We start from the raw sequence: 236,107 nt of genomic DNA, 5'->3' as shown, positions 1-236,107 counted from the left end.
CCAGTGCTTTTGCTTCAAAAGTTTTATTTCAAATCAAATCATTTTCAACTCAAAGTGCAAGTGAAGTATTTTAGAAAAAAAAATACCATTTGTGTGAATCAAGTGTATTAGATCAGACTTTACGTTATGGCACAGTGACCCCCTGGTAATATGAGGTAGTTGATGGGACAAACTCGTTGTCACTACGCTCCTCAAACCTCCAAAATAGACCTCAGGACTGCGACACATTCAAAGAGGAAAAGTCAAGCTTTCTAGAACAACTTCAGCTACTTCCAGTGAGCTTGGAGATGAGGATAAAATCACAGTAGTAAAATAAAGTTATTCTGTATAGGTCAAGTGCGAGTTTTCACCCCTGCAAGAAATCAACAGTTAATCAATAATTTTAAATGATCATTTCAGTGCATTACTGTGATGTCTAATTCTAACTTTTTGAACAGTTGAAATCTTCATTACATACAAATTATATATTAACAGATTTCACATTTATCATTATATTGTACTGAAAAATATATATTAAAAAAAAAAAAGTTCAAAAACCATGAAATGCTGGGTGCTAGGCCACATGCAATTCGCATTTTTAAACTAACATTTCTTCATTGTATACCCATGTTTTACACTGTTCACTTAAACATCCAAAGTTTTACAATGGTGTTTCATTTTGAAGAGTTGACAAATACTTTTTTTCAGGGGGAATGGTCTTGGGGCCTCTCATTGATAATGGTAACAACAGAACTTTTTTAGTGCAATGTCTCTGATCAACAGAGGCAGAGTCAAGTCATAGATAAATTAATGGCGCTTTAAGATGACAGCATCTCTCAGTTAATGGGTGTAACATTCATTTGTGCTGCTCACATCATGTAAAACACGATTTGCAGAAAGAAAGACTCAGAGGTTTCTATGAGAAGAGGAAGAGACACATAAAGAGGATAAGGAGATGGCAGGAGAAGAAGAGGGATGGGGAGTGGGTAAGAACGCCGCTGCTGGTGGTCGTGGTGGGGGCAGCTGTGGTGGTGGTGTTGGTGGTGGAGGCTGGAGACAAGAACTCCCCGACTGTCCGAGACAGGAAGCTCTGGAACTCGCTCAGTTTGGTGAAGACCATCACTTCAGCTCGTGTTTGACGTGCGGTGGAGTTGCTGGTGGAGTTGCTGGTGGAGTTGTGTTCAAACGATAGCACGGCCGCCTGGAACCAGGAGTTTCCCTGCTTACACATGAGCGGGCCACCAGAATCACCCTGAACAGAGATGGAAACGTTCAAGTCCAACACACTTAGGATTCTGTATTAACACGTAACCTATAAAGACATTAGCCTCGTAAACCAGCCTCTCGCGGAAGTGCATTTCATTTCATTCCGAGGGAGAGTCTGGCCTCATCCCCATTCTAAGCGTTTGGACTGAAACCCTCAGAAGGCCGAGCCAATCAGCGTCGCCCGCTGTGATTGACACAGCACGTTGGCCAATCAGGGACCGACTGGTGCAAAGCCCCGTCACTACACCAACTTGCTGATTGGCTGAATGGGGTTGTTTGTCAACGCTACTACCAAAGATATTAAACCGTCTTTGCTACTACTCCCGCCCAGCTCCCGCCCACCCCAAACGCTTACAGGGGGGATGAGGCCAGACTCTCCCGAGAAATGAAATGAAATGCATTTCCGCGAGAGGCTGGTTTACGAGGCTATAAAGACATAGCCTATAGAAAAACACATGATCTCCCTTTCATGACTTTTGCTCTTGTGGCAACCTTAGGACAAACTTAACATCATATAAACTGAAATTTTAAAATGCAAGCTGTTGATTGATTTTATGGAAACCTGACCTTTGTTCCCTTTCAGAAAAAAAGCTTTAAATCTCTAATGTTAAAGGACCTACAAAACATCTAGACAAGACAAAGACATATCAACATGAATGAAAACCAAAATAATAGTCACCTGTTCCAGTGTAAATACTCCGGTACAAATGCTGCCGTCTGCGGTTGTGTTCCCACAGTCAACAACTGAGGTTTGGAACTCCTGCAGAACTTGTTCCTCTAGAGTTGGAAAAACAAGGAACTGGTCAGAGATGGATTAAAACCCAGACAACTCCTTTGTGGTGACATGATGCGGTGTGTTGGAAATACTGTGTCAAACTGTGTGTTATGGACTCACCGCCTCCTCGCTCTTCGTTCCAGCCGGCCGCCCAGCAAGTAGTGCCAACGCTGAAGGTTTGCCCGTTATCCAGGCAGATGGGCTGGATGTAGTCGGACAGGGTGGGTTTGGTTTCCAGGTGCAGCACTGCGACGTTAGACCCGTTCAGGCTGCTCAGAGTGATATTCGTCACATTGAAAGTCATCTCAAAGGAATTGGTTCCGTTCTGTCTCAGTCGGCCCAGGATGACGGTCCAGTTGGATGGTGAAGGTGAACTGAGGTAGATGAAGTGAACACAACACTTTAAAACATTGTGTTGCTTTAAGACAAAGACTGAACTTCTACATCTGTCTGGTTACTGGTATTAAGATATATACTTATTGTATAAAGGTTTCAATGTGCCAACTCAACCCAAACCAATCCCGATCTCCCTCACAGCCCATTGGTTCCTACTGAAGATGCAAATCTCTAAAAGTGTCTCACCTGGAGAAACAGTTGGCGTTGGACAGCACAGCGTCCTCGGACACCAGTGTCCCGCCACACATGTGAGTTCCATTCATCTGTACGCTCGCCATCCATGGCCAAATGCCAGCCGAGGCCACGGAGCTTCCCCCCAAAATACGTGAGTTTAACGGGGCCCGGCCACAGACCGCAGCTGGAGAGAGGAAACAACAGAGAGACAGTGGAGGTGTAAAGTTTTGTAAAATCAAACTCAAAATGACAGGGGACAAAGCTTCTGTAAAGGTCAGGTAGGACATTGGGGAAGTTAACACACAAAACATCCGGGATATTTCAATTTGATGGACAAATGTATTCAGTCATTGGTTTGTTTTTTTCCCCTCGATTTAAAGCGGCTAGTGTTAGCATAACCCTAATCGCTGTGGGAGCGTACCTATGGATTTTCCCAAAAAGGGTCCTATGTTCCCTGGTCCTATACATACTGGGGATGTTCCCCCGCTGTTGCCGGTCGGTGGACTCTCTCTTATCTGGACTTTCTCTATCTATCTGGCCTGTCTAGCCTCTACCTGGTCTTTTTTACTAAACTTAACCAACTCCTTTCTTCATTGCCTAAACCCAACCAAAGTCACAACTCAACTTCTCACTCAAAAATAGGCAAAAATCTGCAAAGTCACAACTTCACTTCCAGGTATGGGACCAAAAATTGAATGTCCCCCGGGTCGTTTTGGGGGAAAGCGGGGAACGTAGAGCCCTTTTTTTTTAGAAAAAGGATCCTACATAGGGATGACCCCATCGTGGTTTATTTACTAGTCGTGGCAAGAGTTCAGCCATTGTTCCACAAGAGGTTACATCATTAACGTGACGTCTTCAGGTAACAACGTAGTCTCTGCGATGTGGGAAGGGATCTGCAGCTACTTTCCAAGGTCTACCTCAACCTCCAGTCCTGTGCACTGAAGAGTATCTCAGTTGGCTTCTGGTGTTGTCTTGTTGGTTCTTCTGCTTCTTTTTCCTTCTTCCTGAACATCCCTATCATCCGGCAGATGTTACTGCAGATGATCTCAGCAATTGTCCGGTGGACCTGGTCATGCCGCTACCAATAGCGGCCATTGGCAAGAATTCCAAGACTTCCAACGCCAACCCCTCCCTCCGCACTTCGAGGCAGAGTTGTACCTCAACTCCTCCCACTGCAGTTTCTGCTCTCCACTTTCTACCCATTCTCACTTGCCACTCTTGTTCCAGCAACCTTTGGGTCTAACGATTCCTGGTATTGCAGCACTTCTCTAACGCACCTAACCATGAACTCCTCTTCTTCAGGTTTTCAGATTTCAGGGTGAGCATCCGTTTGTAGCTGCAGAGCAATGTGGTTGATGTTCCTTGGTAATCCTGGTAGATCCAAGCCTTGAAAGGGCCTGGGAGGCCAATCTTGTCTTGCAACCATTGGTCACACTCCCCACACGTGTTTCTTATTGCCACCTTGTCTCTGAGTGATATGTCAAATATCTTCCCAAGCCTTTTGATGGTTTTTTTTTTTAGATGGTTGAAATTTGAATGTCCTCTATTGAGAATTCTTCAACACTTTGCAAAGATATTATCGTAAACTGGCGGATGTTCTCTGAGTTTTCTTCTTTTGGAGTCTGTGTTCTGTTCACGTATCTCCATTGCTTAGACACATAGCCACAGCCACCAGTGAGGTTGAGGGCAGCATTTGTAGATGCTGTAGGTAGTACCACTTGGGCCAGGAACTACTGTGGGGGGCTACCTGACCCTGCCCGCCCCCCACCTCCCACCCCCCTCCAAAGAAAGTCTGGATACTCACGTGCAGGTGTAGGAGGGACCATGGTTGTAGGTGCAGGCAGGCCTGGACAGGTGACACTCTGGTCGCTGTCAGTCCCAGTGGACGTGAATGTGACAAAGCCCGGCTGGTTGCTGGCGATTTGGCTGTTGATCCAGGCCTGATAGCGAGACACTCTGGCGTAGACTCCTGGGATATTAGGCCGGGCACAACCAAGTCCAAAACTGACGACTCCTGACTGGACCCAGCGGTTGTTCTGCTTACTCATCATCGGCCCGCCAGAGTCGCCCTGAGACGAGAGGAACATTTAGGAGCTGGGAATCTTTGCATGAATTTAAATCTGAGATTAACACTGATGGTAAAATGATCACCTGGCAGGAGTCCCTCCCTCCTTCAGTTAAGCCGGCACATATCATGTTCTCTGTGATTGTACCCACTCCATAGTTACAGTTGCACTGTCTGTTCCCCACAACTGGCACCTCCACCTCCATCAGGTCCTGTGGTGACGGAAGTGGCACTAAGGAGACACAAACTCAGGTTAAATAAATGTGATGAAATACACTGTCTCACAAAATGAGTCAACAGTCACATTACTACACAGCCAAGATACCCTAGATAAAAATAAAAACAGCTATTAATCTTCTGCTGTTTAAGTTGTTCACATTGAGGTTGGTATGTTGATCAATGAAAATATTGCAGAAATGAAGCAACAAAAGCAACTGCTAGTAACCAAACATAGACTTTGTGACTCACCACCAGATCCAATGTCGCCCCAACCAGTGACCCACGAGTCAGTGCCTGCAAAGAAGGCGCTGTCTGACGCCGCCAGGCAGATGGGCCGGATGAAGTTGGTGAAAGTGACCGTTGAGGAGAGCCTCAGGAGGGCGATATCGTTGTCACTAGTTGATGGATTGTAATCAGGATGGACAATGGTCTGTGACACTGAAAGAGTAGCCTCGTTGGGGTTGGAGCCTTCTTGACTTTGGCGTCCCAGAATCACAGTCGGGTTTCGTGTGGAAGAGCTGAGGTGATGAGAAGAGTTGTTGTTAGTGAGGATTGTATGTAGCTTCGGAAGACATGATTAATGTGTATCCTCAAAACAGTTTTATGAACTGAAACATATGAATTTAAATATAAAAGTTATTTTGTTTTCTCTGTAAGCAGTAAAACAATGTTTTCTCACAGTATATGTGCTAAAGAAATGTCAAGGATGACGAATTGTGTACAGCTAAAACCCGATGTTTACCCATCGTCACATTTTGAGCTGATAGACACATTTAGTAAAAACATTTCACATCCAGCAGTTACAGTGAAAAATAATGATTCATGTGAAACGATGTTGTCTCCAGTGGTCACACACTTTTCGCTCAGTGTTTGTTCTCCACCAGCTCCTGAAGGAAACATCTGCTGCTAAATTTTTTCTCTGAACCGCTCAGACAGTTATAGAGTCTAAACGAAGAGCTGAGTAGTAAACCAATATTTTTCTTCTTGAACGCCCTCCATCCCCCTGATTTATCCTGTGATCCTGTGTTGGAGACATGTTGTGTTTCATTGCAGCTCTACCCTCAGTGCTCACCTTGAGACGCAGTGAGCAGCCGTCAGCACCCATGCGTTGTTGATGAGGGATCCTCCACAGAAGTGGGAAGACGAACGCTGCAGACTGGCCTGCCAGGGCCAGCTGCCCGTAGGGGCCGCCTGTCCTCCAACAATCCTGGTGTTGAGTGGAGCCACACCACAGTCTGAGGAGAGACATAATAATAATGGAACTATAAACAAACAACAACAATGTTCATAATGCCAAAGCAAAGTATGTGTAATATACAAACTTCAACTTACCATCAAGTTGGGAGTGAGACTCTGAAAAGAAGAGAAGAGAAAGCCTTGAAACAACAATACTGACATTTCTTGTGTTATATGACCACAGTCTATGGTTTAAACGCAATTACTAAATTGATTGTTTTGAGCCCAAACTCACAACTGACAATAACTGTTTATATTAAAGCTGCATATGATATAATGGTAGATGGCAAGGCAATTTTATTTCTATAGCCCATTTTTACAAACAGTTTTGTCTCAAAGGGCTTTACATAGCATCATAACAACATAACAACCCTCACTTCAACTGAGGAAAAATGTCCATGTGTAGTGTGATTATAAAGCAGCTCTAGGTTCTATATTAATACTGTGAAAGTATCGAAGCCTCAGTCCACAGAGAAATGCACACAGTCTGTATTCAAAAACTGAGCCTTAAAACCAGCCGTCAGGACTTCCTGTCACTTTGTGATGTCACAAAAAACTCATCACAAATATACCTTCTTTCTTATGGTCAACAATTCAAATAAAAGCCAGGAGTAGAGGAAAATATGTCACCTTTTAATTTTTTCACCATGAAGACACAGGACTCTGATACAAGTGTCAATGATTTAAAGATAAAAAACAGGTTTACATGTTTGTAATACCTCTTTGGCGTGACAACACCTGTTGTGACATGTACCGTGAATGGGTGTTGTGTGTCGTGTTGTTTTAACGGATCATTCCATTGTGAAGCGACACGGCGTCTGGTTCCCCCCCCCAGACTGGTTTTACTGCCCCGTCTTAGAGGACTTTCAACATTCCTTCCACCCCACATTGTCCACACTGGGAATTTTTTTTTTGCTGAAACAAGAAACACTGGGTACATATTTGTCTTAAAGTGTTTCTTCAGTTACCGTCATGTGTGATGACATACACGGACCGTAATGTCAACAGACCGAGAGGAGATGTTCAATGACCCGTGACCGGACAAACACTGATCACTGACTGTTTAAATCTCTCTCACATGATCCTCACCTTTAAAGTGCACGTCAGTCTTACAACCGGTTTGTTTTTGGACTATAAAGCAGCTCTAGGTTCTATATGTGAAAGTATTAAAGCCTCAGTCCACAGAGAAATGCACACAGCCTGTACTCAGAAACAGAGTCTTAAAACCAGCTGTCAGGACTTCCCGTCACTTTGTGATGTCACAACAAAGCAGGCACCAAGCCCCGACCCCTCACCACCTGGACCTACATTTCCAACATGGCAGGAAGTGTTTTACCTTAAATCTGCTCTATTTTTTATTAAATTACTCATCGACTGAGCTCCAGAGGGAAGACTGAAATGTAACTTCAGGCAAAACACAGTAAAAAAAAAAAGAAAGGCAGATATGGAGTTTTAACTAATATGTTTCCCTTGTGTAATGCAGATATTTCCCTCAAAACACATTTACTGTCATTTACTGTTGAATGAGTTGAATATTTAAAGTGATAGTTCAACATTTTGGCAAATTGGCCCATTATTATTATTATTATTATTAATTGTCGGTGCAACCTGTTTTTAGAACGGCGGGGCAGAGCCGCGAGCTGCTCAGAGCTACGCTACGGAGGCTCATGGGATTTCTTTTCCCTCATCAAACTCATCAAATACACAATCCAACAACTCCAAAACGCTCTGGTGGACAAGTTGTGACCTGCACATTCACCACGCTATGAGATAATAACAGAACGTTACCAGACAGAGTTGTTTTAGAGGGAAATGCAGAGACTGCTTGATGAAAAACTGCCCTCGACAGGAACATGCATCAGCGGTTTTGCATGAATTTACCTCTAAAACAACTCTGTCTCATAACGTTCTGTTATTATCTCATAGCGTGGTGAATGTGCAGGTCACAACTTGTCCACCAGAGCATTTTGGATTGTGTATTTGATGAGTTTGATGAGGAGAAACCAAGAAATCCCATTAGTCTCCGTAGTGTAGCTCTGAGCAGCTCGCGGCTCTGCTCCGCCGTCCTAAAAATAGCTTGCACCGACAATTAAAGGTAACAAACCTACTGCTAAGACTATAGGGGTTATGTCAGTCATGGAACTTGATTATTATGACCATTTGGCCCCTGAAAATGTTTGCATACGTCAAAATATAATTGTTTTTTCACCCTGCAGTCCTAACGCTCCATATTTTCCTACTCACATCAATAAAAATGTAAAGATTTATTGTAAAAGTGTGTGACACCTCCCACTGTTCAGTCAAGAGCAGGTGATTGTTTTGTCAGTAAATCATTAGCACTTCTGCAATCTGGGACTTAACGAGGAGTGACTGACCCACCCAGTGTAAATATGATGGAGAAAAGCAAAGTACTGATCCACACACACCCCAGCTGTGATCAAAGCAACAGCAAAACTGCACACTCATATCCTGTAAAACTTCTCCTTTAGATAGATTGATAGACTTCATTGTTGTCATTGCGCAAGCACAACGAAATTGGTCGCAATCCCAGGTGCAGAAGTATAAATACAGCAGCAATAGACAATAAATTAAAAACTCTAAAAAAAAAATGTATCCCACACACACCATACATATTGCAAACTTGTGACTTATTTCATATTGGTGTAAAATGTAAGTGGAAAATATGACTGTAATTGTTTACCTCAATTAATTCCATATTAAATATTAATATTAAACCTCTTTAGATATCCGAGCATCCAACTTTCATTTCTTTATCACACACTGTATTTACTGTATAATCTGCAGACTCAGATTCATTATTGTTTAAGTATTTGCCCAACATTATTTTTCCTCTTTTAAATCCTCATTAATTCTCTTAATACATCTTCTAATTCACACTCTGAGCGTGACACAGCCGCTATAACTTATTCACAGATTTGACTTCCTCCTCCTGTGTTTCTCGTCTCTGTCAGCAGATCTCTAATATGATTGGTTCAGGTGTACGGGTGTGAGGAGGCTCCTTACCTGGCGTCAGGAGAGTCAGCAGAGTCGCCACACAGATCACTTTGTAGAGAGCCATAACTGAAAGTCCATTTGTTCTCATCTCCACTGGTATAAATAAACTTATTCTCTCCTCCCTCCCTCCTTCTCCCTCCTTCTCCCTCCCTCCTTCTCCCTCCCTCTACTTGGTGGAGGTGAGTTGTTACCTGTCTAAGACACACCCACACCTGATCACAAACCACAAACCACAGACAGTCTCTACCAAACACAGCGGTATAGACAAACCCAACGACTAAACTCTAATAGTTTGAGAACATTTGGGAAGCTTCAGATATCTGATTTGTTCTCAGATGTTTTTCTCTGCGTTTCATTTTAAACCAACAAGGTGAAATAACCCAGAATCATTTTTGAAAAGCAAACATTAACATTAAAATCCAAATGTTGAAACCTGACTGATGAATCTGAGCTTTTGTTTTCTCCTCTTTTTCCCCCCATGAGTCATGTGACGACCCCTCAGATTTATCTGGTGAACCTTTAGAGGGGCCTGAACCCTGGTTTGGGAACCACTGGACTGATCTACTACTACTACTTTTACTTTTGATCCTTGTGTACTTTGGTTGGACTAAGACTTTTAATATGAAGTGATTCTACATAATGACACTGCTTTATTTTGAAGGCTTCTTCCGTGGTGTTGAAACCAAACTGATTTAATCTGTTTTCCAGTTTATTTATCTAAAGACTGATCTTGACATGTTGTTTCTGTTTCCACTTAAGTAAACATCAGATGAAAAGGTGGAACAACACCGGCCGACCGTTGTCTGGCAGCATTCCTCCACCTCCACGACGAGTTTGAATGTGTCTGACACAGAGTTTTTCCAAACCTTACAGGTGTTACATGTTTTTCTGCTCATTAATCATTAATCACTGTTAATTGCTGTAAATGACTAATCACAGCTAACATCAGCTTTGCTTTCGTTCTGTTGCAGGTTATAGCCTAGGTCAAGTATTGCACATTAAGTATCAGTTAAGTGTATCCCATAATATTGTGTTAATTTTCTTATTTGTTGTTGCTGTTATATCCGTCTGGGTAGTTTAATTTACAACAATCAGTTGTAAAATGGGCTAGGCTAATTGTAGTGAGAAGAAAGTTAGGTTGTAGGCTACATTTGTTTTTGTTTTTTTTTTAAGTATATTTATTTGGGGCTTTTTTCGCCCTTAAAGGACAGGAGAGTTGCAAGGCAATTTTATTTGTATAGCAAACAGTTTGTCTCACAGGGCTTTACATGGCATCATAAGAACATCCTCTGTCCTTAGACCCTCACATCGACTGAGGAAAAACTCTGTGGAAACCCTTTTAACAGGGAAAAATAGGAGAAACCTCAGGGTGAGCAACAGAGGAGGGATCCCTCACCCAGGACGGGCAGACGTGCAATAGATGTTGTTACATATGTACGAGAGAGACAGAAAATGGGAGGCAGAGGGGGGCGGGGGTAGGGGGGATGACACGCAGGATAGGGCCGCTCGTCACGGGATTTGAACTGGAGCCGCCTGCAGTGAGGACTATAGCCTCAATACATGGGGGGTGGGGGGCTCTACCAACTGAGCTAAACACCGTCCCTGTCCCGTAACGGTATACAGTATATTTTGTCCACGGTGTTGGTTCAGTGAAATGTTCTTCAAAGCAAAACCAAACCACAGATGGATGTGACGGTTTGTAAAACTGTGTGAATAGGTGAACATGCTGGTTCGTTCAACATTGTATCACAAGACAAACGACCAGGAAATAGGCTACAAAACATGCAACATAGTAAATCAACCGGACAGGAGACAATCCGACTGACAGGTCTGTGAATAGAACTGACATGTTGGATGAAGTTTTTGTTGGCAATAGAGTCACTGATCAATAAAGGATACAAAATTCATATTTGAAAAATCCCAACAGCAGTCAATTCTGGGGCTTCATCCTTCGGAGGACACATTTGAAGGCCGATTATGTCACAGCGAGGCCTGTCCCATTCATAGGCTCCTGTCCTGTCCCGCCTGACGTCAGAGGTTTCTCTCCGAAGCTGCTGCCTCCAAGCACGTAGGCTGTGTCCTTTGAAGGATGCAACCACGGGATTTTACCCGGGTCATGTTTCAGCTATTTTGTGATAGACAATGAGGGTGTCAAGTTTTATCTGTGAGATTTCATGAAGTGAATGATGAAACAAAAAGTTCTTTAAAGGGACAACAAGGAGTTTCTATTTGGTTATAAAAAAGTCTCACGTTAATGTGGATGAATCTACGTTACCACTTGTTAATGGGCCCATTTTCGATAAATATATTGTTTTGTCTCTATCGTTATTTTGTTATTATTAGTGGTGGCGGAGATGCTGGTCGAGCCGACCAGCGTTTCTTTACTTTTCGACCATCTTTCGTGGCGAGTCATGAGAATAACGCCGCCGAATCTCCGTTTATGGTCGGGACTACGACGGTATGTGATCGTCTTTGAACCTCTGACTTTAATTCTTGATGAATGAAAACATGAGTCTGTCTTGCGCCAGTCAAAGAATTTCACGGTGCGCGAAGGCTCATAAATGTAGTGTGAAAACGCTTCGCTTTTCCAAAACTCCATCGTTGTAAATCCATGGTTTCATCATCATTTTGTGAGAACACTTTCCTTACAGAAGTGGCAGCCATCTTGAATTTTCAAGCATGGCGTAATATCCATAGACTGTAGCCTATATAAAAAGGTAATACCAGTATCCACAATTGAAAGAATTACTCATTACCTGCTGCATTAGTGTGGACGTACAGGACCACAGGAGAGCTACACAACAGCCATGTGATGTGTCAAAACATGAAATAGCTTATGTAAAAATGTCCTTTAAAAAAAAAGTTCAAACAGCTGAAACAGGCCAACATGTCAGGCAATGATCAGTTAGGGGTGGGTTGTGCGTCATGGAAGCTCGTTTTAAAGAAAGAAACAGGTTTACATTTACATTTTGTCACATAGCAAATACCTTTTTTCTGACACCATTCATCATGAAGTCATGAAGGAAACAAACGGCACAGAATGAGCTCCATCCATCTCCTGTGACGGCTGAATGGAGACAGTGACGGTGAATGAACTGGTTAAACTGCACCTGGATGCCAGTTCACTATAATCAACTAGTCATCGTCAGTTCCAGAAGATTGTAATCTTTGAACAAGTAAAACTAGAGAAAGCCTGAGGATCAGAGGCAGGGTGTACATGAGTACAGGCAGGCACTGACTGTGTGACATCACAGCCATCACATATGGAAAATATTCACCTCCATGGAAAGTTTTGTGCTTTGTCATGTTTCAGTGTTGAATCAAAATGAGCTTAATGTGGCACTGATGAGCAGAGAAAGATGTTTTTATTCTGCTGGTTATTTGTACCAAAACAAATGTGAAAGCATTTGGTTTTGATTGAATTCTCTATCAGATCATTGATCCAAAGTCATCAATGATTCTTTCGTATGTTGGAATTGCTTTAGCTACTGTTAGTTCTGGTCCAAAACGTTTGCAATTCCTCTAAATATCACAATATAGGCCTACCAGTTGTTTTTTTAATAATACATATAATTCTATTTTACTTAAGCAATTTTTTTCTAAATATGGCATCATTTCCAAGCTATGGGATAAATAAAATACCTCTTACCTTATCATTATAGTAATGTGATTTATGTGTGAGATATAAGTGATGTTGCCGTTAAATAGCAGTACAGAGAGTTTTATTTGTCACATGTTGTATGCTTATTTGTCATTAGGGTAAACTGTGCAAAACTGCAATAAAATATAAATGAAAAATCTCCATTGTGAAAAATATCGCATATAGCGAAAATATTAGTGATTGCGTAGGCTAATATCAAGTACCAGCCAAACCTTAGAAACACTGGTTCATTCATTAGCAATTTATTGATCAATTGATAAAATTTAAACTAAAAATTATGTTACATAAGTTAAATGACACTTATCTTAAGTGATTAATAACAAAGTCCTTATAGGTAATACAATATAGAACGTCTCTGTCAATAATAAATAAATATTTTAAAAGCTTAAGGATTCAGGTGAAGCAGTGACTGCTACTGATGGGTTTGGTAACACTTTACAATAAGGGTCCCTTAATTAACATTAGTTAGTACATTATTAAGCATTAATTAACTGTTTACATGATATATTAACAATCATTAGTATGTATTACTTAGGATTAGGAAACACATTAATTCATGTAGCCTAAGCAGTTAATTAATGTTTACTACTCAAAGTTAGTTAATACATTTAAAAGTTGAATAATGTAATTACTTATCATTATGTATGCATGACTCAGCATTAATTAACACATTAGTTTATATATTAATGCTTAATAATGTACTAACTTACGTTAATTAAGGGACTTATTGTAAAGTGTTACCATAGGTTTTATTTATTTATTTGTCTTTGTCAACACACCCTCTGTTGCAGCAGTGATGAATGTTTATGTAAATTGTATTTTTTGCTTAAAAATGTTGTTTAAACATTGAAGCTCAGTTGATTTGTATGAAAAACCCGCAGAACCCTCAGACCCTGTATTTATATTTTCTCAGTATGAATGTGATTGTGTGTGTGATTAAGGAAATGCAAGTCATTCCCAGTTTCTGTAGCATGTCTTATTATAGTTTTCTCATGTAAAGGCTAAAGGCAAACCGGCTCTGCCAGTTAGTCTATAAACATTCAGATATCCTGAGCTGAACAAGGAAGTGAGGAGAAACAACAGGTGTCGACTGCCAGTAAGCAAAAGTGCAAAGTCATAATTGAAACTTTGACACAATTACGCTAAACAATCAATATAAATAGGCTGCGGGCTCATTCATCCAGGTGACAAAACAGCTGAGAGTGACGCAATTTAATCAGTTCCCATCCCTGTATAAACTGGTTAATCAGTAGTCAGGGATTGATGTTTCTGTACTAATGTGATTTTTGTTTGAGATATAAGTGATGTTGCAGTTGAAAAGCAGTTTTATTTGTCACATGCTGTATGCTTAGTAAAATGAGGGTTACATCTGTCAGAAGGGTAGACTGTGCAAAACTGCAATAAAATATAAATGAAGATTCTGTATTATATAACATATCGCATATATCAGAAAATATTAAAGCAGAAGTAAGCGGCAGGAAGCGATCCAGTCGTTTTCGCTAATGCTGCGTTCCAGGTAGGCTTTTGAAATCGTAAATTACAGTTTCAAGTCACAACTTACGACTTTGTAGCGTTTCAGGCAACCCACTCATGTTTTTCCGACCTGTTTTACCTGTGAAAGTCACTATAACGGCCACTCGTAACTTCCGACCCGTGAACTCGTACCAGATCAAACTGATACAACTTCACAGGTCGGAAAAACAGGAGTTACGAGTTTCCTTGAACGCACCATAACAGTCCTCGTCCCTACGTCACCACATTCACGGCGTTCCTTGGCTGCACACACAGCCCTGCATGCCGTTCTCTCTCCTCATTGGATAAAAACTGTAGGATACGATAAATGTTTTCTCTTCGGCTCAGAGCAGAGCAGAGGGACTGACAGACCCGTGTTTCAGACCAAACACTCTATGTAAGTGATTGCTGTCGGAAGATATAACTATTTAAGACTTATATTAACACAAATATATCACTTACTTCTGCTTTAAATACCAGCCAAACCTGGGAAAGACTGGTTTACTCATAAGCAATTTATTTATCATGTCATTTTAAACTAAAAATGATGTTACATAAGTTAAATGACACGTAGCTAAAGTGATTAATAAAAAATAAATAGTTTAAAAACTTAAAGATTAAGATGAAGCAGTGACTTATTTTTTGTCTTTGTCAACACACCCTCTGTTGCAGCAGTGATGAATGTTTATGTAAATTGTATTTTTTGCTTTATATTTCTCTTTGTTTAAACATTAAAGCTCAGTTGATTTCAAGGTCGAGGTCAAGGTCACGTTTATTTATAGAGCACATTATAACAACCGAGGTTGACCAAGGTGCTTTACATAAACCTTGGGTTTGTATGAAAAACCCACAGTGAACCTCAGCAGGTTTTTTTTAAAGACCCTATATTTATATTTTCTCAGTATGAATGTTGATTATAATGTGTGTGATTAGGCTTAAGGAAATGTGAGTCATTCCCAGTTTCTGCAGCATGTGTTAGGCCTATTAGTTGTAATGTGAAAGCAAACCGGCTCTGCCAGTTAGTCTATAAACAACGAGGAAGTCAGCTTCACTGAGGGGAAACAACAGGTGTCGACTGCCAAAACAGCTGAGATGCAATTTAACAAGTTCCCATCCCTGTGTAAACTGGTTAATCAGTAGTCAGCGTTGGGGCAACATACAAATCCTGTGTGCAGCTTGATGTTTGCATGTTTTCCCACAGGTTAATGTTGTTTCCTGCAGCAGCTGATGTTTCTGGTTCGGTGACATCACATATGTTTTAAAATCACTGCATTGGCTCCCTGTGATTGTTTTTAAGGATCTCTTAATGGTTTTTAAATGTCTTATAAGGGTCTTGGACCTTCTTATCTTTAAAGGTAGTGTAGGAATTACTCCCATCTAGCGTTGCGGTTGTATATCGCAAGCAACTCAATCGTATTTTTCATGCTGCATTCAATTGGGCAGACGGAACGTCAGACGTACTTTTGAACGAAATAGTCGATTTTCGTGAATAGATAACAGGAGAAGTTACACAATGTCCCTTTAAGAATTGCTCTTACCATATGAACCCTCGCAGACCCTGAGATCCTCCGGCACTGGCCTTTTATCCCCAAAGCTAAAACACAAATTTACGGTGAGGCATCTTTCCATTATGGCCGCCGTCTGTGGAATAGCCTGCCGGAGGACCTGAGGGTCGTAGTCGCAGAGAATGTTAATATTTTAAAAGCAGGCTTAAGACCCACCTATTTAATTTGGCTTTTAACTAATGTCTTATTTTCTTAGTCAATTCATAATTTAGCTTTTGTTATGACAGAGTTTATTTTATCTATTTTATTATTCATCATTTAATTTAATCTATTTATCTATTTTTATGTTCTTAGCCTATGTAGTTTTATATTTTTATTCCATATCTCCAAGGGTTTCCTCAGTTTAGTTAAGCAAGTTAAAAATGCATTTGTAGCTGCACTTGTGTGTGCCGCCATCTTGTAATAGAGGCATAACTGAGTCTTAATAAATGTAGTTCGGTGTCTCAGGTTGACAGCAGCGAGGTATAAAGTCTGATACACTGTACATACACACAAATCACAGACAAAGAGCAGCTTTAGTTCAGTTACAGTTTTCAAACCTGTTCACAAATTGTAAATAGACCAAATCTGTTGATATGACTGAGTCCTGAGTGAAGCGGGTCACAGCTTTTAGACAGAGGACTTAATCTGCAACAAAATACATTAGGTAGCTTCAACAGTTGATGAGAAAACATTTAAATGTCGGCACATTGACTGTCGCCCAACGTTAGAAAAATAAATCTAAACCAAAAACTACACAGAAAGATTGAATTTTCCATTAATTTATTATTTATGGAGTGAAAATAACCATCCTGCAGAGATGACTAAGACAACATTGTTCATCTGTTTGTTTTTTCCATTGATAGTGCTGGCGACTTCACTATTAACTTGTTTGTTTTTCTGAATGAGGCCCCACTGAGCAGGAGAAGGTGAAAGTGAGCAAACAGAAAGCAGGGAGAGTCACATATCTCTACACATTGAATCAAGAGGATCAAAGTCTTATAAGTCATAAAAAAAAGGAGTGGGAGGACTCAGGTTGTCCTTGGGCGATCTCGGTTCACCGTGGCAGTCCCATAGAAAATTACAGAAGAAAAATGATTGGACTTTTTCAAACATCTACTAAGCATACTTTTACCTAGAAACCACATTTAATCTTTAAAATCCACAGTTGTAGACGTATCAACTTTCTCACAATGCCAGTTAATGGGTGTTTACATTAATTTGTGCCGCTCACATCATGTAAAACACAATTTACAGAAAGATTCAGAAGTTTCTATGAGAAGAGGAGGAGACACATGAGGAGGATGAGGAGATGGTAGGAGAAGAAGAGGGACGGGGAGTGACCTCCACAGGTGACACTCTGGTCAGTGTCAGTCCCAGTGGATGTGAAGGTGATGAAGCCCGGATGGTTGGTGGTGATGATGCTGTTGATCCAGCTCTGATAGCGAGACACTCTGGTATAGACATTTGGGGAATTAGACAGGCCACAAGTGGCTACAGAATTCACTCCTGCTTGGATCCAGCGGCCGTTCTGCTTTCTCACCATCGGCACACCATAGTCGCCCTGAGACGAGAGGAACATTTAGGAGCTGGGAATCTATACATGAAGTAAAATCTGAGAAAAACACTGTAAAATAAAATAATTACAAAGCAGGCGCCCTTCCATTCTTCACCGGCACATATCATGTTCTCCGTGATCAAGCCCTCTCCATGTTCACAGTTACACTGTCTGTTCCCCACAACTGGCACCTGCACCTCCATCAGCTTCTCTGGAGTAATCTGATCTAAAGAGACACAGACTCATATTAGATAAATGTGGTGAAATACACTCTCTCACAAAATGGATCAACAGCCACCACATCACTTCAGAAGAGTAGATACAAGTAAAGACAGTTATATGGATCTTCTGAAAGCTATTGTCTACGATCTGAAAGACGATGAGAAAAATTTGAGGCGCTGAATTCATGGGTTCATGTGTCTGTAGCTGAGCAGCTCAGGACGGTTACAAACTACTTGTAGTTTCTAAGCAGAAGGGGGTGGGACGAGGCGGGTCGAGTCTGGGTGACGAGGAGCGGGGGAGACGAGGGGTTTGGATGGAGGGTACGAGCCAATACGAGTTTACCCTGACGGATGGACGGCATTGGTTCAATTTCTATGCAGGCCCACGGCTGATAGACTGAATGGATGTTTTTGGTTCTTTTTGCTATTCATATTGTGTAGATCGGACCACAGGACCATAATCGCCGTATAAATGATGTTAATAATAATTACCAATCTTCCAAATGGTAGACCATAGCTTTAAGTTGTTCGTGCTGAGGTTTGTGAAACAAAATCAAATATTCCTGAGAATATTAAAACTCCTCAGAAATTTTTAAAAGATGCCCTGATGAAACCACCAGGCAGTGACACTATGGAGGAGTGTTTTGACAGGTGAGTCACTATTTTATTTTTGTCATTCACACACAAGATGTTAATCATAAACATATGTGCTAAAGTTTCATACTATTCTGTGACTCAACACATGGTGGGAAAAAATGCAAAAAATTAAGCAACAAAGGCAACTGCCAAACATAGACTTTGTGACTCACCAGTTTTTCCAAGACCAGTGACCCACATGTCAGTGCCTGCAAAGAAGGTGCTGTCCGAGGCCGCCAGGCAGATGGGCCGGATGAAGTTGGTGAAAGAGACCGCTGAGGAGAGCCTCAGGAGGGCGATGTCGTTGTCCTTAGTTGTTGGATTGTAATCAGGATGGACAATGGTCTGTGACACTGAACGAGAAACCTCGTTGGGGTTGGAGCCCTCTTCACGTTGGCGTCCCAGAATCACAGTCTGTGGTGAGCTGAGGTGATGAGAAGAGTTGTTGCATGTTAGTAGACACAATGATTGTATGAAGCCTAGGAAGACAAGATTAAGGGCTCTAGTTTCTTGGCGCGGTGCAAGGTGGCGCAGGGTGGCGCGGCCTGCGTGGTGCAAGTTTCGTCCAGCGCGGCGCACGGTCAGTTTGCAGTTTGGTAGACAGAGCCGGGTGCGCAGAGATGGGTGTGGCGGCGCAGCGGGGGGAGGTGTCACATATTCAGCTTGGTGCAGTGACAGTTTCACACCAAAAAGCCGCGCCAACGGTGCGCTGAAAGCTCGCCAACTCAAACCAGGTCTAGCCTGCGCAAGGCAGTGCAGCGGTAGTTTGGCTGACAGGCGCAGAGTGCGCACGCGTCACCAAGACCTCACAGGCAGGTTTCCACAACTTCAGGCACATTTTAATGCAATAAATAATCACAACAACCACTATTCAATGCAACGATCTTAATCAGCACATACATCTTTATCTATATCGACTGTCCCGTCACATCTGATGTCAGATCAGAGGCGGTTGGCACGCGTAATGGAACTCAACCTGACTGATTTAACACAGATTAAAATGTGATGCTAACAAGTTCACGCGCAGCTGCTTCTGGTTTCATCCCGGTTACTATTTGTTTATGTTGATGTAATCTGTGCACACTACTCATCTTTGTTACAGGGGTTTAAATATAGGATATAGCGTCTTTATTAGTGGGGAAAGGGTGTGTTATTTTGTCTGTTTGTTTTTCACACATGGACAACGCAGGGCAAATCTGATTAATAATAACCCCCTCCTAGACTACTTCTGCTCAGTCCGTGGAGATCTCTTCGAGTTCGGCCACTGTGAGCTTGGACCTCCCCTCCCTCTTTGCCATTTGTGTGCCTGCGCCGGGCTGTACCGTGCACCAAACTTGTAAAGTGCTCCTGGACACACCCCGTTGGTGCTGCGTTGCGCCTAGACTGCGCCTGGTTTACGAAACTAGAGCCCTAAGTGTCTAATTAATTATTCAAGTTAAAGTAAATGGACAGGTGTGTAGTGAAAAGAAAAATGCTTAATGTATGAGTCATGAGTGGAAAATGGCCCATGGAACTACAGATTTTTTTAACCAATGCATGAGGCCTAAATAAAGAACCCCTCCACCCATGTTGTGTTTCATTGCAGCTCTACCCTCAGTGCTCACCCTGGGACGCAGCGAGCAGCCGTCAGCACCCATTCGTTGTTGATGAGGGTTCCTCCACAGAAGTGGATAGAAATATATTTCAATCGCACACTGGCCTGCCAGGGCCAGCTGCCCTCAGGGGCCGCCTGTCCTCCACTGATCCTGGTGTTGAGTGGAGCAAGACCACACACTGAGGAGAGACGTAATAATGATGGAACTATAAACAAACATGTTCACGATGTCGAAGTAAAGTATGTGTGTATACCAAAACTTTAACTTACCATCAAGTTGTGAGCGAGATTCTGAAAAGAAGAAAACAGAAAACTCTTGAAAAAACAATATGGCCGCATTCAGACTGCCAGCCAAAATCAGATTTTTAGCCCATTTAGATTGAAACCGAGTGGCTCTTATGAAGTCTGAACAGCCACAAATAACATGAAATCTTATTTTTGCAAACCGGATCGAAACCACCTTTGGGAGGTAGTTTCAAATCGCATTTGGACACGGATGCGTCTAAGTCCGAACAGCTCCAAACACTCAGATTGATTTTGACTCTCTGTGACATCACTCTACGCGGCGCCAGACCGCCCTCTGACCGCCCGCCTATTTCGAGTTGTGGAGCGATATCAACAGAGGAGCAGTCAATGGAAGACGTCAAAAACATCAGTCCTTGGACAGAGGACGAAACAAAATCTGTGGTGAGATGGCTTATGGATGGCTCCGTTGTTGGTGTTCTTGTTGCTGTCACAATTATATGACGTAACACAACCCATGCGCTGGATGACGCCTCCGTTCTGTCGTCATTGCTACAGCAACCTGTCAGATCGGTCAATAATGTGACCCATGTCTGAACAGAGCCAAATCCGATTTGGACACTTGCTAAAAACAGTGTGGACAGTCAGGCCTAAAAATCTGGTTTGAGAAGAAATCTGATTTGAATCAGATTTGCCTGCAGTCTGAACGCGGCCTAAGATAACACACACACAGTACCACACACCAAACCAAACTGTTTCAATAACCAAAACTGTAATCGACTGTTTTGAGACCAAACTGACAACTTCAAATGACAATTGCTGTTTGTATTAAAGCTCCATACAGTATAAAGGTAGTCTCTGTCAGCAGATCTCTAACATGATTCAGGTGTTCAGGTGTGAGGAGGCTCCTTACCTGGAGTCAGGAGAGTCAGCAGAGTCGCCACACAGGTCACTTTGTAGAGAGCCATGACTGAAAGACCGTTTGTTCCTATCTGCGCTGGTATAAAACAACCCGCCACCCCCCAATTAGGCAGGTAAATTGTAGTGAACGTAGTGAAGTCTTGTTAATAAATAACCAGAGTCCTCAGTGCAGCAGGTCAACGCTATGATGTAGCTCTGCAGTTTAGACAGACGACTAAATCTGCAACAAAAAACAGACCTACATTAAACAGTTGATGAGAAAAATGTAAATGTCGGCACATTGACTGTCGCCCAACGTTAGAAAAATAAATATAAACCAAAAACTACACAGAAAGACTGAATTTTCCATTAATTTATTATTTATGTGGTGGACACAGGAGTAAAAATATGCATCCTGCAGAGATGACTAAGACAACATTGTTCATCTGTTTGTTTTTTCCATTGATAGTGCTGGCGACTTCACTATTATCTCGTTTGTTTTTCTGAATGAGGCCGCACTGAGCAGGAGAAGGTGAAAGTGAGCAAACAGAAAGCAGGGAGAGTCACATATCTCTACACATTGAATCAAGAGGATCAAAGTCTTATAAGTCATAAAAAAAAGGAGTGGGAGGACTCAGGTTGTCCTTGGGCGATTTCGGTTCACCCCGGCAGTCCCATAAAAAATTACAGTGGAAAAATTATTGGACTTTTTCAAACATCTACTAAGCATACTTTTACCTAGAAACCACATTTAATCTTTAAAATCCACAGTTGTAGTCGTATCAACTTTCTCACAATGCCAGTTAATGGGTGTTCACATTAATTTGTGCCGATCACATCATGTAAAACACAATTTACAGAAAGATTCAGAAGTTTCTATGAGCAGAGGAGGAGACACATGAGGAGGATAAGGAGGTGGTAGGAGAAGAAGAGGGATGGGGAGTGGCCTCCACAGGTGACACTCTGGTCAGAATCAGTCCCAGTGGATGTGAAGGTGATGAAGCCTGGCTGGTTGGTGGTGATGATGCTGTTGATCCAGCTCTGATAGCGAGACACTCTGGTATAGATTCCAGGGGAATTAGGCCGGCCACAAGAGTACACAGAATCCACGCCCGCTTGGACCCAGCGGCCGTTCTGCTTACTCACCATCGGCCCACCAGAGTCGCCCTGAGACGAGAGGAGCATTTAGGAGCTGGGAATCTTTGCATGAAGTAAAATCTGAGAAAAACACTGTAAAACAAAATAATTACATAGCAGGAGCCCTTCCCTCCTTCACTTAACCCGGCACATATCATGTTCTGTGTGATAAAGCCAACTCCATAGTTACAGTTACACTGTCTGTTCCCCACAACTGGCACCTGCACCTCCATCAGCTTCTGTGGTGAAGAATCTGGATCTAAGGAGACACAGACTCATATTACAGTAAATAAATGTGGTGAAATACACTCTCTCACAAAATGGGTCAACATCCACATCACTTCAGGACCTATACAATTGACCTATGGCTAAGCCCCGCCCCCTCCACTCACTCGGACAAACAGTCAACATTCGGTGACAAGCGCTATAGCAGCTGTCACAGTAGGAGACATTTCACAGGAGGCAATTGATGATTTTTGGAGACAGAAAGATTAAATATCATCTCAAAGTCACCAAAACTTCACTTAGCATACTGCTATGGCTGCCGTTTGCCGTGAAACGCCGATAGCGACGGGCTAATTTCTGTTAGCCTGTCTATGGAGTTTTACTATACGTTAGCATTAAGCTAGCGGACTTTATGCTTAGTTGTGATACTGGCTAACATCTAAACATCTCTGACAATATGTTGCCTCAAATACGTTGTTGACTTAACTTAGAACAGATGTAGACATCCTTGTTAATTTTATCCACGTTTAGTTGGTGTTGTGGTCTACCGCATAACTTTATCCAGAGCAGACACTTCTCTCAGTTGAGATGTGGCTTGGGAAAAGGTAAAAAAAAATCCACCCCGTCGCCCAGCCTCTCGAGATACCTAGTGTCAGAGTTGCATGTACCCCATGCACACCGTTTGACCATTTTAAACTTAAAATGTCAAGAAAAAACATATACAAACGAATGAAAACTGACTAACTGCAATGCATTTCAATGGACGTGGAAGCAGAGAATGTCCGAACTATGGGCTAGCTATGCACACTGTGATTGGCTCATCGCGTTTGGGGGCGTGGCTTAGCCATAGGTCAATAGATACAAGTAAAGACAGTTATACAACAGTTAGTTCCGACCGGTTCCGATCGAGTTATTTGATTGGACAAGAGACATTCCATTACTCCGCTGTTCAGCTGGACAGGAGCAGTGTTCTGTGGAAATCTGGCGACTTTCCAACCCCTCTTGGTGACTTTTTTTGTCAAAAGCGACTAGCGACAAATCTAGCGACTTTTTCCCGTGATATTACAAACGTTTCTGGACCTGAAATCACGTTATCACAGCTGTTTTCAACGAGCAGCGGCGCTGCCGCGGGCACTCACAGGTATTCAGCCTACACAGTAGTGTCACGGAGCTGCCTCCGCTGCATTCAGAGACGCACTGCTCCACGCCACAGACATAAAGAGCACCGCTGGCCGCTGCCACCGGCACACCCCCCCCCCCCCCCCCCCCGCTGAGATAATGACGTCATTTAGCGACTTTTAGCGACTTTTACGACAGCCAATAGCGACTTAGCTTACTGAGGAGTTGGCAAAACTGGACAGGAGCTAACGCTCTCCACAGGAGCTGCCCTGTCTCTCTGCTGCCTGCTACAGTTTTAAACGGACCTGAAAATTAAGACCTGGACCTGACGTGGTCCGTCTAATTGGAGATAATTATCAGCCTATACCCGGCTGGAAAAAAAAAAAATCACTGCAGTGGCAAAGTTTTGACAGCAATGTGTTTTATTAGCGTTAGCTGTTGTTAATCACGTACAGTAGCTCAGCTACTTAGCTTCAACTGTGTTTATATTGATTACATAACAGATAAATAAATGTAGTAGGTATCAATAACGTCTCTGTATGTGTTTAAATAAACAAACAAATCACATCTCTTGTAGTTTATTACTGTTCTAAAATGCGCTCGTAGCACTGTTGTATAAATTGCCCTACGACCGAATCACACCCAGTAGCTACAACAGCACTCCCTCTCGTGTGATATCTTCTGTTGTTTAAGTTGTTCGTGCTGAGGTTTGTGAAACAAAATCAAATATTTCTGAGGCTGAGAATATTAAAACTCCTCAGAAATTTTAAAAGATGCCCCGATGAAACCACCAGAGACACTATGGAGGAGTGTTTTGACAGGTGAGTCACTATTTTATTTTTGTCATTGCTAATGCTAATCATAAACATATGGGTCCATGTGCTAAAGTTTCATGCTATTTTCTGACTCAACAAATGGTGGGGGGAAAGATGTAAAAATTAAGCAACATAAGGCAACTGCCAAACATAGACTTTGTGACTCACCAGTATAGTCAAGACCAGTGATCCACATGTCAGTGCCTGCAAAGAAGATGCTGTCTGAGGCCGCCAGGCAGATGGGCCGGATGAAGTTGGTGAAAGAGACCGTTGAGGAGAGCCTCAAGAGGGCGATGTTGTTGTCATAAAAAGTTGCTGGATTGTAATCAGGATGGACAATGGTCTGTGACACTGAACGAGAAACCTCGAAGGGTTTGGAGCCCAGAATCACAGTCGTGTTTTGTCTGGAAGGTCTGAAATGATGAGAAGAGTTGTTGCATGTTAGTAGACAAGGATTGTATGGCGCCTTGGAAGACACGATTAAGTGTGTAATTAATTATTTATTTACGCGCATCCCTTGGCTGCACACACAGCCCTTCATGCCGTTCTCTCTCCTCATTGGATAAAGCTTGTAGGATACAAGGAAGTAAACAAGAAGTTTTCTCTTCGGCTCAGAGCAGAGCAGAGTGACTGACAGACCCGTGTTTCAGACCAAACACTCTATGTAAATGATTGCTGTCGGAAGATATAACTATTTAAGACTTATATTAACACAAACATTCCACTTACTTCTGCTTTAATGGAGTTTGAAAACCCATGACCTAGACCAATTTTCTTTAACCAATGCATATTACGTCTTCTGTTTTTTTTTCTTCTTTTTGTTGTTTTTTACAGATGCACTTTTATACGGAAGCGTATTGCATTCACTTGAGTAATTTATTTTTTGGTTTGTTTTTCGGGGTAATTATTTCTGTTTTTCTGATTATTTTTTCTGTTTTTCGTGGTAATTTTTTTCCTCCTGTTTTCGGGGGGTTCTGACTGAAAAATCCCGCGAGAAGCTCCCACCTACCTGTAACGTTTAACCACTGCAGTCAAGCCTCCACTTCATCACGGATCTATTACATTTTAGACATCCATGAGATACATTGTGAAGGATTTTTATTCAAAATCCACCATTGCTTTATTTTCCAGACTGACGGCTCGAACATAAGCATCAACAAACTTTTCCCAGGGCAAGCTACACACGTCACATCTGTTGTGTATAACAAACATCCTTCAAAATAAAAGTACTACTCATAACACAATGAGTAAAGACGCTTTCTTATACAGTACATTGCTATACATCCATGGATATATGGATATGCTCCACAAAAAATACAGTCTAATTTTCACTGTGTTCCAAGTAAATTCAGATTTATATTGAAAGGAAACTACCTGTTACAGAACACCTCCTCGGAGAGTGTCACTAAAGTCCTTCAATATAGAACGTCTCTGGTGTCACCTTTATTTTGAAATCAGTCCTTACGTTACTTGCAGGTGGGAGCTTCTCACGGGATTTTCAAATCTCGAAACTAAGTCAGAAAAAATTACCCCGAAAAACAGGAGGAAAAAAAAATTAGTCAGAAAAACAGAAAAAAATCAGTAAAAAAAACAAACCAAAAAATAAATTACTCAGAAAAACAGGATTTAAAAAAAATTATTATTCTAGTGAATGCAACACATTTCTGTAGCAGTACATTTTCCAGGTGTTTCATTGAAAATAAATGCCTGTGACTTGAAGAACGCAATGTGTCATGATTAACTCATTGAGTGCCAACCACGTAATTTCTCGTTTTTCGTTCCCATGCGTTGAAGCAATACTTACCTTTCTGGAACTTTTGCACATTTCTTTGTCTAAGTTAAAATGCTATTAATAATCTGATGATACATTAAAATGTAAGAGAAACCCAACAGGGTTAAAAACTCATCATTTTTTAATTCTCATATAATTCTGATAAAAGTCTGACCAATAATATTATTCGGTCCGATTAATAAGATTTGACGAGCGACCGAACCTACTTAATATGTAATCACTTTGTGCACCCCTCTCCTCCTCTCCCCCCTCCCGACCAGGAAGAACGCTTATTGACACAGAGCAGTAGCAGGACACAGAGAGCAGAGGAGACTAGAGTCACAACACACAAGAAAGAAGGTTTTTGGAAATAAATAGTTTTTTAAAAGACCAATAACTGCAGCCGCAGCTGGTCGTGGAGTTTCATGTCTGATATTGTAACGTTGATAGTGATCAGCCCCGAGTGATACGTAAACACAGGAAGTCACATGTGTCTATAAAGCATCCAGTGCTAACGGCTAGGGGGCTAGGCTACTGTTAGCTCTGTGCTAACGGCTAGGCTACTGTTAGCTCTGTGAGTTCTCAGCGGTCCGGACCCGGTTGAACTCTGGACCGGCGCGGCTCGACTCGGCTCGGTCTGGATTTATTTTCGGCCTGAACCAGCGCATCAGGTGGCGCTGGTCCGGCCGCCAGCCCGGCTCGTTGAGAACTGTAATCTGTAACAATCACTTCCCCTGTGTCTCCAGTAGCAGTAGGCTAACAACAGTTTATTATAAAACTCATCAGTCATCCTCACTGAGTCCGTTTATACGGTTTAAAACTCCGGTGTTGTGTTTGTTTGTGTTGTTCCCGTTTCACTCGCGTTCCTGTTCTGTTTACCGTTGCCATGCCAACGCATGCAGCAGGGAGGGAGGGGGCTCGTGGAGATGCGGCAGGAGGGAGAGGTGGGTGGGACTTGTGAGGGAGGTGGAGCTGTTGATTTTCAAATGTTTGTGCTGTGCTGAGTGAAATGCCAGATCGGTAAGTATTGCTTTGAGTGCCAAAAACGAAATTTTTCATTTTTGGCTTTTTTTTTATTATTATGAAAATAGACACTTTAATACACATTATATGTAAATTTGGGGACTCTACGACGAGGAGAACTGAAATAGATGACGATCAAAGTCACATGACAGCTCATGATGTGTTTTTATCATAACTCAGCTTCTGCAAACGGAGTTCTGCATGCAGATGCAGCGCAGAAGAAAACTAGAAAACTCCTTTTCTAGAAAAAAAGGAGGGATTTTGGTGAAACCCAGCCATGTTTAGCTTGACTTTTCTCAGGAACGGAGGCACGTAGAACAAACGATTTGTGGTCATTTGAAGCATAAAGTTAAACCTTTCAATTGAGATACAGTATGTGTTGGTGGCAATAATATAGAATACACTATGGCTCTACATAAAAAGTCAAAAATGGTCTAAATTGCCGGTACACTTGACTAAAACTTTGGAAAGGAGCGCGGCACTCAATGAGTTAACTGAACAGGAGTTACAAGTGATGTTGTCTTCAGTGGTCACTCATTTACAGCTCAATGTTTGGTCTCCACCAGAGACAGCTTCTAACTGTTGCTAAAGATTTTCACTGAACTGTTAGAGGCCTAAATAAAGAACCCCCCCCCACCCATGTTGTGTTTCATTGCAGCTCTACCCTCAGTGCTCACTCTGAGATGCAGAGAGCAGCCGTCAGCACCCATTCGTTGTTGATGAGGGATCCTCCACAGGTAGAACCAAATTGCAGGCTAACCTGCCAGGGCCAGCTGCCCACAGGGGCCGCCTGTCCTCCAACAATCCTGGTGTTGAGTGGAGCCACACCACACACTGAGGAGAGACGTAATAATAATGGAACTACCGGTATAACAAACATGTTCACGATGTCGAAGTAAAGTATGTGTGTATACCAAAACTTTAACTTACCATCAAGTTGTGAGCGAGACTCTGAAAAGAAGAAAACAGAAAACTCTTGAAAAAACAATATGGCCGTGTTCAGACTGCCAGCCAAAATCCGATTTTTAGCCCATCCAGATTGGAACCGGATGGCTCTTTTTAAACCAGTACTTAAAGCAGAAGTAAGTGGTCCGGTCGTTTTCGCTAATGCTGCGTTCTAGGCAGGCTTTTGAAACCGTAAATTACAGCTTCATGTCACAACTTACGACTTTGTAGCGTTCCAGGCAACCCACTCGTGTTTTTCCAACCTGTTTTACCTGTGAAAGTCACTATAACGGCCACTCGTAACTTCCGACCGGTGAACTCGTACCAGATCGAACTGGTACGACTTCACAGGTCGGAAAAACACGAGTTACGGGCTGCCTTGAACGCACCATAACAGTCCTCGTCCCTACGTCACCACATTCACGCGCATCCCTTGGCTGCACACACAGCCCTGCATGCCGTTCTTTCTCCTCATTGGATAAAAACTGTAGGATAAGAGAAAAGTTTTCTCCTCGGCTCAGAGCAGAGCAGAGGGACTGACAGACCCGTGTTTCGGTCCAAACACTCTATGTAAGTGATTGCTGTCGGAAGATATAACTATTTAAGACTTATATTAACACAAATATATCGCTTACTTCTGCTTTAAGAACTTTCAGTTTTGGTTGAGTTTGGCGGCGCCAGTGGCCCAAAGCGGTAGTGTTTTGCCTGAAGGAAGACTCCATTTCCCATGAGCACCAGCGCCGTAAACATCCTGATCTCCCAGTGCATGGAAATTAACCAAAGATGTCCAAACTAAGTTTCTGTTACCAGTGGATCATTTCTCAGTAAACACACACACACAATCCGACGGAAAGGTGCATTGCCTGCTCCCTCCTCGTCGTGACTCGCGAAAGTGAAAGTGAAACTTAAAGCAGATATCAGTTTCACGGCCGTTTCGGCTAATGCTGCGTTCAAGGCAGGCTTTTGAAACCGTAAGTTACAGCTTCAAGTCACAACTACGACTTGGTAGCGTTCCAGGTAACCCGTAGCTCGTGTTTTTACCATCCTGTTGTCTGTGAAAGTTCCCTATAACGGCCACTCGTAACTTCCGACCCGTGAACTCGTACCAGATCGAACTGGTATGACTTCACAGGAAGGAAAAACACAAAGTACGAGTTTCTTTGAACGCACCATGAGTTAGCAGCCCCCGCCCTTGTCAGGCATCAATTGGTCCTCGTGCTACGTCACCACATTCACGCGCATCCCTTGGCTGCACACACAGCCCTTCATGCCGTTCTCTCTCCTCATTGGATAACACTTGTATCCCACAAGGAAAATTTTCTCCTCGGGTTACAGCAGAGCAGAGTGACGGAGAGACTCGTGTTTAGGCTGAAATACTTCATGTAAGTGATTGCTGACGGAAAATAGGACTATTTAGGACTTATATTAACAAAAACATTCCACTGATATCTGCTTTAAGTGAGAGCCGGGTTCCTACCATGCTCCTCAAAGCCGCTTAGTGCCAGTGAAGGCGATACAGACCATAATGATACAGACCCCCTCAGGCCATGACAGAGGTGTCATTCAACCTGTTGTAAGTCGATGTACCATCACAAAAGTTATTAAAAATATTATATGAAGGTTGAAAAGTTCCTTAGTGTTGGTTTAAGTCTGAACAGCCACAAATAACATGAAATCTTATTTTTGCAAACCGGATCGAAACCACCTTTGGGAGGTAGTTTCAAATCGCATTTGGACACAGATGCGTCTCAGTCTGAACAGCTCCAAACACTCAGATCGGTTTTGACTCTCTGTGACATCACTCTACGCGGCGCCAGGCCGCCCTCTGACCGCCCGCCTATTTCGAGTTGTGGAACGATATCAACAGAGGAGCAGTCAATGGAAGACGTCGAAAACAAAAGTCCCTGCAGAGGACGAAACAAAATGCCTCAATCTGTGGTGAGATGGCTTATGGATGGCTCCATTGTTGGTGTTCTTGTTGCTGTCACAATTATATGACGTAACACAACCCATGCGCTGGATGACGCCTCCGTTCTGTCGTCATTGCTACAGCAACCTGTCAGATCGGTCAATGATGTGACCCATGTCTGAACAGAGCCAAATCCGATTTGGACACTTGCTAAAAACAGTGCGGACAGTCAGGCCTAAAAATCTGGTTTGAGAAGATATCTGATTTGAATCAGATTTGCCTGCAGTCTGAACACGGCCTAAGATAACACACACACCACACACCACACACCAAACCAAACTGTTTCAATAACCAAAACTGTAAGTGGTGTAAATCAATAAATCGACTGTTTTGAGACCAAACTGACAACTTCCAATGACAATTACTGTTTATACTGTATACTATGGAGCTTTAATATAAAGGTAGATGTTTGTGTTAAAGCTCCATACAGTATAAAGGTAGACGTTTGTATTAAAGCTCCATACAGTATAAAGGTAGATGTTTGTGTTAAAGCTCCATACAGTATAAAGGTAGACGTTTGTATTAAAGCTCCATAGTATAAAGGTAGATGTTTGTGTTAAAGCTCCATACAGTATAAAGGTAGATGTTTGTGTTAAAGCTCCATACAGTATAAAGGTAGATGTTTGTATTAAAGCTCCATAGTATAAAGGTAGATGTTTGTTTTAAAGCTCCATAGTATAAAGGTAGATGTTTGTTTTAAAGCTCCATAGTATAAAGGTAGTCTCTGTCAGCAGATCTCTAACATGATTCAGGTGTTCAGGTGTGAGGAAGCTCCTTACCTGGAGTCAGGAGAGTCAGCAGAGTCGCCACACAGGTCACTTTGTAGAGAGCCATGACTGAACGTCTGTTTGTTCCTATCTCTGCTGATATGAAACAACCCCCCACCCCCCAATTAGGCAGGTAAATTGTTACCTGTCCGAGACACGCCCACAGGTGACCACAAATCACAGACTGAAGCACAGCAGTAGACAAACTCAACAATTGAAATTTTGGATGCTGCAGATGTCTGATTGTATTTTAATCAAACAGGGTGAAATGATCCACAATCATTTTTGAAAGGATGAAGGAAACAAACACTAAAAGCATTTCAAGCAAACATTAAAATCCAAACAATGAAAATTGACTGAATCTGAGCTTTTGTTTTCTCCTCCTCTTTCTCCCATGGGTAGGCAGTACAAATAGCAATGCCTTAAACCTCTCAAAGTATATCACAGAATTCACTATTTGATGTAACATACAAGGAGTGCCACTGTAACAGTGAGATTAAAAACTAAAAACTGAGACCAAACCAAAAATTACATGCATCTATGTAAGTTTATTGTGCATGTTCCAATACTAAAGCATCTAAAGAACTTATCACTGATGGTTAAATGAAGAACAGTGTCAGTGGTGTGGATCCTCACATTAGTAAAGCTGTCTTAAAGAACATATTCTGATAATACCAGTGAATGGTGAACATGTATTACTGTAATGGAAACCTTCAGCAGGAGGTCAGAAGCAGCTCATAGTCCATGTATAATTCCAGAAAAGATGGTGACACCTAATGACACTTAATAAAACAACAAAGATAAAAGGTGTTAGAATCATCCCCACCCCTGTCAGCCATTGTTTGACGAGCTGTACCAGCATGGTGGTTTGAAATAAACATTGATGAAATGACTCATATTTCAAGAAAGGGTGCAAGACTGTCAACACTTTTTGACAATAATATTAAAGTTGTGCAATGTACTGATGCTGACAGCCAAGGTCTTTCATTGTTCTGCTGCTTTACTGTAACTGAAAAGGCTGTCCTAGCGGGATCATCCCTATGTTTCCCGGGTCCTATGTTCCCCACTTTGTATGGGACCGGGGAACATAGGTATGCTCCCGTCCTAGCAAATTGTGTTGATCGAGATTGTCTTGTGTTAGATCTTGAAGATAGACAGGTAGGTAGGTAGCTAGCTAGATAGATATACCCCTTTCCCACTGGCCAAAAAACCCGTTTAAACCCGCTAACAATCGGCTTTTGGTGGCAGTGGGAAAGGCGCACCGAGCCGCGTTGACCCGCGTCGACGCGGGTCAAACGACTCGGCAAGCGACGCGGGTTAAAATCGCCTTTAATCGGCTCGGCTCCGAACGGCTTGCAGTGGGAACGCCAGACCCGCGTCAACCCGCTAATTTACGTGATGACACTGAACGTTACGTGACGCTACGTCATCGCGCCGGTCGCGTCTCATATCACGTAGGCCTACCAAAACAAAGCTCTGCTCCGCTCTGCTCTCATCCGAGAAACATCAGAGAACACTGACCGAAAACGATAGAAAAAAAGAAAAGAAAAGAAGCGACAGTCTGTTTAACTGACGTGTTGTGCCGCCGCGGACGTCCGTCATCCGGCCGCAGCAGACTCTCTGTCCTCCGCGGTCCTGGTGCTCCAGGTCAGCCAGCCAGAGAGTCTGCCTCGGCGGACGGACACTCCGCGGCGGGCGGCTGTGGCATGACTGTGTGTGTCTGTTGCACCGCGGATGAGAGCGGGGCGACTGGTTTATGCTCTGTCTGATCCCTCAGCGGGGGGCAGACTCGGCTCACTTTGGTCAATGGGAAAGGGGCCAAATGCCGATTGTTAGCGGGTCGACCCGCGTTTAAAAAACCCGCGTCGACCCGCTAATTTTAGTGGGAAAACGGCTATAGATAGCCAGCTTCGGGAGCAGCCATTGTGGCTGTAGATATCCTGAGCTGGACAAGGAAGTCGGCTTCACTGAGGGGGAAACAGGTGTGGATTGCACGTATGCAAAAGTGAAAAGTCATGATTGAAACTTTGCAGCTTGAAGTTTGCATGTTTTCCTGCAGGTTAAAGTTGTTTCCTGTAGCTGCTGATGTGTCCAGTACAGTGAAATAATCAGATTAACTAGTTTCCTCCCAGTTGAGCTGCTTCTCATTTGACTGGAGAATTTGAATTATGAGCCTGAATGCGGCCAAATCCCTTCCTGCTGTCCATTGACTCCAATACACTTTTCTTAAGCAGTTTCTGTTTTTAACTCGCAAGGGTTTCCAAAATATTTACTCTAGAAACACTAAATCAAATCTTTCTCTTGGTTTCTGTCTTGCACAGAGAAAGATGATCATGTGTCTGTAATTAGCTCTGTCTATAATATATGACTCTTGATCTCAATGTTATGAGTTAACCAGATCATGTGCCCTTGTGGCACTTGAAAAAATTCGCCATGGTAATTTTCTAGTTTTGAGTTTTGGAAACCCAAGTATTTTGGATTTGTTGATATTATATCAAGGACAAGTAAAACTCAAGATTTGCCACAAACATTTTTATTTATTTATTTTTTTTAACCTTCACAAAAATATTTAATTAATTTGAAAAATATGTACAGCTTGTTTTCTGTTGGCTGTTGGCATTTCTCCATGGACTGAACGCCCTACTTTCATAGTCTTAACATAGAGCCTAAATCTGATTTATAATAAAACAACAAATGGACATTCACATTGAGTCATAGTTAAGTGAATGCAGTTTTAAAGGGACAGTCCAAAATTTTGGCAAATTCACCCATTGCATGTTCATTACCTTTAATTGTCGGTGCAAGCTGTTTTGAGATCGGCGGGGCAGAGACACAAGCTGCTCAGTGCAACGCAACGGAGGCTAATGGATTGTGTATTTGATGAGTTTGATGAGGAAAAACCCAGAAATACAGCGCGCCGTGTAGAGCTCATGTCTGCCCCGCCGATCGAAAAATAGCTTGCACCATCAATTAAAGGTAATGAACCGACTCCTAAGACTATAGGGATAATGGCAATAGGCGAATTTGCCAAAATGTTGAACTATCCCTTTAAGATGACATTGTCTCTCAGTTAATGGGTGTTCACATTCATTTGTTCATCATGTAAAACACTATTAACAGAAGATTCAGAGGTTTCTATGAGAAGAGGAACAGACACATAAAGAGGATAAGGAGATGGCAGGAGAAGAAGAGGGATGGGGAGTGGGTAAGAACGCCGCTGCTGGTGGTCATGGTGGGGGCAGCTGTGGTGGCGTTGGTGGCGTTGGTGGTGTCTGGAGTCAGGAACTCCCCGACTGTCTCAGACAAGAAGCTCTGGAACTCGCTCAGTTTGGTGAAGACCATCATCCTTGCTGGTGATTCACGTCCAGATGAGTTGCTGGTAAAGTTGCTGGTGGAGTTGCTGGTGGAGTTGTTTTCGAACGATAACACGGCTGCCTGGAACCAGGAGTCTCCCTGCTTACACATGAGCGGGCTGCCAGAGTCACCCTGAACAGAGATGGAAACGTTCAAGTCCAACACACTTAGGATTCTGTATTAACATGTAACATATATAAATATATATTTAAAACATCAGCCAGATAAAAATCAGATATCGTTAAGAAAAATCACATCACATGGTCTCACTTCAATGACCTTTACTCTTGTGCCGACTGCAGGACAAATTCTGGATCTTGATTTTGTGAAAAGCTGCTAAACGGACCTTTTTTCTCTTCCCAAAAAATATTTTTGAATCTGAACTCTCTGACGCTAAATGTTAAAGAGAACCCGAGGAGTTTGCTTTTGGTTATAAAAGAGTCTCATATTAATGTGGATGAATCTACGTTACCCACACTTGTTAATGGGTCCATTTTCGATAAATATATCGTTTCGTCTTTATAGTTATTTTGATATTATTATTTAGTGGTCGACTCTGTTTCCCGGCCGCTGCCCAGCGGGTCATGGGAATAACACGGCCGAATCGCCATTTATAGTCAGAACTACTACTACTACTCTTCGAACCCCCGAATTTCATTCTTGATGAATGAAAACATTCTTGGCAAGTGTTTTAGCTTTTGTCCGTCTTGCGCCGGTCCAAGAATTTCACAGTGCCCACAGAGGCTCATGGGAAATGTAGTGTGAAAACATTTCGCTTTCCAAAACTCCTTGTTGTCCCTTTAAAGGACCTACAATTTAAAGGTCTGCCAATGACAAGTGACCTAAATATTTCACACGCATTTGGCAAAGCAGTGGGGGGTAATTTCAAACCATGGCTACAAACATCTAGATAAACACAAAGACGTAGCCAGATGAATGATAATGTTAATCATAATAACAATTAGGATCATTGTTATTATTATTATTATATCACCTGTTCCAGTGTAAATACTCCGGTACAAATGCTGCCGTTTGTGGTTGTGTTCCCACAGTCAATAACTGAGGTCTGGAACTCCTGCAGAACTTGTTCCTCTGGAGTTGGAAAAATAAGGAAATTGACAATGGTGGATTAAAACCCAGACAATTCCCTTGTGGTGAGTGTTTGAATTACTGTGTCAAACTGTGTGTTATGGACTCACCGCCTCCTTGCTCGGCGTTCCAGCCGGCCACCCAGCACGTAGTGCCAACGCTGAAGGTTTGCCCGTTGTCCATGCAGATGGGCCGGATGTAGTCAGAGAGGTTGGGTTTGGTTTCCAGGTGCAGCACGGCGACGTTAGACCCGTTCAGGCTGCTCATAGTGATATTCGTCACGTTCATTGTCACCTCAAAGGAATTGGTTCCGTTCTGTCTCAGTCGGCCCAGGATGACAGTCCAGTTGGATGGTGAAGGTGTACTGCTGTAGACAGAATGAATGCAAAACTTTAAAGGGATAGTTCAACATTTTGGCAAATTGGCCCATTGCCATAATCCCTATAGTCATAGCAGTAGGTTTGTTACCTTTAAATGTCGGTGCAAGCTATTTTTAGAACGGCGGAGCAGAGCCGCGAGCTGCTCACAGCTACGCTATGGAGGCTAATGGGATTTCTTGGTTTCACTCATCAAACTCATCAAATACACAATCCAACAACTAAAACTAAAACGCTCTGGTGGACAAGTTGTGACCTGCATTTGCCTCGAAAACAACTCTGTCTCGTATCGTTCTGTTATTATCTCATAGCGTGGTGAATGTGCAGGTCACAACTTTTCCACCACAGTGTTTTGGAGTTGTTGGATTGTGTATTTGATGAGTTTGATGAGGGAAAGCAAGAAATCCCATTAGCCTCTGTAGTGTAGCTGTGAGCAGCTCGCGGCTCTGCTCCGCCGTTCTAAAAATAGCTTGCACCGACAATTAAAGGTAACAAACCTACTTCTGTGACTATAGGGATTATGGCAATGGGCCGATTTGCCAAAATGTTGAACTATCCCTTTAAAACACTGGGTTGGTGTAAAACAAAGACCGAACTTCGGGCTGATACTGCCATATTTTCTTATCGTTAACCATTTCCAACCCAAGCTCACAACTTTCGTCCCCCTGACCTCCCTCCTCCGTCTGTAGCTCTCAGCCCGTTGGTTCCAAATCCCGTCGTGTCACTCAGGTGTCTCACCTGGGAAAACAGTTGGCGTTGGTTAGCACAGCGTCCTCGGACACCAGCGTCCCGCCACACATGTGAGTTCCATTCATCTGTACGCTCGCCATCCACGGCCACATGCCAGCTGAGGCCACGGAGCTTCCCCCAGAAATACGTGAGTTCAACTGAGCCTGGCCACAGAACACAGCTGGAGAGAGGAAACAACAGAGAGACAGAGGGGGTTGGGGGTGGGTTACCTTAAAATAAAACCACTGTCATTACAAACACAGGCTGTTTAGTCACACAAATGTAATGTGTGTAATACTCATAATGGACATCAGATGGCAAATGCATCACCATGCTGTTTTAAAAGCCTCCATGTTTCCCACTAGGTGAGTTGACAGCTTTTGGTGTGTAAAGGGAAAAAGTGTGAAGATACTATGCTAACTATGCTATCGTTAGCGCTGTAAAAATAGTACAGCTTCCAACCGAAACAGCTTCTTTAAAGGGATAGTTCAACATTTTGGCAAATTGGCCCATTGCCATAATCCCTATAGTCATAGCAGTAGGTTTGTTACCTTTAATTGTCGGTGCAAGCTGTTTTTAGAATGGCGGAGCAGAGCTGTGAGCTGCTCAGAGCTACGCTACGGAGGCTAATGGGATTTCTTGGTTTCCCTCATCAAACTCATCATTCATCACACTATGAGATAATAACACAACATTACGAGACAGTTGTTTTAGAGGTAAATTCATGCAAAACCGCTGATGCGCGTTCCTGTTGGGGGCAGTTTTTCAGCAGCAGTCTCTGCATTTACCTCGAAAACAACTCCGTCTGGTAACATTGTGTTATTATCTCATAGCGTGGTGAATGTGCAGGTCACAACTTGTCCACCAGAGCGTTTTGGAGTTGTTGGATTGTGTTTTTGATGAGTTTGATGAGGGAAACCAAGAAATCCCATTAGCCTCCGTAGCGTAGTTCTAAAAATAGCTTGCACCGACAATTAAAGGGACAACGAGGAGTTTCTATTTGGTTATAAAAAAAGTCTCACGTTAATGTGGATGAATCTCCGCTACCCACACTTGTTAATGGGCCCATTTTCGATAAATATATAGTTTTGTCTCTATCGTTATTTTGTTATTATTAGTGGTGGCGGAAATGCTGGTCGAGCCGACCAGAGTTTCCTTACTTTCGGTTTCGTGGCGAGTCATGAGAATAATGCCGCCGAAACGCCGTTTATGGTCGGAACTACGACGGTATGTGAACCTCTTTGAACCTCTGACTTTAATTATTGATTAATGAAAACATGAGTCTGTCTTGCGCCGGTCAAAGAATTTTACGGTGTGCGCGGAGGCTCATAAATGTAGTGTGAAAACGCTTCGCTTTTCCAAAACTCCTCGTTGTCCCTTTAAAGGTAACAAACCTACTGCTATGTCTATAGGGATTATGACAATGGGCCAATTTGCCAAAATGTTGAACTATCCCTTTAACCTTTAGAAACAAGGGGAGCTAGACTTTATATGAATGAGAATTTAAATCTGTGAAAGAATAAATACATTTTTATTAAATGAAAACTGAATGTCTGTTTTTGCAGAGTGTGGAGACTCACGTGCAGCAGCTGTGGTTACTGGAGGGGCTGGGGTTGTAGGTGGGGGCAGGCCTGTACAGGTGACGCTCTGGTCACTGTCAGTCCCAGTGGATGTGAAGGTGAGGAAGCCCGGCTTGTTGCTGGCGATTTGGCTGTTGATCCAGCTCTGATAGCGAGACACTCTGGCATAGACTCCTGGGATATTAGGCAGGGCACAACCAATTCCAAAACTCACGATTCCCGCTTGGATCCAGCGGCCGTTCTGCTTACTCACCATCGGCCCGCCAGAGTCGCCCTGAGACGAGAGGAACATTTAGGAGCTGGGAATCTATAGCTACATGAAGTAATATCTGAGATAAACACTGACGGTAAAATGATCACCTGGCAGGAGTCCTTCCCTCCTTCACTTAACCCGGCACATATCATGTTCCCTGTGATTGTACCCACTTCGTAGTTACAGTTACACTGTCTGTTCCCCACAACTGGCACCTGCACCTCCATCAGGTTCTGTGGTGACGGAAGTGGAACTAAGGAGACACAGACTCAGGTTAAATACTGTAAATGTGGTGAAATACACTCTCAGGGTTCCTACAGCTTAAGCCAAGTTAAATTTAAGACTTTTTAAGACTTTTTTAAAGCCACTTGAAATGAAATTTAAGACCGACTTCATAATAAACACAAATGCAGAAAAAAGAAGAAAAAAAACACCACATCAATTACATAGGGTCAGGGACAATTTTACCCACTTTCCTATATGATCCAAGGTAAAGTGACTGCTACATGAACATTGGATTGTGTCTCTTTCCAGCTGTCCTTTCAAAATAAATGCATAAAAAGTCCGAAAAAAAAAAAAAAAAAAAAACACTGACTCGGGAGCTGGTGGCGGTGAGAGATTTAGCGTTGACGGCCGCCACTAACTTCTCTATGTCGGAATGTTACCAATTATTTTGAGATTTGAGACTAATTACAACCATAAAATCCCACTTACCAAGTGTTAACATTTTTAAGACCTTTGAAAAATTGATTTAAGACATTTTAATGTCAATTAAGGCCTTGTTTTTAGATTAATGAATTCAATGCCTTTTAAGACTTTTTAAGGACCCGTAAGAACCCTGACTCTCTCACAAAATGGGTCAACATCACTTCAGAAGCTAGCAAGAAACTATAGATACAAGTAAATATAGAATATAAAATATTGATCTTCTGCTGTTTAAGTTGCTTGTCTTGAGGTTTGTGAAATGAAATCAACAAATGTTCCTGGGAACATTAAAACTCCTTAGATAAACAAACCTCTTTGATTTTAAAGATGGCCTGAGGAAACCACCAGTGACACTATGGAGGAGTGTTTTCACAGGTGAGTCACTTTGTGTCATGCACACACAAGATGCCAATCATAAACAAATCTATGGGTCCATGTGCTAAAGTTTTATGCTATTCTGTGACTCAACACATGGTGACGCTAATTCAAAAAAAAAAAACTCACCACCAGATCCAATGGTGCCCCAACCAGTGATCCACGAGTCAGTGCTTGCAAAGAAGATGCTGTCCGAGGCCGCCAGGCAGATGGGCCGGATGAAGTCGGTGAAAGAGACCGCCGAGGAGAGCTTTAGGAGGGCGATGTCGTTGTCACTAGTTGATGGATTGTAATCAGGATGGAGAATGGTCTGTGACACTGAACGAGAAACCTCGTTGGGGTTGGAGCCCTCTTGACTTTGGCGTCCCAGAATCACAGTCGGGTTTCGTATTCTGAGGTGATGAGAAGAGTTGTTGCATGTTAGTAGACACAAATATTGTATGGAGCCTAGGAAGACGGTTAATGTGTATCCTCAAAATATAAATTAAAGCAGAAGTAAGCGGAATGTTTGTGTTAATATAAGTCTTAAATAGTTGTATCTTCCGACAGCAATCACTTATATCGAGTGTTTGGTCCGGAACACAGGTCTGTCAGTCACTCTGCTCTGCCGTAAACCGAGGAGAAAACTTTCCTTGTATCCTACAACCTTTATCCAATGAGGAGAGAGAACGGCATAAAGGGGCGGCCCTCTCTGTGTGTGCAGCCAAGGGATGCGCGTGAATGTGGTGACGTAGGGACAAGGGCGGGGACGGCTAACTCCATCGGCTGACAGGAAGTTAGCCAAAACGACCGGATCGCTTACTTCTGCTTTAAATATTTTCTCAATTTACTTATTAGGGTCCGGGCAGCGCAGCTGACAGGACACTATTGTATTCCTAGGAATTCTTCTTCTTCTTCTTCTTCTTCTTCTTTCTTTCTTTCTTCTTCCAAGGAAGTCATACTTCCCATGGGCGAAAACTCACCAAACTTTGCACAAAGGTTCAGTCCCATGCCAGATTCACTCAACTCCAAGGACATGTGCCCCCCCCTCCTAGGGGGGGCACAATAAGCGTTTAAATTTAAAAACTTTAAAAATTCCTACCAAACCAACGGTAGATGCTACAGTGTTGAAACTTCACCACAATGTAGCCTCAATACTGCTGAAACTTTTGTCCACTTAAACTTATTACAAATTATGAAGTCCATCACTCTGTTTTTTTCAATAACTGTAAAACTTTTAAAATGTATCTCCTCCCACAATTTTTGCTCAATTGTCACCAAACTTGCTACAGAGCATCTCCAGACCGTCCTCCACAAAACTTGTTTCTCGGATTTTTGATTAAGCAAAAATTGAGCCTACAGTGCATGAAAACGTTTGACTGTAAACAGTACTGTAAACATATACCATCAAATTCTTGATAAATACATTTTCAATCTTCCTGAAAAAAAATGACAATATTCTGGAGTCATGGTTGATGAAGTTTAGCAAATATCAGAATTTTATCTCATAAACTGAATTTTTGAGAACATTTTGAATTCTGCTCTCATGGGAACAACTGCAGTCAATGTGAGTGTGGAATTTATAAACATCATATTTTCTCTTATGAAGCAAAACACTTATCATTAAAAACAAATCACCAACATTTCCATGCTGTCTAGATGCAATTTATGTATTATCATATTTTTGTTTAGATGACTGAATTTCTGAAATTTTGACCATTTCATCACAACAGCTGCCCGGGCACTGACTCACTTGAGTGGATAAATGAAGCTACACAGCAGGTCTCACTACCAGCCAATTAGCTCAGCAAGTTAGGAGCTGGTTCTTGGTGTCAGAGATTGTGAGTTCGAGACCCAGCCAGGGTGATGATGATGATGATGACAGATCAAAGTGTCATATCTCCTCAAGCTATTTTACTGTCTAAATGCAATTTATGTATTAACAGATTTTTGTTTAGATAATAGAATTTCTGACTTTCTTAAATCTGTCTTGACAACAGCTGCCCGGGCACTGACTCACCTGAGTGGATAAATGAAGCTACACAGCAGGTCTCACTACCAGTCAATTAGCTCAGTAAGTTAGGAGCTGGTTCTTGGTGTCAGAGGTTGTGAGTTCAAGACCCAGCCAGGGTGATGATGATGATGATCAAAATGTCAGTTGTCCTCAGCATGAAACACAAGACAATTGTCCTAATGGTGGCATCACAGCAAGCCTCTAAATTTAAAAATTCAAATAGCTTGGACTGGACCACGTGCGAAGGCTCCTAACATCTTAGACTCATAGTAGATGTTTGACAAATACATATCATTATTTTACCTCAAAAACTGATTTTTCTTTTTACTCTTATATTTTTGTCTAAATAACTGGATTTTTTTATTATGTAATATAATTCTGTAGGTCTGATCTAATTAGGGTCCGGGCAGCGCAGCTGACAGGACACTATTGTATTCATAGGAATTCTTCTTCTTCTTCTTCTTCTTCTTCTTCTTTCTTTCTTTCTTCTTCCAAGGAAGTCATACTTCCCATGGGCGAAAACTCACCAAACTTTGCACAAAGGTTCAGTCCCATGCCAGATTCACTCAACTCCAAGGACATGTGCCCCCCCCTCCTAGGGGGGGCACAATAAGCGTTTAAATTTAAAAACTTTAAAAATTCCTACCAAACCAACGGTAGATGCTACAGTGTTGAAACTTCACCACAATGTAGCCTCAATACTGCTGAAACTTTTGTCCACTTAAACTTATTACAAATTATGAAGTCCATCACTCTGTTTTTTTCAATAACTGTAAAACTTTTAAAATGTATCTCCTCCCACAATTTTTGCTCAATTGACACCAAACTTGCTACAGAGCATCTCCAGACCGTCCTCCACAAAACTTGTTTCTCGGATTTTTGATTAAGCAAAAATTGAGCCTACAGTGCATGAAAACGTTTGACTGCAAACAGTACTGTAAACATATACCATCAAATTCTTGATAAATACATTTTCAATCTTCCTGAAAAAAATGACAATATTCTGGAGTCATGGTTGATGAAGTTTGGCAAATATCAGAATTTTAACTCAAAAACTGAATTTTTGAGAATATTTTGAATTCTGCTCTCATGGGAACAACTGCAGTCAATGTGAGAGTGGAATTTATAAACATCAGATTTTCTCTTATGAAGCAAAACACTTATCATTAAAAACAAATCACCAACATTTCCATGCTGTCAAGATGCAATTTATGTATTATCAGATTTTTGTTTAGATGACTGAATTATTGACATTTTGACCATTTCATCACAACAGCTGCCCGGGCACTGGCTCACCTGAGTGGATAAATGAAGCTACACAGGAGGTCTCAATACCAGCCAATTAGCTCAGCGAGTTAGGAGCTGGTTCTTGGTGTCAGAGGTTGTGAGTTCGAGACCCAGCAAGGCTGATGGTGATGATGACAGATCAAAATGTCAGTTGACCTCAATATGAAACACAAGACAATTGTCCTAATGGTGGCATCACAGCAAGCCTCTAAATTAAAAACAAACAAACAAATAGCTTGGACTGGTCCATGTGTGAAGGCTCTTAACATCTTAGACTCATAGTAGATGTTTGACAAATATCATTATTTTACCTCAAAAACTGATTTTTCTTTTTACTGTGGTTTCAAATCTGCCTACACGACAGTGAATGGCTTACTCAATTTGTGAAGCCACTGTTGATCTGCCACTTGTCAATTAGCTCAGTGCGATAGACAATGGTCTTTGGTTCCCGAGGTTGTGGGTTCAATCCTCAACTGATGCAAATTGAACATTATAAGGTCAACTGTCTTGTCTTCCTATTCTCCTGTTTGTTGCTCAGAATTGCCGAAATTTGCCCAAAAGTAGCCCGGACCCGACCCATCGCTGCGCAGCAGCTATAATATTTGATATACTTTTTGATTACCTCACAAACTAACATTTTGTGCATTTTGTTATGCAAATATTATTGACCTCAGTTTTATGAGCTGAAACACATGTAATTATAATAGTTGTTTTGTTTTCTCTTAAACAGTGAAATGTCTTCTCATGGTATGTAGAAATGTAAAAGACAACAGGAAATTGTGTATTAACAGCTAACACCTGATGTCTATCCCAATCTCAGTCCAGATTAACTAAAAAAAACACTGTGGATTAAACATCCACAGGGTTAATTTGAGGATAATTATCAGTTGGATGACAGGCTTCCTTGTTGAGGGAGATACAAGTCTTAATTCTGTAAGTACAGTAATCTTAGTACATTTTGCAGCAACGTAGACTCATTAGAAAACAACTGTAAATTCAAACATTTCAAATCGAGCAGTTACAGAGCAAAACGATGATTCATGTGGTGCAATACTGTGACAGTGTTCACTGTCTTTTAGCTCAGTGTTTGTTCTCCACCAGTTCCTGAAGGAAACAGCTGCTCCACTATGTTCAACAGCAGGGAGACGACTACAGCCTCAGGTACAATTAAGATTTTCTCTGAACTTCTCAGACTGTTAGAGGCCTAAATAAAGAACTGAGAAGTTGGACAATATTTTTCTTCTTGAACGCCCCCCACCCATGTTGTGTTTCGGTGCAGCTCTACCCTCAGTACTCACTCTGAGACGCAGTGAGCAGCCGTCAGCACCCATCCGTTGTTGATGAGGGATCCTCCACAGAAGTGGCCTAAAGACTGCAGACTGACCTGCCAGGGCCAGCTGCCCGCAGAGGCCGCCTGTCCTCCAACAATCCTGCTGTTGAGTGGAGCAATACCACACACTGCGGAGAGACATGAAAACACACTGTGAGTGTAACGGAGGGTCCGGGTGCACTCACTCACCCATAAAGGACGTGCAAACCCGACTGCTAAGCGGTCATTGACCTCTTGGCACAACGGTTTGCATCATCACCTGCCGTGCGGGACCTGGGGCAGTCCGTACCAAAACACAACGCAGAGGGCCAGATAACATCGGCTACAGTGGTGCTGTGACCCGGATGCCCTGGGTGGAGTGAGTTCAGCAGGGGTGAGTGTAACGGAGGGTCCGGGTGCACTCACTCACCCATAAAGGACGTGCAAACCCAACTGCTAAGCGGTCATTGACCTCTTGGCACAACGGTTTGCGTCATCGCAGTCCGTACCGCACACAACGCAGAGGGCCAGATTAACATCGGCTACAGTACATGAGCAACACTTGCCCTGCCCGACCACTGCAGCATTGTAAACCATTGTGGATTATAGATTGGATTAAAAGAAAAACTAATCTCATCTTTTATCTAACGGTTGAATTGCTTTAATTTCAAAATTGCCAAGAGTTTAGTTTAAAGCAGCTAACAGAGTTAGCATTAGCATAAACGCTGTTTAGCCTACTACTGGTCTTGGCAGCCATTGTTACAACTATAATACAAAAGGGTTAAAATACGTCTTCTCACAAAACATGAGGGTCACTCTCCACCTCTGTAGACAGCTTTTGGTGTGTAAAGGATGAATTTTGAAGATACTGCTAATTATGCTATTGTTTGCTAGCCTGTGTAAAAAGAGCCAAATCTTCGACAGAAACAGCTTCTTTGACCTTTAGAAACAAGTGGAGCTAGAATTTATATAAAATGAGAATCAAAATCTGCGAAAGAATGAATTTAGATTTTGACTTACCCTCACTTATGTCGTCTTGAGGGGCTATGGTTTCTGGAGTGGGTTCGGTTTCTGGAGGGGCTGTGGTGCTTCCACAGGTGAAGTTCTGGTCAGTGTCAGTCCCATTGGATGTGAAGGTGAGGAAGCCCGGCTGCTTGGTGGTGATTGTGCTGTTGATCCAGCTCTGATACTGGGACACTCTGGCGTAGACTCCTGGGAAATTAGGCAGGGCACAACCAAGTCCAAAACTCACGATTCCCGCTTGGATCCAGCGGCCGTTCTGCTTACTCACCATCGGCCCGCCAGAGTCGCCCTGAGACGAGAGGAACATTTAGGAGCTGGGAATCTATAGCTACATGAACTTAAATCTGAGATAAACACTGACGGTAAAATGATCACCTGGCAGGAGTCCTTCCCTCCTTCACTTAACCCGGCACATATCATGTTCCCTGTGATTGTACCCGCTCCGTAGTTACAGTTACACTGTTTGTTCCCCACAACTGGCACCTGCACCTCCATCAGGTTCTGTGGTGACGGAAGTGGAACTAAGGAGACACAGACTCAGGTTAAACTTGTTGTGAAATACACTCTCTCACAAAATGGTTCAACATCCACATCACTTCAGAAGCTAGCAAGAAACTTTACAAGTAAATATAGAATATAAAATATTGATCTTCTGCTGTTTAAAGGCATAGTTCAACATTTTGGCAAATTGGCCCATTGCCATAGTCCCTATATAGTCATAGCAGTAGGTTTGTTACCTTTATTTGTCGGTGCAAGCTATTTTTAGAACGGCGGAGCAGAGCCACAAGCTGCTGATAGCTACGCTACGTGGGAAACCAAGAAATCCCATGAGCCTCCGTAGCGTAGCTCTGAGCAGCCGCCATTCTAAAAATAGCTTGCACCGAGAAATAAAGAACCTACTGCTATGACTATAGGGATTATGACAATGGGCAAATTTGCCAAAATGTTGAACTATCCCTTTAGGTTGCTTGTCATTCCTGGGAACATTAAAACTCTTTAGATAAACAAACCTCTTTGATTTTCAAGATGCCCTGAGGAAACCACCAGTGACACTATGGAGGAGTGTTTTCACAGGTGAGTCACCATTTAATAAGATGCTGCTAATCATAAACAAATCTATGGGTGCATATGCTAAAAAGTTTCATGCTATTCTGTGACTCAACACATGGTGGCACTAATTAAAAAAAAAAGAAAATGTAGAGATGAAGCAACAAAGGCAACTTCTAGCAACCAAACACAGTGACTCACCACCAGATCCAATGGTGCCCCAACCAGTGATCCATGAGTCAGTGCCTGCAAAGAAGTTGCTGTCCGAGGCCGCCAGGCAGATGGGCCGGATGAAGTTGGTGAAATTGACAGATGCGTTGAGCTTCAGGAGGGCGATATCATTGTTAATAGTTGTTGGATTGTAATCAGGATGGACCATGGTCTGTGACACTGAACGAGAAACCTCGTTGGGGTTGGAGCCCTCTTGACTTTGGCGTCCCAGAATCACAGTCTGTGGTGAAGCGCTGAGGTGATGAGAAGAGTTGTTGCATGTTAGTAGACACAAGGATTGTATGGAGCCTAGGAAGACATGGTTAATGTGTATCCTCGAAACAGTTTTATGAACTGAAAAAGATGTATTTAATATAAAAGTTATTTTGTTTTCTCTTTAAGAAGTGAACAGTATATTCAATAAATGTAAAAGATGACAGTTTGGCCACAGGCTTCATTAATGGTTGAGGGGGATACAAGTCTTAATTCTGTACAGTAAGTTTAGTACTGCGTAGTGGAACAGTACTTTTCTTCTTGAATGCCCCACTCCCCTGATTTATCCTGTTTTGTTGCAGCTCTACCCTCAGTACTCACTCTGCGACGCAGTGAGCAGCCGTCAGCACCCATTCGTTGTTGATGAGGGATCCTCCACAGAAGTGGCTAGAGCTCTGCAGGCTGACCTGCCAGGGCCAGCTGCCCGCAGTGGCCGCCTGTCCTCCAACAATCTTGCTGTTGAGTGGAGCAATACCACACACTGAGGAGAGACATGAAAACACACAGTGAGCAACACTTGCCCTGCCCGACCCTTGTAACATTGTAAACCATTATGGATTGGATTAAAAGCAAAACTAATCTCATTTTGTTAATTGTCTAAAGGTTTAATTGCTTTTAAATCTAAATTGTCTTTAGTTTATTTTAAAGCAGCTAACAGAGTTAGCATTAGCCTAAACGCTGTTTATTGATCTTGGCAAAAGTTTAGCCATTGTTAACATCATGAAAGGGTTAAAATACGTCTTCTCTCAAAACATGAGGGTCACTCTCCACCTCTGTAGACAGCTTTTGTTTTGTAAAGGTATAAAGTTTAAAGATACTATGCCAACTACCGTTAGCTATGTAAAAATAGTAGCCCATAATGGACTAAGCCACATTACTCTTAGGATGATGTGTTAGGGTTGAAACCTGGTTGAAACTGACATATTCATCTTGACACACTGAGGAGAGACATGAAAACACACTTGCCCTGCCGAACCCTTGTAGCATTGTAAACCATTATGAAATGAAATGAATCTCATTTCATAAATTGTCCAAAAAAATCCATATTGTCCCTAGTCTGAGGTTCTTTGCACTGCTCTCCTCTGCTCTTCCCTCCAAGTGGCCAGCTAACCCTAACCCTAACCCTGCTGCTTTAAAGGACAAGCACCAACCAGACATAAGGTCTGTTTGTGTTTACAGCACTGGGCCTAGTAAGCTTACTTTGTACTACACCGTTGGACTAAGCATAGGACTTTTCAGCTGTGCCAATGTACATATTGATTTAATTCAAAGTAATTGGAGCTTTGTCGTTTTGGCTCCTCGTAGTCAGATACCTTCTGATTTGGCGTTAAAAAAAAACAACTTACCATCAGACTGTGAGTGAGACTCTGAAAAGTAGAAAGAGAAAGATTCTTGAAACAACAATTCTGTGTCTTGTGTTTACACCACATAGATGTGAATTTTTTTTCCCCGTCTTTCAAAGTTTTGAACAGACAGACTGCAGATGGCATCAATGCAATCGATAAATAAATAGGTATGATTACATACAGTAATGGTATTTTGCAATGGTTCAAATATTGGCCATATAGTGCCCATGTTAAAACTCAGAAAACAAAACAAACAAGAACAAGAAAGAGAGAGAAAAAAAGATGTGCATATATGCATATATGCAAGCCGGATACACATGTGTCGAATATACTGTATGTGTATAGGCTACCTGCATATACACTAATCTATAAAGCTGAAAGCTAAGTCCAGTTGACCTGATTCAATTGCCTAGAGATGCTTACTTTGGAAATGGACAAATGAGAATTAACACAGACTAATCTATATAGGTTTCAAAGTTTGCTCGACATTATTTTTCCTTACCTGGTGTCAGGAGAGTCAGCAGAGTTGCCGCACACATCACTTTGTAGAGAGCCATAACTAAAAGTCCATATATTGTCATCTGCACTGATATAAGTACCCTTCGTCTCTCCTCCCTCTCTATAAACTCGGAACAGATCTGCTCAAGGTGGTGGAACAGGTCTGCTCCGGGCTTCTGTTAGTCATAGGTCACATCCCCTATACACCTTCATTCAGGTATGGTACATTATAGATGTCCTCACTCATGGTGTCTGATCAGGTCTGCCAACAACACATAATGGACATGATGTCTTCTTGTCATGAGGCATGTTTAGTGTTCAACTTATAATTATATAATAATAATAGCGCCATGCTGCAGGAGTGCATCTTGTGCGTGTCGCCTTTTTGATGGTGTGACTTTCTAGTGTCACATACTAACAATAAATAATTATAACTTAAGCACTTTTAAAAATAAAGTTGAGTCTGTCGTCCGTCTCTCTAAAACACCTGTGATTCAGCCTGCCCTCAGTGTCAAGGTGATTTTATCTGCTTAGTTTTTTCCTAAGTGAGATTCAGTTGGAATATACCTGTAAAATTTAGGCTTACAACTTAAATGGTTCAATGTCATTCATTGTCGTGAATACAAATTTGTACTCAGGTCCCAGTACAACAGTCAAGGTGAAAAGTAAACAGATGTAAAAATAGGCACAATCTAAAAACATACAATCCTGAAACTAATGTCCAGAAGATGATAGTGGATAGCAGCAGAGCAATAAAGTCCGTGTAGGTATGTGAAGTGCAATATGTAATACATATGGGCTTATTGTGACAAAACGGTAGCTCCTATCAGAAGAAGAAGCAGACCATGAGTGTCCAGAGGCCTGAATATATGTTTCCAGAATAAATATTTGGGAAGCTTTTTGCGGGACAGAAAAGAAACAGTCAATTCTGCTTTTCTCTGGAAATTGGTTTCAAATTATGTATTGGAGTCAAAGGGCAGCTGGATGGGACCGGCGTCAATAAGAAGCTTGTAGTACAAATTCTATAAGTGTCTCTGCTTTTTTAAGCACATTGTGAGAAAGATGATAAGTTTGTCTACAACTGTGTAAAAATGAGGGCACCCATACCTTACCCTCCTCTGTTGCTCACCCTGAGGTTTCTCCGATTTTTCCCTGTTAAAAGGGTTTTCCATGGAGTTTTTCCTCAGGCGATGTGAGGGTCTAAGGGCAGAGGATGTTGTTGTGATGCCATATAAAGCCCTTTGAGACAAACTGTTTGTAAAAACGGGCTATACAAATACAATTCCCTTGCCTTGCCTTACCACTCTAGCCTGAAGGCTCCTTGCAATACAGACCCATCCTGGTAATTTCGTGGTGTCCAGCTCAGAGGTCAGCAGTTTTTCAGGTGATGATGAGTAGGCTATATTGATCTTCCAGATGCCTTCACATGCAAGACAATACCCGAAGGTGAAGAAAACATAAACCACAACAACAGGATCTTGAAAGCTGGCCTTAGCCTACCTTAAATCTCAGTGGCCAGTCTGGAGAACTTGGCGTTTCAACTGTTTTTCAGCTGGATTTCCCAGAGGGAGGGAGCCATGATGAAGTGGACATGTTTATAGAGGACCACCAGTTTATGGACAGAAAACACAGGTCCACACAGTCAACCAATACACCATGTTTCTCTAGAAGAACAGGATGGTCAACATGCCCAACAATCAGCGAGAACAGAACTTGAGTGCTTTCACAAGGAATACACATATTTCTTGGACGACACTCTTCAGGAGGTCTATGCAGTGCGATAAGGGGAAGTATGGGACATACTGCTTACCACTGTCTATCACCCTGTGAAGCAGAAACTTGGTTGGGTGTTGAGATTATCTACTTTTACAAGGCTTTAAAGCAGAAGTAAGCGATATATTTGTGTTAATATAAGTCTTAAATAGTTATATCTTCCGACAGCAATCACTTCAATAGAGTGTTTGGTCTGAAACACGGGTCTGTCAGTCACTCTGCTCTGCTGTAAGCCGAGGAGAAAACTTCTTGTATCCTACAACCTTTATCCAATGAGGAGAGAGAACGGCATAAAGGGGCAGTCCTCTCTGTGTGTGCAGCCAAGGGATGCGCATGAATGTGGTGACGTAGGGACGAGGGCGGGGACTGCTAACTCCATCGGCTGATAAGAAGTTAGCCAAAACGACCGGTTCGCTTACTGCTTTAATCTGGCCTTGTCGTTTGATTTAGACGAAGAAACTGTTGCGATCATGGCGGACAGGGTAAAGCGGACGATGATGACTCCAATTAACGGTTCCTTCGGCAGCCAAGTGGATACTACAATCAAGCTTTTTTTTTTTGTATATTTTTAGGGGCTTTTTTTGCCTTCAATGGACAGGACAGTTGAGACAGAGACAGGAAATGGGAGGCAGAGAGGGGGGAAATGACATACAGGATAGGGCCGCTCGATGCAGGATTCAAACTGGGGCCGCCTGCAGTGAGGACTATTCACAAGTTTCCGAACGTCATCTATGGTCAAAACCGGAAGCCGGTTTTGCCGTTTGGTGGAATTGTACGTTTACGTTTCCACGGTTTTCAGTCGTTGTCATAGTTGAGGGTAAACGCATGGACCTATTAACGCTGGATTTTAACACGGATGTCAATTTGTGTGATATCCACTGTTAAAAGCCGGTGTGATGATCCATGCATTTTACAGATTTTAATTGAGAAAAAAAAAAAAAGAAATCCATGCATTTACCGCGACTACCGAAACCATGGAAACGTAAACATAAAATTCCACCGGAAGAGCAAAACCGGCAAAACAGGCTCACGTTTTTGACGTTCGGAAAAAGGTGGATAGCCTCAACACATAACTGAGCTAAACACCGCCCCTACCCCCCTACTACAATCAAACTTTGAACACAAAATGACTTTGCACCTGTTTGAAGCCACATCCTCCCCCATCTGCACAAGTAGAACAAACCAACTTGGCTGTTGCAGCGGAGATGAATGTTTATGCAAAATTGTATTTTTTGTTTTAGGTTTGTCATGAACTCTGTCTTCATGTAGACACTAAAAGCTCTGTTGATGAGTATCAAAAACCCACATTAGACCTCAGCAGGTGGGGGGCTCGGTGGTTGAGTGGATAGAGCGCATCGCATGTTGTTTTTTAAAGAAGCTGTATTGATGATATTTTGTAACACTTTATTTGATGCCTATCTCTATAATGCATTATAACCATACTTATAATGAGTTATAATGAAGTTATAGCACTGTTTATAAAACATTTCTCTTTTCACGTGCTTATAGCTGAGCTCTTTTAAGAACTTTAAACTTTATCTATTTTCTATTTTTATTTACCTTTAACTCTGTTTTTAGTGTTTTGTTTGTTTTTATTCTGTTCTATGCTTCTTTTTTTAATGTTTTGTCTTTATGTAAAGCACATTGAGTTGCCTTGGTATGAAATGCGCTATATAAATAAAGATGCCTTGCCTTGCCTCATAAATCATCATAATGCTTTATAACAATAATCATAACACACTATAAAGCATTTTATCATGACTCATAAGGTCAGGTATTATAATACATTATAATTGTTAGTAACTCGCTGACAATGCCCACATCGATAATGCATTATAAATAAAGTTATGTGTTACAATTGGCTTATCAACGTGTATAACACTCATAAATTATCATAAGGCTTTATAAAAATAAGCATAACACATTATAGAGCATTATAACTCTATTATAATACTTGACCTTATAAGCCATTATAAAATTATCTGTGTTATACTTATTGTTATAAAGTCTTATGATAATTTATCAGTGTTTATAATGATAGTTATACACGTTTATAAGCCAATTCTAACTATATTTATAATGTATTATCGAAGTGGGCATTGTCAGCGAGTTACTAACAATTATAATGTATACTTGACCTTATAAGTCATGATAAAATGCTTTATAGTGTGTTATGATTATTGTTGTATGTGTATTATTGTGTATAACTATAGTTATACAGTGCTATGACTGCATTATAACCCATCATAAGTATGGTTATAATGTGTTATAGAGATAGGTATCAAATAAAGTGTTACCGATATTTCTTCAGCATGGATGTGATGGGAGTCACTCCATTTGCGGAGCATCTATTATTATTTTTCTCATGTAAAGACAAACTGGATTTGCCAGTTAGTCTACAAACATTCAAGATATGCTGAGCCACACAAGGAAGTCTTCAGGAATGAAGAAGTGTAAACTGAAAAGTCATCACTGCAACTCCCACACAATGATTAAGAAAAAAAAAGCTCATGAGATGATAAACAATTAAAAATAATTACTTGCTCATTGCTCCAGGTGATGAAACCTCTATCGCCATTATATAAGAAAAAGGAAAACAATTTGGCCATCTTCATCGTTCTAGTTTCATGTGTTAGGATAAGCATTAAAATATGATGAATTAATGTTTAACATCCCTGATTACAGCAATGAGGATTGTAATAGTTGTGACAATTATGAGAGATTAAACCTGCATCATCTTTTCCATACTTAACACAAACCGAACAAGTTCGTGATGTTGGGTATGTTTTGCTTCTGCATCTCCCCCGGGGCACGTCTGTAGTTTCTGACACCAGAGCGCCATCAGTTTTATTAGTTTCCTGTACAAACCAGTTGCTTGAAAGCAGCATGATGTCAACTGTAAACAAGTCAATGGTGAATAAGGACCACAGAGGCACCGTTTGGTTTTATCAACACGTTCTTTTGAAAACCAGCACAAGACAATACAAAAATCAACTCATGAATAAATAAATACATAAGTAAGAGTTCAGCCTCAATAAAACACCTTCACTGTGGGGCCTCATTTACAAAAGTTTGTGTTAATATGGAGAGCGTCTCTCAAAATAAGATGAGAAGGAGGAAGTTAAAGGCATAACTGAGTCTTTATAAAGCAGGTTGGTGTGTCAGGTTGACAGCAGCGAGGTGAGGTGAGGTCTGGTAACCACACACATCACTGATAGGACAAAGAGCAGCTTTAGTTCAATTATAGTTAAACCTGTTCACAAACAAATAAATATATAAGACACTGGGACTTCACAGAGGTTCATCACAAACCTGTCTGATGACTCACGTTCATTAAACTGCACGAATGTCATGTCAATGAACTCTTCACCTCAATTCTCTCACGAATTCCCTTTAAACACTCAAATATGACAAAAAGAGAAAATCTCATCAACCGTTTCAGCACGTTAGAGGAATTAATCTTAAATCCCCTACAAGGAACTTTTAACTGGATATGCAAAAGTCTCTGGTTTCTGCTGATGTCGCTGTGTGTGACCTTTAACAGCAAATGAGCCCATCGGTGTGAAGATCAGCTGTTTCTAACTAGTGAAACCGGGACCTCAAGACCTCAAGTCGCGCAGACGTAAAATATGTAGGATGATAATTAATACGTTTATTTTCTTTTCACTGAAAATGCGCATATCACTACACACAAAAGGTACATTTCCAATGTAACTTGCCTAAAACTGCTCACAAAAAAAGTTAGTCTGGAGCCCTGACGCACGAGCGCTAGAGCTCATGGGAAATGCAGTCTTCATTCCGACAAAACGCAACCGCTTTTGTCCACAGGGAACGCCAAAATAAAGATAAACTGAAAGTTCCTTGTAGGGGCTTTAACTAAAAACTTAAAACTACTATCCGTTCTGCAGAGATGACTTTGATAACATTGTTCATCTGGTCTGTTTCCAGTGATGATGCTGGTGATTTAAATATTATCCTCATCGACTGGACTTACTGTTTGTTTTTCTGAATGAGGCCCCACTGAGCAGGAGAAGGTTGAAAGTGAGCAAACAGAAAACAGGGAGACTCACACATTTCTACACATTGAATCAAGAGGATCAAAGTTAACAGTTATATAAAAGGAGTGGGTGGGGTTCAGTATGAAGTGGTGGCTCTGGCTCACAAACAGAGGTGGGAGGGGTTTGTCCTCGGAGGATCTAGTAGGGTCGGCCCCGTCGCTCCTGCCTGCGATCCCCCCTGCAAATAACAAACACATTGACTTCACCACTACTGAACCAAAGAGAAAGAGCAGCTGACCCAGGATCAGTGAGGGTTCAAACAGGACGAGTTGCTAAACCAATCAAGAGTCTTACACAGACCTCCCTGTCCTAGCAGCATTCATCCATCAAACAAACCACCAGAGACAAACAAAGCTATGAAAAGAATGAGGAGGGGTTTCTGGGCGGAACAGCTGTAGGAGGTCTGGCTACGGTGAGTAAAGGTAAAAACCCATATTTATCATTAACATGCTTTACATGGATGACAGGCATACCAAACATTAGCTGAATGCTTGTCAAGATGATGGTAGACAACCCTTCATTAGTTAGTGCAGGTTCCACACAAATGACACGCTGAAGTAATTCACTATGGAACCTTTTGTTACTTTCACGTATGTGTTGCATGATGTTGTAGAAATACTTATTAAACAGTTAAAGGGGACATATTATGGAAATATCACTTTTTGAAGGCTCTTTAACATATATTTGAGTGTTTGTTTTGCCTTCCGGCCTCCAAAATGTGAGAATTGACAAAAAAATCTGTAATTTTCAGGCTCCCTAGGTTGAAATCCATGTGGTTTTACGAGCTGTTCCCTCAGTTGTCTTCTAGGGATGTAACTAGTTTTTGAATTTGCGTAATACCACCCCTACCTGGTACCAGTAGAAGGGGCGGGGCAAGCAGTGGTTCCAGCCGTTCTGAACAGGGCTGTTTTTAGTGTTTGAAAAGAGCTGTGATGTTTGATCCTTGTGGTATTTTGACTGAAGCATGTCACAGACATGTCTTTAAGACACCTGGGAACTATTTTAATTTGTGGAAAAGGGGAATAATATGTCTCCTTTAAAATCAATCCAACAAGAAGCTTTTGTGTCATGGCCAAACCACCATCTGAATGTTCGATACCTCATGTATAAAAACAAAACTTATTTTTTTTACCACATTTAGTTTTGAACCTTTGAACAAAGATTTGATTCTGACCTTGTGTCCATCTTGCCAGCACCATATCCTCCTCCCCTGTCGCCTCCTCGGCCTCCTCTGAAGCCCCCACGGTCGCCACCTCGGTCGCCGCCTCGGCCCCTGAAGCCGCCTCGATCAAACCCCCCTCTGCGTTCCCCACCAAAACCTCCTGACGGCACAAGAAAACTGGTCTCAGTCACACTGTGGGTTTAACTGCTGCCTGGCTCAATGGTTATGTGTAAATAAACAACTAAAAATATAATACAACAATGATAAAATACATTTCTATTGGATTATTACAGGAACAAAACCACTACAGAAGTCAATCAGTCATCACCCTTTAAACATAACTGTCTTATTAACTCATCACTAATCAAATCACTGACATCAGTATGAATACTAAGGGTGTATTCACACCTGCAGTGTTAGTGCGCACTAAATCTGGTGCGCACTAAATTTGGTCCAGTTTGGGTCAGTGTGAAAGCAAATCGCACTCTAATGCACCAAAACTAGTGCGGCCTGAGGAGGTGGTCTCGGTTCGGCTCCAGCCGAACTCTGGTGCGCACTAGTTTAGGTGTGAAAGCAACCGCACTCGGTGCGAGCCAACTGCCAGGCGAACTCAACAAGTTTGAGCTAAAAGGGCTCCCGTAGTCACTGACAACGGGTTAACGCAGCGGGGAGACCACCCGGTGCTCCGGTGCTGCGGAGCTCTGTCCCCACAAACGAAGCAGCAGCAGCGGGGCAACCGGTCGGTGCGTGTCCGCTGAGTCCGCTCAGGTCGGCGGGTCCGTCCCTCGGGTCCGCGGAGCAGCTGATTACCGAGCAGCGGAGGTCCGTGTTTAACGTTTAACCGGGAACTAACGGGACCGAGCTGGGTGAACGCAACCGGAAACCAGCCGGAAGTACCAAACAGAGTTATACATGCAAACAATATAGAAATAAATGACCAGAGCTACTAACAACCGGCCCTACTGGAGTCTCCATCATGAAAGTTTTATCAATCAGCGCTTCCAGATTCCAACCGGTAGTCATGGAGACGTGACGTTCTCCAAGTTTGGTCCCGAGTGATAAAAAGCAGGTGTGAACGCAACCGCACTAACTGAAAAATGAAACAATGTATCATTTTAACATTTGGTGCGCACCAGGGTGCGCACTAAACAGGTGTGAATACACCCTAAAACTCAAGTTGTGTTGTGGATTTCATTTATAATTCCACAAAAAAAAAAAAAAAAAAAAAAAAAAGGCATTTGAACAATTCAACGGCATCATGATACTCCAAAAGAGAAACAAGTGTAAACTTTATTTGTATAGTGTAAAAACTAACAATTAAAAACTTTCAACTGGACAAATGAGAATCAGACTACCTGTACACATTCAGTTAATAGGAAAATATGAAAAAAATACTTGAATTATTATATAGAAATTGCTTTTTTATTCAAGCTAAAATCATAATCAATATCTTCTTCCTTCATGTCAGCTGGTACATGGTGTGTCTAACCTCTTTCCATGGGCGACATCCCACCAGCATCCTCTGGTTTTGGAGCTTTACACTGGTTACACTCGTTACGCCACGAGAAGTTCAGGTTGCCACAGTTACTGAAAAGGATAAAAGAAATTACATCTGTGAGTGTGAAGTTCAGTTTATCATTGGTTGAAATGTCGCGGGATTTTTATCTCCTCAGTGAAATCACTAAAATCCTGACTCACGGGTTTGAACACTTCCAGTCCCCGGCTCTCTGCTGACCCCCTCCTCCACCTCCTCCACCTCCACCTCCTCCACCACCACCACCACCACCACCACCGTTGCCTCCTGGGAAGCCTCCACCTCCGCCTCGACCCCCTCCAAATCCTCCATGGCCCATCGGCCCTTCAAACAGACAAAAAAAGCGACACGGTTAGATTTGTTAGTGAGACACATTTGACTGTGATGGCGTCTCAGGAACTATGAAGTCAGGATTTACATTAAATAAGTTAAGCTGAATCTGCTCTATACCAGTGAGATAAATAACCTCAGCGTGTCACTGTAACTATTATGGTATACCAAATGTAGAAATAATGACTTACATATTATAATGAGAGACTTGAAATTTAACCTAGGTTATGTCAACGGTTAATGTTGATATAGATGAGAAATGAAAGCATAGAAAACAGAAATGTGAACCTCTACTGTGCCATTTCTTCTGGCAAGTAGGACTGGAAATAAGAGGTCTATTCTGTACCTGCAAAACATATTTTATCATATCACACCAAGTCAGGAATGAACCTTTGACCTCAATTAATCTCAAATAGGACATCTCCTGATCCCAAATTGTAATCTTCTAAAACAACGTTTAAGTATTAAAAAAAACTGGCTCACCGCCTCGTCCACGACCTCCTCTCATCCCACCTCGACCTCCAAAGTCAGCTCTGCGCGTGGCAAAGGAAACCTTGATGGGATTCCCACTGAATTCCTTTCCTGGTGAGGTAAGATAGATCAAAAGATCACAAGGAGCTGGGATGAAGTCCTAAATAAATGTGCTTTAAATCACAAAATGGATGAAGACGTTAAACAGCACAACAGCTTTGGTTACTGAGGTGGAGAAAGATCTGAAAACATCCATAATAAACAACCAATCAGGACGTTCTACACACTCATGTTTTATCCCACACTTTGCTGAAGCCTGGGGAGAACAGCCCTAAAGGACAGATAAACAACGCACCATCAAACCAGTCTATGGCGGCCTTAGCTGAGGGTGGGTCATCGAAGGACACTGTGGCCTCCCCCTTCAGTTTCCCTGTATCTCTGTCTGTGTACAGATTGATCATGGGCAGGCCCGTTTTCTTATTGACCTAAGAGGATGGACAGATGCAAAAAACAGGGACAATTCAGAGACAGAAGTTAGTGACTCAGTTGCAAAAAGTGTCAAACGTGGGGAAATGCAGATCAACATTTAATTTAAAAGCTGTAACTGCACTTCCATTTTTGAGGAAGAACCTGACTAGATCTACGCACCAAGGAAAAGCAAGAATTATCAGTTTCCATTTCAGATATTGTTGTGTCTCTACTCTGAAATACATGATTCTGATTGTATCAGCATTTGAGGTTTAACTTTACACGATGATGAACAGCATTAAACTCTTAAAAGCAAATACATATTCTTTGAATTCACATATCTACCAGAGCTATGACTCCATATCACACTGTTCAAGTAAATCATTCTATAAATGCATTAATAAGTGAATAAATAAATGACTGCTGGCCACTAATGTTTAGCAGTAATAATGCAGCACTTACCTTAATGATCCCAATCTGCTTGAAAAAGTCAGCCACTGACTCCACGGTGTAGTCGTCTCCCAGGCCTTGTACAAAGATGGTGTTATTGTCGGAGTTATCCTGGTCTTGCACTGTTGGCAGAAAACATGACAAGATGTTGATGACACATCACTGGACATCACAACCCTTTAATGATCACACATAACTGTTTGTAGATCAGTTTATTTTCTACAATAACTACGATTTATGGGAGGGTGGCAAGACAAACATTTCTCTTGGAAGTAGAACACAAATAAATATAATAATAAAGGACTTACTGAAGCCCGGTCCTCCATGTCCATGTCCTGGGTCTCTTGGTCCTTGAGGAAAACAAGACACAGATATCAGCTTTGGAAAAGAAATGTGTTTGTCCACAGCAAAACACCAGTCATACGAACTGTAAATTCATCCACACTGCGTTCCCACCAAAGCACCAGCGTTTAGCTCATAGCCACTCTGTGTGTGGAGATACATGATCTGAAGTGCTTACAGCGGCGGGGAAGCCTGCATACGTGTCACAGAAAGCCCATTTTACCATCCTGTCTTTCAAGTGTCAGTTTCAAGTCTTTCATGTCTTTATATCATTACGTCCTTTATAATTAATAACCACACTTCACAACAGCCGTACGCAGGTGGCAGTGAGTAGCTGATATCGTTCCACGAACAAGTATCGGAAACAGAATCGTCCACATTATTGAGATACTGCCCCTAAGTAGATTTTGAACTCCAGAATAACCACGGTACCACTTCCATGTTGTGAAATTATGTTTGTCTGTTTGTTTGTTTGCTTAAACAAAAACATCTGATACCTCATGCAAATTCACTTAGGTTGTGGTCCCGATTTGATATTTAAAACACTACACAAGTCAGTGCACTGTGTTTCTTCATGTTCTAAAAATCACTTCCTTTCACACAAACTTAACTCATGGAACCAAACACATTGAAACTCAATCCCCTTTTTGAGTATGTGACCTGGTAATCCTTGTCATTAACTTGTTCATTCCTTTGTCTACTTTAGTTTTCCCACCGTTTAACAAAGGATTCTTGGAAATTGTCCCAACATACATCTTGGGAACACACACCTTGTTAGCCATTGTGTTAGTTTTTTTGACCGATTTTAAAATATTTTGTGGTTTTGCACAGTTACCGGTACACATATTTTACCAAATCTTAAAACCAACTTGAAGTGTTTAGAGTTTCAGAGGTTACACATTAGAGTCAGGTGTCAAGTCCCGTCACCTTTTTGACGTCAGCAGCTTTAGTAACCAGAACTTCTGGGGCATGATCTTCCTTGTTTGAGACAAACTTTGCACTGTTATCGGGAGTGCCACACCCCTCACTTCAACAGAATATTTGAACCATTGACAGTGACTGTGAAACCAAGCAACAAAGAACTGATTATTTTTCTTCATGTGAAGAATGTCAATCAGGAAACCGACCACGGACACATTTATCTCATCACCTGTGACAACTGATGTCTCACCGATAACACACATGTGCAGCTTTTTCCATGGCAGTGCCAGGTCACCATGACTAATGTGAGCAGATGTTGATTTCAGGTTGGTGGAACACTCCTTGAGCGACTGCTAAAATGTGTTTCCAATACAACAAACAAACCCGTCATTAGATACGAAGACAATTTGCGCAGACTTTTACTATATTAATGGGATAGTTCAACATTTTGGCAAATTGGCCCATTGCCATAATCCCTATAGTCATAGCAGTAGGTTCGTTACCTTTATTTGTCGGTGCAAGCTATTTTTAGAATGGTGGAGCAGAGCTGCGAGCTGCTTAGAGCTATGCTACGGCTAATGGGATTTCTTGGTTTCCCTCATCAAACTCTTCAAATACACAATCCAACAACTCCAAAACACTCTGATGGACAAGTTGTGACCTGCACATTCACCACGCTATGAGATAATAACAGAACGTTACCAGACAGAGTTGTTTTTGAGCTAAATTCATGCAAAACCGCTGATGCGCATTCCCGTCGGGAGCAGTTTTTCAGCAAGCAGTCTCTGCATTTACCTCGAAAACAACTCAGTCTCGTAACGTTCGTTATTATGGGAAACCAAGAAATCCCATTAGCCTCCGTAGCGTAGCTCTGAGCAGCTCACGGCTCTGCTCCGCCGTTCTAAAAATAGCTTGCACTGACAATTAAAGGTAACGAACCTACTCCTAAAACTGTAGGGATTATGGCAATAGGCCAATTTGCCAAAATGTTGAACACAATCCGACAATCGATAAAGTCTTCAATACAAAGACACAAACACCAGCAATCTATTAATATAAACTATTTCTCATCAGCATTTTGTTTATTTCAGTTGCTGTTCACTTACAATATTTTGTAAAATTCATGTTATTCATGTTTAGGTAAGATCAGTTTAAGTATGAAGACTTTCCCTGGGGGTTCTAATGTTGATGTTACGACTAGAAATATTAACTACTGGTTTTGAATTCTGATTAAAATATATAACATAATAATAGCAACTTCAAGCTAAATGTTGTCAGTGTTGATGCCAAGTATCTCTCTGCCCCCATCTTAGGTCAGTCACAACAAAGCCTTCCAACAGTAAACCTATAACATACACTTACTCCAATGAAACCAAATGGGCGATTAAAAACCTTTTATGAGGTTTACCCACACAAAAGATTGAGTTGTTCAATAACAGCTTTAGGAACACCTCGTCTATTGTTCCAATCCAACCAGGCGGTTGTTGTTAAGAAACCACACACTTTCCTTCTGTTTACCGTTAACTAAGCACCGTATCAAGTTACTGGTACTTGATACGTAATACACCAGGCGCACAATAGATCCAGTTTTACCATCCAACACTCATCTTTAAACAGTGGAACCAAAACCTCCTCCAATGTTTATGGCCATTCTGGTTCTGGGCATTGATGTCATGACTGAATACCATGTTTGCAAAATCTGAGTTACAATGCATATTTGCAGGTTGTTGTGGTTCTACAGTCCAAGCTGCTGATATTCATTTCTTTTGACGCCTGACACAGAATCACATCAAGGCGTCAGGTTTAATGACTCGTGAAGCTCTGAACAACTGTCTATCAAATTCCAGTGGCAAAGACATGAGATAGAGTAGAGACCTAATCGCAGGGTTACCACACTACTCCCTCTGCTGAGTAAAAGCACACTTGCAGGACCTCAGGCTTTTAGCCAAAGAAACAATACAACGAGGGCTCTTGCTGTGAGGCCAGGCAATGAAAAAAGATCACAATTCAGACTCCAGTTCTATGTCTTGAGGATGAGTTCAGCCTCCACTGCCATATTTGTGTTTGTCAAACAGCTGGAATTTAAGTTTTCTGTGCATGTGTTTCCACACAATCAGTTAAATAGGTGTAATAGTAAGGTTTAACGTCATACTTGGGTTAAAACGCACACACACTTAAACCCACTTTATGTGTTAAGTATGGTCTCTGAGCCCCCCTCCCTTGACTCCAATTGTTTTTTGTCACTTACCACCAAACTTATTGAATCCTCCACGTTCGCCCATTCTGATGAAGAGGAAGAGAGAAACGACACGCATTGAAGACCGGTGTTGACAGCGATTTTCTCTCATTGGGTAATGGGTAACCTTCACTCTCAGTATCTTCACTAAGCCCACCCCTCTTCATTATGAACCCCTACTCAAGTCTTTTCAGAGCCTCTCAGAACATACCCTGAGGACAAGAGGCCGGTTTAAAGACCTTGTCTTTATTTGGTCTAAAGCAACTGAATTTTCACATATTTACCCCAAATTTATATAAAGTATTTCAGTAATTTGTTAGTTCCCATTTGACTCCATCATTCAACTGGGTTTGTGTCAATTAACCAACCCAATCATTAACACCTCTGGTCCCTGTATTGGTGTTGGGTATTTTTCAGGTCTCAGACAACCTTTACTCTTTACCACAAATACAGCAAATCCCTAAACAGGTGTACTTTGAGGCCCTTACCATTGTCACCTAAATTATTGATAATATTTTTATTTCATCTTTCCTCCATCTAAAAGAAGACTATTAACTGTCTGTAGACATCCCCCATTTTGAATTTTCCCAAAGGATGGCTTAAGAGCAGACAGCCAGTCTGAAGAGAAGGTAAAAGCCTAGGAGAAGATTCAAAGATTGATTAAAGCAGAGTATTACACAGTTATCGGTCAGGGCTGGTTGGGAAGGAGGTGGTAACAGGTGAGAAAAGCAGGTGATGGTAAATGTTCTGTGGCATGTGGGGCTGAGTCTAGGCCATGGTTTACTTGGCATGGAAATACATCTTGCAGACAAAAACACACTTGAGAACCATATTGGCTTTGATGTTTTCAGTGTGTAGCGGCTTAATGGCCATGCTAGCTGAATTTTATCTACAATCAACGCCTATAGGGCAAAAAATGTAACATATCTAGTTGTGCTGCTATGTATACGTTGGCACATTTGTCTTTCTAATAACTGCGCCTCTGCTTTTAGTCCACATTTCTTTTTTTTCTTTCTTTCTTTGTTTTATTTAGTCCACATTTTAACACCTGCTTGGTTTGCACCTTTTAAATATTGCACATACTGTACACTTATACCAGGATATCATGTCTGGTAGACAAACCAGAGGTGTGACCAGATTCAAGCACCAGCAGCTTTTTTAACTCACATTTTGATGTCCCTTCATTCTCAAACCTGAAACCAGGATCACTCATCATGCCATTGTTGAATAGTGAAGGAGGAAATCAGCTGGTTGGTGTATAGTGCCACCTGCCTGATTAAAGGATACTGACTGAGACTGACTGACTTTAAAATTGTAACGGGAAAAGAGATTTAAATATAGTCCACAACTGATGAGAAAACAAACAAATGGAATGGCAAACTAATTTGTCTAGGAGTTCATCATCACCAACATTATGGGGTCACAAAGAAGTACATGACATACTGTGCATCCTCTATAAGAAAATCAAAACATAAACTTACCATACCACTTTCTGCTTCATAGCTTCACTCATTCAATGGTGATGTTCTTGTTAAAAAACTAAAATGTATCCTAAATAATGTATTAGGGGACCAATTACACAATTTACATTAATGTTTTTAAGTTTTTACACAACTGAACAGTGTGTCGCAGGCAACTTTCACCACGGTTTGACAGGACTTCCTCTCAGCAGTTAGTGCAGATTTTTAAATATATACAATTTAGTTTTCCAGTGCTGTTGTTATTTATAATCTGACTTTCATGCAATGCTGAGTTGGGTGTGGTTCTACCATCATTTTTGTAATAATGGAGTGAAAGTTTGGGACCAGGCATCTTGTGGTTGCATAAGTACCCAGCTTTTTTGCCACACTGGCAGTGGAGCGTCTGCTGTACACAAGGTTTTTGGTGTTTAAATAAATGTATAAAGGACCGTTTACAGGACAGTATCATGTAGTGTGATTAAGAGCTGCTGTAGAGGGAACAGCACCAGACAACAGACACAGTATGTTAGCTTAAATAGGATCTGCTCTTGTCGCCTTCTCGAGTGAAACATTTGAGGGTGATACTGACCTGGTTCTGCAGAGACATGTTTTTGCTAAAGCTTTGCAATTGTGTTGTTCATTAAAAATTAACCTGTTCGTGATGACATTTGGCCTTTTCCCTGAGCCCATCACACCTCTCTTACTGATGTCAAGCATCACTGAAACAAGGGCCTTTACCCGATTTATTGACAGTGAGGAGAGGGTTAAGTTTGATACGGATACTCTGAAAGACCTTAAAGGAACCCACTGACTGCTGGACCCGATCCACTGACTGACCCTGGTTCCTCGTTGTAGCTTTTCATTCAGTCAATGATCCATTTTAATGGTCTTTAGGGAGTTAATATTGCATGTTCATGTCATTGATGTGTTTGTGTGTGTGTTTTTTTCTTTTCTTTTTTACCAAGGTTCAGCAACAAGGGCGTTAACTCCAAACCCCTCATCTCACCCTTCATATTGTGCATTGACACAGACAACAGAGTTCTGAGCAAGTGTAATGTCCTTTTGTGGGATCTGTGGAGGGAGTTCATGATGTAATGCACATCATGAAAAACTAGTTTGGTTTGTTTTGTTTATTGTATGAACATCGATATAAATTTCAAAACTGAATTTTGAACCACATCACAATATATGCGAATAATCATATTACTAAAACTGTGATAGGGTTTTACCACTTTGCCCAGCGGCAGCATAAAGGCAATGATTGATTTATGTCAACACTTGGGGCATGCAGCTCATTACCACACCGACTTAGGCTCAGTTTAGAGTTCTTTTTGAGGTAAATTCGTGCAAAACTACTGATGAGCATTCCCGTCGGGGGCAGTTTTTTGGCAAGCAGTCTCTGCATTTACCTCTAAAACAACTTTGTCTCGTAACGTACCGTTATTATCTCATAGCGTGGTGAATGTGCAGGTCACAACTTGTCCACCAGAGCATTTTGGAGTTGTTGGATTGTGTATTTATGAGTTTGATGAGGGAAACCAAGAAATCCCATTAGCCTCCGTAGCGTAGCTCTGAGCAGCTCGCGGCTCTGCTCCGCCGTTCTAAAAATAGCTTGCACTGACAATTAAAGGTAACAAACCTACTCCTAAAACTGTAGAGATTATAGCAATGGGCCAATTTGCCAAAATGTTGAACTATCCCTTTAAGAGTTATATTGATGACAGTGTCAGCTTAGATCATGTGCTTAACACATGAACACACAGTGCAGGTTTCCTCTGGTTCTTTCCAGCGGCCATGTGCATGTGTGCAGCAATAACTATGTTCGTGTGGAGAATCCACACAATGTAACTTTTAGTATTTTCATAAAGTCTGCTGTGTTTTAACTATTAAAAAGAAAATCACTAATTGCTGCCATTTCACAGAGTGGTAATAAAGTGTCTTGTAAATCATGTCTCATGTCTACTTCTTGTCATGGAACAGAACCATGTTTTATAACAAGTATTGGGATCAATATTGCTCTAACATAATTTAGCAAGGTGGCAGAAGTTACACCCAGAGTTGCAGCACAGCCTGTATGCAGTAGTTTAAGGCGCAGGTGGGTCATGTGCACTTGGTCTTATGTCAGCTTGGAGTTCACCTGCAGCGCATGCAGAGTTGGTGTTACATGAATGTCCACACAGAGCCTCATACACACCGTCTGATGACAAGATTTATATTACACCAACCACTGCATTGTCATGGATGCAGAGAGCATATCATTAGTTTATGTCAGGGCGGGGGTGTGAAAGCACAGTTTTAATTGTTAAATTGTTAATTTGTATTTGTTCACCTAAGAAGGGTGCATGTATAGCATAGCATACCACTCTGAGACAAAGATTTGTGCAGTCAGTGCTGCAAAGAGAAGGTACCTGAGATGATTGTTCTTCAAATGCAAGAGGGAGACGGATATTTAAACATCAGATGACGTCTCTTGGTTGATTTACCATGTAGTTATAATTGTGGAACAGATCCACATGCGACCGAAGGTGAGAAACATTTACATGCATCACTGTCCTCAAAGTGCGTAAAACCTACCAAAGAGACAACTGATAACATGGACACTGCTTGATTCTTTTAACACTTACCCCATGCCTCCTCTTCCTCTTGGTCCGCCTCGCCCACCTCGGTCGAAACCACGATCGTAACCGCCACCACCGCGACCTCCAAATCCACCTCCACGTCCCCGGCCACCACGGCCATCTTGACCTCCATAACCTCCATCAGAACCACTGTATCCTCCACCTCCTCCTCCTCCACTCAGTGGTGGGCTTTCATCTCCGTATCCTAAGAGAAATTTGAGACAATACGAGTTTACAATTTAGCACAATTCATCTACAGCAAAAAAACAACAACCCAGAAACCTCTAAATTTGGATGTCATGTCAGTCTTTGCTCCCTGCAAAGCTGATAACTTCTTAAAGCAGAAGTAAGCGGAATGTTTGTGTTAATATAGTAAGTCTTAAATAGTTATATCTTCTGACAGCAATCACTTATATAGAGTGTTTGGTCTGAAACACGGGTCTGTCAGTCACTCTGCTCTGCTGTAAGCCGAGGAGAAAACTTTCCTTGTATCCTACAACCTTTATCCAATGAGGAGAGAGAACGGCATAAAGGGGCGGTCCTCTCTGTGTGTGCAGCCAAGGGATGCGCGTGAATGTGGTAACGTAGGGATGAGGGCGGGGACTGCTAACTCCATCGGCTGACAAGAAGTTAGCCAAAACGACCGGATCGCTTACTTCTGCTTTAACACAGAGGATGGAAATAACAAAACACATAATATATACATAACAAGTTAGTGTGAACTTCTTCCTGACCTCCGCTTTGACCATACGGGCTCTGCTGACCGTAGCTCTGTGAAGGAGGGGAGTTGTAGCTGGGAGGCGGGTTGTAGTGACTTCCTCCATGTGGGGATGATTGTTGGTGACTCCCACTGCCACCGTATCCTCCTGTCTGACCTCCGCTGCTCCCATAACCACCTCCGCTCTGTCCACCACTGGGTGGTGGGTTATATCCAGGGGCCGGTGAGTTGCCTTCATAGCTGTTAAAGATGAGAAGAAGAAGACCATTAAAAAAAAATTGCAAAGCACTTGAGAGAACACAATGTGGCCAAGAATGCAGAGTCACAGCAAGGAAGCTCCCTGGAGGAAAACCCTGACTGGTGGTTCATCAGAAAACATATTTTAAATACCAGAGAACATCAACACCACTAACTTCTATGCATTTAACATACTGGCCAACAATATTTACAGCAAATTGTAAAAAAAATAATCATGTTTAAAGGGGTAGTTCAACATTTGTTGGTGCAAGCTATTTTTAGAACGGCGGAGCAAAGCTGTGTGAGCTGTTCAGAGCTACGCTACGGAGGCTCATGGGATTTCTTGGTTTCCCTCATCAAACTCATCAAATACACAATCCAACAACTCCAAAACGCTCTGGTGGACAAGTTGTGACCTGCACATTCACCACGCTATGAGATAATAACAGAACGTTACGAGACAGAGTTGTTTTCGAGGTAAATGCAGAGACTGCTTGTCGAAAAACTGCCCCCGACGGGAATGCTCATCAGCGGTTTTGCATGAATTTCCCTCTAAAACAACTCTGTCTGGTAACGTTCTGTTATTATCTCATAGCGTGGTAAATGTGCAGGTCACAACTTGTCCGGCAGAGCGTTTTGGAGTTGTTGGATTGTGTATTTGATGAGTTTGATGAGGGAAATCAGGAAATCCCATTAGCCTCCGTAGCGTAGCTCTGAGCAGCTCGCAGCTCTGCTCCGCCGTTCTAAAAATATCTTGCACCAACAATTAAAGGTAACAAACCTACTGCTATGACTATAGGGATTATGGCAATGGACCTATTTGCCAAAATGTTGAACTATCCCTTTAAAAGCAAAGATCTTCTCAATGCAGGATTAGGTGCCTCATCAACAATGCATGTGTATGCATATCATTATCATTGTAAAAAGAAAAGGTGAGTTTTTAGTTCAGTTAATAGAAGCTGGCAGTGTCTTACCCTGCAGAGGATGGAGGAGGCTGCTGCTGGCTGTAACCTGAGAAGGAGGACTGCTGGTTGTAGCTCATGTTGGACGGCTGGTTGCTGCTGCTGTATCCCCCAGAGCTGTAGGACTGACTGGAATGACTGTAACCACCCCCGCCACCCTGGTTAGAGGGTGGGGAACCATAACCTCCTGGGAGCAAGAAGGAGGAGACGGGGCATTTAATTAAATTCCAAAACATGTGTGACTCAACAACTGTGTGGTTTTTGGACTGTGAGTGAGTCTGCCTCTACCTGACTGGGATTGACCATAGCTGCCATAACCTCCCTGGTTGTAGGAGCCAGAGCTGTCGGAGCCCTGGTTGTAGCCGCCGTAGCCCTGTTGGTTGTAACTCTGGCTGGGGGACTGACCATAGCCCTGGTTAGCCCCGCCACCGCCACCGCCACCTCCACCTCCACCTCCACCTCCTCCGCTACCACCACCTCCACCATAGGACCCATACCTGCAAAGAAGGTTCAGAGAGGATTAGCTCTTGTCAGTGAGTTTTTAGAATAATATGAATAAGGTTCATTCATTTTAAGTGGTAATTATATATTTCTTAAACCTGAATGTTTGTACTATACATTTCTTATCTTTATCGTCTTAAGAAAGTGATTGGAGCTTTTGGCATAGGGATAGAGGTTACATTACTCACCCTTGGGCAGACGTTTGGGAATAATCTATGGTATAAACAAAACAAGGTGTCAATGTTAAAGATTATTATGTTTAAAAAAAACAAATTAATTAGCTGTGATGTACAGTGTCATTTATGATAAACAAGCAAGAACACTATTATAACCCTCTATCATTGTCCTGTGTTGGCAAAAAATATGCGAGAAATAAGGGTTGGCAAGATGAGCAATTCAGAAATATCTTGTTCCATCTTATTTGTTTTAAAAGCATCAGATTTGTTAACATTTACATTTTGTATACATGTTGGTTTCATGTCATTTGAAATGACATTTGAAGCATTTTTAACAAAAATAAGACTGAATGTCCCTAAAAATGTCAAATGGTGTAACCACAAAAGAATGAAGCTATGATATTTTATCCACCTACAGTGGATGTAAGTGTACTCATAAGAAAATATACCTAAAACATTAAATAAAAACAGATTGTTTCGCTGTGTTTCTATATTTAGGCCTAAATTTTAATACATTATGGCAACACTGGGCGGGACAGATCCTTAAAACACTGCTTCTTAAAAAAACAAACAAAAAAAACCCCAACAAGAAACATTGTGTTGCATTTGCATTGTTAAAGTGATTTACATTTATTCCACATTTGAGTCCAGATTTTTATGAAAACAGACCAGTTACACCACTTGATATTAGGCTGCATCACGTCATTGACCCTTATATACCATGTTGTTATGACAAGATAGCTCAATTATTAATTACATTAACAGTGCTGCCTGTCTTGTGAATATGTATGCTCCATACATAGGCTGCACTGCACCTCCACCGTAACCAGCCATCCACAGCGAGAGGCGGGGTCGCCATCACAAACTGGGTCAGTAACGTTAGCTGAAGCACACACACAACGACCTACTGTGTTAGCTCGTTAAGGTTCATGTTAACGTTAATAATAAAAGACAACAGGCTCGTTTTAACGCGACGCCAGGAGCACGTTTGTTCGGTGTTAGCGACCCAGTTCCCGGCTGGATAAATGATGTTTAGGAGGTGTTCACGAACCGCAACCGTGCAATTTGTGAAAATAAAATAAAAACAACACAGTAACGGCTACCCGTTACAAGAACCGATATAATAAGCAGCTAGCTAGTCGACCTAGGTGTTGACTGCAGATTAGCTTCTTCTAACGTAACCAGCTAAGTGAGTCGCCCCGGTACCGGTGTCGGTGCATCTCGGTGGAAATGTATTATTTTCTAGTGTTAATAATAAGCTAACCACCAGGTTCAACCTTCACATCGACCTCCAAACGCTGGACAAATGTTATTTATTTCAGAGATTAGCCGTGTTTTCTTACCGTTAGACGCCATTAGGACGGACGTTGAAGAGCCGTTGGTGACGCTCGATCGAACGGCGAGTTGATCACGGATCGAGGAGGAGGAGGAGGAGGAGGAGGAAGAAGATGCCCGAGCGCCTGTCGGTGTCCGGAGCGCTGCAGCTCCTCCACAGGCCGCAGGGTGGCGCTGAGAAGTGTGTTTTTTATTTTTTATTTTTTATTTTATTTTGCACGAACATTATCATTTAAAACAGCATGAACAATCATCATGACTAGGGTGGGCAAAGGGGAGGTATGAAACCCAAACGGGCTTATATTATGAAAACCTCACCCAAACCAAATTTGTTACTTAAAAACAAGAACATAGGGAATAATTAAACGATAACGAAAAATAAGTAGAAAAGTAAGTGATTAATTATACAGTAAATATAGGGAAGTAAGGAAAAATACATACATGGATGAATAATGCAAAACAATAATAATGAATGTAATAATGAGAAAAAGAAGAGAAGAAAAGAAAAGAAAAAATGACAAGAAATGACTTGATGGTACATGGTTTGACTGATGAGGTACTTTTTCAGAGCCTTTTTAAATAGATGTTAAATGAATAATATTTTTCAGATAGTCAGGTTCTACAGTAAACAAGCAACAAATAAGTAAAAAAAAAAAAAGAAAAAAAAAAAAAAAGTGGATTCATGTACCATCCATGACCACATTTCACACAAAACAATGGAGTAAACTGTGTTGTCTGTATTCTATTATTTTCAGTTCGGGGTGCTTCACATTCACTAGTAATGCCAATGCTACTAATATAATGATAATGTTCACATTCAATAATGCCAACGTGATTACTGTAATATAATGATAATAAGTTTAGGTATTATTAGGGAGATAAAAAACAAACAAACACATAAAACATAAGTGCTTGCAGGTGAATTTTACTCAAACATCTGCTTTGAATTAAGACGTTCACTCACTTTATTGTATGTGGAGTGTAAGTGGTTCACTTTATATCACTTCTTATAACCTGCAATATATTACCCACTACAGTAGCAAACATTTACGACTTCAGCTGTTATATTATTGTCTTTGTGTCTGACTGGGGCTGAGTCTATTTTTCTGATCAGAGTGGCACCTGTCAGGGTTGTTAATGTCGCTCTGTATGGGTCAAGTTTCACCTGAATTATTCAGGTCAGAACAATACGCCTGTATGTTGAATTAAAAGACAAAGAAAGCACTTCTTTGTCTTTTAATTCAACATACAGGCGTATTGTTCTGAGTGTGGATCTGCAACACTCACTCCATTTAAATGTGTTGCTAACACACAGAATACCTACCAGGTCATGACAATAATTTGTGCTAATTATCACTAATACTATTTTATCAATCATTAATCAGAGTAATTATCACATGAAGTATGAGTTTGACATACTGGTGATTTATTTCTAGGGCTCATTTTCCTTTGTTGCAGTTCACTACTGTGACCACCTGAGGACAGTGAACACATCAGTGTAAAACCAAATTCTCCACCAGCTGCAGGGAGGATCTCAGCCATATTGCTTTCTTATAGCATCACCTGCTGGTCCTGTTGGAGAGATGTCTGATTTAGATGCGACAGAAGTACTTAAACATTATCGTGTGAGGTTTTCATCTTTCTGTTCGACCTGTCTGCAGTCGAACACAATCAGATGACTGCACCACAGACCAGCTACAGGCTGTGGGAGACAGGCTCTGCATTCAGATTCACTCACAACACACATTACAAGAATTATATAATAATGAGTATTAAACATAAACTTTAAATGCAGGCTGTGTGTCAGGCTTTCGACACACTACAACAAATCTTCAAGTGTGGAACATCACTGGGAATTTTCTTTCTAAGAAATCACTGTGCAACAGAACAGCCCTGGGGGGGAAAACAGCATAGAGTCTCAGTGATGACATACAGCTACAACAGGAATTAGTATGAGTTTTAAAGATCATTTAAAATGAAGAAAAATGTGATAAACCATCCTTGTTTAACTTGAACATCTCTTGGTTTTAAGATGTTCACTTTGTTAAATGTATGTTTCTTACAAGATTGATCAAAATCAAAGTGTGACAAATCCAAGCTGAGCAGCTGGCACAAAACTTCAGTCATATTACTTAAATCAGATACACATGCTGGTGATGACTAACAGTTCTTCATTTAAAAAAAAAAAGTTTATTGAATAAAAAAGACTTTACTGTATTTTTCTGACTTATATAACTTCTGGAATTTTAAAAGCTACAAAAAGATCCTCATTTTGCATCTCAAGACTCAAATGTTTCAGTATGTTAAGTAAAACCAAACCCTGTAAACTTCCATACATCCCACTCTCAACCATTCAAGTCAAACCAAGGAACGATACACACGACCAGTGGAAATTCATTTAAATCAAATTTTATTTGTTTTCATAAAGATCTCCAATAAAGACAAATAATGACATGAGCTGAAAGACAGACCAGAAATAAGGAGACGGAGGAGGAAAGAACACATAAATAAAAGGATGACCGACAGGAACAGAGTGAGGGACAGGTCTATTTACACAGAGACACCCCACGCCTGTAACACATTAGGGGGTTTTTAATATAAGAGCTAATAGACCACAGAGTCCAGCTAGCAGCGGTACAGCAGTAGGCTTGGAACTAGAGACAGTTTCACTCCTGATGAGCTCTGCTTTAAAAATCCAGTTTTTGTTTTCAGCGCCGTTTTAAATACAACCTAAGTAGAGTAAGCAACCAAAAAAAAAAAAGTAAAACTTTCATGACCTGTTGTGACACAAAAGTCCCGACTGAGGAATCCAAGAGGTTCATATTGATGCAGTAATGCTACAAAAACTGCTCAGTAGTCACTTTGTCTAAGTAGAGGGAATGGCTTAAAAGCATTACTGACATCTTAAAACGTAGCACACTTAAACTAAGAAACGGAAGGAAGGATTTTAACTTTGTGTACATGATGGGGAGGAGGGAGGGGGGTTGTGTGCACGTGTTGCTGAATGTTTCAGTGTTGTGTATGAACTCGTGACAATATTGATAACCTTGTGGAGGCAGCATGCATGGCAGATAAACAAAAAATAATAATAATAATCGAGTGGGTGATGATGAAATGTCAAGTGGTGGGCGGGAGAAATTAAACTCACTGAACGTGTGAAGAAAAAAAAAAAAAAAAGTGCGTCTTGCTCTGTGGCTGAGACCGAGGAGGCGGGAGGCTCTCGGTCCTCCTTTCTTAAAAACTTCCTTCCACCTTTCATTTTGTGTGGTGGTTGTTGTTGTTCTTCTTCTTTCAGAGATTCCCCTCTTTCGTCTCCACACCTTCATCTACTCGTTCTTCTTCTCCTTCTGTTTGAGCAGTTTGTTGATCTCCCTCTTGGCCATGCCAGCGTACTTCGAGATGATGCCGTGCTGGTTCAGGCCGGGCAGCAGCAGCAGGAAACTCACTGAGGGAGAGACGAAGCAAATTTGATCAAATATGGAAGTGGATTAGAAAACAAAGATTTTAAAAGATTAAAAAAAGGTTTAAGACAAACACTTGTTAAATATTTAGTGTAGACACATTAAACCAGAATGAACTAATGTTTCTGTACAGCGGGGTTATGGGCTACAGAAACTACACTTTGACTTTCTGCTGTTGTTTCTGTTTTGTTTGTTTTAACACAGGGAGCCAAGTGCCTGATTGCTTGGTGTTGAATCAGTTATCACAGCAACACCACTGCTAGGCAACTGACAAATAAATGGATACCACACCATAAACATAACTTGACATTTTATCAAATTATGTTTTCTGCATTCCAACACCGTGATGAGCAACAAGGGAGCAGACAGTTTAGGAAATAAGATTATCAGAAAGCTCTTCACGCAAATGCCTCAGCAGCAACGGGTTTGCTTTATCTGGTATGAAGGCGTCACATCAGCACAACTATTCTATGAAGGTTGGTAGGTTTTTTTTTTTAAAGCAAAATCGACAGTATTGGTGGAGCTAATAGTGAGTCACGAATCTTAAGCTTTTAAGACTCGTGAGTCACTATTAACTTAATCTCAGATTAAAATACATAATACTTTGTTTCAGAGTCAGTCCTAGTTTATGGTTTTCCCGTCAGATGATACTTGACGTGTCTCAGGCAGCTTATATAACTGATGCCTGGCTCCTACACAGACAGAGGACTGGCTGACGCACCAACGGGCCTCTCTCCCTGAGGGACGCTGAGCTGCCGACAGTTTGTTCTCCGTTCACAGTAAAACCGAGAGGAGATTTTTAGTTTCGTTTTACACGTCACTCCTGTTTCTGTCTTATTCTGCAGACGAACACCCGCCCATCATCTGCCATTAATAAATAAGAGAGCAGCATCAGTTTAGTAGTGTAACCGCCTGCAGTCTCTGAGATCCAGGTATTGATCCACATTATTGCAGTATCTCTGAGTCACAGTGCCAGGAAGCCTGGTAATAATGGGCAGAGGTCATGCAATGACTCCTACTGCATCAGCACTGCAGTTTTCTCTCCTTTGTTACAACAGCCACGTCCGAGTCCAGCATGAGACTCGTTAAATAACCTCTCACACAGAAACAAGTCACTGACAAACATCGCTTCCTGTTTCTGCCATGTCACGCGAGACTATCGCCACATCTGTAGTTCACCACGGCAGCAGAGGGAAGAGGCATTTCCTCACTTTGTGTGATGAAAGGTTCTTTTAATCAATGGGTTGAATGTCTTACACCAACCCTCCAGTCAGGTCTGAGGCCCAGCTCCTTTCTGCATGAACAGCTACAACTTCTCCACAGTCACAGACTTTATCTGCTGTAAAAGGCCTCTGGGTAAAAAGATTCATATTTCTGGGAAAATGTTTAATCCCAAGAACCTTTTTAGGATGGAGAGATTTTCTTTCTTGGAATATAACAGTCCACTGCTGGTCCACAATAACTTTATTAAAAATATATGGTTTAAAATTAATTCTCAATTAAAAAAAAAAAGGTTGATTAATTTGAAAAAGACATGTGATGTTCTGCTAATAAACTGTATCAATCTTGGATCCTGATAAGTCAAAGCACAAACACAAAGACAAAGACTCTTTGTGCTGTGACGCAGCCCAATAAGTCAATATAACCAACACCAAACCACAGACTTCAGGAGGAAGTCTTTGAACATTTCACTTTGTGTTCAAGAGCTCAGACGAGTGACAGACTGAAAGACGCAAGTCCCTCCACACAGGAAAGGTAAAGTGGTAGAATTACTCCAATTTGTAAAATACTCACCGATCAGGTAAGTGAGGAACAGGTTGTGCACCTGCTGTCCGATCCACGCCACCGCCAGCAGGCTGCTGATCACTGAGGCAAAGTACTGTGAAAAGCAGGGAGATCATGTTACAGACGATCCACATCAGTGTGAGGCGTCATGACTGCACGCACAGCAGAGCATCACTGAGTTTAAAAGGAGCCATTCTCCAGATGCACTGCAGAGCTTATTCTTCTCCACAGAGCAGACGCTGTTTTGAAGGAACCAACAAAGCTGTCATTGAATTAAAGGTGGGTTAACAGAAGAGTGTGTCTAACAGTGTTAAAGCACGCTGTGAAAAACCCGGTTAGCACAGCCTGTAACCCAGTTTGAGCTCTGCTAAGTGGAGCAGCAAAGCCAAATCAGCTGAGGATATTTTTATCTGGAGCACAGAGAAAGATCACCATTGTTATAAACAGATATGGCTCCATTTACTGCAATGCTGCAGCCGGTGCATCGCCGCGTACGGCTCAGTTAGATGTCTACGGTACGTGATGCTCAGCTAATTTAACCAGCTTGTGTTGTTAGGAGTTGAAAGAGGTAAGAGTTAAATTTTTTTTTTTTTTACCATTTTGGGCTTCTCCTCCTTGAGGGCACAGAGACGCTTCCACCAGCCAACCATACGACGCTGGGTCTTCACCAGGTTACCGCAGATCTCATGGAAACGCTGCTGCTGCTCAGTGGTCCTGCACACGACAACATGGGTGGGAATTAAAAACAAAAAACAAAACACAACTGTGGGAGCTTGTGATCAGTCACCAACAACACTGTCAAGAGGAAACCTGTAAGGCCACTGTGGTTTGTCACATCAAACCAACTCTCATTTGTCAATAGCTGTTTTTAAATGAAATGACTCTGTGGCAACTTCAAAAACTCCCCAACTGTGCATTGTGCTGCTGCATCTACTTATTTCACCATGTGACCAAAGAGCAGAAATCCCTGGTTTCATCCGATTGCTCACTATGACTTATCTTCATTAGAGCTAAATAATAATTAGTTACTATTGATTGAGAGAATCAATTCAGAGATGAGGACCTTTCATGAGGATTGAGGTGTAACATGTCTAAAAGAGACGGCCACTGGTATGAGACTCTGGCCGGGGCGAGAGAAGGGCCTGACAAGAAGAAGAGGGAAGTGAGGCAGCTGGGAAGAGCGGTCTTCATTTTCTGCTTAGCCATCGTTCCCTATTTCAGTCCTTGTTGGGAGCGAGCCAAGCGATAGCCGTGACCGGACTCCGATAGCTCCATTTAACCGAAGAACAGACACTCCGGCTATATCTGGACCACTCTGCAGGAGACTTAGCAAGTCACAATATAAATCTCAAAACAATATTCAGACTGAGAAATAATCAATAGCTGCATTTTCCTGAGCTGCATCTAATAATATCCAGCTGCCTTCTGAACAGTTAGTACCAGACCAGACCGATCGAAACTCAACTCCTCCCTTAACTGAACTCTGTCAGAAGGTTTGTGACTCCACTAAACGTAAACATTAACATGCAAAACACAATAAAATACATTCAACTTCACCATTTACACAACATTGACCCTGCTGCTTCTTGCAGAAGAGACCCGGCATGTCAGAGGAATGTGCAGCGGTGTAATAGGGAGCAGGCCACACTCTGCTGATGCAGGGTTATATATTGAGGCTGAAGGTGTCTGGTGGGGGAACGGACGTCCAACACACTGCCAACTGTTACTCTATCCTGTTCTAGGTGTCTGGTTCTCCAGATCAAACACACAGCTGAGTCAAGGGGCTGTTGTAAGCACTGTATAATGTCAAAGCTCCATGAAGTGGCTGGACACCGTATAGGACTGGTTTCAGGTGACAGTGCCCAAGCTGTCACATTAGTTTCAGCAAAATTAAGTATGCATTCAAGACAGAACTCCATTATTCCATGTGACTAATTGAAAGTTTCACATAAATACATTTTATGGTGTAATGGAAAAGCCCATTTTGACAGTATGACCTTCATCCTGGAGCTCTCACCACTTATTGGAGCCGAAGACTCTGGGCGCGAGGGTGGGCACCAGGTAGTCGGCCAGGCAGAGCAACATGACGCTGCAGGAGAGCCCGGTCAGCACTGATGGGTCCAGGTAGTAGATCAGTCTGGAGGGGGAAGACAGAGCCGTCAGTCATGGTTAGAAACACGTTGCTCAGAATCAAACAAGGGCATTTTGTATCAGGTATTCATAAGCAGTTGCTCATTTCCATTATCTTAGTGTTTTTTTCTTCTTGAGTATGAGGGTTGCCTGCATGCTTGATCTGTAACTTTAGGAACCTCCAAACACCAGGGGTGAAGCAGATCTTAACAGGGAGGGTGTGTGCTTTAGGCAATATAAAAAAGGAATGCATTGTATTAGCAAAACAGCACTCGGTGGATTATGAGAACAGTCTGTTACTGTTCTGGCGTGGATTCTTCACCCAGAGTGTTTGCTTCAAAATTACTTTGAAAAAACTAAAGAATGTTGAAAGATAATCTAGTATTAATCTACAAAGTTTCCTTCCTCTAGTTTTGTGCTGCAGCAGTGCGAGAAAGCTTAACATAACTTTGACCAGAGCACTTCCACCTACATTTTGATGTTAGTTTAGATACTCCTTGTCTGTGTTTGTTACAGCTAGAGAGAGGCAGGAAATGTAAGTTATGCCAACTATGTGCCCAGCTGTGTATACCCCTGTGACACAGGGTGCAGTAAAAAAAAAAAAAAAAAAAAGGACTTACAGGAAGAGCACGGTGGTGGCGCCAATCAGGGCCCCGGGGAACCAAGGCTTCTCCCAGCGCAGGACTCGGTCCCCAGCGAGGATCACCTCACCCCAACCCTGCAGCTGCTCCTCCAGCTGGGCCGTTTCCTGAGCCTGGGCACAGAAGTTCACACATTATACACCACCAGACTACTACTCACCACTGTAATGTCAGCATTATTTCTGAGAGAACAACGGGGATTGCCTTAAAAGTCAAGGACAGGTGTCTCCCCTGGGGGTGAATTTCACATTCAGCCAATTAAGGGGCCAATGTGAAACTATAACGTATATGCAGTCTAATTAATTTGAATGAATGAGCGTATGTGCATTCTTAACTCACGCCTTGCACCATTTATATCATATGTATCTCCTGTAATACGATAAGTGTCAGCGCATTTAAAGTGTCAACTAAATTAAATTCTCAATCTTGACAATATTTTAACGTTTCGAGCTGTAGGTGATGTTATTCATTCATCAACATTTGTGGAAACTAGCAGGTTTTCAGTACATTCAAGGCTCACGTCTTGATCTACGGTGAACAGCGGTAACAGTAAGTTATGTCCCATCAGTGACATGACTATGCAGTATTATATCGACCCATGAGACGATATGATCAGCGCCGCTAACCACGTTTATCATTAGGGCTCCCATCGAGGGCGGATATAACTCGATTTCGGGGTTTTTAAGCTGAAAAAGGCCCCAAAAGCTGAAGCTGTTATCGTTATCGCACTGTAACAGGGAAACGTATCTGCTGCCATGTAAAGCGCATTAAACGGACGAGCTAACAGGCTAGCTAGCGTTAGCCGCTGCATCGTCACTGGTCGGATAAGCGATTGAATAATAATAATTTAAAAATAAACCACATCGCTGATAATGCTACTGCTGCTTACATCTTGGCAGTGCAAAGTCCACTTTGTCTAAGCAGCAAATCTTTAAACAAATGGCATCCTCGATTGCGTGAACGCCACCGGATTAGCATTGACAGCTTATGCTAACGTTACTGTTAACACACCCACATCTCACAGAGCCGTTTAAACTCAACGCTAAAAAAAATAAAATAAATATATGATTAAAAAAAATCTGGGTGATACTCACAAGCATATTCGCGCTTTTGTTGTCGACTTCAGTCATCGTTACTGAATCACCGTCGATTTTATTTATTTTTTTTATCGTGTTTTTAATGTATTTTGTAGAGAAACGACCCCGTAGAGCAGCAGCAGCGGCGCACGCGCTTCTTCCTTCACTGGTTTCAGCGTCACTAACGGTCGAGCTCTGGCAGGATGTTTTTATCTTCGAATTTGCGTCAAAAACCAGCCAATGGCATCATGGGAAATGGAGTCCTATTTGTCTTGGTTGGTTATGATATGACCTCTATGGTTATGACAGATACGGGCTATTTCTTCAGTAAAAACCAAACGCCACCGTAATATTTGACGAGATAAAATACCTACTTATGTAATTGAGGTGAGTCATTATATCATGACAGCTCATAATTTTTAGTCTGAGAATATACCTGAAAGATTTAATTAAATTGTAGCCTAATGGGAAACAGGTGTGTGGCCTTTGCTGACTAATCAAGGAAAGCATTCTGACTTTTAAAAAAAAAAAAATTGCAGTACTATTCATAAAAATAAAATTATTAGAACACATTCAATGCCATTGCAATGTTGAGAGACTTACATTGTAGTTAAAAATAAATAAACAAACAAACAACCTAGAACTTAATTTTTGTCGACCATAACTGTAATGTAAGACACCTGGCAGTGTTTATGGTTAGGTTGTGTTGACCCACAATTTTACTGTCTGTGTTGGTTTTGTTTGTAAATTAATTGATCTTTGTGTCTTGTGTCTTATGTTTTATGTTATGTTATGTTATGTTATGTAAGGACAAATAAATCTATCTATCTATCTATCTATCTATCTATCTATCTATCTATCTATCTATCTATCTATCTATCTATCTATCTATCTATCTATCTATCTATCTATCTATCTATCTATCTATCTATGTTTGCAATTACAACAAACATACAACTAATAGTTCATCATGCTTATACCTTAGTTTATTTGGCAAAGTTTCCATGTACATGTTCTACTACTACAACTATTATTTGAAATTGCATCAACACCTATGATCAACACCTGAGAGACTGTCTAAAACATAAATCCAGTTTGATTTCAGATTCAGATCAAGACCATTGGTGCAAACATAACACAATGGCAAAATATGTTTTTTTTTACTTGAACAGTGGTAGTTCTTCAAGAAGGCACATACATTCTTACATTGAAACAAAATGTGATTTTGCATGACACTGTGTACAATCCTTACTGTCTTTGCTGGTTCTCAACTGGTGATCAGTGAGTATCAAAAAACTACCTTCCAATATGCACTTCTCTCTTTTGCCACATGGGTGCAGTCTTTATCAGTGTAAGGTGTAAGACTGCAGCTGCTGTTAAATCAATTCTGTCTTTGTTCCCTTTGTTTAACCTTTTAATCAGCTGTTCTTTATTTAAAAACACTGACATAATTTCAGCCGACATATATTGTGTGTAAACTAGATTATGATACAGAGTTACTCTTGTCAGATTTGGCCACAAAAGTTCATACATTTGCCCCAAAACAAGTGCTCCATAAACAGTCTTGAATTTTTGAAGTCCACGAGTGTCTTGGGCCCAGGATGAAAAGGCACAATAACATCATTGGTCAATACTTAATTTATAGCAGCCATTTTAGTTTTATTAATGGCAGAATTGCAGTGTAGCACACCTCTATGACATAGTCTTTATTTATTTATTTTAAATATATATTTAGAAGACAATTTCTATGGTTAAACGCCACCCAACTGGAAATATTTTTGAAATATCCTCTCGTGATCGATTTACATTGACATTGATTTTAACACATTCGAGTTTCATTGTACAGTTTGTCCCTGAACGCAACTCACTTCAGACGTACGTTTCGTGCGTGTGACGTCACTTGGTTTTCATCTCGTTCCTAGTCTTGTGGTTGGAGAACAGATTAGCTAGCTGAGAGCTAACTAGTTGCCTTTCATTATTCTTAACAGTTGTGGTTACTCGGTTATCACACGGTCGGTTTCAGAGTCTGGTTCCACGGGATATTATCTATCACCAAATTCGCGCCGACACAGTTTTCTCTCCGCTCCCGGAGAAAACGCTGGTACGTAAGAAATACGTTAACGTTAGCTAGCTAAGTTAGCTAGGACAGGAATTGTTCGCTACGCACAAGTGTGGTGGGGCCTTTAGAAATGTGAAGCGTTAAATACACGAAGTTATAACATATAGAGGTATAGCAGCGAGTTTCAGCTCTGTGATCTAAAGTTTATTAGTCCAGTGTTTTATCCGATTGTCAACCTCGGCGTTAGTCATCATAAATTTGCTAGTTTACACACAGTCTTAGCAACAGGCCTGTTCTGGCGCACGTGTTAATGCGCATCTAGATGTTATTATCGTGAACAAATTCATAAGATATGAGTAAGAATATATGTTTAGACCACAGGAGAGACAGCGATCTGCTAAATTGTTCGTAAGCCCTTGAGCAACAGTGAGAAACCGCCGCCACACTTAACTCAAAACTGTGTCAACAAAAATGCCGCCGAATTATAACTGTGTTCGTGTCATTATTTCATTACGATTTCCTTCCGTGAACCACTTTTATGTGGGTTAGGAATTGAAAAACATGCAGCCCAATGGCCTTGAGCCTTTATACTAGTTTATTTATGTCAGCCATTTTAGAGTAGGAAGTCATTCAACATATTACAATGCTTTAAATAGTAAAGTGAAAGACTGCAGGAGGTTGTGTCCATACTTAAGTATGTATTATTAAAAATGCATCAGATACATTTAAAATCAATGGTGCTGCATGTTAGTTTGGGTGGTCCGTTTCTTGTCCATATCTTATTGGCTGTCTTAAGAAAGAATGTTATCTAATGTTGGCCTCAAAGGACCTTATAAAAAACAGATAAAATAGCTTTGCAAGACTAATATTGACAAACCCTCATTACAATTTGTCATTACTTTTTATTTCTACTTGGAGATTTCAGTATTAAGGTGTGATGGCGTCTTGTTATCTCTTCAAACAGTGTGCCTCTGTTTAATTTCTGCAGAGCCATGTACAATGGGATTGGCCTGACAACTCCAAGGGGCAGTGGCACCAATGGCTATGTGCAGCGCAACCTGTCGAGCCTGCGGGTGAAACGGCCCCGGGATGAGCGCGGGGGCGAGCGGGATGAGAAGGACCGGGAGAGGCTGGAGAGTCAGCTCAACAGGCAGCCCAATGCTGACATCTTGGAGCACCAGAGGAAGAGGCAGCTGGAGGTCAAGTGTGCAGAGTTACAAGACATGATGGAGGAGCAAGGGTAAAATAATACACACATTAACACTGACCTTTAATGGGCTGTATGCAAACTTGCAAGTAGTGGCAGAAAAAGTAAAATAGTAGTGTTAAATTAATGTTAAGTCCTTTTCTCTGTTTGGATGGTCAGGTATTCCGCCGAGGAGATTGAAGAGAAGGTGAACAGTTTCCGCATGATGCTGCAGGAGAAGCAGGAGCCAGCTCCCGCCACCACTGAGAGACCAACGTAAGAACACCGCAGTCAAACAACCTGACTAACATATGTTGAGATCATTGCATCCATTAAAATATTGTTTTGTAGTGTTGGTAACAAGTCTCTCTGGTTTGTTCTCTCCCAGGGTGACGGAGACTCACGCCCTGGCTGCAGCCAACCAGCAGAAGAACGACCGTCTTCGAGCTGCTTTCGGTATTTCCAGCGATTATGTGGATGGATCGTCCTTCCACGCCGACCGCAAGGAGAGGGAGAAGGAGAAGAGGGAGCAGGAACGCCTAGAGAGGGAGAAGCTGCAGCAGCAGAACTACACGTGAGTATGACGGGCACAAAACACTCACAGTGATGTTGCATGTATAAATGAATGGTTTCTTTTTTTTATTTAGACCCAGCTAAGCAAGAGCTGGCAAATGTGGCTAAAAATACTTGTCAGTGTTTCCCAGCATTAACTGAAGAAGGAAGAAGAGAACGAAGAAGCACAGACTGCGCAGTTAGAGACACGGGTTGACTTGTAATTAGAAAAGAATCAACCACAGGTGTGGGTGGTAGTGACAGCACACTGATCCTATAAAAGTATATGACCCAGATTCTTTTTTTAAACACCGAAGAGGAGTGTGTTTCACTCATGAAAAGCTTCGATGGGTGTTGATAATGGGATGTAATCAAAAACACTAAATGTGTGCAATCCCTTCTACAAACATTGGTGATCTGTTTTTGTTCTTATTGAATATACAGTGTGAGCAAAAAGATTTAATTTGAGGAAAATTCTCATTCATACTATTTTACAAAGACATGTTGGGTTTGTTCTTGACCTTGGAGGCAGTCACTCACTGGTGTGTGATTCTGCCGATATCCACTGAAAATAAACTTGGACATCTTTCAAATCTGCTTGAGTTACATAATCCATTATAGTGAACTGGCTCTTTAACTTCATATTTTTCAGAGGTAGCACTAGCTTGTGTGACGATGTAGTTGTGAACAGGGCCGGTTGCTAAAGGGTAGTTGAAGTGATAGTAGTAGTTAATCTAAACACGAGATTCAAGTCCAAACTTTGTCCGATCATCAGCTGATATAGTGTATCGTATCTTGTCTATAAAGACACTTTGATACTTATTGCCTTTTAGATTAGATTAGGTTTGATTCAACTTTACTGCCATTGCACATGCCACTAGTACTAGGCAGGCAACGAATTTCAGATTGCGTCTAACCAGAAGTGCATAAGCAGATAAGATAGATAAGATAACAATGAACAAACACAGTTTTGCTTTATTAAATTAACCGGTCACTATGGTTAACTACAGTTCACTACTCAACGTGCTGCCTCTGTTCTGTTCCTGACTCGGAAAGTGTTGTCCTTGTTCTCACAGGCTGGTGGAAGATTCAGACAATTCTGATTCCCCGCCAAAGAAAAGAGGTCGGAAGAAGAAAAAGAAAAACAAGAACAAAGACAGGTGAGAAAATTAATTGGATGAGAACGGAAAAGTAACTGATTACAGCAGGTGGCGGGTCTGACAGGGTTTTTTATTTCCTCTCCCAGCAGCTCAGAGAGTCCCTCCCCATCTCCCCGCAGAGAGAAGAAGAAGTCCAAAAAGAAGAAAAAGAAACGGTATTCTGCTGCCAGATTCTTTTTGTCAATGTTTCACCATTGAGTTTTTGTTTTTTTACTTACAATGATTTAATTTGTCTTTCAGAGACGCGTCAGAGGAGTCGGAGGAAGAAGATAGGTAGGTGTATCAGTGTGAATCCTGGTGCAGTTCATTCAATATGAAATGAGTTTTGTAGTGTGACAATTGTGGCTGTTATTTTAGTTGCATGTTTTCAATCTCAATCTCTTTCCCAACTTAAAGCTCCTCAGACGAGAAACAGAAGGTGTCAAAGAAGAAAAGAAGAAAGAGTGAAAGTGCGAGTCCTCCAAAAGCAAAGGCGGCACGACACAGGAGTGCATCCTCCAGCTCTGCTCACAGGTGTGTGAATAGGTGAAACCAACCTCAGGTGGCACATCAGATCAGTACCTTGGTGCAGTATGTTGCTGTGGACTGTTGAATAAATAAAGATAGAACTGTGTTTCAAGGTGGAGGTGGAGTGCAAATCTTTAAAGACTTAAAGACTCCACTAGAGACCAGTAGAGTCAGTCCCATTTTTCTTCAATAAACTGCATCTTGTTTTGCTCCTCCCCCCAAAGAAGTTAATTTACTGATTTACTTTTCCCCCCCTGTGATATTAACAGCCAGTCTCCAGCTCCAGTGAGGTCACGTCAACAGGACCAGGCTGCAAGAAAAGCTGATGATGGACGAAGGGAGAGATCACCAGACAGGAGGAGGCGGGGCTACGAGGAGCACAGCCCACCCCGTCACGGAGGTGACATGGTAAGAATTGGACTAGTTGCATACGTTTAAGAACAGAAACATCTGAACCTTTCACTCTAATGATCCCAAAGTTGAATTGATTTATCTGATGGTTAAAGGGATACGCCAACATTTTTTTTTTACGTGTCTTGCCTCACTCCCGAGTCCATGACAAGCAGGCAACGGCTAGCTTGAGTAGCGCCGAATTCGTCCGAAGAAAATTGTAAACAGCTGGTATTTAGACAAATTAACGACACACTGTTGATCTAAACGGCTACTTTCTCGCCTAAAAATGTTTGAAATGTGGATAAAGTGATATATTTACAGAGTTTAGAGCTAAAATGAAATCAGCTTCTGACTGCTGATTTCGGCTCGGGTAGGAGGCAGGCTAACACTACCTATGCACTTCCAGTGTTTGAGCTAAGCTAATTTGTTTATTTGTTTATTATACAGATCCCCATTAGCTGCAGCAAAGCCACAGCTATTCTTCCTGGGGTCCAACAGTATCAAATATACAGTTGAAAACACAAAACATAAACATTATAAAAATTTAAAACAAAAAAACAAGTGAGCGATATGCTTCACCTAACAAAACAAAAACAGAATAAGTGTTTACATTTCTTAACTGTGCTTCATTCCTTCTTTGTTATATTAATTGTTCACATACTAATCCTATTACCCACATTTCTACATATCATATATGTATACTGTACATCATTACACATCACACATCATACTTGTATATACATTCATTCTACAGAATATACATTATAATAACACATATCATATATCCATCGAAATATACTCCATATATAAATATACCATGTTGTCTTACTTTGATAAATGCTGTTTTATTAATATTTTGAATTTCTTTGTGTTCGTGGTGAGTTTGATATTTTTCGGCAGTGAATTCCATTCTTTCATACCTCTATACAAAACCGTATGCTTGATGGCGTTAGATCTTGCTTTAGGTAATGTAAAGTTTCCTACAGCTGCATGTCTGGTGATATATTTATGACTCTCTGCACTAAAAGCTAGGTTTTTAAATTACGGGCGATACGGCTCTATCTCCCTTGTTACTGCACGCACAGTCGAAAGGATGGTGTCTATCTGCTGGTCATGGACTCGGGAGTGAGGCAAGAAATGTTGGCGTATCACTTTAAAAGAATTTTGTATGTTCAAGTACATCAACAAATGTTTTTCTCCATCATCTAGAAGAGGACCAATCTTGAGAGAGAAAAAGAGCGACCCAGTCAAAAGGAGAAGGCCTCCACCAAAAGACGACATGACTCCTCATCCCCCTCTCCACCGCCACAGGCAGAGAAAAGCTGGGAGAGGGAGAAAGGCCGCAGATCCAGAAGCAAACAGAAGGAGAGCGAGAAAGAGATGCACTCCAGGAGCAGAGAGGTGCAAAAAAGTAGGCGTTCGAGGAGCGTAGAAAACGAGAGGGCGAAGGCGAGACGTTCTAGAAGCAAGGAGAAGGAGAGAGACAGAGAAAGGCGCTCCAAAAGCAGAGAGATGGACAAGGGACGGCGCTCGAGGAGCAGAGAAAAAAGGGACAAAGGGAAGGAGATTGTTCCTCAGAGGAGCAGGCATGACTCCTCCTCCTCCTCCTCCTCCTCCTCATCCCCATCTCCTCCCCCTCCTCCTCCTCCTTCTTCTCGTCCACCCAAACAGGACGCCCGGGGCGAGAGGAGCAGAGAGACCGAGCGGGAAAAAGACAGGAACAAACAGGACAGAAAGACAAGACACGACTCCTCGTCCCCTTCGCCGCCTCCCCCCGAGAAAGAGAGAGCGAGGAGGGAGAGGAGCGGAGAGAGGGAGCGCAGAGATGTACCCTCGAGGGCGACAAATGAGAGAGACAACAGGAAAGACGCCGGGAAGAGACAGGAGAGGGAGGCGTCTCCTCGCCAGCAGAAAAACGACAGGAGAAGGGACGGCGGTCCCCACCCGTCTCGAGATTCCGTGTCGCCCGCCGCTCGCTCGCCGGTCACCAACGGGCGTCAGAAGGAAAGAGACGGCGGCGACAGACAGAGAGATAAAGACAGAGAGAGCGTCAAGGAGAGGGACAGGCACCTGAACAAGCAGCAGCAGCAGCAGCAGCAGGAGGAAGAAGAAGACAGGGCGCGAGGTCAAGAGGGCGGCAGGAAGAGGGACGAGGTCGCTCGGTCATCTGCAGAAGTTAGACAAGACGGAAAGAAAGGAGCGGGCGAAAGACAGGAGAAGACGAGAAGCCCTCCGAGGAAAGACAAACGAGACGAGGCGAGCGCCAAACAGGCCGAGAAGAGAAAAGAGAGCAGCAGCAGCAGCAGCAGTAGTAGCGGTAGCGGCAGTAGTAGCAGCGGCAGCGGCAGCAGCAGCAGTGGCAGCGACAGCGACAGCTCCTCATCCTCCTCTTCGTCGTCGTCTTCCTCGTCGTCCTCGTCCTCCGAAGACGAGAGCAAGGCGAAGAAGAAGACGGGGCGGGAGAAAGCTACCAGCCCCGGGAAAAACACACCGGCCGCCATCGGAGCTGCAGTCGAGAGATATTTAGCCAATGGGAGAAAGGAGAGCTCCGCCTCCGCTTCCGCTTCCGAGGGCGACGGACCCAGGCAACGACCCCAGAGAGACAGAGTGGACGGAGGAGACAAACGTGAGCGGGAAAGAGAAAGAGAAAGAGAAAGACCTCCTCCTCCTCCTGCTCCTGCTGCTGCTCACAGAGCTCCTGCAGAGAGCTACCCACCCAGAACAAAAGGCCAGGAGCGCTACAGCCCCACGCAGATGGACAGCCCCAGTCCTCCTCCGCCCTCGCCGCCGCCCAGCAGAGCGGACAACAGCAGAGGCAGCAACAGGTCCGAGGCCACCGAGGCTGAGAAACCCAGGTCGGAGGCCAAAGTTAGGGACAGGGACGGTGGCAGAGACAGAGAAAGGGACAGGGAGAGGGAGAAGGACAGGGATGCAGCCAGGAGACCAGCGAGATCCAGCCCCGCAGCCCGCAGGTCTCGCTCTCCGCCCCAGAAATCCATCCCCACCACCTCCCCCGCCCGGCGCACGCCACCGAGGCAGTATCAGGATCCACCACCCCGGTCCAGGAGAGGTTCTCCTCCCCCTCCGCCTCCGGCCTGGTCGGATCGGGAGAGAGACAGGCAGAGGGACAGGGACAGAGACAGAGAGAGGGATAGAGAGAGGGAACGGGACAGAGAAAGAGAGAGAGAAAGAGACAGAGAGAGGGACAGAGAGCGTGAGCGAGCTGCCAGAAGAAGCAGATCCAGATCCAGAAGTCCGAGGAGGCGAAGCCCCCCCATCAGGTAGGACAGGAGAACACCACGCAGCCTTTTTAGGGGGATAGTTCAACATTTTGGCAAATTGGCCCATTGCCATAATCCCTATAGTTTTATGTTCGTTACCTTTAATTGCTGGTGCAAGCTGTTTTTAGAACAGCGGAGCAGAGCCGCCAGCTGCTCAGAGCTACGCTACGGAGGCTAATGGGATTTCTTGGTTTCCCTCATTAAAACTCGTCAAATACACAATCTAACAACTCCAAAACGCTCTGGTGGACAAGTTGTGACCTGCACATTCACCACGCTATGAGATAATAACAGAACGTTACGAGACAGAGTTATTTTACAGGCAAATACAGAGACTGCTTGCCGGAAAACTGTCCCTGAAGACAGCGTGCATCAGTGGTTTTGCATGAATTTACCTCTAAAACAACTCTGTCTGGTAACGTTCTGTTATTATCTCATAGCGTGGTGAATGTGCAGGTCACAACTTGTCCACCAGAGCGTTTTGGAGTTGGTGGATTGTGTATTTGATGGGATGAGTTTGATGACGGAAACCAAGAAATCCCTTTAGCCTCCGTAGCGTAGCTCTGAGCAGCTCGCATCTCTGCTCCACCGTTCTAAAAATAGCTTGCACCGACAATTAAAGTTAACGAACCTACTGCTATGACTATAGGAATTATAGCAATGGGCCAATTTGCCAAAATGTTGAACTATCCCTTTAAGGATCAAGGTTAAATGGTTTTGACATTCAGTTAGAGTTGGAGCGGCACTGATCGTTTATGTTGTAAGTTCAGTATTTAGTAGTTCACATATTCTTTTTGTAGGAATTTAAAACGTTTTTGTCCTTTTATTCATGAATAGGCTAACCCAAACTACTCATTGATGTATTGGGTAGATGAAGCTTTTAGTGGCTGAATTGTAAATTGTAAATGTTTTTGTCTTGTAGGACCCGTCGTTCTCCGTCTCCACAGCGACGAAGGAGAAGCAGTCGCTCCCTCTCAAGAGAGAGAGGGCGAGAGAGGGAACAGCAGAGGCCCAGGCAGAGGGAGGTCGAACCACAGAGAGAGATGGAGAAGGAGCAGCCGCACCCAAAAGATGTTCCCCAGTCGGCTAGGTCCTCCTCATCCTCCTCCTCCTCCAGCTCCTCCTCTTCCTCTTCATCCTCACCTTCACCACCTCGGGAAAGGAAAGACGTGCAGCCCCCCCAGGTAGCGGAGAAGGACCGGAGAAGAGACCGGGAGGACGAGAAGAAAGACGACAGGGAGCAGAAAAGTCGCTCCTCCTCCTCTCAGGCTCCTTCCAGAGACTCGTCCCGCGCTCCTCCCTCAGGTAGAGGAGCTTCCCAGTCTGAGCCCCGGCGCTCCGACGCGGCCTCCAGGAGGTCTCCCGCCGGCAACCAACCCGACGCCAAACCGTCGTCACGGGGACCAAGCAGGAAGCAGCCGTCACCGCCGGCAGCTCCTCCAGTGCCAGAGCCAACGGTCCGAAACGACGGCGCTGTGAACGGCAAGGAGGCGACCGCAAAGAAGAAGGCCAGCAGGAGCAGCAGCTCCAGCTCCTCCTCCTCCTCTTCATCCTCCTCCTCCTCCTCATCCTCGTCCTCCTCTTCAGACAGCTCCGACTCTGAGGCGGAGCAAGGAAAGGGGTAAGCAAGAGACCGGGAATGAGTTCCTAAAGAGCTGATCGAATAATCAATAATACAACAATGAGCATCACTGTACACAACAGTTATTAACAGTTTACTGTGTCGGTTTCTTTCAACAGGAAAACAACCAAAGCTCAAAGCTCTGCTTCCTCCTCATCCTCATCCGACGATGAAAAGGAAAAGAAGAATAAGAGGTAAGAGGAGAAAAAAACATTTCATTTTTATGTGACATTATTTTAAGGCAGATCTTTTATTTATTAATTAAAACAGAAAAAAAATAGCAGTAAAGGTCTTAGGAAGGAAAAATTACTTTTTAATGGTTTAAGTGAATGGTTACTGATTTAAAGGGGACATATCATGGCGTATGTATGCAATCACCTGAGAGTGAGCTAAAATTTCAGGTGTTAGTTGGTTGCATTAGTTAGTCTGTCTCGTCCTTAAAGAAACAACTGGCCAAGACGTGGTACCTATAGTTATATATAGACTGTTAAAGGGATAGTTCAGCATTTTGGCAAACTCGCCTATAGACCCTTTCAGAGAGTATAAACAAAGACAGGTGTGGCTCATTAGAAAACGCTCTGGTACACTAAATAGAATGGAGCCTTAATTAGTATCCTTGGTAACACCTGTCTTTGTTTATACTCTCTGAAAGGGTCTATTGCCATAATCCCTATAGTCTTAGGAGTACGTTCATTACCGTAATTGCAAGACACAAACTGCTCAGCTAACGCAACAGAGGCCTGCAGTACTTTTGCCTTTCCCTCATCAAATACACAATCCAACAGCTCCAAAATGCTCTAGTGGACAAGTTATGACCTGCACATTCAGCCCGCTGTGAAATAATCATGTATATTAATTATGTAACATTACGACACATGAAGCAAATACTCAGAACTACTTGCGCTTTTGAAATCCCTCCGCCCAGCAGCCGCATCTGGAATGTAGTTCCGGCTGCATTTGCCTCTAAAACAACTCCGTCTCGTAATGTTACATTATTATTTCATAGCTGGTGAATGTTTCTTGCAAACCAGAGTGGTATCACTGGATCAGGCTGTTTTTAATGAATGAATGAACAATTTCCATTTGGAGCAAAGGTGAGAAAGACAGACATCAGTTTTAAGGATCATGATCATGACGGAGTGAAAACACCAAACGATCCAAACTGAACGAGGAGTGTTTCTATCATATTTTTTAGTTTTAACCACATCTCCAGCTCTTATTGGTACATGAGTGTTATGTGAGAGTGTTGTGACGTTACACCTGTGCTCTCCCCTCAGCCCTGCCAGGCCTCAGAGGGTGCCGGCTGATTCGCTGAGAGATTCTCGCTCGCTCAGTTATTCTCCTCCAAGGCACATGAGAGGAGCGCCGTCCTCGCCGAGCCGCAGGTCCGTTTACGCTACAGAGAACTAGAACTAGCTGGCGGCTAATTGGCAGCTAGCGAAGTGTACAAATGGCGTGTGTGATAATGGTTCCTGTGTAAATACAGTGACACACCGTGTGTTTACATAGACGCATTGAAATGTGCAGCATATGAATAATATATGAAGGTCGGTTTCCTGGTTACAGATTAGATAAAATAGTTTCCATTAATCTGTGTTCAGAAAAATGCCTTTTAGGCTCCTCAGTGCTCATTTAGTCAAAGTTTTGGTCTTCCTTCTTAAAGGGATACTACACCCAAAATCCATAATTCACTAATTCCCTACTCACCGTCATGCCAAGGAAGGGTTTGGAGAACTTTCAGAGTCATCAAAACGCTTTAGGAGTTCCACGGGGGGTCACTTTTGAATCGTCCAAAACACACACTACGAAACATCCAGATACCTCCATACTGCTCGTCTGTACTGACCCAAGTGTCCTGAAGCCGCCACATGGAAAAGTTGTTCAGAAAAAATGAATGTGATCTCTGTTTTTAGATGCGAGAGATTTGCTGTGAGATGTTTTTCCGTGTTTACATCATACATCCAATGTTTTACAATGACGAACGAACATCTCGCAGCAAATCTCGCGCATGTGCACAAACATCAACAGAGCCACTGGGAGCTACTGCTACAACAAGGATAAAAACAGAGATCACATTAACTTTTTCCAAACAACTTTTCCATGTGGCAGCTTCAGGACACTTGGGTCAGTACAGACAAGCAGTATGGAGGTATCTGGATGTCTCATAGTGTGTGTTTTGGATGATTCAAAAGTGAACTCTATCCACCACCATTATATGAAAATCCGTTGCCAGCCGGACTCCAAAAGCGTTTTGATGACTCTGAAAGTTCTCCAAACCCTTCTTTGGCATGACGGTGAGCAGAAAACTGGTGAATTATTGATTTTGGGTGAAGTATCCCTTTTAATGTACTTTATTTCTGTATTTTGCATCAGACCTGTAACTGTACTGTTTTAGAAGTGATGATTGACCTTGTGTTTCTCCTCTCCGTAGGAGCGGCAGCAGACAGTCACCAAGCCGCTCGTCAACCAGCAGAAGAAGGAAATGAGCTGCCACCTCAGAGATGCCTCACTACTACTACTTCTATGTTGTTTCTCTGTTCACCTCCAGCTGGTTTGAACCGGGCCACAACACAGACTTCACAGCCAGCGGTCAGTAGATGCACATCTGTGAATGTCAGGAGGGGGACTCGTTTTGGTTCTGAGCTGCCACACAGTAAATCCCCAGTCGGTTTGTTTTTTTAAGCAGCGGCGGCGATGACCCAGGGCTGGCTTGTACATTTATTTTTATGAGCTGAGTAAGGAACGTACACATTTACACATTCTCACAAACACACAAACACACACATAAACACAGCTGAGTAAAATGTAACTCTAACAATGTTCCTCTGTACTTGTACCGTTCATTGAGTTCTACCTGTAGATATGAGCTGTCTGTATTTTGGTTATTATCATGTAACGGATCCTCGATTTCCATGTCAATGTGAGCAGAAGCTGAAATGTGGTTAATTTCTTTGTTGAAATAATAATAAAAGGCAATTGTACATTTTATTTGTGTGAAATTTAATTCCTGTTGTATATGGGATTTGTTTACCGTTGCAAAAAAAAAAAAAAAACCTTATGCTTGAATATCTTCAGCCCTGTAGGAGCCACTGTTGAGATTATTACCAACTCAAGTATGTTTCTTCAACCTCATCAAATTTAACTTGAAAAGATATAGTATTTCCTTTATTATCAGTTTGTGCTGCAGTCAAAAAAACATATGACATCTTAGGTTGTACTTTTTTAATATCTTTTTCAAAAGAGACCTAAAGTTAATTTGAAAATCCAGTTTAAAGGTTTTGCTTTGCGGATTCAGCTGTGGATTATGTTGTTTGTAGCATTACAGACGGATTATCAGCATAAAACTCTGTGATTACGAGAAATCAAAGAGGCTGAGTGAGTTTATTCCTCTCCTTGTCAATCACAGATGTTCACAGTGCTGTCATCTATATATTTTTAGATGAATAAGGCACATGTTGGATACTGTACTGCTTGAAATCTAGTGCAGATTAGTAGATTAGTACACTCTTTTCTTTCCAATTCATTTCTACTACAGTACAGTGTGATAGAATTACTGTAATGATTATCAAGCATTTTTACTACTTTCCCAAGCTGCGGATGGAACAATGACTCAACTTTAACTGTGACCGGACAGTGGATCCTGTTGCTGTTGCAATAGTGAAACTGGGATGGCGACATCAGAGTTTGGCGTGTCCTTACTGGCAGTTTCATTTCACAGAAGTCACACATCAGTTTTTGAACACAGCATTTTTAGAAAAATTTTAATTTCCAAGATGTCTTGATGCAAATGTCTGGTTTATTACTCTCTAGAAAGTACTAGAGTTTTTTTATTTTAACAATGTTTTTATTAATTTCCAATAAAAACATACAAAACACATTAACACATGCCACACAAGTTGCACAACGAGATGCAGGTAAACCTTGCTGCATACACATACATACAGAAAAGATAAACACGCACACAAACATACATACCCATGTAAAATAATAACAATAATAAATAAAATAGAATAAGATAAAATAAAATAAAATTAAAGTGTCACACACATAATAGCTTTACAAATAGATATAGTCTATTGTTGCTTGAGAACGTCCATTAAGGTGCCCACACTTCTTCAAATTCTTGTACTTTACCCCTGATTACATAAATTAGCTTTTCTAATGTAAGAAAATACTAGAGTTAGATAAAATTTGATTTTTTTATACACTATCTTAAAGCAACCATTTTTTGTTTCTTATTAGCAGTGTGCCTTATTCATTTTTGTTTTGTTATATCCTTCTTTCTTCCACCGTTGTGTCATATCATATGAGCCAAATTCAGTTTATTAAATTAGAGTTTAAGTAATATAAAACCACACAAGGTTTGGACACTGCTGCAGAAAGACAGAAAGAAAATGGGGCTTTCCCACATGACTTGAACGCAGCACCAGATGATGAGAGTCAGGGTCATCAGCTGCAGTCAGACAGTCAGGTGTGGTCGGTCGGTCGGTCGGTCGGCGGGGAGACATTCCGACTGGAGCGGAGATCCAGCGGACCTCACCGGGACAAAAACAACAACGTCTACCGCCGCTTAGATCTGCCACCATGAGCCACCGGACCACGACGAGCGACAAATAACTACAGACCAACGACCACGGTAAGCAATGTCGCTCAAAGTTTTTTTTTTTTTCTTTCCAAGGAGAGAAGTTTTCTGACGTTGTTTCTTGGGTGTTGAGTGCAAGACAAGTCCGCGGCAGCAGGCAGGCAGGCAGGCGGGCGGGCAGGCCAGGGTCACAGGCCCGGCGGAGACCGACCGTCCAACCTCCAGGCTGCTGGAGAAACAATCTGGGAAGTTGTCACGTTTTCTTTTTCCTAAAGCGACATCATTTCGCAGCGTGAATAACAAGCGCGACACGTTAACGTTAATCTGGGGGTTGTTTTAGCTCCTTCTTCCTTTGTCACTCCCGGCTGAAGAAGAAGTCAGGGCTTAACGCGAAGGGGGGAAAACAAACGGGATTAATTTGCTGTTTCATAGCAGAGTGGAATGGATCACTTCACCTCCTACGGTGAAAATAATGTTGTTGGACGACCGTTGGGATAAAATACAGTTTAACGAGTGAGTATTACGTGGTTTTACTGTGAGCCGAATTGAAAAAGGTGATTTTCAGACGACATTGACACGTTTTCCAGACTGATTCTGGTTTAAGATATGGTATTTTTAGGGTTGTATTTACGAAAAGTAAAGGATTTTAATGGGAAGTTTGGCCCAACGTTTGTAACGTTTAGAACGTGAGGGACAAGTTGAACAGCCCGCGCGTGCCTCAACGGTTAACTTAAACTACAAACGTTCCTTTTTTGAATAACACATAATTTGTATTACACGTTATTTCATGCAACCATGTGTTGTATCTCTGGTGTTGTTGACCTGCACTGATGAATGATGATTTATTTTTTTTTGGACACCAAACTACGTTAAAAATCTTTGCAAAAACTCAGCTCCTCTATTTCCAAGTGCTCGTACCTTTTTATATTAAATGTTTTCTGACACAGTAGGTATCACAACTGAATTAATGTCTAATTGATTGTGCGCTAATTTCAATGTTTATTTCCTGCACGTCACAATAAATCTCGTGTTCACCTGAACGCATCACCAAACTCGAGGGATTTACAGTCAAACTGCGTGTTGTTATTGTTGTTTCTTTATTGAAAGTGAGTCCGAATTGAGGGATTGATAATGCAAAAGGTAAATAGAGGTTTAATTGTATTTGACAGTGTGTTTTTACCTTTACAGACCAATGCAACATTGCATCATTAATATAAAGTTTTTAAACGGGGACCCGTAGCCAGCTCTGCACCAACAGTCGCTCACTGGGTCTTTAATTTGCTCACATTAGAAAGGTCCCATTGAATTGCTTTCACAGGCAGCCTTTTCCTGTTTTCATGGAAAATCGTCCCAGTGTTAGCTTAGCCTAGCCTTACAGTACTTCCCTAATTTAGCCTCTTGCTCCAGTGTGTCGGTTGCTTGTGTGTTGTGTGTATTGCTTCCTAGCTTACCGAGCTAAGTTGTAGGATGGGGGGTGGATAAAGCAGGATGAGGAAGTTATATTTAGTGACTCAGCTGTTGTTTGAAGAACTGGGAGGGAGGTAAGGAGGGGCATGCACTGCAAACAGTAATCAAAAATGAACTGTGGTGAGCTGCTTGATTGATGCTATTTACCTAACCTCATTTTTATCTTTGTCTCTTTTTCTTGTTTTAGCAGATTTTAACCCTGGGACGAAGAGGAGAGAAGTGAGACCATCGCCTTGTAATGAAACTAGGAATGGTTGACTCTTTACCCGACCACCAGAGGAAGTGAGGTGAAATTAAGGGACCAGCTTAAAGGAACCTCAGCAGATGCAACCACTACTGACTGACGTGAAAAGAGGAACATCATAGTTTCTCACATAATTTTAAATAAGGGATGGAGTAGTTGATGAGCAGGCAGTGGAGAAGTCCAGGGCAATAACTGGATTCACCATCAGCTGTCAAGTCACCCGTCCATTTGGCTGTCGGAGCAACAACCTCAGAGCGTCACGGAGCCTCAGATGAGGGACTACCACTGTTTTAAATGAGCAGAGACCTCTGTGAAGAAGTTTGAGTTCAATGTGGGCCTGCATCCAAAGGAGACGAGAGGGAGTGTCCACACTGCACTGACAGAACCGTGGATGTCATAATCAATGAGTCGTCACAAGTTGGAAATCCCCTGAGGGCGTTTCATTGTGTGGAACTGGAACTAAGGTGGAACCACGCGGCTTGTCTCAGCCGTCAAGCATGAATCATAAATGCACAACTCTCGAGAAATGTTCCACACTCGACCGGCCGCTGTGGTTTCACTTTGAGACCAAGGAGAATGATGTGAACATCTGAGCAACAACTTCAAGGATAAATCGAAACAAAACAAAAAAAAAAGTGGATAAGTTTCAACTGGAAATGTTTTCTTACCGGCAGGGGAACGTCTGTGATTCCTGGACAAACTCTGGTGCTGCTTTGAGCTCGTAGCATTGGGAGGTGGATCACACAAACAACACTGGGAAGAGTAGGGATATCACCTCCTCCTATGAAACTGATTTTACTTGGAAATACAGTAAGAGGCCATCCAGATGGCGGGGAAAGACTACAATCATCTCTTTAAACTGCTCATCATTGGAGACTCCAGTTAGTGCATTTTGAGTTATTAACAAAAGCAGCGTCTTTGTGGAGTCCTAGAGGAGACGAATGGCATCAACAGGCTGCGTGCAACCGTGTAGATTTTTACCGGCTTCCTCAACTGATAAAAAAAAAAAACTGATAAAAAATGGCGCCAAAGTAGATTTGAAATAAATGAACTGCATCATCCTTTTAAAGCATGGTCCTCATTAGCGGCTAGCATGTTAACTTGTTACATCAGGAGTTGCACTGGTGGAACAAATAACTGCAGATAAATTAACTTTGTTCCAGTTATTTTTGCAGTGCAATGCAGCAATTAATCATATTATTCGTTTTATCTGTGACGGTGGTCTATTTAACTTAAATAGTGCTGCACACACACACTCCCTCCGGTCATGTGCTCCTCTGCAGCACAGCACTACAGGGTTAAGTAGCAGGCTAATCAGTTTAATATTTCATATAATTGATTGGTATTTTCTCAGATTCTTCTCTGTTGAGTTGTAATATTTGTAATAGGTAGCAACATGTAGCCTGATTTCTGGTGATGCTTCCAGAGAGTTCCTCAGCAGCTGGTTATTTATTCCAAATGAAACCATATTCTGCTGTTCCTCTGTAATGATCTGTGTTAGAAATAGTTTGACCCGAACCTGGGGGTTGAATAGAGCTTCCTCCTGTTCTAATCAGAAACTCTATATTTCTCTCTTTGAAGCCTAAATAACAATAAAATGATTCATCAGAGGTCAAAAGAAGGTCATCAGAGTGAAGGTCACAAGTTCTGACCCAGAAAACCCCAGACCGGTCCACACCGTCAGCAGGTTTCAAACTGCTGAAGCTTCAGTCTTCAGTCCTCAGAGCAGCTCATGCATCGCTGCTGTGGAGAAGTGGAGAAGTGGAAAAACCCTCAGTGCTTTGGTATCTTACGTTATCACTGCTGTTGGGATTTTATTTTTTTATTTGATGAGTGGTATTTGTTCCCTGATACCAGCCAAAGTCTGGTTCAGAATCTGTTTTTCCCAGTTGGAAAATCTTATTCTGTGACATTAAGATTGTCAATAGGAGCATAAAAAAAAAAGAAAAATCTGTTTTTGGAGCTTCTGCAGGAAGTGCTGAGTCATTGTAGATCACCTTCCTCCCTGCAGGAAATTATTTTTATACAGTGATTAGATTTCATTGTATCGCTGTTGTGTTGTGTTGAAACACTGCTGTCTGAACTCCGGCTCCAGTCGACCACGATGTTAAAAAAACTATGTTGTTGTTGTAACAGACAGTCACAGGTGGTGATGGTGAGAAGAACTCGGTGCCCCCAGAAATTCACAATTAGTTTCAGGGATTTGACTTTTTTTTTAATTCCTTAAATTTACAGCTGAGCTCGGTCTGCTGAGCTTCAGAAGCTTCAGAGCTGCTTCTCTCTGTTCTTGTTTTTAACATTTTACTTGTGAACTTTTATTTCTTTATAAGGTCAATTCACCGTGCGTGATCAGGGTTTTTATGTTCCTTGAGTGGAACAATTCCCCCGAGGAGAGTTTCCTGTCCTGTTTCCTGGTTTGGAGAAGGGAGGAGACGTTTCTTTAGGATTAGTCTTGTTTCAACTCTTGCGTGTTCACAGGTTTTATAGTTTGAGGACACAGAGTCGGAGGTTGTGATCATTCCTTTTCTTTATTTTTTCCCACAATCTCATGTCTTGGCCTTTATTTTTAAAACAAGGATTCAAAGATGCTGACTGCTCGGCCTGTTGGTGACACTTGTCGCTTCTCGGACTCCTTAGTGATGTGGAACAAATCCCATCACGACATGTTCTGTTCTTTTAGCCAGTTTATGGTAAAGAAAGGGAACATTTTATTCCCCAGTTATTTCAGTGAGACAGAGACTCCTTTGTTGTTGACTGTAAAAAATATTGTGAGTGATAATGTGGCATCCCATTCTGCTGCTGCTGCTGCTGCTGCTGCTGCTGCCTCCTCCTCCAGGTTTGTCAGATCTCTGGGTTTCTCAGAGGAGTTTTCAGGTGATTGTTCAGGTTTCTCCAGATTTCTTTTGCTTCTTTTAAGTCGGCCATTTCCAGTACGAGTTCAGTTCAACCTCCATTGGCTTCCTGCCTAGTTTCACTTCTGTTACCCTGCCCCACATTTCACTAATGTTTATGACATTACAGCGAGGAGGCCGTCAGTCAGTCAGTCAGTCGGGATGGGACGGTCTTGTCACTCAGAGTGAACAGGTTTGTCTGTTTGCTAACTCCTCTGTTCTCTGTTTGTTGTCTCAGATGTGGGGAAAAGCAGCCTCCTGCTCCGCTTCGCAGACAATTCCTTCTCTGGTGAGTTACCACAAGTCTGTGTAAGTTACATTAGAGCTTGTATTTACCACCCCTCCTCTCCGTGTGGTAGGAAACCAGAGACATAAAAGCATTTTATCAGGACGCGTCATCTTATCTGCAGGGTTTATCTGAGCTGTTCTAACCTGTCGGAGGATCCAGAGGAGGCAGGTTTTTGGGCAAAAGTTGGGTGTTGGATAAAAGCATGTAGGACAGGAAATAATAATAATAAACTTTATTTGTATAGCACCTTTAAAAACACAGTTACAAAGTGCTTTACAGATCGAATAATAATAACACAGTGATCAAAAAAACATTAAGAAAAACATCAAACCAACCAAAAACCTGATCTGCTTTACAGAGTGAGATAAAACGGTAGGAACAGTAAAACAGTAGGAAATGTATTTTTTAAAATGGCAACAGCCCCCTTCAAAGATAAATTGCATATCTGATCACCTCATCAATGAGTTTGTGTCTGTTTGGATTAAAACCTTCCCACCCTACGGACCCTGAACGCCACACAGGTTCTGTCGGTTCTGTTCTTCATAGGCTCAAACATAGCCCTGTTACCTTCAGCATCATAAATCTAATGTCCTTTATAGTCCATGTAATTTAATAATACAGTGAGAATATGTATAGCAGCGTATATAATCTGTTATGAATGAGACATCTTTGATGTTTTCGTTGAAATGACTAAATTAGATTATTTAGTTATTTACACTGTTTCTTTGCAACTTAAAATCAAATCACCAGCAGGCACAAAGCAGCACTTAGAAACATCCCATCATACATACATACAGTAGGTCAAGGTGACACATTCTTAGAAGAAGAAACCAGTGCCGTGTGCAGCAGCTGGACGTTGTGGAGTGTGACTGTCCATGGTAACAGAAGGAGACCAGATGCTCTGAGGCCAGTGTGATCATAAACAAATGTCCAGTGCTTTTTATTGGTATTTAATGTCAGTATTGGTATGTAAAGTAAAGTAAAGTAAAGAATAAATTAGTGACTGAGCCCCATCACAATTTCCTAACTGGTTACATATTCATACAAATAAATTAATGTGACATAAAGGTGAGATTGAAGCAAATGGACAAAAAACAAACACAAGCAAACAGAATAAAAACAGATAAAATAGACAGAAAAAAAAAAGAAAGAAAAACGAGTTGGAGTTACAAGAAGATAAATTAAAATCCCAACATTTAATATAGGGCCAGTTTTTCAGTGTTGAGTGTTGAGCAATCCCTCTCGTCTTGTAGGTCAGTGAATCTTCTCCAGTGGGAAATGTTATAAAAATTCTTGAATCCACACGTGTCCAGTTGAACCCAGTCGTCTGAATGTCTGTTGCAGTCAAAGCCAAAAAAATGTTTTCGTATTCAACACTGAAAGAGAGTGGGTCAAAGTTTACTCCAGTTTTAACGCAAAATATAACAAATATTATTTATATATTTTTAATATTTAACTTTATTTAATCTCTCTTGTAAAATTGGGTTTGTTCACAACCTGTCATAGTTTATGTTGCTTCCTGCCGCAGGATGACGTGTTAAAATATTATTTTTATAGCTAAAAATGAGCAAAATAAATTATCTTAAAGCCCAAACTGGACAAAGCAACAAAGGTTTTGCAGCTCCGACTAACAGCCTGTCCTCCTGTTGGAGCTCATATCTGCCGTGTTTCCTATGAGACGAAGACAGATGTGTGGAGGTCATGTGACTCACATACAGTACATCCAGCACAGTGTTTGGTGTCGGTGCCGCCCGCTGCTCTCTGACGATTGGCTGCTCTCCTGCAGGCAGCTACATCACCACCATCGGCGTCGACTTCAAGATCCGCACCGTCGACATCGAGGGAGAGCGGGTGAAGCTGCAGATCTGGGACACGGCCGGACAGGAGAGATTCAGAACCATCACATCAACGTAAGTTTCATCCTCACTCACTGTGATATTAACCTGCTGGTTTATCAAACCATTCATTCATTCATTCATTCATTCATTCTGCTTCGTCTCTCCCTCTGCAGATATTACAGAAACACACACGGTGTCATTATTGTTTACGACGTGACAAATCCAGAGTCGTTTGTGAATGTGAAGAGGTGGTTAAATGAAATCTCCCAGAACTGTGACCAAGTCTGCAAAATCCTTGGTGAGTCAACAGCGTTAGATAATTTATTTTATTGATTTATTTATTTAAAAAGGACATTTCACATTGCAATGAAGTCTTTTGTGTGACAAGGACACAAAACACAGAGAACAGAGATAAAAGCAGACACAATATTGATGAACAAAGCAGAACAAACAACAAAATAATAACTCAAATCATGCTGTACCTGCACCGTGGAGCGTCGGGTTGTTCAAGGTTGCTCAGGACTTCTTCATGAGCCAGGAACCAAAACTAAAAAGTTTCACTAGTTGGAATAAATACAGAACACAATGAGTAAAAACGTTCCTGCTGCATCAGTAATGTTTAAAGACATGAGAGGAAAATCAGGAAGTTCAATCTGTTTGATTTGAATAGATATTTATTTTTACATTTGTCTGGTGTTTTAGTTGAAATGTGGTTTCATAAGATGATCTGTGTGTTGTGGTTTTCTGAGTGACGTAGTAAAAACAGAACAGCAACACTCAGAAACACCAAATGCTGCTTTTTAAATGTCGAAATGGTTTCCAGTAGGGGTGCACCGAATGGCATTTTTTTGGCCGAAGCCGAATACCGAATAAAATCAAAACGCTTGGCCGAATAACCGAATAATACCGAATACTGAAAGTGGTTATAAAGTTTTTAAATAAAATATTTTTTTTAACTTAATTTTCAAAGAAAGTAAATGTTTATTGACTATTCTGACAGTTTTTGAATATTCCAGTTGCCGTTGCTCATCAAAAAAACCCAAGTGTCTTTTCAAACAGTGGTTCCTAACCTTTCTTGGTTAGATTTTTTTTAATTAATCAATTAGGCTGCTAGACATTTCAGGCGACCTCATTTGAATTTCAGGCGACCCCAAGGTTGGGAAACTCTGTTTTAAAAGACGTCGGCCACGGACGGAGTTGGCGACATGCTGGGACGAGGAACTTTCGTTTTAACTGCTGCAGCCGTCTCTCCCTCTCGTAGCCTACTCAGCATGTTGTTGTTTGGTTTTTAAATGATTAATTAAAAGGCGCGTTCCTACAGGAACGGTCCCCTCACTCAGTCCTCTCAGTGGCCGTATCTCCGCTGCAGACAGCGACGGAGCGACGTGCAACGGTGCGCGCGGTCGCTGTGCAGCTTTCCCACCACTGCTCTTGTAGCTGTTGTTTTTCCAGCAGTAGGAGTCACCTACTAATAAAGCTCCATGGGGTTTAAGCTGCCGTTTCCATCGTCGCGCGATCGCGTATTTATCAGACTTTTTTTTTTTTTTTTTAATATTCGGCCTTGCTTTGCGCTCATTCCACCGAAGGCCGAATGTTGCTTTTTTTGCAATATTCGGCCGAATATATTCGGTTACCGAATAATCGGTGCACCCCTAGTTTCCAGCCTTTAAAATGAACTGTGCTTTGAAAGTTAATGATTTAATGACACACTGTAGGTGTTGGTTAAAGTGCAGAGATGAAGTTCCTGTTCCCTTTTTTTTCAGTGGGAAACAAGAACGACGACCCCGCCAGGAGACAGGTGGATACCCAGGATGCTGTGCGTTTTGGGGAGTCGGTGGGCGTCCGGGTGTTTGAGACCAGCGCCAAGGAGAATGTAAACGTAGAGGAGGTAACTTCAAGACGTCCTGTGTCCGGCTGCTTTGTTCATATTTACAGTATTCACCCTGAATTCTTCCTCAATATGAAAGGGACACTTCACCCAAAATCGATAATTCACCAATCATCTACTCACCGTCATGCCAAGGAAGGGTTTGGAGAACTTTCAGAGTCATCAAAATGCTTTAGGAGTTTCAGGGGGGGTCCGGCTGGCAATGGGTTTTCATTATAATGACGGCGGATAGAGTTCACTTTTGAATCGTCCAAAACACACACTATGAAACATCCAGATACCTCCATACTGCTCGTCTGTACTGACCCAAGTGTCCTGAAGCCGCCACATGAAAAAGTTGTTGGGAAAACATTAATGTGATCTCTGTTTTTAGCCTTGTTGTAGCAGTAGCTCCCAGTGGCTGTGTGAGATTTGCTGCGAGATGTTCTTCTGTGTTACATCAGACATCCAATGGTTTACAACGACGAGCGAACATCTCGCAGCAAATCTCGCACATCTGCACAAACATCAACAGCCACTGGGAGCTACTGCTACAACAAGGATAAAAACAGAGATCAAATTAATTTTAAAGCCGCCACTTTTTCATGTGGCGGCTTCAGGACACTTGGGTCAGTACAGACGAGCAGTATGGAGGTATCTGGATGTTTCATAGTGTGTGTTTGGACCATTCAAAAGTGAACTCTATCCCCCCTGGAACTCCTAAAACGTTTTGATGACTCTGAAAGTTCTCCAAACCCTTCCTTGGCATGATGGTGAGTAAGACGATTGGTGAATGATCGATTTTGGGTGAAGTATCCCTTTAATATTTTTTGTTGATTCTTTCTTAAAACTGAACAGATAACGAACTTGAGGTTTGTTAACGGTCGGTTGTGTTGTGTTGTGCTTCTCCGTTCAGATGTTCATGGCCTTCACCCGCATGGTGCTCCGGGCCAAGAAGCAGAGCCAGAACCGGGCCGAGAGGGAACGGGAGCGGGAGAAGGACACGGTCAACATGAACGCCCAGAGGGACAGAGACCGCAGGAAGAGAGGGAAGAAATGCTGCTGAGACGCAGACGGGACGCCGAGGCCGCTCGCCGCTTCACGCAAAGAGCGAAGCAAAGACAAAGAAGGAGAAGAAAAAGAGGAAAATTGGGAAAACTGTGCCTTAGGGAGGAGGTGTGGACATGAAAGTCAGAAACTGTTCACGGTTCACTCGTCTTACGGAGGCCGAGGGTTCAGTCCGTCAGCACTGATGATGATGATGATAAGTAGCAGCCTGGAGGGTTCAGGAGTTAAAGGACCAGTCTGTTGTTTTTTCTCCCTTTTTTTTTTATTTAAAGCTCATGTCTTACAAGTCAAATTTTAAAGCAGGTTGTAGTGATTTAGATTTCTGAATCCTGAGAATGGAGTTTTTTTTTTGGATTTTTATTATCTATTAATCTGGTGACTGTCAAATATATGAAATATCAGGACATGAGGAAAGTTTCCTATAATCAAGGTGAAACAGATTTGACCGTCAGTCCCAGCCAGAGACATAATCAAATGAGAAGTTAAGATTTATAAAATGACTTTGATCCTTCAGTTTTAGCCACGACATGATGTCCGACTCGAGATAACATGATGCTAAAGACGTCTGCACAACAAATGAATCTCATATTGTGGTGAAAGAAACAGAAAACTGTTGATTTAATTCAGAAATCACAACCACGACAATCTGCTTTGAGGTTATGGAGAGGTGCGGAGTGTGTGTGTGTGTAACTGTGGTAGAACAGCTAATAACACTGGTCTGGTCCTTTAACTGAGCTCTAGTGAACCACTGGTGTGTGCCGACGTCTTTTTTTTTCTTTTCTTAATAATACAGAACAAGTATTTTACCACTGAAAGGGAACTGGGTGCAGTTGTTACTAAATCGTAACCTTGACACACTAACAGGTGTGACGAGTGCAGTCCAACATGTGTGTGTGTGTGTTTGCCTTATTTCACTCAAATGAGGCCAGTAATCTACAACTACAGTACTTGTAACCTCGAGACAAACAAAGAGCCCAAAATGTTCACGTCATTCGTTTGTTGTCGTCTTTTTTTCTTCTTTTTTTTTTAATGTAAATCTATGTTGCCTAGCAAATGTGTCCAAATCCAAATAAAGCAATAAATACAGACTCTGTATCAACAATCATCTCCTCACTCAGACCAGAGCTTCAGCTGCAACAATAATGATGTAAAATTGGAAGATTTAATCAGAGGGATGATCACACTGCTGCAGAGTTTAACACATCTAGCTCCTGTTTTGTAGAAAATCCCCCAGATGTCTCTCGACAGTTAGAGGACAGGCTGTTTTTGGGAAACTGCTGAATCATAACTGAATAGATTAAAGTGTCCTTTAAAAAAATGCAAGAATGACTTTATCGCAGCTCCCCGCAGAGTTCCTCAAAATGTTTTTTTTTTCTGTCAGGTCACTGATGATAATTTGAAAGTCGATGATTCTTCAAAGAAAAAGAAAAAACAAAACAGGGACCAGCAGCAGCAGCAGCAGCAGATCCCCAGTGTGACTCCAAGCTGGTTGGACTGATTCACATCCCTGTCTGTCTCCACTGTGGTTGTCAAATAAAGGAAGTAAAATAGCCAAAAAGTTTAAAAAAAAAATGGTGGAAGAAGACTTGGTGTAGAGATACTGCATTACAGATGACAGCGGTTTTTAATATAAAATTTTAATTTGATAACAAACTTGTGACTCAGGTTGTCAGATGACGCATTTCTGTTATGCAGACGCTGCTACAAACGCTGCTCGTTCAGCTCAGAGGAAAACTGAAATAAATTGTGAGCAAAAAAAAAAAAAAAAAAAACTCTGGATGAAACAGCTCAAAGACACACGAGAGATTTTATAATCATTTATCAGTCGGTTACGCCAATAACACACACAACGTAGCAGCACTGACAATGTCTAGATAGAAGCTCAAGAAGAGTCTTGAAGTGCTTTTATTTTGAAATCCAAACTTTTCAGAGTAATAGCCTTCATAATATTGTATGGTATTCATTCCCACAGGAAAATCCAGTCTGAGAGGCGTTCATCTGAGTCTGTGAGAGTTTCTTCTCTCCCAAAGGCAAAAGGAGAAGAGGATTCTCATATTTCCCACAGCACTTAAACGCAGCATCACACTTGAACAGTTTGCCACCTCCTCCTCCTCCTCCTCCTCCTCCTCCTCCCTGGTCAGTTGGCTTTGGGGAGTCTGTAGACGCCTGCAGAGACCATCAGCTGATGGTCCCTCACCTTCCTCTGCAGGAAGGCCTCCAGCTCGTTGACGTCCATCTCCGTAACAACGGGCCCCGTGGCGACGAACATCCGGAGCATAGAGTGGATCCGCTCCAGCGTCATGGTGTCGAGGTTGGTCAGCATGGCCTGGATGTAGGCCCAGAACAGCTGCAGGGACAGAGAGCCAGTGTTTTAGAGGCGTCTTGGCATCCTGTGAACTGTTGTCGTATGTTTGACTCTATGTGTGTGTGTGTGTGTTTGTCAGAGATCGACCCCAGTACTTGAGTAAGAGTACAAATACTACTGGTCAAAATTTACACCGTTACAAGTAAAAGTAGCTCAGTCGACATGTTACTCGAGTAAGAGTAAAAAAGTACTTGCTTTTAAAGGTACTTAAAGCAGAAGTAAGCGGAATATTTGTGTTAATATAAGTCTTAAATAGTTATATCTTCCGACAGCAATCACTTACATAGAGTGTTTGGTCTGAAACACGGGTCTGTCAGTCACTCTGCTCTGCTGTAAGCCGAGGAGAAAACTTTCCTTGTATCCTACAACCTTTATCCAATGAGGAGAGAGAACGGCATAAAGGGGCGGTCCTCTCTGTGTGTGCAGCCAAGGGATGCGCGTGAATGTGGTGACGTAGGGACGAGGACCAATAGATCCATGACGAGGGCGGGGACTGCTAACTCCATCGGCTGACAAGAAGTTAGCCAAAACGACCAGATCGCTTACTTCTGCTTTAATTATCCAAAAGTACATGCTTTTAAATTTACTTTAAGTAAGAGTAAATTTCTTATTTTTCACATCAATGAATTACTATAATTTTTTCTAAATGAATTTAAGGACCTTTTAACTCTTGTTTCTGAGAATGAACTCTTTGAAACCACCTGCACTGATGTGCTGCTTTTAGGGGTTAGGGTTTCCTTCTTTGACAAACACAGCTTGTGTTCAATAGGATTTTAGAAAAATAAATAAATAAGAGCAGACCTGAAAGTAACGAGTACTTTTCAGCCTTTCTAGAAATGAACTCGAGTAAAAGTAAAAATATGTGTCTTGGAAATGTATTCAAGTAAGAGTAATAAGTACCAAAGGAATCTAATACTCAAGTAAAGTACAAATCCGGTCGTTTTGGCTAACTTCTTGTCAGCCGATGGAGTTAGCAGTCCCCGCCCTCGTCCCTACGTCACCACATTCACGCGCATCCCTTGGCTGCACACACAGAGAGGACCGCCCCTTTATGCCGTTCTCTCTCCTCATTGGATAAAGGTTGTAGGATACAAGGAAAGTTTTCTCCTCGGCTTACAGCAGAGCAGAGTGACTGACAGACCCGTGTTTCGGTCCTAACACTCTATGTAAGTGATTGCTGTCGGAAGATACAACTATTTAAGACTTATATTAACACAAATATTCCGCTTACTTCTGCTTTAAGTAGAGTACTCAAGTACATTTACTCCGTTACTGTCCACCACTGGTGTGTGTGTGTGTGTGTGTGTGTGTGTGTGTGTGTGTGTGTATGGTGTGTGTGTTGTGTGCGCACCTGCAGCTTCTCCTCCCTCTGCTCCGACTGGGTGGTGGTGTTGGAGTCTCTCTCCTCGTCGCTGTCGATCAGCATCACTCCTCTCTCCATCTTCTCCTTGGACGAGCCCGTCTCCACCACGTAGTAGCGCCCCCCCGCCTCCTCCCGCAGGACGCCCTGCTGCTGCCACAGCGCCAGCTTCCTGTGCACCAGCTCCTTCGGCGCGCCCAGCTTCATGCTCAGCTCCTCCAGCGTCCAAGAACCTGAGCGAGAGAGTGAGTTGAGTGAGTGAGTGAGCACACACACAAACGGACCACAAACGTTGGCTCGGACTGAAACACCTCAGGTCTGTTCTCACTGAATCAAAGTCGCCGACAGCACAAACACAAACACAGACTGGACTGAACCTGACTTCACGACTCAGAAGGAACTGTTGTTTGGTTTTTCACAGGGACGTGTTATTGTGTGACACCGCCTGAGTTATTACAGGGATGCAAACAGCGCGCCGAAAAGCGAAACTCGCTTTTTTCATGACCAATTAGGTGACTTGTGTGAATCGTTCAGATCCGAAGAGTTTTTGTTTTTGAGTTGGGGGGGGGGGTCTCAGCGTCTCAGCTGGGGTCAGTAAAATGTTTTTCTAACAGGCTGACAGTGACAATCACGTGAAACTGAGGCGAACTCATTCATGGTCTCTGATTATACTGGTAACAGCCTTCCTATTCACCTCCAATGTGTCAGGCAGGTGTCTCCCACGGAGCTCTGCCCCGTTTCAGAGGTGAAGGAGAGACGTCGCCTCCGTGATGTAGGATGTGTTCAATTAAAGTGAAACTAACACATTATATAGACCTATATGTCCATTACACACTGAATGGGATGTTAAATCCCATGTCTTTATTTCTTCAGTGTATTTTAATAGTAATAATTATGACTAACATTCAGTGAAGACCTAAAATTCAGTATCTCCAAAATTGAAATATTGCAATGGTTTTTATTTTTTTAAAGCATTTTTAATATAGAAATGTTGGCCTTCTGAAAACTATGTCCATCTACTGTATATGCACTCAATACTTGGTTGGGGTTGAACTACTGGAAATTGACTTTTCTGTGATATTGTTAATGGTCATCTCATCAAATACACAATCCAACAACTCCAAAAGGCTGTGGTGGACAAGTTGTGACCTGCACATTCACCACGCTATGAGATAATAACAGAACGTTACCAGACAGAGTTGTTTTAGAGGGAAATTCAGAGACTGCTTGATGAAAAACTGCCACCTACATTTTTTTTAAATGTAGGTGTTTCCATTACCTGTTTTTTATTGCAATATTTAGGTTTTTCTAGGGGTTAATGGAAACACAACTAGTGTCTGAACTCATTCTTTAAATTTATAAAACATCATGATTTGTAGCGTTTAAGTGCTATGGGAAATATGAAATATGAAAATCCTGTGTAATCTCCCACTGGCAGATTTTTCATTCTCCATGAGTTTACAGTGAAGAAGCCTCGGTGCAGTCGGCTGGTGACTACAACACAATAGACAATATCGTCATTATAAATCTAAATCAACATGTTCCATCTTAATCTCGTTAAGATGGAACGGGAACAGGAACTGGGAGACAACGAGGATTTCCCAGAACGCTTCCCAGGATCTTCACTTAACTTAACTTAATGATAAAATCAGATTCTGGGAAAAAAAAAAGAAAGAAAAAAAAACGTTAGGCCGACTGGGAAACGAAAGATGAGGTCATTACTTTTCTCCTGGAAGTGCAGGATGATGGCGGCGTGGATGGGCGACACGGTGAGGTTGGTGAGGGTTCGATCCTCCAGCTCCACGTCCAGAGTGACCGAGCCGAGGTGCGGCTTCCAGCTCAGCGTCCGCATGGCCTGAAACACAGGAGCAAACAAACCTGTTCCACAATACGAACGTAAACCTCAGCACGTAGCATTAGACAGTTTTTTTTCAAATCAAACCATATACAAGAGGTAAAATATCTAAACTCTATGGAATAATACAGAACGTGAATAACACATTGTCGGACTCATTTAAAGAGGCCTGGGGGAGAGAATTGGATAGGGAAATTTCAGATGAGATATGGGAGAATTGTATCAAAAATATTCATGGTAGCTCAATCAATGCAAGACATAATTTGATACAATTCAAGGTAGTACATAGATAGACTACACTATTCTCCCTCCAGGTTGCAGAAAAATATTTCCAGATGTGTCATCCCAATGTATTAAGTGTCAAAGTGAAGAAGGGACACTATCCCACTTATTTTTGTCATGTCATAAGCTACAATCACTTTGGGGCGGCTTGTTTGAGTTCTTCACTAAGGCCTTTAAACATCCATGTAACCCAGACCCATTCACCGTGTTGTTTGGGGTTAGGCCAATCCAGATAATGTGAAAAGTAGTTGTGAAGCTAAGGCTATTTCCCTTTCAACATTGTTAGCCAGAAAGCTAATTAATTTTACAGTCTTGGAAATCTGAAAGTGCTCCTACATTTGAAATGTGGTTGAGAGAACTGGGAAATGTATTACACTTGGAGAAAATCAGGTATATTATATCTGCCAAAGAGGAAATATTTTTTAAAGTCTGGCAACCTTTTCTCGATTTAATGTCTAATACAGGGTTCCTACAGCTAAAGCCAAGTTAAATTTAAGACTTTTTAAGACGTTTTTAAAGCCACTTGAAATGAAATTTAAGACCGACTTCACAAATGCAACAAAAACGTTGACGACAATTTTACCCACTTTCCTATGGTCCAAGGTAAAGCGACTGCTACATGAATGATTGGAGTGGGGGGGGCTATGAGTGAGTGAGTGACATCATTTAACAGCTGTGGAGTTGTGGAGAGATGATAAACTAAAAAATAACATATAAAATAAAGGACACGTTTGCTCGTCGGTACTGTTTGTTTCCATCCAAAGTGATTCAAATAACTGGGAAATGCGCATTAAAAGAAATTTGAGTTCTGTGTGTTTCCATTAAAAGTACGGACTTTGGTGAAAACTACAAACTCGCGCAAGTTTACCGCAGCTGTCCTTTCAAAATAAATGCATAAAAAGTCTTATGAACTGTCTTGGGAGCTGGTGGCGGTGAGAGATTTAGCTGTGACGGCCGCCACTAACTTCTCTATGTCAGAATGTTACCAATTATTTTGAGATTTGAGACTAATTACAATCATAAAATCCCACTTACCAAGTGTTAAATCAATTTTTCAAAGGTCTTAAAAATGTTAAGACATTTTAATGCCAATTAAGGCCTTGTTTTTAGATTAATGAATTCAATGCCTTTTAAGACTTTTTAAGGATCCGTAAGAACCCTGTAATAACTGAATTAGTGCTATTCTGCTGTTGTGCCATTTATTTTATACATACTATATGTCCTGTTTGTCTCATGTAAGAAGAAACTGTACTGTTCTGTTTAGCACCACCATCTCTTGTTAATTTGTATCTATTTTTTCTGTTAAAAAAGCAATACAAATAATAAATACACAAGAAAAAAAAACTCCTTCAGCTTCAGTTTCTCTTCTTGTGATTGTTGTGTGACGCTTCTCAGCAGGCGAGCGCCACCTTGAGCTTCTCGTAGCGGTGCGTGTAGGCCTCCATGGCCTGGCAGACGACCGGCGGCAGCTCCAGCTTCTCCTCCTTCAGCTGCGGCCAGAACTCGGAGGACAGGATGATGGACGACAGCGAGAGCGGCGGCTGCTCCTCCTCGCTCAGCCGCGACTCCTCCTCGCGGATGTTACTGTTGATCCTGCGAGAGTCGGCCATGTCCTGGACCAGAGAGAGAGAGGAGAGAGACTGAGTGTTTAGATGTTACTTAGAGCCTTGGCGTGTGCGTTTATGGGCTTAGTGTAAGTGCACAAGTGTGTCCCATTTCTCCAACGGCCAAAAGTACAGCAAGACCGCACCTGAGCGGTATTTGGCCAAGTATAAATCCCACAATGCACCAGCTGGGGAAGTCTGCTGTCACCGGGAGACACAATCCATGTTTGGGAAACACCACTGGATAAATTTCAATAAAATGAATTTGACTTTCTATCTCATAATTATGACTTTTAAATCTTATATAACGTACTTTGTAGGCTTCATTTACCTTTACATCTGATCATTTTTGACCTGTTATCACATAATTAGGAATTTTCTCTATTGATTATAACTTATGTGAATATTTTTCATCACGCTCTGTTTAAAGAGACAACGAGGAGTTTGTATTTGGTTATAAAAGAGTCTCATATTAATGCGGATGAATCTATGTTACCCACACTTGTTAATGGGTCCATTTTCGATAAATATATCGTTTTGTCTTTATAGTTATTTTGATATTATTATTTAGTGGTCGACTCGTCCAGCATTTCCTAGTTTCGGTTTTACAGACGCTGCCCGAATCGCCGTTTAACTACGACGGTATCTGATCGTCTTTGAACCTCCGACTTTCATTCTTGAGTAATGAAAACATTCTTGGCAAATGTTTTCGCTTTCAGCCGTCTTGTGCCGGTCCAAGAATTTCACCGTGCCCGCAGAGGCTCATGGGAAATGGAGTGTAAAAACACTTTGCTTTCCAAAACTCCTCGTAGTCCCTTTAATCCGATGTGTTTTTCTCTTTTTTTTTCTTACGGAGTTGTGTTTACACATTTATGATTCGAATCTTGTGCATAGAGACACTTTTGGAGTAGATGAGACTGTGATCCAGCAGCACTGTTTATTAAAACTGTTGCTGTGCTGTGTGTGTGTGTGTGTGTGTGTGTCGGAGTTGTGCTAGTGTGCACAATAGCACTCAGATGACAGGCTGCACTTGTCAAGTTTGTCCCGATTGCTTCTAAAGTGCACTTGGCCACTTCGTACATGCTGCACATTGTATGGGAATGTACGTTCCACCAGCAAAACGTCACCAAAGTGTGTGCGTGACCGAGAGCACTCAGCCAAGTGTGGAGAAATGGAAAAAGGCCCTGAGACGCATCACGGAGACAGTTTTATTGTTTCCTGTCCCTGTCCACAGAGGGAATCACAGATTTACAGTTGAATCCTATTTTATCTATTTTCTGTCGTAAACACGAGTGAAAGTCGGCTTCTTCTGCAGCTGGAAACCTGAGTCAGTGTTTTCAGATCACTTGTGTGTGTCAGAGTGTGTGTGTGTTTTTACCTTCAGCATGACCTCACAGTAATGCATGTGAGACTCCCCGAACCGGAGCTTCAGCAGCTCCACGTTACGGATCTCCCTGCAAACACACAAACATGTCGAGGTTGAATAAAAAACACGAAAGTGATTCAAATCTGAAAATTAAATAAAATCTATCGAGTTAAACCTTGGACATCAGCGTGTGTGTGTGTGTGTGTAGACGTACCTGGCGGTGTTGTAGTTGAGCTGGTGCAGCAGGCGGTCGGCGAGCACGGCTCTGTATTCGTCGATGAAGATGTCCTTGCTGCCGTAGATACTGACCAGGAGGCTGATGATGTCAGACGAGCGACGCTTCGAGCCCATTTTATCTGACAGACGTTCACAAGAGACACGTTAGTTAGTTAGTTTGTCAGATCGTTGAACGCCACCTGCACATTAACACCAGGGTTCCTACGCCAAGTATGGAGAAGTATGGAATTTGATTTTATACATTTCCAGGTCTGGAAAAGTATGGGAAATGGAAAATATTGTAAGGAAATCGATTTATTTATTGGTTTGGTCTTAATCTGAAGTGATTTGGGTTAATTTGTATGCCATATTGTACCTATCTACCTGGAAATTATTTGGTTATATAATGGCATACACATTCAGAACAATGAAAACAAATGATTAATTGCATGATTTTTTTATATTATGCACATCTATTTACTCAGATATCACAAATTGGAATTTTTTTTACCGAGAAGTCTGGAAAAAGTCTGGAATTTGGAAATTTCAAATGTGTAGGAACCCTGTGACACGCCCGTGATGCGTTCACTGACCTGGCACGGCGTCGGTGGGGTCTGGGGTCCAGTCCTCCGGGTGGTTTCCCTCCTCGTCGCTGTCCTGCATCTCCAGGGTGACGGGGTCTCCTCTCGACAGCTCCGACGCCAGGTCGGTGCAGCCCTCGGCGTCTCCGGTGAGACCGGCGACGATCTGTCTCACCGTGTCCTCACGCGTCCTTGAACGCACCACAGAGGATTAAAACAACGTCAGCTGTTTGAGTGTGAGAGTAGAAACCGTCTCTACTCGTCTGTTTGTGCTTTCGATCAAATTCTACGCTTTTTATTTTCATCTTTTATAGTCGTTCTCTTCAAATAAAGATTTATTTATTATTGTTAAGGAGTTGTATGTCACTTTTTTTCTTTCTTTGAAGGCAAATAAAAAAAGAAAAAGGGACACTGACCTGAGGTATTTGCGGATGGGCTGGCAGGCGACCTGCAGGATGACCATGGACGGGTCCAGCTCTCTGAGCGCCTTGATGGCCGAGATGTAAACGGTGAGGATGTCAGAGGTGTGAACTCCTGAGGACAGACGGAGACACAGAGACAGAGATATACGTATATTCCATAAATTATCTTCCTTTACTTTTTTTTCTCACTTTAAATCTGTATAATTGAGTTTATGTTCTATTTATTATCATTTTATCGTACTGCATTATTCTACAACTTTTGATTATAAGGGTTAAGATAATGTGCAGCTGTAAAAAAGAAAAAAAAATTATATGAAGGGAAATGGATTTGTCATGTTACCATTGTGAAAAAATACATTTTTTAATAAATAAAGTAAAAAAAATAAATAAATAAAAAAGATTCATTTTTTCTTTGATTTTGTCTTAAAAAAGTATTTTTCCGGTCTTGAAAAAGGGCGGTCGTCTTATATTCGGGTCAGTACGGTTTCATACGAGCTGTAAACTCGGCTCACTGGCGCTGACCTGGGTGCAGGAGACGACTCTCAAACGCTGCTTTTAACGAGGTGAGGAGCTGCTGCCTCTGATTGGTTCGTTCCAGACAGAACTTCAGATCCTCGATGGCAGCTTTGGATTCTGGGAAATCTGAGAAACAGGAAACAAGGAAACCTCAAACTCAACACGTGGAAGCAGAAACCTGAGGAAGACGATTGTTCCTTTAGTGTGAGATGAGTTTTTAAGGATTTACAGAACCAGTCGAAACCGGTAACGAGCCGTTTCCTCTCTGACCTCTGATGATGCTGAACAGCTCCTCGATCCGCATGTTGACGTAGATCCTGCAGAAGAACTGGTGCATGTGGCATCTCCACTGCTTCAGGATGGAGCTGGTGGGCTGGCCGCTCTGGCTGCTGGGAGCGCCGGGTGTCATGGGAATCATGGGAACGCTGGGAACGCTGGGAACGCTGGGAACGCTGGGAGCAGGGACGGGACCCTCCGAGTCCGTCTCACTGGCAAACACTTTGCTGAGCCAGCCCAGCACCAGCTCCAGCCACTGACACACAAAAACACACACAGGATGAATCAGAGACCACACAGCTAACGAGGAGATAAAACTTATTTAAAGGGATAGTTCAACATTTTGGCAAATTCTCCTATCCTACCTATTCGTAGCAGTAGGTTCGTCACCTTTAATTATCGGTGCATGTTGTTTTGAGATCAGCGGGGCAGAGACGTGAGCTGCTCAGTGAACACAATGGAGGTGAACGGTATCCCCGGTATACCCTCATCAAACTCATCAGATACACAATCCAACAACTCCAAAACACTCTGGTGGACAAGTTGTGACCTGCACATTCACCACGCTATGAGATAATAACAGAACGTTACCAGAGTTGTTTTAGAGGGAAATGCAGCCGGAACTACATCCCAGACACGGCTGCTGGGCGGAGTGATTTCAAAAGCGCAAGTAGTTCAGAGTATTTGCTTCATGTGTCGTAATGTTACATAATGTTTCATGATTATTTCATAGCGTGGTGAGTGTGCAGGTCACAACTTGTCCACCAGAATGTTGTGGAGTTGTTGGATTGTGTATTTGATGAGTTTGATGAGGGACAGGGGACCTGTACCGTTCACCTCCATTGTGTTCACTGAGCAGCTCACGTCTCTGCCCCGCCGATCTCAAAACAACATGCACCGATAATTAAAGGTAACGAACCTACTGCTATGTTGAAAAAAGTTGAACTATCCCTTTAAGTTTCACAGACGTTGTTGTTTCACCTCCTGAAACTCCAGCAGGAAGGAGCACTCGTACTCGCCCCTGCAGTGCTGCTCCATCCGCTGCTCGATGAGCTTGTGCAGGATGGAGGTGACGGCCTCCGAGCTGACCCACTCCAGCAGCTGCAGCTTGGACCTGGAACCACAGAAAAGATCAATCAAATTATTAATTATCAATTAACAACATAAACATCAAATGGAGAGTATTAAAGTTTGCTGACTTAGTAAAAATTAAAACTGCACAGATAATATACAAAGCCAAGAAAAATTTACTCCCAACCAAGAATAAATACTACATAAAAAGCATGTGTATCTCTGTGGCGGGAGTAAAACTGTGAAATAGCTTGACAGAGGATCTCAAACAAAGCAAAAACATAACACAATTTAAAAATAGATTAAATCATAGTATGATAGAAAGCTATAAACAGGATTGATTAATTGGGTGTTGATTGCAACTGTAATGCTGTTTCTTTATTTATTGTATTTTTTGGCTTCATTTGTTAATTATTGGATACTTGTTTCTTTCTATGACTCTGAAACCATGAAGAGCTCTAATGGATTTACTGAAATAATTAATTAAAGGGTAGTAGGCATTTATAAGCTATATAGCTTCAGCCTACACCTTTTCGATCTATTTATGAACTAGTTGAACGAATGATGGTTTTATGGAAGGTTGACTGACTGTGATTGATGCTCAACTGTAAACAATTTTGTGTAAAAGATCAAATAAACTACTACTACTACTACTACTAGGGTTGCAAAATTCTGGGAAGTTATATTTGGGAATTAACAGGAAATAACGGGAATATATGGGAATAAAGCAGAAATTTACAAAATTGAAGGTTGGCCCTTAACGAGGAACTTAAATATAGTTGGGGAAAATTTCATTTTACTTTTTGAAATCTGTTGAAATGTCGTGTTTTTTATTAATTGTATTATTTTGCATGGATGTCTGCTTATGACAAAACAAAATATTTACGTTTGGAAATGATACAGTTTGTTTAAATTACACCCAATTTTGAGTTAATTCCCATGAATTCCCGATAATTCTCATAAATTCCCATAATTCCCATGGAAAGTTTCCAATTTGGAATATTTCCAAAATTCCCAACCTTAACTTCCCATGGAAAGTTTCTGGGAAATTTACTGGAAATCTTCCGCCCCTTTGCAACCCTAACTACTACTACTAAGATAAATGTTTGACTGCGTCCACTGACAGGATGTGGCTGAGCTCCTGCAGCTGCTCCAGAGCCTCCTGACACCAGCAGCGCTGAGCGGGAACGCCGCAGCCGGGACAGACGCCTCCCTCGGGAACGTCGGCCCCGTCCTCCGTCTCCCCCTCCTGGTTCATGTAGACGGAGAACGTCCGGCTGTAGAACTCCAGCACGCGCTCCTGCAGGACGGGCGACGGGGAGAAGAGGAGCAGCGCCCGGATGATGGTGAAGGCCCGTTCCCGCAGGCCGCCGGGCCCCGGGCCGCGCAGACCGCCACGGCCCTCGTCCTGCCACGAGCCCAACCGCTCCAGACCGTCTAGAGGAGGAAGAGGAGGAGGAGGAGGAGGAGGAGGAAGAGGAGGAGGAGGAGGAAGAGGAGGAGGAGGAGGAGGAGGAGGAGGAGGAGGAAGGTTTGAGTGCTGCTGCTCACATTCATTCACATTCAAGGCAAGGTAAGGCATCTTTATTTATATAGCGCATTTCATACCAAGGCAACTCAATGTGCTTTACATAAAGACAAAACATTTAAAAAAAGAAGCATAAAACAGAATAAAAACAAACACTAAAAACAGAGTTAAAAGCAAGAGCAAATAAAAGTAAAAGAAAAGAAAATAGATAAAGTTTTAAAGTTCTTAAAAGAACTTCACAGAAAACCAGTGACCCCATCAGAACCGATCCAGTCCAGGGGCCAGATTCCCAAAACCTTCTTAATGGAATAGTTCACCAAAAAATGAAATTCACCCTCATGCTGATGAATACTCTGGAGTAGTTTTTTATTCCTCAAAGTGCATCTGGAGACCCGGGAGGCCGGTTCGTAGTCCAACGAAAACTTTATATGAGAGTCAATAGCACTTTAGCACATAGCACTTTAACTAGCACTATAGCACTTTATAACTTCTCAGTAATCTTTTGGTCCCCTTACCCACTCTTTTAACCGTCTATGGTCAGTTAACTGGTGGTTTATGTATCTCGTTCATATATGTTTTGTGTAAGATGTCAAGGTGTTTTGTTGTCCTAGTCCTGCCTCTTGTACTTTTTACTTTTTGTACTTTTTATCGTCATTGTTTTTTATGTCTAACATCAACCTGCCAATGGGACTGGGGATGGAAATTAGCCACTTGGCTACAATCCCACATATTTACATGTCAATGTCCATCAATATGTACTGTTCCCATTTTTACAAAAATAAATAAATCTGAAATCTGAAATAGCACCTGACACAAAAACGTCCATAAAACTACACAGAAACTATTTAATATTCCTCCACACTGCTCGTCCACTGCAATCCAAGTGAATCCTGAAGGGATATAGTCCAGAGTTTACTCGAAACGACTTCATTTAGGACATTTTTACAGCCTAAACAGTCTTGTATTGAATTTGCCTGGGGCGCACTCTCAGGTTCACACTGTAAAAATGTCCTAAATGACTTTTTTTCCAGTAAACTCTGGACTATATCCCTTCAGGACACTTGGATTGCAGCAGACGAGCAGTGTGGAGGAATATTAAATGGTTTTTGTGTAGTTTTATGGACGTTTTTGTGTCGTGACTCTCATATAAAGTTTTCGTTGGACTACGAACCCCCCTCCCGGGTCTCCAGATGCACTTTGAGGAATAAAAAACTACTCCGGATTATTCATCAGCATCAGCAGTCAACAATGACTGAATTTCATTTTTTGGTGAACTATTCCTTTAAGAATAAATGGTATTCTTGAAATCAAAGTTCTCAAATCTATAGGACATATTGGTGAATCCGCCCCAGGTTTCTACTTGCCCAGAAACGGTGCCAGTCGGTCCAGCAGCGTCCTGAAGGCGGTGAGCAGCACCCAGGCCCGGCCGCGCTCCTCCAGCTCGTTCTCCGGCTGTTTGAGTCCGGACCAGAACTCGGGAACCACGGAGGAGGACAGACTCATCTGCAGCGTCTCCAGCAGCCAGCCGCCCAGCAGCGGGCCCAGACCCTGACCACACAGCAGGGCCAGGGAGTCGAACAGGGTCCGGTCCGCCACCGCCGAGCCGGGGGACACCTGGACATGGACAGAGAGAAGAGACTCAGGATTCACTGTTGCACTCAGAACAGAAGTATTTATGTAATATTATTCTTACTACTGTTATTTGAACCTTTTTTTTTTAAATGGTGCTAAACATGGACCTGTGAACTCTCTTTCCTGCACTTTAATATGTTTTCTTGTATTCTCATCAATGTTTTTAGGGCAAATGTTTTGTACTTGTGTTTCTTTTTAGATGACTGTGGGCCTATATCTGGGGTTACTGTCCTTCTTATCTTATTTTAAGTTGTATGTACCCAGCTGTCTTATCATTTACCTATGAGCTACCCCACCCTGGATACTTTTATATCTCGTCTTAAAACTCATTTTTACCCCTTGGCTTTTAATACAGCATGAGAGTTGTGTGGTCTCTGTTCGTCTTTTATTGTATTTTTATATTTCTTAGTGTTTTGTCTGATCCTCTTTGTGCTTTTATATGCTTTTAATTTACTGTATTTTAACTTTAACTTTATTTATTTTAGTGTTTTTGTATCTGTTACTTGTGCAGCACTTTGGTAACCTTTTTGTTTTTAAAACATGCTATATAAATAAAGTGGATTGGATTGGATATGTTTGTTTCACAGTCTTAAGTGTGAATCTCTCGCAGTTGTTTTCCAATACGGATTTTAGTGCAAATGGCAAATAAACTCTGACTCTGACTTCTAGTCATGATGCGTTTCTCCTATTACTTCTTCTTACATTTGAATAAATACACCGGATATTAACAGGGACAGTGGATGTTGGTGGTTTGTGTAAAGACAGATGTAAAGAGCCGGTAGAGACAGAAAATAACCAAAAATCAGGGTTCCCACTCTTTTCTTTAAATCATTTTCCAGGACTTTTGCAGCTGCTACAGCCTGACAGACATGTTATCACACCATAACACTAACACATCCTATGACCCGTCCAGGCTTTGGAGAAGTCTTTTCCACAGCTGTATCTTATTTTGGACATTTAACCAGTTTGTTTCAATGTTTATTCTTCTCTCTCATTCTCTCTCCCAGAAGTCTGTATAAAGATGTGCAATCAATGGCTTTAACTTATCTATGAAATAATCTCTTACATGCTTAGAATAAAGACAAATTTATCATAGAACAACGCAAAAACATGTTGTTTTTGTTCTTTTAAACCACATCCAACACAGCTATCTGTAAACTATCTATCTGTCACTCAGCAGAGGAGACAATAGTTAGACAATAGTCGGTAGTTTTCAAGTTTTCACTCAAGCTTTTCCTGGACATTTGACAACCATATTCCAGGTTTTCCAGGAAATACACTGAGCTGAATTTAGCCGAACAATCGGACTAATTGCTGAGTTGTCTCGGTCACATCCCACTGACTAGTGATCAACGACACAAGCCAGTTTATATTAAATAGTTTAACATCTGAATGAGACCCTGCAGCACCAACAGGCTCCCTGCGTGCTGCCTTCACGGTCCTCCTGCTACAAACACACACGCACACAGAGTCAGAGAAACGTGTTGGCTGATAAATAAACCTCTAAACATCTCACCAGAGCTGCTGTGACAGTTTCCCAGGCATCAGCGACCCCGTGTTGAGACGAAGATCCGGAGATTTCGACCGAGTCCGATTCCATCACAGTTTCCTCCATTTTCTGGCTCTTTCCTCAGAGACAACGCGACTTGTAATTTAACATTTAATCTACAGACACTTTGTTGTGTTATAATAACGCCGCACACGCCTGTCTACAAGCAGACATTGTGCTGTATTAATGTTTAAACTAATAATAAGCTCATGTCTTTTTTTTTTTTTTTTTTTTTTTTTTGTTATGAACATGAAATAACGTTTGCGTATCGCGGGTTTACTTCTACTTCTTCGTTGGATTTCGTCTTCTTCTTCCGATGAGCTGCGGGGAAAAACCGGAAAGCAGATGCTCAGACGCGCCCCCCACTGTTGGCGGTGCAGGTAGTTTTATTTTGAAAATCCACCGGAAGTATTTACAACAGGTATGACGTGAGCTTGACTAACTTGCCTGACTTGCCCTCTAGTGGCCACAGCGATGAACTGCAACACCCCGTTTAAATCCATGGTAACCGTTTGATACGCTATCCGTGTAACATTAACTAGCATAATTATGACAATTGCGTTAGATATTCGTATAATAAGTTATTTTAACAACCGCTGTCTAGCATTTACCGATGAAAAGTGCCAATCTCAGTCTGTATTTATAATTATTAATGGCGTGCCCTCTAGTGGTCATGACAAGTAACTACAACTACATGCTAAAATCGTAAAGCTAGCGATGTTAAGTGTAGTACTACTTCCGGTTTCAAAATTCAATGTAAAACGTTACATCGTCACCGTGTAATCACAAATTTTGGCCACCCGCGGACAGTGGACACTCATAATTGAACATTAACGAGTAAAGTTACTAAATCTACAAAAACTACAAAAAAAAACTGTCCTGTTAGCCTTGTTAGAGTTGTTCCGCTGGAGATTTGTGTGTGTAACTTTTTACAGTCTATGGTGTAACCATGATTACCGGTAAGTCCGCCCTCTGGTGGCCACAGTTTGTAATTACACCTGCTAGTCAAGCGGAAATATTAAGTGTAGTATTACTTCCGGTCAAAGCACCAAAATAAAACTTTTGCAAACGATGTAATTAATTACGCACTGTGACCACAAGACGCCAGTGTAGAGACTTGGGATAACTACGACCTAATATTTAGAATTCATTGTCTTTCCTCCTTTTACAACATAGCTACAAATTTACAGTTCATTTTACTTTTTTACTACAGGCCAGGGCAGTCGACATTCATGATGACCGCAGCAAGTAGGCCTACACCTTCCGGTAAAGACTTTCAAAATAAACTATCAATTTGAGCGTAACCGTAGTTACGCGATTTGTATTCGGGAATACGGAGGTTACGCTCATGGATGTAGGGTTACGCATAGATATATATAAGAACTAGATGACTCACCCCCAGCTGTTTCCCAAAGACACGGCGTAGCCAGTACGGCGGCCATCTTGGAACGGGCAACTCTCTCCCTCAGAGCACTAAGCCTATGGTGCATATTCTGCTATAATGACCACAACTTACTCAGTTTTTGTCCGATTTCAAAATGGTTTGATTTTTATGAACGTTTATGCAGTTATGATGCAGCATATTTAGAATCACGGATAATTTTAATAATATATATTTTTTTGTAAAAGTAACATTTTAGTGACATTATGCAAATAGTTAAAGTAATAGCTACATATTGATTTATTTTACACAGAGTTATGAATCGTTTTTTTAGTGCAGATGACTGGATCACATATCTACTGCACTGTAACTGCAGCCAGAGTCAGAGCAAGTTGCCCGTCCTCATATGGCCGACTGTGAGCTACGCCTGCGTGTAGTCAGATCCACCCCCTTGGGGTTACGCTCCGCGACCATAGACTGTAAAAAGAATGGACGTAGCGTCCGTGACGTCACCCATTGGTTTGGGGGAGTCTGTTTTGTGCCGCTACTACGGGGGTTTGAGCCGCGCCATGTTGGATTCTACTTGCCATATTTGGAGCGGTGCGGCCGTTGGCCGGCCGAGAGCCCGCCCACTGGCCTCGAAGCAGCGGTCGCCGGACCTGTCACTCAACGGTTCTGCGCCCTGATTGGCCAGAACTTTAAACCTAATAACAGTAAAACTGTAGAGTTTAAAAAAAATTCACCCCCCTCAGAGTGTGTGCGGGGGTAGAAACTATCGATTGAGACCAAAAAAATGAAATGTACCAGGCTGTAAATATGTTTTTTAAAGCTGTAAAATCGGCTATTTTAACATGGGGCTCAACTGGAGTTGCTCCCTTCTGGAGCCAGCCCCCAGCGACAGCCGAGGGTATTGCAGCTTTTTGAACGCGGAAGTGAGCTTCACTTCTCAGACCGACAACTGCCCCCTTGTCCGCGACAGGCGTAAATAACCGGATTCAGTTCGTGGTGCGTTTACGTGCTTTTCTTAAGCGTGGTTGGTTGGTTGGTTGGTTGGTTGGTTGAATCGGGATAACGACGCCGGGACACCCAGCGGCTCTCACAGAAACATCATCATGGCAGCGGAGTGCGAGTGAGTTTGTTTTGACAGAAGACAGCATGTCTCAGTAACACCATATTGTTCATTTAACCTGCTCGGTGTCTGTCACGGCACTTCACCCCAAATCTGATGTTTTAAAAAAAAAAGAAAAGAAAAGAAAGAAAAAGAAGTGTGGGGTTGGTCAGTCAGAGCTGCTGCTGCTGCACAGTGTCCGAGCTAACATGCTAACGCTAAGTTAGCTCGCTCCCGGTGTGAGCTCGGTAAATAACTGTGAATAAATAAACAGACAGACAGACAGGTGCAGAGTTTAACTGCTGCGGGTTTCTCCTCCTTTTCTCCTCCTTTTCTCCTCCTTTTTCCGCAGTGTTCAGTCCGAGATCGAGGTGCTAGAGTCCATCTACCTGGACGAGCTGCAGGCGGACCGGAGAGAGGACGGGTGAGACAAGCTGTTATCTGTCTTTTCAGCGTTTTTTACACCTGGTAACATGTCACACACAGAGACACAGACACATGGACACAGAGACTCCCATCTTCTTCATGTAGAGTTACAGACTGTGACAGGGAACAGACTGAGGTTTTACTACCTGTTCCCTACAGATGCTTCACTGTGTCAACAAAAAATACCTGCAAAACAAATGACAGAAGCTGATATTAAGAGATATTATATCCTGTATCAGACCCTGGTACCTGTGAGGAGGAGGGTGTGTTCAGTGACCTGTCATCACAGTTACACCTCAGTTAATTTCACATGTTTTAATGCAGGGGTCCTCAACTAGTCTCACTCTGGGACCCACATTTTCCCATGATCATTAAGTCACGACCAACTTTCATAGAATTCAAACCAAGATTTTTTTTAAGCCTTTAAAAACTCATTTTGCTCTTTATTGAGCAAACTGCATTTCAGAGCACATGAATGAAACTGAGGAGGATTTAAAGGAGAATAAAAAAATATCAAACTGCACAAAATGGAGACCAACAAAATGATATATTTGACTTCTAATGCATCTCTGCATTCAGAGCATGTTCACAAAAGTGAATAAATATCAAATTGCACAAAATAAAGACCCACAAAACAAAACAAGATTCACTGCATTCAGGCCACATTAATAAGAAACTGAGGAGGAGCATTACAACTGCATGTGTTCACGTGACGCATGCCTTTCAATATAAGTTATTTTTCAAAATAAAAGACATGTCCAACATCAGATGTGCATTAAATATAATTTACTTTTTTGACCAGCTGTCCGCGACCCATCCAGAACGGGTCCGCGACCCACTTTTGGGTCCCGACCCACCAGTTGAGAACCACTGTTTTAATGGAAACCAAAGATTCAATAAATATTATATGAGTGCTCCTTCTTATAACAGAAAGACTAATAATATATTTAGCTATAATATATAGGCTACTCACAAGACACAACTTGTGTCACATCCCGATCTGCCATAGCTGAACTAAATAAGACAATGAAAAGAACATAATCATGGGGAATGTACATGTAAATGTGGGAAACTAGGCAGGGTGTGGGGTTTTATGTTTTACATTTCTATGTATTCGTGGTGTATGAAATGTGGGAATGTACGTAAAGGAATGTAATTTGCACTTCTCGAGGCCGTTTGTACACAATGGTGAAAACAATTTTCCTTGTAAAGGACAAATAAATTCATCTATCTATCTAACACAGGGTATCCGCGGGGTCTTAAAAAGTCTAAAATTTGAAAATCGAAATTTTAGGCCTTAAAATGTCTTAAATTTGTTGAATTATTGTGTTCAAGTCTTAAATAATTTTAGACATAATGGTCTTAAAAAGTCTTAAATTTGAGCTGGTGAAACCTGCAGAGACCCTGTAACATTCCCATGTTTTGCATATTCTATGCTATAAAACAGTTTTCTTGTCTGTAACAACATCTATTGCACGTCTGTCCGTCCTGGGTGAGGGATCCCTCCTCACCCTGAGGTTTTCCTATTTTTCCCTGTTAAAAGGGTTTTCCATGGAGTATTTCCTCAGTCGATGTGAGGGTCTAAGGGCAGAGGATGTTGTTGTGATGCCATGTGAAGCCCTTTGAGACAAACTGTGTGTAAAAATGGGCTGTACAAATAAAATTTCCTTGCCTTTCCAATGACCATAATTTAAGCAATAATTGTCAAAAAAACAAATGTGTACAAGCTGAAGAAGAAGCGCAGCTGAGATGAGGTCGTCCAGGATTAGAGCAAAGTTTAAACTTGAGGTAAATCAGCTTCATCAGTTGAATAATTTCTTGTAAATTCTCTGTAGCAAACAAACATAAATCCCCCATATGTTTAAATGGAGAGTGTCTGCTCACAGCTCATGGTGTGTGTCTCTTTGTTGGACCTTGTTGATGCTGTTTTTGCTGCGTCGGCCTTGTTGACGTCCGACTTTAATTCGGCCCACTGCGTCAGCCATTTTAACACTGTTTCATCAGTTTTCTTTACTGTAAGGTTAGCTGCAGATTTCAACTCTTCTAAATCTTCAACTGTTACACTTCAACATTCATGATTTCTACATTTTCTTCTACCTTTTTCTTCCGCTAATTCAGAATTGTTTCAACAATTTCTTCAGTTCATGCTTCAGCAATGGCATTCAGCTTTCAGCATTCACCCGTATTTCCTTCAGGAAATGTATTCTCTAGTTTCTGGTAAACTGTCTGTATGAAACAAACATAAATCCTCCATATATTTATATATATTTAAATGGAGAGCTCACAGTGTGTGTCTCTTGTTGATGCTGGTTTTTGCAGCGTCGGCCTTGTTGGCGTCTGACTTTACTTCGGCCCTCAGAGGTTTCTCCTTGTAGTTTAGTTTATATGTATTGTTGTTAAAGCAGCTGCTGCTCTCTGTCCTGCAGGAGCTGGGAGGTGAGTCTGGTCCTGTACCCGTCCACAGGAGAGGACTCTGTCTCCCAGTTCGTCCGACTCACCCTGACTCTGACCCTCGATCAGCAGGTACCTGTCTCTGTGACCTTTGACCTTTGACCTTGTTGGTCCAGGCTCAGGATTTGATTGAGCAACATGAAAGAAACAAAATGCAAAGTGTTCGTTATTGTTGAATATTCGCTGATCTGATCAATATAAGTGAAGAGTCTCTGTCTCTGTCTCTAGTACCCGTCGTCTTCTCCGGCCATCTCCATCCACAACCCCCGCGGACTCTCTGATGACAAACTCAGCAGGTGATGAACTGAAGCTGTCGACTCCGTGTGTGCGTGTTTTATATAACCAGTGTGAAACATTATAATCACGTGCATCCTCTCTGTCCTAGTGTCCAGAAGTGTCTTCAGGTGGAGGCTCAGTCCTGCCTGGGCTCACCGGTGTTGTATCAGCTCATCGAGGTCATTACACGGTTTTATTCTTCATTATTATTTAATAGAATATGTAGATGATCGTATGTGGAGTTAATGTAAATGATACCATGACATGATGTTGTGGTAACCCTTTAATTTACAGGCCGTTATTATGTGATGATATCAAAAAATAGCAGAGAAATAACAAGTAATTTTGTCATTATGTCTAGAAATAGCCTAGAAATAACAAGTAATTTTGTCATTATGTCTAGAAATAGCCTAGAAATAACCATCAATTTCATAGTAATGTCAAGAAATAGAGGCAAGAAATAACGATTGATTGTAATTGACAACTGCAAGGACTTGGTGGAGTAAAATTCTGGCCTTTCCCAAAAAATTCAAAGCATAAAAAGCACATGTAATCTTTTACCTTCATCAAAAACATCACATTACTATGAAATTGACCGTTATTTCTAGGCCATTTCTTGACATTATGACACAATTAATTGTTATTTCTAGGCTATTTCTTGACATTATCACATAATTAACGGCCTGTAAATTAAAGGGTTACCGATGTTGTTTGTATTAACCGTCCTCCATCTTTATTTCTTCTCCAGAAAGCTAAAGAAATCTTGACTGAAAGCAACATTCCTCATGGAAACTGTGTCATTTGCCTTTATGGCTTCAAGGTGAGCTGTCGGTCACAGCGTCCTCGTGCTGTTCAGTGAAATGAAATGAAAAGTGCTTTAATGTCTCTTGTCTTTAATCATGATCACAAATATTCCTGTGCTGTGTGTGTGGTCAGGAGGGGGAGACGTTCACCAAGACGAGCTGCTACCACTACTTCCACTCCCACTGCCTCGGCCGCTACGCCAGCCACTCGGAGAGGGAGCTGCGCCAGCGGGAGAAGGAGCTGGAGGAGGACAAGACCAGAGAGAGAGCCGACTGTCAGGTTTGAGTTTGAGCTGCTGCTGCTGCTGCTGCTGCTGCTGCTGTGGTCACTCTGGCTGTCTTTACACTACATGATTCAAGTGGCCCAATTATGATTTGTTTTCCTCTCAAGTGGCTCAGATTGGATCTGTAACATGAACGTGTAAACGGGACAAATACGCCCCTAAACTACCTGTTATATGTGGAAATAAATCAGATACAAATCGAATTATCAGCCAATACGTCTGCAGTCTAAATAGACAGATCGGATCTTTCCTGGCAATGCGTGTCCTATGTCGTACATCAATTATAATATTAATTGCCGTGCCCACGCATTTCGCCGAACCTCTGTAGCCTGTGACTGACACGTGGGTCTGACCTGGACTATTTCATTTATATGCGAATCGAAGGCAAGCGAGGGAGTGCGAAAAAAGAGAGCGTGTTAGAGAAACACCAGATTTCACGTTTGCCTACCGGAAAAAACTGAAACGAGCCGATTAGAAATCAAGAGAGGAAAAACAAACAATGTACATAGTATGTGTCCAAGAGGCTTTGTCCCGTCCTGAAAAAGTTCACTGGCTTATTTCCTCTTCAGCAGGTTGTTTCACGCAGGCAAAGCAGGTGTAAGTGCAGATATCAGATCTGGGTCACTTCTGATAAAACATGTAAATAGATAGTTTAAAAAATCAGATATAGGCAACAAATGGGAATTGGGCATCGAGGCCTGTAGTGTAACGACAGCCTCTGTGTCGCTGAGAAACACCGAGTCCTGACTCTGAGTCCTCCCACAGGAGCTGACCGTGGTGTGTCCCGTGTGTCGAGAGCCGCTGGCGTACGACGTCGATCTGCTCCTGACGTCCCCGGCGCCACAGCTGCCTGAGGTGACACCAGCTCCGATCCACTGTTTGAACATCTCCAGCTGTTTCTGGGAAATAAAATGTGTGTGTTTTGTTTTGTGTCTCTCAGCTGGACGAAGCAGCGATCGGCTCAGAGTTTCAGCGCAAGTGGATTGAACTCCAGAAGCTTCTGGAGAGACAAAGGTCAAAAGGAGGAATCATCGACCCGGAGGAGGAATCGAACCGTTTTCTCATCCACATCAACGAGGTGAGGACCAATCAGCTGGACACATGTCAGCAGTGTAACATGATGTCTGTCCATGTCCGAAGCCTCGATATCAGACTCCAACCACCAGACAACTTCATAAGAACCTACACACTGTTATTGTAAAGCCAACTCTCATTTTATTGTCAGTTTAATATTATTAAACAATATTTTATTTCAGAAATCATCCACATACTGCAATAACGCACCTCCACCTGGAAAACACAGACTGTCCAAGTTTTCTTTCAAGGCAGCATTATAAATTGTAGGACTTTCACAATACCCAGTGGGTAATCAAGTCCACGTCCATGTCTTCCCCTTGAAAGAAAACGCAAACCAGTACTGTGATTCCTTTGCACTGGAACGCTGAAAAAAGCATTTGCCAAATCAATAACAGAAAACCATTTACTTGTTGGTGGAACTTGTGATAAAATAGTATGTGGATTAGGTACATTTGGTACTCGAGCATGCACCGTTTTTAATGAGGTTTAATGAGGTTACAAAATCCTCCTTTTATTTCTCCAACTACAAATCACAGTGTTAAAATACAAATTCAGTTAAAGGGATAGTTCAACATTTTGGCAAATTGGCCCATTGCCATAATCCCTATAGTCATAGCAGTAAACACGTTACCTTTAAGTCGGTGCAAGCTATTTTTAGAACGGCGGAGCAGAGCCGCGAGCTGCTCAGAGCTACGCTACGGAGGCTCATGGGATTTCTTGGTTTCCCTCATCAAAGTTTTGACCTGCACATTCACCACCCTATGAGATAATAACAGAACGTTACCAGCCTCCAACGGGAACGCGCATCAGCGGTTTTGCATGAATTTATCTCTAAAACAACTCTGTCTGGTAACGTTCTGTTATTATCTCATAGCGTGGTGAATGTGCAGGTCACAACTTGTCCACCAGAGCGTTGTGGAGTTGTTGGATTGTGTATTTGATGAGTTTGATGAGGGAAACCAAGAAATCCCATGAGCCTCCGTAGCGTAGCTCTGAGCAGCTCACGGCTCTGCTCCGCCGTTCTAAAAACAACTTGCACCGACAATTAAAGGTAACGAACCTACTGCTATGACTATAGGGATTATGGCAATGGGCCAATTTGCCAAAATGTTGAACTACCCCTTTAATGTTTAATAAAAACATTTAAATTGATTCATGCTCCCACAGCCTCCATCTGTCGCTGAGAACGGAAACCTGGACGCGGACCCGTGCCCCGGCCCCCAGGTGTCCTCGGCCTCTAACGTGTCCCCTGATGGCGGCGGCGGCGTGAGGACGGAGCCGTCTGTTCCCCCCGGACTGTCCCACTGCAGAGGAGGTCAGGGCCCGAGGCGCCATCAGCACCAGGCGAGGGGGGGGCCGAGGAGGGGGGGCCGGTCCAGACCGCATCACGGCAGAGCGGCGGCGGCCCCCGTCGCCGAGCAACTGGACAAACTGTCTCTGTCCTCGAACTGGCCGGACTGGACCGAAGGGCCGGTCAGAGCTCAGCGGACGACCCTCGACCCTCAGATGCACCACGTCGCCAACGCTGAAAAGCTGAGGAATAATGTAAATATCAAGCCACTTGATTATTATGAGTACTGGTGCTGAATACAGCAACGGCCTCTGACTACAACACCAGCAGAAACTGTGGACGAGCTGATGAGAGTTGATATTTCACTGTTAAAGTTTGGCTGATTAGAGGATTGATGAATGTAATAATCCACAATAATCTTACATTTTAGCAGGATAAATAACAGTAGTGTTGCTTACTGGTGCAAATGTGGAGGTAAAGTCTGAATGAATCCAAACTACATCTGTGGTGTAAACTGCTCTTAGGGGGGACACTACAGATGAATAGTGTAAACATTTTAACTAACAGACATCACCATGAAACTTCCCAAGTTTATCACTTACATTAAAGCAGAAGTAAGCGATATTTTTGTGTTAATATAAGTCTTAAATAGTTATATCTTCCGACAGCAATCACTTATATAGAGTGTTTGGTCTGAAACACGGGTCTGTCAGTCCCTCTGCTCTGCTCTGAGTCGAGGAGAAAACATTTATCGTATCCTACAGTTTTTATCCAATGAGGAGAGAGAACGGCATGCAGGGCTGTGTGTGCAGCCAAGGGATGCGCTTGAGTGTGGTGACGTAGGGACGAGGACCAATAGATCCAAGACGAGGGTGGGGACCGGATCGCTTACTTCTGCTTTAACTAACAGATATCACCATTAAAACTTCCCAAGTTTATCACTTACAATAAGGCAAATATTTTTTGTATTACAAGTTTTAATTGTCAAATATTTTGTTTAAATGTGAGCTCAGCAGACGACCCTCGACCCTCAGATGCACGTCGTCGACGCTGCTGAAAAGTGCGAGGTGAAGCCGCCGCGCAGGGACGTCGTCCACCACCACGCAGAGTCGGCTCTGGAGACCGAGTGCCAAAACGACAACGCCGCCGCCGCCGACTCTGCAGGCGGCCGAGGTCATCGGGGAAGGAGGAGGGGCCCTCACCGCCCCGCAGCGCATGGCGGTGGCGGCCCTGGATCCTCACGATACCACTGGGACGGGCGGCCGTCGAGAAGCAGAGGAGGCGGCGGGGGCAACAGCATGTACAGCAGAGGAGGCGGCGGGGGCAACAGCATGTACAGCAGAGGAGGCGGGGGCAACAGGGGACACGGACGCGGCTACCAGCAGAAGGCGGCGGCGGCGGAGAGGGAGAGAGGACGAGAGGAGGTGCTATGACAAAGGGCAACAGGAGGGCCGATGAACAAACGTGTGTGTGCCTCCATCATGAGTTTACATAGATTAAAGCCCTGCAGCAGCAGCAGAAATGACATTCGCTCTAGTGTCCTCACCTCCTCCTGCACATCGCCGCCGCCGCCATCGCCCCGGTCTCTGATTCGTCCTCTCATGCACACCGATATCAGACACCGATGGTTGTTGTTTTTTGTTGTGATGCAATATGACCTGAAAGAACCACGAATTAAATTTCCTCTGGACGTCAGCGTGTTTTCATTTCATGTCTGTCTGTGATATTATTTACATAAGAATCACTGACATGTGAAAATAACGCTGTAATTCGAAGCCACCGGACAAGGAAATGTTGTATTTTATTACATTTATGACAGATCTGGTTACTGTATATTTTCTAAATATATAATTAACCTTAAAGGTGTACAGAAATGGCCGTTTGTCTGTTTGTCGCGCCGAGTTGTCACGAGCTGCAACACGAGTTTACCCGAGTGAGGAAAACGAATTTGATTGGTCGTTATCGAGCGGGCGGGATATTCAAAGCTTGGGGCGAGCCCGAGCTCCGTGTGTGTGTGCGTGTCTCAGACGTTTGAATGACGGATTACGGATCCAATATCAGTGGCTGGTGAATCGTGTACAGGCTGACGTATAATCCGTGCGCCTGCATTATCCAATGCGAAAAAAAAAATACACACTTTCATCCCGGATTTACTCAAAAATAGAATTTTGCACAAAGTTTGGCCTACAACGTCTGAAAGATGAGTTATCACATTAATTTTATCACCCAAAGTGGGCTCAAATTCAATTTTCTTTTCTGTACACCTTTAACAACTTTGCAAGACCATCAGGGCTACATTTTTAGGATCTTATGTTTGTGTCAATTTGTCAAATTATTATTAATTTAATGCTTAATATAATTCTTTATTTCAGACAGACAATTCAGAAAATTAACACAAAAAACAGGAGGAAGTACTTTGAACAGTACTTAACCATAAGTTACTACTGCAATTATTAAAAATACTTTTAATGTCAATATGTATCAACAAAATGAAACCAAGCTTTTGAATCTGGCATCATCCAATGTCAGTGATTCTGTTCTTGGCAATATATGCAAATTAGCGCATATTTGAATTGAATTGAATTGAATTAACTTTATTGATCCCCCAAGGAGGGAAATTTTGTTTGTTTGTCCCAGCACCACACAACAATAAAAGGCAAATACAAAATATATATAAAAATAGACATATTTAATGAGTTAGTGCCTCATTTGCATATATAAACATGAATTAAGAACATTTGCAACACATTTTTACACAACACATAACAAACTGAAATTTTCATAGTGATATCTATTAAAATATTTATTATTTTATTTATTCAAAATGTATCTTCATTTATTTTCTCAGTTTTTATGTACACAACAAACTGAAAGTTTCATAGTGATATATATTAAAATATTTATTATTTTATTTATTATTTATATAATTATTTATTCAAATGTATCTTCATTTATTTTCTCTAAATAGAAACAAAGAATTTCCAATACAGAATTATTTTTACTGTTGAAATATTAAAAAAAAGAAAATTACGAATGAAACATAGGGAATGAAAGCAGAAATTCTCTGATGAAAGTAAACACGGCGCAAAGGCTCATGGGAGCTGTAGTTGTGGAACGCTAAGGCTCATGGGAGCTGTAGTTGTGGGTGTGGAACACTTCTTCCGTTGCCGTTTTACGATAAACTGCTTTTTTCCCCCGGATGAAACGTGATGTTTTAAACAGGTAGAGGACATATTTTTTTCTCAAGGCACAATTCAATCGGATCACGAAATAAAACTTTCAGTCCCGTTCACTTGCATGGATAGTTTTTCAGAGTTGAGGTCCCATGGCGACGTTACTTGTGTGGAACGTTGAGGGAGGGGGAGGAGCCTCCTGGGAGGAAGACAGCAGCAGCAGCAACCGGAACCTACCGCCGCCATCTTGGCAGTTTGTTGTCGTTTCATCTGCGCAGGGTCGCAGCAGCAGCAGCAGCAGCAGAAGAGGCGTGTGGTTGTTTTCAAAACGGCCGAGGTAATGACTGGCGGGACCGAGTTTCACAAAAGCTACAGCAGCAGCAACAGCAGCAGCAGCGGCGGCGGCGGCGGAAGCAACAACAACATCATCAACAGCAACAAAGAGTCCGAGTGCGGCGGCGGCGGCGGCGGGATGGACGTCGACATGGAGCCCGGTCACATGGAGGCGGAGCGCGGGGAGCTGGACAGCGGCGTCCCGGCGCCCTGCTCCTCCAACGGCAGCGGCGGGGAGGAGGACGAGGCGGAGGCCGTCGGACGAGGGAGACAAGCCGGGGGCTCGAGTAGTCAGCACACGCCGGACGGAGGAGGACTAGGAGGCGGAGGAGGAGGAGGAGGAGGAGTAGTGCTCAGCGGCGGCGGCAGAGAGCAAGAAGTGTCGGTGGAGATCGGAGAGACGTATTTATGTCAGAGAGCCGACAAGACGTGGCGTGAGTTGATCGATCCCGCTTCTTGTTGTTCTTCTCCCAGGTTTTCATGGAGCGGGTCAAAGGCTGTGGCTGTGTTGGTGGTGGTGCAGAGTCTCCTTTGTTTTGGGACACGGACTCAACGCCAAACTCTCACTAATTCCCCCGGAGTGCATTAATTTATTTAACAACAAGACTTAACCAAAGTCTTTTATGTAACTTAACCGGTGTCTTTCTGGAAACTTCTGCACAGATGTCTAAAATCATAACGGTGCAGAAACTAGAAACTAGTGTTGTTGTGGTACTTGGGACCACATTTTCAAGATCTTGGTCTCGGTCGAGCTGGACTCAGGATTTCCTTTTCTCAAGACCACAGCTGCAGTTTTTTTTTTTTACCTCAAAAGTCACTCGCTCACTTTGGTTTATCTAATGTATTTCCAGTAACTTTAACATAATTAAATTGTTCTGTAAAAGTATCTGCTTGTGTGTAACCATCTGAAAAACTTGGTTGCACCAGTGTAAACAGTGGGAGGAGACTTCAGCTGCTGTGTTATTATTCTGTTCAATCCAAACTTTGTTTCAATTAAATATAGTAAAGGTTTTATATATTATTATATATATTTATATATTATATCATTTATTTTTAGCTGAGGAATAATGTAAATATCAAGCCACTTGATTATTATGAGTACTGGTGCTGAAAACAGTAATGGTCTTGACTACAACACCAGCAGAAACTGTGGACGAGCTGATGAGAGTTGATATTTCACTGTTAAAGTTTGGCTGATTAGAGGATTGACAGATGTAATAATCCTCAATAATTTATTTTTTAGCAGGATAAATAACAGTAGTGTTGCTTACTGTTGCAAATGTAGAGTTAAAGTCTGAATGAAGTTTGTCTCCAAACTACATCTGTGGTGTAAACTGCTCTTAGGGGGGACACTACAGGTGAATTTTAACTAATAGACATCACCATGAAACTTCCCAAGTTTATCACTTACTTTAAGATAAATATTTTTTGTATTACAAGTTTTGTCAAATTTTATGTTTAGATATGTAAATGAGGCAATATCTAATGAAATACGCACTCATTTGCATACATTCCCAGAACTGAAATCTGACCAATGGATAAAGCCACTTTCAAAATTTTTGTTTTATTTTGTTGACACATTAGAAGTTTTTACAGAAGGGATTTTGGATATCTCTTTTTGTCACTCTGTAAATGAGAAAATACTGTCACCAGCAGCAAAAAAATCTAACTTCGCCATGTTTTTGGGAAATGTTGTATAAATCCGGCTTTGAATTATATATCAACAATCCACTCAGTAAAAAGCTTCAGAATATAGACAGGAATAAAAGTGGAAGGTTTGGTGTCTGTAAGTGCTGCTGAAACTTAGAGTCTGAGGAAAAACTAATTTTGAGAAAACAGCCTTTAAAGACTTGTACTGTAAAAATCCATAGATTGTTAATGTAAATCGTACTTTTACGATTGGTTGTGGATAGCATGTTAACTTTTGGTGAATTTAGGAGAAATCTACTGACTAAAGAGACAAAATGAAGTAAAATAAAAACATCTTAATGTGGATTTTCTATCATTTCTTTCGACTTTTCTGAAAGAATACATGTAAAGGAAGAAAAATAGCCCAAAATCTCAAAATTCATCAGTGCATTTCTGTGTTTTTGCCTGTAATGTCTCGCATGAACCGACTCTGATCTGATTTTTTCTGACTTTTCAGACGCAGCAGAAGTTATTCAGTCCCGGCTGAATGAGCAGGAGGGCAGGGAGGAGTTTTATGTCCACTATGTAGGATGTGAGTACGCACACAAACACACACACACACAGACACACAGTAATCCTCCCTGCTGTATCCTCTCCATCCATCCGTCCCTCCTCCACAGTGACCTTCATCTCCTGTTCTTTGGCCTGCAGTCAACAGGAGGCTGGATGAGTGGGTGGGGAAAGCCCGGCTGGCTCTGACCAAGACGGTGAAGGACGCGGTGAGGAAGAGCACGGAGATCGGAGGCGTCGGAGACTTGGGCGACCAGCCTGAGAGGAAGATCACCCGCAACCAGAAACGCAAACACGACGAGATCAACCATGTGCAGAAGGTTTGAGACGTTATCTCTGGTGTAGATTGTTGTGTTAAAGCCCCAGTGTGTAACTTATTTAGCTTTTTATCAGCAAAAATCAAATATTGCTTTCATAAATACGTATTTCACTGAAGTCGAATCACACCCACATACAACTGAAAGCTTTCTCGTACCTTAGAATGGGTTGTTACAAGTCGTTACAAATATACACAGGTATACAAGGGCACCGAACCTTGGCTGCCATGTTGCATCGCCATTTTTTACGTTAAATTGGCAGCGTGACCGTAGGTAACCACGGAAACTCAGCGGAGCTGTGGGCTCGGCCTGTTAAAACTGTCACCACTGTGTAGTGTGAGGAAGGACGGAGGCACTGGTGTTGCATTCAGGTGCAGTCAGGCAGACGGCCGTCGGCAAACCAACCGGATGTCATTTTACTCCACGAGAAAAAGACGGTAAAGCGTGGGTCAGGTAAACAATACGACATCACCATGACAACATATTGTCAGGCCTGTATTGTTTTGCGTCGTGCTGGCGGACCACTTGTTTACATAGACGCTTGTTTAGACGCCGATTTCACGTGAATGCAACATCAAGAATACGTTCAGATATGCAACCGCACCGCTAGATGGGGGGAATTCCTACATACTATACCTTTAAACGCCGGTCTGTGGTGCTCAATGCATCTTCTTTTTTCTTTTACAGACGTATGCAGAGATGGACCCAACAACAGCTGCACTGGAGAAGGAGCACGAGGCGGTAAGGTGGACGTCACGTGTGTGTTAGTTTGTGTTTATAACCGTCGCCATGTCCAGGTAGCTTCACCTGTCTCTTTGCTCTTCTCTCTGACAGATCACCAAAGTAAAATATGTGGATAAAATCCAGATCGGAAACTTTGAGATCGACGCCTGGTACTTCTCGCCGTTCCCAGAGGATTACGGCAAACAGCCCAAACTGTGGATCTGCGAGTACTGCCTTAAATACATGAAGTATGAGAAGACCTTCAGACATCACCTGGTCAGTCCAGATCCAGCTGCAGTTTAGAAAATAAGTTTGTGCCTCTCAGGGAATCACCTTTTTCTTTTTGTAAACAAAGACGTCTAGAAACAACATCTGTTCATTTGTCTTTCTGCTTACAATAGACACCTGACATATGGAGCTAAATGTATTTAAAGGGATAGTTCAACATTTTGGCGAATTGGCCCATTGCTATAATCTCTATAGTCATAGCAGTAGATTTGTTACTTTTAATTGTCGGTGCAAGCTATTTTTAGAACGGCAGAGCAGAGCCGCGAGCTGCTCAGAGCTACGCTACGGAGACCAATGGGATTTCTTGGTTTCCCTCATCAAACTCATCAAATACACAATCCAACAACTCCAAAACGCTCTGGTGGACAAGTTGTGACCTGCACATTCACCACGCTATGAGATAATAACAGAACGTTACGAGACGGAGTTGTTTTAGAGGTAAATTCATGCAAAACCACTGATGCGCGTTTCCGTCGGGGGCAGTTTTTCATCAAGCAGTCTCTGTGTTTCCCTCCAAAACAACTCTGTCTCGTAACGTCCTGTTATTATCTCATAGCGTGGTGAATGTGCAGGTCACAACTTGTCCACCAGAGCGTTTTGGAGTTGTTGGATTGTGTATTTTGATGTGTTTGATGAGGGAAACCAAGAAATCCCATTAGCCTCCGTAGCGTAGCTCTGAGCAGCTCGCGGCTCTGCTCCACCGTTCTAAAAATAGCTTGCACCGACAATTAAAGGTAACGAACCTACACCTAAAACTATAGTGTCTATCAAGTGTCCTGATATTTATCATACATTAATTTAGGGAGAAAGTGTCTCTTTTTTCTAACATGTAATCATCAGTCACATGATTAATTGTGACATTTGTTCATGTTCATGCCATCTGAAGTTCGTCTCATGACCTTCTTGTCTCTTCAGTCCCATTGTCAGTGGAAGCAGCCTCCAGGTAAAGAGATCTACAGACGGAGCAACATATCAGTGTACGAGGTGGACGGGCGGGACCATAAGGTTGGTAAACACAATATGACATGAAGATATTTTCTGTTTCCTACGGCACCTGATGATGATGATGAGACTGATTTTTATTGCCGGCCTGTGTTTTGCAGATCTACTGTCAGAATCTGTGTCTACTAGCAAAACTATTCCTCGACCACAAGACGCTGTACTTCGACGTGGAGCCGTTCATCTTCTACATCCTCACTGAAGTCAACAAACAGGGAGCACACATAGTCGGCTACTTCTCCAAAGTAAGTCTCGCCACTGCTCATGTATTACTGCACATGTATTAACGTGTAAATATTGACATTTATATCGACAAGACGAGCTGACGGCTGTTGGTCTCACCCTGAGTCTGTTGGGTTTGTGTTTTTTCAGGAGAAAGAGTCTCCAGACGGGAACAACGTGGCGTGTATTCTCACACTACCGCCGTACCAACGCAGAGGCTACGGGAAGTTCCTCATAGCTTTCAGTAAGTGCTGCTATCAGGGATGCAAACAGCGCGCCGAAAAGCGAAACTCGCTTTTTTCATGACCAATTAGGTGACTTGTGTGAATCATTCAGATCCGAAGAGTTTTTGTTTTGAGGGGGGGGGGTCTCAGCGTCTCAGCTGGGGTCAGTAAAATGTTTTTCTAACAGGCTGACAGTGACAATCACGTGAAACTGAGGCGAACTCATTCATGGTTTCTGATCATGCTGATAACTGCCTACCTCCAATGTTGACGCGCGACGTGTGCGCTCGTTACGTACGTACATTACTGTGTCAGGCAGGTCTCTGCCCCGTTTCAGAGGTGAAGGAGAGACGTCTGAAAAAAAAACAGTAAAGGAGAACTTGGACAAGTGACTGAAAAGACGCGTGGTGCGCAATGGAGACACCAGGCAGCTGGAGCGGACCGTGGTCACGGTGCGGCCGCTCTGCTGCTCACCTCTGTGTGTGCGACAACTCATTCATGGTTGTCTCTGATTATACTGGTAACAGCCTTCCTATTCACCTCCAATGTAGACGCGACGTGCGCGCTCGTTACCCAAAGCGGCGCGTATCCGCGTGCAGTCGGTGCGACGGCGCCGCCGTTTTCCCCCCCGTGCATGTCCGTTGCTGTGTCAGGCAGGTGTCTCCCACGGAGCTCTGCCCCGTTTCAGAGGTGAAGGAGAGACGTCGCCTCCGCGATGTAGAATGTGTTCAATTAAAGTGAAACTAACACATTATATAGGCCTATATGTCCATTACACACTGAATGGGATGTTAAATCCCATGTCTTTATTTCTTCTGTTTATTTTAATAGTAATAATTATGACTAACATTCAGTGAAGACCTAAAAATCAGTATCTCCAAAATTGAAATATTGCAATGGTTTTTATTTTTTTAAAGCATTTTTAATATAGAAATGTTGACCTTCTGAAAACTGTCCATCTATATGCACTCAATACTTGGTTGGGGTTGAACTACTGGAAATTGACTTTTCTGTGATATTGTAAATGGTGAGCCCCCCCCCTGCCAGACAATTCCTCTCTTTTTTGGTCCTGACCCGTTTGCATCCCTGTGCTATAATGTGTGTGTGTTGTAATAATTTTACTAAAGATTACATATTTTATTTATTTTTTCTCAGTCTTTTAGTAATAACTCAACCAGAGAGATGAGAAAAGTTACCAAACTAGCCGACAATTAAATCTTAGATGATGAGCAAAAGGTCTAAGCAGAAATATTCAAATCTATATCAATTTGTCTATTTGTTCATCGTATCAGTTGCAGCTGTGATGCACGTCCAGCTCTGCAGATATCTACTGCAATAACACAGGCTCACTCACATTTACATGAGTTTACATCAACTCAGACGTCATATGAAAAAAATGCATATTGGACAAAAAATGGCTCTAAACTTTTCAAATTAACACAATTTGTCTCAAGCAGGAACAGAAAATGAATAAAAGCTGAATTTGCTTTGTCTGAATATTAATAATAATCGTCACTTGAGATGAAAAGTATGGAAGCTGTTGATAATAAATAATATTTCAGTTGCTCTGATGCGAAATGTGACAAGTATCGACTGTTGGATCAATAAAATCAAAAGTTTCTACATCATTTTAAATAATAAACTATATAAATCAGCTACAATCTTTAGTAGAGTAAATAATTTGACGTAGTGTTTGAGTCCTGACTCACATATTAAGTGGATAAATGTATTTGAAGCCCAGCACGTGAATCGTCATTCCATCGTTTTCTAACAAGAGCTGTGTTGTTGCCGTGTTGAGGTTACGAGCTGTCGAAGCTGGAGAACACGGTCGGCTCTCCGGAGAAGCCTCTGTCCGACCTGGGGAAGCTGAGCTACAGAAGCTACTGGTCCTGGGTCCTGCTGGAGATCCTGAGGGACTTCAGAGGAACGCTGTCCATCAAAGACCTCAGGTAGGGTAGACACACTCAGGTAGCACCAACCCCGACACCTCGTATACTGTAATACTGCAGCTTTGAAGTGTCTGACTTGGAAGATATACTCATCAACTCAGATACAATTAAAGGCAAAATTAGAGAAATATACGATATTTTAATTAAAGGATGCCACTCAAGTTTCTCTACCTTACTAAAAAAACTGGGAGACAGACACAGCAACGAAGCTGGATGAAAATGCTTGCCAAAACATTTGCGAACGAATACACTTCGCATTTACGAGTAATAAAACCAAAGAAACAAATTATAAATTCATTCATAAATTTTATTTGACTCCTGTAGAAATGTACAAAATTTCAAAAGAAAACTCACCAAATTGTTATTATTGTTATTATTATAAAAAAGAATTTGAACATACTGTAATAATACTGCTGTTACTGGGATGTCACCACCCCCCTCCGTTTTTATCTGCAGCCAGATGACCAGCATCACGCAGAGCGACATCATCAGCACGCTGCAGTCGCTCAACATGGTGAAGTACTGGAAAGGTCAACACGTGATCTGTGTGACGCCCAAACTGGTGGAGGAGCATCTGAAGAGCGCCCAGTACAAGAAACCACCAATCACAGGTCAGTGCAGACATCGTGTTTTATTGTATTGTATCCTTTGGATCCACATTAGTCCACATTAAATCAAACTATTATTACAACAATTACATCATTACAGCATTTATACAAAGAATTACATTAGATCATTCATCCTAAATATATTAACATGATAATAGAAATGTACTGTATATAAAGTAGTACAATGTAAATGTGTTAACATGATAAAGAGAAATAATATAGTTTTTTACATGATTATAAAAGAGTTACGTGATTATATAACAGTATACATGAAGTAACCTGAAGCATAAAATGTACCTAGTTGTTCAACGCATAGATAGATGAATTTATTTGTCCTTTACAGGGAAAATTGTTTTCACCATTTCGTACAAACGGCCTCGAGAAGTGCAGACAGTCAAGGAAAAGGACCACAGGAGTGTGTCCTTGACCATATTACATACCGTAAAACACCAAATAAGGGCCCGGGCGTTTATTTGCTTAAATCGCTCAAATCAACAGGCGTTTATTAGGGACCTGCGTTTATTTGGGACCTGCGTTTATTAATAGTGTTCAACCTGGACCTCCTTCTGGGGAAAGAGGCTTCACTCTGTGGCGGCAGGCGGCGGTGGAATGATACATGTTTCTCAAGGCATTACTGTAAATACGGCCAGGGCGGACTCGTTCTCTGTCTCGCTGACCTCCGCCGTCCTGGCCCGCACAGGTAGGCTACCAGGAGACCGAGACCCCCGTCATGTCGGTCCTCTGCCCTCTCTGATCCGCCGCAAGTTGCAAAAACCCTGCGGACGCCCAGTCTCTCCACTCCTCTCCCACACTTCAGCACCTGTGTTGGCTCGCACCACCGTCCTTTTTTTTTTTTGATTGAATGAATGAAGTAGGCCTACAACTAATAATAATGCAACGTATAGCCTAACTAAATACTCGTATGAGTAATCAAACTTGTAAAAGGAGTAAAGTCATTTAAAATGAGGAGCGAGCCGAGCCGAGCCGACACGGTGCAGCCCAGGAGAGGTGCTGAAGTGCGGATGAGAGCCCAGAGGCGTCTCGTCGGTCCTCGGCCGTCTTTAACGTCACGAGACACCCGCTATATTTGCATAGAATATTTTTTGGCAACCAGAAAAACAATGTTTGACCCGGCGTTTATTTGGGATGGGCGTTTAATATTAAAATATTTTGCTACACCCGGCGGTTAATTGGGACCAGCGGCAATTTGGGACTCGGCCATTATTTGAAGTTTTACGGTACATTTACATACATTCCCACATTTCATACACCCACAAAATACATAGAAACATAAAACATAAAACCCCACACCCTACCTAGTTTCCCACATTTACATTCCCCATATTATAATACTATTGTACAACAGGCTGAAAGGGAACTAATCAATAACATATCTGATAAGTGAATCATGTGTCTTGTCTCTTTTCTCAGTGGACACAATGTGTTTGAAGTGGGCGCCGCCGAAAAACAAACAGGCCAAGTTGTCGAAGAAGTGAGAGGACGAGCGAGAGACGCCGTCAGTCAGTCTGTGCATATCAACTCCTCAACTGGCAAAAACTCCTGCTGTTTATAAAAACCTGCTGTACATAGTTACTAGTAGCATCTGTCAGTATTTTCTTAAATATATATGTAAAAACAACAAACACGTTTCTTGATTCCTTCTTTTCTGCTTCTAAAAGTCAGTGTACAGTCTCAGCAGTAATCACATGATGCTGTTTTTAAATATATATATTTTTTATTGTATCATATAAGTGATGTGTAATTACTGAAATGATTTTAATGTCCCTCTCTGGTGTAATGAACAGATTGAACACAAGGGGGCGGCATTGTTTTATCTGACTGCTGATTGTTAGAAAAAAAATCCCATGCACAGTGATTTCTAAAAAAAAACAAGATTAACTTAATTTTATATATATATATAGGGTTTTTTGTCCCACTGTCAAATTAAGTTACTTTAAGTTGCAACAGAAATGTAGTAAAACTGTAAATTTTACACAATAAAAGTACTACACAGATTAGAAACAACCATATACAGAGCAGTAATAATAACATATTACCAATTAAAGTTAATGATCAGAGTCAGAGTATCTTTATTGTCATTATTCTGGATAATGAAATTGTCTTTGGACCCACGGCTTAAAAACACAACATACAATACAGTAATAAATAGAATAGAAAAAAAAATAAAGAATACAATTTAATCCAATTTAATTAAAAAAGGAAAGAGAGATGCGACAGAGATGTTTGCACAAGTATGTGGGGGTGGCTGGGGACGGGAATAAAGTGCATTAGTGCAAGTCTGAGAGTGTCTGTGTGCGTGTATGCCACTACAAGGGGGCGATTGCCTTCACCGCTCTAGGAAAAAAACTGTTCTTAAGCCTAACTCATGATATGATTTAACTTAAATATATAAATACATTCCTAATAACATAAATGAAATGGGAACATGTAGTAGCTGCTCCAAGATAATAGTAGCAGTTGTAGTGTTGTTTCACTACCAAAATAAAAGCTCAATTTGCATCCTTGCTCAGCTATCTTTCAACAGTGAATGATTTACTAGAGAAACTGTAATACATTTATAGAAAATTTCATATGGACTAGAAACAGTTTGGATAAATAAATAAAATCAGCATTTTGGCTGCAGAAAATCAATAACGAAACATATGGAGTCTTATTTTGGTGAATGGTGCTGATGATGTGGCAGTAACACTGGAAACCCTGAATCTGAAGTGATTCTACTGAGATAAATAAGGATTCATTGTTACTCAACAAAACAATGAGTAGTTTATTAGTTGTAGTTTAGTATAAATATGTTGTGTTTACATCTGGGACTTGGGTTTAATAACAAAAAACTCTAGATAAATATCTTTATTATATCCCCATGGGTTGTTCTGTGTGATGGCTGCCCGGCGTCACATGCTGCAGGACACACAAACAATAATTAGCTCTGTCCTTCAGCTGTTTGTTATCGATCCGCTTTTATTGATGATTCCATCACCGCCGGCTGTTTGTGCTCTTCGGCGCAGATATGAAGCACTCATCAAAGTTCAATAAGGAAAATCTCAAGATCGTTTCAGTTAAAACGAAGCAGGGGAGAGACATCATGTATTGATCAGTTGTATGATTGATCCGTTACCGTGGTGATGTTTTGTATTTATGTTACTGTCCCACGAAAAAACTAAAAACGCTGAAGGTGAAATAAACCAAACGGGCACAAGATGAAGAGAGATTCTGTTTTTATTTCCAAAATTGTACTTCAAAACCACTATGGGCATTTTATAAGGCATTCACAACAATTCTCTTTTTCTTTTTTTTTTGGTTTTTGGACATTTGAGACAGAGTGTCGATGCTTTCAGAGAGGGTTTCCTAAAACAGGAGAACAGCTAAGGCACAACACTACCCCCAGAGAGGGAACCATAGAGAAAAACATACAAAATAAAATAAAATAAAATGAAGAAAAAGACAAAGTCAATGAGACAAAGACCATGGCACAGAGAGAAAAACTTGTGGATACTGAGTAGAAGAGAAAAACAGCAACAACATGAGGCAGAAATTAAGTCTGAAAAAGAACAAACCTCTCAAAGTCTGAAAACTTTATCAACATGTGAATTAATTTTCACACTATTAAAATGTTACGTGTGACTCCTGTGGCACCGTCACAGCGCTGTGTCCAAACATCTGGACCTGGGCTAATCATTAACTTAATACTGTACATCCTCTAATAGGTATTTTACAAAAACACTGATTTACATCGACTCAGTCGTCATATGAAAAAAAAAAAAAAAAGCATATTGGACAAAAAATGGCTCTAAAACTTTCAAATTAACACCATTTGTCTCAAGCAGGAACAGAAAATAAATAAAAAAGCTGAATTTGCTGTAATTTTGTGTCTGAATATTAATAATAATCGTCATCACTTCAGATCAAAAGTATGGAAGCTGTTGATAATAAATAATATTTCAGTCGTTCTGATGCGACGATGCAACATTTAAACCAATCGACTGTCGGATCAATGAAATCAAAAGGTTTCTGCATCATTTTAAATAATAAAACTATATAAATCAGCTACAATCTTTAGTAGAATAAATATGACGTAGTGTTCGAGTCCTGACTAAGTGCCGACTGTCACAGAACAACAGGTCACCCCTCGACCTTTAACCTTTCACCTCTGACCCTGAACTCCACTGTTTTCCAGTATTGGTCCCAATAATATTATTATTATTTTCATTATATAAGCTAACTACACACACTAAAACCATTTATTCCAACATTATTAAATATTAGCTTTTATTGTAATGAACAATGTAACAAAGGATGGATTGCACCACTAAAGGATCGACTGTTAGCTTATATTAGCTTAGCGTAAAGACACAGTTGGGATGGGTCAGTCCAAAGGTGAAGACATAATAATTTGTAATTATGTGCTTGACAGCGTCTTTTACAGGTGTTTGTTGTCAGTGAGCTGTTTCCTTTGGACTGAACCTGTTTAACCATTTATTTCCAACCTGCTTCTATTCTTGATGCTAAGCTATAGCTAACATGCTGCAGGCTGTATAGTGTTGAGGTAGGCTACCACGTGTCTTAAAAATATCAAACTACTGTCTTATTATTAGCCTGTTTAGCTAAAACTCAAATTTATTAGACATTAAAAGGACACTGTGGAGTTGCCACTGTGAATTGTATTCAGTGTCTCTCAGTAAAACTCAACTTCCTGCCTGTGAAAACAACTTTAGCAGGAAAAAGGAGCGTCACTGGACATTATCAACACATCACATACTTGTTTTTTTTTTATAAATGCTAATAGGTGCAGCTCGGACCTGGTGTAAATATCTGCTGTTTTGGCACTAAATGCATCACTGAGCACTGAGCAGCATGAAAATCTAAAAGGTGCATCGACGTGTCTGTGGCCTCCTCCTCCTCCACCTGCTACTACATCCAACTGAACTGACAGGAAGTGATGTCACTCCTGTACGGAAGAAAATGTGTTGCAAAATTCAGAAATTCATATAAAAAAATATTAGAAATCAGTACAACAACTGATATTCATTTGACCTCTCAACATATTCAGATGACTTCATGACAATTTAATCGATTTGTTTACAGCAAATAGATTTGCTTTGATATTAGATAATATTTCTCCTATATATACACAATTAATATCAATAAAATAACGTATCAATGAGTCATTTTCGAGGCTTGTGCTTTGCTAACTGCTGATGGGCGATGGTTATATAAATTACATTTAAAAAAATTTGGCTGACTATGACGGAGTATTAGGGCCACATCGATAAATAAAAAAATCACAAACTTCGAGAATAAAGTCGCAAATTTACAACTTTATTCTCGTAGGAAATGTACGGCTTTATTCTCGTAAATTTACGACTTTATTCTCGTGAATGTACGACTTTATTCTCGTAATGTTATGACTTTTTTTCTCGTAGGAAATGTACGACTTTATTCTTGTAAATTTACGATTTTATTCTCGTAAATTTATGACTTGATTCTCAATGTGGCCCTAATACTCCGTTGCAGGCTGACAAACCCAATAAAAAATAGACTTTAGACTAAAAACTAGACTAAAAAATAAAGTTACAATAAAGTTTGAAATGAGAGCAGTGAAGTTGAAGGCAGTGAGGAGAGGAGGCCATTTCATTCAAAACTAACTGAGGCAGATGCCGCAAATCAGCATCAAATATTAGTCACTGAATTAGTCACTAATATAACAAAAAACTAAAACAAAAAACCTAACTTGTCTTATAGCTATAAACTTCTAAAATAAATTACAGTCACATCAGGTGCTACAACAAAAGAGCAAAAAGAAAAAAGAAAAGAAAAGAAGAATTTAAAAATGGAAGAAGAAAGAAGAAACAGGAGTCCCAGCATGGCAGACGTCACACTTCAAGTCTCAGGCGGTCTGAAGGATTCAGACATGGCACACAGAGGAGACAAAGAAAGAAACACACACACATACACACACACACACACACACGCACACACACACACACTGATGATCGTTGCGAAGGGGAAACGTGTTCACCAAGTTCTTCGTAGGTAGTTTTGCAGCGGTGGTTTAATCAAGTACGACAGTCCAGTTACGTTAAAGTAAAGTAAAACAACTCTGAGGTTTCCTGTGTGGAGGAAGATCTTCTAGTTTCCAGGGCAACAAGTGACTGAAACTGAAGAAATAACAACAACACGTTTTCTGTGTGCAAATTAGTTTTCAGAAACACAACGTCGTCCATGGGTACCGGTACCATTTCGACCCATTATCATCTAGAACACAAATGCTGCTCCTGCTGAGTGTTAGATAGATTTATTATTAAGAAATCAAATGATGTTGTGGTGATGAGTTGATTCCTCATTATTTCTGTTCAACCGGCTTCATTCATGGTTTTTGTTCAGAGGCGTCGGATTAAAACAGTGTTTTCAGTTTGTTATCAAGATAATGAGACAGTAACAGTTTCAACATAATAACATAGCTCACAGGATTTTACTCCCTGGTGAGAAACTACAACGACATTTAGCTGCTCATCAAGGTAACAGTCGACTTTCTTTCTTTTCCAAAGCAGCAGCTGAATTTTCTTAAAGGAATAGTTCACCAAAAAATGAAATTCAGTCATTATTGAGGCCGGTTCGTAGTCCAACGTAAACTTTATATGAGACTAATAGGGACTGACACAAAATCGTCCATAAAACTACACAAAAACCATCTAATATTCCTCCACACTGCTCGTCCACTGCAATCCAAGTGTCCTGAAGGGAGATAGTCCAGAGTTTACTCGAAACAACGTCATTGAGGCAAGTCCGGTCACGTCCGCGTGCATCGCTGTAAAAATGTCAGTTCGAGTAAACTCTGCATTATATCCCTTCAGGACACTTGGATTGCAGTGGACGAGCAGTGTGGAGGAATATTTCAAGGTTTTTGTGTAGTTTCATGGACGTTTTTGTGTTGGGCGCTATTGACTCTCATATAAAGTTTTCGTTGAACTACGAACCGGCCTCCCGGGTCTCCAGATGTACTTTGAGGAATAAAAAACTACTCCAGAGTATTCATCAGCATGAGGATGGGTCAATAATGACTGAATTTCATTTTTTGGTGAACTATTCCTTTAACTTCTGTTCATTTTCTAGATAAGAACTGACTGAGGCGATCCAGGATTTCTTGTTTCTTAGATAAAATAAATGAGCTGTGGTGTGAAACTTTTGTCTGAAGATAATGGGCCTGAAAATGAGCGACCACGTCTGTTTTTGAGCTTCTCAACCTATAAAAACACATTCACACAACAAAGAGGTATACAGTTCTGCTCACACACTCCAACACACACTCCAACACACACACACACACACACAGCTTTGTAGTCCCAAATCTCAGCGAGAGCAGCCGACCGAGGACCGAAGCATCTGCTCCTCTTCCTCTCATCGCTGCCTCTGAAGTTTCGCCTCCTCGCCGTCACTTACAAACTTTAAATAAATAAATATGACACTAAAAAAGGGTCTCGGCCCCTCGTCCTCCTTCATTTGTTCCCCTCCTCCGTTTCTTATACGTCCCTCGGTTCATCCGTCCGTCCATCTGTGCGGCTGCTACCTGATCCGTCCGTCCTCTCTGGGCGCGCCGACCTCGGACTTGGGGTCGGGGCTGGCGGAGCTCCAGGCGGTGAGGCGGCAGCGCTGCATGACGGGACAGGCGCTGGGGCCGGTGGAGCACACGTCCGAGGCCGACCAGTGGCCCTCCAGCAGCCCGTCCAGCCAGCGGCGCAGCGGCGGCCCCGTCAGCGCGGCGTTGGCCTCGGCCTCCTCCACGGCGCCCAGGCTCACCGGCAGCCGCAGCACCGGGTTCAGGCCGTGGAAGCTCTGCTCCATGTAGGAGTTCCTGGGCGGACCGCCGTGCAGCCGCCGCGTGTCGTCTGCAACAAACAACCAGGAGGAAGAGGAAGAGAGAATTTAATATTTAAAAACTTCATGGTGGATTTGAAACTAGATCATTTTCCTCAGAGTGAAACCAGTATTTTCACCTGGTATTCCCTCAGAGTGCAGGTTGTGCCAAGGACCAACGGTTTCTCCTTTAAGGTTTAAAAAAAAAAAAAGCTTACAAGTTGTGTAATGATTTTTCCCAGAAAGTAAATAAAAGCCCAACTTTATCCGAACCGTAAGTTTGTTTAACAGAACTTAAACTGATCCAAAGGTTTGTCCAGAATCAACACAGAACAAAATCTTCTTCCTGCTGATTTTTATCTTGTTTTCCAGGTAGCAGCTCGAAACTCAAACAAGGTGGACCGGTCGTGAAGCAAACAGAAAATGTTTTTCTTTATAGGTGTATTTTAGCACATTTAATTATGTATTAAAGGGGAATTGCCGTTTTTTACAATATAAAATATGATCATTTACTCACCCAGATAACTTTGGTGTCATTACAAGTGGTTCCGACAAAATTAGCTCCAGCCGAGAGCCATGTATATCCGGATAATGTGAGTCTACAGGGCAGCGGAATGCAGCCTCTAAATAACACATTATCTGCTACGAAACTCGTTCAATTTCACCAATATTTTGTTATGATAGGCTAGTGCTATTCCCCTCTGAGTCCGGGGTTAGCTGTTATCAACATCCGGGGTCTGTAGGTTGACCTACTGACCTCTGACCTGGATGATGTCATCCCTTGTTGCTACTGCTAATGCTACGGTTCGTTTCTGCGTGTTTCCAACTTGTCAGAACAAAATGAGCAGCTGGATGAAGTTCAGCTTCCACAGGCTTCCTCTCCTCAACCTGGACTCACTAAAGCTCCGGCTAGTTGAGATAAAAATGGACCCGAATGCCGAAGCAGAATTATTATCATCAGAATGAGCCGGGCAGCGGTCGGAGATGACATCACCCAGGTCAGAGGTCAGTAGGTCAACCTACAGACCCCGGATGTTGATAACAGCTAACCCCGGACTCAGAGGGGAATAGCACTAGCGTATCATAACAAAATATTGGTGAAATGAACGAGTTTCGCGGCAGATAATGTGTTATTTGGAGGCTGCATTCTGCTGCCCTGTAGACTCGCATTATACGGATATACGCAGCTCTCGGATGGATCTAATTTCGTCAGAAGGACTTGTAATGACACCAAAGTTATCTGGGTGAGTAAATGATCGTATTTTATGCTAGAAATAAGGTCCAGATCGTTAAAAAACGGCAATTATCCTTTAAAATGCATTTTTAACGTCTAAAGGAACATTTCTAAAACCAGTTTGTCTTTGTGGATTCTATAGATGTGGAGTTAAACAAGCTTTTTCCCTCAAAGATTAGGTTTAAGTTATCTCGAGTTGAACCTGTTGTCTTTGAACGCACCACCGGCACTCGTTTTAGTGCAGTGGATCCCAGAGCACAGAAAAAACACAATGACACACACTCAGATCAGATCACATCACATGTCTCCTTCGCTTTATAACACCGACCCATAAAAACCTCACCGTCTATTCGTGCTCTGGGATTTACTGAGACACACACACACACACACACACACACACACACACACACACACACACACACACACACACACACACACACACACACACACACACACACACACACACACACACACACACACACACACACACACACACACACACACACACACACACGGAGGTCAAGCAAATCAAACGGTTGCCCAGGGGAGGCTAATTTAGACAGAGGTGACCCTGTATGTGTGTGTGTGTGAGACTGGATACGTGCACTATAAATATAAGTATGCATAGTGTTGACAGCTGTGACAGAAAGGCCTCCACTCTGCATATATGTGTGTGTGTGTGTGTGTGTGTGTGTTATTGACGTGTGAACCTCGGTGACCTCTCTAAAGCTCACATCAACAGGTGTCTGAACATGAGACGTTACATCCAGATGACGAGGTGAAGTTTGGCAGTTTGTGTTTTTTACCGACCAGTGACCAGATTTACAGGTGGACACATCTGGCCTCAGGATTCAGATTCAGACAAAACTGTGTCTGTAGGATCTTGATCTTGAGGAATTTAATGAAATATGACTACTTCATCATCCACAGTCACTTTGTAAATTACCTGTATATTATGACTTGTGTCTCTCAATGTGTTTTTCTTTTCTTTTCCTTTTTTCTTTCTTCAATTCATCCATATCATATATGCACATACACAAAAAAGCGTACCCTCTCATGCGTACATACTGATTAATACAATAATAAAGGATGTTACAAGTCATCGAATTAATAATACCAGTAATAATGACATAACACAGGTATCAAGTGAGTAATGGAATGAAAAATAAAATAAGTAAATAACAAAATATTATATCATAATAATAAAAACACTAACAACTACAACATAAAAACATTAAATAAAATATATATCGATCAGCAAATTATTAAAAGAGAAAATTGCTGCCTTTTTTTATTATGTGTAATGTTGTATTGTTTTGAACTGTTTATGTTATTGGGACTACGGATGGAAACTAGCGTCCTGCTGTAATCCGGCGTATTTACATGTTCTTATGTCCATTAATGTGCACTGTCCCATTCAAATAAATAAATAAATACATTTGCTGAAATTACTTACACAGTCTCATCTCTCACCAACAGTGTACAGGACATGATGTGCTGTGTATTTACTCCTGAACTGAGCGAACTAACTGCTAATTCGTTTCATTAGAGAAGCTCTGGAAAACCTGAGTGCTGTGTGTGTGTGTGTGTGTGTGTGTGTGTGCGTGCGTGCGTGCGTGCGTGCGTGCGTGCGTGCGTGCGTGCGTGCGTGCGTGCGTGTGTGTGTGTGTGTGTGTGTGTGTAAGCGCTTCCTTAACTGAATAAACAGAAAATTAGATTTACGGTAATATACTGTGTACACCAGTTTATTGGGAACATCTATCCACAACACGCTGTCTAATAAAACCGCGGCGTAATAAATCCTCCTCCATGAAGGTTATTAAATAAAGTTTGTGTTGAAGCTCAGTTAAAGAGGTGATGAGTAAACAGAGTGAGGCTGCGTATTATTGTGTGTTTAAATAACACACACCTGTATTTATGATGGTGGTGCAGCCCAGTCAGCAGCTCTTTAGATCTGGATTTCCTGCAGGACTTTAGTCTAAATACAGAGTACTGTAATCACATTACACTTTCCTTTATAACATCCTAACACTGGCTCCCAGTCGGCTGCAGAATAGATTTCAAAGTTCTGCTACTGGTCTAAAAACCACTGAACGGTTCAGGTCCAGAATACATGAATGACATCATGGCATGACAACATGGTGAAGCAGCGTTTAGTCGTTATGCTGCACACAACTGGAACAAACTACCAGCTGAACTGAAACCAGCCCCAACTGTAAGCACTTTTACATCCAGGTTAAAAACATTTCTCTTGTCAAGTGCTGAGCTCTTTTTAAGAACTTAAAAGTTTATTCTTCTTTGCTCTTGCTTTTAAAGAGACCCCGAGGAGTTGTTTGCTTTTGGTTATAAAAGAGTCTCATATTAATGTGGATGAATCTACGTTACCACTTGTTAATGGGACCATTTTCGATAAATATATCGTTTTGTCTTTATAGTTATTTTGATATTATTATTTAGTGGTCGACTCGCCCAGCATTTCCTAGTTTCGGTTTCGCCATTTATGGTTGGAACTACGACGGTATCTGATCGTCTTCGAACCTCTGACTTTCATTTGATGAATGGAAACATTCTTGGCAAATGTTTTCGCTTTCTCTACTGTATGTTTAATGTTTACAAATTGAATGCTGTTTTAAAATGTTTTAAAATGTTTTGTCTTTATGTAAAGCACATTGAGTTGCCTTAGTATGAAATGTGCTATATAAATAAAGATGTCTTGCCTTGTCTGCCTACTGTATAAACACAATGGCAACTTTTTCCAAACATTATGATGCCACTGCTCCACTTTTCTTGAAATGTAATGTATTGTATCATCTATTTTTGATATTAACATCTTTCAAATATGCACTTTTATTTTTAAGTCTAAACACATGATGCCTTCAGCTTTACCAGACAGCCTCACAACATCTTTCATTTGTACTTGTCAGGTTCATCAATATTCCACTAGACAAATCAATAACCTATACCTACCTTTGTATCAGACATCTCGTGGACAATTTTCAATAAGATACCGTGGAGCATGCATTTATTTACTAATTCTCTGTCTTTACCCAGATTCAAATCGAGACTAAAAAATGCTCTGATCACAAAACATTGTTGCACATGATACTGACTTTTTGTAATGCCTTGTAATTAGTTTTGGGGGGTTTTTTTCTTCCTTTATTTCATTCTATTTTGTATTATTTTGTTTATAATGCTATGCTCAAGATATATCAATGTTTCTTTTGTTCGTTTTGCTTTGTTATTTGTGCAATTGCTTTTATAGGTGAGGTTTAAAGCAGAAGTAAGCGGAATATTTGTGTTAATATAAGTCTTAAATAGTTATATCTTCCGACAGCAATCACTTCTATAGAGTGTTTGGTCTGAAACACGGGTCTGTCAGTCACTCTGCTCTGCTGTAAGCCGAGGAGAAAACTTTCCTTGTATCCTACAACCTTTATCCAATGAGGAGAGAGAACGGCATAAAGGGGCGGTCCTCTCTGTGTGTGCAGCCAAGGGATGCGCGTGAATGTGGTGACGTAGGGACGAGGGCGGGGACTGCTAACTCCATCGGCTGACAGGAAGTTAGCCAAAACGACCGGATCGCTCACTTCTGCTTTAAATAAAAGCCCGTAGTTTTATTTTACTTTTTTTCTATTTCATTGTTGCTTTTATAATCGTGCAAATAAAAATCAAAAAACATAAAACTCAGCAGCAGCAGCAGCAGTGTTGTTGTGCTCGCTCACCTTGTCCTATGGGCTGCTGGCGGTGAAACTCCAGCGGCGCCACGACGAAGCTGGTCTGGCCCAGCGGGTTCCAGTGGTGCAGCACGCGGAGCGTCCACACGCCGGGCCGCAGCGGCGCGCTGAGCGGCGGCCGGTAGTGGGTGACCTCGGCGGAGGCGTCCACCAGGATGTCGTAGGTGGCGGCGATGACGTTGGTGGGGTCGACCCACACCACGGTGGCCGTCAGGTTGCTCTGGCCGCGGCTCCAGCGCTGCACCGCCACCGGCTCGTCCTCGGGCCCCAGGAGACCCCCCCAGTTCCTGAAGAGACGCTCCTTAGGGTCCCAGTCCGCGCCCACCTGAGGAACGGGAGGAGGAGGGGGGGCAGAGTGTCGAATATTTTCTCCATCATGTGTGTTATTTATTACTTTGGCATGTTTTGTTCATTTTCTGTTCGTTCAATACAACTCGACAACAGTGACTCATAACAGTCGCGCCTCTTTGATACGAACATGAGTCATTTGTTTATGATAAGTGGATGACGACGTGGGAGATGCGTGTTCTCACTTTGAGGATTATTTTAAGATTCTGAGCATCACATTTACATTTGTTTTCATTTCAAACAACATTAATTACAGATATTTTTGATGAAATAATGAGATTAAAGGGATAGTTCAACATTTTGACAAATTGGCCCATTGCCATAATCCCTATAGTTTTAGGAGTAGGTTTGTTACTTTTAATTGTCGGTGCAAGCTATTTTTAGAACGGTGGAGCAGAGCCGTGAGCTGCTCAGAGCTACGCTACGGAGGCTCATGGGATTTCTTGGTTTCCCTCATCAAACTCATCAAATACACAATCCAACAACTCCAAACCGCTCTGGCATCAGCTGTTTTGCATGAATTTACCTCTAAAACAACTCTGTCTGGTAACGTTCTGTTATTATCTCATAGTGTGGTGAATGTGCAGGTCACAACTTGTCCACCAGAGCGTTTTGGAGTTGTTGGATTGTGTATTTGATGAGTTTGATGAGGGAAACCAAGAAATCCCATGAGCCTCCGTAGCGTAGCTCTGAGCAGCTTGCGGCTCTGCTCCGCCGTTCTAAAAATAGCTTGCACCGACAATTAAAGGTAACAAACCTACTGCTAAAACTATAGGGATTATGGCAATGGGCCAATTTGCCAATATGTTGAACTATCCCTTTAAATATTTTCTATGTACTACAGCAAAAGACCAAATACCATATATAATTTTTGTCCAGTGATAGTGATAGTGGTAAATTCCTGTTGGATAAATATTCATAATCTTGCCGTGTGAGTAGCAGCAGCAGAATAAACCCCCTGTATGTTCAGACAGTAAACAGTGACAGGACTGAGGGGGTTAGTGTGTGTGAGTCTGACCTGGACGTGCTGCAGCCTGTTGGTGGGGGTGGGGGTGGGGGGGCTGGCCGGCGTGTAGTGGTCTTTGGGAGTGACCCAGGTCTCCAGAGTCTCCAGCTGCGTGGACGCTCGGTTTGTGGCCACGTGACGCACGAGGTAGCCCTGGAACTGGTCCGACAGGAAGTAGAGGTGGACGGACACTGGGTGGTTCATGGCCATGTACCTGAAAAACACACACACACACACACAAACACACACACACTGTACTTAGACCATGTCTGTAGTAACACAGTGGGTAGAGTTTCTTGTTTATTTTACCTGAAATCTGCTCTATTTTTATTGGGTCGCTGACAAAACCGTCAGCCAATCAGAAGAGAAGCTTAGAGCCTCCTCTCCTCTGATTGGCTCCAGAGAGAAACCAGAGATGCTTTTCGGTTCTTAAAACAACAAATACATGTTTTTATGGCTCAACACTTCAAATAAAATACAAGAAAAATGTAAAATATGGACGTTTAACTCATCCAGTATTTTGTTTTATGAATTATTTAGGAAACTTAAGCACCTTAAAGGGATAGTTCAACATTTTAGCAAATTGGCCCATTGCCATAAGCCCTATAGTCATAGCAGTAGGTTCATTACCTTTAATTGCCGGTGCAAGTTATTTTTAGAACGGTGGAGCAGAGCCGTGAGCTGCTCAGAGCTACGCTACGGAGGCTCATGGGATTTCTTGGTTTCCCTCATCAAACTCATCAAATACACAATCCAACAACTCCAAAACGCTCTGGTGGACAAGTTGTGACCTGCACATTCACCACGCTATGAGATAATAACAGAACGTTACCAGACAGAGTTGTTTTAGAGGTAAATACAGAGACTGCTTGCTGAAAAACTGCCCCAAACGGAAACATGCATCACCGTTTTTGCATGAATTTACCTCATTACCTTGACGAGTTTGATGAGGGAAACCAATAAATCCCATTAGCCTCCGTAGCGTAGCTCTGAGCAGCTCGCGGCTCTGCTCCGCTGTTCTAAAAATAGCTTGCACCAAGAATTAAAGGTAACAAACCTACTCCTAAGACTATGTGGCAATGGGCCAATTTGCCAAAACCTGAGTTTGGAAACTGGATAAACATTATACCTGTAAATCAGCAGCATGTTTAGCGAGCTGACATTAGTATTTAACTGAAATGTCTGCTCTGCCTGTGCACACCCTCACCGAGCCGTCAGACTAAATCCTGTGGTGTTCCCGTGGTCAGACTGCTAATCAGCGTACAACAGAGGTTTAGGAGGAGGCTGGAACACAGTGGCCCAGTAATTAGACTAAGCCCATGGTATCAACAAACTAAACCTTTGATCAAATCACTTTTTAAACACACACCATGTGAGTAATAATAACACCAGCACCACCATCATGTGATCGTGTTAACATGTACGAGTTGGTGTCAGCGATGATCTCATTTGAGTTGTATTATTTTTATTTTTGTTGTGCAGCTTCACATGTGGAAACGGTGTAAAGTCTCTAAAACAACGACCGACCGAGCGAGGTCCGACATGTTTTCTAATTTATTCCACATCAGTTGGAGTTGACGTAGTTTAAGATGTAGCAGACTGGAGGGAACAGACCGGTCCTGTTTAAACCCCCCCACCTTACCCCCTCCCCTCTGTCTCACACACTTCCCATAATGCTGCCCCCACCCATTCTGGCCACCAATCCCCACCCCAACTCCAACAACAAGTACCTCCTTGTACCTACTGTGGGTCTCCACCACACACACACACACACACACACACACACACACTGCTGGAAAAATCCAGCCCGTGCAGCAACTGAAGCCTGATTGTGCCTCAGGACAAGCTAACGTTATCTTCATATTTAATTTGGACGGGCAAACACACACACACACAGACACCAGCAGCAGCAGCAGCAGCAGCAGCAGCAGCAGCAGCGGTAGTAGCGGTGGTGGTGATGTGTTTATTGGTTTCATCTGCCAGTCGTCCTCAGAAAGTGACGGTGCAGTTTCTCCCTCAGTGAATTTATTGACTGATTATGAACTCATACGAAGCAGCTTAATGCACCGACGAGACGACAGGTGAGGAGAGACACCTGGATGAACCTTAACAGCTGAGAGTGACTTTATAATAACTACACGCTGTAGAGCATTTTTCCTAATAATAATAATGTAATTTAGACAGTTATAAATGTTTAAAGGGATAGTTCAACATTTTGGTAAACTGGCCCATTGCCATAATACATATAGTCATAGCTGTAGGTTCAAGAAGTCTGTAAATTAGGGTCTGTCACTGTCAAAATCACTGTCATACTAAATTATGTATTCGTCATTGATAAATTAAGCATTATATCAATCACAGACCAGTTATTTAGGAGATGTCAGTGGTTTATAAGATCATTTATAAGCAGATTGACAAACTATTAAAAAAACAAAACATTTATGCTGCACATACACAGAATGATTTTGAATGAACTAATGGTTAGTAAGTGTGTTAATATGATAAATGAGCTTCTTACCTGAGAGTTAAACATTTACAGCTGTTTATAAATTACTGACTAAATAGTATCAATGCAGGAAAAATGCTTTACAAATGATAAATGATCGATTAAGGCTTTAATGACACCAAACTAATGCTTGATAATGTTTAGTAATCATAATTATCAAGACGTGTGAAATCAAATTTCTGGTCTGGTTAAAAATTGAGATAAACCTCAGATCTGAATTTGAGAGACAAAACAGAGAAAATGTGTCTTGTATCTCTTCAAATCTGAAATTCAGAGTTTAGGTCTAACTCCTCTTTGATTTGAACAGTTAAGGTTTAAATATTCTTTCTTAAATGCTTTCGTTAAAGTCGACTACTGGAGCGATTTTCTTTTTCAGCCACACTGAAAATAAGTTTCAGTCCCGGTGGAAATTAAACAGAAACTCCTGGAACACTTCAGGCGGCCACATGAGATCCATCACAAACCCCTGGATCTGCTCAGCTCCCTCCACAAACACCCCCTGGACCCACATCTGGGACTCAGGCTGCCCCATTAAGAACAACACCTCGACCCCGTTTGGCTCCACACACACACACCAGTCCTGGAGGTGCTGGAGCGTTTGCACACGATGCATCATATGTTTGTTTTTGTTTTGTTTTTCTGGGTTGTGATGAAAGTTTTACAATCCCTCAACCTTCATGTCGTAAAGGTTCAAACAGCACAGTGTCATCGCTGACCTCGCTGCGGTTGGAGGTGTCCTGTCAGAGAGTCTTTTATAATGCCGCTGTATGTGGAGAATGTTTAATGGGAGGTTTTTTTTAGACCGACTATCTCACTGCATCCAGATCTGTTAAAGGGATAGTTCACCCAAAATAGAAATTTCACTCATTATCTACTCACCATCATGTCGACTAAGTAAGGGCTGGGAGAAGTTTCAGAGTCCGCCGTGGCTTCTCTGAGTTACAGGGGGTCTCGGCGTAGCAGTGCATGTCCATATAACGGTTACAAATGGATACCAACTGTCTTCGTAACAAAAAGACACACCAAAAAACATCCAAATACCTCCATGCTGCTCGTATGTAATGTCCGTCTTGTATTGACGCCCCAAAATGTCCATCCTCTTCCCAGTTCGACCAAATTTGACGAAACGGGAAGAGGAGCTTCGAGAAGCTTCCGCTACAAAACAAGCTTGAAATATAGACTTATTTAATTTTTTTCGGGACAATTTCGCATTTCGGGGATTCAATACAAGACGGACATTGCATACGAGCAGCACGGAGGTATTTGGATGTTTTTTGGTGTGTCTTTTTGTTACGAAGACAGTTGGTATCCATTTGCAACCATTATATGGACATGCAGTGCTATGCCGAGACCCCCTGTAACTCAGAGAAGCCACGGAGGACTCTGAAACTTCTCCCAGCCCTTAGTCCACATGAGGGTGAGTAGATAATGAGTGAAATTTCAATTTTGAGTGAACTATCCCTAACCCTAATGCATCAACGGCGTGCGCGGTGCCAGTGTGCGTACCTGCAGCTGTTGTCGTTGGGATGCCCCTGCAGCGAGCTGGCGGCGCGGGACAGTCCCATGCGGGCGAAGGCGTGGTAGTGGCTGAGCGCCGAGTCCGACAGGCCGGCGGGACCGTCCGTCTCCTGCTCGTAGATGTTTTCCCAGTAGGCCTGGAGAGCCGCGGTGGCCGGGGGGTACGAGCCGAACAGGTACGAGTCCAGCTGGCTGATGATCTCCTGGCTGACGCTGGCCTCGAACTTCCTGGCGAAGAAGGTCGGTCGGGACGCTTGCTGTGGGAGACACGAGACAGGAGTGATTACAGATCACCTGGAAAGCTACCAGAGCTCTGTCTGTTTGACTTTTTCAGACCCCGCTAAGGATTTGTTTTCCAAAGAAGTGACGAGTGAGAAAACTAGAGACTTTTAGTTGATGAGTGTTTCCAGTGTTGGACCAAGAGCACAGAGCTGTTAGTAGGCCTGGTTTAATCACAAAAACATGTTTTTGCGTTGTTCTGTGACAAATTTGTCATAATTTCTAAGCATGTAAGAGATTATTTCATACATAAGTCAGAGCCACAGACTGCACATCTTTAAAGGGATAGTTCAACATTTTGGCAAATTGGCCCATTGTCATAATCCCTATAGTCATAGCAGTAGGTTCGTTACCTTTAATTGTCGGTGCAAGCTATTTTTAGAACGGCGGAGCAGAGCCGTGAGCTGCTCAGAGCTACGCTACGGAGGCTCATGGGATTTCTTGGTTTCCCTCATCAAACACATCAAATACACAATCCAACAACTCCACAACGCTCTGGTGGACAAGTTGTGACCTGCACATTCACCACGCTATGAGATAATAACAGAACAGAGTTGTTTTCGTGGTAAATGCAGAGACTGCTTGCTGAAAAACTGCCCTCAACGGGAAAGCATATCAGTGGTTTTGCATGAATTTACCTCTAAAACAACTCTGTCTGGTAACGTTCTGTTATTATCTCATAGCGTGGTGAATGTGCAGGTCACAACTTGTCCACCAGAGCGTTTTGGAGTTGTTGGATTGTGTATTTGATGAGTTTGATGAGGGAAACCAAGAAATCCCATGAGCCTCCGGAACGTTACGAGACAGAGTTGTTTTAGAGGTAAATGCAGAGACTGCTTGCTGAAAAACTGCCCCTGACGGGATCACGCATCAGTGGTTTTGCATGAATTTACCTAACTGAAAAAGTCCTGGAAAAGTCTTGGAAAATGATTTCAAGAAAAGAGTGGGACCCCTGCGGATATGTCCACTATCAAACACAGCAGCAGCAGCAGCAGCAGCAGGGTCAGAGATGTGGTTCAAGAGGTTCAAGAAGAAAACGGCCTTGTTAACACAGATTCAGAGTCACTTAGTGCAGCCTGCTTCTGCTCTGGTCATGGCTCTGGTGCAGCTGGATGATAAATGCCTTGCTCCATGGCATCTTGTCACCAAGTGTTGTGGTGCCAGATGACAACAACAGCAGCATCGACGGCTGCCACGGGCTGGACTCGGTGTGTGAGCCAAAAATAACTTCACAACGATCTCTGTAGTGACAGATCACTTACAATCACACACACACACTAACCATTCATACACACAGTTTGAAAACTATGATTTTATTTCCATCAACTCATGCTCCATCCAAACCTTATGATGCCATGGCAACCACAGATTACTCCCTGGCAACACACACACACACACACACACACACACTCACAGAGTCTATGACCAACAGAGTTTGACATCATGCCATCAGAGGAGAAGTGAAGGGTTTTCCTCTGTAAAAAAGAAATAAAACACTGGAGCTGATGATCTGTGAAAAACACATGTAATAAACTGAACAAGCAGTGTATTCGATTATATTAGATTAATATAATATAATTAATACAAAGGAAGACCCTTTCACAATAATTTAATGCTACGCCACCAGTAATTTAAATGTTATGAAGCCTAATGGTTATTATCTCAGAAGAAAGTCTTTTATTTTGAAGGCAGACCATGCACACTGGACTGTATTTTGACCAACAGGTTTGTTTTGGTGTTTTTTGCTGCTGTCCAGATTCTGATAGATAAGATTGTTCAAGGTGATCTGTGTCTATCTTTTTTTTTTTTCATCAGACATTGGTTTATTGGCTTTAGCCCGTGTGTAGCTACCAGATGCGTTCAAGGACGTTTAGAAAAGACAGAACCCCTAACCCACAGACAAGTATATATTTCTGTTGTGTTAAGGTCTTGATGATGTGAGCTGCAAGTTGCATTTACCATTATTATTGATTCATCTACAGATTATTTCTACTTTTAACCGATTCATATTATAGTTACAGTTTCAGGAAACACTGAAAATATCAGATATTGATCAGCATGAAGCTGGAACTAACGATTTTTGCTGACAACCTTTGCTCTGGAGTGACACCACAGCGTTAATGCATTTGCATGATGTCATTGATGAGGTCATGTTGTCATTAAAAACACACAAAACTAACTGTTTCTATATCGACACTAAAACGATCAAGAAATGAACATTTATAACCTGACAACCTCCGCTCTGCATCCAGTGGAAAAGTTAAACATTGGTCCAGTTTCTCACACACACACACACACTTGTCACGAGGCCCAGCCCGGAGGAAGGAAGGGCGTGGTTCATGATGCCTTCAGGAGCAGCCCGGCTCTTGGTGGGCTCCGGCAGGGAAACCCCAGAGTAATGAGAACCTCCAGAACCGCAGCGGAGCGCGTTACTCAGCAGGACGGGTTGATCCGAGAGGTTTCTCTGACCTTACACAGCTAAAGACAACAGAGGAAACCACTGGTTCCCGGCTCAGGGAGGGAGAGGGAGGAGGTTTCTGTCCTCATCATCAGATCAGAGGGAAACTTCTTTAATCTGAGCTGCTGCAGCCCTGAGAACATGACGCTCTGAGTTTTAGTTTACTCTAAAGATACATTTTTAGTTACGGTGATAGCTAATAATTACCATCAATACATGCTATTTATATAAGTGTGTGTGTATTTAAAACCCCTTAACACCCAGTGGCCAAACCAGGACCCAGCAGACTCAGCTTTAACTAGAAGCAACACGACCCACCGTTAAATGATCTTTAAAAACATAAATAAGTGTTTAAAAACACCTTTTACTGTCTTTTTCTTCACACATGCTCTGGTAGGGGTATGGGATTTATTGGTTTCCCTTATCAAACTTATCAAATACACAATCCAACAACTCCAAAACGCTATTGGAGTTGTGACAATGGGCCAATTTGCCAAAATGTTGAACTATCCCTTTAAAGAAATTTTAAATTGGAAAAAGAAAAAGGAAGATAAAGCATCCGACATGTTTCTCTGCTCTCAGTTCAGTCCTGAATGTTAGATGTTATCATTAAAACAAAAGCTTTTCTGATGATGTATTATTTGACCTCAGGACTGATGTGGAGTAAAATGTTGTCCGTCAACATTTTTGACATTTGAGTCTGAAAAGTAAAAAAAAAAAAGGCAAAAAACAAAGATATGGAAAAGTTCAGACAGGACAAGTCTCAAATGGTTAAATAATAAAAAACTACAGTACAGTGTGAACGTGTATATTGTCCTGTACCAACTGTACATGTGTGTGTTCCTGACTCTTTACAGTCGGAGCTCTTCGCTCGCTGGTGAAACCCGACATTATGATAATGACAACGTTACAAACCGAGCTACAAAGCTCTAAAAATACGCCTCCAGAGCCTCCAGTGTACAGCTGTTTCCAGGATCAGCTCTTCTTATAGAAACCATCAGTAGCTCGACCACAGGCGCTGTCTCCAGGTCTGTCGTTAGTTACGCAGAGCCCAGCGCCGCCTGCTCTCCGAGTAAAAGCGGCGCTTGCTAATTTGTGAATAGGAAGCTATTTCTGGTCCCTCGCTGCCGTTCGAGGCCCCGAGAGGGAAAGGTGGACGGACAAGACGGACGGACGGGGACGAGGTCGAGGACGAGGTTTAATGTAATCACTGTTATCTTTGTATCTGTGCTGAACCGGCCCCGACACGCCTGAAACTCTATCACACTTGATGCTAAAAAAAAAGAAACCAGCCGATGGAAACTGTGACGAGCGGGAGGTTAAAAAGGTCACGTTCAGGGTCGTGCTCGAAAAAGTCCAGTGATAGAAGATAGAAGGTTTCTTTTTCTTGCTCAGAAATAATCCAACAAGACATCATCCACAGAGTGCAACAAGGACATTCATGTTCCCCAGTTGCAGTAAAGTGTGTGAGTCTCTAAATAAATCTGAATAAATGCCACTGTACTTGGAGCAGAGCTGCTCTTTAACAACTGGGCCAACATGGAAACACAGCCCTTCATCTTGGTCAGCAGCAAAGTGGCAGAATTTCAGAAAATAGTAACTCGCAGCAAAACTTCACCAGACAACTTTTTTTTTTTTTTTTTTATAAATCTGAGATCTCGGTTTGTGTCGTTGCACGTGGTGTTTCTCACCTGGAAGCGCGGCAGGTCTGAGGGTTTGAAGTCGTTGGGCGAGCAGCCGCACCAGTCCACGATGTGTTTGTACTGGCACTTGCATCCCAGTTTACGGTTCCAGTTGGTGAGTCTCAGGTTGTTGTCCACCATGGTCTCACAGTGGGCGCTGTTCTCCAGCACGGTGTGGAAGAACGACTGGACGATGAAGAGCAGAGAGACAAGACAAGATAAGACAGGGGTCTTTACATTGTCTGCCACTCTTTATATAAATCTTAAAGGCATAGTTCGGCAAATTGGCCCATTGCCATAATCCCTATAGTTTTAGCAGTAGGTTCGTTACCTTTATTTGTCGGTGTAAGCTATTTTTAGAACGGCGGAGCAGAGCCGTGAGCTGCTCAGAGCTACGCTACGGAGGCTCATGGGATTTCTTGGTTTCCCTCAGCTTCTGCCATCAAACAGAAGGTTTAGAGTTCCACAAGCTCGACTGAACAGGCTGAGGAACTCTTTTGTCCCTCAGTCTGTCAAACTGCTAAATCAGAGTTTGGTCTCTAAATAGACCCTAAGGTTCATGTACAGACTGAGCACTGGGTGTTGCACCAAAGACACATTGTAATGTTGGATTTATGTTGTGAATGGAGTTAGGAGGTAGTTTGTGTTTTTCTTTAAATGTGACCTTTGAGGGTAACATTTATGCTTTCTGTAAATGTATGTTTTTTGTATTTTGTTATTATTTGTGTGAAACTTTGGACGTCATGGGACGCAAGACAAATTTCAGAGTGATCTGACAATAAAGTATAATCTTATCTTATCTCTTATCTTATCATCAAACTTACACAATCCAACAACTCCACAACGCTCTGGTGGACAAGTTGTGACCTGCACATTCACCACGCTATGAGATAATAACGAAACTTACGAGACAAGAGTTGTTTTAGAGGCAAATGCAGAGACTGCTTGCTGAAAAACTGTCCCCGACAGGAACGCATGAATTTACCTCTAAAACAACTCTTTCTGGTAACGTTCTGTTATTATCTCATAGCGTGGTGAATGTCACAACTTGTCCACCAGAGCGTTTTGGAGTTTGTGCATTTGATGAGTTTGATGAGGGAAACCAAGAAATCTCATGAGCCTCCGTAGCGTAGCTCTGAGCAGCTCACGGCTCTGCTCCACCGATTTAAAGGTGTACAGAAAAGAAAATTGAATTTGAGCCCACTTTGGGTCATAAAATTAATGTGATAACTCATCTTTCAGACGTTGTAGCCCAAACTTTGTGCAAAATTCTATTTTTGAGTAAATCCGGGATGAAAGTGTGTATTTTTTTTTTCGCATTGGATAATGCAGGCGCACGGATTATACGTCAGCCTGTACACGATTCACCAGCCACTGATATTGGATCCGTAATCCGTCATTCAAACGTCTGAGACATGCACACACACACGGAGCTCGGGCTCGCCCCCAGCTTTGAATATCCCGCCCGCTCGATAACGACCAATCAAATTCGTTTCCCTCACTCGGGTAAACTCGTGTTGCAGCTCGTGACAACTCGGCGCGACAAACAGGACAAACGGCCATTTCTGTACACCTTTAATAAAATAGCTTGCACCGACAATTTAAGGTAACGAACCTACTGCTATGACTATAGGGATTATAGCAATGGGCCAATTTGCCAAAATGTTGAACTATCCCTTTAATCTTATATTCAATTATCATATTTCAATAACCAGTGTTGGTTAGAATTGAATTTATGAATTAAAACAAGGATCAACACAAATTCTTCGAGCTCTTTAGTAAGGCTCCTCTCTTCTGATTGGCTGAGGCTGACCTGTCGTTAGTAGAGCTCCATAGAGAAGATGGAAAACTACACCAAGATGGTTTTTCATTCTTTAAACAACAAAAAGATCTTCAGCATTTCAAACAAAAACACAGAATAAGTAGAAAATATGAAGCTTTAAAGAAAAAAAAAAGTCAAGATATTTTAGTCCAGAGAACAAAGCAAAGATTATGGTGAAAAATGACGCTCGTATTCTCTGAATCTGAGATGCCGCCTTTCTACTCGAACATGGAGTTTGAAGAGGTAACTTCAGTGCCAAGTGTGTGTGTGTGTGTGTGTGTGTGTGTGTGTGTGTGTGTGTGTGTTACCTCGGCAGGCAGCAGTGTGTAGGCGTAGAAGCGCTTCATGCTGCTGACCAGCTCGTCCCTGGAGTTCACCACATAATCCACGAAGGGCCGGTTGAGCAGGAACCAATCAGAGCCTCCGTCCACCGCGATGCCTTCGGGGATCTTGCGGTCGCCGAGACGCCACATGTGGGTGTCGCACTCGTAGAAGAGACGGTCCAGACCCTGTTTCCTGATGAACCTGGGATGACAGGGTGCTGAGGTGAGACACGAATCAAACGCCCCCCATGCTGCAGAGGTGAACTGTGTATTTAACCTACATTACTTTTATTATAGGACGTAGGCGGAAACATCTAAACTTGTGTCTAGAGACCAAGAAACTGACTCAAGTTTCACATTTTGGACGAATCAAATTTATACACGAGGATCCGAAATGATGGAAGAATATTTGTTAAGATGCCAGATGTTGTTGTGAGAAGCCTCAGATCTCAGACATGTGGAGGACGTCCGGCGGCCGAGACGTCTGTGAATTTACAGCTGCTTGTTCCAAATGCAGTTGTTTGTTGGATGTCTGTATATGTCTCTTTGGGACTTCAGACGTCTTATTACCATTTTTTAAGCCACTTAAAAGTCGCTGTGCTCAAGACACAAAAAAAAAAAAAAAGTGAACCTCAAATCATGCGAGCTGAGAACGTGTGATCTTATTTTGGCCAAAACCTGGCACAAGGACTTGTCATGTGAATGTTAAGTAGTTTTTTTTATTTTTATGATTTCTTCTATTGTTTTGAATCTATAAAAGAAAATCACGAGACATTTAAAGGGATAGTTCAAACATTTTGGAGTAGGTTCGTTACCTTTAATTGTCGGTGCAAGCTATGTTTAGAACGGCGGAGCAGAGCCGTGAGCTGCTCAGGCTAATGGGATTTCCTGGTTTCCCTCATCAAACTCATCAAATACACAATCCAACAACTCCAAAACGCTCTGGTGGACAAGTTGTGACCTGCACATTCACCACGCTATGAGATTATAACAGAACGTTACCACACAGAGTTGTTTTAGAGGGAAATTCATGCAAAACCGCTGATGCACGTTCCCGTCGGGCGCAGTTTTTCATCAAGCAGTCTCTGCATTTACCTCTAAAACAACTCTGTCTGGTAACGTTCTGTTATTATCTCATAGCGTGGTGAATGTGCAGGTCACAACTTGTCCACCAGAGCGTTTTGGAGTTGTTGGATTGTGTATTTGATGAGTTTGATGAGGGAAACCAAGAAATCCCATGAGCTTCCGTAGCGTAGCTCTGAGCAGCTCACGGCTCTGTTCCGCCGTTCTAAAAATAGCTTGCACCGACAATTAAAGGTAATAAACCTACTGCTATGACTATAGGGATTATGGCAATGGGCCAATTTGCCAAAATGTTGAACTATCCCTTTAAAAGCAGAGGTTTTCCACCTTGTTCAGTTTGTAACAAAAACACAAACAGAGAGAGAGAGACTGTGATGAAGAGACACAGGGGGCCGATGACTCTCTTACCGAGCGTTGTCTCTGCCGTGAGACTTGATGAAGTTCATGTCGCGGTACTTGGACAGGAACGCCACCAGCTGCTCATTGGTCCTGAGGGGGAGACAGCAGCCGTCAATCATCAGCTCACACAACCACAGAAACACTTCAGCCTGTAAACACTGTCATGGTCATGGTCCCCAGATGATGACTCTGCACCACCATGAGGTTGACATTTATAGTTTTACTGTTTACTGCAACTTCACCAGATCAAAACCTTGCCCAATACTTTGGTTCATGACACATAACCTGCACAAATAAACACAACACCGTCCCAGCACCGACTAAAGTGGAAGAAGAAGTTGTTTTTATATTCAAAAGACGGAAGCTGCATGTTTAATTCTGCACAATTACGACTGAAAACCTTCATTGTGTTGTGCAGATAATTCATTGCCGAGTCTGGTTTGATGATAACACTTAGCGGCAGACGTTCAGTCCAATCTCAACTACCCATCATCTTTCTGAGACTGAATTTACTTCGTCGTCTGACAGTTAAAAGCTCTTCAATCATCGTTGTCACGTTTGATAAGAAGAAGAATAAAAAGTCTTCAAATTAAAACATAGACAGACCCATGATTTATAATCCTGATAGATTTTCTCAGCAGTGTTTGAAGAATTTTCTCTTTTTACTGGATTCGTGTCTAAACAGGTTGTAATTAAACATTTAAACGACACGTATGGGTTTTTAAACAATGCAGAACAATCTTCCTTCTAGGGAAGTTGGAGCGAGTCCAGCCTGAGGAGGCGGCGGCGGCGGCGGCGGCGGCGGCGGCCACTCCCTGTGTGTACAACAAGCTGTGTGGTGTCGTCCTAATGAGTAGACGGATCGGCAGACAGACACATCGCTTTGATTACATTTGATTACAGTCGTTAGGACGAACCACAGGCGTGTGTGTGTGCGTGTGTGTGTGTTCGAGGGCATATTTGTGTTCACGAATTACTGACACGAATCAAACTGTAAAAACCGAAGCTGCTGGGATTTTTTTTTGCAGATATTTTATATACACAACTGGTCACATGAGATGTTCCTCATCTTGGATTTCTTTCTGCTAATTATGATCTTTCACACTAGGCAGCGTCACGGGTCGGTGGGGAAGCTGCACGTTTCACACAGGATGACACATGCAGGCTTTAAACCAGGTGTGGACTGACTGACCCACAGCTCAGTCAGCGCATTCGCTTCCAGATACAAGTTTGATTTCTGTCTCTTTTTTTGTCTTAGCTGAAAATCAGGAACAATAGTCAGTACAGTCCAAAATCAATACTGTGAGTTCTCCTGTCAGGCCTCAGGGATCATCAGACTTGTAGGAACAGGAACAGAGAAAAGAGTGTGAGCGATAAGACTTCATCCTGCTTCTTCTTCTAAAAGAAGAGAGAGGAAACTGAGAACAGTAAAGCTCACAGCTCACAGCATGAGTAGCCAATCAAAAGCAAGGATACAGTCAGCATCCACTATAATATGCAACATAAAATAAAATGTCAGTTTATTCTTGTCTTTATTGCTATGATAAATAAAATAAAAAAGATGTAAAGTCCCATTATTAAACTATTAAACACGTCGCTCCAGCTGAAACATTTTATTCTCAGTTTACTTTTAAAATCCTGTACGAGGACACATCATGTGACCCAGATGGAAATCTGTGTGACATTTAAAAAGTTTATGCAACCTTCTCACTGCAAACACACACACACGCACACACACAGCCCCATTGACTCACACTGCATGTGCCTTAATAACGTCACAGCTATTGATGATGTGCTGCTAATGCTGTGGCTGCGTTATGGATTTTAGCTGCGAGCGTGTTCAAACGGTCACTTTGATGGGAGGACAGGAGAGAACACATCAGATCTCTGTGTGTTTGTGTTTGTGTGTGTGTGTGTGTTTCCATTCTTATGAGGAGATGAAGAAAACACTCGAGTGGTTGAAGAGACACTCTGGCAACCAGATAAACTGTTTGAGACGAGGTTACTAAGAGCAACTCTCTGAGTGTTGGGATCAACAACGAACATCACATGTTGGAAACACGTCGTCCCAGTTTGAGCCGGTGACTAAACTCAACCCAGTGGACAGCGACATGTTTCACCTCTGCAGGTCACACATCATGGTTTAACTGACCGCAGCTCTAAAGCCGAAACCAAACCCACAGCATTAGATTTATACACACACCACACGGCTGAAATAATCAATTAATTGATGGAAAATCTATTGGCAACAAATCTGATAACTGCTTGACCTTTTGACGCTGATCTGGCATCAGCCGTGACGTGAACCAATCGACTTTAAATTTGCATCTTTGTCGAGATTCACTTCTGTTTCCTGCAGTTTGATATAAAGATGGAGGTTTTTACAGCGACTGAGTTGTTTTGAATCAGTATGAATGAATCTTTATTTGACGATGACTGGCCGATGCAGCACATTTTGGACGAGTAGGTTTTTAACGGGCCAAAGAAATCATGTTAAATTCGACGGGCCAAACCGACTCCAGGCAGAGTTTTGGTGGACTTCACCGTGGTCAAAACCAGCTCGCACTTCTGAAGCCAGAACTGTGCAGCCGGCCTGACTCGGCAGTTTTGTTGAGGAAGGACGTCACAGCGACTCTGCACCAGGTCCAGTGTGAGCCAACACAACACTGACCACAAACCTGGCTCTTCCTCTCTCTGCTTCCTGCTGCTGCAGCTCCACAGAGTGAAGCATCAGTCGATATCTCCGCTGATCACAGCCGAGCGCTCCCCCCCCCCCCCCCCCCCCCCCAAACAATAAAGATCTCCTCAAACCCCCAAGACGGTCATTAAACAGCTCCGCGTCGAAGCTATAGACTCCCGCTGCATCCAGAGTCAATGCAGCTGTGGTCTATTGGCCAAATAACCTGATCCATAAGACCTAAAACAAACCAGAGCCGCTGGTTAGTGGCCATTAACCGACACAGTCCAATAACAGATCAATGCGCTGGGTGTTTGGCAGGAACTTGACATGATCTGTAAACCTCCTGCAGCGCTGCGTAATGAGAACAACCAGACCGTCAGGGATGGAAGACAAAAGCTCAGTTTAAAGACCATTTGCACAAACGGCTTCAATTCATGAACGGCTCCTGTGCAGCTGCTTTGATCAATTTTGAGATTTCGGTTTTTTTTCTTCCTTAACATGTATTCTTTCAGAAAAGTCGAAAGAAATGGTAGGAAATCCACATTAAGGTTTTTATTTTACTTCATTTTGTCTCTTTGTCAGTAGATTTCTCCTAAATTCACCAAAAGTTAGTCTGCTCTCTCTCTCTTGAACAGTGATGTAGGCTCCAAAAATTGTAATAATTTCCTCCGTATCCGCAACCAATCGTAAAAGTACGATTTATATTACCAATCTATGGATTTTTAAAGGCCGTTTTCTCAAAATTAATTTTTCCTCAGACTCTGAGCTAGAAATCTCCACTTCAGCAGCACTTGCAGACACCAAACCTTCCAGTTTTATTCCTGTTTATATTCTGAAGGTTTTTACAGAGGGGAGTGTTGATATATCATTCACAGCCTGATTTATACAACATTTTATTCCTAAAAATGTGGCGAAATAAGATTTTTTTTTAGGGCTGGTGACAGTATTTTATAATTTACAGAGTGATAAAAAGAGATATCCAAAATCCCCTCTGTAAAAACCTCTGACTCTAACTCTCTCTAACTGTCAACAAAATAAAACAAGAATTTTGAAAGTAGCTTTATCCATTGTTCAGATTTCGGTTCTGGAAATGTATGCAAATTAGCACATTTTTCATTAGATATTGCCTCATTTACATATTTAAACATAAAATTTGACAAAACTTATGATACAAAAAATATTTGTCTTAATGTAAGTGATAAACTTGGGAAGTTTCATATCTGTTAATTAAAATTTGTACCCTATTCACCAGTAGAGTCTCCCCTAAAGACCAACAACAAAAGGCCTAAAAAAGATAAAGTAACTAAAGTTCGTCTCAAAATGTTGCACTTGCTCTTTAAACCAAAGAAATAAAGAAAGATGGTGGATGTTAATATTTTCAACAACATTTCATCTTTACATCAGAAGAAGCATCGTCATGTTCTCTCACCTGATGGGGTAGTCGGCAGCGCTGAGGTTGATGAAGAAGTCCCAGGACCAGTCGGCCATCTTGAGGAGGTCCTCCATGCTGCGCAGGTACATGGTCAGCAGGCTGGCGCCGCCCCAGATGGTCGCCATGCGCCAAGGAGTGATCCGGACGTTGGGATACCGGCTGGCCAGCGACAGGACTTCTCTGTGGAGGTAGTTGGACCTCTGAGAAGACGACAGAGAACAGTAACAGAGGTTATTAATACTCACTTCTAAGGATCATCTTTAAAGGGATAGTTCAACATTTTGGCAAATTGGCCCATTACCATAATCCCTATAGTCATAGCAGTAGGTTCGTTACCTTTAATTGTCGGTGCAAGCTATTTTTAGAACGGCGGAGCAGAGCCGCAAGCTTCTGCATTTGCCTCGAAAACGCTAAACTGTTTTCGAGGCAAATGCAGAGACTGCTTGATGAAAAACTGCTCCTGACGGGAATGTGCATCAGTGGTTTTGCATGAATTTACCACTAAAACAACTCTGTCTGGTAACGTTGTGTTATTATCTCATAGCGTGGTGAATGTCACAACTTGTCCACCAGAGCATTTTGGAGTTGTTGGATTGTGTATTTGATGAGTTTGATGAGGGAAACCAAGAAATCCCATTCCTGTGATGTGAAAGTGCTCCAACTGCTTCCAGTCACTTATCTGTTTAACTCTCTCTCTCACCTTGTCTACGTGGATGTAGTAGTAGTGCGACGTGTGGTAAATGGCTTTGAAGAGACGCTGGAACTGGCGCGAGGCTCGGCCGTGGACGACCAGGACGAAGGCGATCCGCACCGGCGCCGCCGTCAGCTGGACTGCTTTTGCAGGATTGTCGTCCCACTGCACGTTGACGTTGACTTTACCTGAAACACACACACACACACAGTTCAAATTGTGTTGAGAAAGTAACACGGCTGATGTTCATATCAATATCTGTGGACAGATGTGTAGTTTAGATCAAAACGGCGGCCCGATTATCTTGTGTCGGACGTCGTGGCCGGTGTTCGATCACAAGATCCCACTGACTGTTTGGTTTAAATATGATGATGATGATGGTTTTAACATCCTGTTCCACTCAGCAGCTGGAAACAGCCTCACAACTCTTTTATTTCTGCCTTTTCCTGCAAACTAAGCTGAAAATTAGACAGAACATGAACTGTCAATCAAAGGTAATTCTCTGATTCCAGCTTCTTTTTGTTTCTAATTGTCATGCGACTGAAATTCAAAGATGTACAGTATATATATATATATATATATAATTCTCGGTTTGTAAGACGACTCTGTGTCTCTTTTATCTTTCCTGGAAACATCCAGTGTTGTGGCCAGCTGGAGCTAAATCTGCCTCTTGTATATACAGTCGAGTCTATATGACAGCCTAATGCTTCTCCATCATCACTCTAAAGATGGCGCGGGTTGGGGCCTGCGAAGCCTAATTAGTGACCTTCCCAGGCTGTGGTGCATGCTGGGATTCGGAGCTCGGGGGAGAAATAACTGTAATCAGGCGGCGCTGCTGCTGTTCAGACGGAGGGGAGGGAGACGATGTCGAGCTCCATGTCATGCTCTTGTGTCTGCACGAGCTTTAGAAACACCAAACTTTGTTTCAACAACCCTCTCGTTGAGTTTTTAAAATATGGAGAGCGCACGTCAGTCAAACATCAGAACAAACCGAATCGTGCGTCCGCGCTGCTGCTGCTCCGGCTTCCGTCTGCAGATATAATGACTGGTGCAGCATCAAAGGAACCTGTAATCATATAAATTAAACCTCAAACGGCCCTGGGTGGTTCAAGAGAGTACGACTACAGTACAAGTAAATCATTAGCCAGCCATTCCCAAAATAAGACGACAAACTGCTTGTTTAATTAGGGTGTAATTACGCTGGATGAATATCATCCTTGTTGGGAGCAGCCTCACTGGGTCCATTCATGCTTCAAGTTCCCTGAAAATAGAAACGAAAAAACCGACGGGATGCTTCGTCAGGGCTCTGGCGCGTGCCGGGTTAAAAATGTTCTTCAGCGGGTAAATTTAGAAAAGAGCGAAGTCTTGGACTTGTTGCAATCTGCCACTTCAAAGCTTCGGGACGTTCTTTTTCGCTTTCTGTCCGTCAGACCGTCACCCTGTCATTTGTTGGACTGACTCAGTGACTCTGTGAACACGGAGGGATAATTCAGCCCTAAATACATTACAGCTGGTTATTATACATTTAAAGCAGCTATGTATAATAGCTCTGTGCGCTCTTTTACTGTGGATTCACTCCCTGTACAAGCTCAGTCAGACAAAAGGACATAACTCACAAGAGGCTCTTTAAAACACAGACATGTCTCCTGTTGTGTCCTTACAGATTATTCCACTCTAACATTTGGACTCTTTGGTTCCTGGAGATGTCACGAGAATCAATTATAGCAGCTAGCGATTCATCACAGTGTTATAGAAATCACAACATGGCTAAATGCAATATCCAGTACAGTACAATACAGTATTTGCCCACATAGTTGCAACATTATGTTTTTTGCATGTTGCTCAGCTCCAGTATCAAGCCATTGCAGAACATTTGATCAAACTTGTTCTGCTGTAACTGAAGCCAAACATTAAAAATAAAAGTAAGAAGAAAGTCAGAAGTCAGCAGCAAGTTGGATCTTTAGCCCTGAGGAGAACTAAGCCGTGACTCACACACACATTTTTCACCGTGCACCTGTTCTTGCCTTGGGGTTAAATGCATCTGCAAAATATTATAGACTCCTTATTCACTGTTGCTGCCCCATTCGACACTGGCTCCTTTCAGCCCTGTGTTTAGTCAATGTCCAGGTGGTAACACACCACAAAGCTCGGAGCTAAACCTGCTTCAGACCAGAGGCAGCAGACTCAAGGTTTACTGTAGGACAATGTGTGACCTTAGAGACGGAAAACAGCCAGGTGTCACAGCGTTTTGGACAAATGGAGGAACTGGCTCAAACCTGAAACAACCAAAGTGTTGAAACCTTGGCAGAAAATGTCCTGTTGCAGTAGGGCCGAGTGTCTGACCTTGTTCTTTGTATGTTTCTGTCTCTGCATCAGGATTAAAATCACAAATGTGATATTGTAATGTATTTCAACATAGAAATATGGTTATGTTGAGTTACATGAAGCTAAACCTGATCTGAGATGAAGGGCAAACACATTTTGCCTTCACTAGTACTGTAAGTCATAGATATTTTTTCTTTTCCCATGGGTATGTATGTATGTGCAACTCATGTATGTGGATGAATATCTTTGTTTTATAATGTGGCTACATTTGTGCTGTTTGATTCATAGTTTGGGTGTGAAATTAATAAAATCCATAAAAAAAAGAAAAAAAAAAGATCTGAGAGTATTTTGTTTTCATGACACAGTAAACAAACCCACGTGCTGCTGTGATTTAAAGGAGACATATTATGCTCCCTTTCTACAAAATTAAAATAGTTCCCAGGTGTCTTAAAGACATATCTGTGACATGTTTTAGTCAAAATACCCCAAGGATCAAACGTCACAGCTCTTTTCATCCTCTCAAAACAGCCCTGTTCAGAACGGCTGGTTTCAGTGCCTGTCCCTTTAAATGCAAATGAACCACTGCTTGCCCCGCCCCTTCTACTGGTACCAGGTAGGGGTGGGGTTATGCAAATTCTAAAACTAGTTACATCACTGGAAGACAACTGAGGGAACAACTCGTAAAACTACATGGATTTCTACCTAGGGAGCCTGAAAATTACAGATTTTTTTTGTCAATTCTCAAATTTTGGGACCCAAATATGTGTTAAAGAGCCTTCAAAAAGTGTTATTTCCATAATATGTCCCCTTTAAATTACTCTTCATTACTTTACGATTAACTTGTGTCCGTATAAGGCTCCTCCGTCAGCTGACCTCACCTTCCACTCTGCAGTATCGAGGCACTTTCTCAGGCATCAGCGCTCTCTCCTTGTGTTTACAGTAAACCTCCACGATCTGCTGCCGACACTCGCGGCTCTTGGCCCTGGACAGAGCGGAGATCGCCTCCTTCCCGCTGATCTCGCACTGCGGCGGCTGCTCCTTCCTCGGCTCCAGACCGGCGGCCGGCTTCTTCGACGGGTGGGACGGCGGATCCTGATTGGACTTGGACTTCTGGACCGGCGCCGGCACGGTGGGCGCCGGGGGGTGGGGCTTACGGACGTGGGTGCGGTTGTGGCCGTGACTTTGCCCCGTCCCTCTGGGCTGCACGGGGGGGAACTTGAGGACCTCGTTGGCAGATTTGTCCAGCATGCTCTGGACCTGGGCCTTGTCCAGCTTGTGTTTGCCGTTTCCGCCCGGCGCTCGCTGGCGTTGGGACTGGGCACCAAGGTTACTGTTGCTGTCGATGGACTCAAAGTCTTTGGGCACCGAGTTCTCATTGTTGTTGCTGTCCAGACGGACTTTCTCCTTAGGGCGGTGGGAGTGATAGGCGTCCTGTGGAGAAGAAAGAAGGAGAACGATTAGATATAAAACCATGGTGCACATAAAAACTGATCGAACATGATATGAGGTTAAATATGCAAACTACAAACATTAAAAAGACACTACTTTCAAAGTTATCGTTAGTTGAAAATGCACTTCCTGCTGCTCTTTCAAATTAAAAGCTGAACCAAAAGTGTCTGTTGGTATTTGGGTCAATGACGTCATGCAACCCAATATCAAGTGGTGTAACCGGTTTATTTTCATAAAAATCTAATTATATACAGGGGAAATAAATCTGGACCCAAATGTGGAATAAATGTAATTCATTTTTTTTCAATGCAACACTATGTTTTTTGACAAATTTCGCATAATTTGTCACTTTATTGAGAAAAAAAGTGGTGTTTTTTGGATAAGTCCTGCCTGGTTTTGCTAAAATGCATTAAAATTCAAATATAGAAACACAGTATTTCAATTTAATGTTTTTAGAAGAAAGTATATATTTTTATAAGTACACTTAAATCCACAAGGTGGATAAGATATTTAATATTCATTATTCTTTTGCGGTTACACCATTTGACATTTTCAGGGGCCTCAGTATTACCATTGTTTAAAAAAAGTTCAAATGTCATTTGAAATGACATAAAACCAATGTGAATACAAAATGAACATTTTAACAAATCCAGTGCTTTTAAATCAATTATTTATTTATTAAAGACATTTTTTTATTTATCACTGACCCATTTATATTATAAACGTTGGAGAGGATGAAGAGTGAGGGAAGTAGCAGGAACAGGGAACCAGATACAGATCAGTGTGTTGATAACTTTCCTTTAACAACATCCAGACGAAGGTATTGAGCTCCAGTGTGTAGAAACATGTGAGCACATGTCTAATAATATCTGTGTGTGTATGAGCCCTTTTATTTCTCTGGGGCTGAATGATAGTCTCTTGTCAATAACAGCTCAGGGTGAAAGTCTGGAATGTGGCTCCTCGTGCTCCAGAGGGAAAAACTACAGGATGGAAGATGAATCAGTATTTTATATCGACGACGGATTAAAATGATCATTTGTTTCATTTGTTTTTTGTCATTTTGTCCCGGAGGAGCAGGTGGAGACCAACACCAGAGCTAAAAGAGAGATGGATCGTGTGACCATAACACCGCTCCACATGGAAAATAATGCATGGACACCTCACTTTATACAGCATTAGACCTTTAAAAACTTAACAACAGCTGTGTTCTGATTGGTCCTTCTGATGCAACCAGCAGTTCAATAGAGATTCATTCTCCTGGACCATCACTATCAACAACTGTCAAGTGTATCACGTCTGTTATTGCAGAAACTGTTCAGGTACTATATTCTATATATATATTATATGGTGTTTATTCTGGTTCTGTAGAGTCCTCAGTCCGTCAGGGCCTGAGGTGCATGCTGGGAATTCAACGACGTTCCCTTTCTAGGAACAAAATAATACAGAGACCAGAGAGAGAAGAGGAAGTGACATTTGACCCCCGGAGACACAGGCAGCTGTGGCCTCGGCCTTGACCCATCAGAGTCAGGTGTTGATGTTGATGTGTGCGTGCGTGTGTGTGTGTGTGTGAGAGAGAAAGAGAGTGTGTGTGTTTGTATGTGTGTGCATGTGTGTGTGTGTGTGTGTGTGTGTGTGTGTGTGTGTGTGTGTGTGTGTGTGTGTGTGTGTGCATGTGTGTGTGTGTGTTTGTATGTGAGAGAGAAAATGTGTTTCAGTAGGAAAAGCCACATGACCTCGATGGGTATTTTAATCCCACAGATTACCCTATATCTGTCTTTTCCAGGGATAAAGATTGTGTTTACGAGTGGATTCGTACATGAGCCACACACACACACACACACACATGCACGCACATACACACACACACGCACACACATACACGCACGCACACACACACTCAGAGCGCCTGTGGGAAACCAGTAATATCAGCTCTTGCCACCTGCTCCTCAGACAACCTTTCATTATCTCATCTGTAATATCAGCTTAAAGGAATGTGTGTGTGTGTGTGTGTGTGTGTGTGTGTGTGTGTAGCTGTGGTGAATATTTTAAAGTGAAATGCACAGGAAACCGTGAATAAAACCCCCAGTGCACAGAGAGAGATAAAAGGTTTAGACACACATTGATACACCCACAAACACACACACACACACGCACGCACGCACGCACACATGGACGGACTTAACATACATACATTAACATAAATATACATACTGAGGATTATTCTATTCATAGAGTCTTATAAATAATGCAGTTTAAAATCTAAACTTTGTCTTGATGGTGGCGTTGAAGCTGGAAAACTGGGATTTTGACAAGTTTCTAAATCTTCCAATTAATTTTTCTATCAATCAACTGATTATTTTGTTAATTAAATGTCAGACAATAGTGAGAAAGTTTATTTCCTATCTGACCACAAGTCCAAAGCTGAAATATATAAATTACTAAAACACAATAATAATAAACCAAACAGTACAAAGGTCAGAGAGGTTAACTAATCAATAATCGCCTCATTAGCTGCGTTTACATGCAGTGTTTTCCTCAATCTGATTGAAAACAAATCGGATTAAATGAATCTTATTCGTTCTGTATACATGAACACGAAATAAAACGATCCACATTCAATCCGCATATACATGGTCCCAGCTGAAGCCAATTATATACCGCTGTGAGACTGACCGCCGGTGCCGCTGCTCGTTGAAGACAGCAGTGATACGTGCTTATACGACGTCGGAGTCTCCAAACCAGAAACTTCTTTAACAGCAGCGGGAAAAGTCGCTAGATTGTCGCTAGTCGCTTTTGACAAAAAAAGTTGCCAGATTTAGCGAGAAAGTCGCCAAGTTGGCAACACTGCTTTGACTTTCCTATTTCCTGTTTCCTATTTCCAGCGAACGTCAATCGTGACTCCACTCTATCAACCGAATCCATTCTATTCAGCCGTTTACATGCGGCATGAAGCTGATTATCAATCGGCGTAGACTACTGTACCTCTTTCAATCCAATCTGAAATTTAAACAGTTCCAGGTGAATCAAATCCAGTAAAGTGTTTACATGAGGCATTTTGAATCTGATTGACCTTTTAATCTGACTGTAAATAGGATTTTTGGACCTATGTAGACGCAGCTATTGTTTCATCTCTCTGATAGATTTACTCTTCAATCTTCCTGCGTTCTCTTACTGTGATCCAGATGTTATTGATGACACCTTCATCGACTACCATGTATGAACTCTGAGTGCAGCACGTGTTTGGCTTCTTTTTTGTCAAATTTCATCTTTTATGTTACAACCGACTGATCGATGGAGGGGGTGTGGGGTTTTTTTTTTTACAAGATGTTTTTAGAGACAGACAGGAGGCGCAGGATGAAAGCGGGCGGATCATGTAACGAGTCCCAACTCGTTAATCTGAGTGAAAACATTTCAATTACACGGTCTGCACCTTAACGAGAAGCCGAGAGGCCTCAAAGTCATTTACTGTACATTTCAAGAAGTGTTTAGAAGAAGAGTTTAGTCTTTTATCTTTTATATGATACCACTGTTGTGCAAATAATTGTTTTCATCATATGTCTTATCTCAGCTGCTGTAAAATAGAGTTGAATTGATTAGACAGTTCATTTTAAACAGATTCATATCAATTAATTAAACACTTTTCATTTAAAAAAAAATAGTGAATCGATGCAAAATATTCAACAGGATTTGTTGCTTTTATTTGTCATTGCTGACTGTTAAAGAAAACTATTTGGGTTTTTGGTCTATTAGTTGATTAAATCAGATGTTTGAAGTCGTCACACTGAACTCTTAATGTGTCAAAGACGAACGACTGGTCCATTAACTGCAGAATTAATAGACAGATTAATCAATTATTAAAACAGCAGCCATAATTCTTGACAAAAACTTTTACTTTTACTGAAGTATCTGCAGTTGGTTGGATAAAACACATGATTTGAATGAACTGCCTTCTTGTTCTATGTTATCTTTCATTAGTTTTTGACATTTCAGAGATCAAACTGATCAATGGGTGGAGAGAACAAGTCACAGACGAGCCGTGACATTCGCTGCAGAGCCAATATCATTATTATCACATCTGTCAAACTTTTGCTCCCACACATTTCCATGGTGATTGGTTTCTCCTCCTGTGGCTGTGTGTGTGTCTGTGTGTGTGTGTGTGTAGTAGGACGCTGCTGCAGGACTGTAAGAAGAAATGTCCTCGAACGATTCTGAGTTTCTCTCCTTCACAGATCTTTCTAAAAAGCCGTGCGTTTTTTCCCAGAAGCCCCTGCATTCCATGGAGACGAGCCACGGCTAAAATACCACCGCTTACCTACAAAGGCATCATTCTTTATCCTCGTGCGCACACACACACACACACACAGACACACACAGACACACTGAGTCACTGCTTTCTTGCTGTGCTCTTGTATGAGTCAGTTTGCTCTCCTCCTCAGCAGGTCCTCATTCACGGCGTCTGCGCTGCCTTCAGACCTCCTGCTGCTCCACGATAAAGGCGACAGAAAAGAGACAAGAGAGCCCGTTCCCTCGGGCGCCCGGGGCGAGAGACATTACAAAGAGGCAAGAGAGAGGGAGGAGAGAGAGAGGAGGGAGGGAGGGGAAGAAAGGAAACCTGTTGCTTTGACATCTGTTGATTACAAGGCCATGTTCACACTGATGGGGGTAAATATGAAAATGCCAGCGTTTAAAATTCTTCCCTAAACGTTTGACGACTGAAACACTAAACATCAAACAGGAAAAGTTTTACTTTTGGCTTAATGGTGGTTCATGAACAAAATACTGCAGTTGTGCCGCCGTCGATAGAGCAGTGTGGTTCGATAGCTCCAATTATAAATCTGATGGTATTCTACTCTTCTCTTATACAAAAAAACCCCCACATGCAGCCTGAAGCCATCAAAAAACCCTACAAACTCGTTCACCAAATGCAACCAATTCATATCGTCCCAACGACTGCAAACAGATTTCAATTATATAATTAAAAAAATAACTCAAACTACAGCGAGCATCTGTTTTAAGAAAATTCATTAATATACAGATGGACGTAGTCTCTGTGACATCACCCACAGGTTTCTGAAGAGTGAGCTGCTGCACTGTCACCATCATGGCAGCACCTGGCTCCGCCCCCTAACTCCTGGCTATTCCAAAAACCCTCAATTCTGCTTCAACATTGAAGCCTTAAAGGGCCCATATTATACAAAATCCACTTTATACTGGTTTTGTAGTGGTTCTGTTGTGTGTCCCGTGGCCTTTCTCTGACGCCTGAGGTGAAAAAAGTCTGTTCACTACCTTAATGGATTGCTTCACTTCTTTGAGATCGTGTCTCCAAACGGGCCAGTTGGAACCGCAGCTCCACTTGACGTCAAGAGTCAACAGTAAAAAGGGAACTTTTACATTTTTTCCAACAAGACAATTGTCTCACAAACTAGGCTATTCAATTCTTTTTTTTTTTAATTGAATAACTATTGATCATTCATTCTATCATTGCCCATCCCTATTTCCAATGTCAACATTAGCACATGGTGAGAGAACCACACCCTCTCCCTGTGACGGGTGTGGAGTGGACATGGTTTACACATCTTATTTGCATTTCAAGGTGCAGACTGAAACGTTCTCAGGAGAGCTACTTTTAGATTGCTGAGATTTAGAGCTGCAGATTGATTTGGGGGCAACACGCTACGAATACGACGTGGTTGGACAACTTAGACCTATGTGAAGTGGTTGAAAAACAGCATAATATGGGACCTGAAATGTAAATGTTGGACATTTTAACATGGGAGGCTATGGGGACTGTTGGGGACTCACTCTAATGGTCATTAGAGGAACTGCAGCTGCTGGTTCCTGTATTGTTAGTTTCAATTTTATCTGCTTGGTTTCATTGGATAGACTCAAATGAGAACTTTAATGTTCTCTCTTCGTCTCACTCTGGGTCCAACAATGAGACCAGTTAGGTGCTCACACTTCTGCACGACGGTGAAAGGATTCATGGTGCAGCTTTAAAGAACAGTAACGAGTGTGTGTAGAGAAAACACCTTCCTATCAGGCAATAAAGAGCTCTTTGACCAGGCTGCACTCAGCATCCAGTCCCCAGCTCTGACTAACTTGTGTACACTTGTGTACATGGGTGTGTGTTTATACTCAGTGTACCTGTGGGAATGTAGCACAACCTGGAATTTATTGCCGCTGCCCCGTGTGTCAGGGTTTTTAAGAGAAACAGTCTCGTCTGTATGAAGCTACTGGAAGGGTTGAGAGTTTTCATGAACATGCAGCAGCTAAGAAATTAAAATCCAGGACTTCTGTAATAAACAAAAAGCTATTTGTTCATTATTTGTTAATTACTCATTCAGTGCTAACTTCTAGTCTGTCTGTCTGAGCTCTTTGCCGCCGTTCTTTCACTCCTTTGCCTCATTTTTCCTCCGTTACTTCAACTTCCTGCTCTGATTAATTTGCAGAGTGAGTGATTCATTACCGAGCTGAATCAGACGTATCCCGAGTTCCCGACACATCTCGCTGCCTTGTGAACAATGAACTTTGACGACCGGTTTAATCGATCACTTCCTAAATATGTAGCCATATGATGTAGTGCCACTAAAGCAGAATAAGCCTTTTATTTCATCAACATTTAATGATTTGTTCTGACGCTGCCAGAGGCGTTGCTGTGTTTCAGAAACGCAGCTGTAAAAGCTCCAGAGCAGAAATGAGACGTTTATATATCGAACTAACAATCCACCAACCAGACTCCAGACACGCTCTGTTCACAGCAGGACTAAAATAAATACAACATTAAATATAAAAATAGTTAGGATGTGATTTGTGTTGGGGCTACAACTAATGCATTTTCCCTTAAAATCTGGAGAATTTGATTTGCAGGTTCAGTCTCTGTTGCACCGAAACGCTTCATTTACAGCTCCTGTGACTTGACTTTATCCATATTTTGATAAATTTCTCCACCCTCGTTTAAAGAGACATGAAACAACTGTTATTTACTCTTAAAAAATGACTTAATCAGCTAACTAACCACTAAAGATGTGTGAAGAAGAGCAACAGTGTTCATCGAGCCTGAAGAAAAACACATAAACATCTTGTTACCATGGGACTCTTAAAAAAAAAACGTTTCTGTCCCTTTTTCATCCAGAACATGTGTGAACTGAAAGCTGTGAAACCATGTAGCTACTGTAACTGCATGTGAGGATCATTATCTGCTCTGTGTGTCTCACTTCATCCAACCATGGAGTGAAAATAAATACTTTAGAAACTGATCAGTTTCACAAATACTCAAGAAAAAAAAAAAAACCTAGAATAAAACATCATCTCCCTGAGGAACTGAGTGGAGCTATGTGTCTAAACAAAACACTGAAAATAGAGCTGGAGAGACAAAAGGAAAAACAGAGGCAGATGGAGAGACAGAGAGACAGAGAGAGAGGAAGCTGAATGGATGATGTCGAGGGACGAGCTGGTGCTGCAGCAGCTCCGTTCTCACAGGACGAGCCGGGATTACAGCGAAGGATTTGAGTCTATCTACGGACTACGGCAGATTTAGACTGAATTATAAATTAAAAAAAAGAGAAAACATAAAGCAGCTTTCTGGGTTTAACATCCATGTGTTTTTACAAAGTCACTAATAGAGAGACAGTGATGCCGGACAGAGGGATCATCTGGGACTCTGAGCCCTGCGCTGCTGACTGGAGGCAACGTCAGGACTTCATCACACGTTTCTCTGCTTCACAAACATGAAACTCTGAATAAGTAGAACTTACATAATACTATTATGTATTACATTTTGTGCAATATCTACACACTTCTGCTTGTGCAACTGGGTGTAATGGGCATCGGGCAATACAACCTGGCACTTTAAACTGATGTGCACTTTAGGGCCTCGTGCAATACTATTATATCTGGCACTTTGATAAATACTCTTATAGGGCATCGTGTAATACAACCTGGTACCTATGCACTTTGTACTTTAGCACTCGTCACTTTAACCCAGCACTTATGCACTTTATCTCCCAGAACAAAACTCTTATGGTCCCCCTACCTGTGGAATGTGTTTCTCAATATGTTTTTCATTGTTATAGTTGCCTTTTTGCATTGTCTACTTCTTTTTTTTCTTTTTCTTTTCATTTATTATGTGTAATGTGTACTGCTGTTGAACTGTTTTTATGTTAAAGGGACTACGGAGGGAAATTAGCATCTTGCTATAATCCGGTACAATTACATGTTATGTCCATGATGTGCACTGTCCCATTCAAATAAACAGATAAAGTAAAGTAATAACAACTCCAGTATAGTTCAGAATATTATGGGATAAGTTAGAAAAATGTTAATAATAATAATACAGAGTTTCCGATTAGACACATTTCACAAGGAAGTGAAGCTCGCCATGGGTCCTCAACTCGGAAAAATCTCGATGGAAGTGAATGAGAGTCAAAATTTTATTTCGTGATCCGATTGAATTGTGTCATGAGAAAAAATATGTGACCTCTACCTATTTAAAACATTGTGTTTCATGCCAAAAAATCAGCAGTTTGTCGTAAAACGGCAATGGAAGAATGTATTTAGTGTGCAGACCGCTCTACGGACTACAGTAACAGGCAGTGGAGCAGCTAACATGGGATTTTATTTTATTTTATAATAGTTTTACAACAAACTGCTGCTTTCGTGGCATGAAACATGTTTTAAATAAGTAGAGGTCATAATTCAGTTGGATCGCGACATAAAATTTTGACTTTTTGATATTTTCCGAATTGAGGTCCCATGGCGAGCGTTACTTCCTGCTTCAGCTCAGGCTCTCTATTATGGCGTGATTTGGATATAAAATGGCATCACTTAATTTTTTTTCCTATCCTGACCAACTTTGAGGTCCCAGCTGTCGGTGGCAGCAGGTCTGGACCTCCTCCTGTGCTGCTAATAACCAAGATGGCTGCCGCTGATGTGTTCAATCTGCCGCTGCAGCAGTAGCTGCAGGGCACTGGATGGACCGTACGGTGGCCCTGAGGGCTCAACACACTGCAACTTGAAGACACAAAACAGAAAACAGCGTCATCAATCTGAAAACATACGTGCTGCTGCAAAATGCACAAAGCAAAGCACATGTTTGTAATATTATCTGAATTGCGTGATATTGATGTTATAATAAACCAACAGGCGCCATTGTTGTCATATTGAAGACAGTGTTTTCTTGAGTTGCAGTGAGTTGAGCCCTCAGGGCCACCATACAATGGTTAAAGAAAAGTCCTGCTGATTCATCCAACAGTAATAATTTAATAATCACTAACACACTAACACACTGACACACACACACTGCTGACCATGTGTGTGTGTGTGTGTGTCAGAGCAGACTGACATCCTCACAGCCAGGTCAGATCAGATTAGAGGATTGGTTTGGTTTCACTGATGAGATTTATACTTTTTAATCTAGTTTGGATTCTTCAATAATCCCTAACTACTACTGTGTGTGTGTGTGTGTGTGTGTGTGTGTGTGTGTGTGTGTGTGTGTGTGTGTGTGTGTGTGTGTGTGTGTGTGTGTGTGTGTGTGTGTGTACGTGTGTATATGTGTGTGTCCATCCAAAGGTGCGATGAATGTGTGAGTTGTGTTACCGTGGCGCCATCCATGACGGCTGAAACACTGTGGTCAGGATAGTGACAACGCTGCTTCAGTGGAACCACAACTTCTTATTGCCTAACACCAAACTGAACCTGATCCTAACATGAAAGCACGTCCTCACTTTCATTATGCGGCCTATAACTCAAACCGATAACACACACACAGACACACACACACACGCACACACACTATATAAAGTGGTGGGAGGTGCTGTTTTATTGAGCTCCCTCAAACGACGTCCACTCTTTTATTGGAAAGAAGACGCTTCTTCCTGCCAATAAACATGCACCCCAGCACACTAACACACATACACACACACACACACACACACATATACGCAAAACACACACACACACACAGACACACACCAGACCATCAGGCGGCGCCACACGCTGCAGGTCGTCTGTGTGGAGGATAAATTACAAATTAGTTTGGTGAAATGTACAGTGGTGTTACTCGCCTCTGCTTTGCTTCCTGCTTCACCACATGTGTTGGTGTGTGTTTACGAGTGTGTGTGTGTGTGTGTGTGTGTGTGTGTGTGTGTGTGTGTGTGTGTGTGTGTGTGTGTGTTTTAACCCCTCCCACACACACACACCAAGCAGAGGAGACAAGTTGACAACTCATGACCTCCAGTGCAACAGAAGCTTTTCAACAAGTGTTAGAAACCAGTGATGAGCATCGGCCTCAAACATCAGAACAGAATATCAACGCTGCCTGACAACACACACACACACACACACACTGTGCATGGGGAGGGGTGGGAGGTTTTACTCTGCAGCCAATAGCAGCGAAGGTAATCCTGGATAGTATCAGTACAGTACTCCTCCTGGACAGGACCAGTGTTGTAGTGAACTTAACTTTTTTTTTTAAGTTGTAGCAACTTCAATCAAACAGAATCTGAACAGACGTGATAAAACAACTTTAAAATGTTAATTCTCAGCTGAACTAAACATCACAGTCACAGTTCTGACCCCACTCATTAACCCTCTGATCTCAGTCTCAGTGAGAAGAACCCATGTGCAGGTGAACTCCAAACTGTCGCCTCCAATACAAAGTGTTCAAATAGATTTTGAGGGATCAGTTAAAGAGACAACGAGGAGTTTGCTTTTGGTTATAAAAGAGTGTCATATTAATGTGGATGAATCTACGTTACCACTTGTTATGGGTCCATTTTTGATAAATATATTGTTTTGTCTGTATAGTTATGTTGTTATTATTATTTAGTGGTCGACTCGCCCAGCATTTCCTAGTTTCGGTTTCGTGGCCGTTGCCCAGAGGGTCATGGGAATAACTCCGCCGAATCGCCGTTTATGGTCGGAACTACAACGGTATCTGATCGTCTTTGAACCTCTGACTTTCATTCTTGATGAATGAAAACATTCTTAGCAAATGTTTTCACTTTCGTCCATCTTGCGCCAGTCCAAGAATTTTCCCCGTGCGCGCAGTGGCTCATGGGAAATGTAGTGTGAAAACACTTTGCTTTCCAAAACTCCTCGTTGTCCCTTTAAAATATAAATTAATTTGGGACCAGTGTGGTAAAGTAAAGTACATTTCAAGCAGAGATTTTCAGTTCATGTTGACATTAAAACTGATAAAAACATCTGTTTCTTAGACTTCGTGTTATCTCCCCCCTCTTTAACACACAGCGGTTTATGGCTCTACGTCTGTTTGTGGTGGTTTTGTGTCGTCCTCCTCCTGTGTTCATCCTCATCTGCAGAAGTTGAATCATCTCTGTGCAGCTTCATATCTCAGATTCTGACCTACAACCACACACACACATGCACAGCACCAGTTGGTTTTGTAAACTCACACACCCTCACTCACTGTGGTTTTATCTCTGCTCAGCTGTGTCTTCACATCTCTCTCTCTCTCTCCTTTTCTCTTTAATCACTCGTCCAACTCTCACATCAACTTTTGCTTTTGTTTCATTTGATCCCGTTTTCTCCTGCGCCGCCGCCTCGCCCCGTCTGTCTTCACCTCCCAAACTCCTGTCCTATAAAAAGTGCTGGCATGTACCTCCGAGGTTTTAAAAGCCAATATCTGTCAGGACGTACCATGGCTCACACACACACAGACACACACACACACAGAGGGAAGATCACAGGGCATCCGCCCAACTGTAATGAAAGGCCATAAAAATGGATCCCTGCAATATAACCCACAGCTCCCTCTCCCTCTCTCTCTCTCACACTCAACCACATACTGAGCAGCTCATACAGTTTGTTCCTGTCTCAGTGACATGTCAGAACACCTGGATCCCAGCAGGTGAAGCAACACACACGTAAACATTGTATAGACACTCCTGTATATGTGTACTACACATCATGCACACTGTGATGTACACACACATAATCCATATAAAGCAATAGGTGATGGAGGGGATGCATACTGAGCAGAGGCTGCAAATAAAAAATATGCATGACTTATTCTTTTTACAATCTAATATCAATGGAGACTACTTTACATTTATATATATAGCCTATATAGGCTATATTTAAAAAAACAGCTTCATCATTTCTTCAATGCCCAAACTGTCAGTTCAGTCCAGTGGTCTCTCTCTCCTTGAATCACAAACCCAAGTCAGGCTGACATTTAAGTTTTATCCCCTGAAGACACTGAGGATACTAATTCAGTGCACAGTGCAAACCTTAAATGGTTGGTGCAGTTCACTGTTAAAGAATTCATAACAATACACTGGCCATCTAACATTAAAAAACCTGCGAGAATAACGTTTTTAAAGGCGACGTTGCACCAAACTCCGTTTATAAACCACACAATTATAAACTCGTCCTTTGTTTCCGATCAATTAACATGTGTTGGAAACATGTCTGCTTGTATTTTAAGGACCTATCTGCTTCATTCTTACAATCGGTGAAGATATTATCGATTAATTGGCACTCAATCCATTAAAACATAAATATTTTTGATGATGCTACTTGTCTGTCGCCCATTAACGAAGAGTGGTGGTAACACAATGAGTTTGACTGCAGGTTAAAGTTCATTCATCTAAATACTGTTACACACTGCTGGGCAGTAGCTCCTAATTCTTCTAGTTGTGATTAACCCTTGCATATTGTGCATTAATCGACACCTTACATTTGCAGTGAGTGTGCTCCTCCTGACCCACGGCTGGATGGAGACTGTGTTGATGCAAAAAAAAAAAAAGCCAAAACAACAGGCGAGCAGCAGCTGCAGCAGCCGCTCAGTAGCATCCTCTCCTCGGCTACCATGCGGCTGGCTTCCCCCCCCGGGGGTCAAGCCAGCCAGCACAGCCGCTCGTTTTCCAGTCGTTTTAATAAGCATGTGTGGAATCTTAATTAAAAACCCTCACACTACGCTTCACCGTGAATATCCGAGCAGGTAGAAATTACTCATTCAAACCTACCGCCTGCAGCTTGTGCCGGACGGCCGCCCTTCCGAACAGCGGCGGCGGGTTCGGGTTAGGGTCTCCCCTCCTCAGCAGCCCCTTCCTCGGCTGCTCCCTGTCGGCTTTGTTGAGCCCCGCGGCGGCGGATCGGTGCTCCTCTCTCTTCTCCCGGCTCCTCCGGGCGCCTCCGTCCGCGCCGGCTGCAGAGTCCAGGCTGCTGAAGTTCCACACGATGAGGGTCTGGACCAGCAGCACGGCCAGCGCGGCCAGCAGCAGCGCCGACCGGGAGTGCCGCGCCAGCCTGCGGGCGCACGGGCTGCTACCGTTCATCTTCCTCTACTCCTCCTCCTCCTCCCTCCGGCTTCAAGCAGAGAGCCCCATCCGCTAAACGCCGACAGCGGGGTATGAATGCTCCCCTACGCGGCCTGAGAGGGGCTACTGGCAGGCAGAGAGGAGGAGGAGGGAGGAGGAGGAGGAGGAGGGAGGAGGGGAAAGGAGGAGGGAATTTGGCAAAGGCTTGAAATGAGGAGAGAGGTTTGGAGGTGTGAGGCAGCAGCAGCAGCAGAGAGGACACAGGGGCCCTCATGTGGCCACCACAGAGTCCACAGTTTAGAGAAAGCGCTTATTTTCTCATTTAGAGCAAATGACGTCGCTGCAGTTTGTGAACCAGAGCTGCAGGGCCGTAGCCTGCTGATCAGCGGCCCCGGGCTGCAGCCGAAAGCCTGGAAATAGTCACCTACTAATGCAAATATCCATCATAGCTACTACCACTACCTACCTGCTGCCATTTATAATCTAATATTTAATTTAATAATATATATTTTATATTCAACACGTAGTAGCCCACATTTTAACCACAGCATCAAAATATGAAGAGTTCATTTGCAAAAGCAGATAAATGCCATTTTGAAAAAAAATTAGCTGATGCTTTTGAATTATTCTTTGCAGTGTTGTTTTCAATAGCCTAAAGCTTTTTTTTTTTTTTTTTTTTTTTAGATACGTCTGTTTTTTTTTTTTTACGTCTCATCTCCTTGGTCAAAGCCACTCAACTTTGGTTTGATTGATATCACCTGGTGTAAATAATAATTAAAAATGTTCAATTTTTTTAAAAACAGTTATCTGCTTTTGCAAATGAACTCTTCATATATACAAGCAATAAAACAAATAAAGCCAAAATACAGACCTCACAATAAAATGTGAATCCAATACTACACTCCAACATTGAGTGCACAAGTCCACGATTTAAATAAGCCTCATGACTATTGTGCTCCCCCCCAAAAGCAACAAATGCACACAAATGTTTCATGGTTATCCACTTTGTTTTGTAAAATTAAGAATGTTTAACCATGTGACAGAATTTTTATGTGTAGAAAATCACATTAAATAAGGAGTTTAAATGCAAAATGCAGATTCAGATGCATAAAGAGGGGTAAACCAAGCGGACAGTCTTTCAGGAGTAGCCTATAGATAGATTAAAGAATAAAAATCTGTAAGAAGATGGTGCACATGGTGGAGGAGGAGCTGACGCTGTTGATCTGCACATGCACATTAGACAGACAACACACAAAGGTTCAGTGGTGCGACGGATCAGATGATCCACTAATTGTAATTGTCGGAGCATTGTTTGGATGAGAACACACACATTCCCGTCATATATGCATACAAACAAAGCCTCCTTTATATGACCTGAGGAAATGACGACTGCTCCATACATTCTGTGTCTCCAGCCATGCAGTAAACACACACACACAGACACACACATACTGTATATGCATATATGCAATATGCTCCAGCAGCTTTGTGGATCCTGCTCCGCTCCATCATTGCTCGCCCACTAATACACTTTCCACCAGATTAGTCTGATTTCATGCATATTGCAGAGAAGTGCCAGTGATCTAATTGAATGAACATCTAAAAATAGAGATGAATTCTTCCCCTTTCGATCCTTTGCCCCGTCTCTCTCTCTCTCTCTCTCTCTCTCTTTGGTCTCTCCCCATCTCTTTGTCCTTCCAGATGCTTCAGTTCAGACGTCTTGGATCTGGAGCTTTGTCCTCCAGCAGACTCACACTCAACTTTTATCTCCCCTCATTGTCTCTCTTTGTAATTTATGTCCTTGGGTTTTGTCTCGTTGTGTTAATGTGTACTTCCTCCAGGGGTTGTATGGCCCAGGACAAAACAGAATTTACCCAAAGTCAATCTAATATTGTTGCTGTGTTTCTTCAAAATGAGATTTCATTATTGTGTAAATATGTCTGCCCTTTACTGACCACATCTATAATATCTATTTATTCTGTAATCCAAAATGCAAAAGTGGAATATTATGACGCTAGAACAGTAAAGATAAGTAACAGCAGCAGTTGTGTGATTTGTTGTCAGCTGTGCAACAAATTGCCCCACAAAGATGATAAGGCATTGACCCTTGACCATCAGCTGGACTATTTAAAGTATCTCTTAAAATGACGTAGCTATATAAGGTGCATTTATACTTGAATTAAACCAAATCTGTCTTCAGATGGATTGTGATTTTGCACAGCTCTTTTTCCTTGTAAATCTGTTTGCTCTTAGATGTTATCTGAGTCTTATCAGGAGGAAATAAAGACTAACAGTGAAGTCCAGTGACGTCTGTAGCAGCTGACAATGTTTCTGAAAGGTTTAGGGTTAGAACAGATGTGGAAGAATGAAGACACTGACTCAGATGAAAACCAGACACATTTATTTTGCAGGTTACAATGACACAGTAACAAAATACAATGTCCAATATATAAAAATATACTTTAACATACAAAATAAATTGGTCACAGCTCAGAGAACTCACATGTAGCCTCGAGCACCATAGCCAGTGGTCCCTGCATTTGACACTGGTTTGGGGTTGATGATTTTAATGACCCTGATTCTCTTGGGGTCCCAGACACAATCCTCCTCCAAACCGCTAGGCACCATCCCACAGTTGGGTGGCACCCAGGCAGTGTCGTATCCGTAGTCATGCCAGTTCTTCTGTTGTGGGTGGCGCTGACGATTGATGGCGATCACTTTTCCCACGTTGACTGAAACCTTAATAACGGCCCTGTCAGACTCAGGGTGATCGATGGGATAGCGGCTGGCTTTCTGCAGGTCTCTGCTGAGGTAGACACCACGGCCGAGCATCCCATCTGAGGACTGACGAAAACCTGAGGCCTTGATCAGCTGAGCAGTTCCCTTGGTGGTGCCGTGGAACATGACATAGGTTTTGCCATCAGCTGGCTGACGCTCAGTGGGGCCAAAGCGAAATGCCCCTGCAGGCAGATCAAAGTCTTCTTCAGCCCACTGGAACCGGCTCATGTTGGTGTTAGTATCACTGTGGAAAGACATTGAAGGAAAAATTTGATGGAAAAGAACGTTAGTTTTAGGTTCTGGCTGTGTTTAATTTAGCTTGGCAAAAAGAGCAAAGGGAAACTATTGTTTATGGCTTTATTCAGGAGGATGTTCCTACTGCAGATTAACATTAACATTATTAACAACAGTGCATGGTACAATTGAATCAATGGGTTAAAACAGAAAGTGTTTCACACATACCTTGTCCGAAGTTCGTCAAAGAATGCAGATCATGAGTTCACTTCGCTTTATATAGAACTGTTCAGACTTTGGGAGGAGATTCAACAAGCATTCAACTTTTTACTTTCGTTTCCGTAGCACAGTTGACTTTCGTTTACAGTCAGACAGGATATATTTATTTAGGTGTGTCTATTTTGAGAGCCAGCTGTTGGCAATTAATGTTGCAGATTAGAACATGGGACTTTCCGGGAGTTCTTTGTCACGGTGCAGATGCATCTGTAGTTTTACAGATACATCTGCATAACAGTGGCGATAACTGATCAAGAACATCACTGAGGAATGAGGAAATGAGGAAATGGTTTTAGTCCCTGGGAACAAGATTTGCAACCACATTCCCTAGGTTTCGTTTTCATTTGGCTCACATTGAGCAGCTAACAATTTATGAACCTAATAAAAAGGAACACTAAGGTATTTTCCGATCTGGGGTAATTCCCATCAATGCGGCCACTGTGATTTTGCTATTGAACTACCAGCAGAAATTAAATCAGCCCCAACTGGAAGCACTTTTAAATCCAGGTTAAAAACATTTCTCTTTTCACTTTATCTATTTAGTTTTTTGTTTTTATGCAGTTTCATGCTGTTCTTTAAAAAAAAAAATCTTTTGTCTTTATGTAAAGCACATTGAGTTGCCTTGGTATGAAATGCACTATATAAATAAAGATGCCTTGCCTTGCCTTGCCTATTGTGCTAACTTGATGGAAAGTAAACACTGTGCTTGATCTGTGTGCAGGTGAAGCCCTGAAAACCAGACAAGCAGCATACCTGTGGCAAACTTTACTGACCTGAGTATCAGACAAGCTGCAGGTGGACTACAGTCAACATTACAGTTCTTGAAGAGATGACTCTTCTTTTCTTTTTTTTCACAGTATCTTTTGTTTTATATGAATCACAGGACTATGAATATCTTAAGTTTTAAATTCAGTCATGGTATTAGATGTTTGTTGTCTTTTGTTGTCAAACTCTGCATCACATGCCACATATTTTACTTTGTTTCTTCAATGTATTTCAAGTTAAAATGTTCTATCGGGCACTGATAGCTGCCTCATTTTTGTGGTTCTTCCAGGATTAATTGGAGCTTTTAGATTTAAAGACTTTCACATGGAACTAGAAAATGCGATTGGGTTACTATTCTCGGCACAAGCTGCTTGATTTTGTATGAAGAAGTAGTTGGAGATGGGAAAAATGAAAAAGAGAGTGGAAGCTGCATAAAAGTTTAGATGTGATAGATGTGAAACTGGGTCAAGTCTGTGTTCACACTGTGACGGCTGCACGCAAACTTTAGTTCAGTCCAGTAACATCATGAGTGTTCAACTTGTGTGTAGCTGCATCACCAACACACAGTTTCTCCCTCACAGACAATGCAGTATCAAACATACCATGATGGCTGTGACTCATCCTTAAACAAACACTCAAACAATCAGCACGAAGTGAACAAACTGATCCATCTCGAGCTTCACTTCTGCTCAAACTTGTTTTGTGCTCAGCGATGTTCTGCTCTAATTTTCCGAAGCCTAAACAATTAAACTGAAAGAGACAGAAACACTTGTCTGACTCTGACTTAAAATCCAGACGCCTAACTATTAAAATCCTTCATCTGGTTAAAACAGTTGAAAAGGGCTGAGTTATAAAACAGTGTATCACAATATCACATAGGTCCGGTCATATTTCAACATTTCAAAGTGGATAAGTGAGAGATAAAGGTGTCTGAGATCTGCCTTAATGGAGATGTGAAATCACAAAGACCGAAAACATCTCAAAGCCAAATGAGACTAACCAACCACTGACAGAAGAGGATGTTCATCTGCAACTGTGAAGAAACTACTGATCACACTCTCTGCTCCTGCTCCCACATCCACTGCATCAACCGATGACACATAAACCTCTTTGTTTCTGCCCGAACTCTCTGCTGAAAATTTACCAAAAAGATCAAGTGTGACACATGATGAGTCACCAGGGATGATGAAGTTTCCCTGCTCTCTGCATCACTGCTTCTTTCCTTATTTTGTTTTTGTGACGAGTTGACGTCTATTTCTGACGTCTTATCCAGAGTCTTTGCCCTCCATACTGTCCTAAAATGCTCTATAACAAAAAACCTTTTTTTTTTTTTTTTCTAAAACAGGCAGTTGACAGGACAATAAAGAGAGAGAAGACACACAAGAAAAACAAAATTAAGTAACATCAATCAAATAAATGGGGATTGGATATGTCCAGATTAATAAATCTTAAGGGGCATAATGTATGCGTTTTCATAATGCTTGTGTGTAAAATAACTTAAATACATCCGCACCTGTAGGAGAGACCGGGGATTGTTGTCACATTGCAATTATCTTCTCAACCAGAGGGGGCAACTAAAAAGTGGAATACTAGTTTTCTTCCTTTACATGGTCAGAGGTCATATCCTGGCTGAGAAGACAATAGCACGTTGTAAGCTGAGCTAAGCACCAATTAACCATTTTGCACAACCCAAAGTAAAATATATCAACTTTAAATATTTCAAAAATACATGTCTTTCAGATAAAAAACCTAACAGTAATGCATGTGGACTTGTTAGAGGAGAGATTAAGCTATCCTGTCATACCTCAACCATTGTTCTATTTTAAGCTAACTTTAAGCTAGAGCTAGTGTTAGCAAACATGGTAGTTTGGGGCAACTTGTCTCAGTCATGTTGGGGTAAGTTGTCACTCACATGTGAAAACATAATTAACCAATGCTTTCTTTTTTGTAATTCAATTCTATCTGGAATTTTGATCTTAAAGTAGCACTATCACAAACACAGCAGTAATAGCAATACAAAAAACTGAAATATGCAATAAATGGGTCCGTCAGGGGAGCCATAACTATCTGTACACAAAATATAGCCGATGGTGTAATGCCTGTGGAGCAAATGCTGAATTCCTTTTTGTTATGAGACAAGCCGGCTGGCCCCATCTCCTGGACGGCATGCTATACACTGCACCACTGGCCCCATCTAGTGGCCAAACAAAGAATTGGAATTTGTGATAGTGCTACTTTAAGGAAGGTAAAACAGGTATTTGAGGCTGAGAGCCCATAGCCTACATGCCAGCAGTTCCTATGGACTTTAATCCAGTGCATGTTGCATAATATTTTACGTTAACGTTTGTTCAGTGGCTGTGTTCAATGACTTTTTCAAGCTCAATGATAAACATTTTCTGTGCCTAACTTCAGTGTTCACTTTCAAGTAAAAAAAAGAACAACAACAATAATTTTGTCCTTGTTTAATTAGTTGCAAAATCCAGTGTGACATCTTACCCCATATGAGACAATTTACCCGATGGTGGGGCAACATGTCACAAATTTGATTGCTTATAACTCTGCACTGACACAAGATATAAAAATGACATGGATACAAAATATAAACCTGAGACATTGGTCTTTCATCTGGTACACATTGTTTTATATGATGAATTGATTCCAATAAATATGTAAGAGTGTAAAAAGTGTGACAACAACATCTACCTGGTCTCCCCTGCCCAGGACCTGCTTGTTGTGAGACAGATGTGTTAAACATGGAGCCACCTGGATAAAGAAACCTGTTTTACACACCATCGGCCTGCGAGTAACTCGATGCAGAACAGTAGAATTAGTAAAGGGTCACTTACTTTCTCTGTGTCATCTAAGAGCACATTTGCCATCCTGACAACCACCTGTCAAGGCTCGGTAGATAAGCAAATAAAACATAGTAAATATGAAGGAAGAGGGACGAGGATGCCGTTAGAGCGTTAGAAAAGGAGAATTTCTCTGCGCGGGAAAGACTCAGCTTTGTTGAGGATGTGACAGCAAAAATGACGACTGATTTAATTGGTTTACCACGGGGGTCTCTGCTCGCTCCGTTACTCTCTCCATTATCGATGAACTTCCTGTTGCTCTGCAGGGTTTTGGTTGGTTTGTTCTCCTTTCTGCGGGATAGGCCTACGAATTAAAACAAAATGGAGCGACGTCCTGGAGTGTGTTCACCAGCACATATGGCACTGCAGTGAGAACTCTTTATCTTCTTTATATTTCACACACCACATAATCATTCTACAAATCATTTTGTGTTATAGTATGGATGTTAAAATGAAGTGTAGCCAATGTTGTGCAAAATCTGAGTAACATTATGAAAATAGAAATGCAGACAGTTTATATCAAATGACAAAAACTGGCATCTCATTTACAAAAAAGTAAAAAAAAAAAAAAAAAACCAAAACAGAACAGTGCAATTATTGTACAATAAAACCAACAGAGGAAGACACAGACATAGAGAGGCAAATTATCTACAAGTTTATAGTTTATGAATGTGACTCCCAGCATTGAATTCACATGAAAACTACATCCGTCTTCGTCAGTGGTCAAGATTAGATGAGGCAGAGATCACATCATGAAGGGAGGTCATGAGTTATCATGCAGTGTTGCTCAATTTCACATTATTAGACTGTGTGGATGAACAGGAGAAACAACAGACTCTGCTAAAAGAAACTCATCCAGGTGGTGATTCAGCAGCTTTAAAAGGTAACGTTTCTGTATGTCACTCTATTTATAATCTGGTCCAAACCGTAAAGTTATTAACAGTAAAGTCTCTCTTGTCTTAAATGCTCCATCACTCTAACAGCACTTCACAGCTTGAGTATCATCACTGAACAATGCCAGGTAGACATTAAACTTGCTCTTCTCTCCAACAACAGGTTTCGCACTGAAGAATGGAAGATTTCAATGGAAGCAACATTGACTACGACTACAACTATGACTACAACAGCACGGACATAGACAAGATACTACCACCTGCCATACATGTGGTGTTGTACATCATCATCATTATCAGCCTACCACTGACCCTACTGGCCATCTATCAACTTTATTCTCAGGTGAGAACTCAGTACATGACTGAGGAAGAGTTTGATGAGTGCAGAGCACAACAACATAAACAGATGTCATCAGCTCACAACATGTTTCCAACCACTGTGTTTACTCTTCTCAATGTTTTCCTGCAGGTCAGAAAGGATCACGTGGCTCCGATCTACATCATCAACCTTCTCATTTCTGACATGATCCAACTCTGCTGCATGATTGGTTTTTTGACAGCAAATCTTGAGAATGTTTTGATAATCTTTGCGTTCATCTACATTTATGGTCTGATGACCAGCGTTGGATTCATGGTGTGTGTCGCTCTGGAGAGGTAGCTATCAGTTTACAAAGTGTGTGTGTAGCTTTTCTCTGTCTGATTATTTTATTTCATCATAATTCAGAATCAAACTCCACAAAGACGACCTGTGTGTCTGTGTATTACAGGTATTTGGTCATCGCCTGGCCGCTGTGGTACCGCTTCAGACGAAACATCAAGACCTCTGTCTTGGTCTGTGTGGTGGTCTGGATCCTTCCTCTTCTATATATCTTTTTTTTTAATGGCATTGGCAACCAAATCATATTTGGTGTCTTCTTCCTCCTTCCCCTCCCTCTGTTCATATTCTTCCTGTTTGGGACCATTAAAGCTCTGTCTGCAGCCATCAGTGTCCCTCCTGATGAAAAACGACGAATTGTGGCCATTTTGGTTTTGGTGCTGCTTATTTACACACTGCTGTTCCTGCCTGCCATCATTTATTATCTTGCAGAAGAAGAAGCGAGGACTGTTAACTTCACTCTTGCTATGTTCTCTTCCTTTATGCTCAGTCCTCTTGCAGACTTGTTTCTGTATGTTTTCAGTAGGAAAGGAGCTGGAGACAAGTTTTTGGCCTGTGTGTGTCGTTGCAGGATGAACAGTGACAGAGATGTCAGCATGACTGATGTCAACGTAGACAGTCGCTCCATGTAGAGTCAGCAGACAAACATCATGAATGATCACAATTTATACATGGTTGATTAGTAGACAGAGAAAGAAAGAAAGAAAAACAGAGAAAGTAAACAATTACAGAAAAGATCATTACATAAATATAAAACTGCACCACTTCCCAAAGGAGACCAACTCTCACCAAACCATAACCAGCTTGAAAAGAAGCAATATATTGAATTATCCTGCTTTGCCTGCATTTAATCTTCTAATCCTGCTCATCTGTTTTGTAATCTGTGCCATTACGTTTTTATTCCATTCTTTTAGTATGCATTTACTAATATTTTCTAAGCACATTGAATGACCTTTGTGTGATAAAATACTGTACTGTACTGTCTGTTTCCTTTTCTGAAATAAAGGTATTGATTTGATTACTTGAGGAGACATTTGATCATTGACCATAAATACATTACATAGATGATCATTTTTGACTCAAACCTAAATAGCAATTCTTTCCCCACACTCTTTGATATCCGTTTCCAAACTGTTTTCATGAATCATCTGTGACATAATGCTGCTGAATAAAGTAGAACATAGTGTGGCATAATTACAGTAAGTGCTCAAGGAAAATCCTCATTGATTGACACTGTCCAACTGCTTTTAAAATCCAAACTAGTACTACTCTACTACTCTATTTCTAAGCCACTGCTAAAAAGTTAGTCCAAATCATGTTCTGACAGATAACATCTGTATTGCGTGAATCGTGATACCGCACAAGGAAATTGTTGATAACCCCAGTATCTCTTCCTATTTCTCAGAAATGAAAACAGTTATTTCTCAGAACATACATAGTACATTTAAACAGATATTGTTTTGTTGTTGTTGTTGTTGTTGTTGTTGTTGTTTGTTTCCAGTGGACATCTTTCAAAATGTCTACAACTATTTTTTTCTGTAATGTGAGGTGAGACTGTCCATGATTACCTCATAACAACTGTGTGTCAATTGAATTATCCCTATGTTGAAAGGCAGCAGTAACATGTATATGAGAAAAGAGAGAGAGAGAGAGAGAGAGAGCGAGAGAGAGAGAGAGAGAGAGAGAGAGAGCAGTGATGCTGGTGAGCATCTGTGAATGCACAGTGATGTAAGTGTCATGGTTATGGGTATAACTGTCATATACTCAGTGCAAAAATAGAGTGAATGGGAAAATATAAAAAGAGCTTAGGGATGAATATTATAACTCATAGTAAAGACATAAAGAGGCCATAGTTCATTGTTTTTCATAAGTTTTAGGTTAAAATGATCTGTTGATCGGTCGTGTTTGTGATTGATTGCTCTTGCCTTCCGGGTGGAAGAGGTTAAGAAAGATTAAACATGATTTTTGTTTAATGCACCTTCTGTAATAATAGAGAGAATGCATGGGTCATAGGGTCATAACTACGCTGGGCCAAAGTGTTGATTGATTACTGTATGTGTTGTTCTGCCTGAGAAGAGAACGTGTGCTAGGGTGCTAACGTAAGAAAAAAAAAAAAAAAAAACAACAGCAGCAGACTTGAGGCATGGATCTTGAATGAGAATTTATATAATAGATCCATGACTTAAGGAAGTGACAGCGTGTCTGTGTGCTCTTCTTCCGCTCTAAAACAGAGACAGAGAAGAAAAGCACCTACAGTTTGTAACAAGTTTATGTGCTAGATTGATTTTTATCAAGAAGCTAATGTTTGATTGCAACAGTCATAGCACAAATAGCACAAAAAAAACCTGCATAAGTCTGAATTGTTTAGAAGGTTAAAATCATTGAAAATGGATTGCCAAGGTAAAAAAACAAACTTTTTAATAAAGTGTGAAAAAAAAGTCTGCCAAAGGAATTAAAAGACAATATACTTCTGAACTTCTGAGCCTGTTCTGAAGGATGATACTTGTGACTGATTAATCATGTTTGCAAAGGCCAGAAGGGGGAGCTCTGCTACTGCTGTGCTTCATTCTCAGTGAAACTATAAGAGACAAAGCAGCATGTGTCCAGTATATTTATTGAAATATCCCCTTTTCAAGGTTCAACATAGCCTATAGTTAAGAGCAAGAATGTCACTCTCAGCAGTTGATTCACCAGGCCTATACGTCTGTCCTCATTAGCGGTGAAGCAAGACTGAAAACACATCACTTTGTTTTTCTATGTCATTATTACACTTTAGTTGGAAAACCAACGTTTATATCACTTTAATAACTGAAATAATCTGCAGTATGATCACTCTGTCATTATAACCACAGCTCTCTCATTCCTACATCTTTATTTTGTCTGTTTTCTGTATTTGAACTCTTTCCCGCTTATAGCTTATTAATATCCAACCAGAACTGGATTTGGATACTGGATAAAACAAACAACATACTTGTTTACTTGTTTAAAACAACACTTAACACCAATTTGTTGTTGCAGGATGAACAGTGACATAGATGTCAGCAGACAAACATCATGAAGGATCACATCTTATGGTTGTTTAGTTGGCAGAGAAAGAAAGGAAGAAAAACAGATAAAGTAAAGCAGGCAATTACAGACAAGACCATTTTTTCCCCTTTATTTGTTCAAGAGGGACAGTGTACATTAATGAACATTTTAAAAAGATAAAATGTAAATGCACCCAATTATTGCCAAAAGGCTAATTTCCGTTGGCAGTCCCCCCCAAATTAAATTATATAAAACTGCAACACTTCCCAATCGAGACCAACTCTCATCAAACCAGCTTGAAAAGAAGCAATATATTGAATTTTTATATTCTGCATTATAGCCGCTGGTCATAGATGTGTGAAAAACACAACTTACAAACAGAAAACTGCAGAGAAGAAATAAAAAATACAAAGTCCACTGCAAATCCGCCAGGTCCTCTGGCTGCATTGGGCCACAAAGCCATACTCAACAACATTGTTTTTGTAAATGTAATAATGATATACATAAAGCTTTAATAGACATAAAGAGAAAACAAAACTTTGTGAATATAGACGTGATGTGGTGAATCATGTCAGAGGACAACAGTATCTGATTTGTCTGACTCTCTGTACATTTCTTCCTCCATTTTCTTCTCTATGGCGAGACTGTCTATAAGTTGACATCAGTCATGATGACATCTCCGTCACTTTTCATCCTGCAACGACATACACAGGCCAAAAACTTGTCTCCAGCTCCTTTCCTGCTGAAAACATACAGAAACAAGTCTGCAAGAGGATTGAGCTTTACAAAAGTGAAAGAAAAAATCCTGAAGGTATCATTAGTCATCATGTCTTCTGCAAGCTGATAAATGGTGACAGGCAGGAACAGCAGTGTGTAAATAAGCAGCACCAAAACCAAAATGGCCACAATTCTTCGTTTTTCATCAGGAGGGACACTGATGGCTGCAGACAGAGCTTTAATGGTCCCAAACAGGAAGAATATGAACAGAGGGAGGGGAAGGAAGAAGAAGACACCACTGATGATTTGCATGGCCTTCTGAAAAACTCCAAAACTGAAGAAAAAGAGAAGAGGAAAGATCCAGACCACCACACAGACCAAGACAGAGGTCTTGATGTTTCTTCTGAAGCGGTACCACAGCGGCCAGGCGATGCCCAAATACCTGTAATACACAGACACACAGGTCGTCTTTGTGGAGTTTGATTCTGAATTATGATGAAATAAAATAATCAGACAGAGAAAAGCTACACACACACACTAACTGGGTAGACTGAAAGCTACCTTTCCAGAGCGACACACACCATGAATCCAACGCTGGTCATCACACAATAATTGTAAACAGAAATTAAGGTTGATGTGATGATGCAAGTCTTCGGTGTTGCCATAGTAACGATCATGGTGCAGAGCTGAATGATGTCAGAAATGAGAAGGTTGATGATGTAGATCGGAGCCACGTGATCCTTTCTGACCTGCAGGAAAACATTGAGAAGAGTAAACACAGTAGTTGGAAACATGTTGTGAGCTGATGATTTTATCTTGTTCTGCTGAAAACTGCACTCATATGTATTTGTCATCAAACTCTTCCTCAGTCATGTACTGAGTCCTCACCAGAGAGTAAAGTTGGCGGATGGCCAGTAGAGCCAGTGGCAGGCTGATAATGATGATGATGCTCATCATCACATTCCTGAAGAGTGAATATTTCAGTATGATTCTGATGATGTCGTTGATTTTTCTTTCGTAGTCTGACTCGATGTTGCTGTTATTGTAGCTTTTGTCCACTGAGGTGTTGTTAATGTGGAAATCTTCCATATTCCTATCAAATCTGTTGTTAGAGAGAAGAGCATGTATTTTAATGTAGACCTCACATCGTTCAGTGATGATACTAAAGCTGTGAGGTGAATCTGGCCCACGGGTCTACTCAGTAAAAGTGTGAGGTCATCCCTCACTACACTAAATGACACACTATCAACCTAGAATTGTCCCTATGTCAGGATATTGATCTTAATGATAATTTAAGTTACTTAATAATATAAATAATAGTCCAGTAATTTTGAGCCAAAATGGGGGTCAACCTTGAACAAATTGCAACAGAAGCAAACTCAACTGATTTTGTATATTCAACATGTCCTGAGTGAGGGAAAAAAGTCCTGAAGAATCCCATTAGGGGAAAAAGACCAAAAATATAGCTCATTTATACAGGTATTACATATTTTTCTCATGTGAATAGGGTACTTTTAAAAAAAAAAAGGTTTTTACGTTTTCAAGATTACCACCACCTTAGTGGAGCAGGTAGGTAGGAGCCGGAGTTGTTTTCGAGGCAAATGCAGAGACTGCTTGCCGAATAACTGCCCCCGACGGGAGCGCGCTTCAGTGGTTTTGCATGAATTGACCTCTAAAACAACTCTGTCTGGTAACGTTCTGTTATTATCTCATAGCGTGGTGAATGTGTAGGTCATAACTTGTCCACCAGAGCGTTTTGGAGTTGTTGGATTGTGTATTTGATGAGTTTAATGAGGGAAACCAAGAAATACCATGAGCCTCCATAGCGTAGCTCTGAGCAGCTTGCGGCTCTGCTCCGCTGTTCTAAAAATAGCTTGCACTGACAATTAAAGGTAACGAACCTACTGCTAAAACTATAGGGATTATGGCAATGGGCCAATTTGCCAAAATGTTGAACTATCCCTTTAAGGAGGTGATTGCTGCTGAGTTCAAGGAGCTCCAGCAGACACTTATCTGTTGATGGTTGTTTTGATCCAACAGTTCTTTAAATAATAATATTCTTGACATTTTAGCCTTTAGTGATAGATAGACAGATATTTGTAGGAAGGACTTGCAGCAAAGGACGTGGACTGGATTTGAACCCGTCGCTGTGGGAAGCACTCGTTTTACATGGTTGCCTAAGTACAGTACCCTAGCCTATTTAGCTACTGTGTGCCTAACTGTACTATGGGCTATACTAAGCTTCTTTTTACTGTTTTCAACCAATCTGACCGGCAAAACTTCACTGTACTACGTTACAGTGACTTTATTCTCATGCACGCATGCACATTTTAATGGGATCCCTTTATTTCACAGTCTACAGTGAAGTTGGAAAATCCAATGAGAATGATTATAATCTGATTGTGGAAAAAATGTAGCCTGACAAGCCAGACTATATGTATAGTATGGCAACGACCGGTAGACCTCGGCTCAATCCAGGGGGCGGGATGAAGGCTGTCTTTCAAACTGCCTCTGCACACAATAGGGTAGCGCTACGACTAATCAGAACAAAGAGCAGGATGACGTTAGCCTGACAAGCCAATTAAAATGTATATCGCCATTGCGTTAAGCCCGCCCAATGACTCTCAGATGGATAGACAGATAGAGCGCTGTGATTAGTGAACACAAACGGTGTTCGAGACTCAAAAAGTTCCTATGGCTCGTTTCTAGACCCACCTACGGAGCAAATATATTTGCTGCCGCTAGGGTGCGTCTAGATTTCTAGACAAGAAAAAATGCACATATACTGTAAACGGTTACATGCTGCCATTCCGACATGCTGCCACTCCGACATATCGCCATTCCGACATTTTACTATTCAGACATGTCACCACTCAGACATACCACCATTCCGACATGAAAACGTCCTGCCATTCCGACAGTTTCGTCCCGCCATTCCGACAAGGCTTTAATTTCCATAAGGAAATGTGCGTTACTCCGAGCGGCGGTTAGGTGTATGTGTGTATGTTTTTTTTTTTTGTTTTTTTTTCATGTTTTAAGACATGTGTACAGATGTGATACAGTCAGTGGAAGCTTAATAAATAAACAAACACAAAGTCTCGCCATGTACAATCACACACTCCGATGTCAGTTTGTAACCATTTCCCTTACAATAAGGATATAAGGGGAACTGGCACAACGCTGCAGGCGGATCTAGGCTCGCGCTACTGGTGCGTCCAGGGAAGCAATAATCAAAGTCGCTACTTAGAGTCTCTGTATTTCACTGAACTCAAAACGCGCCCATCACAGGCAGCATATAATAAACAATTACACACAGATCAACAGAACCCGAAAGACCTCCCCCCTCCCACTGTCCATTAAATCCGAGTGGGAATGAGTGTGTGTGTGGGTGCGCGAGCGCACTGTCACTGTCCGTGCAGGCGTGTGTGTGTGTGTGCGGGGGTGCGCGAGCTCACAGTCAATGTGTGTGTGTGTGTGTGTGTGTGTGTGTGTGTGTGTGCGCGCGTGCGTGTGTGTGTGTGTTGGTGCGTGGTGAGGGTGAGTGAGAGAGTTTGTTTGTCCTACTGTCCACACGAGACGCCGCGGCTCCGCCGAGGTGACCACCAGTCCTCTCCCTCGTCCCGCTTGGCTGAAAACGGGCTGTGAGGTGTCCAAACGGGCCTTTATGATCCACAGGGTAATCCACCGGGAAAAATAATCCACTATGCCGCCTCTCCTCCCCTCTCACCACGTCACTTCTCCATTTAAACCCTCGGTCCCACTAATGCACTTTTACGCATTACGCACACAACTTAGGCTACAGAAAAAAAGAAACATTCATTCATTCATTCATTCATTCATTCATTAAAGGTCCGCACGTCCCAGTGCGCAAACCACAAGGATAATTGATCATCTGGCCAGGCAAAACCCAGTGTATCACTACAAGTTGTTGCAACCTTTGGGAATTTACTCCTGGTAAAAACAGCACGAAGTAGTCAAAATATGTGTTTTACGCATGCCTCTGTGCGTCTGCAGATCAAATTGTCTATAATTAAACTTATAGCCAGACCCGGCCAGGCTACAGGAGAGATCAAAAATATGCAGGGGTCCAGGACCCCCATGAGAACCACTGATTCTGTTGAACGTACTGTAACCACTGTGATACAATAATAAAAAACAACACTGATCTGATTCACCGGCGTAGCGGTCCCTCTCTCCATTAACTCTCTATCTCTCTCGACCACAGCTGCAAACTATAGCACAGCGCCAATAATAATAATAATAATAATAATAATAATAATAATAATAATAATAATAATAATAATAATAATTAAAGCCGCAAGCGGCGATGGCGGGCCCTCGCTCGCCCATGCCACTGCGGGGCCTGAGGCACGCCGGGGCTGTGGCGCGGAGCAGAAACGGAGAAAAAACCTGGAAGGAGGCAAAAAATGCAATGTTTCGTTCATCCACCAGGGGGCAGTCACCGCATGTGGTCTGGTGCGTTCAGGGGCCGCCCCTCATCACTCGTGTGAAGTTTGGAGTGAATGGGACAAAGCATGAGGGAGTTATGAGCAGTTAAAGGTTCGTCCACTAGGGGGCAGTAATGGGATGCGTGCAGGTGTGTTCAGGGTCAGCCCATCATCACACATGTGAAGTTTCGTGGAAATCGGACAAAGCATGAGGGAGTTATGAGCAGTTAAAGGTTCGTCCACTAGGGGGCAGTAATGGGATGCGTGCAGGTGTGTTCAGGGTCAGCCCCTCATCACACATGTGAAGTTTCGTGGAAATCGGACAATGTTGATGCAAAAAATGGCACTTCCGGTTTCCACTAGGGGGCCACATGAGCGACACCCCTATCAAATGGAAGAGGTCTCCACCCTGGACCTGTCTATCAATTTTCATGATGATACGAGTTCATTAAAGCCATCAAAAAGCCAAACGTATTTTCATGGCGAGGAATTGATGGTAGCCACGCCCCCACAGGGACGCCATTACTCGTAGCTTCACAGTCTTCATAATGTAGCTTCACCAACTGGTTCTGCATGTTTTAGAAGTGGAATGAAGTTGATGGGGTCAACTATGTATTTTTAATGAATTTTAGTTCACTTCCTGTTACCACCGGGGGGCGCTATGAGTTACGTGGGAAGTTAATATATCGGGACGTTCAGGGCGAAGCCATCATCATGTCCAGCAAGTTTGAAGTTGATTGGATGAAGTATGTGGGCGTGAGAGCCAATCGTATTACATGGCGAGCACGCCAAAGTTAATTGAGCGCTGGCAGCCACGCCCTTTGACCTACGGACTCACGGAGCACAAGATAAGCTCAGCTAGGTCTGACGATGTTGCGTACCTAATTTGAACTTGATCGGGCGAACGCTGTGGGAGGAGTTAAGTTTAGGCGGGAAAAATCAAAACCAAAATGGCCGACTTCCTGTTGACATTTCACCATGACATTAAGAGGCTTTTTTGTATATCTGGGTATGGTACATATGTGTACCAAATTTTGTTGGTCTACGCCAAAGTAAGCAAAATTGTCTATGGGACTTTTTAAAATTTGTAGGGGGCGCTATTTCGCCATGTCGCGTCGGACATGTGCGACCACCACATATATAGAATTTCGGATCAGGCCGGACGTCCGGGCAAAAGTTCACGCATTTTCGAAGTCGGGAAAGGGGCCAAATTGGGGCATTTAGGTGACGGAATAATAAGAATAAAAAACAGCGCGATTTCAATAGGCCTTCGCCGGGCGAGTGCTACTCGCCGCTCGGGCCTAATAATAAACATTGCAATATCTGGGGTATTTTGCGCCAGGTCTATGCAGTACTTGGTTACTTGCTTGCTTACTTGTTGTTACTCGTCGGCTGGCACGTTGATTTATGTGCATGTCGAATTACAATAGGGTCCTCCCTGTGACGTTGTCACTGGCTCGGGCCCTAATAAAAAGAAACACTACAATATCTGGGGTTTTCGCTGCCAGGTCTATGCAGTACTTGGTTACTTGCTTGCTTACTTGTTGTTACTCGTCGGCTGGCACGTTGACTAATGTGCATGTCGAATTACAATAGGGTCCTCCCTGGGACGTTGTCACAGGCTCGGGCCCTAATAATAAACAACGCGATTTCAATAGTCCCTCCGGCGAGTGCTACTCGCCGCTCGGGCCTAATAAACAGCGCGATTTCAATAGGCCCTCCGCGGGCGAGTGCTACTCGCCGCTCGGGCCTAATAATAATAAAAAACCAAACAGGCGATTTTAAAAAGACGACAGGTACGCGCCTGTCGTTTTTTTTTGACCAATTTTTTTTTTTTTTTTTACCAAAATTTAAAATTTCTCCAAACTCGAATATATCATCTGGGGGTCCGAGGGGAGTCCAACGCAGAAGGTTTGGTTGAAATCGGGCCGGTGGTTTTGGAGAAAATGACCAAAAACCAAACAGGCGATTTTAAAAAGACGACAGGTACGCGCCTGTCGTTTTTTTTTGACCAATTTTTTTTTTTTTTTTTGACCAAAAATTAAAATTTCTCCAAATTTCTCCAAACTCGGATATATCATCTGGGGGTCCGAGGGGAGTCCAACGCAGAAGGTTTGGTTGAAATCGGGCTGGTGGTTTTGGAGAAAATGACCAAAAACCAAACAGGCGATTTTAAAAAGACGACAGGTCTTTTTTTGACCAAATTTTTTTTTTTTTTTTGACCAAAAATTAAAATTTCTCCAAATTTCTCCAAACTCGGATATATCATCTGGGGGTCCGAGGGGAGTCCAACGCAGAATGTTTGGTTGAAATCGGGCCGGTGGTTTTGGAGAAAATGACCAAAAACCAAACAGGCGATTTTAAAAAGACGACAGGTACGCGCCTGTCGTTTTTTTTTGACCAAATTTTTTTTTTTTTTGACGAAAATTTAAAATTCCTCCAAACTCGAATATATCATCTGGGGGTCCGAGGGGAGTCCAACGCAGAAGGTTTGGTTGAAATCGGGCCGGTGGTTTTGGAGAAAATGACCAAAAACCAAACAGGATATTAAAAAGATGACAGGTACGCGCCTGTCGTTTTATTTTGACCAAATTTTTTTTTTTTTTGACCAAAAATTAAAATTTCTCCAAATTTCTCCAAACTCGGATATATCATCTGGGGGTCCGAGGGGAGTCCAACGCAGAAGGTTTGGTTGAAATCGGGCCGGTGGTTTTGGAGAAAATGACCAAAAACCAAACAGGCGATTTTAAAAAGACGACAGGTTTTTTTTTGACCAAATTTTTTTTTTTTTTTGACCAAAAATTAAAATTTCTCCAAATTTCTCCAAACTCGGATATACCATCTGGGGGTCCGAGGGGAGTCCAACGCAGAAGGTTTGGTTGAAATCGGGCCGGTGGTTTTGGAGAAAATGACCAAAAACCAAACAGGCGATTTTAAAAAGACGACAGGTCTTTTTTTGACCAAATTTTTTTTTTTTTTTTGACCAAAAATTTAAATTTCTCCAAATTTCTCCAAACTCGGATATATCATCTGGGGGTCCGAGGGGAGTCCAACGCAGAAGGTTTGGTTGAAATCGGGCCGGTGGTTTTGGAGAAAATGACCAAAAACCAAACAGGCGATTTTAAAAAGACGACAGGTACGCGCCTGTCGTTTTATTTTGACCAAATTTTTTTTTTTTTTTGACCAAAAATTAAAATTTCTCCAAATTTCTCCAAACTCGGATATATCATCTGGGGGTCCGAGGGGAGTCCTATGCAGAAGGTTTGGTTGAAATCGGGCCGGTGGTTTTGGAGAAAATTACCAAAAACCAAACAGGCGATTTTAAAAAGACGACAGGTACGCGCCTGTCGTTTTTTTTTGACCAATTTTTTTTTTTTTTTGACCAAAAATTAAAATTTCTCCAAACTCGGATATATCATCTGGGGGTCCGAGGGGAGTCCAACGCAGAAGGTTTGGTTGAAATCGGGCCGGTGGTTTTGGAGAAAATGACCAAAAACCAAACAGGCGATTTTAAAAAGACGACAGGTACGCGCCTGTCGTTTTTTTTGACCAATTTTTTTTTTTTTTTTGACCAAAAATTAAAATTTCTCCAAACTCGGATATATCATCTGGGGGTCCGAGGGGAGTCCAACGCAGAAGGTTTGGTTGAAATCGGGCCGGTGGTTTTGGAGAAAATGACCAAAAACCAAACAGGCGATTTTAAAAAGACGACAGGTTTTTTTTTGACCAAATTTTTTTTTTTTTTGACCAAAAATTAAAATTTCTCCAAATTTCTCCAAACTCGGATATATCATCTGGGGGTCCGAGGGGAGTCCAACGCAGAAGGTTTGGTTGAAATCGGGCCGGTGGTTTTGGAGAAAATGACCAAAAACCAAACAGGCGATTTTAAAAAGACGACAGGTACGCGCCTGTTGTTTTTTTTTGACCAAATTTTTTTTTTTTTTTGACGAAAATTTAAAATTTCTCCAAACTCGGATATATCATCTGGGGGTCCGAGGGGAGTCCAACGCAGAAGGTTTGGTTGAAATCGGGCCGGTGGTTTTGGAGAAAATGACCAAAAACCAAACAGGCGATTTTAAAAAGACGACAGGTACGCGCCTGTCGTTTTTTTTGACCAATTTTTTTTTTTTTTTTGACCAAAAATTAAAATTTCTCCAAACTCGGATATATCATCTGGGGGTCCGAGGGGAGTCCAACGCAGAAGGTTTGGTTGAAATCGGGCCGGTGGTTTTGGAGAAAATGACCAAAAACCAAACAGGCGATTTTAAAAAGACGACAGGTACGCCTGTCGTTTTATTTTGACCAAATTTTTTTTTTTTTTTTGACCAAAAATTAAAATTTCTCCAAATTTCTCCAAACTCGGATATATCATCTGGGGGTCCGAGGGGAGTCCTATGCAGAAGGTTTGGTTGAAATCGGGCCGGTGGTTTTGGAGAAAATTACCAAAAACCAAACAGGCGAATTTAAAAAGACGACAGGTACGCGCCTGTCGTTTTTTTTTTGACCAATTTTTTTTTTTTTTTGACCAAAAATTAAAATTTCTCCAAACTCGGATATATCATCTGGGGGTCCGAGGGGAGTCCAACGCAGAAGGTTTGGTTGAAATCGGGCCGGTGGTTTTGGAGAAAATGACCAAAAACCAAACAGGCGATTTTAAAAAGACGACAGGTTTTTTTTTGACCAAATTTTTTTTTTTTTTTGACCAAAGATTAAAATTTCTCCAAATTTCTCCAAACTCGGATATACCATCTGGGGGTCCGAGGGGAGTCCAACGCAGAAGGTTTGGTTGAAATCGGGCCGGTGGTTTTGGAGAAAATGACCAAAAACCAAACAGGCGATTTTAAAAAGACGACAGGTACGCGCCTGTCGTTTTATTTTGACCAAATTTTTTTCTTTTTTTTGACCAAAAATTAAAATTTCTCCAAATTTCTCCAAACTCGGATATATCATCTGGGGGTCCGAGGGGAGTCCAACGCAGAAGGTTTGGTTGAAATCGGGCCGGTGGTTTTGGAGAAAATGACCAAAAACCAAACAGGCGATTTTAAAAAGACGACAGGTACGCGCCTGTCGTTTTATTTTGACCAAATTTTTTTTTTTTTTTTTGACCAAAAATTCAAATTTCTCCAAATTTCTCCAAACTCGGATATATCATCTGGGGGTCCGAGGGGAGTCCTATGCAGAAGGTTTGGTTGAAATCGGGCCGGTGGTTTTGGAGAAAATTACCAAAAACCAAACAGGCGATTTTAAAAAGACGACAGGTACGCGCCTGTCGTTTTTTTTTGACCAATTTTTTTTTTTTTTTTGACCAAAAATTAAAATTTCTCCAAACTCGGATATATCATCTGGGGGTCCGAGGGGAGTCCAACGCAGAAGGTTTGGTTGAAATCGGGCCGGTGGTTTTGGAGAAAATTACCAAAAACCAAACAGGCGATTTTAAAAAGACGACAGGTACGCGCCTGTCGTTTTTTTTTTTACCAAATTTTTTTTTTTTTTTTGACCAAAAATTAAAATTTCTCCAAATTTCTCCAAACTCGGATATATCATCTGGGGGTCCGAGGGGAGTCCAACGCAGAATGTTTGGTTGAAATCGGGCCGGTGGTTTTGGAGAAAATTACCAAAAACCAAACAGGCGATTTTAAAAAGACGACAGGTACGCGCCTGTCGTTTTTTTTTGACCAAATTTTTTTTTTTTTTGACGAAAATTTAAAATTTCTCCAAACTCGAATATATCATCTGGGGGTCCGAGGGGAGTCCAACGCAGAAGGTTTGGTTGAAATCGGGCCGGTGGTTTTGGAGAAAATGACCAAAAACCAAACAGGCGATTTTAAAAAGACGACAGGTACGCGCCTGTCGTTTTTTTTTTGACCAAATTTTTATTATTTTTTTGACCAAAAATTAAAATTTCTCCAAATTTCTCCAAACTCGGATATATCATCTGGGGGTCCGAGGGGAGTCCAATGCAGAAGGTTTGGTTGAAATCGGGCCAGTGGTTTTGGAGAAAATGACCAAAAACCAAACAGGCGATTTTAAAAAGACGACAGGTCTTTTTTTGACCAAATTTTTTTTTTTTTTTTTGACCAAAAATTAAAATTTCTCCAAACTCGAATATATCATCTGGGGGTCCGAGGGGAGTCCAACGCAGAAGGTTTGGTTGAAATCGGGCCGGTGGTTTTGGAGAAAATGACCAAAAACCAAACAGGCGATTTTAAAAAGACGACAGGTACGCGCCTGTCGTTTTTTTTTGACCAATTTTTTTTTTTTTTTTGACCAAAAATTAAAATTTCTCCAAATTTCTCCAAACTCGGATATATCATTTGGGGGTCCGAGGGGAGTCCAACGCAGAAGGTTTGGTTGAAATCGGGCCGGTGGTTTTGGAGAAAATGACCAAAAACCAAACAGGCGATTTTAAAAAGACGACAGGTACGCGCCTGTCGTTTTATTTTGACCAAATTTTTTTTTTTTTTTTGTCCAAAAATTAAAATTTCTCCAAATTTCTCCAAACTCGGATATATCATCTGGGGGTCCGAGGGGAGTCCAACGCAGAAGGTTTGGTTGAAATCGGGCCGGTGGTTTTGGAGAAAATGACCAAAAACCAAACAGGCGATTTTAAAAAGACGACAGGTACGCGCCTGTCGTTTTTTTTTGACCAATTTTTTTTTTTTTTTTGACGAAAATTTAAAATTTCTCCAAACTCGGATATATCATCTGGGGGTCCGAGGGGAGTCCAACGCAGAAGGTTTGGTTGAAATCGGGCCGGTGGTTTTGGAGAAAATGACCAAAAACCAAACAGGCGATTTTAAAAAGACGACAGGTATGCGCCTGTCGTTTTTTTTTGACCAAATTTTTTTTTTTTTTTTGACCAAAAATTAAAATTTCTCCAAATTTCTCCAAACTCGGATATATCATCTGGGGGTCCGAGGGGAGTCCAACGCAGAAGGTTTGGTTGAAATCGGGCCGGTGGTTTTGGAGAAAATGACCAAAAACCAAACAGGCGATTTTAAAAAGACGACAGGTACGCGCCTGTCGTTTTTTTTTGACCAATTTTTTTTTTTTTTTGACGAAAATTTAAAATTTCTCCAAACTCGAATATATCATCTGGGGGTCCGAGGGGAGTCCAACGCAGAAGGTTTGGTTGAAATCGGGCCGGTGGTTTTGGAGAAAATGACCAAAAACCAAACAGGCGATTTTAAAAAGACGACAGGTACACGCCTGTCGTTTTTTTTTGACCAATTTTTTTTTTTTTTTGACGAAAATTTAAAATTTCTCCAAACTCGAATATATCATCTGGGGGTCCGAGGGGAGTCCAACGCAGAAGGTTTGGTTGAAATCGGGCCGGTGGTTTTGGAGAAAATTACCAAAAACCAAATAGGCGATTTTAAAAAGACGACAGGTACGCGCCTGTCGTTTTTTTTGACCAATTTTTTTTTTTTTTTGACCAAAAATTAAAATTTCTCCAAACTCGGATATATCATCTGGGGGTCCGAGGGGAGTCCAACGCAGAAGGTTTGGTTGAAATCGGGCCGGTGGTTTTGGAGAAAATGACCAAAAACCAAACAGGCGATTTTAAAAAGACGACAGGTACGCGCCTGTCGTTTTTTTTTGACCAAATTTTTTTTTTTTTTTGACGAAAATTTAAAATTTCTCCAAACTCGAATATATCATCTGGGGGTCCGAGGGGAGTCCAACGCAGAAGGTTTGGTTGAAATCGGGCCGGTGGTTTTGGAGAAAATGACCAAAAACCAAACAGGCGATTTTAAAAAGATGACAGGTACGCGCCTGTCGTTTTTTTTTGACCAAATTTTTTTTTTTTTTTGACCAAAAATTAAAATTTCTCCAAATTTCTCCAAACTCGGATATATCATCTGGGGGTCCGAGGGGAGTCCAACGCAGAAGGTTTGGTTGAAATCGGGCCGGTGGTTTTGGAGAAAATGACCAAAAACCAAACAGGCGATTTTAAAAAGACGACAGGTACGCGCCTGTCGTTTTTTTTTGACCAAATTTTTTTTTTTTTTTTGACCAAAAATTAAAATTTCTCCAAATTTCTCCAAACTCGGATATATCATCTGGGGGTCCGAGGGGAGTCCAACGCAGAAGGTTTGGTTGAAATCGGGCCGGTGGTTTTGGAGAAAATGACCAAAAACCAAACAGGCGATTTTAAAAAGACGACAGGTACGCGCCTGTCGTTTTTTTTTGACCAAATTTTTTTTTTTTTTTTGACGAAAATTTAAAATTTCTCCAAACTCGAATATATCATCTGGGGGTCCGAGGGGACCCAGTGAGCAAAAAGTGGTCCAAAATACGTCGAAAAGACGTGTTTTCCGAACGTCCAGAAGACGTCTTCAGAGGAGCCAGAATGAAAGTTTTTATTACGTCTTTTCTAGACGTTGAATATACGTTTTATTGTGGATGTCATTTAGACGTCATTAAAATACGTTTTCGGGACGTAATTATTGAACGTCCAGAAGACTTCTTCAGAGGAGCCAGAATGAAAGTTTTTATTACGTCTTTTCTAGACGTTGAATAGATGTGTATTTTAGATGTCATATAGACGTCATTAAAATACGTTTCGGGACGTAATTATTGAACGTCCAGAAGACTTCTTCAGAGGAGCCAGAATGAAAGTTTTTATTACGTCTTTTCTGGACGTTGAATATACGTTTTATTGTGGATGTCATTTAGACGTCATTAAAATACGTTTTCGGGACGTAATTATTGAACGTCCAGAAGACTTCTTCAGAGGAGCCAGAATTAAAGTTTTTATTACGTCTTTTCTAGACGTTTAATAGATGTGTATTTTAGATGTCATATAGACGTCATTAAAATACGTTTTAAAGACGTAATTATTGAACATCCAAAAGAAGTCTTTAGAGGAGCCAGAATGAAAGTTTTTATTACGTCTTTTCTAGACGTTGAATAGATGTGTATGTTAGATGTCATATAGACGTCATTAAAATACGTTTTCAGGACATAATTTTTGAACATCCAGAAGACGTCTTCAGAGGAGTCAGAATGAAGGTTTTTATTACGTCTTTTCTGAACGTTGGATATACGTTTTATTGTTGATGTTATGTAGACGTCATTAAAATACGTTGTCAGGATGTAATTATCAAACTTCCAGAAGACGTCATTTAAGGAGCCAGAATGAACGTTTTTATTATGTCTTTTCTAGACGTTGTGTAGATGTGTTATCTTGGATGTTATATGGACGTCATTAAAATACGCTTTATTTTTTTTAAATTATTTTTATTATAAAATAATAATAAAATATAAAGCAAAAAACGCAACAAAGGCATCTCCTTTTGTGTACAACACAGGAGGAAATTATAAACAAATCAAACACATCGACACAAACATCGACAAAAAGAAAACGTTTTCAAGACATAATTATTAAACATCCAGAAGACATTATTTCAGGAGGAAAAACTGCTACTTTAAAGATTTCAAATGCAAATACATGACTACAATAAAACATACTTACTGCACTATTTAATGATTCAGATCAAACTGTTACATTTCTCATAAATATAATATAATGGAGGAATATAAATGCATTTGATAGGTCAATAAGACTTTCAGCTCAACTTAATTAAAAGTAAAATACACAACATCATTGCCTGTGTAATGTATTCAGCTTTAAATTTACAACAAACTACTGTTCACAAACAGTTGTTCAAAACAATTACACAATGCAATGTAATAACGAGTAAAATTAAAACATCACAGAGGTCAATGATTCTATACCAGAAGTCATGCAGCAGATGAAGCAGATGAAGAGACGTCCACCTTCCAATTGCTAGTATTCAGCTGGCTCCTTGGTGCATGTAGGGAAGAGAAGAGGGGAGAAAAAAAAATTAGTTTTTTATATTATTTAAATTATGCGTACAAATAATGCTCTGGCATCCTTTGCTGCATTCTAATGTCCAACCTAAGTTGTGCCACACTGCACCAGTCTCAAACTAGCAAAGATAGGCTATTTAAGTTGTGCTTTACACCTGATGAAAGATAGAACGCATACACTCGCGTGGAAAAAAGTAACCACTAGATGGCAGAAAACTTAATTCATATGAACAAGGAGAAACAAAGACAGCAGGGGTGCATTTCACAAAGCAGGTTCAACAAACTCTGAGTCTAATCCTAAACTCAGAATTCAGAGTTTTGTGTTTCAGAACAGGTGATAACAGTTAGTTCATTCAACTCTGAGTAACTTGACCCTGAGTTACGGGGAGATGAAAAGCCCTCATCAATGGAACAAAGATAACAGGATTCACCATGGTAACCAGCAAAAAAAAGCCTCACCCCTCCCACTTCTCACAGTGGAGTGAACACACACACTACAAAAAAAAAAATTAAGAGAGAGAGAAGTGTCTGTGTGGTGTCATGTGAGGGTTGTTCAGATAAACTGAGGGTGCAGAACAACGGGAACGATCAAACAAATCCTCATGGAGAATAAAACATCACGTCCTGTCAGCCGCTGCTTTCAGTCTGCAGCTTCAGATAAAAAGGAGAAACTCAGGGTTAGTTGGAGAAAACCTGCTCCCGACCAGGTTAGGTTCATGGAGTGTGTTGCCATAGTAACTGACTCAGAGCTGTTACTCTCTTTGTGAAACGGGCTGGAGTTACTCCTCTTTCTCCGGTTTTGACTCGCCTCCCTTTGTGACACGGAAAACCCAGAGTTTGCCTCGCAGGGTTACGGTAATAGACTCAGAGTCTTCACTAAACCTGGGGTCCGTGTCACAAAGCAGGTTCAACAAACTCTGAGCCTAGTCCTGAACTCTGAGTTGATCTACTCTGAGATAGGAAACTCAGAGTTGTGGGTTTCAGAACAGGTGATAACAGTTAGTTCAATCAACTCTGAGTAACGGGGAGATGGAAAGCCCTCATCAATGGAACAAAGATAACGTGATTCACCATGGCAACCGGCAAAAAAAAAAACGTTGCCCCTCCCACCTCTCATGGTGGATTGACGTATGAATGCTGACGCAGACGCGACCCCCCCCCCCCCCCCCCCCCACCCCCACCCCGTACCTTCACACCGCGGGACATTACGTGAGTATTAATCTATAAAAATACATCTGGAGAGTTATTCAACATTGTGTGTTTGAGCAGGTGCAACTCCAAATGTGCGTTTGATATGTTAAGTTCAGTTTGTCAGTTTGTCTCCATGATAACGTGACAGGGCTGTGCGTGTAGTCATCAATCACACCTGGAAATAATCCAGAAGTGGATCGATCTGCAACGAAAAAAATAAGAGAGAGAGAGAGAAGAGCAATTTTCTTCTGTGTGCGTGTCCATGTTGTGTCATGTGAGGGTTGTTGAGACAAAGTGACGGTGCAGAACAACGGGAACGATCAAACAAATCCTCATGGAGAATAAAACATCACGTACTGTCAGCCGTTGCTTTCAGTCTGCAGCTTCAGATAAAAAGGAGAAACTCAGGGTTAGTTGGAGAAAACCTGCTCCCAACCAGGTTAGGTTCACGTGTGCGTTGGAGGTTGCCATAGTAACTGACTCTGAGTTTCAGTTACCTCTCTTTGTGAAACGGGCTGGAGTTACTCCTCTTTACCTGGTTTGAGTTACCTCCCTTTCTGAAACGGAAAACCCAGAGTTTGCCTCATTTCAGGGTTAACAGACTCAAGAGTTTTCACTAAACCTGCTTTGTGAAACAGACCCCAGATCTGTGAATACCTGGAGTCCAGACTCAATACCAGTAACATCAACATGCTACATGTCGTTTTCAATTCAAAAAACCTACTCTTGGTCAACAAAGCAGCTCCTGGTCTGGCTACACAGTACATCAAAGACAGTTTAAAACCCCAGCAGACTGCCAGTTGGAAATCTCCAACTCTGCAAGTAAAGATGGCTTTTAATATTTATCCACCTAAAACAGTTTACCTACTAATTTTATGACTTTCTCCATTACTGTGTTCTTTTAAAACCAAACTCAGGACCTCTCTATTTTCTTAAATGTTAGTGGACGGGGCACAACAGCTACACTGCACTTGTTGGAAATTGAATTCCACTTATTTTGAGCAACTGAGGTGAATTACAAACAATGCGTGGTCTGGCAGATAGATGCTCATCAATGACTATTATTGTCAGAACAGTACAAATCAGAATAGAACAGAGACGCCAGAGAAATTTCCTCCAGTGAGAGGAGTTGAACCCCTGACACCTGGTATATGCTGACTGTTCTTCATCAGATCCTACACAAGTTTGATAAATGAGGGGGGGCCATAGTCACTATCTTGGGTGTAAAAAAGTGTTGGAAGGAAAATTCTATAGAGCAGGGCTGTCGCCTTCCATCTAGTTTTGACTTGAACATAACACACATTCATCAGAGATGTGATGATTAAAATTTAAACAGTAATACGGTAATCTGTAACTGTATTGAAAGCGTTAGCTGTTTCATCTCAATGTGTGTGTATCTGTGTTTGTGTTTAATTCCTAGTTTGTTCATTACTTATGTAGGGGGAGGTGCTATACAAATAAAACTGAATTAATCTGAAATAGGTTTTACTGTATGAAAAAATTTAGAAACAAAACTGCATTTGGTGTAGATCTTGGTCTGTTTTCCTACCTGTTTGTGTGCTGAACTCCCCATCATCTTTTGCTCTCTTGTGGTTCTCCAGCATGATGATCTCACAGGTGAAGCACTGCTGTGGGTCCTTGGCTGTGTAAAATACAGTTGGACATAAAGAATATTCAGTCATATTTCACATCTAGTACTTTGGGATATTTGTCATGTGGGGAGGTTCTTGAACGGTGATCTACCCTGCACACATCAGTGTTTACATAAACAGATATAGATATTTTATTGGTCCCTACAGGGAAATTTAGAAACCTCATGTGAACCTAAACACAAAACCAATGAGGACATCTCTTCGTATCAGGTGGAATTATATGTGAATGAAGAGCACTACCTACCAGGCTGAAGTAAGACATAAAGTGAAGTTGTTGATATTTTGAAGTCCCCAAAACAGCATCACACCATCTTGCCGCGCAGTTCTTGATCTCAGCAGACTGGAAAGAGATGAAGGTTGTGCCTAGTAGAATTTAATGCTACTCCATCTCATATCAGTTAATGTTGTTTTCTTCAATGGCCAGGAAAAAAGAGGTTGTTTCCAGTTTAGAATTATAGGGATAGTTCGCCCAAAATTCAAATTTCCCTCATTATCTACTCACCCTCATGTTGACTAAGAGCTGTGGGAATTTTCAGAGTCCTCTGCTCCTTCTCTGAGTTACGGGGGGGGGGGGGGGGGTCCACGCAGCAGTATTTGTCCATATAATGGTTGTCAACCAACTTTTTTCGTCCACAGAGACACACCAAAAAACATCCAAATACCTCCATACTGCTCGTCTGTAATGTCCCTCTTGTATTGAAGCCCCCACATGAGAAATTTTTCCGCCGGTCAATGGAAGAGCAGTGAACTGAGACACTGGGAGCTTCCGCTACAAACAAGCTTAAAATATAGACTTATTTCATTTTTTGCGGACCCCCCTGTAACTCAGAGAAGGAACGAAGGACTCTGAAAATTCTCACAGCTCTTGACATGAGGGTGAGTAGATGGAGTGAAATTTGAATTTTGGGTGAACTGTCCCTTTAGTAATAGCCTATTGTTAGTATTAGTTAGACAATTACTTACCAGTCCGAGGGGACCATGAGCAGCAGACTGGAAACAACTCAGTCCAGATGAAGTGAAGGTTGTGCAGGAAACATCTGCTGTTCTGCTGCTCCTCTCCTCATCCTCTGTAACTGTACAAGTATATGACAGTCACTTTTCTGTTATTCACCGACTCTATTCATTTACCTGCAGACTTCAGACCTGGTAGCAACATACACTGAAATTCGCTACTTAATACATTGTGAAACTGTTAGTATAGCTCATGTGCTAATGGCAGGTAATTTTTCATCTCAACACACACGTTAATGAAGCTGCACTGGTTGCAATATCGTCCTCACCTTAGTAAGATGCAGGAAAAAAATACTGCCACGGTCGCAATTACAATCGGCGTTCCACGTCCGTTACCCCGCCCGCAGACACACACACACAAAGGCACACACAAACACAGACACACACACACACGCACGCACACACTCACACACGGAGCTACTGAAACCGATGGCACACAAACAAACGTCACAATAATAACAGAGGAATATTATCTTACCTGTTCCTTTTTTGAAGAATTTAAATTCACTTGGTCTTGACCAGGTTCCGCCCGACGGTTTGTCCATGCCTTTATCCGTTTATCCATGGCATAAAAAAATCCACATGACGGTGATGCGCATTGTCGCGGTTACCATTTCCCAGCTGCTGTAGCGCGTTTTCAAATTTGACGGAAAGGCGCGCCCATTGGCCGCGCTGTGATGACAGTCAAACTAACCAATCACGGTCAAATGCTCAGGTTGAGACAGCCAATGGGTGTTGTTTACTATGGTTACATAGTAATAGGGGGGAAAAATACTTAAACGTTTTTTATATGTGCTTAAAACCAATAAATGTGTGCATTTAGTCAATATCATTCATTGATTCCTTCATGATCAAAAGAGAAAAGAGCTGATGTTATGTACATTGTCCTTTTTAAATACATGAATTAAATTAAATAAGTGAAACATTGTATTTTTCATTAATTTATTGAATACATTTTGAATTAAGTGTTTCTGACAATGAAGAGCACCAGAGGTAGAGACAAGAGACAAAGATGCGGCACTCCATGCATGTTTTTTGATTGAATATTTTGAATGATGTATTATGAAGTTCTGGGCTCACACTGGTTCACACATGTAGAAATGAAGACAACATCCACAGCTGGGTCAAGCTTCAAACCTGATTCTTGCTTCCATGTTCTACCAGGGATCTGCCATGCACTTTTATTGAATTGAGGACCCTTGTCCATACAGTATATTCGTTTTACTGATATACAAGCTGCATGGGGCTAGCACCCAAGGCAACTCTGTCGGTGAATTGGCAGCAATGCAAAAAAAGTTTCCTATATTTACATCCAGAATTAGAAAAATTTAAATATTAAAGTGCACAAAAACCATGAACTGTAAACAGAGATTACCTTGGTAAAAGCTCCACATTTATACAGATATACTTTCATGTGCTTAAATAAAACAGAGAAAGATAGTAATGTTTCATTTACAAAATGTGAAATAAATGAAATCACATTTTTTTTCACATTGAAAAAGACTACGGTCGAAACGTCGGGAGCGTGCCTATGTTCCCACAGCCCTATGTTCCCACGGCCCTATGTTCCCACAGTTCTAAGGTTTTCCTCAAAATTAGGCCCTATGTTCCCACTGGACTCTCTCTACCTATCTGGACTCTATCTATCTGGCCTGTCTAGCCTCTACCGGGTCTTTTTACTAAACTTAACCAACTCTTTTCTTCATTGCCTAAACCCAACCAATGGTGGGACCAAAGGGCTGTGGGAACAGGGCCTAATTTTCAGTGACAACAAAAGTTAGAAATGTGGGAACATAGGGCTGTGGGAACATAGGAATGACCCCGAAACGTCTACCTGCCTGTCCTACATTAAAGATCACCAAAGGATCTTATATTCAGAGTGTGCTGGTTTTTCTCCCTTTCAAATAAATGAAATCCACCATAATCCTTACAGGACATTCCTGTAATTTCATTGGCCTTTGCACACTTTCAAAAACACTAAATTTACTTCATAAACATTAGAGTTATACAAGTAATTATAAATAATCTTTTAGCAGAACATCATTGTAACTCCTTTTGGTTGTCTATTGACGTCCAGGACCGGGTCAGGCTGGACGTATAGTCTCAATGTCATATATCAACTAATTCTGGCTGTCATAGACGTCCAGATCAAGGCCTAGCAGAATATCTATTTGTAACTCATTTTGCTTAGACGTCCAGAGCCAGGCCAGGCTGGACATATATTCTCCATGTCATATATCAACTAATTCTGGCTGTCGTATTGACGTTCAGATCAAGGCCTAGCAGAACGTCTATTTGCAACTCATTTCGGTTGTCTATAGACATCCAGAACCGGGCCAGGCTGGACGTATTGTCTCAATGTCATATATCAACTAATTCTGGCTGTCATATTGACGTTCAGATCAAGGCCTAGCAGAACGTCTATTTACAACTCATTTTGGTTGGTTGTCTATAGACATCCAGAACCGGGCCAGGCTGGACGTATAGTCTCAATGTCATATATCAACTAATTCTGGCTGTCATATTGACGTTCAGATCAAGGCATAGCAGAACGTCTATTTGTAACTCAATTTGGTTGTCTATAGACGTCCAGAACCAGGCCAGGCTGGACGTATAGTCTCAATGTCATATATCAACTAATTCTGGCTGTCATATTGATGTCCAGATCAAGGCCTAGCAGAACGTCTATTTGTAACTCATTTTGGTTGTCTATAGACGTCCAGAACCGGGCCAGGCTGGACATATTGTCTCAATGTCATTTATCAACTAATTCTGGATGTCGTATAGACGTTCAGATCAAGGCCTAGCAGAACGTCTATTTGTAACTCAATTTGGTTGTCTATAGACGTCCAGAACCAGGCCAGGCCAGACGTATAGTCTCAATGTCATATATCAACTAATTCTGGATGTCATGTTAACGTTCAGATCAAGGCCTAGCAGAACGTCTATTTGCAACTCATTTTGGTTGTCTATAGACATCCAGAACTGGGCCAGGCTGGACGTATAGTCTCAATGTCATATATCAACTAATTCTGGATGTCATGTTAACGTTCAGATCAAGGCCTAGCAGAACGTCTATTTGCAACTCATTTTGGTTGTCTATAGACATCCAGAACTGGGCCAGGCTGGACGTATTGTCTCAATGTCATATATCAACTAATTCTGGCTGTCATGTTAACGTTCAGATCAAGGCCTAGCAGAACGTCTATTTGCAACTCATTTTGGTTGTCTATAGACATCCAGAACTGGGCCAGGCTGGACGTATAGTCTCAATGTCATATATCAACTAATTCTGGATGTCGTATAGACGTTCAGATCAGGGCCTATCAGAACGTCTATTTGTAACTCCTTTTGGTTGTCTATAGACATCCAGAACCAGGCCAGGCCGGACGTATAGTCTCAATGTCATATATCAACTAATTCTGGCTGTCATATTGACGTCCAGATGAAGGCCTAGCAGGACGTCTATTTGCAACTCATTTTGGTTGTCTATAGACGTCCCCAACAGGGCCAGACTTGACATATAGTCTCAGTGTCATATATCAACTAATTCTGGCTGTCATATTTACGTCCAGATCAAGACCTGTCAAAACGTCTATTTGCAACTCATTTTGGTTGTCTATAGACATCCAGAACCGGGCCAGGCCGGACGTATAGTCTCAGTGTCATATATCAACTAATTCTGGATGTCGTATAGACGTTCAGATCAAGGCCTAGCAGAACGTCTATTTGCGACTCATTTTGGTTGTCTATAGACGTTCAGAACCGGGCCAGACGGGACGTATAGTCTCAATGTCATATATCAACTAATTCTGGCTGTCATATTGACATTCAGATCAAGGCCTAGCAGGATGTCTATTTGCGACTCATTTTGGTTGTCTATAGACGTTCAGAACCGGGCCAGGCTGGGCGTATTGTCTCAATGTCATATATCAACTAATTCTGGCTGTCATATAGACGTCCAGATCATGGCCTGGACGGGCCGACGTGATTTCAACCTGTATTGGACGTCCATGGACGTTGCTTGCTCAGTGGGGAGTCCAACGCAGAAGGTTTGGTTGAAATCGGGCCGGTGGTTTTGGAGAAAATGACCAAAAACCAAACAGGCGATTTTAAAAAGACGACAGGTACGCGCCTGTCGTTTTTTTTGACCAATTTTTTTTTTTTTTTGACCAAAAATTAAAATTTCTCCAAACTCGGATATATCATCTGGGGGTCCGAGGGGAGTCCAACGCAGAAGGTTTGGTTGAAATCGGGCCGGTGGTTTTGGAGAAAATGACCAAAAACCAAACAGGCGATTTTAAAAAGACGACAGGTACGCGCCTGTCGTTTTTTTTTGACCAAATTTTTTTTTTTTTTTGACGAAAATTTAAAATTTCTCCAAACTCGAATATATCATCTGGGGGTCCGAGGGGAGTCCAACGCAGAAGGTTTGGTTGAAATCGGGCCGGTGGTTTTGGAGAAAATGACCAAAAACCAAACAGGTGATTTTAAAAAGACGACAGGTACGCGCCTGTCGTTTTATTTTGACCAAATTTTTTTTTTTTTTTTGACCAAAAATTAAAATTTCTCCAAATTTCTCCAAACTCGGATATATCATCTTGGGGTCCGAGGGGAGTCCAACGCAGAAGGTTTGGTTGAAATCGGGCCGGTGGTTTTGGAGAAAATGACCAAAAACCAAACAGGCGATTTTAAAAAGACGACAGGTACGCGCCTGTCGTTTTTTTTTGACCAATTTTTTTTTTTTTTTTGACGAAAATTTAAAATTTCTCCAAACTCGAATATATCATCTGGGGGTCCGAGGGGAGTCCAACGCAGAAGGTTTGGTTGAAATCGGGCCGGTGGTTTTGGAGAAAATGACCAAAAACCAAACAGGCGATTTTAAAAAGACGACAGGTTTTTTTTTGACCAATTTTTTTTTTTTTTTTTTGACCAAAAATTAAAATTTCTCCAAATTTCTCCAAACTCGGATATATCATCTGGGGGTCCGAGGGGAGTCCAACGCAGAAGGTTTGGTTGAAATCGGGCCGGTGGTTTTGGAGAAAATGACCAAAAACCAAACAGGCGATTTTAAAAAGACGACAGGTACGCGCCTGTCGTTTTTTTTTTACCAAATTTTTTTTTTTTTTTGACGAAAATTTAAAATTTCTCCAAACTCGAATATATCATCTGGGGGTCCGAGGGGAGTCCAACGCAGAAGGTTTGGTTGAAATCGGGCCGGTGGTTTTGGAGAAAATGACCAAAAACCAAACAGGCGATTTTAAAAAGACGACAGGTACGCGCCTATCGTTTTTTTTTTGACCAAATTTTTTTTTTTTTTTTGACCAAAAATTAAAATTTCTCCAAATTTCTCCAAACTCGGATATATCATCTGGGGGTCCGAGGGGAGTCCAACGCAGAAGGTTTGGTTGAAATCGGGCCGGTGGTTTTGGAGAAAATGACCAAAAACCAAACAGGCGATTTTAAAAAGACGACAGGTACGCGCCTGTCGTTTTTTTTTGACCAATTTATTTTTTTTTTTTGACCAAAAATTAAAATTTCTCCAAACTCGGATATATCATCTGGGGGTCCGAGGGGAGTCCAACGCAGAAGGTTTGGTTGAAATCGGGCCGGTGGTTTTGGAGAAAATGACCAAAAACCAAACAGGCGATTTTAAAAAGACGACAGGTACGCGCCTGTCGTTTTTTTTTGACCAAATTTTTTTTTTTTTTTTGACCAAAAATTAAAATTTCTCCAAATTTCTCCAAACTCGGATATATCATCTGGGGGTCCGAGGGGAGTCCAACGCAGAAGGTTTGGTTGAAATCGGGCCGGTGGTTTTGGAGAAAATGACCAAAAACCAAACAGGCGATTTTAAAAAGACGACAGGTACGCGCCTGTCGTTTTTTTTGGACCAAATTTTTTTTTTTTTTTTGACCAAAAATTAAAATTTCTCCAAATTTCTCCAAACTCGGATATATCATCTGGGGGTCCGAGGGGAGTCCAACGCAGAAGGTTTGGTTGAAATCGGGCCGGTGGTTTTGGAGAAAATGACCAAAAACCAAACAGGCGATTTTAAAAAGACGACAGGTACGCGCCTGTCGTTTTTTTTTGACCAAATTTTTTTTTTTTTTTGACGAAAATTTAAAATTTCTCCAAACTCGAATATATCATCTGGGGGTCCGAGGGGAGTCCAACGCAGAAGGTTTGGTTGAAATCGGGCCGGTGGTTTTGGAGAAAATGACCAAAAACCAAACAGGCGATTTTAAAAAGACGACAGGTACGCGCCTGTCGTTTTATTTTGACCAAATTTTTTTTTTTTTTTTTTGACCAAAAATTAAAATTTCTCCAAATTTCTCCAAACTCGGATATATCATCTGGGGGTCCGAGGGGAGTCCAACGCAGAAGGTTTGGTTGAAATCGGGCCGGTGGTTTTGGAGAAAATGACCAAAAACCAAACAGGCGATTTTAAAAAGACGACAGGTACGCGCCTGTCGTTTTATTTTGACCAAATTTTTTTTTTTTTTTTGACCAAAAATTAAAATTTCTCCAAATTTCTCCAAACTCGGATATATCATCTTGGGGTCCGAGGGGAGTCCAACGCAGAAGGTTTGGTTGAAATCGGGCCGGTGGTTTTGGAGAAAATGACCAAAAACCAAACAGGCGATTTTAAAAAGACGACAGGTACGCGCCTGTCGTTTTTTTTTGACCAATTTTTTTTTTTTTTTTGACGAAAATTTAAAATTTCTCCAAACTCGAATATATCATCTGGGGGTCCGAGGGGAGTCCAACGCAGAAGGTTTGGTTGAAATCGGGCCGGTGGTTTTGGAGAAAATGACCAAAAACCAAACAGGCGATTTTAAAAAGACGACAGGTACGCGCCTGTCGTTTTTTTTGACCATTTTTTTTTTTTTTTTGACCAAAAATTAAAATTTCTCCAAACTCGGATATATCATCTGGGGGTCCGAGGGGAGTCCAACGCAGAAGGTTTGGTTGAAATCGGGCCGGTGGTTTTGGAGAAAATGACCAAAAACCAAACAGGCGATTTTAAAAAGACGACAGGTACGCGCCTGTCGTTTTTTTTTGACCAAATTTTTTTTTTTTTTTGACGAAAATTTAAAATTTCTCCAAACTCGAATATATCATCTGGGGGTCCGAGGGGAGTCCAACGCAGAAGGTTTGGTTGAAATCGGGCCGGTGGTTTTGGAGAAAATGACCAAAAACCAAACAGGCGATTTTAAAAAGACGACAGGTTTTTTTTTGACCAAATTTTTTTTTTTTTTTTTTGACCAAAAATTAAAATTTCTCCAAATTTCTCCAAACTCGGATATATCATCTGGGGGTCCGAGGGGAGTCCAACGCAGAAGGTTTGGTTGAAATCGGGCCGGTGGTTTTGGAGAAAATGACCAAAAACCAAACAGGCGATTTTAAAAAGACGACAGGTACGCGCCTGTCGTTTTTTTTGGACCAAATTTTTTTTTTTTTTTTGACCAAAAATTAAAATTTCTCCAAATTTCTCCAATCTCGGATATATCATCTGGGGGTCCGAGGGGAGTCCAACGCAGAAGGTTTGGTTGAAATCGGGCCGGTGGTTTTGGAGAAAATGACCAAAAACCAAACAGGCGATTTTAAAAAGACGACAGGTACGCGCCTGTCGTTTTTTTTTGACCAAATTTTTTTTTTTTTTTGACGAAAATTTAAAATTTCTCCAAACTCGAATATATCATCTGGGGGTCCGAGGGGAGTCCAACGCAGAAGGTTTGGTTGAAATCGGGCCGGTGGTTTTGGAGAAAATGACCAAAAACCAAACAGGCGATTTTAAAAAGACGACAGGTACGCGCCTGTCGTTTTATTTTGACCAAATTTTTTTTTTTTTTTTTTGACCAAAAATTAAAATTTCTCCAAATTTCTCCAAACTCGGATATATCATCTGGGGGTCCGAGGGGAGTCCAACGCAGAAGGTTTGGTTGAAATCGGGCCGGTGGTTTTGGAGAAAATGACCAAAAACCAAACAGGCGATTTTAAAAAGACGACAGGTTTTTTTTTGACCAAATTTTTTTTTTTTTTTTTGACCAAAAATTAAAATTTCTCCAAATTTCTCCAAACTCGGATATATCATCTGGGGGTCCGAGGGGAGTCCAACGCAGAAGGTTTGGTTGAAATCGGGCCGGTGGTTTTGGAGAAAATGACCAAAAACCAAACAGGCGATTTTAAAAAGACGACAGGTACGCGCCTGTCGTTTTTTTTTGACCAAATTTTTTTTTTTTTTTTTTGACCAAAAATTAAAATTTCTCCAAATTTCTCCAAACTCGGATATATCATCTGGGGGTCCGAGGGGAGTCCAACGCAGAAGGTTTGGTTGAAATCGGGCCGGTGGTTTTGGAGAAAATGACCAAAAACCAAACAGGCGATTTTAAAAAGACGACAGGTACGCGCCTGTCGTTTTATTTTGACCAAATTTTTTTTTTTTTTTTGACGAAAAATTAAAATTTCTCCAAATTTCTCCAAACTCGGATATATCATCTTGGGGTCCGAGGGGAGTCCAACGCAGAAGGTTTGGTTGAAATCGGGCCGGTGGTTTTGGAGAAAATGACCAAAAACCAAACAGGCGATTTTAAAAAGACGACAGGTACGCGCCTGTCGTTTTTTTTTGACCAATTTTTTTTTTTTTTTTGACGAAAATTTAAAATTTCTCCAAACTCGAATATATCATCTGGGGGTCCGAGGGGAGTCCAACGCAGAAGGTTTGGTTGAAATCGGGCCGGTGGTTTTGGAGAAAATGACCAAAAACCAAACAGGCGATTTTAAAAAGACGACAGGTTTTTTTTTGACCAATTTTTTTTTTTTTTTTTTGACCAAAAATTAAAATTTCTCCAAATTTCTCCAAACTCGGATATATCATCTGGGGGTCCGAGGGGAGTCCAACGCAGAAGGTTTGGTTGAAATCGGGCCGGTGGTTTTGGAGAAAATGACCAAAAACCAAACAGGCGATTTTAAAAAGACGACAGGTACGCGCCTGTCGTTTTTTTTTTACCAAATTTTTTTTTTTTTTTGACGAAAATTTAAAATTTCTCCAAACTCGAATATATCATCTGGGGGTCCGAGGGGAGTCCAACGCAGAAGGTTTGGTTGAAATCGGGCCGGTGGTTTTGGAGAAAATGACCAAAAACCAAACAGGCGATTTTAAAAAGACGACAGGTTTTTTTTTGACCAATTTTTTTTTTTTTTTTTTGACCAAAAATTAAAATTTCTCCAAATTTCTCCAAACTCGGATATATCATCTGGGGGTCCGAGGGGAGTCCAACGCAGAAGGTTTGGTTGAAATCGGGCCGGTGGTTTTGGAGAAAATGACCAAAAACCAAACAGGCGATTTTAAAAAGACGACAGGTACGCGCCTGTCGTTTTTTTTGGACCAAATTTTTTTTTTTTTTTTGACCAAAAATTAAAATTTCTCCAAATTTCTCCAAACTCGGATATATCATCTGGGGGTCCGAGGGGAGTCCAACGCAGAAGGTTTGGTTGAAATCGGGCCGGTGGTTTTGGAGAAAATGACCAAAAACCAAACAGGCGATTTTAAAAAGACGACAGGTACGCGCCTGTCGTTTTTTTTTTGACCAAATTTTTTTTTTTTTTTGACGAAAATTTAAAATTTCTCCAAACTCGAATATATCATCTGGGGGTCCGAGGGGAGTCCAACGCAGAAGGTTTGGTTGAAATCGGGCCGGTGGTTTTGGAGAAAATGACCAAAAACCAAACAGGCGATTTTAAAAAGACGACAGGTACGCGCCTGTCGTTTTATTTTGACCAAATTTTTTTTTTTTTTTTTTGACCAAAAATTAAAATTTCTCCAAATTTCTCCAAACTCGGATATATCATCTGGGGGTCCGAGGGGAGTCCAACGCAGAAGGTTTGGTTGAAATCGGGCCGGTGGTTTTGGAGAAAATGACCAAAAACCAAACAGGCGATTTTAAAAAGACGACAGGTACGCGCCTGTCGTTTTTTTTGACCTTTTTTTTTTTTTTTTTATCAAAAATTAAAATTTCTCCAAACTCGGATATATCATCTGGGGGTCCGGGGGGAGTCCAACGCAGAAGGTTTGGTTGAAATCGGGCCGGTGGTTTTGGAGAAAATGACCAAAAACCAAACAGGCGATTTTAAAAAGACGACAGGTACGCGCCTGTCGTTTTTTTTGACCAATTTTTTTTTTTTTTTGACCAAAAATTAAAATTTCTCCAAACTCGGATATATCATCTGGGGGTCCGAGGGGAGTCCAACGCAGAAGGTTTGGTTGAAATCGGGCCGGTGGTTTTGGAGAAAATGACCAAAAACCAAACAGGCGATTTTAAAAAGACGACAGGTACGCGCCTGTCGTTTTTTTTTGACCAAATTTTTTTTTTTTTTTGACGAAAATTTAAAATTTCTCCAAACTCGAATATATCATCTGGGGGTCCGAGGGGAGTCCAACGCAGAAGGTTTGGTTGAAATCGGGCCGGTGGTTTTGGAGAAAATGACCAAAAACCAAACAGGCGATTTTAAAAAGACGACAGGTTTTTTTTTGACCAAATTTTTTTTTTTTTTTTTGACCAAAAATTAAAATTTCTCCAAATTTCTCCAAACTCGGATATATCATCTGGGGGTCCGAGGGGAGTCCAACGCAGAAGGTTTGGTTGAAATCGGGCCGGTGGTTTTGGAGAAAATGACCAAAAACCAAACAGGCGATTTTAAAAAGACGACAGGTACGCGCCTGTCGTTTTTTTTGGACCAAATTTTTTTTTTTTTTTTGACCAAAAATTAAAATTTCTCCAAATTTCTCCAAACTCGGATATATCATCTGGGGGTCCGAGGGGAGTCCAACGCAGAAGGTTTGGTTGAAATCGGGCCGGTGGTTTTGGAGAAAATGACCAAAAACCAAACAGGCGATTTTAAAAAGACGACAGGTACGCGCCTGTCGTTTTTTTTTGACCAAATTTTTTTTTTTTTTTGACGAAAATTTAAAATTTCTCCAAACTCGAATATATCATCTGGGGGTCCGAGGGGAGTCCAACGCAGAAGGTTTGGTTGAAATCGGGCCGGTGGTTTTGGAGAAAATGACCAAAAACCAAACAGGCGATTTTAAAAAGACGACAGGTACGCGCCTGTCGTTTTATTTTGACCAAATTTTTTTTTTTTTTTTTTGACCAAAAATTAAAATTTCTCCAAATTTCTCCAAACTCGGATATATCATCTGGGGGTCCGAGGGGAGTCCAACGCAGAAGGTTTGGTTGAAATCGGGCCGGTGGTTTTGGAGAAAATGACCAAAAACCAAACAGGCGATTTTAAAAAGACGACAGGTTTTTTTTTGACCAAATTTTTTTTTTTTTTTTTGACCAAAAATTAAAATTTCTCCAAATTTCTCCAAACTCGGATATATCATCTGGGGGTCCGAGGGGAGTCCAACGCAGAAGGTTTGGTTGAAATCGGGCCGGTGGTTTTGGAGAAAATGACCAAAAACCAAACAGGCGATTTTAAAAAGACGACAGGTACGCGCCTGTCGTTTTATTTTGACCAAATTTTTTTTTTTTTTTTTTGACCAAAAATTGAAATTTCTCCAAATTTCTCCAAACTCGGATATATCATCTGGGGGTCCGAGGGGAGTCCAACGCAGAAGGTTTGGTTGAAATCGGGCCGGTGGTTTTGGAGAAAATGACCAAAAACCAAACAGGCGATTTTAAAAAGACGACAGGTACGCGCCTGTCGTTTTATTTTGACCAAATTTTTTTTTTTTTTTTGACGAAAAATTAAAATTTCTCCAAATTTCTCCAAACTCGGATATATCATCTGGGGGTCCGAGGGGAGTCCAACGCAGAAGGTTTGGTTGAAATCGGGCCGGTGGTTTTGGAGAAAATGACCAAAAACCAAACAGGCGATTTTAAAAAGACGACAGGTACGCGCCTGTCGTTTTTTTTTGACCAATTTTTTTTTTTTTTTTTACGAAAATTTAAAATTTCTCCAAACTCGAATATATCATCTGGGGGTCCGAGGGGAGTCCAACGCAGAAGGTTTGGTTGAAATCGGGCCGGTGGTTTTGGAGAAAATGACCAAAAACCAAACAGGCGATTTTAAAAAGACGACAGGTTTTTTTTTGACCAATTTTTTTTTTTTTTTTTTGACCAAAAATTAAAATTTCTCCAAATTTCTCCAAACTCGGATATATCATCTGGGGGTCCGAGGGGAGTCCAACGCAGAAGGTTTGGTTGAAATCGGGCCGGTGGTTTTGGAGAAAATGACCAAAAACCAAACAGGCGATTTTAAAAAGACGACAGGTACGCGCCTGTCGTTTTTTTTTTACCAAATTTTTTTTTTTTTTTGACGAAAATTTAAAATTTCTCCAAACTCGAATATATCATCTGGGGGTCCGAGGGGAGTCCAACGCAGAAGGTTTGGTTGAAATCGGGCCGGTGGTTTTGGAGAAAATGACCAAAAACCAAACAGGCGATTTTAAAAAGACGACAGGTACGCGCCTATCGTTTTTTTTTGACCAAATTTTTTTTTTTTTTTGACCAAAAATTAAAATTTCTCCAAATTTCTCCAAACTCGGATATATCATCTGGGGGTCCGAGGGGAGTCCAACGCAGAAGGTTTGGTTGAAATCGGGCCGGTGGTTTTGGAGAAAATGACCAAAAACCAAACAGGCGATTTTAAAAAGACGACAGGTACGCGCCTGTCGTTTTTTTTGGACCAATTTATTTTTTTTTTTTGACCAAAAATTAAAATTTCTCCAAACTCGGATATATCATCTGGGGGTCCGAGGGGAGTCCAACGCAGAAGGTTTGGTTGAAATCGGGCCGGTGGTTTTGGAGAAAATGACCAAAAACCAAACAGGCGATTTTAAAAAGACGACAGGTACGCGCCTGTCGTTTTATTTTGACCAAATTTTTTTTTTTTTTTTGACGAAAATTTAAAATTTCTCCAAATTTCTCCAAACTCGGATATATCATCTTGGGGTCCGAGGGGAGTCCAACGCAGAAGGTTTGGTTGAAATCGGGCCGGTGGTTTTGGAGAAAATGACCAAAAACCAAACAGGCGATTTTAAAAAGACGACAGGTACGCGCCTGTCGTTTTTTTTTGACCAATTTTTTTTTTTTTTTTGACGAAAATTTAAAATTTCTCCAAACTCGAATATATCATCTGGGGGTCCGAGGGGAGTCCAACGCAGAAGGTTTGGTTGAAATCGGGCCGGTGGTTTTGGAGAAAATGACCAAAAACCAAACAGGCGATTTTAAAAAGACGACAGGTTTTTTTTTGACCAATTTTTTTTTTTTTTTTTTGACCAAAAATTAAAATTTCTCCAAATTTCTCCAAACTCGGATATATCATCTGGGGGTCCGAGGGGAGTCCAACGCAGAAGGTTTGGTTGAAATCGGGCCGGTGGTTTTGGAGAAAATGACCAAAAACCAAACAGGCGATTTTAAAAAGACGACAGGTTTTTTTTTGACCAATTTTTTTTTTTTTTTTTTGACCAAAAATTAAAATTTCTCCAAATTTCTCCAAACTCGGATATATCATCTGGGGGTCCGAGGGGAGTCCAACGCAGAAGGTTTGGTTGAAATCGGGCCGGTGGTTTTGGAGAAAATGACCAAAAACCAAACAGGCGATTTTAAAAAGACGACAGGTACGCGCCTGTCGTTTTTTTTTTACCAAATTTTTTTTTTTTTTTGACGAAAATTTAAAATTTCTCCAAACTCGAATATATCATCTGGGGGTCCGAGGGGAGTCCAACGCAGAAGGTTTGGTTGAAATCGGGCCGGTGGTTTTGGAGAAAATGACCAAAAACCAAACAGGCGATTTTAAAAAGACGACAGGTACGCGCCTATCGTTTTTTTTTGACCAAATTTTTTTTTTTTTTTGACCAAAAATTAAAATTTCTCCAAATTTCTCCAAACTCGGATATATCATCTGGGGGTCCGAGGGGAGTCCAACGCAGAAGGTTTGGTTGAAATCGGGCCGGTGGTTTTGGAGAAAATGACCAAAAACCAAACAGGCGATTTTAAAAAGACGACAGGTACGCGCCTGTCGTTTTTTTTTGACCAATTTATTTTTTTTTTTTGACCAAAAATTAAAATTTCTCCAAACTCGGATATATCATCTGGGGGTCCGAGGGGAGTCCAACGCAGAAGGTTTGGTTGAAATCGGGCCGGTGGTTTTGGAGAAAATGACCAAAAACCAAACAGGCGATTTTAAAAAGACGACAGGTACGCGCCTGTCGTTTTTTTTTTACCAAATTTTTTTTTTTTTTTGACCAAAAATTAAAATTTCTCCAAATTTCTCCAAACTCGGATATATCATCTGGGGGTCCGAGGGGAGTCCAACGCAGAAGGTTTGGTTGAAATCGGGCCGGTGGTTTTGGAGAAAATGACCAAAAACCAAACAGGCGATTTTAAAAAGACGACAGGTACGCGCCTGTCGTTTTTTTTGGACCAAATTTTTTTTTTTTTTTTGACCAAAAATTAAAATTTCTCCAAATTTCTCCAAACTCGGATATATCATCTGGGGGTCCGAGGGGAGTCCAACGCAGAAGGTTTGGTTGAAATCGGGCCGGTGGTTTTGGAGAAAATGACCAAAAACCAAACAGGCGATTTTAAAAAGACGACAGGTACGCGCCTGTCGTTTTTTTTTGACCAAATTTTTTTTTTTTTTTGACGAAAATTTAAAATTTCTCCAAACTCGAATATATCATCTGGGGGTCCGAGGGGAGTCCAACGCAGAAGGTTTGGTTGAAATCGGGCCGGTGGTTTTGGAGAAAATGACCAAAAACCAAACAGGCGATTTTAAAAAGACGACAGGTACGCGCCTGTCGTTTTATTTTGACCAAATTTTTTTTTTTTTTTTTGACCAAAAATTAAAATTTCTCCAAATTTCTCCAAACTCGGATATATCATCTGGGGGTCCGAGGGGAGTCCAACGCAGAAGGTTTGGTTGAAATCGGGCCGGTGGTTTTGGAGAAAATGACCAAAAACCAAACAGGCGATTTTAAAAAGACGACAGGTACGCGCCTGTCGTTTTTTTTGACCATTTTTTTTTTTTTTTTACCAAAAATTAAAATTTCTCCAAACTCGGATATATCATCTGGGGGTCCGGGGGGAGTCCAACGCAGAAGGTTTGGTTGAAATCGGGCCGGTGGTTTTGGAGAAAATGACCAAAAACCAAACAGGCGATTTTAAAAAGACGACAGGTACGCGCCTGTCGTTTTTTTTGACCAATTTTTTTTTTTTTTTGACCAAAAATTAAAATTTCTCCAAACTCGGATATATCATCTGGGGGTCCGAGGGGAGTCCAACGCAGAAGGTTTGGTTGAAATCGGGCCGGTGGTTTTGGAGAAAATGACCAAAAACCAAACAGGCGATTTTAAAAAGACGACAGGTACGCGCCTGTCGTTTTTTTTTGACCAAATTTTTTTTTTTTTTTGACGAAAATTTAAAATTTCTCCAAACTCGAATATATCATCTGGGGGTCCGAGGGGAGTCCAACGCAGAAGGTTTGGCTGAAATCGGGCCGGTGGTTTTGGAGAAAATGACCAAAAACCAAACAGGCGATTTTAAAAAGACGACAGGTTTTTTTTTGACCAAATTTTTTTTTTTTTTTTTGACCAAAAATTAAAATTTCTCCAAATTTCTCCAAACTCGGATATATCATCTGGGGGTCCGAGGGGAGTCCAACGCAGAAGGTTTGGTTGAAATCGGGCCGGTGGTTTTGGAGAAAATGACCAAAAACCAAACAGGCGATTTTAAAAAGACGACAGGTACGCGCCTGTCGTTTTATTTTGACCAAATTTTTTTTTTTTTTTTTTGACCAAAAATTAAAATTTCTCCAAATTTCTCCAAACTCGGATATATCATCTGGGGGTCCGAGGGGAGTCCAACGCAGAAGGTTTGGTTGAAATCGGGCCGGTGGTTTTGGAGAAAATGACCAAAAACCAAACAGGCGATTTTAAAAAGACGACAGGTACGCGCCTGTCGTTTTTTTTTGACCAAATTTTTTTTTTTTTTTGACGAAAATTTAAAATTTCTCCAAACTCGAATATATCATCTGGGGGTCCGAGGGGAGTCCAACGCAGAAGGTTTGGTTGAAATCGGGCCGGTGGTTTTGGAGAAAATGACCAAAAACCAAACAGGCGATTTTAAAAAGACGACAGGTACGCGCCTGTCGTTTTATTTTGACCAAATTTTTTTTTTTTTTTTTGACCAAAAATTAAAATTTCTCCAAATTTCTCCAAACTCGGATATATCATCTGGGGGTCCGAGGGGAGTCCAACGCAGAAGGTTTGGTTGAAATCGGGCCGGTGGTTTTGGAGAAAATGACCAAAAACCAAACAGGCGATTTTAAAAAGACGACAGGTACGCGCCTGTCGTTTTTTTTGACCATTTTTTTTTTTTTTTTACCAAAAATTAAAATTTCTCCAAACTCGGATATATCATCTGGGGGTCCGGGGGGAGTCCAACGCAGAAGGTTTGGTTGAAATCGGGCCGGTGGTTTTGGAGAAAATGACCAAAAACCAAACAGGCGATTTTAAAAAGACGACAGGTACGCGCCTGTCGTTTTTTTTGACCAATTTTTTTTTTTTTTTGACCAAAAATTAAAATTTCTCCAAACTCGGATATATCATCTGGGGGTCCGAGGGGAGTCCAACGCAGAAGGTTTGGTTGAAATCGGGCCGGTGGTTTTGGAGAAAATGACCAAAAACCAAACAGGCGATTTTAAAAAGACGACAGGTACGCGCCTGTCGTTTTATTTTGACCAAATTTTTTTTTTTTTTTGACGAAAATTTAAAACTTCTCCAAACTCGAATATATCATCTGGGGGTCCGAGGGGAGTCC

General features: G+C 41.8%; 14 protein-coding genes and 1 long non-coding RNA gene across 17 annotated transcripts; 5 read left to right on the top strand and 10 right to left on the bottom strand.

Annotated features, from left to right (window-relative positions):
• Positions 1-892: 892 nt before the first annotated feature.
• LOC310989821 (transmembrane protease serine 9-like) lies at positions 893-21,062 on the bottom strand (the record flags this gene model as incomplete). Its single annotated transcript, XM_083976972.1, has 15 exons — positions 893-1,231; positions 1,925-2,022; positions 2,141-2,394; positions 2,603-2,774; positions 4,395-4,659; positions 4,742-4,887; positions 5,124-5,392; positions 5,947-6,109; positions 6,207-6,227; positions 17,187-17,406; positions 17,490-17,626; positions 18,431-18,681; positions 19,862-20,030; positions 20,122-20,142; positions 21,008-21,062. 15 exons carry the CDS (start codon positions 21,060-21,062, stop codon positions 896-898), a joined length of 2,577 nt encoding a protein of 858 aa, XP_083833098.1. The 3' UTR covers positions 893-895.
• An 808-nt stretch (positions 21,063-21,870) lies between these two features.
• Positions 21,871-30,832, bottom strand: LOC310989820 (chymotrypsin-like protease CTRL-1; the record flags this gene model as incomplete). Its single annotated transcript, XM_083976971.1, has 6 exons — positions 21,871-22,161; positions 22,245-22,390; positions 24,459-24,703; positions 27,762-27,918; positions 28,015-28,035; positions 30,778-30,832. 6 exons carry the CDS (start codon positions 30,830-30,832, stop codon positions 21,871-21,873), a joined length of 915 nt encoding a protein of 304 aa, XP_083833097.1.
• Positions 30,833-33,900: 3,068 nt separating this feature from the next.
• On the bottom strand, positions 33,901-48,272 carry LOC310989819 (transmembrane protease serine 9-like; the record flags this gene model as incomplete). The annotated part of the gene is made up of 13 exons (XM_083976970.1): positions 33,901-34,251; positions 35,114-35,211; positions 35,319-35,575; positions 36,324-36,495; positions 37,895-38,168; positions 38,255-38,400; positions 39,357-39,619; positions 43,806-43,965; positions 44,837-45,128; positions 45,215-45,360; positions 46,088-46,350; positions 46,691-46,850; positions 48,218-48,272. 13 exons carry the CDS (start codon positions 48,270-48,272, stop codon positions 33,901-33,903), a joined length of 2,637 nt encoding a protein of 878 aa, XP_083833096.1.
• A 4,702-nt stretch (positions 48,273-52,974) lies between these two features.
• Positions 52,975-70,106, bottom strand: fus (FUS RNA binding protein). The gene is made up of 15 exons (XM_083977892.1): positions 69,974-70,106; positions 68,643-68,667; positions 68,242-68,450; positions 67,966-68,140; positions 66,771-66,994; positions 66,043-66,241; positions 61,971-62,005; positions 58,768-58,809; positions 58,472-58,581; positions 57,897-58,026; positions 57,554-57,652; positions 56,905-57,064; positions 56,696-56,793; positions 55,219-55,366; positions 52,975-54,222 (listed from the first exon to the last, which is right to left on the bottom strand). The coding sequence occupies exons 1-15, from the start codon at positions 69,984-69,986 to the stop codon at positions 54,183-54,185; spliced, it is 1,707 nt and encodes a 568-aa protein (XP_083834018.1). The 5' UTR covers positions 69,987-70,106; the 3' UTR covers positions 52,975-54,182.
• Positions 70,107-72,358: 2,252 nt separating this feature from the next.
• arl6ip1 (ARL6 interacting reticulophagy regulator 1) lies at positions 72,359-79,266 on the bottom strand. Its single transcript, XM_083977355.1, has 6 exons — positions 79,077-79,266; positions 77,962-78,095; positions 77,229-77,348; positions 75,808-75,925; positions 75,221-75,305; positions 72,359-73,410 (listed from the first exon to the last, which is right to left on the bottom strand). Exons 1-6 carry the CDS (start codon positions 79,110-79,112, stop codon positions 73,292-73,294), a joined length of 612 nt encoding a protein of 203 aa, XP_083833481.1. The 5' UTR covers positions 79,113-79,266; the 3' UTR covers positions 72,359-73,291.
• A 1,702-nt stretch (positions 79,267-80,968) lies between these two features.
• On the top strand, positions 80,969-92,805 carry srrm2 (serine/arginine repetitive matrix 2). 3 transcript variants are annotated; one of them, XM_083977887.1, is made up of 14 exons: positions 80,969-81,159; positions 82,106-82,357; positions 82,484-82,579; positions 82,692-82,877; positions 83,932-84,015; positions 84,105-84,170; positions 84,256-84,288; positions 84,412-84,528; positions 84,792-84,930; positions 86,125-88,196; positions 89,119-89,817; positions 89,937-90,011; positions 91,095-91,202; positions 92,249-92,805. In XM_083977887.1, the coding sequence occupies exons 2-14, from the start codon at positions 82,110-82,112 to the stop codon at positions 92,301-92,303; spliced, it is 3,978 nt and encodes a 1,325-aa protein (XP_083834013.1). In that variant the 5' UTR covers positions 80,969-81,159; positions 82,106-82,109; the 3' UTR covers positions 92,304-92,805. The 3 variants fall into 3 exon arrangements, with proteins under 3 accessions (XP_083834013.1, XP_083834012.1, XP_083834014.1); XM_083977886.1 differs by having other exon boundaries at positions 84,102-84,170; XM_083977888.1 differs by lacking the exon at positions 91,095-91,202 and having other exon boundaries at positions 84,102-84,170.
• A 1,497-nt stretch (positions 92,806-94,302) lies between these two features.
• Positions 94,303-105,099, top strand: LOC310990503 (ras-related protein Rab-35). Its single transcript, XM_083977898.1, has 7 exons — positions 94,303-94,453; positions 96,057-96,991; positions 99,240-99,290; positions 101,077-101,200; positions 101,302-101,426; positions 102,892-103,016; positions 103,912-105,099. Exons 2-7 carry the CDS (start codon positions 96,937-96,939, stop codon positions 104,059-104,061), a joined length of 630 nt encoding a protein of 209 aa, XP_083834024.1. The 5' UTR covers positions 94,303-94,453; positions 96,057-96,936; the 3' UTR covers positions 104,062-105,099.
• Positions 105,100-105,911: 812 nt separating this feature from the next.
• On the bottom strand, positions 105,912-120,951 carry anapc2 (anaphase promoting complex subunit 2). Its single transcript, XM_083977891.1, has 14 exons — positions 120,654-120,951; positions 118,870-119,119; positions 117,102-117,414; positions 115,888-116,020; positions 114,901-115,162; positions 114,637-114,756; positions 114,109-114,226; positions 113,705-113,883; positions 113,110-113,251; positions 112,908-112,983; positions 111,335-111,538; positions 109,511-109,643; positions 107,780-108,021; positions 105,912-106,410 (listed from the first exon to the last, which is right to left on the bottom strand). The coding sequence occupies exons 1-14, from the start codon at positions 120,750-120,752 to the stop codon at positions 106,201-106,203; spliced, it is 2,481 nt and encodes an 826-aa protein (XP_083834017.1). The 5' UTR covers positions 120,753-120,951; the 3' UTR covers positions 105,912-106,200.
• A 2,161-nt stretch (positions 120,952-123,112) lies between these two features.
• Positions 123,113-131,473, top strand: rnf25 (ring finger protein 25). Its single transcript, XM_083977894.1, has 11 exons — positions 123,113-123,196; positions 123,528-123,599; positions 126,028-126,124; positions 126,281-126,348; positions 126,438-126,507; positions 127,077-127,148; positions 127,265-127,411; positions 128,181-128,270; positions 128,356-128,493; positions 129,660-130,037; positions 130,797-131,473. Exons 1-11 carry the CDS (start codon positions 123,180-123,182, stop codon positions 131,214-131,216), a joined length of 1,569 nt encoding a protein of 522 aa, XP_083834020.1. The 5' UTR covers positions 123,113-123,179; the 3' UTR covers positions 131,217-131,473.
• Positions 131,474-133,197: 1,724 nt separating this feature from the next.
• kat8 (K(lysine) acetyltransferase 8) lies at positions 133,198-142,449 on the top strand. Its single transcript, XM_083977893.1, has 11 exons — positions 133,198-133,723; positions 135,436-135,510; positions 135,630-135,808; positions 136,493-136,546; positions 136,640-136,804; positions 137,732-137,821; positions 137,920-138,060; positions 138,188-138,281; positions 140,060-140,210; positions 140,667-140,821; positions 142,250-142,449. The coding sequence occupies exons 1-11, from the start codon at positions 133,297-133,299 to the stop codon at positions 142,312-142,314; spliced, it is 1,596 nt and encodes a 531-aa protein (XP_083834019.1). The 5' UTR covers positions 133,198-133,296; the 3' UTR covers positions 142,315-142,449.
• Positions 142,450-148,399: 5,950 nt separating this feature from the next.
• On the bottom strand, positions 148,400-188,957 carry LOC310990495 (xylosyltransferase 1-like; the record flags this gene model as incomplete). Its single annotated transcript, XM_083977889.1, has 11 exons — positions 148,400-148,722; positions 153,647-153,983; positions 155,025-155,226; positions 159,025-159,293; positions 163,465-163,641; positions 165,586-165,802; positions 167,092-167,172; positions 171,192-171,394; positions 171,895-172,073; positions 175,089-175,641; positions 188,646-188,957. The coding sequence occupies 11 exons, from the start codon at positions 188,955-188,957 to the stop codon at positions 148,400-148,402; spliced, it is 2,853 nt and encodes a 950-aa protein (XP_083834015.1).
• A 2,366-nt stretch (positions 188,958-191,323) lies between these two features.
• On the bottom strand, positions 191,324-192,194 carry LOC310990504 (uncharacterized protein). Its single transcript, XM_083977899.1, has 2 exons — positions 192,180-192,194; positions 191,324-191,961 (listed from the first exon to the last, which is right to left on the bottom strand). Exon 2 carries the CDS (start codon positions 191,943-191,945, stop codon positions 191,439-191,441), a length of 507 nt encoding a protein of 168 aa, XP_083834025.1. The 5' UTR covers positions 191,946-191,961; positions 192,180-192,194; the 3' UTR covers positions 191,324-191,438.
• A 4,721-nt stretch (positions 192,195-196,915) lies between these two features.
• On the top strand, positions 196,916-198,024 carry LOC310989818 (uncharacterized protein; the record flags this gene model as incomplete). Its single annotated transcript, XM_083976969.1, has 3 exons — positions 196,916-197,080; positions 197,207-197,391; positions 197,505-198,024. 3 exons carry the CDS (start codon positions 196,916-196,918, stop codon positions 198,022-198,024), a joined length of 870 nt encoding a protein of 289 aa, XP_083833095.1.
• A 3,043-nt stretch (positions 198,025-201,067) lies between these two features.
• Positions 201,068-202,225, bottom strand: LOC310989817 (G-protein coupled receptor 4-like; the record flags this gene model as incomplete). Its single annotated transcript, XM_083976968.1, has 3 exons — positions 201,068-201,578; positions 201,698-201,885; positions 202,025-202,225. 3 exons carry the CDS (start codon positions 202,223-202,225, stop codon positions 201,068-201,070), a joined length of 900 nt encoding a protein of 299 aa, XP_083833094.1.
• A 12,658-nt stretch (positions 202,226-214,883) lies between these two features.
• Positions 214,884-219,890, bottom strand: LOC310990505. The gene is made up of 3 exons (XR_014595585.1): positions 219,228-219,890; positions 218,162-218,604; positions 214,884-215,395 (listed from the first exon to the last, which is right to left on the bottom strand). It is a non-coding gene; the product is annotated as an uncharacterized lncRNA (long non-coding RNA).
• Positions 219,891-236,107: the final 16,217 nt, after the last annotated feature.

Source organism: Trachurus trachurus (assembly GCF_905171665.1).
Source record: "Trachurus trachurus genome assembly, chromosome: 8".
NCBI lineage: Eukaryota > Metazoa > Chordata > Actinopteri > Carangiformes > Carangidae > Trachurus > Trachurus trachurus.
The sequence above is the reverse complement of the archived record's forward strand: the minus strand, read 5'-3'. Positions and strand labels throughout refer to the sequence as shown.

Coding starts and splice junctions, on each gene's coding strand:
- LOC310990504 (XM_083977899.1), bottom strand. CDS start 191,945: ATGAGCCGGTTCCAGTGGGCTGAAGAAGACTTTGATCTGCCTGCAGGG.
- fus (XM_083977892.1), bottom strand. Junction 62,006..66,042: donor AGAGGAAGAGGAGGCATGGG/GTAAGTGTTAAA, acceptor CCTCTTCATCAG/AATGGGCGAACGTGGAGGAT. Junction 57,065..57,553: donor AGGAGGTCGTGGACGAGGCG/GTGAGCCAGTTT, acceptor GTCTGTTTGAAG/GGCCGATGGGCCATGGAGGA.
- LOC310990503 (XM_083977898.1), top strand. CDS start 96,937: ATGGCGGGGAAAGACTACAATCATCTCTTTAAACTGCTCATCATTGGA. Junction 96,992..99,239: donor GCTCATCATTGGAGACTCCA/GTTAGTGCATTT, acceptor TTGTTGTCTCAG/ATGTGGGGAAAAGCAGCCTC. Junction 101,427..102,891: donor CCAAGTCTGCAAAATCCTTG/GTGAGTCAACAG, acceptor CTTTTTTTTCAG/TGGGAAACAAGAACGACGAC.
- kat8 (XM_083977893.1), top strand. CDS start 133,297: ATGACTGGCGGGACCGAGTTTCACAAAAGCTACAGCAGCAGCAACAGC. Junction 133,724..135,435: donor GAGAGCCGACAAGACGTGGC/GTGAGTTGATCG, acceptor CTGACTTTTCAG/ACGCAGCAGAAGTTATTCAG. Junction 135,809..136,492: donor AGATCAACCATGTGCAGAAG/GTTTGAGACGTT, acceptor TTTCTTTTACAG/ACGTATGCAGAGATGGACCC.
- srrm2 (XM_083977886.1), top strand. CDS start 82,110: ATGTACAATGGGATTGGCCTGACAACTCCAAGGGGCAGTGGCACCAAT. Junction 82,878..83,931: donor CTGCAGCAGCAGAACTACAC/GTGAGTATGACG, acceptor TTGTTCTCACAG/GCTGGTGGAAGATTCAGACA. Junction 84,529..84,791: donor TCCTCCAGCTCTGCTCACAG/GTGTGTGAATAG, acceptor TGATATTAACAG/CCAGTCTCCAGCTCCAGTGA.
- arl6ip1 (XM_083977355.1), bottom strand. CDS start 79,112: ATGACTGAAGTCGACAACAAAAGCGCGAATATGCTT. Junction 77,349..77,961: donor GCCACCACCGTGCTCTTCCT/GTAAGTCCTTTT, acceptor TTCCCCCTCCAG/ACTGATCTACTACCTGGACC. Junction 75,306..75,807: donor AGGAGGAGAAGCCCAAAATG/GTAAAAAAAAAA, acceptor TGCTTTTCACAG/TACTTTGCCTCAGTGATCAG.
- rnf25 (XM_083977894.1), top strand. Junction 127,412..128,180: donor GAGAGAGAGCCGACTGTCAG/GTTTGAGTTTGA, acceptor GTCCTCCCACAG/GAGCTGACCGTGGTGTGTCC. Junction 130,038..130,796: donor CTGAAAAGCTGAGGAATAAT/GTAAATATCAAG, acceptor ATGTGAGCTCAG/CAGACGACCCTCGACCCTCA.
- anapc2 (XM_083977891.1), bottom strand. CDS start 120,752: ATGGAGGAAACTGTGATGGAATCGGACTCGGTCGAAATCTCCGGATCT. Junction 112,984..113,109: donor CTCAACTACAACACCGCCAG/GTACGTCTACAC, acceptor GTGTGTTTGCAG/GGAGATCCGTAACGTGGAGC. Junction 108,022..109,510: donor CCTGCACTTCCAGGAGAAAA/GTAATGACCTCA, acceptor TCTCTCGCTCAG/GTTCTTGGACGCTGGAGGAG.